This window comes from Thermobia domestica, chromosome 4 (genome assembly GCF_964235325.1).
Source record: "Thermobia domestica chromosome 4, izTheDome1.hap1.1, whole genome shotgun sequence".
In the NCBI taxonomy this organism is placed as follows: domain Eukaryota; kingdom Metazoa; phylum Arthropoda; class Insecta; order Zygentoma; family Lepismatidae; genus Thermobia; species Thermobia domestica.
The window spans coordinates 256,940,469-257,228,826 of NC_137457.1; the positions used below are offsets into that span (position 1 = coordinate 256,940,469).

Here is a 288,358-nt window from a genome sequence, read left to right on the forward strand (position 1 = left end):
TATTATTATTATTATTATTATTATTATTATTATTATTATTATTGTTGTTGTTGTAATTTAAAACAACGAAGTGGGAATTGATGCTAGTAATCCATATTCACAAGTGAGACTGATTTTGTACAATTATATCAAATAACTTGGAGTTTGATGCCATTATTTTTTTCTAATATAGGTCAAAAGTACTTATATAAATTGAGTTTACACAAAAGACATAGACAGTTGAGTAGTTTTTTTAGTTTTCACTCAAATTATTCTAAAATATTAAGAGGTTTGATTATAAAAATAATTATTTTAATTTTTTCTCTCTTTATTGCGTCAATATTGCTAAACAAATCATTATCATCATCATAGTATTCTGCCATTATTGGCGGTTATTGCTGTATAGAAAAGAGTATTCCAGAGGTTAGGAAACGGATGTCCAATAAAACGAAACTAACAATTCAGAACGTTATGAATATTAAAATGATTCGTAACTTCAAGTATATACAGAAATATCCGGATACCCTTAGAATATGTGCTAACCTTCAAAATAAGCATTAAAAAAAAAAAAGACCGCTCCCTAGTAATAAAACATGAATGTTTCCCACTTCGTTTAGAATATTTTCTTCCTTAGAAGCGTGTTTCATATAATCGGCTACGCCTTAATGCTTGTCTTTCCACTTCGAGCTGCGTATACGATGAGAAATTCCAACGAACACAATTACGTACTTACTACTCATAACACTAGCCTTGTTTGTAGTCGCTTCGGAAATTGCTGATTTTTCTGTTTTGTTTGTGCTTCTTTGTCTTACAACTTGAACACCGCCTGTCTTCCGGGTTATTTTCGTTAACAATAATAAACAGTGCGGGGCTGTACTATACTTACCATCTGTTTCCTTCCGTTTATTTTGGAAAGAAAGAACGGGACATCGTACTGGAAGATTACGCTGGATTAAGATTGACGTTTGTACAGTTGGGTTGAATTCCAAAAAGATTTCTCTCTCCCTCTAGGTTAGTGTATTCTTGTGTATTACATTATTTTTAAAATTACAGTTCTTCTGGATGACTCTTGCTTTAGTTGCGTAATGATATAGAATGTTAAAATCACCACGGTAGGGGTATGTCGTACTAAAAAATTATATATAATCATACACAATTCAGAGCAATCTTCTGATATTTGATTTGATCCCTCAACAAAGTGAACAAACTCACTGCTGACACAGAAGGGGGTTCGTTTTTTTTAAACCCTATCTTCGACAAGATATTGTAAAAAATATATATTTACCGTATTAAGATATAGGTAATTTACCGCGACATAACCGTGTAACGTATAAAGTTTACACTTTTTCTATTGCTTAGAAGCAAGGGCGCCGATTCTGGCGGGGGCGGGGGACCCGGGCTCCCCAATGCATATGTGGGCCCCAATGTATTTTTATGAATATGTATTTTTTATTCTTGTATGTATTGTTATACTTATTTTTAAATGAATATACAGTATTTGTCATAATTTGAATTCAATTTGTCTTAAAATCCTCATATATGCTTTCTTAGATCCTTGTCTGCAACCAAACACATATCTGAATGCCTCCCCCCTTAATTTACAGAGAAACCGGCGCTCTTGCCTAGAAGGTACTTGTAAATGTAAGAACGTCTAAATTTTCCAACTCCATGCACGAGTATATCGCGATAGCGACTAATGTAACATATCGGTATCACGGTGCGATAATTTATTAATACCTGTATCACTATATTCTCACCCTTTTACTTGTATACAAATATTCTGAAGAGATACGTACGTAGGATTTTGTACCGTCTGTTGATGGAATTCTAAACATTTGAACTCATATAGTAGTCTTTCTCTTCTGTATCTTGTATTTTTAAGGCATTGTAGTTAGGGATGCACACGAGACAAGACTTGAGACTATCTCGTCTCAAAAATGTGCTGTAAAAGTGATGTCTCGACTCGAAAAATGTATATTTTTCTATTGGAAGAACTATGTCTCGACTCGAATTTTGTCAGGAAAATTCTCTCTCGACTCGTCTCGTGCGCATCCCTAAGTGTAGTGGTAACTCTGATTGAAGTTATATCGGTAAAAAAATTAATGTTATCGCTACAAGCAGTTTCAGAAAATTGCATAGTAGAATTAGTGCATTAGGTGAGCTTTCTTCCCTAAGTGATAATATTTAAATTTTTACGATGTGACTTCCTATAAGAGCCGCTATCATGTTTTCCTTTTGTAAATAGTTTCCGACAAAAAAAAAAAAAAAGACTCCTTCGAGGAATGATATTAAGTGGCAAACACGAGAGAAATACATTGTTTCCAGGCGTTGTGTTTAGTTTCCTGATTAAATACGAAATATCGCACCAGTTCCGCGAAGTTAATAGTATCATCTCTCAGATATTTTCGGATCACATATTTTTTTTTTCTTTTAATCTCCTTACAAGGCATAAGCGATTTTGCTCGGAATCAGAGATGAAAAGAAGATACAATGGCAATGAGAGAGAAGAATGAAACGCTTAAGAATGAACTCGCATAACAAAAGTAAAGAAAAAGAAAATTACATGTATTATTAAGGCTCTCTGATCCGGTTGAAACTTAGATTTTTTCTTTATTAATCCATCTGAGCACATAAAATCGAAAACTACTGGCAGGTAACGACTGCTAATAGTAATGTAAAATAAAAACATTAAAAAAATATGAACAAGCTTTTAAAAACACTAAAAAGCAAAAAATAAATAATAGCGCTTAAAAAAGAAACTCGTAGTAATAATGCGGTTAAAAGCATATAATAATTTATTAATATTTTCTATAAAAAGTTTTGAAATCGTGGCAAACCGACCAAATTAATGTCTAATATGGATTTATTTCGATGGTGATTTTATAAGGCATTAATGTTTAGCTTGGCGCGCATTCACTTACTAAATTATCATCTATTTTAAGGCCTTAACTATTATTATTATTGTATTTGCTTTTAGTGCGTTTTTGAAGTTTCTTTTAAATTTGCTTAATTTTCTCACTTTCGATGCCCAAGATGCTTTCCGCAATGGGTGACCAGTCACGTAAAAAGTAGGCGATATTCTGACAAAACTCGAGCAAGACAAGCATGTTAGAACTTAGGACATTGATAATATCCTAAACGTGTATTACCAATGTTTAATTGCTAATATCCTAAACGTGTATTACCAATGTTTAAACCATTTAGAGAAAGCTAGGCTATGTAAAAATAGATTAACCCTTTGGCTATATGCAACCCATCTTACTTTGTTGATGGTCCGGTTGCCGCGCGTATCAGGATAAATTTGTTCTTATACATTGCATGAACTATTCGATTTTTAAAATAATTAATTGTTAAATATTTTCAAATACTGTATTTTATACATAAGTACCTTTGATCGGAATAGCTTATTTGTATAGTGAAAACTTCATCAAAATATGGAAACACCTGAATAATTGCACGTTACCTTTGTTAATAGCAAGTAGGACCACCTTTGGCACACAGAACGGCCCGCAGTCGACGGGGAATGGAGAAATACAGGTCGCGTGTGGTTATCAAAGGGATGTTGTATTATTCTTCCACCAAAAACAGCTGCAGGCTGTAGAGACGACGGTGGTGGGTTTGCACCTTGGTCTCCAAAACTGACCACATGGGCTCTATGATATTGAGGTCTGCCGATTCTGGAGGTTATGATAGATGTGTCATTTCATTTTCGTGCTCATAAAATCAGTCCTGGATGATGTGAGGTGTATAAACGGGGCTCTGTCATCTTGAAACACGGCATTGCCATCTGGGAACAAAGTTTGCACCATGGGATGCAGCTGGTCACTCAAAATGGTTACGTAGTCCTTGGCAGCGACATGTCCGTGCAGGGTGATGATGGGTTCGGTACAATATCAGGATATGGCTGCCCAGATAATCACGGAACCATCACCATGCTTCACTCTTGGTAACAGACAATCTGTATTGTACGTTAGTGCTGGCGTAGCCAGCAGTGGCAACAATAAAGGAAGACTCATCCGACCAGATGACAGTCTTCCACTGCTCCATTGTCCAGTTTTAATTGGCATTGCATCACTGTCTTCATATAGCAGCATGGTCAACAGTCATGACTGGTTTGAGAATTGCAGATCTGCCATAAATAGCCTGCTCGTGGAGTTCTCTTCTGACTGTTTTGACGCTAACAAGATTTGTAAGTACTGTATACAACTCGGCTGTGATTTTTGGCGCCACGGCGATCTGTTTGGTCACATTCTACCCAATGTGCGTCTTTCTATGTCACGCAACATACACTTGCTTCCACGCTGGTGCATCGGTGATGCGGTTTTTCTGTAACACTCGTAGGTAGTCATGGTCTTCGATACTGTACCTCTTGATACGCCAATCATTTCCGCTACTTTCGCCATGGAAGCTCCCACCATACGCACACCCACAATTTACCCTCTTTGAAACTGTCAGCTCAGACATGATTGATGATAACTGCACGGACCGGTCGCTGAACTGTAACTCTGCCATCCGTTTGATTGGCCACGTTGTGTACCTCACAGGATGTGCCAATGATCGCAGCAACACTTACCATTCAGACGCAGATCATGTTTGAAATGGGTACCTCTTTTAAACCAAGCGTTTTCATATTTGCTTCTATCCCCTGTAAATACCTATAGGTTCTTTTTTTTTAAAAAATTGGCTGTAACAGGTGGGCCCTAGACTCGTATTTCCAGTCGCCACCGCCGATTAGGCCATGTATTTAAATGTATCATCCCAGAGTGACAGAGTTTGGGCCGCGGTGGCTCAGTGGTAGAGCTTCACCTCTGGTGTATGAGGTCCTTGGATCGGTTCCAGCTCGTGCCAATGAACTTTGTGGAGGACAAACACTGTGTGGGTGGGTTTTCTCAGGACTTTCCCGTTTCCTCCCAATTTCTTCATTCCACCATTCCATTCTTTCTTATCACCGTCTCCATTTCATGTCAAGAGTTCGTTAAGTAATTTAAAAAATCTCAGTCAAAATAGCCAGTTTCTGGATTCCAACATGGCATCTTTCATTTGCGAACCAATAACTCAATCAACTAGCCTACGGTCACTAACTAAGTTTCCAAATACTTACGTTAAGAAAATATGATCTTCCTGTTTACTTTTTTGAACAATGGATCAATCAGTAGTTTTTTTTTTTTCTTGTCAATTCGTCAACAAATTCACTTCAGCTTCCTTTCCAGCACAAAGGCTGTGTAAAACACCAAAAGTCTTAGTTTCAAAAGTTAGATTCGAAGCACTGCTCAGATTCAGTCCAATACTTTTGCTGTCACTAAACATCAAATTTAAAACTCAGGGAAAGCACGGACACCAGTAACTTTTCTATGGTTAGGCGCCATATTCAGGTGACAGAGCGAGGGCCGCGGGGTCTCAGTGGTAGAGCGTTCATTCACCTCTGGTGCTTGGAGTCCTTGGTTCGATCTCAGCTCGCGCCAAATGAACTTTGTAGTGGACTAACACCGTATGGTGGGTTTTCTCGGTGTTCTCCCGTTTCCTCCCACTTTCTTCATTCCACCATTTCATTCATTTCTCATCATCACAGTTTCCTTTAGCCTAACCGGCATAACGTGGGACGTAAAACTCAGAGATTTCTTTTTCAGGTAACAGAGGTGATTGTTTATATAGAGATTATTGTCTGGCTCTTCATAGTTACGCTGGTTAAATATTAGTACGTTTTATTGTATTACGGCCAATTTTTCTGTCATATTCAATTCATTATATTCAGATAACTTGAACATTTTGGTTGATTGGAGTTAGAGTCTCTTTCCAGCTCTGAGGCTGTATTTAACGTGGGGCAACATGTGGTCCCATCGGGAATAGAAGCCTGGTCTTCTCACACCAAAGATTGGTATGCTCGCTATTGAATGGCGAGAGCATAGACACCATAAAATGGTTAGCTTTCTAAAATACCATTGGACCACGTGTAAACTTTCAATTCTCAGAAATAGGGGGGCACGGCATCCCGTAGCGTATCACCTAGTTATGCTACTGTACAAACAGGCGTAAACTAACCGTGGTGAAGTGGATATAAGACTGTAAAATTTCAGCTTCCTTGTTTACCTTTTCTGGAGGCTTCATTTTATTTTTCGGATACTGCTTGGGTGAATTCTGTCTTAAAAAGAACATTGATTTATTTGCATAGACTGTTGTTTCCATGAGAAACCACCGTTTTAAACTTGTAACAGGCTGATATCATAGGAAGGGACGGGGAGGAGGAGAGAAGAATTTAAGCGCACTTCAAATGTTCTTAATTTTTGTATCTTTTACCCTACTGAAGATTTATTCCCGGCGGGAGCTCATGTGGTTCGGATTCCACGTTAATCAGTAGGTCCACGTCTCATATAGCCTCGCTGCTGAAAAGGGACGCTAAACTAAAAATCACATCACCTCACCTACTGAAGATTTTTTTTCGAAAGTTAAATCAAGTTAATGTAATATTATGAATATTACATATATAATATTATGTTTTCATTTTTATTGCCGATTTCATATAATCTCCTTTAATAGTGTGTCTAAAATTAAAATTAGGCAAACGTTGCTGGTGGTACGAAATTCATAATTAATGCTAGTATTTTTCTTTCATTTATGTAGTTCTTTTTTTTTTTTAATATTAGTAATCTTGTTCTAGTTAACATACTATGTAAGAAGTGAGAGCATTGTTTGATATCGTGATATCCGTCCAATAGAATAAACAATAGAATCCATCCTCGAGAAATCATTAGTGAACGGGGCTACGTGATGCGACAGGAAATGTAACTCTTGAATCAACAAGATTTGTTGTCAAGGCCGGACAATGGCTGAAGTAGGTTACCGAAGGTGTTGATGTACAAGGTATTAGTTTTGTTGAGCAAGACAGTTGGGTTTGTTTGGAAGAAAATTATTGTTGACATGGGTTGAGAGAGAGAGAGAGGCGGGGTTAGATAATACGCGCGTGCGCATTTTAAGGCTAATGATTTCCCGCGCTCCTTAGTAACTCAGTTAGTGCTATTGAAGAATGCCAGGAGGATGTCCTTTTTATATTATTTTATTTCAGAGAATCTTATCTCGAAGTGAGTAACAATGATAAGAACTGGTGATGCAACGTGGGAGATCAATCTGAATGTTGCACAAACTGTAAGAGTCCAGTTGGCAGCTTTTCGATTGAATTGTATGTGCCGTCGAAATTTCTTCCTCTTTTCTGGGACTTACTCCAGCCTGGACGAGTGTGGTTGGTGACCATGCATTATAATAACGTTGATAACAATAGAAAGTGTTGAAGAATGCGATAATGCAATCATTTCAATCATGATTTGCTGTGGTTGCATAAAGAAACAAGTTGAAGATGAGACAGAATCGGACTTTAAACCCCCTCCCGAGTCGACAGCCGTAGCTGCTGCTGGCACTCGGGAAGTGACGTCATCTGCAGAGCCGTCCAATGGGGCACCAGCTGGCGGTGACTCCGCGGTGGAGCAGGCCAGCACTGTTCCAGTCCCCATGCCGGCCTCTGTCGCTATGGAAACAGACGCCGGCAATCCCAAATCAAACGGTGATCTCGAATCGGCTTCTGTTCACCCCACTGCCAATGGTCCAGAGAATGTAAATTCTGGTGATGACAGTGACACCCAGAAGAATTGTAAATCAGATCCGGTGCCAAACGAAGGTGAACGTGTTGTAGAGAAGAAGGAAGCGAAACTAACCCGGTGGTGGTCTGAAGAAGACGCGGAACCCCCTCAACGCGCTGTTGTTGGCCGAGATGAAATTGAACTTCGTCGACACAAATTTTTCGAAGAGTTGGTCCAAACCCATGAAGCTGCTGCTACTCATCATGTTCGCTTCGACCCTATGGGACCTGAGTTGATGACTCGACCAGGTAGCACTGCATGCATATTCTTTTCACGGTATTTTAGTTGTTAAACATTTTTATTTCTCTTCTACGGATTTCTATCTCTATCTGTGTGTATTCGCATGGCATGGTGCTTTCAGTATTTCTTCTTCTTAAAATCTTTTGCACGAATCGTAAATATTCATTTTTCGTTGCTCGTAGTCGTCTTTTCTTAGTATTAAAAAGAAAGGAAAAAACTTTCAATTCTCTCTTAAAATGTCTTTCTTATTCGTTTGTTTGTCTTATACATTGTTAAAATTGGGTAATTTTAATGTTTTTTTTTTTTTTTTTTTTTTTTTCTGTCCAAAAGATTCTTCGTAGAACTGTGTAGTGTACATACATATACAAGGTTTAAGCTGCGTTTTCGTTCTTCGTTCTTTTCAAAGTGCAGAGTTTTCATTTTGTAAAATATTTGTTTTTTAATTTCGGAAGGTAGGCCTACGTTAAAGCTATTATTTTGTTTTAACAGGTGAAAATAGAATTATCTACGTAGGATGTAAATAGAAATGCTTTTTCTGAACTAAATACCAAAACTGCAGATTTCTGGTTTTTGCAAAAACGAAAAACGAAAAAAAAAAAAAAAGGTGAAGCCTCGGCTTAATTCCTAAATATATGTGTGTGTAAATATAATTATGTTTTTGCAGTGTCTTTGGCAAACGGAAGAGTAGGAAATACGTTATTTTTCTTCCAGATTTTTTAAATTTTAATTTGCCTTTTTAGAACTTACGCAAAGATATATTAAAGGATGAATTTTTTTTTTTTTTTTACTCCTAATGCACTTTTCATCTATAGGCTATGACGACAATCGGTGAAGTTTCTTTATAATTTTTAAAAAAGTTCCCCCTTCCTGTGTTTGTGTTTCAATTGCGTAAGGTTAGCATACGTAAGGTTAGCGTCTTATAGCGTAGCGTAGCATAAGAAAGCAAATGCCACAAGGGAATGATGAAGAAATTATTAGAAAACGCAAGTAACTTGAAAACAGGCTTTTTTTTCCTCATAAAATTTTGTCCACCGGGAGTTTGCACTTGGATAATATTAGCTGAAGTACGCGCCATGCACAAGATTAACACGTATTCGCATTTAATTTTTGTCTTAGCTCCATGGGGAGGGGAAGACTTAATAAATACGATGTTGTCTATCCTAGCCCCACATAGTCTGGAATTGAACTTACATCCTTGTACATCCGACTTAAGTTCTCTACATTTGATATACTGTGTTCGCATTAATGAGAGAGATCATAAGATGTGACAAAAGAGATGTAATTTATTAATACCCGCGGAGATTTAATGAAACCCGAGAAGTAGAAACGAATGTTAATGGTTTAATATAACTCATTATGTATTAAAGAGAAAAATAAACAACAAAAAACGAACGCAAAAGATCGAGAACCAGTTGATATATGCAGGTTCAGTGTAATCAGTTATAAGTTCAGTCCTTTTATTGTGTAATCAGTGATTTATGTGTTGTTATGCTCAATGATTTACGAAAAGTCAGCTGCGTTTTAATACTTAACGTAGAAATATGTAGACTAAATAGCATATTAAAAAGCCAATAAAAGGACGACCATGCATTTACACCCTTGACACTATTTTTACTGAAATAAAATGTAAAAATGATTTATTTTAAGCCACAGTACTTAATAATGAAGACCTAACTCTCCAGCTAAGCGTTGTAAATGTGTTTAAAAATTCAAGGATGATACTTCTTGAGGGGACAAGAATTCCTCGAAAAATTCCCACCAATGATAATTATAACAGTAGCTAGTTTCTTCCTGTGGCACGCAAACGGTGTTCAGTAGATGACCTTGGCGGAATTGCTGAAGGCAGAAGTTTCATAATAAATAGCGCATTCCTTTACTGTTCTTCAGTGTTAAAATCTCTTCCAGTTGAGAACTTATGATGATTTAAGTCACTCAAAATAATACATTTCTTTCTTTTTTTGAATCCCTTGCCAGTTTGGTTGCATTTTATTCTTTAACTTATAAACAAAATAATAGTATGTCCTTTTATGTGCGTTTATTTGTTGAAGTTTAACATCTCTTTTCAAAACGCAGACCGTGAGACGTGGACGTATATTTTAGTGAGATCTAAACCATGTGTAACTTCTAGTGAGAAGGATTCGTGCTAGTTTTACCCTTAGCCCCGCGAGTTTGTGGTGGACATAATCGTGTTCATAGGTTTTCTCAGATTCCTCCCACATTTTCATTCCATCACTTGTTTTAGAATCATTCACTTTCATTAACCACTTAGCTATATGTAAGATATATCTGAAACCCATAAGGAGGTAAGTTTCCCCACTGCTAGATGTTCAGAATTCTTGCCTTTTATTTATACGGATCCAGTTCCCAATGAAAATGTACGTTACAGTATTTGAAATGAAATTTTTAGTTTTATAATCTATGAGTATATCTTTTAGGCTAAAGGAAGGATCATTAAATGCACGCGAGTTGTGTTTGTGTCCCAGTTCGATTTCTGGTATGGACAAAGTATTTAGTTGATCCCATTAAGAAAGAGCGAAATCCTCCCAGAGCAGCGAATAGATGTATAGGAACTATGGATATCGGCTAGCTAAACCCTTCTGTCATGTTTATTGCTCATTGTGGTCTGTAAAAACAAGTGTTCCCCTCTCCCCTTCCGTAGATATTTAACAGTTGTTTGTGGGATGCATTTCCACTTTACGTTCTCCGTACTCCCTCGGATAGAGCTATTAATAAGGGTATCCATAATATTCAAGAATTATTATTACAGCTAACTGGCTGATAAAGTACCCTACCCTTTTTTCGACCCCTTAGAAACGGAATTGTCAAAAACGCTGGGTGTTCTGTTACTTGTAATGAGTAATTTAGATACCGAGTTTCAACTCCCTTAACTTGAGGGGCTCGTGATGCTCAATTTTTGCTATACAGTTTTATCTCTACTCCTTAAGAGACACATCTTAGTCAAAGTGACATGATAAAACCCAATTTGAGGTAGGTACTAACTTTGCTTTAAAAATTTGTTTCAAGCGGTTCAACAGATGTCGGTTTGTAGCTAGCGGATGAACATATAAGCAATAGTCTATTTTAGAATTTGGCTCTCCCCGTTCCCCGAGAAGCTGAATTTCAAGAAATGTTCAATTAACACACAACCTCATACACGAGTTACGAACTTAATTATCCATTTTCACTTAAAGAAATTCGTGATCTTCGTTTAAGTTGATTGATTTTACACTGTCAACAAAGTCTTGAATTTCATTTATTGCGTATATGTCATTAGTAATGTTTAGTTGACATTCAATAGATCATTTTAAATCTTGAACCTTTACGGAAACTTTGAGATGAGGTTGACGCACACTGTTTCTTTACTTCATTGCGATCTCGTCTTCATTTTTTTTTTTTTTAATCTTCCCAACGACAGTCTCTGGATAACTGGAAACCAGTTGTAACTGCATTCTTCTGTTTGCAATCTGTACATCAAAAATTCTTGTACTGTATTAATTAAAATTATCCAAACAGGAGATTCAAACAGTTCAATTTACCCACATTTTTTATATCATTGTCTTCAATACAGTTTTCAAGGGGAATAATGTTTCGTTAGAATTATCAAAGTTCAAATAAACGTGAGCCCTGTATTGGATGAGCTATTTATGGGACTTCATTTTTCAGTATAGCTACATTCTCCGTAATCTCATGATGTAGAGCATTTAATAACAATACCCCGAATATTTCCGTTTATTATTTTGCTAATGAGCTAAATTCCGTAAGCATTTCTATATTAATATCTGTTCTTTACTATATTTTATTGAGAAACTGAAAATCGCCTTTTCTTCAGCATACAAGTGCTTGATTACATAATGAAAATAAGAGTTATACAACGTAGTACAAGATTAGACTTCTAAGTACACGGTGATGATGCTTATATACTTGAGCGACACTTGTAAGAAAGAAAAGCTTGATAATAAAATTGCCGCCTTTTCCACACACCCCTCCCCCTAGCCCCCTTATCACCGATGTCAACGTGGCTAGAAGATGAAATGAAAATTTACAGTTATTGATTCTGTGTTTGGCACAGTGCCGAAACGAAGAACTGCAGCATAACAAGAAGAAAGTTTCATCAGTCTAATATTACACGTGGAGAAAAAGGAAAACGTAGTAGATTAAAAAAAATATTTTTATTGTCGCGAAAGTTACAAAGTTGGATCTATCTGTACTGGAGGAAGAAAAAAAAATCCAGGAACATTCTAAATTTAGTAGGAACATGATCATTATCGGGGTTCTTCCGCAACGTTTTTGGCATCTAATGAAATGCTGAGAATCTAAATGTTAAAAAGAAAGGAGACAAAAAAAGGAAGTTAATCTAATTTTTGAATCAGATGCGGCAGATTTACTTGACTAATGCGCCGTGCAAATGTACTTCTAGGAAGGCTACAGTGGTTCAGTGGTGGTAGGTAGTGGTTTTGTGGCATCGGCCACGAGAGCCAGTGATGGATGATCTGTTGTCCTTATATTTTCTCGATGTTCTCTTTTCTCTATTACATTCTCATTCCACCAGTTCTTGCATAAGCATTCACTTCCAATAGTCACCCTATCGTTTAGTGTAAAGGGCATAACTGTGGCACGTAAAACTAAAAATTTAATTTCTAATTCAAATTTCTGAAACTGAAGAATATAATAAGCCCTCCCCGCTAGTCTAGTGGCTAAAACCTGCTTCTTTATTGCATGTGGTCTCAGGTTCGATTTCTGGTTGAAGAGTACAAAAATTTAATTTCACAATAATTCATTTTCATTGATCATCCATCGTCTTTAGCCTAAATAGTATAATCGTGGGACATTAAAATAATAATAAATGTTTGTAAAGTGAAGCACATTAAAGCAAAACTTAATGTCTAAATTTTGTTGTTTATATCATGGCTATTTCATAACTAAGTTAGATTTAAATGAATATACCTGAGTTCAGTAGATGGTTGGCTGATATTTACGAAGATCGTGTACTTATCCTAGGAACGCGTGAACCAGTTAAATGGGTAAGCACGAGAAGATTGTGTAGTTAGGCAACCTCGTTGTCGAATACCCTTTCAAATTACGGGTTTTTGTGTTGTTTGTTTTCTATTCGAAATCTTATTCACAGGCGAAACGTGTTTGTGAAGCACTGAAATCAAGTTTGTTCTCTTAATTTAGGCGAACTTAGTTACATAAATATTTTAAGTGGTACATTATTACACATTTATTTGTTGCTAAAACATTTTCAAATGGTATCTTCACCTAATGCATTGTTGACTCCCTACTTTCTTGACCGGTGAGTACCAGAGAGAGAGAGAGAGAGTGAGATGGATATGTAGAGAACCGGTAGGCTCTGTAGGTCACGAATACGTTGGTTTCGATGTCGCAAAGTGAGATGTATTCGAACAGGAGTCGAAAAAACGATCGACGGTCCCGACAGTGTTGTTGTCACTTCTCGGGTCACCGTGCGCTATTGGAGAGGCTTCTCAGGGTGATCTTTGGGTCTGTCTTCATCTCCTGACTTTGCTGCGTAATTCTATGCCGCACATTACCCATGGAACCACAGAGATCCAGCAGGACCTCATAAGAAGTGACGAAAACTGACCCAGAAGCACGGATTTGATTATAATGCGTTCCTGAGGTTTCAAATATTATTTTCTGAAATATTTAGACTTTGAAAACTAAAAAGGTGCATAAAATTTGGGTATAATTATTTTAATTAAACCTTGTCTTGTTATTAATTAATCCGTTGGAAAATTAACGATTACACCGTCAATTCGTAACGATTAAAAAGTTAATGTTTTTTTTTTTTTTTTCAAAAATGTGTGGAATGGATATTATACCATAACTATTTTATGACTTATTTCAAAAACTTTACGGGCCGTTCCATAACTTTAATGGATTAAAGCTGGCTCCTTTTCCCAAAATGGCCCCAGTTTGTCAAGAGGTCCATGTCATGCTCTTCTATCGCTATATTTTCATTAATGTAAAAAATATATATATTTTAAAGTACATAATTTACATTGATATTTTTTTCTCAATTTTGTACACTTTTATTTCTTTTTTATTAAATGTAAGATTTGTATGAAAAGAGTAGTTTATATATATAGTAAATCAATTTTCTCTTCCCTTTATTTTATCCATGAAATTGAATATTGAATTTCACTACTCAAGACAATTCTTATTTCATAAGTATTCACTATTAAATTTTTTAATTTTGATTTTGATCAATTAGTTTTTAAGCTAGTTTCATCGTGACTTTTTTGACAGTAATGTAATGGAATGAAATTTAAGTTTCGAACTATAATTTAATCAGTTATTTTTCTTCACCTTAATTCTTAATTTTAATCAATTAAATTTTCAATATTTTTTCCAACTTTGGGTATAATTTGTTCTATATGAGGGCAAAAGATGATGAAGGTATTGGAGGTAATGATAAGCACTTTGGTTGTACAATTTATTGTTGTATTGAATAGTAGAAAATGGTCGACAAGTATCTAGCAAGTTACTCTATTAACACAAAGTATTACAAATGTAATACGTAATGTTTAAGAAAAATTTACATCATTCCTTTGTGCGATTTATTGGCTTTCCGTGGCGTGAAATTTTTCCGAAAACACTATTTGGGACCTCTTGAGCACATTCTGGTGAAAATTGAATCGAAAAGACGTGGGTCTTTTTATCTATACACCTACCGAAATTTCGGTAAAATAGTATCATTATTTTACCATCAGAATGAAAATACTGTAGAAGGTACTACTTACAGTAACGTGTAAACAGCAAGATTTGTACTGAATGATTTGCTGTTCATATTTTTTTTTTTTTTTTTTAAAGCACAAGTCTTCAATAGCATTTTAAGAATTTCGAATCTATTTTTAGGATCGGTTTTAAGTTAACGGAAAAATACATCTGTGCTGCACAGTATGTAAATTCCGTTTCCATTGTGTATTTCCTGGTATTCACACATATATTTTGCGTTGATTGGGATAACAGTTAGGTTATATTAAATTAGGTTCTTTCCTATGTTGTATGAGTAATTAACAATATTGAGGACGTACAGTGTATTCTTATTTCTTTTAACCCAATTTTTTTCAAGTCTAATTAAATGTCCTTTACTTTTTGAAAATAAATTAGCATTATAAATAACTTTAATGATACTTAGATTAAATTCGATGATAAAATAATTAAAATTAGCACAAAATTTAACTTCGACGAATTACGAGGCATTTAAATAGATTTAACAAAAGAAAAAATATAACGCAGGTATTGGACACCGTTAAGTTCTTGTCACAATATGCATAAGGTACAAGTTTTAAAAGTAGTGAAAAGTAGAGGCTGTTGTTTTCGCAGTATACATAAAAAATAGTATTTGCTTTGTAAATGAATATATTTACAGTATATTATTTTATCGAGCACCTCGTTTATAGGATTATGCTTCGTCACTGCTTGTGCGTCTCTGCAGAATGGAAAAATGGAAATAGAATTATTTCTTTTTGATTTTAGTTTTTTAAGTATATATATATATATATATATATATATATATATATATATATATATATATATAAAGTGTAAGTATTCAGTACTATTTAATTGAGACAGCGAAATGGAAATTATTTGTTAGTGTTGACAGCAAGGGAGAAGCCATCTCTGTGCCTGCAGACTCTAACTAGCTCATTTCCTTTCATTCACTTCGTTTCCGTCGCAGAGAGTGCGCGACGATATCCCTATGGAGACGTGGCCCCGTTGTTTGTACAACGATTCAATAAAAACTCTCGTGATTCTGGAAGGTAGAGAGAAAAACACACCAAGAGGTAAACAAAATGACTATTGATATTTCTTTCATCCTTTCTTTCTGTTGCAATACCAAGTAGTAAGCTAATGGAACTGAGATATAATAATTTCTAAAAGTAGCAAACAAACGTCTGCAGGTTTTGACAGAAAACTAATTGGACTTTTTTTCTTTGAAATTTCAACCTATACGAGAAGAAATGAAAATTTGTGTCGTTAAATCCCATTTGTAGCAAGTTTTCTATAAATCATATATGAATGTATTTGATTTTTGTATATTAACTAACTAACTCTATGGCCTATGGAACCCGGAGGTTCAATGCCGCGTTCACAAAAGTTCTCCACTGACTTCTATCCTTAGCTAATTGGATCCAGTTTCTACTTTGTATTCCAATCTCTGCGAGATACATCTTAATATTGTTCTCCCATCTGCGCCTAGATCTTTCTAATGGTCGTTTTCCGATTGGTCTCCCAGTCAAGACTTTGAAGGCGTTTCTACTTTATTCATCCTAGCTACATGACCCGCCCACCTAAGCCTCCTAGACTTGACAACCCTATCAAGTAAACCATATAAATTATGTAGTTCCTCGTTATGAAGTTTCCGCCATTCCCCATTCCGGTTCCTCTTGGGTCCGAATATTCGTCTCAGGATCTTGTTCTCAAATACTTTCAGTCTATGTTCTTCCCTCAGAGTAAGTGACCATGTTTCGCAACCATACAGAACAACAGGCATGATTATCGTTTTGTATATTTTAAGCTTCAAATTCCTCGACAGAATTCGCGACGACAAGAGATTTTGAACCGAATAGTAACACGAATTCCCTGCTTTTAGTCGACATTTATTTTCTCCGTGAATATGATTTTCCTCTGTTAATATTGATCCTAGATATTTGAAATTATCCACTTTATCAAAAGTATTATTTAACATTTTAACGCATCCATAATTTGCTGTATTCCGGTCCCGACGCACTTCCATGAATTTACTTTTCTGTGCATTTACTTCTAAACCCATGTCCCTGCAAGCTTTTAATAAGATCTCTGCATTTCTTTCTATTGTTCTCCTATCATCCCCTATTAAATTTACATCATCAGCATATGCTATAACCTGGTAAATACCGTTCAACTGTAGGCCTGGTTGCTATCTTTGATTTTCCTTATAGCGTATTTCAGAATGAAGTTAAATAATAATGGCGACAACGCAACTCCTTGTTTCAGGCCATTTTCGACGTGAAAGCTCGTGGACAAAAATTTTCCTACCCGAAGTTTACTTTGGGATTCATTTAAACATAACATAATTTATTAATCTAATCTCATTAATCTAATTAGCTTTCTCAGTATTCCAAGTTCTGTAAGAACGTTTCTCTCCTAACCGAGTCGTACGCATTTCTAAAATCAATAAATAGTTGATGTACCGGGGTATTGTATTCCCACTTTTTTTTTTCGAGTATTTGGCGAATAATGGTAAATATTTGGTCGATAGTTGATCGATTTCGTCTAAATCCACACTGATAATCACCAATAATTTCATCTGCGTATGGGGTTAGTCTTGCTAATAGAATATTTGAAAATATTTTATAGGATGTTGACAGAAGAGAGATACCTCGATAATTATTACAGTCAGTTTTGTCGCCTTTCTTGTGAATTGGAACAATGATTGACTCTTTCCACTCTTGTGGTAATTCTTCCCTGTTCCAGATAAGGAGAATGAGTTTGTGTATCTTGTTCCACAATTTTTCGCCTCCAGCTAAAATTAACTCAGCCGGAATTTCATCTATACCCGGAGATTTGTGTTTTTTTAATTACTTTATAGCGGTTTCTACTTCTATTCGGTTGGGTTCTGTAATATACGGTTCTGCGGTGTGTATCTCCTTTTCTCCACGTACACTAGTTTTTGGTTGCGTGTTAAGCAAATCGTCAAAGAAATCGTTCCATCTATTTAAGATGCTATCCTTATCAGTGAGAACTGTACCGTCAGATTTCTTTAATATATAAGCACGAGGTTGATCGCCTTTCTTAAATTCGTTGATTCCCTTATAAATGTCCCGGATGTTTTTATTTTTACTATTATCTTCGAGTTCCTTAATTTTAGCTTTCAGAAAATCGCGTTTCTTTGTTCTAAAAGTTTTGGAAGTTTCCCGCCTGATATCTGCGAAATTTTGTGTAGTTATTTCATTCGGATTTTGTAGCCAGCGTAATTTTGCCTGTTTTCTCTTCTCTGCAAGTTTTATGCATTCCTGGTCGAACCATGGTTTGTTCCTACGTATTTCCGCGTGTCCCAATTTTTCTTTTGCTGAAATTTTAATGGTAATCTCTAATTTCCATCCAGGTATCCTCAACACTAGTGCACTCCGAATCTTCTAAAGCTGAGAATCTATTCGAAACTTCAATCTGGTATTTCTCTCTTACCTGGCTCTCTTCTAATTTCTTTAAATTTAATCTCTCCGTTTTCGGACAATGAATATTACCTTTATTCAACGATAACCTCTCTCGTATTAATGCTACTACCAGGTATTGTATTATTTTACGTGTATTTGAGTTTTGTATATTATTTTACTTGTTATACATTTAACACTACTTGGAAAAGGAACGGTGGCTCAATAATAGACTGTGGTGCTAAGGGTTTCTGGTTCAATCATATCCCAAAGAACTTGCGATGAGTAACATTGTGCCCGTAAGTTACGTCGATTTTAGCTTCCTCCACTTATTTAGCCTTTTTTTTTTTTTTTTCAAATTTTTGTTTTATCTTGCATTTTCCCTTGGCCTTTTAGTAGCCTACAGGACATAACCACACAACGTTAAACGAAAGATTTAAGTTAATTTTATTTAACGTTATTGTAAAATAACTTCATAAATTATTTGAAAAATAACCTTTGAACTGAGAGTCATCGATTTCACGTTACACTGTAGTCCTGCGCCTAATACAGTATCGGCGCTGGAAAAGGACGTTAAATTGCAAACAAGAACAAGGCTGTAAAATTGTACTGCTCAATACCGTAGTTTACCAGATATTTTATTATATCAGGATTTTCATGTATCACGCATCTAATATAAATAAAGAGTTTGTTTGTGTGTCTGTCTGTCTGTGTGCGGCCTGGGGACCAGATGAGTGGATCGAGTTACCAAATTTGGGTCATGGGTACCTTGGTCCAGGCCGAGACTAAGACAAGATTCCCCCCCCCCTTCCTTAAATTTCGAACCTGAGGGTCTCAGGAGGGCGTTTACCGCGACATGTAAAAGTAATAGAAAATGACCAATATTAGTGTTGAATTCATAGTTTTCACGGTCGCTGGGATCAGTGGTGAAACTCCGATCGCATTGACTTCCAAATTCACCCCATTCGGCTGCAGGTGGGGGGTCACCGAAGTTGGGGTACCGAGACATGTAAAAATAATCCAAAATGGCCGATATTAGTGTCAAATCCATAGTTTTCACGTTCGCTGACATTAATGGTGATACTCCCACAAGCGTTGACTTCCAAATATAGTTCCCATGCGAAGAATGGGTATTTTAGCTTGTAATATACAAAATAGTAACAAGTATGTATATGTGTGATTTAATTAATTAAAATTAATTGATCTTAAGTCGCATTAAGTTAAAATAAACACAACATGAAAAGGGCTTCATTTGAGAAATTTTTATTGTAGATATTAAAGTTTTGCGGTAAGCCACCCCATTAGCATCGGTTCCAATGTGATTTTGTTTTGTGATCGCATCATGGGAAACGACTGAGCTGTTTGAAGTTAATTTTTGAATGTAGTTAATACTTATCTCGAACTGTTTTTGTCGTGTCACTTTGAATAAAATGCGTATCGTAAAGGCAAAAAAGGGTTAAGTTTTTCGCAAAGAAATAACGGCTGCACCGTGTGAAATGAATTTTTAAACTTAGCAATTGGGTCGTCAGTTAACATAGCGTTTCTCATGTCATTTCCATTCAAATACGCATCTGGGGAGAGTTCAAATATATCTTCCAAATATTTTCAATACATCTCTTCTTCCCGTGTAAAGAATGAGCATTTCAGCTAGTAGAGCATAACAATTAAACGTTCGGTTAAACTCATTAGGTTTTATTCATTCAGATCCTATTAATTTATCGAATTATTTTCTTGATGTTAGCTTCTTAAACCAATAAGCATTCTGTAAATGTTTTCACTATACTAAGAGCATTATATGAATAATGATGAGCGCTTTACACCGCGTTTTAAATTCTTGGTTTAGGATGTGCGTGTGTTCATTACGTGATGGATGGTGACACAGATTCAAACGAATGATCCTTCAAAGGTAGGATTAAAATTTCCTCTCTTCCTCATTCCGTCATAGGGAGAGAGTGTCATACTAATGGTGGTTTGGAATAACAGTTTTCTCTTTGTCTGTTTTCAGCTCCTGTTAACGCTTTTTAGCTGAATACAAGCGTATTTAATGTCTTATACCTGTTCATCATATTCCTTTGCAATTGAATAATTAGCCTTCACACCTTTCCTACGGGAGACCCGTGTTCGATTCCAGGGGGATATATTTTTATAATGGTAAACTGTAAGTCTGTGTTTCATTTAGCTTCCGTGCTGGAAACTGGTGTTAAGTCTCAAGTAAATAAATACCGGTAAATAAACTCTTATTATTTTGTGTTGCTTGAATACATTTTTAAATCGTGTTCGTTTTAATATTGAGATTTAAAGATTAATTGTGCACTTACGTTGTATGATTAGGTTCTGAAGGATTGCACTTTTAATATAAATAAAATAAAGGGTTTGTTTGTTAGTGAGTCTGTGCGGCTTCTGGACCAGACGAGTGGACCGAGTTACCAAATTTTGGTCACGGGTACTATGGTCCAGGTCTCAGAACAAGACGAAGCGATTTTTGTTTGTTTGTTTGTTTAATTTCGAACCAGGGGGCGTTTAGCGGGACATGTAAAAGTAGTAGAAAATGACCGATTTAGTGTCAAATTCATAGTTTTCCCGGTCGCTGAGATCAATGACGAAATTCCGATCGCATTAACTTCGAAATTCACCCCATTCGGCTGCGGGCCGTGATTCATCGTGGGCGAGGGGGATACCGAGACATGCAAAAAAAAAAAAAAAAAAAAAAAAAAAAAGACCTATATTAGTGTCAAATCCATAGTTTTCGCGGTCGCTGAGATGAATGGTGATACTCCCATAAAGATTTGATGTATCGATATGGGGCTTTTTTTTTTTACTTCTATAATTACATATTATTATTACTAACAGAAGTGTTCATTAAAGAATAAAGTTCAGTGAATATAAAGTAAGAAATTTGAATATTGTAGTAATTGTCTCTTTTCCTATTTAGAAGCAAGATTTTTGAAGACGCTTAAACATGTAGGGCTTTATGCAGAGTCGTTCGAACGCGTGAGTAGTGCCATACTAAAGAGTTCGACTAACATTTTCTGCAGTAGTCAGGCCTTTAGTATGACGCTAATCATACGTCAAAACGACTGTACATAAGGCTCGTACTCTCTTATTTCGTACTAAGAGTTTGTGTACCGAATCTCCAACTTAAGCGAATTCCAAATTGGGGATTTTGTAAATAATAAAATGTCGAAAATTTGAATATTATGTAAATTGATCTTCCTTCCTTCTGTAAGTGCGGAATTTTCGGCAACTGTGAACCATATATTCAGTTATTTTTAACGAAGAGTTTCATCTCACTGTATTCAGGAATTCGTAAGATACTTTATTCATGGCTAAAAATTTGAACCACCCTTTCGGTTCTGTGTAACAAATTCCTTTTTTTATCCTTTGGTTTCGTAACAAACCGAAATTCGTCCTTAGACGTTGATAAATTACTGTTATCTTTTATGAAATTGAAAAGAAATCTTTCAGTTTAACGTCCCACCATTATACTTGTTAGGCTAAGGGAGATAGACGTTTAAGGCAAGTGCATGACGATGGAAGAATTGGTAGAATGAGAATGTGGGAAGAAACCAGAGTACCCGAGAAAACCCATGGACACGATGTTGTCCACCACGGCCGGGGATCCCACGCACCGGAAGTAAGCGCTCTACCACTGAACCACCGTTTCCTTTTACTCTTCCGTATATCAGAGTATAAAGCTATTGAAAAAATATTTAGCACTAATCTTCTCTTTTGATCCCTTAGTGGCCCTGCGTCGTGTAGTTGCTAACGCACTTGCCTTTGATGCAAGCGGTCTCAAATTCGATTCTCGATGGGGTCTCTCAGTCGGAAAAGTGAATTCTGGCTACGAAAATGATAGTGGGATATTTGACTGAAATCTGCTCGGATTTATGCGAGGGATTGTAATCGTACTAGCTGAACTTGCGCTCTCTACACAGCGCATCATTCACATATGAGCATGAATCTCCTTGTCTTCCTCACAACATCTGTACATGTCCCTTTACAAACACAAGAGAAGGACGTCTTGATAAAAGTCGGCAAGGGGTATCATAAACGGGATTTTTTCCCAATATATCGCGTCGTTTGCAAGATTTGAGCCTACTTCCGGTTGGAGTTTCTAATTGATGTATGTAATGAAGATTCGTCTTAGCCTTGGGAAATGGTTATCCTTCGTTTTTGATTATCATTTGGCCATGAAACAAACATCGGAGAGATATACTAATCCTGTATACAATTTGTGGTGTTGGAATGTATAACTTGTAGGATATAATGCTTTTAAAATATCAATACTTTCAGTGTACACCTAAAAAAATGTAATAAAGAAATGACGACTGTTTCTTTTAAATATACAATTAGAACTGATCAATCTACACAAAATTTGCAATCGATCAGTGAAAACGGCATCTTTCTAGAGTTCGTGGTTTCTGAGATAATATTGACAACAGAATTGGCCACAAGCCTAAACTTTTCTTGGCCACAAACATTATAAGCCTAGCATTTTATATATATATATATATATATATATATATATATATATATATATAATATGGCTTTTTATTTCTCCTCACAACTTGAGTACGTGTCTATTGAAAGAGAACGGCTTCACCGTATAGCCGTGAAAGAACTCTTTTCTTTTTCTTCAATGTATAATTTCAAGAATTTAATGAATCTACATAAGAAGTGAGATTGAATTAGTATTTACTGACTAGATGGAGAGAGACACCACGGAAGCTAGTCGTACAGTCGATATACATTATGTACTTAAGCTTTGATTCATGCTTTCTACTATTTAATCAAGTCATCAATGTCATCAATACAGTCATCATCATTTATCATTGTCTCCTTTAATCTATAGAACTTGGTAATTGGATGTTAGAGATTTCATTTCATATATATAAAATTGTCTAGTATTCCAGATTCAACTAATGTTTGTGAAAAGTACTAAGACTCATCAAGTTGGAAACGTACAAATGCATTATATTCAACGCTATAAGTTTACAGTGCTGCAAAAATAAGGGAATTTCGTAAAAAGCTGAAAAACCTGGAAAAGGCAGGTATTTTATGAATTAATCATAGATTTTTACGCGGTTTTATGTTTTTTCTTCTTTTAGAATACTTGAGAATTATTGGTCTGCTGGATTTCTCTTTTTCCTTTCCCAGCTATTTGGTAGGGGATATTTTGTAAAATAAATTACTTTGTTTTCCAAACCTTTTCTACTTACACACACATTATATGCATACACATGCTTAGTAGTATAAGGAACTGTGGTCGGGAAAATATATAGGCCCTATATAAACGTTATATGAGCGACGCAGGGAGGATAATGGCAAGTCACATTTTCTATCATTCGAGTAAACTGAAAAAGAAAGTTCAACATTTCCGTGCTATGCAATGCAATGATGCATATGAAACAAGTTGTCATTCCATTTGCAGATAGATTTCTCAAATTAAGTTGCCTACATACTGTTTTTGTGTTCTGATCCCAATCTATACCACCAAATAACTCAATTTCAGCGGAACAAGTGCTTACAGTTATCTTTCCTCGAGACCCTCTTATATAGACCTGGAAATTTGTAAATCGTGACGTAGAAAACCTGAAAAAATCGGAGAGTTTGTGCTCGCCAAATAAGTGGAAATCCCTGATTGAAAAATACAAACAATATATACAGGGTGTTTCAAAAGTCCCTTGACATAGTGTAACTCTTGTTATTATCAGAGTTACAACAAAATATAAGAGGGGAAACCGCCTCCAAATATGTCATTTTCAATCTAAAGTGAAAGTTTTTTTTTTTTTTTTTAAATCGGACAAGCCGTTTGGGCTGTACACTCTTTATGCGCCCAATCTTAAATGAAAATGCAACGTTGCCATTTACGTGGACCCAGAACATAAGTGAATGAAGTTACTGTCTTTTACGTTAACATGTCGATGGCCAGCCTCTATCTTAGCTTAAAATACAGTAACTTCATTCAGTTACGTTGTGGATCCAGGTAAATGGCAACATTGCATTTTCATTTAACATTGGGCACATAAAGAGTGTACAGTCCAAAGGACTCGTCCGATTTAAAAAAAGAAAATCTTTTACTTTAGATTGAAAACATCATATTTGGAGACGGTTTCCTCTCTTACATTTTGTTGTAACGCTGATAATAGCAGAGTTACCGTATGTCAGGGAACTTTTGAGACATCCGGTAATTCATCTTTTAGGATTCGAAATGTTTCGAATAATATGGCAGTTCGTATCTTTCTATATTACTTTATTCATGAATGAATTTAATTACTGCATTTGTACATGTTTCAATGAATATTCCTTTGATTTAAAATCATATTATTTACGTGCAGTCAATCACTTTCATTTGGTAATTCAAATATTATTCATGCAGAGGTATCAAGGATTATATTTTTGGAGTGTTAAATAGCTAGTTGGTACTGTTCTAACACAATTTATAGAGAAACTGCTAATTTAAGGGGTTAGAAAAAAAGGTGAATTCGCTGAAGATGCTGAAATGATTTTTTTTTTCTTTTTCGTTTTCATTCTCATGCTCTGGAAGGGAACAAACTATGTATAACTAAATTTGCTGTGCTTTCAATCCAGAAGATTTTTGCTGATATTAGTAGGAAATGAGTCCTTTAACACGAAGCGGTTCATTAGTTAAGTGGAAAATTGTTGAGTCAGTCAGGAAAAGATGTGTCTATTTATTGTGTGATTTGTAGTGCAAAGTAGTTGACTTAGAGAGAAAGTATTTGTTTATTTTTTTTTCCTGTTATTTGTTTCCGAGAGTGTTAACTTTGGAATTAAATAAAAGTGTTTCTCGTTATTCATTTAAAGTTCTATTTAGAGCATTTTGGTTTAATGTTTTGATACATGCTTTATACTTTTGTATAAAGTAAAGCAAATAGTCTAAATATTTTATTTTCCGTCTGTTTATTAACATATTATACCAAAAAACGCAAATCATGTTCTGCTTTTTAATATCGTAAATTGATTTTGCGTGTGTGTGCGCGTGAGTAAGAGAGAGTGAAATAATTCTTTAAGGGTCTTCACTACGGCGAAATTAAACTACCTCTAATTTTACAGTTTTTCTGTAATATCTTCAAAACAAATAAAAAATATTCGAAAAACAAAAACGTCGTGCTTTAGACAGTATTATTTTGCACGTGACACCGTTTTCACAACTCATCTATCTGCTTTCGATTTGCAACTGTCGATAGATTTTGTGGGTTCTGTAAGTAGCGACATACCAAAAGCAGATGGGTGAGTAGTGGTAAAGATATCACATGCAAAATCGTATTGTCTAGTGCGTTACGTTTCTGCTTTTCTAATATTTTTATTTGTTTTGAAGATAGTACAGAAAAACTATAAAATTAGTGGTAGTTTAATTTGGCTGTAGTGAAGACCCTTAAGATCGTATAAAATTATACAAGTACACCCTGCAAAAAAAAAAAAGTGTTTAATAATAATAATAATCCTTAATATCAATGGTAATCCTGAATCTAATCATCAATATCACTCTGAGTTTCTTTATCTACACCACGTTGAAGGGTCGATTAATTGAGAGTTTTAGGCAAATCTGAAGATTTTTTTTTTTTTTTTTTTTTTTTTGAATGTAGCAAGTTATAGAGTTTAACGTGGGATCCATCGGAACAACATGACTACCTACCGAGAATAGAATCCAGTCTTCCACACGAAAGACGCGTACGGTAACTATATAGCCATGAAGGAGTTCGTCTCAGATTTCATCGTAAAACACAACCTTTCAGAATTTACACCTCAATTAAGCGTACAAATATTCGTGTTCTATGGTATACATTTGTAATGAAACTATGGAACTCTCTGATCGTACAAAGATGATTCGTGAAGGCAATGAAAAGCTTTAAAAATTACTTGCTTTTGTTATAATTGTCATATATTTTGTTCTATTATCATGTATTGACCTTGAAAGTTTTTTAATGAATAAAAACTTCAAGGAACTGTACATAATTTATCGTAAATCGTATAATAAGTACCTGATATTTTATTGCAATCCACATTATTGTTTATAAAGAAAGGGTGCATTTTATCAGAAATAATCATATTTGTGATTCATATGATGTTATATTGGAAATCGTGAATTTTTAAAATTCATATAATCCCTCCTCCTGTAAGTTCTTTTTAATTGATAATTTTCTTTGAAGTGTGAAATGAAATTTGCGCACGAGACGAGTCGAGACAGGATTTTCTTAACAAAATTCGAGTCGAGACATGGCTCTTCCAATAGAGGAATATACATTTTTCGAGTCGAGACATCACTTTTACAGCACATTTTCGAGACGAGACAGCCATAAATCTTGTCTCGTGCGCATCCCTATTTACGTCCAACTTGTTATGCCGGTTAGGCTAAAGGAGACGGTGATGATGAGAGATGAGTGAAATGGTGGAATGAAGAAAGTGGGAGGAAACGAGAGAACCCCGAGAAAACCCATGAGCACGGTGTTTGTCCACCACAAAGTCCACACGGCGCGAGCTGGGATCGAACCAGGAACCCCAAGCACCGGAGGTGAACGCTGTACCACTGAGCCACTGCGCCCCTCTTTGAAGTGTGTTTAGTAATGATAGTAATTGATGGTGGTAAGTCTTCAGTCCACAATGCATTCTTGATTTACACATTCGAATCGAGTTTAATGCGGAATGTAAGTGTAATTCGGTCTGTGAGTATAGGATAGATGTTGAATGTGGAGAAAAACAGTAGGAACCTTGAGGCTATGAAACCAAGCACGTAACTTTAAGTGATGTTCGTGGAAACAGATAAGTATCCTATTTTATGTAACTTCCTTCCATGGCCGTCTCGTACAACGATCCTTGTAGTACTCACACACATAAGGAATCGCATTGCTGTGATACAGCACGAAGCCGTAGAACAGTGCACATGCACATAATATCCTCGTATGAAACTCGTTGTTGGAAAGTTTTCATCAAAACTTACGCTTCAGTGTTTTACTGATAGAATTCTTGAGATGTAGCATTTAGTATGGCATTGAAGTCCGTTAAGGTTTTATTATTTTTTCCCTTTGCATGCTTGCCCATCGTTAAACACAGTAGCCAGCAGTTATATTTTTTGGTGACTTTTTTCGGCCACAATGTTTTAAGTCAGAAATTGTAAATACAGTACTAGCAGAAGTGTCCGTTCTTCGTACGGTTAGAGTAAGATTTAATGAATATAAAGACGGAAATTTGAATATTATACAAATTTACTTCTTTTCCTCTGTCAAAAGAGGAGTTATTGAAAACACTGCAACACGTTTTCGCTAATTTAAAATGAAGAGTTTATGTTCACACCCCCAACTTTAGCGAGTCCTCACATTCGACATTTTTTGAATATAAAATCGGTTGAATATTATAGAAATTACTCGTATTCCCTTTTCTCCTTTAGATGCAGAATTTTTCAAACCGCTGTAACACGCGTTTAGTTATTTTTAATGGAAAGTTTCAGTTTTTTCTAACTTGAGGAATTCTTGAAGTATTCTATTCTTAGCAATTTTTTTTTTTTTTTTTAATTTATTTCTCCAGCCTTTGGGATACATATTTCCAAAAATCCTTTCTATCCGTTGCTTTTGTGACGAAAGGAGTTTTCAATCTAAGTTTCACGTTTTTATCTGTGGTACGCTTTGGACGATAATGTGCTAGTCACATCTTTTATATAATAGAGTAACTGAAGTGTTTGTTCTTCACCCGCCAACTCAAGATAAATATAAATGGAAAAATGTTTGAAACAATTTCCTGACTTCTGACTTAGAGAAAAAGACGGAAGCTCAAATTCACAGGTGTTCAAAACCACATCTTTCGGACTTCAGTCGTGCCAAACCAGGGTTTGCCCAAGTGGGCCCAGCCCGAAAAAACCCAGTGGGTTTTTTCGGGTTGGACCCACCTGAAAAAAACCACTTTAAAAATCACCTGGGTTTTTGACCTATTTGTTAGTATATTATTAATACAACTAAGGTGATTACATTGTAAGTGATTTTTATCAGATTTTAGACTTTCCTTGTGCGAATTAGCGGCTTTCACGTTAAGGTATACAACAACATTCAACATAAGACCTTCATGAAGTTCTGAATGCACTAAATGAATTAAATAAAACTTACCTTAGCTTGAGATAGTTATAGAACAAATTATTGTATGGATTGTGCTTATAGCCTATTTGAAGTAAAATAAGCAATTTTGCACTTTAGAAAATATTTTCCGTGAATAGTATACTCGTCGACTTGGCGACACCGAGGGACATTATCACTCATACGTGCGACGGGTTTAAGGTCATAGGTGCCGGTACTATAGTATTTGGTCTAGGAATTAATTCGTGCGGGTGGACAAGAGATGGCGCAACGAACGGAGCGTCCCACAGTTCCGTGTATCGACACATGTGTTACAAACCCCTGTCATCGCGTATTGTTCGTAGTATAGGGCAGTGGATTAAAGCGTCAACAACACCAGTTTGTAGTTAAGTGAACATGGCGCAATTTGTGCCTGATAAAGTGTTTTTGCGGGGTGTCCTGCTGCATTACTTTAACACGCAGAAAAGTGCGACTGAAAGTCATCGTATTTTGGTGGAAGTGTATGGTGACCATGCTCTAGCTGAGCGAACGTGTCAGAAGTGGTTTGCACGGTTTAGAAGTGGTGATTTCGGCTTGCCAGACCAAGAGCGAGCTGGACAGCCAAAAAAATTTCAAGACGAAGAATTGACAGCATTGCTCGAGCAGGATTCGTGTCAAACGCAGGAACAACTTGCAGCAGCATTAGGCGTTGATCAAACAACAGTCTCCAAACGCTTGAAAGCCATGGGAATGATTCAAAAGATGTCACATTGGGTTCCACATGAATTGAAAGACAGAGACGTTGAAAGACGAAAAACCATTTGCGAATTGCTGCTTCAACGACAGAGCAGAAAGGGGTTTCTGCATCGAATTATTACGGGTGATGAGAAGTGGATCCATTACGAGAACCCTAAACGAAAAAAGGCCTGGGTGAAACCAGGTGAACCAGGTCCATCACAACCAAAACGAGATATTCACTGTGCAAAGGTTATGCTGTGCATATGGTGGGATATGAAAGGTGTGGTGTACTATGAGCTGCTGCAACCGGGTGAAACTATGAATGGAGAACGTTATCGACGACAATTAATGCGTTTGAAGCAAGCTCTGGCCAGAACACGACCAGAATGGGAGAACAGACATGATAAACTTATTGTTCAACATGATAACGCTCGCCCACATGTCGCAAAACCGGTCAAAACCTATTTAGAAAATGTCGGATGGGAAGTTTTACCCCACCCGCCGTATTCACCAGACGTTGCTCCTTCGGACTACTACTTGTTCGATTGCATGAACAACGATTTGATTGGACAGCGGTTTACTTCTTCAGAAGATATCGAAACATGGGTCTCTGACTGGATCGCTTCCAAGGATGAGGACTTCTTTCGCCACGAAATCCGTACATTGCCTGACAGATGGGCGAAAGTGGTGGCTAGCGATGGACAATATTTTTCTTAAGGTATTTATGTATTTTGTGTTTGTACTACAGCTTCAATGTGTACGTACCAACCGCACGAATTAATTCCTAGACCAAATAAATATGTAAATATGTTAGTAAAACTATTAGTATTATTTCTTACCTTTGATGTAAAACACAAGGTTCTTCAACTAAAATTTGGTTTTCCAACAATAACAGTTTAATTCAGTCATTTGTTGCTACTCTTTAAATAAGCATTCTGTAGAATCAACACCAGCAATAGTAAAAATTCTTGTGAAATTTAAGAAGCTTAATGCTCGGGATTCCGAATATTATGTAACGCTTATTATTTCAAGTGTTGAGTTCAAATTTCCGTACTAGTGGAAGTTTTGATGTACACGCCGTGAAAGAAGTGCTTGGGAAATTCCCGAATTAAACGCAGAAGAATCGGAAATGAATACTTCAACAATAAAACTATTTATTTTACGTTTAAGCCTGTCATACGTCCCGTAAAAAATGGGAGTGTCCCGTTTTTGGGCCCGAGTGTCCCGCGTCCCCGTAAATTTAGTCGGGACAGGGAAATGTCCCGAATTTTAACTCCGTTCCATTTCTGCTATCAATATCAGCTTATTCGAAAAGTGAAAAACAAAAAATTCTGACATTGGCTGGGAATCCTGTATTTAGTGAATGAACAGTACGCTGTTGCATGTAACAGTTTCGAGGAAGTTATAACACCACCCTGTTCGACTTGATAGCGAGCGAAATTTGTAATGCTACTTTTTCCATTGCACTTGATGGAAACTCGAATACTCTCCGGAACATAAAACATGGCTTTGAGTGTTTCTACATTTACAAACACAGGGAAGATGACTAACCTTTTCTTCAGCAACACATTAGATAAGTTAACAAGAATTATAATCTTTTTCAGAGGCTAGCGACACAGAATTGTGCTTTGGTCCAGGTCTTAGAAAAATGTAAATCTGGTCCTGACAATTACACACGACACAAGGAGAAAAATCAGCTTTTCATCAGATTAAACTGACGAACGTAATTTTGGCAGATACAGCCATGTAAATAAATATTGCTAAACGCGCGAAAAATATTGAAAGTAGATTGTACCACTGATTTAAATAATTTGCATATTGTTTTCCTGTAAAGCATTTTTATAGCACATCTTAAGTTTTTAAGCGTCTTCAGTCTATACAGTTAATTGCAGGGTACGAACAGAGAAAAGCAGCTGCTGCTTAGTGAACTTTCGCCTCTTATATTCTTGAAAAAAAAAATAAATAAATAAAATGAAATCTTTTAGTTTTAGTCTCACGGTTATGCCTGCTATGCTCAAAGTGACGGTGATGATGAGAAATGAATGAAATGACAGAATAAAGAAAGTGGGAGGAAACGTGAAAATCTCGAGAAAACCCACGCACAGGATGTTTGTCCACCACAAAGCTTACTTGGCCCGAGCTAGAATCGAACTAGGAACCCCATGCACTAGAGGTAAACGCTCTACCACTGAGCCACCGCTGCCTACTATACTTTTGTTCATAACCAGACTACAGTTCATTGTATTGTGTTGTAAAGTTGAGGAAGGGAGGATCTGAGGTGTCCCGTATTTTCATGGAGAAAATATGGCAGGTTTATTTACGCTGGAAGATGTTAATTTCATATAAGACATTTTAAAACATTTATTTCATACAACATGAATTGTATCTTTGTTTTAAATTAATAGACCCCTTTTGGTATTCATATTTGGCGAACGTCAGTCAGGCTTCTGGATGACTTGATCTACATTTGTTCGTTTGTCTGCCGAGCTCCTTCATGGCTATGCGGTTAGTGTACGCGTCTTTGCCGTTTGCTTCCCGGACGAAGCTCATGTGGTTCGGATTCCACGTTAATCAGTAGGTCCCGTCTCATATAGCCTCGCTGCTGAAAGGGACGTCGAACAAAATCAACTCAACTCGTTTGACTGCCTCTACCACACACACTATTGGGTACAACTTTTGGCCTTTTAAGTTAAAATTTTCAGAATACAAGCACGAGACACTCTAAATTTCCTGTATAGATTTTGGCGGCATACCAACGTAAAATATCAAAATGGCGGCCATTTTTTCAAAACATCGAGTATCCACGCTAGAAGCGCAATTTTCAATCTTTTAAGTTGAAATTTTGACGGTGGAAGCACGAGATATGCTAAACTTGCTGTATAGATTTTCGCGGCGATCGAATGTAAAATTTCAAAATAGCGGCCATTTTTTTTCAAAACAGCAGTAAGTAGAAAATTGTTGCAAGTTGTGACAATAACAATCTTGAAATATAAATCGCATTTTAACACTTTTACCCCAAAGACATTGAAATATTTCGAAAAAAAAAACGATTAAACCCGAAAAAACCCAATTAAACCCGAAAATACCCGAAAAAACCCATATGGGCCCAGGTGGGTTGGGCATTTTCAAAAAAGCCCGGGTTTTTTCAAACCCTGTGCCAAACTAAATCATTTCTGGTAGATTTTGTGGATAGCTTTTGACAATCTAGTGGCTCCTTGTAGCATAATTAGTAACGGTCTCGTGTGATGCGAGCAATTCAGAGTTCGATTCCTGGTGGGGACATTCGATCGAGAAAGGTGCAAGCTTTTTCAGGCCAATCAAGTTTTTTTCGGGTTTTCCCCATCCACACCAGGCAAATTCCGAGATGTTACCGAACATAATGGTCCCAGACCACTTCTCCATTCCTTTCTTCCTCTACAATTTCCCGCCTAGTGTGATCGCCGAGGTACGTCATCCGTTGTACGTGACGAACTAACATGGCCATAGATGTCGAAAGCCCAGAAATCTAATTCGTAATCCTAGTCCTTTAGGCAATCAAGAAATTAAATCAGTTATCTGCTTGCCACACGGCTTACACCATTTTCCCTTTTCTTTACACTGCAGGTCAACTTCCTATAATCTAAAGGTGATAAGAGGTTTGACAGTAATAAAATTTGAAGTATTGTAATCCCGTCCTATTTGAAAGGGCCATGAATTCCAAATGGAGAGTCGCAACAAAATGAAGAACTTGGATTTCCTTGAGATTTAGAATGAAAACTTTACCAATAACTTTACGAATTTTCTTAAGATTGTTAAGTATGCATTTCCCTCACCGAGACACTCCTGTATGAATTTACTTTTGTGTATCGGATGGAGAGGATTACGTGCTGCAGTGAAATTTAGAACGATATTGGTAGTAGTACACTATCAGAAGAGATATTCCTGCCGAATTGGTGTAAGCGGACTAACAAGACGAAAACCATCATGTATAGTTAGGCAATAGAAGTGGTTTGTACAGTCACCTTCTACGATGAGTATAAACATTACACGTTCCATTTTCTCATTTAGTGCTGTAAAAATTCGAATAATTCGTTGGTAGAATATTCGAGTAATTGATTTTACGATTATTCGATATTGGAATAAAATGTATAATTCAGATATTGAAAATTTATTCGAACAGTTATTAGGATAACAAAGAATTCTTTGAACTATTATTGGGATAAGAATTAATTATTCGATCAGTTATTGGGTTTGGACAAGTATTCAAATATTGCAAGCAAATATTCAAAAATGTGAATTCGAACACCAAATAACTAGCAGTACCGTACTATTTTCAAATATTTCCCAAAGAAATTGACTAATTGCAATAGAATCCCCAGTACTGCACCCAAAATTACATTACCTTTTTATCAGGAAGTAGTTAAATTGTGTCGATTTGCTTGAGATTTATGTCAAGTGTGTATACCTATTTTTTTTTTTTTTTCGGTGTCGGTACATGCAAATGCAGCTTCACATTGTGCATCTCATCTTAGTCTTGGAAATAATGTCAGACCGCTGTTGTACTCTTCCGCAACAGATCGTGATAAACTGCATGTTTATGTAACATTATATTTAGCTTGTTACACTACTGTTGGCGTTTTATTATCTTTGCGTGTGCTTTATATAGCATTCGAGAGATATATATGCGACAGTAAACTATAAGGCAATGCTCATTTGCGTGTGTAGTAAAAGAAATGTGGAGTATCTTGTTGCGAATAAAAAGAACCTTATAACTTAAAGAATCTTATATAAAAAGAACCTTATTCGTGTTAACTTTTATAACAGGAATATATGTAATATATGAAAAAATATTATGCTTTGCGATAAATAGGGCTCGAGACTTCAAAATACACGAACCGTAAATCATATGAAGATTACGTATTATTATTTTCAGAAAAACAAATGATTTTTACTCTACACGTGTAAAAGAAGAGAGCACCGAGTACAATCATATTCTAGTAGTGTACCTTCTAGATTTCTCAAAACATCATGAGAGTGGTCAAAATAATGACTTGTAGGTTGGTATGTCTCTGAAGTTTCAGCAGATATAGTGAAGCATAAAGCAACAGTGAATTTCGCGTAAGAGTTCATGGTGGTGGTTTCCTTGTCTTCAGCCCTGATTTTTTTGCCTACTCACCGATTTTATTTTTTATTTTGTTGTATTATTCTTCCTGACTTAACAAATGAAAGACAACCGTCGTTCTGTTTGCGGGTGTCATATTGAGAGAATTATGGACGTTTAATTTTGCGTGCATTACGGTTGAAATACGTATGTAAAATACAAAATTGCATTAATCGAAAAGATCATTGTGATCTACATAGTTTAGAAACTCTAAAGACATCACTAAAATATAAGGAGGATTTATTGCAAATAGTTTGTTTAGCCAAGAATAAAACAGACTACGTGGCTGAGCATCGTCCATCGTGATAGCCCCTGCAAGTACTCTCCAAGAAATGTGCGTTGCTTCCTGACAACAGACGAAAGCATCAAAGAAATAGCGGAAAGTGATTTAGACAAGTTCCAAGAATACTGACGTGAAAACCCAGTTATTTTGAATCCTCCAGAGTAATTATTTTAATCTTAAAATATGATGTACACATATATTACCGTCAGGGCCGAAAGAGTTAAGATGTAAGTAAACTAGATCAGCTCTGTGTATGTAATTTACAAATATGGGTGAACTATTGCTCATGCTGATGGTAAAAGTGCCCATGCTTGGATCAATACCTGGTTGCATTTTTTAAATATTACTTTGGGGACCCGAATTACGGACCCGAAGCTTATGAATAATGATTCTATTGTACAGGAACAGAGAAATGATGGCTTCCAATGGTGCATGCAGAACTTCATCAAAGGAAGAGGGGGGCTCAGGCACTCAATCTCATATCCTTTCAAGACAAAACATGATTTTTGATTTTTGTACATATGCAGGGTGTTTCAAAACAACACCGACAACGTGTGGGAGGTGATTCCTGACACCAAGATAAGACAAAAGTATAGACTATCGTGGGTGCACAAATGCTTCCTTTCGGAATTATAGGCTGCCGAAAACATGAAAAAAAAAAAAAAAACTTTAAAGGTCCATAGCTCCAAAACTATGGGACCTACTGTAGTTGGTTCAAGACTTCACTTAGGAACTAATATGTGCGCTATTTAAAAATACATGTTTCAGAATCGTGCAGTATTCATGCAACAATTTTTGTAGAGGTAGTTGGTGAGTACTTCAAACTATATACCTGTTGCCTAACTCAGACCTCAGTGGCGTATGCAAAGGTGGATTTTAGCTTTAAACGCTCTTATAAGCAAGATATTGTGAGAAATATAAACATTTACTACATACAGGGTGTTTCAAAATAATACCGACAACGTGTGGGAGGTGATTTCTTACACCAAGATAAGACGAAAAGTATAGACCCATCTGGGTGCACAAATGTTTCCTTTCGAAGTTATAGGTTGCCGGAAAAATGAAAAAGGTCCATAGCTCCAGAACTATGGGCCCTACCGTTGTCGAGTCATGACTTCACTTAGGAATTAAAATGTGCCCTATCCAAATATCCAAGTTTCAGAATCCTGCGGTACTTCTGCAACAATTTTTATAGAGGGAGTTGGTGAGTACTTCAAACTATATACCTGTTGCCTAACTCCCTCTATAAAAATTGTTGCAGAAGTACCGCAGGATTCTGAAACTTGGATATTTGGATAGGGCACATACTAATTCCTAAGTGAAGTCATGACTCGACAACGGTAGGGCCCATAGTTCTGGAGCTATGGACCTTTTTCATTTTTCCGGCAACCTATAACTCCGAAAGGAAGCATTTGTGCACCCAGATGGGTCTATACTTTTCGTCTTATCTTGGTGTAAGAAATCACCTCCCACACGTTGTCGGTATTATTTTGAAACACCCTGTATGTAGTAAATGTTTATATTTCTCACACTATCTTGCTTATAAGAGCGTTTAAAGCTCAAATCCACCTTTGCATACGCCACTGAAGGCTTTAGTACACATACTGTACATTAACGTGCACATGGCTTCTAAATATAAGAACACGGACTTCTGTTGCATACTAGCAAATATGCCCTTCTACTTGTTCTACAGGTTTGCAATTTTTATAGTTCTTTCGTGATCTAGATTTTCAACATACTCTGCATCCTTTTCTAGTGTCTTAGGCATCTTGAAGCTAGGGTATGTATGCCTGTATCGTAAAATTCTGGACCGACGCGTTTGAGCCACTATTTAAGAGCAGCCACAAGAGAGTTATCATCTGCTCCCAAAAAGGGAGGTTCGAAATGGTGTAGCTGTGTTTCATTTTTGTCACTATTCTTGAAAGAAATTATGTTCCTTCTTGCTAAGTACATATTACATTTTGTCATTACTCGTGTTCTGCCGATTTTTTAGACACCCATCATACGCAACCCCAACTGATTCTGTATTTTGCATACACTTGCTCTACCAATACTCAGGTGAAACGACATTTCTTTCAGAATTATGCTTGTGTCAGCCTTATAGCCTTTCATGTGGACTGTGGTCTGTTGCTGTGACTAATTCGTGAATATTGGCATGATCTTTCCAAGTACTCATCGGTCAGTGGTGCAGCGGTCGACAGTGTTATCACCATATACACTTTTCAATCTCTTGTAAAAGCTTCCCGCTGTCTCAGTTTCACAAATCAGTAATTTAATGACAATACGTTGCTTCTGACAAACATGAAGCCATCAGCCATTTTGAAAGACTAATAGGAGAGCGCTAATCGTAGAACCGGATTGAACCATGTTACAATAGAAGCATAAAGAATGCTTTTTGTGTGTGTTGCATAAATAAACGTTAACTGAGTCCTCTGTAAAACCGGTATCTGGATGATAAATGTTCTGAAGCGCGGTGTTGACTGCATCACCTCATGGCATCATGTATGCACTGGCGCCGAGAATCCGGGCCCGCCCAAATATGGCTTTAGGTCCCAGATTCTGAATAGACATATCTAAAAAAGAAACATTCATATCTGACCCCCTCCCCCATCAAAAAATATACACAGAAATCAGCGCTTGTGTCCATATATGTCGAGGGTTTTTTCGTTCAATTTACAGAAATTATATACAGAACTGCTATTACAGAAGTTGATTCATTTATATTGAGCCGAATTTGAATGCGCCACTTACCAGGAAATGTCACGTTTCCATGACCAGTTATGTTTAATCTACAGAGCACCTCTACTGACCACTGCCCAGCATCAGAGTTTCTATTGCAGGAGACTGTGTTGAAGCTGGACCACTGGTATTGTATTCCACTCCTCTTTACAAGCTTTTCAGAAGTCAGAGACGATGGGACAGGCGCCATTTGAGAAGTCCGAAAGCATAGTAGTCCATTGGGCTGGTATCTGGATTCTTGACAGGGATGCCAGAGAATGGAATTGCCGAAATTCTAGTTTCCAGTTCCATACGGCGATAGAATTCCAACAATGTTTTCGCCGTGTGGCTGATGTCTTGTCTTGGTGCAGTTTAAGTTAGTTCACGGTTTGTCCATACAATGTTGGGATTTCATGCTGGTAGTTTCAGTCAGGACATGAGTCTGTTAGTAATAGTACTCAGCATTGAGTTTGACGTTTTGCTCTACCTTTCGGAGACGCAGGTTGCCCCTGTACAAGAAACTGGCCAAAATCATGAACCCTTTTGGGAAACTTTGCGCACTGGCGGAAGAACATGCTCAGCCCTTGGCGTCAACTGGTCTGTACGCAGTGGCATGAACTTGTAAGGTAAATACACTCCTCATCAAAAGTAACAACAAACTTCCACCGATCACCCGCGAGATGACGTTCATACAGCCTCCTGCAGTTCCTTTCTGGAAAAATGTCTGTACAAACTGAGATATCTCATGCGTGATTTTGTTGAAATCCTCAATAAATACTTTAGTGAATAGTTATATTTAGAACGATTACTTTAGATCAGTTATTTGTCCCGGAAACTAAAATTGAAATGGTACAGATTAAAAAAATACTCTAGAGTTAAATAGCTTAAACGCGATTAATAAGAAATATAATTGCTGGTGATTAATGTGGAATAAAAAAGTATTACTCTCATTTAAAGTAAGTTTTGTACATGTTCCATTTCTCCTTTCTCATCATTGTCAGTGATCGAACCGAACTCTAGGACTTATTCTTTCCGCTCTCTCTTACAGACGATACTGGTACGTAATGTGTAAGATTTGTCCGCTTTCTAAACACTATTGTTTTTCACTCTTAATACATACACGCTGACCAGACTCCTTCGTTCTGCAGCAGTATGGGAACCTATATGACGTGGTTCAACTGAATAATGCATAGTCTGTATTTCAAATCTAAACAGTTCGCTTTTACCTTCAAACCGGGGTTTTCCACTTTTTAACGTAGTATAGTCCCCAATTACGTAATTATACTACACCAACACCGAAAATGCCGGAAACGAAACCAGTACTCTGTGCTCCACAGGCACGTGCACTAACCATTCATCTCTTCGAAATCGTGTGAATGCTGGACGTAAAAAACTCTGTAACAACCTCGTATTCTTCGGAAGGTTGTATTATCCCCCCCCCCCCGCTGCGTATCCATTTCTGTGTATGCAACAGTTGAAGCAAGTTGGAATAAAAATGAACTTAAAAATCAACCAGCTAATCTAACGCAGACAAAGTTGAATTCTGCAATACGCAATGTGTAGTGTGTGAGTATTGATCTGGTTCTGTTGAACGTTAAGACGCGTTAGTGCAAGTCTATCTGTCTCCAGCTTGTTTCGTCTGCTAATACATTGCGTTAGATGCTTTGAATTTTGGAGCCAAAGATATTCAAGGAATTTTGCGTAATCAGTAGTCATTTCCCTCATATTAAAAATATTTATTTATTAATTACTGTCTTTCTTTTTTATGTGATAATGGTGTGTAAAAGCAATTCTGACGTCTACTATTCACCCAAATGTTGTGTATCAACTCTTCTATTACATTTAATTCTTAAAGATTTTTACTGTAAGAGTATTTTATCATAGGTAGATACGTACTCTCCCATTGAAAATTTCTTTTCTAGTGGATATTATTATTGACTTGATATCTGCGATCCGTAGCTTGTAGTAACCATATTGTGCTCAGTTTCTTATCCTCTTATATATAGAGTGTATTGTTGTTGTTACTAGACAATATCTACTGTTTGATACAACACCATTGACTAAGAGGTGAATTAGCAAAAATGGACTGTAAAATGCTTCAAACTAACAGATAAATATAAGGGAAGTGTAATGCGCATAACAAGTGTAAGGACGTAGGTAACTTGGATTAAGCATGCGCCTGAAAATCTAAATACCTTACACAGAGGTGAAGAAGTTGTTTCTTCAAGCGTTGTGTGCATTTACTGAAAATATAATTTGCATACAGAGCCGTAACTTGTGGGAGGCAGGGGGAAACTGCCGCTTTTAGGGAAGCTCTCTGCCGTTCGAGAGGGTCCACTTTAAGACAATTTATTTTTACTCCATATACGATAAGAACATGAAATTATAAATGAAACATCAAACAGTTTCACTACATTACATAATCAAAACAGCATACAAAAGGTAAATAAAACAAAAATTAGTCATTGGCCCATTTCAGTCAAAAATGTCTACTATTAGGGGCCCTAGAAATAATATTTATTCGCATGGCTTTGAGATTTGTCAATATTGTCCCGTTAATTAATTTTTCATGCATGGAACGGGCCCAGGGTGTAACTAACGGCCCCGCAGACCTTGCCGTGCGGGAGGGCCCACAGACTCCGAGGACACATAAAGAGTAAGAGAAAATGGAGAGAGGGGGCCTAAGATTTAGAAAAACTACTTTTTCTAGGGATCCCAAATACGCGTATTAATGCTCCCCCCCCCCCCCGAAAAATCTAAGTTGCGGCGCTGGTTAGACCTATATATAATCTAAGTTGAGTTGTTGTGTGTTACTGTTTTACGTCGGTATGCAGCACCGAGGTTATGAAGGTTGGGACCTTTTATTAACATGGGATCAGGGTTTGAATCCGGTGTACAGAGCATTATGCAACGTAGGATGATTTCATTTTCCAATCCCGCCAATCTCCCTCTAACTTTTTTAGCGTGACGGTGGAATTATCTACTTTAATGCAGACCGTCCAGCAATAACAGTCTTCATCTGTATTTTATCATTTTACCATACCTGCTATACGTTCCTTTGACTAGAATACTTACAAGGTACATTCGCGAAATGTCCCCTCGGGATTCGTTTAAAATTGATTCAAGTGCAAAGTTCTCTGCAGCCAAATATATAGCGTACAAATTTTAGCGGCCCATATTTATGGGCCTTCGTATTTCCGGGATTCAATCATACACTACTATAACGCTCGGACACAAAATTGCTTTTAGTTTCTTTAGATGTAACTGGACATGAATGTGGGCATATGCAAAACAAATTAAACCAAGTACTGCTTCTCTGACACATGTTACTCACCCCGTCCGCCATCTAGGAATTCAACTTCCGGTTTTTCAAATGGGAATAGGTACAAGTGATAAATCAAATTCATATACAATTTTCCCAGAAATTCATTAGTGTAGTGAATTTTACCGTACTATACCGTGAATTTTAAGGTACACTGGCAAATGTTTGTTGTTTTTCTTGAGGCGTGGCCGATATTATCCCGGATAAATTTAAACCAATAAACATAGTTCCATAAATTTCCCTTCCGTCCTTGATCATTTGCCACAAACCGCATGAAAATCGGACTTCAGTTAGAGATTCTAGACTTAAATGAAATCCGAGAGTTTCTTTTTGTTTTATCACCTTGTACTACTGCTATTATTACTTTAAAAAAAGGAAAAAAAAATGAGGGACAACAAAAATGCATTATCCAGTTTTGATCATCGTGCATGGTGGTAGACCTAGACAAGCGTAGTAAGTCTACACGTAGGAAAAAATACGATATGCAGGCTTCTGATTCTCAATTTATGGGCCATCAAAGTTGGCTTTGTTGTACTTTTGATTAAGATTTGTCTGGATCAATGAAAGGCTATTTATTTTTTTGCAATAGAGAAACGCAGTTATTTAGCCAATAGAACATAATCGAATTGGGGAGACTCGGGTTCGATTCCCGGCGGGAGCTCATGTAGTTCGGATTCCACGTTAATCAGTATGTCCACGTCTTGTATAGCCTCGCTGCTGAACGGGACGTCGGATTCCACGTTAATAAGTAGGTCCATGTCTTGTATAGCCTCGCTGCTGAACGGGACGTTAAACTCAAAATCAACTCAATAACATCGAATTGGAAACATACATACATAAACAAATTTAAAAATAAAGGTATCAAATCACTCAGAAAAATGTGTACTACTAAGCAGATTGTATTGCATTGATCTATGAAACATACTGTACAGATGAGAGCTCCCTTCTAGGTCTATGGTTAGCGTACGCACTTTTACGGTTGCAGACCGGGGTTCGGTTTCCAATGAAGCTTATGTGGTTCGGATCCCACGTTTAGCTACGTCTCATATAGCCTCGGTGCTGAAAGGAATGCTCAACTTCAATCCAATCAATATTTTATCAAGAATCATGCTTTGTAAAGATTGTTATAGGTTAACTCGAAAATGAAACGAAAATTGCAAATAAGTTTGAATCCAACTGACATGATTGAGGGTTTTACGGTATTAGGCTGGTGATTGAAAGACCTTGCCACCGCTGATTCGAATACCGCCCAGGGAATGAATGTTACATAATGAATGTCCGGTTCCTGTTTGCTTCATTGTCATTCTAATTTATCATCGTCTTATATAGCCTAAATATTGTGACTATGGGACGTAAACTTAAAATTAAATAAATAAAGTAATATTAAAAGTCAAGTTACAAGTTTTCCACCGAAACTAATGCTGACTATTGTTTAAGAATGATCTGGATATTTGTTTACTTGTAGGAAGAAATGTAGCAAGCAAAACGGGACTAGCTTCAACCACAAAGTGCCGAAAGCATGTCGCGTTTTTATTGCAACAGTTAAGTAATATGTGGGACAGAGTTCCACGAGAACAACGTAGTTTATGTTACCTCTGGAGTGTGATCAGCATAAATTCAAAGACCGAATTAGTGTGCGGTGCGTTAGATCAATATTTTGTGATATTGTTGGTAATGTTTCATTTCGTACTTATATACAGTGCTTCATAAATTACGGCGTAGATCTCGCGTTGACAGCACTTAAAAAGCTTTGTGTTGTTTCCGGGCGGCACCTAATAGACTTTGTGGAATATTTTGTCACAAGTTGTACAGTTTCGTGTGCTAGAAAATGTTAAAAATGTACGTAATGAAGATGTTACGTATGTGCTGTATTATTATTATTATTATTATTATTATTATTATTATTATTATTATTATTATTATTATTAATAATAATAATAATAATAATAATAATAATAATAATAATAATAATAATAATAAACCCCGTCTCAAATTCCTACAGCAATGACATGAAAGAAAACATTAGTTCAGTTGTCCATTCTTATGTCTTTAGGCAGAATGAGATAGATGAATCCAAGAAAAACTTGTGGGCATAAAAAAAATTCACAACAAACAAGACTCGAATCAGAAATCTTACGCACCGGAGGTGAGCGCTGTATTAGTAATCCATTAGGGTCCAAGCGGATGTAGCGCTTATACTATTGATTGACTACGATTATTTTTAGAGATACGTAGTATACTCTTAAGAATGTGAAAATACAAAAGAATATTACACGAGTGTGGTTCATATCTCATGTTAACCTGTAGGTTCACCGTCCATGTAGTATATAGCCTCGGTGCTCAAAGGGGCGCTAAACTCAAATTTAACCTAGCAAGAAAATGTCGTTTGTTGGGTTCTATTTTTTTGTTTCATTCATTTGCTGCATACTATGTGTATATCATACTGGAGAAGTCTGGTTGAATCGCAACGAGGAGGGAGAACGTAACGACAAAAGTGTTACAGTTAAATCACCCCTTTAAAAAAAAAAAAAAAAGGTTGTTTGGATTTTAGTTAAGCGTTAACGTGGGATCCGATGAGCACCCACCGGAATCGAACCCGGATCTCGTTCGCCAGGGGTGTGTACGCTAACCACACAGCTACGAGCAAGTTATGAAAAAGGAAAACGATTCGGATTGATATTATTATTATCATTTAAAAGTGTTGAGCTTTTGGAAGTCAAAATTGAGAGTATATTTATTGTGATTTGAAAATAACATTGTAAAACCATATATCCACCATTTTCTTCGATGACTGCAGTAATCCCGTCGCTATAGAACTTCTATGATTTTGATCAACAAAATATGACACATGATTTTCATAGGCCTCTTTTGAAATTAACATCATTTAGAGAGTTTTGCAGAGATCGAAACAAATGATAGTCTGACGGTGCCAGGTTCGGAGTATACTGTGGATGCATTAAAACTTCTCAGCCAAATTATTTCAATTTCTGAAGGATAGTGAAAAATGTATTGGGTCTGGCGTTGCCAGCGTGTTATGCAGCACCCTTTCTGTTGGGCAGTTCTGGCCTTTCTGTAAGAAGAAAAATCACTAGATGCATTCGTGTTAATTGTCGACAGTGTAGGTCCGAGTCTATCGTTCTCCCAGGTGGCAAAATCTAATACCTTCCTGGGCATCAGTGTGCTTCTCCTTGCTTGGACGACGATCTTGTCTGCATGTCGTTGTTGTAGTAGGTTATTCACTTTTCAACACTCGCGATCAACCGCATCAGAAATGGCTGGAGTTTGTTACGTTTTAGTAGAGATTCACAGGTAGAAATTTGATCGAGTAAATGTTTTTGAGTCAGTTCATACGGCATCAAAACATCCAATTTTTCTTTTTTTTAACTACATGCTTTCTTCAAATGGTTAAACACTGTTTGCTGGTGGATGTTTAAGTTCTTGGGAATGTCGTGACTGCTTAGATGACATTAAAAGTACAGAGTGGCCCAAAAGTAGGTATACAGACCAGCGTCGATCAAGTATGACATTTTAATTTATTAAGATAAAGCATTTATGTGCTTCGGTCTGTTCCGAGCTTAAGGTATAAGTGAAAAGAAATTAAGAACAAATAATGAAGAAACTAAGTCAATATTTGTATGGATAACAATAAGTATATGATATAAAATGCCATTAGCCGGTCAGTACAGGACTGTGTACCTACTTCTGGGCCACCCTGTATATCGTTCGTTGCCAGTCTAGTGTGGTTGATACTTTTTACTCTGTTGGAACAATTATTACTGTTATTATTATTATTTATGCACTGTCTAAGAGGAAATATGAACCCGTTAGTAAGAGTTTGCATCTATTATTTGATTACCCCTAACGCACATACTACCTGTAAAACGTATTGCAACGTGTATTGGTGTTAAATTACCTGAAACTGTCTCAGTATCTTACAGTTAAGATCATCGGTATGGTTGTTTGTAGGAGTTACGTATATACGCGGCCTCACATCTCATATATATATATATATATATATATATATATATATATATCAGCTTTTGCTTTAAGAGTGAATTTCGTGCATTTGCTCTTAATATTTCCCGAATTTAAGAGTGTAGGCCTAAAGTAAAATACCGGTAGTCTATTTTGTCAACGACAGTGTGTATTTTATTTTATCACTTTAGACCCCTAAAAACTAAAAATTTCAGTGTTGGCACTTTTCCTGTGGGTTAGTCCCGAAAGTCTACAATCATGTTATTCATGCCAAATTTCATCATTCTAATCCACCCGAAAGTGCCTAAGCATTTTGGGGTGTAGACGTCCTATATAAATAACATGGAAAAATTTTTTTCAATTCCCCATAGAATCATTCTGAAGTTGGAAATCTTTATTTTTAAATGATTTTCGTAGGTAACGCAAACGAAAACGTAAATCTACCGAATTTCAAGTTTTTATTCCAAGTACCTAAAACATGACATCATAGGTTTAAAAAAAAAAAAGTGCTCATTTAAATAACAGAGGAAATTTCTTAATCCCTCCTTTAGACCTCCTAAAAATTAAAAATATTCACGTTTGGCAATTTTCCTGTGGGTTAATCCTGAAGAGCTACAATTATGCCAAATTTCAACTTTCTATGTCAACCGGAAGTATCCGCTATTTTATGCCAATGAGGGAGGGAGTTCATGTAGTTTTATGTATATTCAGGATACATTTGAGGGCAAATATGTGCTCTTGAACTTGTTTTATGGATGCCTATATTTACATATTTACTTTTATGAGCATATATTACGTTCGGCAGTTTGTAGTCGTAAAAGAATCCAATTTTAATTATCAGTAGCGTGGTTTTACTCACCTTGGATGAGAGATCCATCGTGACTAAGCGGTTAGCGTGTCCCAGATTCGATTTCCGGCGGGAGCTCGTGGTTCAGATTCCACGTTAATCAGTAGGTCCACGTCTCATAAAGCCTCACTGTTGAATGGGACGTTAAACTCAAAATCGTCGTCATCATCAACTGAGATGAATAATTCCTATTGTACTGTGATAGGTTAAGACAGCAAATTAACCCCGTCAAGAACTATTTACTCCTTTCCACAGTGCATAGCACCACAAATATTATTAGGAAGTCCTGTTATTGCTCACACTTTTTTTCTGGGCATTGTGTTAATTTCATTTCCGTACAGAACTGATTCATTTCTGTTGATATACAATGCTTAATCTGACGAGGAATCCGTAATTAAATATATGTATTAGTTTGCAGCGAAGCCTGCAGATCACGCCCGTTCAATATTTCATTGAAGCCTTATTGAGACTGGGGATCATTTGAGTTAGTTATGGTTAGTTGCTTCTCAAGCATGAATTACAATTAAATCTGCTTCCGGAATTGTAGGTTGCAGCAACTAAGTATACTATATTTTCTGGAAAAAAGGAGAAACATTTTCGTTGGTGGAAGAAAGTTGCACAGTACATTCAGCTTATATTGAAAATTACTGGTCCAGAAGTTGCACTTCAATTCTTATTGATAAGGATATCAGTTAGTTAAATAATATAGTGAGTTATATATTTTTTTATATTTGTTGATTCAGTTTGGAAGCTGAAATCTAGTTACTTATTTACTTACCAACTTCGAATACTTGTACTACGTTTTATCATTATTAAGTGAACACATGAGTTTCCCACCCACATTTTTATGTTTTTCTAAGTACAGGACTCTTCTTTATGGCGACTGCCCAAATTTTAAACTAAATCAGTCATTTAATGAAGTAAACTTGAAATAAAATTGGTTTCAACTTAATTATAAGGTCTGTCGTATTTTATAGTTGCTTCCAGTCATACTTAAGCTTCTCAGCTGAATTATTTACCATGATATTTATAATTAAAACTTCCACTTTTTTTTCACAGAAAAGAAATCAGTAAGTACAACAAATTATTTTATTGCTCTCCGCTGGTCTAGTGGTACTCTGAACACCTGTGCTGCAGAAGGTGTTGTGTTCGAATCCTGGTAGAAGAGGGTTGAAATTTGAACACATTATAACGGTTCGAATTCCATCTTAACTTGTAGGTTAATTTTTTATATAGTATATTCTCGATGTTGAAAAGAAACGCTAAATTTCAGCTAACAGAAACAAATTCTAGATATTAATGTTCAGTTACTGATTCATAGAGACAGAAGATGAAACACATTTGAACACGCTTAAGCTGCCGTTCTAAAGCACTGGACACACTCTCAAACTCACAGATTCTGTCACATCTAGAATATCGCGCAAAATGAAGAATGAAAGAAAATTCATTCGAGAAATAGAAGTTTACCTTCATTTTATTGGTAGGATTGTCGAAATCAACGCCCGAGAATTCCTTAATTTCATTTCTTTTCAGCTGATGAACTTCAGTTAACAAAGAAATTTTTCTGTCAAAAACAGGATGGTGGTTGATTTGAGAGATCGATTTTGAGCATTGCATCAAAACAATCCTCATACCTACAGGAACATATCCTCAAACCTGACTTCACATCAAATATTTTTGTGACTTCTTAAGATTCATTCACCTACTCCATTAACACAAGTAATTTACATTACTTGGCAGTTCAGAAGTATTGCACCTAACAAAATACATGCTTATATTAAAGTACATAATAAAAATAATGAAAAACAACGTTCTTTTTCTTTTTGGGGGGTGGGTGGAAGGGATCCAGTTGGAGAAAAGTGGTCAAAATTAAAGGTGTTATAACTAATTGCTCTTTTGGCACTAAAATTGAGCTGCAGTAAAAAATGGTCATGGTGAGTAGTTACCTTAAAGAATGATTGTTCAGATACGTTTCACTGTATTGTAAAATTTAAGAAATAGCGCTATAATTAAGAATGTGACAGGAAGAACGATTTGTATAGGCGTATGGATACTCCCGTTTTTCATTAAAAATAGATGTCTTACTGAAAGCAGCAGCAGTTTTTATTTTATATTGGTTTTATTTGTATCTACAGACAACGGAATGGGAGTCAAATTGGTATCATTGTTCGTTGTGTGTGGAAATTCAGTTTTTAAGTGTGTTACGAAAGATGATACAAAAGTAGCAATAGAAATAAATTTCTGATATAAGAAGTAGCAATAGTGTTTTATCGTATTGCTTCATTTCTGTGTGAAAATTTTGCTCTCAGTTTGGGATGACTGCCTCTGAAATGGCTGATATTGAGATAAAGTTTAGAAGTTAGGAGATCGTTCCTGTTGAAATGATAGTAACTTTTTTGTTTCTGTTCTAGAATAAAAGGGTTCTGTCTGATTTTTCCTAGCTTATATCAATTGTTTTAATAGCATAATACCCTGGCCAGTGTGACAGATCTTCGAACAACGAACTTCAGCTTGGAGTAGAATGCATCTGGCGTAAACCCAATAGTGGTTTAGATTTCAGTACGCCTTCTAAATCCTCATAAAAAAAAAAAAAAAAAAAAAAAAAAACTTCAGAACTTCTAATGAATAGTGCATGTGTTTCCAGAAATTACTTTTCTAAGGAAATAATCATCTTATTTGTGAATGTAGAAAGAAGGTAAGTGGCCAAAGTGCCTCATAACTGATCATCTGAAGACGTTTTCTATCACATATTGCTTTTCTGAATCACTGGCAAAGTGCAACGTTGCCATGGCTACGACGAGCCTTGAATCGTGAAACTGGAATTATACCGTTTGACAGCGCATTCGATACTTGAGCATTCAGATCTCGAAAGCAAGTGTTTCTCTGTGGGAATAATTTCCGTAATATCACTAAAGTAATAATAATATAAAACAATGAATTTACACAAGAAAATACTTTTACGATATTATACAGAGAAAATGTTTAAAGATGAGACACACACCAATCAATAGACCCCATTGAGAGGAGAAACAAAAGTATATGGGAGAGTGGGAATCCTCATGTGTAGTTTACGAGAAAACTGAGAAAAACGAACATTTTTATAAACCTAAAAATTAATGCTGAACGATAACTGCTCCACTTATTAAGATCAAATTGCTACTGAAGTATACACTAATCTAGGCTTTCAGTGTAACACCATCAAAACTACTATATACAGTATGATTGATGTGATATAGCCCACTAAGACATACAATACCATTTTTATGACGTTAAAAAGTATTCGTTCGTTACCAATGTGATGCAGTTGGTAGTGTTTATTCCGCTGCAATACATAACATAGATATGTGACCAAAACACTGCATGGGAATTCTCCTCTGATTCTTATAGATTTTTCTATACTGAATACGGGAAAAATACTAAAAAAAAAAAAAAAAAAAAAAAAACTCTTGCAAATCTATGGTGCGTAGCTTCGGGATCTGCCATTGAACGAACAACCTTGTGAGCTATTCTCTATTATGGAAGTCTCCTACATTCTTGTAATCAACAATGAATTCTATCTCGTACAATGTGGATAACTAGTACAAAATAAGGGAAAATGGAAGACAATGAGGGGGAAGGATGAGTAATATGGGGAATGCATTAGGGAAATGGGAATTCGGTTTACTGTTGGATGCTTAAGCGGGAAATTGGAAATAACCGGAAACCGAAAGAGAACCAGAAGTATGAAACAAGAAGAGGTTTCACAGGTCAATAGAGTGACTATCGAACATTTATCAGTCACAAATGAGTCATGAATGGCGAATTAATACTGCTTTATGTGTTGATGAGATGTTTTTTGACCAATTACTGTATTACACTCCCTTATTTTGCAAGCAAACTGCATGTGATAAGAAAAATGAAGGTCATTTTCAGACAGCGCAACCCAGATCAGTGAAAGAAATCCATACAGCAAATAATTTATCTTTTGCAAACCTATGTTACTTGTTTACGTACGTACTGTACATGGAATATACAATGTTAAGTAGCAGCTTGTATTTAAAGTTGTTACGTACACATTACTTGTAACATTTGTCTGGAAACTTGCAGATTGTGTAATCTGGGAGCCCCATTTTTAATGGCATGAGTGAGAATGCAGACACCATATACATCGTAGGAAATATCGTTGAGACTTCGGTGCAGACGTCCCAGGTTCTTCGAATTTTGGTGGAGTATTAGCATTTTCGATATCATGACGCAGTTGTTGAGGTACATAAATTAGAATGAACGAACTCGGGTCATAAATTCAGAAATTACGTTACAGGAAGAAGGTTTGTTGATTATAAGTCATTCAGTCACCGAACTAAAATCGTGAAGTTAATCATAGCCCTTCATAGGTTTTAATGCAAAGGAGTTTTATGACCTCAACTACAGACTGATTTCTATTTTTATAGCCTTTAATGTTTTTCAACACGAACTATGTGACATATGTATACGATCTGGCGGGAAAGTAATGTTACGAAGTATACAAATATGAAAAAAAACATTTACTTACATAGTAATAAGAATAGTAATATCTGTACATTAAAATTCTTCAAAGTATTGTTCTCCTGCGTTGATACATCTTTACTACCGTGATATCCGATCTGTGAAGTCATCCTGGAAGGCCTGATCAGGAAGTACGTTTAAAACCATTCATAAAATGCTTTCACGTCATTAATTGTTCTGTAATGATGTCCTTTCAGGGGAGGGGGGATTTCAAACGAAGAAACAAAAAGATGTCTGCGAGAGCCAAGTCGGGACTGTACGGCGGCTGGTGCAGCGTTGATACGTTAGATTTGTCCAGGACACGACGAAGGCAACGCGGGCTTGCGTGTTATCATGATGCAGTTTCCAATTGCCGCTGTTGTCTGATGTTTCGCACTGGATCCTTGTTCTCAGTCCCCTGTGGACTTCTACGTAAGTTTTAGCGTTAACGGTTGTCCCGGAAGGTACAAATACATAGTAGATAATACCTCTGATGTCAGAAAAATACAATAATCATGGTCTTGATCTTTGATTTGCTCATTCAAATATTTTGGAGCGAGAGGATGCCGAGGTAGGCCACTTGGCACGTCGGATTCATACTGGAATATCATCGTTTCATCACCCGTAATAATATTCAAGAAGTGAGGATCATTTTCACACATTTCCAAAATGTCTTGACAAATTTCCACTCGGCGAGATTTTTGGTCGTCGGTCAGAATTCTGGGACGAGCTTTGCGCACGATTCCTAGTGGGTACTCACCAGTCAGTTAAATTATACAAGATTTGTCCGAAAAGTAATGTCGTACATATTACTGTAAAGCGATTGTATGTTGCAGCGCACTCTATCCGTCGACATCGATGGTGATGTAAGTCAAATCATGGTTATAATCTCGTGGACCATAGTTTCTGAAATATTAGCATGTCAGTCATTAAAGGAACACTCATTCGACGGTCTGTTTGCAAAAGTTCTTTCATACGAGTCACATTTTCTTCGTTTAAGGAGGTAGACGTGTGTCCAGTGCCGGCTTCGTCGTCGACCTCTTCACGACCTTCCAGAAACGCATTGTGTCATGTGTACACTTGCCTTTGTGATAAACACATTCCCGAAAAATTTCCGTTCCAGACTTGCCGAGTTTCGCATAAAACGATCTCGTATCTTTCTTCCAGTGAGCGCTGCATCGCGACTTGTGTAAGAGACAAAACAGAAATTTACGAAATCGTCCGTCTTTCACCTCCAAGATTTCGGAGATAACTGAGCAAACTCGCTCGGTAGTTGACTTACATCACCATCGATGTCGACGGATAGAGTGCGCTGCAACATACAGTCGCTTTACAGTAATATGTGCGACATTACTTTTCGGACAAATCTTGTATAATTTAACTGACTGGTGAGTACCCACTAGGAATCGAGCTTGGATCTCCCGCAGGGAATGTGAGAACGCTATTCCATCACGAAGTAGCAAGAGACGCTTTCTTTTCGTCATTGCCTATCAATATTTAAAGGCTTAATGTATTTATTTATTTTTTATCGTGGAAAGACTTTACCACTGCAAATAAATGTATTGTCAAATGTTTTGATTTACTGAAATGGACAGTGGTAGAAATTAATCTCTGCACCGAAAATGCAGTTCGTACTGTGTAACGTTGTTTGTGAACCATATCGTGTGCATGAGTTTTCTGGGATTACTTGTTTCTCTTATAATTCCAGAATTATTTACTTAATATCATCTTTGCTGATTTCTATAGGTGCCTTCCATTTCAATCCAGGCAGAGCATGTACCATCACCATCTCAGATATTGTTGAAACTTTTTTTGTTAATAGCAACTAGACATGTTTTCAAGAGACCCATATTTTTTGTTTCGTCGAAAAAAACTTTCTCGCCAAGCAAAGGGCCATCAAAGACGGGGACAATTTATGAATTGTAGAAGACGTGGAAAATGGTCAACTTCGGAGTCCCACCATTCAGCTATGGAGACAGGTAGAGCTACAATTGTTGTTGGGGTATGTACATAAGGATATAAATAAACTATATTTTATTATAGTTTGATTTGCGCATGCGTATCTTTTTGTACATGAATTAACAAATGAATGTCAGTTTATCTGAAAAGTCGAAGTTTGCGAATATTTTTCGACTTCCGGTTCGAATTTTAAAATTCTGTTTTCACGGTTGGTAAGACCTAGTTACCCGCTTCCCCCCAAAAAAGAAAAAGAGAAAGTATCGCTTCTGTGTACAATCGTTTAGTCGCAAAAAATTTGAGGAATTGTCAAATTTTCAAAAATCGCCATTTTTGGGCCCCGTTTTCTCGAAACCACCATTTTTTAAAAAAAAATCGGAAATTTTGTCAGGTGGTTCAACTTTACATGAATAGTAAACACACCTAATTACATTCTCGACCAATGCTTCATGAATAACTACATACAGCCTTTTGAAATTAGCAAAGTTTCGTTAATTTTGGTGTCACAGTTGGCAACACTGAAAATAATCAAAGTGCAACAATTTGATGATGTTTGTGGTTCACATTCATTAAATGAAGAATGAAAATTTTTCCTGACTGCTCTTTATTATTTTGATCAAAAATACTGTCTGAAATAGTAAAATGAGCCTCTCCCCCTACTCCGTTTTCTTAAACCCAAGTAATCTGAGGTGGAAATTATGATTACGAAACACAAATTTTAAGTTTACTTGAAACGGCCATCCAATAAATTCTGATTATCTATAAAAGGCCTGAACTATTACCTCAGTGATGATTTGGAATAGTTCAGACAAAGTCCCAATAAGTGCGATGTCATTATAGTGATCGAAAATAGACAAAAAGTTAAAAGATTGAAACGTTTTCTCACGCGTTCCATCAAAGAAATTTACGGACTTTTTAAACAGAATAATCCGAGCATAAGAATGGGTCACTCGAAATTTTATAGTATCCGACCAAAGTGGATCAGTCCGCAACCTGGGAGGGAAGTGTGTGTGTATCGTGTAAATTTTAAGTTAGCTGTTACTGCGTTGCAACAAATCAAAGGTGCAGCCCGTATTGAAGCTGTCATGAGTGACCTATTTTCTTTAGTAGTATGATCCGTAGAAAATGACAGCTGTCTTCTTCAAGAATGTGTTGAATATCCTGGAGTGGATGGAATAAATATGGAGTCTTTAATTATTGATCCTGATGAAAATGAAAGTGTTACGTCTGCCATATGGGAAAACAATGATCTCGTTAAAAAGACTGTGCCATTTTCTGTTTTCGTATCGTACGTTGCTGGTTTAACTGTAAGAATTGTAATTCATCATTACATCAAGAAAATCCAAAGAGAAGTAATTGCTACCGAAAGGCATCGTATAAAATTTCAAGATACAAGTTTTATTTTACTTCATGTGGACTTCGCTGAAAACTGAATTGTTATTCTGCAAAGTGAAATTCATAGTTATCACCGGAAAAACGAGCAAATTTTCATCTTACGGCAGTGGTATATTATTATGAAACAACTGACAGTTTTGTTGTAATAAGCGACGACAAAACATATGATTCGGCTAATGTACTCATAGCCATAGACAAGATTCTAAAAATACTCGAAGAAAAGCGAAAATATAAGTTATAGAAAAAGATTCGAATATGTGAAAATAAGTGTCTACAATTTTCCAAACCGTGTCCGTGATTTCTGATGGTGCTGCATCCCACTTTAAAAATCACTTTCAGATGTTTGAGATGCAGACAGGTCCGATAAAACAGTGGTTTTTCAATGAAACAGACCATGCAAGTCTCTCTGCGACGGTATTGGGGAATGGGGGGGTTTTAAAGAATGTGGCAACGCGGCATAATCTTAGACAAAAACAGATACACAGTATTAAAACTGCAGAAGAATTCGTGAGTATAGTACAAGTACAAACTCGGGTATTACTCTTATTTTGTTGCCAGGAACTGAATGCGACGATTTTCGAGAAAGAAAATGCAAGAATGGGAAAGTATGCGACCGGTAACTGGTATTCAACGAAGTCACCTCTGACTTTCGGAAAACGACGAAGTTTTTATAGCAGTAACGAGTCACCATTAATTAACTTCATGCTTCCCCCAAAATCGAGCTTCTGCAATTTAAAGAGTAGATTCAAGAAGTCTGCAAAAAGGAACTTTTGTTAAATCTATATATAATAACCATTGGTGGGTAGCGGAAATATTATGAATAAATCATGAAATACGTGAAGTTGAAGTGCTGTTTATGCTTCCACATGGACCTTCAGCAGGGTACAGGTTTCCAGAAAGGCATAAGAGAAGTGACAATAAGTGTTTTGTGACTATCGCCAATGCGCTACCAGTTGTGAGTGCACCAACACCTATGGAGCATCTCGACGGTTACATGCTGTTAGCGAAAAGGACATTGAGCAAGCGAATGATCGGTTCATGTATATATATATATATATATATATATATATATATATATATATATATATATATATATATATAAAGATGTTTCCAAAGACCATTTTAAGTAAGTGAACTTAAAATTTGTATGTTTCGTAATCGTAATTTCCACCTCAGATTACTTCGGTTTAAGAAAACGGATGAATACACGTTTAAGAACGGGGGAGGCTCATTTTACTACTTTAGAGAGCATTTTTGATCAAAATAATTGTTCGTTATTTAATGAATATGAACCACAAACATCATCAAATTGTTGCACTTTGATTGTCTCCAGTGTTGTTGCCAACTGTGACATCAAAAATAACGAAACTTAGCTAACTTCTAAAGGCTGTAGTTAATTCATGAAGCATTGGTCAAAAATGGTATTTGGTGTGTTTATTATTCATGTAAAGTTGAACCACCTGACAAAATTTCGGAATTAAAAAAAAAAAATGGTATTTCGAGAAAATGGCGATTTCTGAAAATTTGACAATTTCTCGAATTTTTTTTTTTTGCAACGAAACGGTTGCACACAACCGATATAATGTTTTTTTTTTTTTTTCGGAAAGCGGGTAGCTAGGTCTTACCAACCGCGAAAACAGAATTTTAAAATTCGAACCGGAAGTGCTCGAAAAAAATTCGCAAACTTCAACTTTTCAGATAAATTGACGTTCATTTGTTAATTTATGTACAAAAAGATACGCATGCGCAAACCAAACTATAATAAAATATAGTTTATTTATATCCCTATGTACATACTTTAACAAGAATTATAGCTCTACCTGTCTCCATAGCTGAATGGTGGGGCTCCGAAGTTGACCATTTTCCATGTCTTTGATGGCCCATTACTTGGTGGGAATTTTTTTTCGACAAAAGGAAATTTGGGTCTCTTGAGAACATGTCTAGTTGCTATTAAAAAAAGTTTCAACAATATCTGAGATGGTAATGGTACAATTTTATTTTATTTATTTTTTATTTATTTATTCTATTTATTTATTTATTTATTTATTGCTTGAGTTGAAATGGAAGGCACCTGTAACATTTTCTGGAACTCCGTTCAGGTAATGTGTTTTTCGTGTCAATGTCCAAGCAAAGATTTTCAAAAACTACAAATAAATAAATAAATAAATAAATAAAAATATAAAAAAAACTTAGGTACGGCCTCAGGATCAGTGCCCGTGCTTAATTATGTAAAAAAACGTATTATGTTAAGCTACAATTGGTGTTCCCCACGAATCGAGACGAGACGAGTAATAATGTTTCACTTAAAAAAAAAAAAAAAGTAGGAAATCTTATAAAGACTTGATTAAACTTTGGTGTGGGTACTTGAAGAAATTTGTATCTGGACAGGTGAATAGACGGACAGACATCGAAAAATCACTTTTTCGGTATGTATGACCATGAAACGTGTAAATCCGTTGAAATGTCGAATCCATTTTTTTTTCACAATCAACTTCCTTCTCATCTGTTGTCGCTCGAAAGTAAAATGGAGTTTCTCGGCTCATAAGCTACACTACTGCAGAAATAAATAAATAAATAAATAAATAAATAAATAAATAAATAAATAAATAAACATATTATAGGAATAGCGAATATTATCATGAATATAAGGAATATGCGAACAAATTGCAAAACGTAGCTATGAACAGCGGATAAAAACCGTCTTTAACTTGGGATACCAACAGACAAAAGACGTCCTAGGGAACGTTCCTATACAAAATTGAGAATTGCTTGAAGGTCAGGAACCTTCATTCAGCATTGGGTCGATAAGTATATACGTAAAACCAGTAGAACAGGAGAGCAAACTGTCAACAAAATTTGCGCAGGGTCTCAAACTAAGAACCTCTGGATTTTCGATAAGCCTACTTGCCTCGCAAAAGTTTACTTTGTATAACTATGTGATCACAAAGTCCGGTTTGACTGGCTGCAATTAACCACACTTAATTGAATCTGTAAACGTTATATAATATAGTCATCATTTAGTTTCACATTCATTTGTGCATTTCCGGTAACGAGTGTCCTTGCAAGCTTTTATTTTTTCGAAAGTTATTTGGGATTGGCTTCTTTAGCGATGAGTCTTGGATGAGTCCATAGATGTGTTGTCCTTCCAGAAATATCTCACCACGGGAAGATTCAGAAATATAGTGTCTGACGTCACAGTAAGGGGTGTACATGAGCAGGACTGTGTTACACAGTCTTCCAGTAATTATCTGGTTCGTGTATGCATTGACTGATTCAACCGTTTCAGTAGTCCATTTGTGTAGTACGGGTGTCATTGTGCAGTGAAAACAGAAAGTTATTCGAGTGCTTGTCGTTTTGGAGAATTGACACTAATCACAGAATTCATAATATCTGAGTAAGTAGTATCTGAATAGTGTTGAATAAAGCATGAAATTACGAAACGTCAAGTCAAACATACTTTACATTTTAATTCCTTCCGAAAATATAAATCGTCTAAAATAAATAAATTCGAAATTAAATTAAAAAAAATAATATTTAAAAAATCTAAAAAGTGATTTGGCTGGCAATATTTTTATTTTGAAACGATATAGTTTTATTTATTTATGTAACAATCACCAGATACAGCTCAAAGGCCATTTTATACTGGATATCTAACAACAACAATAACAATAGAAAGGATTTGGGAAGGCATCGGCCAGAGCTTGATTAGTAGGTACCATCCCGGCATTTGCCTTGTAGAATTAAGGAAACCCCTGGAAAAGCCCATTCAGGATGGTCGGCAGCGGGAGTCGAATCCGCTCTCCCGAATGCGACGCCTTTGCTCTACCACTAGAGCTACTTCGCTAGGTTATCAGGTTGTTCAAAAAGTATTGAGCTTTTGAAGCCAAAATTAATAATTCATTTATTGTTATTTAAAAATAACATGAACCCACATTTGCATCATTCTGTTCGATAACCTATCATTTTTCCGGCTACATTTTTCCGGTAGAACTTTGTGATTTCTAGTTTTTAAAAAATGTGTTATGTGGTTTTTACAGGCCATTTAGAGAGTTTCGGAGAGACCGAAACAAATGATAATTGACGGTGCCTGGTTCGGGTTATACGTTGGATACACTAAAACCTCCCAGGCAAGTTCTTTCAATTTCTGACGGGTCGTTAAAGGTGTATGTGGTCTGGCGTTGTCAGCATGGCATACGACACTCTTTTGACCCGTTCTGGCCATTTCTTTTCAATTGCTAGATACATTCACGCTAATTGTCGACCGTATAGCTCTGAATCTATTGTTCTGCCTGGTGGTAGTAACTCATGAGGCACAATGCCTTTGCAATCCTATGGCCTTCCTGGGCGTCAGTGTGGGCTTTGCTACGAACTGTGAAGGCTCTTCTCGCTTCGATCACGAGCTTTCTCTACACAATGTTGTCATAGTTATCCTTGTTTCATTACTCATGATCAACCGCTTCAGACATGGCTCGAGTTCCGTTAGTTTCAATAGAAATTCGCAGATAGAAATTCGATCGAGTAAACGTTTTTTGAGTCACACTATGTGGTATCCAAGTGTCGAGCTTTTTTATGTAGCCAACTTTCTTCAAATCTTTTAACATTGTTTAGTGATGAATGTTTGTCATTGGCGATCCCGCGACTACTTACATGCCGATTTTGCTCGTCTTTGGCCAGAATATGATCTACTTTTGCTGTGATTGGTCGCCACTGCAAGGAGCATCTTGGACATGCGACTGAACCATCTTTTATGTGTTGCTTTTGATCATATCAGGCCCATAAACACAAATTTCTTCACAAGCTTGCGCAACATTTGCGCCTTTATTGTAATAAACAGGTAAAGTATAGCGTCATTTTGCATAAAGTTTACTCATCTTTATAGCACAATACTTTAGGTCTGATTATAAGAAATCCGTTACTTTTTGCACTTTCCTAACCTAGTTATCAGGTGTCACGACGACCCACTGCAACCAATATCCCTTGAAATTTGGGACACTAACGCCATCTCTCGCGCAGAATACTTTCTACACGACCTGATAGTTCAGTGACAGAGGTATATTCGGTATAGGGGAGGCCGGAGCTATTTTAGTTTAATAAGAGACACATAGATTTTCTTGAAACTAAGGTAAAAAGGGATTTAACGTATAACAATATTAACAAATTATCATAGTACAATAAAGTACTATAGTCCTACTATAAAACCGATAGTCAGAAAAAAATATTGAAGTGAAAGTGGCAGAAAATGAATGTTGCAAAAAGCACGGGGCCATTCGGTGTCTCTTGAGGGGCTGCCTGTGTCATTATTTTATTGTTTTTATTTATTTAAAAATATTTTATATCTAGGTTTCGCACTTTTTACTACACGAGAATAATTACTTTAGAGAAAGTTATCCAAATCAGAAGTTTTTACGCAATAGCAAGTTAAAAACTGATATCCCCAATACTACGAAAGGTATGAACCAAGAGAGTAAATTAAAAGTTTTTGAATATATTTACTCTATAAGCACTTGCCGCACATAAATGGTTTTCTCTGGAAGCTCTTACACATCTCATGATATCATTGTTTACATACCTGGCAGCGTACCCAACCATATTTTCTGACAGATTCGTGAGATATATTGCTCTCATAGTTCACATGACTTCTTTTTGTTTTCTCGGATTCATTTACATTGTAACATTCGTCGTGGCTGTTATCGGTTAATACAGGTTGTTTGTGAAATTTTCTTATGGATTCTCTTTGTCTTTGAGATGATCTTGCTGTTTTAAATATTAATGTGAAATGTTTTTTTTTTTTTCTGAAAAAGTTCCTTCGCAGTTATTATATTATCCTTCGTCTTACATGTAAATTCAACGTTGATATTGAGAGAATGTTTCGTATCCTCCTGGTGACTTAATTTTTAATTGGTTTAAAGAATTTTCGTAATTCATGAGCACTATGTAGTTGTAAACACAAACTTTCAGTCTCATGCTACTCTCAAAATCCAGTTTACTCAGATAGCTCTGTTATTTGCCTTTATGAATTAAAGTAGTGTCACTCGCAGAAGTGACGAACGTTGGCGATGAAATGACCCTTGAAGTACACAAACATTCTGTCTTACATACACATATAAGCACTTCAATAAATACAAGGTGTCTATAAAGTCACTTAATATTTTTCATTCACAAAACTTTACTGACGTAAGGCCACTATGAACATGAATCAGTACTTTTTAATAAGGTTGCCTGATAACTGTAACTTTAACTCACACAGACGTATATACTGTAAGAAATCAGTAAATTTCAACATGCTTGGGTTTCCTAGTGCTGCTCTGTGGCTGGAACAGCGCTGACGAATCTCTGTCGCAGTTTCGTAGATGCGTTACATTAACTGAGTTACAGTGGTGACTTTTTATCTGATGCACACAAGGTTTAACTAAGTCTCAAGGAAAATTCCATTGGGATCAAGCCCTTGGTGCTGCACTACCGATCTACTTTCCAGAAAAAATGTTATTGACTAATTCCCGCACACTCAGCACCAAATGGGGTGGTGTTCCATCCTGCTGGAAAACAATAGGATTAGGAATTAGATTTCTGGGCTGTCGGCATTTTAAGGTCATGTAGTCCTTCACGTATATAAGGGGTGACGTTTGCAACATGTTTCCGTCAGTATTTGCTCTGTAAACATGAATGGCCCATACATTTTCCTTTTTGGCAATACCCGTGTTGACTTACTTGGGCGGATGAAACGTTGCTTCATCACTAAACAGAACATTTTCCATTAACCCTTCACACCCACAGACTGTATCAAATTATAACACATCGCTGCTCTTGCTGCATAGTTCTCTACCTCCATCTTATGCAGAATTTGCAAGTGATATGCTATTATCTCAATGTGAAGCATAGTGTAGTGCTTCGAGGAATGTCAAACTGCCTGCTAAGTCTTCGTGTCAAATTACGTGGACTGCAGGCCATAGCGTCAATGCTATGCGTGATCTACTAGACCGCTCTTCATCGTGGACGCTGCCAGTTCTCTTGAATTGTTGAAAGTGTTCTTAATATCTTGTCTTATTGGAGGAGGTTTTTTTGGAACTTGCGAGAGAAATATTGTACCTGTTCCTGTGTCCTACCACGCAGACTACCGCATACTATGGTTATTGTGTCATCAGCCTAAAATAATATGTAATTCGTTGTTTGTGAATACGGATGGAAGAATTAGAAGATTCACATGATAAATATTATTTTATTACATCTTAATTGTGCGTTCAGAATACATTTGCTATTGTAATCAGTGCATATTGAGCTATAAATATAATTTAGTGTTCCGTATTTTTATCTCTCAAACTAATTATGTTGTATTATTTTCAGCACTAAGGTTATATAAGGTAAATCTGTAACTTAATGTGAAATACCAGACTACATGTGCACTCACCGTGAATCGAACCCATATCTCCCGCTCCGAAGGCACTGTACTAGTCTTAGAGCCATAAGGAGCTATTTCACAAATTTAAAGTTGCTAACGAGTTGCCGCTGTCTCGTCTGAAAGAGTGTCTTGGAATTGAAGATGTCTCGTCTCGTCTGATGGACTATCATAGTCAAATTATTGTGAACATATTAACAAGATTTTTTTTTTTTTTTTTTTTTTTTTTTAATGAATGAAAATAGCGTATTCTATTCTGCCTTGCAGCGAACCCTTGCTCTCTTAACTTTAAAGCAGTATTTTGTTTCTCTTTGTACTATGTATTGCATACATATTTGAATTCTTAGGGTTCGGATACTGCAAAGCAAAACCGTGCTTTTGAGAAATTGCTTTAAGGTTTCAGTACATCTTATTTATGACAGAACAATCGTATATACAGTATGTCTACATATTTTTTCGACAAGTTCTTAATGCAAAATTATCTGACGTTATATATTACGAAAAACTGTGGCTAGTCAGATTGCGGTTGTTTAACTGTGTTGTATGTGGTCACCGTGCAGCGCCATTAATTCTAATGCCTCTCCGTTGGTGTATGGCTAGTGTATCCGCTTTTGGTACACAGGGTTCCGGGTTCGATTCTCGGTGAAAGAGTGCAAATAAATTTAATTCACTTTCATTTTTAATCATCTGTCTGTTGTAACTTAAAAAGCATAAACATGGGACGTTAAGCTTAAAAAAAAAAATCCATTTCATTTTTTCCCTTAATTCTGAGGGGGCAGATGACTGTGGTGAAGCGTTCACTTCTGGTGCCGGAAGTCCCTGATTCGATCCTCGTACGCGCTTAGTGTTTTCGAGGATCTGTTTTCTCTCACATTTCTTTTCACAAATTTCCTTTCCTAGCGCGCGCCTTCTGTGCACTGGATTTAGGGTCCGATTGCTGGTCAGAGTGTTGGAAAAAATGAATGCATTACCGTGTTTCGTATTCCAATATAAACTATAGGTCCATGTCACATATAGCGTCCGTGCTGAAGAGGACGCTCAACTTCAATGCAACTAATCGTACCACAAATTCTCTCACAATTATTTACGTTCTCTAATCGTCCGTCTCCTTTTTCCCATAGAATTGTGGGTTGTAAAATTAAGATTTTTATTTAATTCATCCATTTGGTGTTCGAGGCTAGAGCCAGCAACCCAAATCGCCGAAGATGCTGGGTCAACATCTTTACTTGCCACCGTTCCTATGCAAAGAACCACACTTTAGATGCATATCATTTTCGTACAAATCATATGTTTGCGTAATTAATCAATATTATGCACGTACACCAGAAGATTGATGCAAATATGGTATCGAAATAAACTTCACCGTTCATTGTGGTTTCTATTGTAAAATTGATTCTTTTTCATTGAGTTCTTTTGACCTAAAGTCTTACTTTATAGATTGTCTTGTAATAGAACACAATGATGCCCACCTCCTTTGAAGCAGTCAGGTGGAATAACCTAAGGAATTTCAGATGCAGGTATCCACAAGAATTTTGTTGACCTGCAAGAGGTATTCCAAGAATCTGCCTCTGAAGGAAGAAACACAAGGTCGATTGTATGGGAAATCGTTTCTGTTCATTCTTCCATATATATATATATATATATATATAATATATACATATACTCTGAAATATACTTCGATCCTAATTCTGGAGGATTTTCTTCTTTATTCCTCCCTTTTATATTTGCCTTAGTGATAATTTTCAATTATTAATAGGGCTTAATATTGGAATAATTTGGTAAATGTACCATTGCTGTTTTTAATGAATTATATTAGCTTTCCTAAAGTTTTTGCCTTTTAACCCCCTTCAAAAAAAAAAAAAAAAAAAAAAAAACGTCATTGATCCAGACTATAATGAAATGACCTACAATTCAACATAAAACCCAAACACGTAACCGGGAATCGAAATGAATGAAATGAAATCTGTAAGTTTTACGTCCCACGGTTATGCCGTTTAGGCTAAAGGAGACGTGATTATGAGAAATGAATGAAATGGTGGAATGAAGAGTGGGAGGAAACGGGAGAACCCCGAGAAAACCCACTGAGCCACCGGGTATCGAATCCAGGGTGGATTGGTTCACGTTTCGTATACAATCGATATTGAAAAGGAACGCACAAGTGGAAGTCATTGTAAGTTTCTCTTATTTGATATATATGAGTTTCTGGTATGTATGTATGACAGGTTGAGTGCCAGCGTAGCCTATGTGCCACGTTTATACTTTCGAGAAAATTAAACCTAAAGTTCAACTTTTACATAAGTTTTAACAGCATAAGAAGAAGTCACCGCCCTCTCACCACTAAATGAGCCATGTTTCCCAATAGGTTATTATCCGCTTGGGTATAGATTACACTTAGGGGAAAGGGTTCGTGGACCTAACGGAGAAATTTGTATTTCGGTGTTTAGACTATTCTGGCATTTAACCTTTCATGTCCTAATGAATAGTTCGTTGAGTTCTATACTTCGCTTACAGGTGAATTCTGCAGCAGTTCCTTTATGCGTCCACGTTTATGAATATCACTCTTCTGTAATAGCAGACACATGTAAGTGTTAAATTCCCTCACAGAGCGACTCAAGTGCACGGTGGCTTAGTAGCAAAGTGCTCATGTGTAGTGCGAAGTGTGTCTGCGTCAATCCCAGGCCATATGAAATTGTAGAGTGCAACATCATGTCCGTAGGTTTTCTCGAGGTTCCTCAAACATTCTCAATGTATCAGTTCCTTTCATAATCACTCATTTTCATTCATCTTCAGAGTTACATTTAGCCTACGAGGCATAACCGTCAGATATGAAACTATTATTTCAGTTCTTACATTCTTTCCCTCACTGAGGGACTTAATATTTGCTCCTGTTATATCTTAACTATTAGCAGTAATGACTCAAGAGGTAGAGAGCTCACCTCTGATGCTGATGTTCATCATTAATTCTCTTGACATGCTATATCAGCTTACAAATAACTTTTGTCCATGAGTTTACAAATAACATTCATGTTTATGAGTATTGCATTCACCTGATTTGTATTAGGGACGGCCAATTCTGGAATTTTTACTTTCTGGAATCCAAAAAATAGGGAAAATATCCCGAAGTTTTCTAAATTTTGGATTTTTTCCGAAATCCGGAAAGTGAAATTTCCGATTCCGGAAAATTTTGGCCATTCTCAATTTGTATCGAAGTAGTACAAAGCACTTGAACTTCAACTTGTACAATTCCATACAGTTGCCTTCGAGACCAGATTTGAGGGTGTCTTATCGCGGAAAGGTGTCAATAAAAGTGATATCTTGTCTGAAAAAGTATATATACAATTTCTATTGGAAGATTTCTGTCTCGTTTCGTATTTCACCACGAAAGCTCTCGTCTCGTGGGCCACACTATTATTGATCCTGTTTGTTATTGAAATAAACGCAGAAATATTGTATTGATAGAAATCGTATCGACGGTCTTAATGGAAAATTCAGTGATAATAGGCCCAAGTTACCAGCATAATCATTGAATAGGTTATATTGAATCATGTTTCGCATAAACTTCATGTTGAAGTAGTCATCAGCTACATTTTCCAGTATTTACAGTTAGAAACAGAACGTTACTACTCAAAAGTGTACAATCTAAAGAAAACCCGTTTTTCTCAAAATCCGTAAAATGCTAAGACTTTTCCCTTAAAACCGACTATCTACTGTAATTGTTGGTTGAAAATAGTCTGATTTTCTTTCACCAAACACTACGTAGCTGCAATGCCCGTTCTTATGTCAGATGAGAGATAAGTAAAGGGTTTATCAATAAGAACGTTAACACTTCAAAATGGAAGTGTGAAATACAGTCAATGGTATTACGTTCTGAAAACAATATCATTCAAGTGTTTTCTTTGGTTCAGTGAGTGGAATGGGTTTACTCTGGACTTACTGCACGAAAAAAAAAAAAAAAAATCCCAGGACAAAGAAATAGTGATTCCGATTATATGATCTCTCCCTCCGGGTTATTTTCTACTGGATTAACCCAACTCTCGGGTCAATGAGAATAAACCAGTAAAAATCTATGAGCTGAAAGGGAACATTGAACACTATTGCGGATCTATCGCCCAATATGTGGGAGTTGTGGTCCAAATTAGACTTACAGAATCCATTCTATCCACCAAAGAGAGGAGAACGTTTGAAGGACAGTTTTTTAAACATAATACCATTCATTGCTTTTCATAATAATTATTATCATCAACTTGCAGGTTTCGTTCTTCGTATTGGTAAACCCTAAAGATGATTAAAACTCATACAACACGAAACTTTTGACTGGAATTTCTTGACACGATCCTTAGTTCGCTAGAATTCGTGTTCCTCCTTTGAAATGGCTCCTTTCGGTGCGGGTGGCCCCGGGTTCGATTCCTGGTGGGGGACACTCGGTCGAAAAAGTGTAAAAAGCTTTTTCGGGCCAGCCATGTTTTTTTCTAAGTTTTTCTCATTTACATGAGGCAAATGCCGGGGTGGTACCAAACTTATAGGTCCCAGGCCGATTTCTTCCCTTCCTCCTGATAGTGTGCTCGCCAAGGGACGTCATTCCTCATACGTTACGGCAGCGTTTCCCAACCGGTGTGTCGCGGCACACTGGTGTGCCGTGAATGGGCCGCTGGTGTGCCGCGAGGAAATCGAAACAAATTATTAATTCTATAGCAATCAAATCGCAAGTCAAAGGAAAAATGTATATTTGTATTTCACATTATTATGAACCTCTACTTACAACTTTAAGTTTCATACTGTGTTACTTTTCTGTACATTTTTAATGTTGAAAAAAGTATTTGTTATCATTGTTACGACTATTATTGCTTCTTTATTGCTGCAGACTATTTCGTAACTTGAAATTTTAAAATATCATTCAATCCTTTCGACAAAGCGAACATGCATACAAATTACCTACATTTGTGTTTTAAAACTAAAAGAGGTTTGTTTGTTCGTTCGTTATTTAGTGATCTTTCTTCTTAGTATCTAAAAGGTTGGATACAGTTTTCGAAAAAGAAAGCTTAGTTTTAAAAATCTGAATCCAATATTTCATTCCAATTGTTTTCTATTTTTAAATTAGAATTAAAAATAAGCATAATGATTTACCACGGGGAAGAACCAGTGATTGAGCTTTCTTCTCTGTGAGATGGAGATCAGTAATCACAGAAAAAAATACCACGGTATTATATATATGTATTTACAAATAATAATAACTATGAGTGTGCCGCGAGAATTCAAGTTACACCCATAGTGTGCCGCAAGTTGAAAAAGGTTGGGAAACGCTGCGTTACGGGCTAAATGGCCATAGATGCCGAAAGCTCAGAAATCTAAAAAATCCTAAATCAAAATTGCTTCTAAGTGTAGTATATGTATTTTTCAGATTAAGCGTAGCTTTGTCTCAATCAGATTCCCGGTGGGAGCAGTTATTTGGATTAGTGCTGTAAAAATTATTTCTAGTATCACTAATATTTGTTATTCTAATAATAAATTATTTTCTACTGTTAATCTAATATCTTAGTTTTCGTTTTCAATATACGAAAAATTATTCTTTCTACAGTTATTCGAAAAAACAATTTAACTCAAATAATGAATTCGTGAATTTTAACAACATTATTTCTGATTTCACTTTAAACAGTAGGCCCCGTAGAGTTGTGCACGGCTCGGGTCGCGCCCGCGGGCTTAGCATAGATCACTTCGCGCTCGGGCCAGGGCCGGCCGCAAATTTTTCAGTATGCAACCATAATTCTCAGATCTTGTCGGGCCTAATTTGGTAAATATACTGTACAACGATATTTATGGGGCCATTCTTTCTGGAGAACTTTTAAAGCACATCTAAATTTGTAACTTGAAACGCCCATACTAAAAATCTGATTATCATTGTGCAATTGAGAGTAAATCGAACTGTATAGTGGAGAGAAAAAACTAAAAGTAACAGAAATAACCATATTTAGCTTATCTGTGAGTCAAAGTTTGAGGAGCCAGAGTATGGATTCCATTCTTTATCTCCATAGAAATCGACAATGACTGCTTTGAGGACTATCTAAGTGACTTCAGTACACTGTACACACCCATTTGCATAAGAATTTGCACACATTGTCATTTTGTTTTAAATATTTGGAGTATTCATTTCAAGTAGGACATTTCATAAATGAAATGAAATATTTACTTTAACACCCCACGATTATGCACTGAGGCTAAGGGAGATGGAATTTATATAAATAGCCATTTTCTTTAGAGAACTCATATAGTTACTAACTGTAAATGATAATCTTTATTTCGTTATTCTCTCTGAATCGTGTAAGCTTTAAAACTGGAAAATTAAACCTCTACTTGTTGTAAATAATAATAATAATAAAAAAAACAAATCAATTTTGCGTTACTTATTGAGTTTCTGTAATTCGGGCTCATTTGATTATCACACGAGCTTAAGCCTAAAAGATAAAACATATTTCGCACTCGGATATGGCCTCACATTATAAATTCACGGACTGAGCCGGTCCCGGGCTAAAAATTCCGGCGCGTGCAGACCTGTAAGGCCCTATCTCATACAGCCTCGGTGCTGGAAAGGAACTGAATCCAATCCAAGAGTAAGCTTACCAGTTTCTGCAAATACTCGTGTTTGCTGCAGAGAGACCTCATACATTATACAGTGTGTGATATGATAGAGTGATTCTATCTTCCAAGCTGTTTGGAGATGTTACTCGTACATGTATTTCGATCTTTAAACTCGGAGAGCAAAGCAACAAATGTAAAGTGGGAACATCTTACATATCTTCGTTACGTTGATAGCATCGGTCTCTTCGCAAACATAAACACAGATCTCCAAGATGTGATAGAAGAGCTTAATTTAAACAGCAAAGAAGTCGGACTAAAAATGAATATAGAAAATACGAGTTCATATGGAGAGTAACATTCAATAACTTACAAGAAAATCAAGGCGTAGAGTTAAAAATACGGAATTGAAAAGAAATGAATACATATTTTCACCTGGGATAGAAGAAATCCATGCACTGAAGAAGAAATTGACATACTGCGAGGTTGGAATGCAGTCAGAAGGAACAATTTCATATTGAAAAATAAAACGACAGTGTGTCTAAAGCGTAAAATTTTCTGTAAATGCATTCGTTCTATTTCGGCATGTGATTGGAGACATGGACGCTAACAAGATCAGAAAACAAACTTTATACCGTCTGTAGACTACATAACGAAAGAGGGAGACGTGCATGTTACGGACTACACACAAAGATGAGTAGAGAGTGACGTAGATTAGAAACGGACATTATCGTGAAAATAGACATTGAACAGGCAATGGCTCGGACGTAATACAAGATAAATAGTGGTCTATGGACAGATAGCAATGTTTGACTAGATACCAAGATATACAATGATGTATAGGAAACATTCTCATACGAAGTGATGTGACAAAATCAAGAAACAGTGTGGAGTAACATATACAGCTATCGAAAAGAGTTGGAGAAACCTTTATCAAGCAGTGGATGTAGTGGTTAATATGAGACGTTCTAGGTAGTAAGGAAGGGCTGAATAAATGTTCATGCTATATGAACACGGTATTCGAATAATATACCAAACTGCTCTGCGGCAGGCAGTTCTCGTGCCTACAGTGGAAGTCGTTTCTCTTTCTCTTACAAAATACACTTCAAAGTAAATGCTCGATTATTTTGACTGTTCAGAATGCATTTTTAGGCAACAAGTTTTTGTTGAGATTTTCGTTACTACTCGGAGCTTCTTATATACAGTAGTGACGTGATATAAATGAATTGAAATTATGTCCCGTAGCTTTATACCCTGTAGGCTAAACGAAACGGATGATTAATGAAAGTGTATGATTGTGATATAATTGGTGGAGTGATGGTGTGGGAGGTAACGGAAGAAGCCCGAGAAATACCACGAACACAGTATTGCCACACAAACTCACATGACCTGGGATCGAATCAGGGACCCGACGCACTGAGTAACCCTAGTGATATATTAAATATATATACAAAGGTGATGTGAATTTTCGATTTACTTAGAAACGTGCAGAGAATGAATAAACGGATGAATGGATTGGGGGGGGGGGAGTAAAGGAACCTGAAACTGCATCATGTTTGATACATACTATCACACTAACATTCTACGTAGGAATTATTGCAATTCAAACATGTATTCTAACGTGAAACCAAATCGTCCATGTCTTTTGCGAAGAAATGTTGCTCCAGGTTCCCTAACCAGTTAACCATAGCCTGCTGTGCCTCTCGATTTTTTTTTTTTTTTTTTTTTTTTATGAGATCAAATAAATGGTAGTTGAAAGGGCTAAATCGGAAATTCAACATAAGTAACTTCTCCGACGGTCCCAAAATACAGTAGCCATTGTTTTCTTGGCAAAAGTTGGTCTTGAATTTCTTGGCTGGCGGTGACAAAAAATGTTTCCATGTCATGCTCTGGCGTTTTGATTCAGTTCTCTATAGCAGTATTGGAGTATCTACGCCCATTATAATGTGATGAGGAAATTAATTTCCTTCGTGGGCATATCGTGTGAGGCGAGTCAGGGAATTGTCCATTCGAAAATGTTTTTGGTCTTCACTTAGATGTTTCGGCACTCAGTGCGCACACACTTTCGTGAAATCAAGTTGTTCATGGACGATACATTTCACTGTACCATATGAGATTTGCAATGCATCTGCAATATCCTGCAACTTATTCTTCTCTCTTCATGAATCATCGCATCGACGGGACACACATTCCTGGCGGTGAAGGGCGTTGTTTGTCTGCCACTTATGTCATTTGACACAGTCTTCGTACTATTTGCGAATGCATTACAATACACATACACTCGTTTCTGAGACATAACATTGTTTCCATAGACCTTAACCAATTCTCGATGAATGTCGATGGTTCCTGTCCATTGGCCCATAAAAAAAAAATAAAATAAATAAAAATAAAACGAAAAACACCGCGCATCTCTAAGTAATGTTCAACTCGATGCGCCATCTTTAAATTACTCTAGGTACAGTCCGCAGTAAAAAACTTGCAACATGAGCATGTAAGTTTATTGTGAAACTTCACCTAACAGTGCACTGAATCAGCAGAACGTCTAAGTGGCATGAATCAAACCAGGAGAAACTTCGGCATCCTCCCCTGCATACTTATTTTGGAGCAAAAGACTTCGTCGTCTCACAATAAACTTACATGCTTATGTTGCAGATTTTTTGTTGCGGACTGTACCAGACAGGTTGACGTAGAAGGCTGTAATTAACGTCAAACTTCCCTCATTTTGATTTTTGCAACATTAAAAAAAAAGCAACAAAAATTGGGTTTTAGAGACAAATTCACCTTATTTTTTGATACACCTTTGGACAATAGAGAATTGAGTTGATTTTAGTTTAGCGTCCCGTTCAGCAGCGAGGCTATATGAGACGTGGACTTACTGATTAACGTGGAATCCGAACCACATGAGCTCCCGCCGGGAATCGAACCCGGGTCTCCCACGCCAAAGGCGCGTACGCTAACCGCTTAGCCACGAGGGAGCTCATGGACAATAGAGAAATAATAATATCTCATAGTTGGGAAACTGTTGAAAAAGTGCAAATTAAAATTAAGAACAACGGGCATTGACCCTGATATTAATTCATAAAACGTTCAGAGAAAGACATGTGGAAGTATATATGTGTATGTGTATTGTACTTTTAAGCAGTAGACAAGCATGTAATGGTATTTTGAAGAAGAGCTGATACCGTTAATTTTTTGTTAAGTGGTGCATGTTAGTATTTTGCCAAAGCGCCAACATAGATAATGCGGTGTTCGGTTTCTTTCAGTGTTTACTCAACGCTTTGTCAGACGTAAATGAATTTGTCTATCATAAAGCAATAAAAATGATGAACAGTATGTTTGAATAGAACTCTATTTGGTAAACACATTAGATTTTGTTGAGAAAATTCTTCTTGCAATGACTGTCTAAGAATAATAAAATTAGTCATGGAACTTCTATCCTCATGGCCTGATGGGGTGTATTTTTCAGTGTGAACTTAGAATCGTGAGGCAATCGGGGAGCTAACACAGTCTAGCTAATTCCACGCAAGACAGTAAAATAACTGCAGTTAGAGTCGATGTGCTGACCACCATAACCCGCCTAAAAGTTGAATGGTTGACCGACTATAGCTTCGCGACATGGAGTTCCAGCTTAAGCGTTGTCATTACATGATTAGAGTAATAATTCAGTGTTTTAGTTCGAGTACATGCAGTACTGGCGCAAATCACGGGAGGATGAGGGGGACATGTATGTATAGATATAGATATATAGATATGGGAACGGTCTTACCCATCCCCCCAATATTGAACACAAATTTGCGCCGCTGCATGCAGTTTAGGTATCTCGTTAACGTTAAGGGCGTTAAGAGTCATTTTCCTTGGTTAAAGACTCAAAAGAAATTTGTAGTTGTATGCCTCACGATTATGTCTTGTAGGCTAAAGGAGACGGATTATTAATAAAAGCGAATGATAATTAAGGGAAAAAATGAAATGAAATCTTTGAGTTTTACGTCCCACACTTATGCCGTTTAGGCTAAAGGAGACGGTGATGATGAGTAAGGAATGAAATGGTGGAATGAAGAAAGTGGAAGGAAACGGGAGAACCCCGAGAAAACCCACGTACACGGTGTTTGTCCACCACAAAGTTCACTTGGCGGGGGCTGGGATCGAACCCGGGACCCCAAGCACCAGAGGTGAACGCTCTACCACTGAGCCACCGCGGCCACGATAATTAAGGGAATTGGTGGTATGAGGATGTAAGAGGAAAGGAGAACACGGAGAAAACCTACAGACTCGATGTTGTCCACCACAAATTTACATGGCCTGAGATCAAACCAAGAACTCCTTACAGAAGCTGTGAGCGCTCTATCACTGAACAACGATGTTTCCCGCCCGATAAAAACTCGAGTACTTTCATTTCAACCTTAAGAATTAGGTCTTGTGTTACAGTTTTGTTGCTGAAAAAGACCGTTATATTGGTGTCAGTCAGTTACAAAGAGCTTCATTGTGGCTATGTGGATAGCATGCGCGCAAGTTAGATTCCTGGCGAGATCTCATGTGGTTTGAGTCCCACATTAAGCTGTAGATCCACCTCTTATATAGCCTTGCTTCTGTAAGAGACGAAAAACTCAATTAAAATAATAGTAGATAATAATAGCAAATCAATTCCAATTACTATTAGACTTCCAAACTATGATACGTATAAGAATCGGAATTCTTGTATAGGATGTTAATTAGCTACTATATACCAACAGGGTGTTAATGAACTAGGTACATCCTAGGTACTTACGAAACACCTATGTCCGCTCGTCTTCTGTCGACCTATCGAAGTTAAGACGATAAGAGATATCGAGAAGCAATTTCTTTTGAAATCGATTCAATGTCCCACGAATAGGCTTTACCTCGTCCGGTAACCCTCTATTCAAACCGGAAATTGGAGAAATTGAGAATTGCCAGTTTCAACGTTGACCATCATAGAACAAAAGAGGCAGTAATAGCGAAAGCGATTTTGTGGAATTGATTTAACGTCTGAAGAAGTACATCTATTGAGCCACATCTCTCTGGTGAAAGTGGAAGAGAGAAATTCACTATTAGTTCTGGTTTTAATATTGATCTCCAAAAACTCGAACGGTAAGAGATGGCGAGTAATGGCTTTTTGATACGTATTCAGCATTCGATTAACATATTCAATCTGTGATATCATCTGTCTATTGCAGCTAGAAGTTGATGTACTAGTTTCAACTTCAGTATTGAATTAGCATAGTTTGGAAGTCTGTCGTATTTTAAACAAATAAAACTAGGTCATTATTAGTAATATTATTATTGTGCATAATTTATCACCATTATAGAGTTATGTATCGTATGTGATACTTTGAATATATTTTCGTATACGTAAACCAACACGGGTTTCCTTTTATTTGTTTTGTAAAAATAAATATTAGTATTTATTGCAGAGATGTTTAGTTCTCTAAATACACAAACACATGAAATGAAACTGTATGTATGACTTGTGCGCTGGTTGACGGTCGATTCTCAAGTTGCTTTCGGATGATACACGAGTGGAAATATTAATTAATGTGTGCATGTTGTGGTTCTCGCTCATGAGCAAACGTCATAACGCAACGGGGAATCTTGTGGGTAAATAGGGCGTGATTCTAAATATATTCTTGTAGTATTGATGTCCGTAATAATGCAAAATATGATAGTGTGAATACGAATGAAGAAAATATTCGTGTAAAATTTTTAATAAAATGTGAATATATATTCCATGAAAGTGGTTCATATCTTCCGATATATATATATATATATATATATATATATATATATATATATATATATATTCCTTTTTTTACAACTCTAGAAAGTACTAGACAAATAAAAAAAGTAAATGTAATTGTAAGACATAATTGTCGTGCTGTTGGTGAAAAATAATGTTGAAACATAAGGTGCCGTTTGTAAATGAAAGCATTTGATGGAATGAGAATGTGGAGGAACCCACAGGTATGACAAATTCACATTACCTGAGAAGTATGTTCATATTAATTCATTATTCAGTTCAACATCTCTTGTCGTCGCGAAGTCTGTCCAGGAATTTGAAGCTTAAAATATATAAAACGATAATCATGCCTGTTGTTCTGTATGGTTGCGAAACATGATCGCTTACTCTAAGGGAAGAACCTAGACTGAAAGTATTTGAGAACAAGATCCTGAGATGAATATTCTGACCCAAGAGGAACGGGAATGGAGAATTGCGGAAACTTCATAACGAGGAACTACATAATTTATACGGTTTACCAAACATTGTTATAGTCATCAAATCTAGAAGGCTCAGGTGGGCAGGTTATGTAGCCAGGATGAAAGAAAGTAGGAACGCTTTCAAAGTCTTAACTAGAAGACCAATCGGAAAACGACCATTAGGAAGACCTAGACGCAGATAGGAGGAAAATATTAAGATAGATCTCTCATAAATAGAAATACAAAGTAGAAACATTTTTAGGTGATATGGTAAAGGTGTACATTTGCCATCTGTGTGATTTCTTTTTTTGTGAGTCCACTCCGTCGTATGGCCTTTTTTCTTGTTATGGGAACATTTTATAATTCTCTTTATAGGTACGTGGAAATAGTGCACGTTGTGGTTCTAGCTCATGAGCAAACGTCATAATGCAACGGGGAATGTTTTGCGTAAATAAGGCATGATTAAAAGTTCATTTGTTTATTTATTTTATTTTTGAACAAGTATTCATATACAAAGTAATTTAGTGCCTGGGTATTTGACCAACTCCCGCGATACCATATAAAACAGACAAAATCCCCGCAGAGTTGATTTTGGGTGAAGGGGAAATTGTGGAACGAGATACATAAACTTATTCTACTTATGTGGATAAAAAAGTATTGACATATCAGTGGAAAGAGTCTATCATCCCAGTTCATAAAAAAGTGACAAAATTGACTGTAATAATTATCGAGGCATCTGTATTTTGTCAACATTCTATACAATTTTCTCAAACATTCTATTGGCAAGAGGGGCCCCGTACGCAGGTGGAATTATTGGAGATTATCAGTGAGGATTTAAGCGAAGTTGATATACCATCGACCAGATATTTACCGTTCGTCGAATACTCGAAAAGAAATCGGAGTACAACATCCCAGTACATCAATTATGCATTGATTTCACAAAGACTTACTCTGTTAGAAAGGAAGAATTGTGTAACATTATTATCGGGCAGTATTACCGTTATTAATCAGCTCTGTTCTGAAATACGCTATAATGAAAATTAAAGATAGCAACTAGGGTCTAGACCTAAATGGCACTTCATAAGTTAGGTCTTACGCTGAATATGTCAATCTGATAGAGGGTGGTGATATGAGGATGATAGAAAGAAATACAGAGATCTTATTAAACGTACACACAACATAGTGCATACATAATACATAAACTTATCATATGACTGTCCGTTCAGAAATAAATATGTATCATTCTTACTCGAACTCGTGCGGAGTATTGCCTTTTTAACATACAAGTGGAAATTGCAACTTTTATTGTGCATAGATTTAATATATACCCCTGATTGATATGCTTTAAATGTATCCACGGGTCTTCAGTTCCTTCTAGAGAAAAGACAATAGATAATTTTAAATGTCAAATTATATAACTCATCCCTACTCCTAAATAAGATGCTTATCAGCATTTAGTTTGGCGGTGTACTAGGGATGCTCACAAGACAAGAGGCAAGGATATCACTGCTCGAAAATGAATTGTGAAAGTGATGTCTCGTCTCGAAAAATGGATGCATTTATTGGAAGAGCTCTGTCTCGTGTTGGTTCGTGCGCAGCCTTAGGGTTGTACACTTTGTTTTGTGATTGTTTCACCCCTTCCCAGTTTGATTTGCGGGAAACATTGGTCACTAGGATTTTTTAGTGAACGTTCTTCATACCTTCATGTGCTAAGTAGCTAGGCACCTTTTGAAAGGAGTCAGATCCAACATCAATATCTTCCATCATCTTTGTTAATATGAGATTAATGAGACAAATACTATGAGATTTAGTGTGGCTGAAGTTAAAAGAAGTGTCCCTTCTAAAAATGAAGTATTTAAGTTTTACGTCCCACGGTTATGCCGGCTAGGCTAAAAAAGACGGTGATGATGAGAAGTGAATGAAATGGTGGAATGAAGTGGGAGGAAACCCACGCATACGGTGTTTGTCCACCAAAACTTCACTTGGCACGAGCTTCCCCATACACCAGAGGAACCAGGGACCCCATACACCAGAGGTGAACACACTACCACTGAGCCACCGCTGCCCCAAATGTCCCTTCTAATCAGTATGTCCAAGTTGTTATATTGCTGTCCTTTAATCGTGTCTTCTGGTTTCTTTCCCTACCGTTTCTACACCACTGATAAGTGTACGAAAAATATTTCTGTAATGGATTGTGTTAATTTCAATAGAGAGCACAAATTTGGCAGGATGTTGGTGTTCATGTTTCGTGACTTGGTGTTCATATCCTCCCGTACAGGAAGTTCTTAGTTTGCTTTATCTGAAGAGATAGTAATGTAAACAAAAGCAGAAAGAAAAACCAGGACGAGAACTACTAGCGTATCCTATCATTATTTATAAAGTTACTTAACGAGCTTCACCTGAGTTCACTCAAATTGTGTAACAGTGGTTTGAGAGGCTTTCGAGCGAAGACGTGTTTCTCCTGAAAGCACGTGGTTTACTTTTTTTAATTTATAGGCGTAGGTAAAGTTAATGTAAATATGTGTAAATTGTGAACAGAAGTGTAATACAACTAGTAGTCGTAGTTAAGATTATTTTAATTGGGTTCAGGTGAGTATTCATGTAACTCGCAGTTCTATGCAATATATCAGTGATCAAATGCGTTGATGACGTGTCACTGTTGTCCGTTCACACTGTTTTACAGCTTTCTGACCACTTTCGTGTGTTTTGTTTTGATTTTTATGATATATGAGTCACCTTGCATATGTTGGGCTTGAATTGACATTGACTGTGCGAGATTTTTTTAAAGCATAAAATGCAAAGCGATTCTTTATGTACTATTTTGTTTCTGACGTTCAGTGTTACCTGAAGACTTCTATATTCGATTGTAAATACAGTGAAACTTCCGAATAACGGACACTGATGGGACATGGATATTTGTCCGTAAATGAGAGGTGTCGGTTACAGAAAAGTTAAACAAATTTAATTATTCACAAATCGTGTAATAATTGTATGCAGTACACTGCAAATATGTTATTTATAAAATTAATTATAGGCTAATATCGAACTTCTGTACTCACCTTTCGACTTTCTAGGAGGGGAGGATTAAGGGGAAATCTCCTGTGCAAAGAAACAAAAATCTCGCTGAGGAATACTGCGAAATATTTGGTCTAGGAATTAATTCGTGCGGTTGGTACGCACACATTGAAGCTCTAGTACAAACACAAAATACATAAATACCTTAAGAAAAATATTGTCCATCGCTAGCCACCACTTTCGCCCATCTGTCAGGCAATGTACGGATTCCGTGGCGAAAGAAGTCCTCATCCTTGGAAGCGATCTAGTCAGAGACCCATGTTTCGATATCTTCTGAGGAAGTAAACCGCTGTCCAATCAAATCGTTGTTCATGCAATCGAACAAGTAGTAGTCCGAAGGAGCAACGTCTGGTGAATACGGCGGGTGGGGTAAAACTTCCCATCCGACATTTTCTAAATAGGTTTTGACCAGTTTTGCGACATGTGGGCGAGCGTTATCATGTTGAACAATAAGTTTATCATGTCTGTTCTCCCATTCTGGTCGTGTTCTGGCCAGAGCTTGCTTCAAACGCATTAATTGTCGTCGATAACGTTCTCCATTCATAGTTTTACCCGGTTGCAGCAGCTCATAGTACACCACACCTTTCATATCCCACCGTATGCACAGCATAACCTTTGCACAGTAAATATCTCGTTTTGGTTGTGATGGACCTGGTTCACCTGGTTTCACCCAGGCCTTTTTTCGTTTAGGGTTCTCGTAATGGATCCACTTCTCATCACCCGTAATAATTCGATGCAGAAACCCCTTTCTGCTCTGTCGTTGAAGCAGCAATTCGCAAATGGTTTTTCGTCTTTCAACTTCTCTGTCTTTCAATTCATGTGGAACCCAATGTGACATCTTTTGAATCATTCCCATGGCTTTCAAGCGTTTGGAGACTGTTGTTTGATCAACGCCTAATGCTGCTGCAAGTTGTTCCTGCGTTTGACACGAATCCTGCTCGAGCAATGCTGTCAATTCTTCGTCTTGAATTTTTTTTGGCTGTCCAGCTCGCTCTTGGTCTGCCAAGCCGAAATCACCACTTCTAAACCGTGCAAACCACTTCTGACACGTTCGCTCAGCTAGAGCATGGTCACCATACACTTCCACCAAAATACGATGACTTTCAGTCGCACTTTTCTGCATGTTAAAGTAATGCAGCAGGACACCCCGCAAAAACACTTTATCAGGCACAAATTGCGCCATGTTCACTTAACTACAAACTGGTGTTGTTGACGCTTTAATCCACTGCCCTATACTACGAACGATACGCGATGACAGGGGTTTGCAACACATGTGTCGATACACGGAACTGTGGGATGCTCCGTTCGTTGCGCCATCTCTTGTCCAACCGCACGAATTAATTCCTAGACCAAATATATTTTTGTGATAATTTTCTTCTCAACTACAGTACAAGTAACACCTCTATAAATATCCCTTAATTCACTTACTAACTGTAATAGAAGTAAAAGTAACCCAACAAGAACATGCATTATTGTTATCATCATCTCCAGGTATAAGGATATGGGAACTGATTATAGTTTCACTCCAGGCGTATGCGTGTATTTCTCTGTATATGTGGTGTTTTATTTCTCAGTAACTATTGGCCAGATCTCAACCAAATTTGGTGGGCAAATAGCCTATTACCAAATGAATAAAAACGGTATATTATTTGGTGGCCGGACTCAGCCGCGGACAGGCTCGGATAGGTTCGGCTCGACTTGCCTTGCGAGTGGTATATTGTTTGTATTAAATACTAGTGTCAATGTCGACATAAGTAGCCATTCGTGATGGATTATGAATTTCTTAGGGAAAAGTCTGCTATAATTTTCTGGCTTGAAAACCCGTGGACATTAGTTTCTGATTCAAATTTTCTTATACCGGTAACTGCTGGTTCAGTTGAAAATGTATTTTCAAATTGTAGAAGATGTATTCTGTGCTAAATGCATACGAGCTGAGAATAATTCATGTTCGTTAAGAAGAGATTTCTAAAACGTTGGTAAAAGAAGCCTATCCGTTCGAAATATGGTGTTGGAGAAAAATGGAGACGTTTTAGAACAGATAGAAGAGAAGAGGACGCTTTAGACAACTTTCGTCCCGCTGTAGAAGAAAAGATGGAAGGAAAACGAGGAGTAGGAAGAAAAACACAACTGATCGATGATTTGAAAATAGAAGAAAATATTGGGAGTTAAAAGAGGAAGCTGAAGATCGAGAAGCGTGGAAGAAATTTCCAGGCCTAAACTTAAAACTCATGAGTCCCAGGGCCTGCTAAAAGCCAGAATACTTAATAATGATATAAATTCATAAAACAGAGAGTTTTCTCTCATTACACTAAATTTTTGCTGTTGCAAAAAAAAAAAAAAAAAGTATTATGGAGGTGTCCGCTATTGAGATGTGTCACTTAAAGGAGGTTCAAACAAAACCCACCTTCATCAATAAACCAATCTTATGAATTTTCTCGAAACAAATGCATTACGCTGTATTGTAATGTTTCAATGACACTCATACTAAATATAATCATATATTATTTAAATCGGCGATGATTAATTATAATACACCGCGACCCGGGACAATATAGGAACCTTATTTTTCTTTTTCCACCACCCCTTCTGAGGTGATTGCTCGCGGAATATGTAGAAATCATATACTTTGTAAATCTTCGTTCCATTCTGCGTATTCTGCTTCTTGTTTCGTGTGTCTAGGCCAATAAGATCATGAGCTAGGGACGTTAGAAAGTAACCAATAATTGTCCCGGTACCAACGGCATTATCACACAGAATGAAGTCGATAAGCAAAATGTTAAAGAAAATATTTTGACAGCTAATAGCTGAGTTTCTACTGAGCATGTTGTGACTGTCAACTACGCCCTTTCCGTTATATGTGGAATTTAGAAAAAAGAAAGAAAGAAATCACACTTATTTTTCATTTTTATTCGCGGGCCACCATTTATTTATCACTGATTTTAATATACCTTTGTATAACAATGTAATATACTCTTCCATGTATGCTGATGTTTCTACATAAAATGTGTCGAGCTCTTATAAAATATTTCCTGGGTTCGATTCGCGGTGGGGGCTGTCGGTCGAAAAAGTGTCAAACGCTTTTTCAGGCCAGCTACCCTGAAAGGTGGTTTTCCTCATTCCCCCAAGCAAATGCTAGGGTGGTACCTAACTTATAGGTCCCAGGCCGCTTCCTTCCTTCCCTTTCCCTGGACAGTGTGCGCGCCGAGCGACGTCATCCCTCAAACGTAACGGGCTAAATGGCCTTAGATGTCGAAAGCCCAGAAATCTCAATCCTAACTCATCCTCTTAAAACATACACTATGCAATCAAAAGTATCCGAACACCCCCCAAAACATACGTTTTTCATATTAGGTGCATTGTGCTGCCACCTACTGCCAAGTACTCATTATTAGCGACCTCAGTAGTCATTATACATCGTGAAAAAGCAGAATGAGGCGCTCCGCGGAACTGGACTTCGAACGTGGTCAAGTGATTGGGTGTCACTTGTGTCAGAAGTCTGTACGCGAGATTTCCACACCTAAACATCCCTAGGTCCATTGTGTCTGATGTGATAGTGAAGTGAAAACGTGAAGGGACACGTACAGCACAAAAGCGTACAGGCCGACCTCGTCTGTTGACTGACAAGAGACCACCGACAGTTGAAGAGGGTCGTAAAGTGTAATAGGCAGACATCTATCCAGACCATCACACAGGAATTCCAAACTGCATCAGGATCCACTCCAAGTACTATGACAGTTAGGCGTAAGGTAAAAAAACTTGGATTTCATGATCGAGCGGCTGCTCATAAGTCACACATCACGCAGGTAAATACCAAACGACGCGTCGCATGGTGTAAGGAACGTAAACATTGGACGATTGAACAGTGGAAAAACGTTGTGTGGAGTGACGAATCACGGTACACAATGTGGCGATCTGATGGCAGGGTGTGGGTATGGCAAATGCCCGGTGAACGTCATCTGCCCGGGCTGCCATTCCCCAAGAAACAGTCCAGAACCTGATTGAAAGTATGACTGCGGGAGTGGAAGCTGTCATCAAGGCTAAGAGTGGGCCAACACCATATTGAATTCCAGCAGTACCGATGGAGGGCGCCACGAACTTGTAAGTCGTTTTCAGCCAGGTGTCCGGATACTTTTGATCACATATTGTATCACAAACTGAAGTTTTAGTGTATACAGACATTGCAAATAATTTTGTTCCAATAATTCTAACTATATCATTTTCAGGAGAATTATTGCTAACGAGATTAAAGTCTTTAGGCGTACGTGTCATTTTTGTCCTTGAAGATTACTCTAATAATTCTAGGAGCAGTTCATTGGTACTAGAAAATCCATTGCGTCCACCAAACTAACTCCCTCCTATCGAATGACACATTTTCTTTTATTCCTGATTGTTTTCTTTTAATTTTTCGTCTCAGAATACAGTAATACTTGTTTCCTTTTCTAATGGAAAAAAATATTACTATATCTTCATTGACATTAAAATGTTTTTAAAAAATACTCAAATTTCTCAGGCAAATAAATAAATAGATTCTCCAAGGAAGACTTATTCTAACCGCTTGCATCGCTAATCTCAACTGAAGCAAAACGGTACTCCATAATCGAAAAAATAGTGTAATTTTTCTAGTTTTGATCATTACAAGCACTTGTTGACGACATTTAGTTTTGAACACACCGGATATTCTATCAACAACCTTCTGACTTTTGTATAAATTTCACCATTTTTTTTTTAAATTTTTCCATTATAGTCACTTTTCTGAACTGCTTGCGAGAAAGATTTGCGAAATTATAGTGCACAATATGGCTGTTTGTCGAAGTTCTGGTATGTATTAATCAAATTCTGTTCTTTTAGTTTGCTGGAGTGATGAGTCCCTTTTTGTGTGTGATTTTGGTTCTATTACATTCACATTTGCAATTGTATTGAGCAAGACAGATTATTTTGTGTAGATATTCAGTATTTGCATTTTTTATAATGTTGGTATTAATATGGTACCGGTAGTGATGCTGTGCATTGTAGAAGTAAGCGAGAGTATTATATTATTGAATATTTTCATCGTCTTACCTTTCACTAATTTCAGTCCTAACTAACATGTAATTCCTAATCTAGAAAATAAAATTTTTAAACAATAGCTATCATCAAACTTTTTTTTTTTTTTAACTCTGAGGAAAGAGGTAATAAAGTTAGTTCCACAAAATTGACTGATATTGAACCGCAACCAGTGAGGATTGTCGGAAAACCTTAAAGAATGGATGCACAACACATTGGATCGAAAGAGTAATGTTTACAAATTATCCGAAATGTTTTCTAAATGTCGCATGTGTTAAGGGAGAAGGGAGGGGGGAGTTGAAGTCATTCTCTCATCGACTACCCGAGAAGTGGAAACAATTAGGAAGGCCCCAGCGTCATATTGCACCAAGATCATATATATTACGATGCTTATTGTGGACAACAATTTTTAGATCGGGGAGAAGGTGATTTACCCTTTGTTTGAGGTAAATTCAGTCCTCACTCTCGAATGTTTTTACCTCCATAAGAATAACGGGAATATCCTCAAACGGAATATCATGGATACCAGTTACAACTGCTGTGCGTCAGTAGAAGGCCAGTAATGTTTCGACCATATGACTTCAAGCTTTGTTCTCATGCAGTTGTACACTATGAGTGTCATCGTCATACAGTGCCGGTGTTTCATCTGCGTAAACTTCGGATAAGACATGTTCTTGGCTAGAAACATCACTTTTTGCAGTTTTTTCGGCTTTACAAATCTTCAATTTTCCTCAATAGCAAAAGCCTCAATAATCGTAAAGGCTTTCGAGATCTTTCTTTGCATTAACACACAAAGTTACATCGGTCGTTTTCATGAACATCTCTGTAGGTAATGACCCGCGCTTTTCCAGCGGTCATCATTGAAGTGACGTTTGTACTAGTGGTGGGCACAAAAACCGGTTTTCTCCAAAACTGGTTCGGTTTTCCACAGGATCCGGTTTCGGTTTTTTCCAAAATTTGTTCTATTTCTTGCCAAAATAGTGTCTCGTTGTTCTCCGGAAACCGATTCCGTTTCCACAGAAATAGTTTTGTGTGTTTTCCAAACGTTTAACTGAGTTGCAGTAAAAAACGAACCGTTTTTTGGAGAAAACAAACCGTTTTCGGTGAAAAACCGAACCGGTTTTCGAGAAAACCGAAATGTTTTCGGGTTCCAGTTTTTCTAGAAACAGGTTTCCGGTTTTTATAAAAACCGATTTTGCCCATCCCTAGTTTGTATAGCTCTGCCCTTGCTCTCGGTCGGCAATATGCTATGTAGTTATAAAAAATAACGAAGTCGCGCTGGCGTTGCACACAGTTTGCAGCCTTAGTTTGTGATGGATTGCACGAATCACTACTACATGTGCCATATTTTTTGGTCATAACACGCTGTGGCAATGGATTCTTTTCCGAATCTTCTTTAGCACAGATCTTGTGAGTTTCACTAATACCCTCTTTGGATGTGATTTCGTTTGTGATGTAAATTATAGAGGAGGCTTCTGTGCACGTCCCATGCTATGGAAATCCAGTGCCCGGGGCGAGAGTATAGGACGGCGCCCTTGTACATATGATTGAAGTTGACAAGCCGCGAAGAGCGATCATGATTAGCTCGAACCGAAAAAAATCGGAAATAAACCCTGTTTTTCTTTGATTTTGAATACTTTTTATTACTTTTTTCCTTCCATTTTATATATATTATCTTTTTCGCCTCCCGAATTTTGCGTCCCCTTACTTTGGCGCCCGGGGCCGTCCCCCCAACCGTACGGCACTGCTGTGCATAACACTAACAGTGACCCTTTCTCCCACAAAACCACTGTTCCGATGCAGTTCTTGTATGCGGGAAATTCTAAAGTTTGCACGGAAAGAACCATGACATACCCTTCTCAGAAGCGAGTATATATATATATATATCGACGGCATTTTGGCCACTGCAACACCTATGCTGCACAACAGCTGAGAGACATGTACGTGGGCGTACAGTTCTGTAACTCTGAGAAGCTCGGTTTAACATTGTTGCTGTCTGCAAGTTGTTCTATCAACGGTTCAGCCTCCGTAGTATTTATATCCATCAAGTGATTTTTTATAATCTTTAAAATAAGTGAACTTGGCTATTGCTGCCATGAATAAACTCAAAACTTATTTTGTAATATACTAAATTTGAAACAGAAGTTTACTGCTTTCGTAGTCCCAAACTTAATGCAAAACATTGAGTTTTGTTGCGCCATTTTATCACTACATCCAAGAAGCTTTAATCTAAGATAGGTGGGCCAAACTCATTGAAAAGACGCGTGAGGTGTATGAAGTCCTTGTCGGAAAGTCTAGGATAGAGAACTTTGGTCATGAAATAGCGTAGAGTTTTGCAATTGCAATCAAGAAGCCCGTAAAGTGACAATGTTAGCTTCTAGTACTTGGAGCAAATCAACAACATACACTTCACAGTTTTTATTTGACTGTAGGTAGAGGAAGACTATATATTTTACTTCATTATCATCAGCATTATACAATGAGCAGAACTCGAAACTCTACGTGGAGAGCACAGTGGTTTAGCGATAGAGCATACCCCTCTGGTTTAAGGGGTCCCTAGTTCGATCGTGGACCATTTTAATTTGTGATTAAGAACATTCTATCCGTGGATTTTCTTGGGCTCTCCCGTTTCCTTCCAAATTCTCATTCCACCACTATTTCATAAGCATTCACTTTGAGTATTCATCCATCTTCTTTAGCGTAGAGGCCATAATCGTGGGTCGTTAGAGTATAATTTCAGTTGATTTTTTTTTTTCGTAACTAGGTGGATGGGATTAATCCGACCGTTTCTGAACGAGTATGTAGAGATAGGGCTATCCAATGGAAGCTGTCCCCAATATACGAACATGCAGTTTATTATAGGTCTATCTGATAAATGTAATAAACGCTTTATATGAACATGAGCTCCCTCATGGCTAAGCGGTTAGCGTACGCACCTTTGGCGTGGGAGACTCGGGTTCAATTCCCGGCAGGAGCTCATGTGGTTCGATTTCCACGTTAATCAGTAAGTCCACGTCTCATATAGCCTCGCTGCTGAAAAGGCCGCTAAACTAAAAATCTAAATTATTTCATAAAAAGCATTGACATTGATTGAAAGATTCTTTTTGTTATAAGTATAGAATGTCGGTTAGTGTTGTATGAAATTAGCTTGTGAATTCCAGTGAGTAATAGCACTACAAGTGATCTGGTAGTTACTGAGAGACTAGTTATTTAATTTCTGTAATATAATAATGTGGAGAATCAGATGAGATGGTAAATCTTAACTTTATTATCGAATAGTGTAGTTGTCATGACAAATGACCATCATAAGGTGGTTGCTGATCAGGGTCATACAACAACTGACGTCTTCTGATGATGAAATGTGAAAGTGGAATAGCACTGACTTCATGTATGAGTCATCTGCACAACCGCTTGCCTCCTGTAGAAGTAGCTAAATCTCAGCAGATATCGTATTGACTTTGTGAATAATCGTGCAGATAAGCGTAGTAGTTTGTTTTAAAAGTTAAATCCAGAACATATACTGTTACAGTCTAGTGTCAAATCGTTTGAGAGTTGAAGCAAGATTAAGAAGCATTTTGTGAATATTATCGTTTTGTTGCGATACTACGTAAGTAGCAGTAAACAAAAAAAAAGTTATATTTAAAACACGTTGTAAACTTACTGTCTTGATATGTTAATGACTAATACACTTAAAAAGCAACGGGGTTTATGATGCTAAAAATTGCTATTGTTTTAGCCATCAAAAAAGTAGTTAAATAGCTTATAGAATACTAGCCGAAGTGCCCGTTCTACTTACGGAGAGATGGAAAATATTTGAACCTCTTCTCCTCAGCATGCCCATACTAATGAAAGTATAATACGTAATAAAAACCCCAAAGGATATTCTATTTTTGCGTACATTCCTCTACTCCCTTAGGATATATCTTTTAATTAAATACGTGATAAACTCCCATCTTGAAGTAGTTGTATATTGAAAAAGTCATTTCAAACTATTGAAATATTTCCTTGTGACACAGTCATAAACAACAGGCAATGTCTATTTCAATTCGAAAAAAGTCATGTACTGTAGAAAATGCCGTCTGTTCCTCCTTAAAATGGAAACTTTCGAAAACTGGAAGAGATGTGTCCCTTTATTGTAATCAGAAGTTTATACCGAGTTTCAAATTCTAACCTGATTGTCTTGTGACATACTGTTCTTGGCTGAAATTTTGAACTCCCTGTAGCTCCTTTAGGATGCGTCCAAAATAACAATAAAATCCCAGCTCACGCTGGTATACGTGTCTACGTGTTTTTAATGAGGAGTTTGTACACTAAGTTTCATCTTTCCAACTTGACAAGATCGTGGGACACTCAATTTTTCGCATAAATTTCGACCTCCCGCTCCCCTCTTAGGGTACGCGTTTTAATCAAAGTGATATGATAAAAACCCGTTTCGAAGTAAGCAGGCTATATCCAAAAATTCATTTTAAATGGTTCACGTTTCCGCGTCAGTGGCGGCTTTAGCGGGTAGGGACGGGCCTACCCTAAAATTTAAAAAAATATATATAAACACTAAAATATATAATAGAGGAAATGTATTTTCCACTACTTATATTAATGATAGATAATTATTTAACAAATAACATCAACCACTACTGTAAAAATAATTTCCTACTGTCATTAATCTATCAAATGTGTATATGTATCCACAAGCGAGGAAGCGGCTTGCCCAAAATTAAAATCCTAAAGCCGCCTCTGTTACCTGTGATGCGATCACAAACAAGATTCTTTTCGTTTTTACGTAATAGAGAGCTAAATATAGTTAAGATTATCTGAAATTATAGATAAATCTATAATTAACAGAATTTAACAATAAAGCAGGCAGAAATCCGTAGAACAGTTCATAATTTTTTTATACATATCTAAACTAGATTGTGATATTCTTCCTGACACACAGCAATCTCATTTTCAGCCTTAATTCACATTTAAAATATTTACGGAACGTTTTGTTCGGATCATTGACCAGGTATACGAAACATGTCTTAAATTAATTCCTCCATTTCCAATTCTTAGTGATATATATATTGGTGCACTATTGATCTGTCACAACACCACTAAAAGTATACAGCCGTAGCCAAAAATTACCCTCGAATCACCAATTAACTACTGTGGTCTAGCACAAAATCAAAAGTACATAGCCCTAGCCAAAAATACTCTCGGAATATTAATATGCATTTTAATTCCAATGAACAAGTGGACTCAGGGGGTGTGAATTCTTACTTATGGAAATTCTTCCTTATTGTTCTTCACAGGTACATAAAGGATTTTAGCAATAAACGTAAATCTTCTTAGTGTATTCTTTCATATTTTGTCGAGAGATTTCTATCTTTTCATTAAATTCTGAGAAATAATAAATCACAATAAATAGTTAATAATAATCTATCCCGAGAAGTTTCGATATTCCAGACAATATTGTCATCAAGTGAAGCTCTATGAGAGAACTGATTTCTACTTTATTTGTAGATTTGAACAACATACTGACTGTAAGGCATATAGGTTGTTAATTTTAACCATATTATCTACACTAGAATCCTACTATATATGCTGTGTAAAATAGGCAATTGAATAAATCTTACTTGCTGATAATTGAACTGAATCCTGGTCATCTAATGGAATATTCAAATTCAGAGGAACCATTAATTTCTATCTCAATCAGGTTTTTTTTTTTTTTTTTTTTTTTTCAAAAAATCTTAACTCATCTAGTTTATTTTTTATTTTAGACGTTCCAGCTACTGCTGCTATACCTTCGGCACTAATAATATCCTCTTTTTGACGTGCATATCATGACGATTTTTGACTTAGCATCTCAAATGTAATAGGGGATACCAAGAAAGTTGCCGATACAAACATCTGTCACATAAATAAAGATAATTAAAGAGAATAGAAATCAATTCCATATGAATTACAGAATGGCCTTAGACATGCAGATACAAAGTACAACAGAACAGAAGCTATGATGGTATTAATTAAGAAAGAACACGAAGTCTTCTTTAGTCATTGTCTTTGAAAATTTCCGGCGCTGTCAAGTGGGCTCTAATTAGCATCTTGCACTTGCAGTTTTTTCTGCTTTTCGTCTTGTCATATGTTACATAGGATGAAGTTACAATGCAACGAGTTATGAGGAAAAGTAAACTTTTCCTACAATCACCCCCTTAAAACTTGCGGTGCCGCTCTTTGTTTAAAAAAATTACCGTTGAGTCTATTTGTCCTTTATAATGGAGAAAGGTTTTCTACAGATAGTATGGCGTACTATAATATTATTTGAAGTAAACTTTTGCAGAATGCTTATTTTTATTTTTATTATTATTATTATTATTATTATTATTATTATTATTATTATTATTATTATTATAGATATTGTACCATTATTAGCACGCCACTTGCCGCACTGAGAACCTTCCATGTTCCAGGGTCTTCCGCTAGCCTTTTCGTCTTCACGTACGATTCTTGTATTTTAATATCGTCCATTAATTGTAATTCCTTCTACCCTCTCTTTACTGTTACCATACCGTCTAACTGTCTCCCATGATACAGTACCTTCTTAGCCAATGTCCCAACCAGCTTCTCTTCCTCTTCTTAATAATATCTAAAATTGTTCTTTTCTCCCCCACCATTTGTAAGACCTCATTCGTTTCCCCCTACTTAGCTAATCCTCTCCATTCTTCTTCACACCCACATTTCGAAAACTTCCAGTTATTTTTCATCATTTTTACGTAATGTCCATGTTTCTAACCCACACAGTACAATACTCCACACGAAGCATTTTATAATCTTTTCTTCATCTCCTTGTTCCAGGTCCCGTAAAGTATTATTTTCTTCCCCCTAAAGGGTACTTTCGCAATTCATATACTTACTTTTATTTCACGTTCGCACCTCATATACCGTAAGACTTACTTTGCACAAGATTTAAGCCATTTTAAAGAAAATCACATGTAACTTACAAACATAGTGATTTAGAACAGTGTATTTTAAACATATAATAGCTAGATATGTAAGTTAAACATTAGTGCAAGTTCATTAGTAAACATTCAGTATAACCATAGTTATTGAAATATAAACTTTGGTGTAAAGTAACCCCATAGCTGGGGTTACTTTGCACAACATAGAGAAAAGTGTGTTCAACATACGAACATAACGTTTCTGTGCAATGTTTTCCCTTCAGTATTTATACATTTTACTTTCTACACAAAACTGCATGCAGTCTACAAATATTGATATTAGAATGAGGGTACCGGTATCAGTACTTATCGATATTTGTAAAGAAAATTATGTATTTTCTAGTACCGGCACAGAAACCGCATTCTAATCGTTGAGCATATGTCCCACAAAAATGCCAACTCAGGAACAGAAAAAAAAAAAATCCCCATGAACTGATTTGCCTTGGTTATTCCTTACGTATGTCCAAGAATTTCATCCCAACTGTAATTAGCGGGAGATTTGCGGAATTTGGGACTTTCTGGCTGAAACCAACCCAAATCGCATGATTTTTTTTTTTTTTTTAAAGAAATCTAATATTAGTCATTCCTATGCGTATAGGCTGCAACCCCCCCCCCCTTCCAGTCTAACGACTTCTAAAAGAAAAAAAAAAAACGAAGTCTTTGTGAGTGAAGCCTTTCTCAAACTACTTTTCTGGATCCGCCACTGTTCATAACTTATTTTCCAACAAGAAATTAATTCCAGCATCTTCCTAAATAGGAAATTTACCTAAATTTAGAATGCAGGAGGTTCTAGTAGTAATAATTTCCTATCTAAGCGGTATTTTGGACCGGTGCAAAGTAACCCCGACTAGAGGCTGAAACCGCCTTCTTCCAGTTTTACTTTTTTTATGACTTTAAAACATTTCACATTTCAGTTTCAACTATTGCATAAAGGTCCCATTATACACAGTAGTATTCTACGAAACTGACTTAACTTTGACGGAAAATCTTGTACGTGATATCCTTAAAATTTTGGCGGCCTTTACAGTGACTGCTTTCCACACCTCTAGAACAATGAACCCTCCCAGTAATTAGAATTTATGTTAACCGCCAACATTATAGCCAAAATACAGTTAGATGTTCTATCTTACGGTGCCAGTTGAAACTTCCTCTTTTCTGTTCATGGTTTTGGCGACAGAGGACTGTGAACTCTTTTCATATTTTCTACAAAGTAAACCCTGATGTGGAAAGTAATCTTACGGTAATCATTAATAATACTACCCAAGTATCGAAAACTAATCACCTGTTCTACTTTCTCCCTTCCTACTTCTATATTTGATACCGATCGCTTCGTTCCAGTCGCCATGGCTTTTGTCTTTTTCACATCTATTTTCATCCCATATTCCTCACAACCCTTCCTAACTCGTAATATCGTACTGATTTTCTCTTCAGATTCCACAAGCGCAATATCATCTGCAAACTGTATACACCTAATCATTGTACCTCCTATCAAAATGCCTGTCTTTCTGTTCGCCTGTATCATTACTAGATCCTTTTCTTCTTTAAGTCTTAACATCATAACTCAATATCATCAACAAATTTTACTTTCACTACCTTCTCTTTTAAGTGCTTACCAATAATTACCCCAACACTATTATGACACAAAGAACAAAAACAATAATAAACACAGCACTTCACTTATCTTTTCTACGTTCTTTAATGGTAGCCTTCTACTTCATTTCAAGACTCATAGTTCACTGCAGATGTAAAGTTTCAGATGTTACTGTTAATAGAGTAACTTTACATCTGGTGTGTATCTAAGGTATCAAATATTCTCAATTAAAGCATCTCATTGCAAGCATGAGAAATAATGGAATAAAATGCATGTCCATTGAAATGGACAACAAGACAGAAATGATTAATATGAGTGACTCCAGGGAAGTAAAACATACTATATCTGTTTTGTTACAGTTACTTTATTAATCTTATTGTTATATGTCTCGCCTAAGTCTACAAAATTAACATCAATACGCACAACATGAAATCTAGTGAAATCTAGTATACAGACCCGTAGACAGTCAGATTTCTTAAAGAGGACAGAAATTAATACAGAGGGGCCAGTGACAGACACCATTGTTCAACGCTAAACTCCTATTTATTTATGGAATCTGTAACAGAGTAGTAGATCATCTTTATCTTTCACCTCTCATTTTGTGAACATTAAATAAACAACTGAAAAGCTCAGGAAGGCTGAAGGTGGACACAGACGGTATTAAGTTACCCCTTTCATCTGTCAGCTTCTTGCCTGTTCTACAATTTATGTATGTTAGCAGGTAACATTGTGTACCTCGATTCAAGTATTCTTTGGAAATGCATCTGATCCCATAATCTTTGATGCTTGCCATGGTGGAATAATAGAATACCTGAGTTTCAAATTCCTAGAACAATGGGTTACGTTTGGTGCATCTATAGCAAACAGTATATCATTTTACGCAGAAATAAATATGGTTAAATAATTTAGTAAATAAAATTGCACGAGTTCCTTATGTAGTTCTGCTTCAATTTAAATATTCTCAACAATTTTCGGTTTTAGAGAGGGCAAAAAATAATTTAGGGTAGGGATTGCCGACTCTAACCCTTACCTGACTTTGGACCTGCTTATGTAAAAGCATTTATAGTGCCTTCAATTGAACCAACCGTACGAATTTTTCCTGATTTCATCTGTGGAATATTTCGATTGTATTAATCATGAAAATACAGCTTTGGAACGGGTTTAACTGGTAAACTTGTTCTACTCACTCTCGCTTTCCTGGGTGGGCTGAGAAAAGGCAAATTTGTATCAACAGACGGGGATTACAAGTGCAGTTAGTTTTACTGCATATCCTCTTAGGCAGTGGTCGAAGTGAGACGGTATGCTGTGGTATGCCATACCTACTCTGTTTTCCGCGATGAAGGCATACCGCCTCTGGTTTCCAGTGATCAAGACATACCCTTACTGGAGAATAGATTCTATATACCTTTAATAAATCCATTTTTATACGCAGTAATTGACGAATAGCTTTGCACGCAAAGAGATTTTATTTCGTATGTAGAAATTATTTCTAAGTTGACAACACCGACATTTTTGTTATCTTTTTCCTACCTTTTGTTTTGAAAAGGAGGTGCCTTTAAAGGAATTCACCTAGTTTATATTTTGATGTGCCATATTGAATTGTTTCTTTCTTAAATGTGTGTGTGTCTTCTTGCCTTAATGCATATAAATGCCATATTTTGAGTATGGGCGGATTTAGGGGTTGTCTGACGTGGAATATCTTTCAATCGGGTGAGGGTTCCGGGAGTTTTCCCGCAGGAAATTATTAATATAAAATCTCGGTTTTTGAGCATTTTCGTGTATTTTCTATAACACACCATAAAATGATATTTGTTTTTTTTCAGAGAGTTGTTGCTGGGGGATCAAAGTTTTTTCATGTTCCTTGCCCCTGTAACTACAGAGAAACTCTCCAGTGATCTTTAATAATTATATAAATAGAAATGCAATCTTTTAGACAACATACCCTCACTGTATTTCAGCATTTAGAAAGCCGGTATGTCGAGTCAAAATCGATATAAAACACACCGCCTTTTTTTCCCCATTTCGAACACTGCTTTTAGGACACTAGAAGGGGGATAAATGAGATCTCCAGTTCTGTTCATAGATATTTGCTGTGGCAACTCTTGACGAGGTCACACCGGTGAAGTTAAACATCTGTCGCTACAAATTAAGGATAGAAAACTTATGAAATGTTCTAATTCTCGTATAGTTAGTACATCAGGTACATTTAGGTTTTCTTCCGGTAATATGTAGCAATAAAATTCTAATTTTTACTGATGTGACTTCACCTCAAGAGTTGCCATTTGATATTATGAGCAGCGTTGCCAACAGTAGACGAAGTACAGTCGCTAGATAGAAACATGAAATCATTAGTTCGTCGTCAAATGAACGTGTAAGTTATTAGATTTGTCTGTAAACGAGAAAGTAATCAAACACACGGCAATAAGGTGTATTATAAGTAATAGTGTACTCATGTATTTAGAGTCGCAGAAAACCTAAAATTCATTTAATGGTTTCTTGTTGAAGTTTATAGGTGTTAAAGTTCTATCCAAATGATTTTAAGGAATGGCGTACTTGAAAATTGGCATTTAGCAAAAGGAGTCCAAGCCTATTACGCCCTTTGGATTTCAGTATGTTTATACTTTTAAAGACACATTTCTGTTCTGCGTTTGAGGGAGGCAAAGATAAAACAGCGAACATTAAATTGCACAAATCGCTGAATGGGTTTGTATGCCCAGCATTGTAGTATCTTCTCTCCAAAATGACACAGTATCATCTGTGTTCTTCCATTGTAAATTACCAATAGTGCACCATTGTTAAGCAGTCTTGTCAACTTAAGTTATTAAAAGAACTTTTAGAAAAAAACAAAATTGTATGTTTGTCGTCAGAATTACATTTTGAAGTAAGTCACCAGATTTATCACTCTAGATTAGGTTTTATTAATATTATTTTATCGCTAAAGAGCATATAAAATCATTAAATCTATCAAGAAAGTTACTAAATTGGCAACACTGTATTTGAGAAAGAATTGTTTGATCATGGGCATATTCTGTAGGAAAATTTACGTAGACAAATGGTCCATTTACTTCAAATTTTTAAACCTCTTAATTTATGAAAATGAACAGATTTGAATAATTTAATAATTGCTTTTTTGAGGGGAAAATGAGCAGACGAATAGAAAAATCAGTTCTATATGGCCAAAGTTCAGATAAAGTTAAATAAAGTTCAGATTATTTCACATATAGATTAAGATCGTGTCTTGCTTTGGATTTGTTCTGGTGTGTGCATTACTCATAGCACAAAATGTTTTCTTGAATTGCAATTTCAATCAATTTCATTCATTGAATGTTTATCAATTTCAGTGCTGCAAAGTATGTAAGTATATGCAGAAAAAAAAACTACGGCTTGTCCTTTGTATAATAACATTCTGATTTTCTAAACCCGTCTCAGTTATTTCGCCTCTTAAATATGTTTGTGCAGATCATATTGCAACATATTTATGCTTTTTCTGATTGACGATTTGTATATGCCTGATTTTTTAATGTCTTCCGATTGTTTGAAATTCCTTAGTATTTTTCTTTTTCCTAGCATATTCCTTTCAAAAGTTTGATCTATTCCTCACCTTTTGTTGCAAGTTTTGCTATAGTTGTGCTGTTATTCATTCTTGTCTCAACGCATGAAAGATTTTTCCCTTTTTTCTCTTTTATTGTTTTGATTATGTTCTGTTGTTGCTAATCAAGGCCTGGGAAGCATCAGCTTTTGGTCTCCTGTTTTGAAATCCAACATTTTCCTCAGTAGTTCTGTATTGTCACTCAGATCGTTATTCTTCTCCATTTTTTGCATTTTCAAATCACATAAATTGCTGGAGTGTTCTCTGTGGCATCTATGGACTATTACTGTTTTCGGTCTTACACTTTGCTCCACTGTAATGTGTTGCAGGGTGCGATATAGAAACCGATCCCGTGATGATGTCCGAATTAGCGTCATTGGTGACGCGGCTGGAGATTGTTACTGACCGTCTGGAAGCATTTGCAGGCATAATCGCTTTAGGGTGTCCTGACAGTGAGTATATAATGTCTGATAATCTTTTGTTGTTGTGCCCATTACCGTCCCTTAGGGTTCCCAACTGTCCCGGTTTGGGCGGGATTACCCAGAAATTCCACTTCTTTTGTCGAAGGAATTCTTTTGTTCACCGGGACATTTAAAATCCCGGTAATCAGTCTTCTGTTCTTTGAATAATGAATACTACGTTGAATAGAAATAGTAATAAATAAAATGTAAGTTCAACTACCGCAATCATTAGTCTCAGGAAAAATGCCGACTCTTTCTTAAAAATTCAGATGATTGCAACGACGACTGATTTTCCCAGTAGCAGTGGTTGTCTGAAAGAAAAGCAATTGATATTCCTTTGTATGTATGTTCATAGAGTTTCATTTCTTCTGTACTCTGAAAATCCTTTTTATATATATAAAAAAGGATATTCTAAAAAATGTTTGACTTGATTTGATATTTTTACCAGGACCAAAATTTTATTATTTTTTTTCTATCCCAGGAAATACGACACTGAACATTTTTTTAAAAGTGGAATATGCCATAACTAAAAGTTTGTGATGATGATATTAATGATACTTTTGAGAAATTTGATTTTTCATAAAAGTATTTGTCTCGTGCAGTTAAATGTAGTGATAATGAGAATTACAAACCTGGGAGGTTACAAAAATATATATAAATAGAAATAAAACTAATCATGTAATGTTTGGAAATCCGGCCTAAGTTGTAACAACTTCTTTTTTTTCAAATTTGGCTGGTAACAGGAATTTTCCTTGCCTCTCAAGTAACTACGAGGTAAATGAATATGCATAGGTCTATTGTCAAATATTTATCCCTGAATGGGTCAACCCATGGTTGGGAACCCTAACGTCCTTTCAAATCTTTCCTACGTTTCTAAAATATTATAATTAGGTTAAGAATTACCGTTTGAGCATGAGATATCTCGTTCAGTTTATGAAAACTTTTCCCCAGCTGAATGAGAATTTTGGCAATACATTTACCTCTTTTGTTTTATATTTTTTCGGAGGGGGAGGAGTAAGTATTGATGTTTAAAATGTTTCTGTTTCTTCCCTTGTAAGATTCTGTTTGACTAAGAGAAGCTCTACGTACGTATTCTCTATGATTTGAAATAGACATACTGCTGCCGAAAGTACTCTTGCTCGATGAAGTCAACATCGTTTATTCGGGTGGCAGGGCAACCAACCCGTAGTATAGCAAGTGCCAGTTTTTAGTGTTGCCCACAACAAGACTAGACGAGACAAGGCTTTTCAAATAGAAACAGATATACTTTTCGAGACAAGACATCATCAGATATCATCTTGTGGGTAGCACTACTAGTTTTTGTTGTAGAATCCTGAATGTGTTGTCCAAGTTTTGCATTCAATAAAATAAATGGGATGGAGCGTATACGCGTGCACTGTTCACAACACATCCGTAAAAGCACATTAGTAATATTACGTGATATAAAGATACAAAAGACAGCCACAATTGCAACGCAAACATATTGTGTTCTTTCTAAAGATCGGCTTGAAATGAATCGGTCTGCAGCATGTCTCGCAAATAGTCAGATTTTTATTTCCTTGCAGAGCTTGTTGCAAAACTTTGTACTAAGTACCTCAATACAAGAAGTTTGTATTGCGTTGAGCATAGTGTATACATTTCACTATGCGTACATATGTTCCAGATTATAACATGTAACACAGCACAAACATAATCTTAGAACAAGTTTGGACGAAGTTTATACGCTGCGCGAAACATTGGGCCTGGAGCATCAAATCGTTATATTCGGAAGAAACTCGGAATACAAGATAATTAGTTTTTGTGAGTGTATCAAACGTAAAATGATGAAAGTAAGTCTTCTCTCTGTCAACACTTAGAAAAACAACCGTTTTTTAATTTTCAGTGCACAAGCAGAGCAATTTTTTCATCTTATGATTATGTCTGTTTTACTTTCACACATATCGTGGTACCCTTTTTACGGAGTCCATGATGATGATAGGGTGGCTGCCGTTCGATCCTAGGCCAAGTGTATTCGGACGGGATTTCTCTTACAGTGTTAATTCTACCATTTCTTTCACCATTAATCCAGCAGCATAATTTGAGATTTTGCTTGGAGAGGAGCAAGACTCTACGGTATATGTACAATTTCACGTTTTTCATTATATATATAGTATTGATCAAGAATAGTTCGCTATAAAAATATCAATTTTACGATTTAAATAAGTGAGTCCATATGAAAGGGAATTGTGTAGAAATTAAATTTCACTATCATTTTTTTTTTATATATATATAATGTAGGAAATGAGTATTTCGTGTTTACAAGTGTAATATTACAAGTATGGAACCAGTACAAGGGCTATTCTACAGTTAAAATGAATGCTTGCATATAAAGAATGACTGTGTAACATACTAATTTTCATCCAGGAGTGTTTCTGGACAGTCTGGGAAACCTGTATGCTATGTTTACAAGTGTGAAGCCATGACAAGTGCTCAAACCTATGTGCTTTTATGCGATATAAAATTATTTTCGCATACCCTCCGTCGCTGACGCGTCTTCTTCCTGCGGACACCCTCCCCGCGAGCCCCCCTCCCCCCTGCTTTGCTCCAGCCCTTACTCTGTTAGATAGTATCTCATTTTCGTACGTCATCTGGCACAAATTGGTTTGTGCTGTTTGCGTGATCGTTTTTATGGCATACGTCTGATGCGTATTTATACTCTTGAGAGTAAGTCCTCAAGTGAGTCCAAACGCACTCACGTTACGCTAACTAAAAGTTCGTATGCGCCAACTACTGACCTATGGCCCTCTGTACTGCTCCCAGTTGCTGTTTTCAAGGAAAGGCCAATCATTTTAATGAGCGTATGTGTGAGTTTAAATCGCTATTGGTAATTTGTTTAGTTCCAAAATATTCTTGTAAATAGGAAATTCTTGAAATACTTTTGTCCTTTGTAAAGATATATATTTATGAACATACAGTATTGAAATTGTTCCTATTCCTACGTCTTCCGAATGATCTGTATAATATTTTCGTTGAATAATATGCTACTTGTTAGTCTGGTTAAATGTATTATACGTGAGGTATCTGACTTCATGAAACTGTTTCCGTTTGTTTGTGTGTTCGGAGGAAAGGAAAATAAGTTATCCGGACATTCATCCACACCATTATCCGGATACATGGCTCAAACTCGAAGATCAAAATTAGTATTTATGTAAAAGCGTAATGTTACAAAAGAAATTAATAGCATTACAATTCTTGGAAGAAAGCATATGTGCGTACCGCATGTGAATACACGTATTGAATGCATATAAAGTCATGAAATTATTCTTTCAGATGTTAGTAGTATCATGTACGAGGTGCATATCAAAACAATGTGTCATTTTTCTCTAGTTCAAAAACGAATGTAACTAAATTTGATTGTATAAATTAAGTTTAGCTGATCTTTCAGAACTTGTTTTGAAGGTTCGTCTCGAAAGGAAAGCGGTGATTAATAGTTACCCTGAAATGACAGATTTCACTGTGGGGGGAGCATCATGCCATTAAAAGTTTTTGTTTGGACATTGTGAAAAAGTTATCGTTATTTATAAGAAGTTAGAGAATGTTTGGGGGATAATACTCCTGCTGATTCTTAAGTGGGTTTGTTATTTTACTGGTGTGTCAAAGTCTGGGTGCTCAGTTTGTACCACCACCAAGAAGACACGCTTTAGCTGAGGCCCTGGTTGTGAAAATGTTAGGGAAGAACTATTGAGGATATCTATAACCTCAATTCATGAGGATTCTCTCATGACAACTTGGAGCTGCCCATTGTTGGTTCACGTTGGGTCCCGACAACTGGATGAAGAGAACATGGCCTCTCGCTTGGTAATTGCCAGTTTTCTTTTGACAAGGCACTATACATTCAATGGGCAGGTGTTCTTATCTGTTATCACAATGGATGAAATGTTATTTCTTTCTTCAGTTCAGAAACAATGAAATCAGACAGTGGAAACATTCCTCTTCGCCTCCACCCAAGAAGTTTCACTAGGTGATAAGAATGTTCTTTACGCCATCTTTTGGAATAAAAGGGAAGCTGTGTCTGATCACGTACCAGATGGACAGAATATCTCTGGACAATACATTGTTCAACTTTTGGTAAGCGGTTACTTTGTGCATTGCAGCAACATCGGCTAAACATGTGTCAGTCAGGTTTTGTTCTCCACTATAAAAATGCATCTCCTTATTGATCGTGAATTTCCCCAGTGGAGAAAGAAACCTGGCTGTGAGTGGTTCAACCGATGTTGCTGCAATGCATGAAGCAATCACGTATTCAAAAGTTGAGCATGTAATGTCCAGGATAGAAGAGAAATGCTTCCTTACCCACCTGCTCACCTGTTCTCCGCAGTGAATGCAGGCTGTTTTCAGAGCTAAAGGATTCAATGTAGGCAGATGTCTCCTCCACCGATGCCATTGGAAATGCCATTTTCCTATGTCGTAAACAGAATCTAAAAGGATTCCTTAAACGTCTTTGGTAATTGGATAAAAAAGATTGCAATAATGTATAGAAGTAGACGGAAATAGGGTTGAAAAGAGACCGAAATGTAGATATTACTCGAAAAATTAGAATTGGGAGGTTTGGAAAGACGACCCGTAATTAGGGCACGCATTTTGTGTTTTGTGGAGTGAAAATATATCTTACAAAATCATGCAGTACACGTCCTATATTGCGAGCTTTACATTGATCAAAAGTACTTTTTTGCTTCGTATAGTGCTCTACGTACTTATTTGCTGTGTCATTACCTCCACGACGTTTGTCCAGTTCAAGACAATTGCACAGCCATCTCCCCCGCCCCCCGAAAAAAAAGGTTCTGTGCACCGGTGTTGCACAGAATCCTAATTTGGAAACCCCATGACGATTGACTGTATCAATTTTGTTCTATGGGCGAAAATCAGGACTCTCTATCCAAAATTACCCATTAAAAAAGACACGGTCAGCCGTCCTGGAGTTCCGAAATTTTGTGTAACAAAATACATTGATTCCATATATCCTGAAGTCCGTTGCTTTTTTTTTTTTTATGGCTATGTTACATGTATATCCTCTCTATCCAAAATCGCTCAAATTTTTCTCCCATAAAAAGAAAAAATGACAGTCAGTTGTCCTGGAGTTTCGAAATTTGAATTCTGTGTAACAAACTACATCTTGGGGTCCGGTGCACAGAACTTTTATTTTTATTTTTATTTATTTATTTATTTATTTATTTATTTATTGGGTGGGTGGGTGTGACTGTATTATCGATGGCCTTTCAACGAAAATATGAACTGAGATTTGCATGAAGGCTCAGACTGAAAAGACCCTAGGCACTTAACAAAGTTGGGCCTCCTTTTTGATAATTTAACGAAAAAAACACACTTCACTTTTTAAAAATATATTTAAGGTACTTTGATTTTAGAAAACAGACAAGCAAACTTAGATATGAAATAGACAAGTACCAACTATATACCTTTTTATTTTTATTTTATTTATTTATTTATTTTTACACTTTCAAGTGAACTGATAATTGTCAAAATATTAACTACTGTAAATTATTTTTCGTATCGTTTGGAAAATTTGACATTGTTTCCGTGTCCTATGTTTTTAATGTACATTATTCCGTCTCTCTAACTGGTGCCCCGTCCAAGATTGCTTACTTGACCTAAGTAAAACTTCGCCGCTACTAGCGTATGAACTCAAAAAGAAAATGAAATCTTTTAGTTTTACGTCCGATGATTATACCCTGTAGGCTACAAAAAGACGGATGATTAACGAAGGTGAACGACTGTGAAAGAATTGATTAATGGGAATGTAGGAGGAAACATTCCCGATAAAACTCACGGAGACGATGTTGTCTATCTCAAACTTGCATTGACTGGAACTAAACAAATGACCACTCACAGTAGAGGTGAGCGCTCTGCCATTCACTCACTGTTCTTCCATGTAAAATATTTGTGTAATTCATGTTCACGCCCCTGCATTTTACATAGTTACTCAGTTTAAGGCAGTAAAGTCCTTGATACAAATTAAACGGGCAGCAATTGACAAAACTTCCGTATAGTTTCTACTAAAGCAAGTGTCCAGTTATTTGTAGATGAGGAAACCATAACTTTCAGGTTTGAATTAAGGCTCAGCAAGTATAGTAAGCACACAAAATCTCATTCATTACTCACTAGCATCACTCATCATTGCATTGGCAACTGATTTCACAGTCCATTTATCATTATTTTTCTCAGAAAGGCACCGAGAGGTTTTCATAACATTGTTTATTGCAGTAGGTATATCATTAATTTATAATACAAATATCCGTTTCGTTAAAAATAAATAAATAAATAGCGTATATCGTAATCAACTTGATTATACTGTACATCAGAAGTAGGCGTACTTACTATGGAATAACTCTAAAAAGTTCTGGGACTACTTTCTAGTAAGTTAGACCTTGGTCTTTCAAACTAATTTTGCCTCGCGCTTTGTATTTCGAGGCTTTATTTGCGTTTTGCGTGTATTTAAATCACTTTGACCTGGCGCGGCTAGGAAAACCCTCAGTCATGTAGGTGGTACCAAAATTGAACGAAAGATCCTTCAATTAGAGATAATTTATGTACCGGTACTCTTCCGTTGTGCCCACGTTGGGGTTAATCATCATCTCAGAACTTGTTAAAGTGCTGTATACATTTTATGTGTAGGTGTTCGTAGTTATTGTCGATTTGAATCTTGTGTAATATTTAATTAATACTTGTAATTTTATTTCCAGACGAAAACATGAGTGCGACTGTAGAAGCTTATAACGATATACTCCAAGGACCACTGCGAACTTACTTGCAATGTTCAAGTAAGATAGGTGTAGATGTTGGTACCCATGCTAAACTTGTGCAGGAGGCCTTTGAGTAAGTGTTTCCAAAATCACCTCTTAACTGTATTTTCGATTTATAGTTTTACTGTTAGTACATAATTTATGAAAAGAATAAGGAATGATCGATCATTAAACCATTATACGATACAAATTACGGGAAAACATAGTAACTGTCTTTGTGTAAAAGATTGCGTAAAAGTATCAAATTGTCTTCGGAGAAAAAAAAAGTATAAATACAGGGATTTTAAAAGTATAAATAGATTTTTCTTTTAAACATCCATCTCTATACCTTTCTCTGTATTTACACCAAAGAAACTTAAGGAACTAAACTGATGCGTAACTACAAATATTCACTTAGATCAATCTTGGTATACGTCGTTTATTTATTGAGTGCCCAAAGTTTCAATTCATCTTCCTCAGCAGCAGTTACTAAAGTATCTACAACAATCTCATTACGTGACATGGCAGTAATAGTTGTGGTATAGAAGAATCAAAACAAAATTGTTTCTTTTAGTAATAAAATCATATTCAATTACCTCGATATTATCAGAAACCAAAATTGCAGTTCAAAATATTTTTGACTTCTACAGAACCAGCCTGAAACTTCCCTTCTAGTGCAGTAAACGAAGCTCAAATTTTAATGAAGAAAGGAACAAATTAGTAACAAGCTGAAAATAGGTACAGATGTTGGGAATGATGTTTTAAACAACCTACTAAAAGTCCCCTGAAATCCCAGATGACCTTCGCCACCATTTTGGAAAATGGCGGCTGGAAGTGTCAAATGAACAATACACAGATAAAAATAGCAATATTTTCGCTACGGTTGAACATAAAAAAATAAACTTAGTGTCGTTTTATAGAATATAGATAACACAATATTTTTTAAAGAGAAACAATTTTTCATAAAACGCATACTTTTACAAATATTTAGCTCTAAATTCTAAGATTCCGAAAACTACCGTCAAACTGGTTTACAATTTTATTGAACTTAGGAAGGAAACATTAAAAGTTAAAATTTGACATAGATGTTGATAAAGATTATTTAATGACATACTAAAATCCCACAACTTCTTCGTTTACCATATTGGAAAATGTCAAAATGTCTGAAGTAATTGAAAGATAATATTTTGTCAAGTAAATACAAAATCTGGACCGGGCAAAATATTTGAGAAACTGTAAATGCAGTCAATCCGAAGTCAATTGCGATCATTGGTGGTGCAAGGTGGGAAAACATTATGACGTGTTTAAGGTTGTCCTCTGCCATCTTGTAATCAACTTGTTTATTTTAAATGACAACATGGTCATGTGACATATTAAACAACATCCTCGTTCGGAGAGAAACCCAATGGTAAGATTATTTTTCCAAAACCTACTTCAGTTTTGAAGTTATGAATAGGTTTGGGATATGTTATATGTGAAAAGCTGTGAAATGTGCTGTGCGAAGTTTCGAATTGAAAGATAAAGTAAAAAACAAGCTTTGTAACATCTCACATTACGTATTCTTTAATAACCAGGAAAAGAGAGAGTTAACACACATGAGACAATTACAATCACATGACGTGTTCAGCATGCTCACCGTTCTGTTCTATGCATATCCTTAACCATGAGACCCAGTGCTTGTGTACTCTGCGAAGCATGGTTGGTGATATTTATTCACAGGCCGTAATGATTCTCCTTTTCAGGTAGCCAATGTCAAAAATTTTACACTTTTAGACAGTAGTTTTAAAGTGACCCTAAAGATAGAAATCCAAATTAGGTAGGTCGGGGGACGTTGCTGGCCACTCACCTGGTCCATGCCGACCTATCCAACAACCGGGAAAGTGTTCATTGAACCATTGATTACATTACCACCATAATGCGACGGTGCTCCATCTTGTTGCCAATATTGACCAAATCACCCTTCCTCTTCCAACAAAAGAGGCATAACATTGTTTTCAAGCATATTTCCATATTGTGCAGCATCCCAGGTCCCATCAATGAAAACAGGTCCAATAAGTTTTCACCCCATATTACACACCACACCATTACCTTACCTACATCTTTGATGCATCTATCCAATTAAGATTTGTATCAGCCCTGTATCGGACATTTTGGTTGTTAATCTCACCTGTTACATAGAAATTTGCATCATTACTAGAAACAATGGTATGAGGAAACACTGGGACATGAACTATCTGGACCAACTCCAACTCACAAAACTCCATTGGTCTATCTAAATCATCCTCTGGCATTTTTTGTTTCACCTTTAATTTTTAAGGGTGCCACTTTTTCCTTTTTAATATTCTTTGAACACTTTTGACACTAGCATTATGTTCACTTGATAGTCGTCGCACACTCTTCATAGGACTTTTCACCAATACACCCCAACACAGCTGCCGATGTGTCTGGATCAGTTGCATTTCGTGGTTGTCCTGATCGAGGAAAATCAACATTTCCCTTTGCCATGAATTTGCGGATTAGTTTTCGTACACCACTGTCTGTCACCGGCTCGTGATTAGGATGTTACTCTTTGAAGACGGATGTTATTGCTGATCTGCATCATCTAGCCAAAAGAAAAATTTCGATTCTTTCCTCTCGACTTAACACCCTGTCCTACTTACAAGAAAAAAGAAAAAGAGACAGTCCGTTCCCGTCTATACAATCTTCCACACATAGCAAAATTTAAGTCTATATGATAACATATTCTAGCTTATTTAAATTTACAACTTCAAAACCGTTGCAGATTTAAAAAAAAAAAAAAAAAAAAAAAAGGCTTTACCGTAGGAGTTCTCGGAATTGGGTAAATATTCGGTACAGAGCTAATACAAATTTTAATTAGATAGATGCATCAAAGATGCAAGATTCAGGTAAGATAATGGTGTGATGTGGAGTATGGGACGGAAACTTATTGGACCTGTTTTCATTGACGGGACCTAAGATGCTGCGCAATATGGAGATATGCGTGAAAACACTGTTATGACACTTTTGTTGAAAGAGTGGCATAACATCATGATGGTGATTTCATCAATATTCGCAACAAGATGAGCACCGCCGCATTATGGTGGTAATGTAATCGATGGTTCAATGAATACTTTCCCGGTTGTTAGTTAGGTCGGCATGGACTAATTGAGTGGCCAGCAAGGTCCTCCGACCTATCTCCTTTGGATTTCTATCTTTAGGAACACTTTAAAGCTTAATGTAAAATTATTGACATTGGCTACCTGAAAAAGAGAATCATTACGGCCTGTGAATAAATATCACCAACCATGCTTCGCAGAGTGCACAAGCACTGGGTCTCACGGTTAAGGATATGCATAGAACAGAACGGTGGGCATGCTGAACACGTCATGTGATTGTAATTGTCTCATGTGTGTTAACTCTCTCTTTTCCTGGTTATTAAAGAATACGTAACGTGAGATGTTACAAAGCTTGTTTTTTACTTTATTTTTCAATTAGAAATTTTGCACATCACATTTCACAGCTTTTCACATATAACATATCCTAAATCTAATCACAACTTTAAAACTGATGCAGGCTTTGGAAAAATAATCTTACCATTGGGTTTCCCCTCGCATGAGGATGTTGTTTAATATGTCACACGACCCCGTTGCCATTTATAATAAACAAGTTGATTCCAAGATGGCAGTCACCAAGATGACGGAGGACAACCGTAAAAAGGTCATAATGTTTCCCCCTTGCACCACCATTGATCGCAATTGACTTCGAATCGACTGCATTTACAGTTTCTCAAATATTTAGCCCGGTCCAGATTTTATATTTCACTTAACAAAATATTATCTTTCAATTACTTCAGACATTTTGACATTTTCCAATATGGTAAACGAAGAAGTTGTGAGATTTTAGTTTGTCATTTAAATAATCTATGTCAAATTTTAACGTTTAATGTCTACTTCCTAAGTTCAATAATATTGTAAATCAGTTTGCGGTAGTTTTCAGAATTTTAGAATTTAGAGCTAAATATTTGTAAAAGTATGCGTTTTATGAAAAATTATTGCTCTTTAAAAAATATTGTGTTATCTATATTCTATAAAACGACACTAAGTTTATTTCTTTATGTTCAACCATAGCGAAGATATTGCTATTTTTATCTGTGTATTGTTCATTTGACACTTCCAGTCGCCATTTTCCAAAATGGCGGCGAAGGTCACCTGAGATTTTAGGGGACTTAATATGTTGTTTACAACATCATTCCCAACATCTGTACCAATTTTCAGCTTGTTACTAATTTGTTCCTTACTTTTTGCTACTTTTGACTGCACTATTGGAATTACTCAAAACTTTCCTGAATGGTGTAGATGTGTTACACATTTACCGCCTTGAGACTATAAACAATGCTAATCTTCTGCTTGTTAATAACGCTATGCATTCAATATAATCTTCATCTGGTTTGGCTTGTCATAAGTATCCACAAACTAATTCTTCGCTCTTATTCACACGATATGATTTCTTAGCACTTTCATTAGCTATTTTGCACAAAACACTTATTACAGTTTCTATACGATAATTTCTCCTTGCTGTTGCCTATGCTTTGGAAAACAAAGAAAATTTAAACTAAGTCGTTTCCTCGTAAATGAAGGTAAAATAAATAAATAAATTAAAAAAAGCCTATCGATTGATGCCATCTGATGTGATGAATTCGCTGTAAACGATTTAAGAAAATGTCGCTGAGGAAGATGAGAATTCCCATTGAAAATTTCGGTAATTACTAAATGACAGTCTGTACCAAGTTTAGTCTAATGAATGAAATAATATACTATCAGTATATGAAATCATTCCGCTAACCTATCTTGTGAATTATATTGACAATAGTTGGGAGTGGAGAGCTTTCAAAAATGATGGTAGAGTTAAAAATATTTTAAAATACAAGGTTTGCAAATCGATTGTCGGGGTTTCGTCTTGATACATTGCATTAGATCTGTGCGATTGGCACATTTAACGCAAACACAAGTAAATGTAGCATAAGTGAACAAGTTTTTGTTCGTTATTTGTTTCAATACTTGTTTCCAGATCTGCCACTCGGGAGCAGTTTTACAGTTGTGCAGTATGGCTGATGTTATTAGTGAAAAGACTTTTTTTATGTCGAATATCACATAACGAAGTCTGTTATAGCTGTGCAACGACACTCTTGTACGCGTTATGGAAAGATGCAGTCTGACAATTCAAGTAGAAGATAGTGTGCATAATTCAAGGAAAAGGATTGCGTTTACAAAGACAAAGACAGTGGTAGACCTTCAGTGTCTGAAGATGATGTGAACCGAGTTCGTGCAACCTACTTACGGAGTCCGAATAAATCGATTCCTGCTGGATCCAGGGAACTTGAAATTCCTCTCACGTTATGGCGTATTCTACGTTTACTTCTATACATGAAACCATACCGAATAAATGTCTTCAAATGCTAACACCCGATGACCGTCGTGCATGGGAAAAATTCGGCACTGTTGTGCATGTTCTTTTGGCTGAGAATGACAACTTTTTCGAGAACCTTCCTTTTATAGATGAATCGACATTCCATGTAATTGGAAAAATAAACACACAATGTGCGTATTTGAGGAACGGAAAACCAACACGAGTTTTTGTAGTAGCTCGGGACTACCCTAAAATGAATGTATTTTGCATTGTGTACAGGGAAAAGGTTTGCGGTCCCTTCTTTTCCATGGAGAGAACAGTTACGGGATTCATTTTCCTTGATATGTTGACCGAGTGGTTATTTTCTGAACTGGATTAAGATAGTAATCCCTTCATTATGCAAATGGACGGAACCTCACTACAGCTCCACAGCGAGGTGAGATCGTTCGTGAACAAAAAATAATCACATCGTTGGATTGGACGAGGAAATGACAATGATGGCAATCTTCTGTCATGGCCGCTACGTTCATCATACCTTTTCCATAGCTACTTTTTCCTTTGGGTTACGTTAAAGATACAGTTTGCTATCCTTTATTACCGCGTCCAATTGACAAATTAAAGCCACGCATAGCCAATACCATCCACACTGTTACACGTCACATACTAGGTCGTGTATGGCAAGAAATGGACTACCACCTAGATATCTATGGGGTTGCTAGGGGAGAGCGCATTGAACATTTGTAATAGTTCTCAATATACTTGGGGAATTTTCTGATATTTTACATGTATTTGTATGTATGTATCATCATTTTATAAAATACAATGCTTTTTTGTATCTTTATAAATAATCATTATGAAAATCCTTGTATGCTTTACGTGAAAAAGGCTGTACCTGGTGCGTATCAACAAATACAGTGAGTAGTATCACATGTAACATGCCAACTATAGACTCAATGTTTCGTGCCTGTCGGGAAACATTATTAAGTGTAAGGCAGGGCAAAGACGCTTGCTGGTCATATATATATATATATATATATATATATATATATATATATATATATATATATATTATATATATTGCAAATATTACTCACGTGCAGTTTATCAGAAGCTGAACAGTACAGTCTTAAGTAATAATAATAAACTCCAAAATTCACAGATCTCTGTTTTTACGTAAGAACAAGTGAGTCGTTTCACAGTGTGAAACTAAGGCTTCCAAACTATGCGAATTCAATACTCAAACTTAAAATAGTGCATCTACGAGTACTGTTCGCAATAGAGTAATATTAAGATCAAAGATACACCATGTTTCCAAAAGCCATGGGGCACCCCTTCACGTCAAGTAAACAGTGCCAGAATGCCATCAGTACACCTCATCAATGCTATATAAGTGAAGGCAGAAATGCCGGAGCGTCAAACGCGTGTTGTCTGTCACGATAAATGATTCAGTTGGGTGCATTCGAAAGAGAGATGATTGTAGGTACCCATAAATTTGAACATATAGTCAGAGAGATTTCCCAGCAGCCAAACGTGCCCCTGTCCACAGTTAATGATGTCATAGTCAAGGAAAACACCATGGAACTACTGAACTGAAGTCGTGGTCTGGTAAGCCCAAGAAACTAAGTGAGCGTGACCGGACAACCTTGAAGCGTGTTGTGCGAAACAACCGGCATACATCTTTGTTAGAGGTTGCAGAGGACTTCCGTCTCACCTCAGTTACACAGGCCAGTGAAGGACTGTCCGCCGATAGGGGATAGTACTTGGTTATCATAGTCGTGCTGCCGCCAGGAAGCCCCTAATCACACACACCAATGCACAGAGGCTATTGCAGTGGTGCAAAGAGCACCGTAATTGGACTTTGGAGCAGTGGAAAAATGTAATGCGGAGTGATGAATCATGATACATGCTCTTGCACTCTGAAGGGTGTGTATGGACCTGACGAATGCCCGATGAACGGTATTTACCGGAGTGTATTGAATCAACCATGAAATTTGGTGGTAGTAGTGCCATAGTTTGGGGCTGTTTTTCCTGGTTTGGGTTGGGCTCGTTAGTTTTAATTGACGGGTCTATGACCTCTGGTGTGTCCAAAGACATTTTAGACAATAGCATGCTACCGACACTGTGGAAACAGTTTTGTATTAATACCATAATGCTCCTGTTCATGCAGCACACGCCATTGAGTCGTAGTTTAACAATAATCAGATGGAAGTGCTTGCCTGACCGGCTTAAAGCCCCAACCTAAACCCTATAGAACATCTTTGGAATGAATTGGAGCGTCGGCTGTGTGCCAGCCGAGGAATAATATTGCGGAAGAAAACATGTTAGATACTGTCGAATGATTAATGTACACTCATGTCCAAAATTATTGTCGTATGTCTATAAATATGTTGTTGTACAAATATAATTTGATAACGAATTTGCCCGGTATTTATTATAATGTTAGTATGTCTAAAATCAGCAAAGACATATATGTCGTAAATTTCATGTCAAAAGAGCAGTAAATAAGAACAATAAAACTTTCTTGGCCATTTAGCAATAATTCTTTTCCTGTGAAATTTACCACGAATATACGTTTGCCGATTATACACATAGTATCAATATTGAAAGTACCCTGCAAAATCATTATCAAATTATATTCTTACAAGAAGACAGTTATAGATATGCGACAATCATTTTGGACATGAGTGTACGTGACTTTAATGCATATAGTCGATACCAGATTCGATTTACAATAGAACAGGATTTTCGGATTTAGAAAGCGAAATTATTTTGATTTGATCTAAAGACATACGAAAACTATACTGCGCTTGAAAATTCGCTAGCGAAAACCTATCTCCTTAATATCGAATATTCAGAGAGTAAGTGATGTATATTGTATAACGACTTGAGTATTAACTTTTATAATCTACAACTATAATAGTCCTGAACATGATCCACACAACTTTCAGTAAAAACACACTTATTTCCACAGTTATGAGGATAGGAAATGTTAAGCATTGCTTGAAAAATATTTAAAAATGTAATACATAATTGTTATCATTTGAAAAAGTGAACATGTTTCAATGTAAAATAAAAGTAAAAAGAAAATTAAACCGTAGGCTTATTACTCAACTAAGCATATTATTCAGAAGTCCTGCAAACGCATGTACAGTTTCTAAGATTGTGGAGAATGGTTCGAACGTACTGAAACACTATCATATGTATGTGTCTGATGAGGAAGCATAAATGTATAAGATTTAGTCTTTTTCAAAAGAATTTTATAGTTACCTGCATCACAGCACCCATCTTTTAAGTTCCAGTGAGGGCCAAAAAGCTTCTGGAACTACAACGAATCATATCTGTTGTTACTGTCAGCTATTGGTGCTGTTATTCACGGTGAAAAATAAATCTTTGTAAGAAAATTCCCTCACACGTTAAATATCCCTCCCCGAGTAAGCCTAAGTGTTACGGAAATACTCGTTTCGCCTATATATAAGATGAGATAAAGATAATAATGCAAATTGGTATTTAGCTCAATAGGCGAAACTGAAGTAGGCCAGACGGCAAGACACCGTCAGAAGACACGTGGCTCTGGTTTCAGCTCCTATGCCCTCACTATATGCCTTCAATAAATAGCTAGACATAATATGTAGTACAACATGTAACGAAGGAAATAATAATTGTATTTGAGGTTATTTTTGATTTCATGTACCATTACATCCAAAAGCTTTTTTTTTTTTAAAAAAAAAAAAAGCTTTTAAACATACTAAATTTTAGTGTTCGATTTGCGAGAGGAAGGTTAGGATATATCGCTTGTATTTTTTCAGCCAACTTCTGGTACGTGAACCACTTCCAAACCTAGCGGGGCCGCGATGGCTCAGTGGTGGAGCGTTCACCTCTGGTGCATGGGGTCCCTGGTTCGATCCCAGCTCTCGCGCAAGTGAACTTTATGGTAGACAAACTCCTTGTGTGTGGGTTTCCTCGGGGTTTTCCTCCCACTTTCTTCATTCCATCATTTTATTCATTTGTCACCATCACCGTCTCCTTTAGCCTAGCCGGCATAACCATGGGACGTAAAACCCAAAGATTTCATTTCATTTCATTTTCACTTCCAAACTTTGTGATTTTTCAGGTAAAAATTTATCAATTTAATTTTAAAAATTCATAAATCGTTAAGTATTTTATTGAATCTATTGTAGATTTTCATTTGAATAATGTAGTTATTTTCTTTATTCTTTAAGTCTGTATTTTTATTGGTATTGCATTTAAATCAGATCCTTCTAGACTTCCATTTGAATAATGAGAATTAACATTGTATATACTCAAACGGAAGTTATATAACTTGCCCCTCCAAATCATCTCTTGAAGGCGAGAAACAGTAGGTCTGCCATCTATAATGATACTTGATTTACTGATGGATTATAAGGTTAAAGGACACTTCATTATTGCCCTTCGTTTATTCCTCATCACGAGAAATTTGAACTTGTATCATGATCGGTGTACTTACCAATTCCACCGGATATAGTTACAGAAATGTGTTAACCGGGAAAAGAGAAACCTGAGTAATGATTCAAATCCCACTTAGGTCCCGTCTCACATATCAAAGAAGGATTATTTATTTCTTACCTATATTCGAGAGCTTGAATCAGAAGAGCAAAAATGAAATGAAATGTTTGAGTTTTACGTCCCACGGTTATGACGGTTAGGCTAAAGGAGACGGTGATGATGAGAGATGAATGAAATGGTGGAATGAAGAAAGTGGGAGGAAACGGGAGAACCCCGAGAAAACCCACGCACACGGTGTTTGTCCACCACAAAGTTCACTTGGCGAGGGCTGGGATCGAACCCAGGACCCCAAGCACCAGAGGTGAACGCTCTACCACTGAGCCACCGCGGCCCCAATCAGAAGAGCAATGTGAGCTTATCTTTTTAAGATAAAAACTCATACAGGGTGTCTCAAAAGTTCCCTGACATAGGGTAACTCTTCTATTATCAGAGTTACAACAAAACGTAAGGAGAACCGCCTCCAAATATAATGTTTTCTATCTAAAATGAAGAATTTTTTTTAATTGGCCCAGAAACAAAAATGCAAAATAAAAATAAATCAAAAGAAAAAAAATATACTGAAGTGTACAAGGAACAGACAGCAAAAAGCAACATTTAGTTAGGAGGAAGGAGAATTGAAGAAGTCAGATCCTTTAAATACCTGAGAAGTATAATTTCCTCAGGTGGGAGAAGCGAAGATAGCACAAGCAAAACATGCATTCATCAGGAAGAGAGGAATACTGACATCAAAAATGTGTTATTAGAAATTAGGAAGGAATTCATTAAGACCTTGATATGCAGCATCGCGCTATATGGCTCAAGAACGTGGTCCCTGAGGAAAGCAGAAATATAGAAGCTGAAAGCATTCGAAATGTGAGAATGCTGGATATCCCTTGGACGGCGAAGAAGAAAAGCGAGGGGTTGCTAAAGAAAGCTATCGAAACAGATAAATCATGCGAGTAATGGAGAAAAGAAGAAGCAACGTAATAAGTCACCCTATTCGTCATTCAAACTGGATGGACGTATTAGTGAAGAGAAAAACAGAAAAAAACGAAGCAAGCAATAGTTTGGTGTAATTAGAAAGAAGAGGACGTATCAATCTCTGAAACTGCTGTCTCAAGATGGGGAAAAAATGCTAAATATTATCCATATTTCCGACTATCCTATGGTTGAAAAGAGAAGATGATCCGAATAATTATTCGTTATCCGAATAATCGTCGAATAACGAATAGCCTATTCGAAGAATCCATTATTCTAATTTTAAACAGTATTAGTTGTGATCACTACTCAACTGTACCACTACTAAATGTTAATTACTGGTGAGCTTTCTACTGCACTCTTTACTGTATACTTCTTCAATTATTATGGGTCTTCACTCAATGATCCATTCAAAACTCATCTAAATATAGCATAAGCGAATACACCATTCAACACTTTGCTTATTACCGTTATCTCAATGTAGATACTTCCTAACTCCAATCCTACATTGACATAACAATTAACAACACCAATATTGTCATAGAATATCTTTCAACATTGTCATACAACATATCTTTCAACAGTTGACGTCTTCATCACAACACGTACTATCAGAACTAACTACATTTGGCTCTTTGACCATGTAGTTTGAAATAATAAGTTTGTCATCGTTTTAGAATAACTTTGGAACGTAACATGGTTATTGCTTCCAAACCTCTTCTGCCGTTCCCAAACTTACTTGTTTCAATGTGAGCTTTATGGTGTAGATAATGAATCGGAGCCCCTTGGCACTCCCACCATAAGTTTTCATCCAGGAATTAGAGGAATAATACGTATGTAATGTATTGTCATGAAAACAGTTTAAAGATTTAATGAACAATGAAAAACAGAAAGAAAAAGTAAAATAGTTATTATTTTGGAGGAGAAAGGTAAACAACAATTTTTGTATCACAGTATTGCAAGCGATGATGATATTTAGTAAGAAACAAGCAGAAAGGCTAATACTCACCGCAAAAATATCAGAGTTTTCTTCTACATGTAAGAAGCCTTATATTTTTAAATCCTTCTTGAATTTCAAGTAAGCCGAAGATGGAAGAAGGTTCTTCCGAACATGTAGAAGAAAACTAATATTTTAGCGGTGATTATTAGCCTGTTTGCGTGTTTCTTAGTAATTTTTTGTATTTTTGACCGCGACTGTACAGTGTGTTAATTTTTTTCTGTATTTTGCCTTTTTCATTATTGTTGAATAATCATCTTAATTGAATTTCAGAGCCCAGAAGGAGTTCCTGACAGTAGCATCAAAATCAAAAGCACCAAGTCAGTCGGAGCAAATGAACTTACTTAAACCGACATCAGACAAGATTCAAGCAATTCAAGACTATCGCGAGAAGAATCGAGGATCTTCGTTCTTTAACCATTTGAGTGCAGTTAGTGAGAGTATAGCGGCACTTGGTTGGGTAACAGTGGTGAGTATTGATATCACTAACAAATTTGTCGACTTATTTACTGTATTTATAACTATCATTTGTTCTTTTGAAAACTATTGTCTGTTAATAGAATGGGCCTCCTATTAATAATGATAACATCAATGGTCTATTCATGAAAATAGTTCGAGCAAAACTAGACCTTTTATTAATACTGAATGATCTTAACCCTTAAATGCATGATTTTTTAAATTATTTTTTCTCTGAAAAAAAAAATACCATGATTAGAATTTAATGTTGTAAATTATAGGAAAACAAATTTAAAACCCTAGGACCAAAATTTAGGTTAATAATTTAATATTAACTGGTTGTAGCTAATTACTATATAATACAATTTACACTTCGAACCCATGTCAAAATATCTACTTTGTGGTTAGCGTTCGGTTTTAGTTTTAGTAATATTAAATGTTAAAAACTTTACACATTCACATTTATTAGACATGTATATATATTGCACTATAAAATAACTAAAAGGTAAGACATAACTATCGCTTCACAAAAAAAAAGTTTTGTAATGAAAGAAAACTCATATCTCCAGAGGCCTAGGGACTTTTTCTTGTAGCAGTTGCAAAAACGGAATATATACAAGCTGCAACAAAATGCACTTACGAAAAAAAACAACTATTGTGAGATTTATACGCAAGAATTAAGTGTGTAGCTAACCAGCTACACGGTGCATTGAAGGGTTAAGTTGCTTGACACTGTGTTAACTTTGTTTGGATAAGCGAAGCACAGTAGCCTACATACTAACAGAAACAACATGCATGCGATATTTATTTATTTACTTTGTTTATTTAGTCTTATTTTACATGACAAAGTTATGCCTAACTAAGCCTCATGCCTTGAAATGAAGTGAAATGAAATCTTTGAGTTTTTGTCGGTTAGGCTAAAGGAGACGGTGATGATGAGTAATGAATGAAATGGTGGAATAAAGAAAGTGGGAGGAAACGGGAGAACCTCGAGAAAACCCACGCACACGGTGTTTGTCCACCACAAAGTTCACTTGGCGGGGGCTGGGATCGAACCCGGGACCCCAAGCACCAGCCTTATGCCTTGTCTCCCACTTAACCATGCTAATATATGGTATACATTTTACATTAAAAAGTATAAGGATAATAACTGAAGTAACATACAAGTAGAGCCGCATAATCATATATATAGAATAGTAATAATTAATAATAATACGCCTAGAGCGCGCGCGCACACACACACAAAACTACAAATACGCATATAATGTAATCAGAATAAAATTGGATGAATATAAAAACAAATATGAATAAAGGAGAGCAGAAATCAGCATTTTTCTCATCAGGTTTCAATAGGGCACGCCTGAATCATAAAAGGCTTGCTCCACCGACTTTTTAAATAAATGAATTTAATATGATTGTCGTGTGTTAGGTGGAAGATTATGCCATACACGGGTAGTGGGTGGAAAGAAAAAAATTAAAATAATGGTTCTACGAGTAGAAGGGAAAAGAAGGTAAGTTTATACCTGGTCTGGATTCTGATCATGGCCAGCATTTAGTTGTGGAAATATGTAGGAAGGTTGTTGAAAACACAAAGTCTCTAAAGGAAGTAAGAGTCTGTGCAAATACCGCCTATCGGAAAATTTTAATAGAGCAGGCTTTCAATAGTATGGATTTAATGATTTGATCTTTCATTGTTGTTATTTTTGTTTTGTGTTTAACTGTCTCGCGATTATGCACAGAGGCTAAGGGAAATGGTAATAATGAGATTGTGATGATGATGGAATGAAGAAAGTGGGTGATGATGATGGAATGAAGAAAGTGGAAGGAAACTGGAGAACTTCGAGAAAATGCACGCACACGGTGTTCGTCGACCACAAAGTTCACTTGAGACGATCCAGGATCAAACCAGGGACCCTGTGCACCAAAGTTGGGCACTCTACCACTGAGCCACCATGGCGCCAATTTGATTGTTTCAGATTGTAAACAACTGAATAGAAGCATTTTGAATACTTTGCAAACGGTGCGCTAATTCTTCTTTAATTCTGATAGTGCTACATCACAATATTCGAGCTGAGGATATATTAGAGGTTTTATAAGTAATAACTTTGTTCCTATAGGTAAAATTTTCTTTAGTCTCGTGAGGGAATGCTTTCTTATATACGACATTAATGTGAGATTTCTATTCAAGAAATCAATCTAATGTTATCTCAAAATTTGTAACTGTTCAAAGAAAAATGGAATAATTGTTCAATTGATCTGAAGTGCTGGTACATTCGAATGATGTGTTTTCCTTAGTTGTTTAGAAGAGACGCAGATGCACGTGGATTTCGTTTGAGTTTATAGCTAACCCATTTTCATCTGACCACAAATTAATATGATGTGGATCGTCATTCATTTGTTGGATTGAACCGTCCAAGTATTAAGATTGATTTGAAGTAAAGTTTGCGGATGAGTGTTATTTACAATATTGTAAAACATAAGGTAGACCGTTAAAATGTACAGACAGATAAAGAAGATGGAAAAGAACACTTCTTGGAGGACATCATAGATTGAGATCGCGCAGTAAAGAGAAAGTATTGGATATGGTCACAAATTGCTGCTGCACATGTGAAATAATTCCTTACCCATTTCACAGCGCCATCAGAGAAGTTACATTTTATGGCCAATTTAAGGAAGAGGATTTTATGTATGATTGATTGATAAGCTCTCAGAAATCTAGAAGGTTCTCATAGAATTCTCTAGAAGGTCATAAAGGAATCAGAAATCCTTACAATATATACCATATAATATGACCTTGCATAACGGCTCTTTTATGACACATGTATTTATGACTGGCAATAAGTATGCCAATTTTAGTTTTTAAAATAACTAGGTTTATTATCCTGAACTTCTGTGGCTGACAAATTCAGTTAAAATCCATTGTAAATATATCTTGAATAACGCGATTTTTCATAGCGCAGAACCAGTTAATCCCCTTATGCAAGGTATTCCTGTACATATATTCCCATCGAGGTTTCGCTGACTTTCTGTCAGCACTTTCAAGATAAAAACATTTAAATTTATAGTGTTAAATTTTTTAAGGAGCATGAAATATGAGGGCAAATTACTCCTAACTAAAATTACTACAATGTAACCATTGTATTACGTACATACCACCTACAAAAGAAGATACGTTACCTTAAATATAACTACATATACAGTGTACAATATGATATTTTCTTTTGTCATGGACTATGTAAACAATTGACGTTATGCTTTTGGTCTCGTGGATAGATATCAGACATCCGCTTAACCTATTATGTCTTTAAAATGCTGACAGAAAGTTATCAAAAATTTTCCGATTCAGTATGTGACATGAAGGTAAATAAGGTAAACCACAAATAGATATATATATATATTACATGCACATGTTCACTTTTCTTTCTTTTTTCTTCCAGTCTCCTGCACCTGCGCCATTTGTTAAAGAAATGAACGATGCTGGTCAATTTTACTCTAATAGAGTATTAAAGGACTGGAAAGAAAAGTGAGTTCGCCTTTCACTATATCTGGAATCAATTTCTTCTTAATAACTTCCGACTATAGATGAGAAAATCTTTAATCTTTTAATGCCTCTTTAAGTGTTCTGTTTAATGTATTTGACTATTTTTCCAAACTTAATGATGATACAGTAATGCAACATATCAGAAAAATCAAGAAGGTTAATTTTTCTAAGAATTAAATGTTGTTTATGACATACAAAACATCTTTTAATTATTAGTTACATCAACCAGAGATTTCAAATGCTCTGCCACGTCACGTCTTCAGGGCAACAGTGATTAATCCTTTTACTCAAGTTAGATAGTTCAGTTCATGATGCTTAAAGGTGGCCTTACATAATTTATGTCTGAAGTATGCTGGAAATGGCCCTATGAAATAAAATTGTTGAATTGTAATAAACATATATTAATATCAAACAAGACAACAAAATTAAAATGCTTCCCTGCTTCAGTTTTTTTTTTTTTTTTAAATAAAAGTCACAGGAATTCTTTTTTTATGAAAGTCCATGTGCCTTTTAGCAAGAATAATTGCTTTTTCTATTCGTTGGGAGAGTGTCTAAATTGACCCAAAACTTTATATAAGTAACTACGTGTTACGCCCAACTGTATGCACTATTTACATGTAGACTTCTTAGTGTTGTTTTGTATACAATTTGTACTACTGTACGTATGGTTCAAAAACATTCAAGTCGTACCTGCAATATATCAATAATACAGTTAAATATAACTCATATATATTAGATCTTGTTTAATACATATTTAAAATAGAATAGATATTGAAGGATTAACACAGAAAAATATGCGTTGTGAAAGTTAGTGATTTCCTGTGCTGTTTGTGCTTATTGGTAATTCAGTGTATATTCCATAATTAAAATGATTGTAAAACATTAGTCTTTTCGTAAATTCACTAAATAGGTACCTATTAATCATTTGTCGGATATAATAGCGTATGCAGCCTGACCAGATTCTCAAACTGAAACACCGAGACACAGGTCGTCATTTACAAAGGGAACAGTAACGCCCTGATTTTGATATATGTACCAGGTGTATCGAAATTCCGGGATCATAGGCCAACTTCGTTGAGAGTAAAGATACGGAAAAATGGAAAGGGAGAAAAAGATGTTAAAGGTAGGTGGTTTCCAATCTAAAATGGCTGATCCTTCCAATCGCGCCAGCCATTTGGGCTCTACAGTGGTAGAGTGCCCTACGATAATTGAAAAACCAACGTTGCCAGTTTAGCAAGCTGTTCCTTTGGGCATTCACCATACCAACAAAACAGTATTGTTAGGGAACTGATTTAAAGTGTTCTAGGTTCCCTCACACGTTCCCAGTGTTTTTTTTTTTTTTTTTTTTTTTTTTTTCTCCTTATGTTCAATTCCGTGGGCCTGCTTAACTGGAAACGCTGCTTTTTAATTTAACATGGGCTCCTTACTAGTGTGGATCCCAAACAGTTGGTGCGATTAGAAACATTCCACCATTTTAGATTGAGAATCACCTATTTCCAATAACTTTCGTCTGTTTTCATTTTCTCATATCTCTACTTAAAACGAAGTGGGGCTGTGGTCCCGGACTTTAAATATACCCGGTATATTAATCAAGAGTATAATAATATGATAATGAAAAACGTGAAACTACTTACATCGGAGTCTTGCCACCGTCCCCACTGCCCAAGCAAAACCAGAAATGACGCTACTTTGGAACATCTTACAAAAATCGGGACACCTTCAATGGCAGCTAATTTCAGTTCAGGTATTCCCTTTTACCAGATTTTTGTAGGAGTACACGAATGGACACGTACCCTGAAACTTTGGGACAGACCCACTCCGTATAATTCGGATTGTGGAATTTGCAAATTTAGAAGAGAATTAACCTTCGTCAAACTCAAGGCTAAACACAAGAGTTTATACATAGAGATTCGTCACGTGTAATCTTAAGTATTTGCCATAATCGTAATTATCGGGTCTGGATACGCTGTGCTGTGTAGAATTCGCTTATTTCTGGGGCTGTATAGGAGCCGTTTTACATTCGGTTTTGCATCCTTGTACATATTGTTTACAAGTGCAAGCATTAATTTGGGTTAAATTAACTGTAAATTGTCCGCACCCCTAAACTATATTTTTGAAAAAGAAAAAAAAAAAAAACACTGCCTTTTAAAAATACTTGCACAATCGATGTTTGTGGTTCTTCCGGGGCAAGTAGTTGTTAATGTTCCGACTTCCGTGTGCAATAGAACACACTATGGCCAATACATTCCAGTTTTTCTTTTGAATCACTTCGTGTTAAAAGAAGTGACAGTAAAGCATCCCTGAAAACACATTTTTAATGTGTTGTTTTCACTATGTCCGTAATAAAATAAATCAAAGAATACTAGGTATAGAATTACGAAAATCGTATTTCACATCAATACTACTTAGCAAGGAGGCTCCGCGAAATCTAAAAGCCGGAAACGGAAGTTTTTCGAGCAAAGTGACCACTGCAAAATTGAACATTTAGATATCCCGATGAGTATTTTAGGGATAAGGAAGACATCTAGCGGAAAACAGGGACTGTTTCGATAAGTCTGAGATGTCTGTTCAGCCTGACCGTGTGTTTGCTTAATTTCATTTTTCTTGTGTAGTTGTTTATTTAATATTTTTACTTATTTATTTATTTTTAGGGACAAGAATCATGTAGAGTGGGCGAAAGCGTGGAGCCAAACCCTTACTGAACTCCAACAGTACGTCAAGCAACACCATACTACAGGTTTAGTCTGGTCCGGAACTGAAACAATAACTGCAAATTCAGGTACTGATTTAAAAAAATCATTGAACTCAATGTCATGGTGGAAATATACCCTTTATGTGCCATATCTCAGTCTTAGGTGCTGAATTTTTGCCCAGATATATTTATTTAAATATTTCAAATTTATCGTATTTTTTACTCACCAAAGAGGAATAATTAGATCATAGGCTTGTAAATTTGAATATTACTTCTGCTTTATACGGCGAAGAACATGAAATTATTTTTGTAGGGGCTCAGTTACTGGCGTATTGGATTTTCTTTTTCTTGGCGCACTTAACTTATGCACTCGTATTCTGTATTTGTTTTAGTTTAACTAATGTTTCTGACATGAAATAACTAAATAATCAGTTGTTAATTTTCTGATTAAATAGGAGATCAGAAGATAATACAGTTCGGTTCAAAAAATATCCCCCCGCTCGTATGTTTTCTGAAAAAGCTTTGGTCATGACTTTATTGAGTGGCTATTTACTCATATTGTGTAATATATCTTCATGACATAGATTTACAATATAATTTACATTATTTAACATAGGAATGAACAGTGTTTCAATATTTTGTGTGTCGTCCATTACCTTTTTTAAAAGCCTGAACTCTTTTTGACATTGGTGCAACAGGTTTTTAACATGTACCAGGCTCAATTTCATGTTACCAAACATGAACAATTTTTTCCATTAATTTTGTTCTGTTACTTCAACAATATTAACTCAATTTGGAAGACATAATAACGCACAAATTTTCGATAAGGTCCATATCAGGTGAATTAGCCGGCCATTATAACCTCTGTATATCCAATTCTAACGCGCCCTGTTGGACAACCCTAGATCGGTGGCATGATGCATTGTCATCTTGAAAAATGAATGGTCCAAGATTTAAACCACTGAAATGGCCCCTGTATTCAAAAGCTCCTTCTTTAGTATCTCAGTATGATAAACCGCCAATTAGATCTGTGCATACTTTAATTCTTCCTATACCTTTGGGACACATTGCTCCCTATAGCAGGGCTCCTAGCGTGTCACTTTGTTAACTAAAAGTTACTTTTTTTTTTTCATGTTGGTCACTAAAAGTTACTTTTTTTTTTCAAATCTGTCACTAAAAGTTACTTTTTGGGAGGTAAAGTAACTTTTTCGTGTGATTTATGTTTTGCATAGGGAGTTTTTAAAGAAAAATATAAAAATAAATGCAGAAGACAGAAACCTGTTACTCATTACTCTTCTGAAAGTTTCAGTACTTGCGGCAACATATGAAACAATCAGCTTTATTCTCACTTCAGCCTTTACTCTTTCTAAAGCACAGTGGATGGTTGGTGGATACTTAAGCTCTCAAGGTGGGATTGACAACCCTTCTGTGTTTATTCTTTCTTCTATCATAATAGTTTTTTAGTTTTTTCTTGTAATAGTTAGCGCTCCGCTCAATGTTGTGTGGTTCATCATGTTCGACTTGTGTTATGTTTCTTGTATGTTCTTCTTAAGAGTAGGTGATGAATTTGAATATTTCATGGCTTTGAGAACTTTCAATGCTAAGTTAAATATAATGTCTGGGATGAAGAAATTCGGAAATAGGCCAGAACTGATTCCACTTACTCAGAAGCTTCTTACATCTGCTAAGTCTGCTTACTGTAACTACAAAGCATACTTAGAAAACCTAAAAAAAGAAGGAAGCTCAAAAAGAAGTAAAGAAGAAAAGATTAAACAAAACAACAAACAAAGAGAGAGGCAATGGAGAAATTGACAAAGGAAAAAAGGTCATGATGAGATTTTGGTCACTTTTTTTGTCACTCTTTCGTGTGTTTTTTCGTCTACACCGATGCTAGACTTAACATTCCAGTTTCTGTTTGAGGTTTTAAAACATTACCCACTGTTTTGTCATCAGTGTGTAACCTTCTTGCTATTTTTCTGTTCGTTATTTCTTGAATTTTCAGTCCCAGAATCATACTTTCTTTCTTAAAGACAGGCTCTTTTCCTTTCCCACGATGTAGAAATTAAAAATATATGACCAAATCACTGAATGTAACGCGTATTAACACAAACACAGCTTTGTATTTTCACAACCCAGCTTTGTAATTTAGAATACAGCACCAGCAATCTTCAAACTTGTCAATATGCACTCTTTTCTCACTATTCTACCTCCCAGAAAATAGCTGACTGAAAAATGGCGGGAACCGAACAATGACGTAATCTAGATCAAGCAATTTGGAACTTCAAACATATTCCTGCCATCGAATACATACGCAGCACACTAAATGGCATGTCTTTAATTTCAGTACGCTTTAGTTTCCTATTTAATGACTATTTCTCAGCATCGAAAAAATTATAGATTGATTATAGTTTTCCCCAACAAACACATGACAGAGAAAATTAGTCGGTTATACCAAGTATCAGTAAAAACTCTCACAAACGATTTAAGAATAAAACACCATTATCCAATTACCAAAACAGTCCGTGTAGAAATGCAGACTTGAACGAAGATCTGATTAAAAGATATTTTTCAATCAAAATTCATAGTGGGGATACTTTTCCGGACCGAACTGTATTTTGCTTTAGTTAGTTATTTTATTTTATCACGTGTTTTCACCAATCATTTCACTTTCTTCCCCCCAAAAAATCAATGAGAAAGTCACTATGTATCGTACGAGTGCAATAGATTGAATCCACTCTTGTGTAAATTTGAGATGATGACAGATCTTGACGAGTTTAATAAACGTATGAAATATTTTGATGTTCCGGCTATCAAAGTTGGAGTTTGGACTTAAGATAAATTTTCGAAAAGAAAATAATAATAATAATAAAAGAAGTACAGGGGACTCGAGTTCGATTTCCGGTTGGAGCTCATGTGGTTCGGATTACACGTTAAACCGTAGGTCTTTGTTTCGTATAGCTTCGGTTCTGAAAGGGACGCTAAGCTTTAAAACTAAGAAACAAACCTCGTTTTAATTGCTACTCAGAACAGAAATACACGCATCAAACCTATTAATTGTTAACTCGAGACGTAAGAAAATTATGTAAATGATAAGGGGGTTCATTAGCCATTTTGCAAACACATTGTGGACTTATAGTAAATATTTACTACAAAATCACTGAAGAACATTTTTAAGGGAAATATATTAGTATAATAATGTGACGAAATTATACTCTTCTGTTTAAAGTTCTTAGGAACTGGTTACATTTTCTCTGTCGAAATCACAGAGTATTTCGGAGAAACTTAAAGTAAGTGACACGTGTCGTATACCACCAGGTATAGTTATCTTCAGTACGAGACGTAAATACTGTCCTCCGTTTCCCCGTCAGCTTCTTTAGAAAGTTATTAATTCATTGATACTTTTAAGTAGTCGGTCAGTCGCTTTTTTGTATTTTTTGCGGTGCATTAAATAAAACTTAGTCTCCTTTTATTCTTTTCATCTTACCAGAGATTAGCAAGACTATCGAGTTAGCACTAAGGTTAATATCTACATCGTAGAGAGACACAAGTACAGAACGAAACGGAATTCAAGATACATCTAGCGGTAGAAATAAGCATGTAGACACAAACAACTTGCAACAAGCTGGAAAACATTGTTATAGAGACCAATCGTTAAGGAAAAAAAAAATGTATCATACGTTAACAACCTTGATAACAATCGCATAGTTCAATGAGGTCGCAGTAGGATGGATGATTATGACAAAGTTTTACAAACAAGCAGAGCAAAGATGCACCATCTTGTTGTTCATCTCGCTGAAATTAACTCAAAACTTTCAGCATTTTGTTTTCGCTTAACAAAGTAAAATACACATTCATATGTACTATTCGTATTTAATGTAATTGTGGATAACCATAATTAATCTTTAATTGAAAAGCCCTCTGCAATAACAAGGTAAGTCAAAAACGAAGGTTTTGAGTTACAAAGTTTATAAAGTGCAACATGCTAATTAACAGGAGTAAATCTGTGTATATATGCCTATGGAGAAAAGTGGTGTAGTACCTGGTCTGTGCTTTGGAGCATAAAATGGCGAATACCGAAAATGTGGAATAATAAAAAATGAAGGTGGAAAAGTGAGCATTTACCTTGTTATTGCATAACCAAAACTAATGGTGAAAAGAAAAAAAGAACAGCAGGAATACATGACGACGTATATGACAACGTCTACATATTGCAGCACACGAGAATACAAAATATCAAAAATCTGAGCGTTGTAGGCAACAAAATCCGGAAACTGCACTGTCCTTAGTCCATTTCAGATTCAGAATCCGGAAGTCAGCAGTGTTCAGCACATTCTTGTAAAATTGCTGCTTGGAAGGAGTAACAAATCGTAGCAGAGCTTCCGTATCCTTCTTTGAATTCTTGATTCCCAGTTTAGCTGGTTTCTTGAGGAAGAACGGAATGGTGTCCAGTGGTAGTGCCTGCACGAAATAAGCTTTTTTCTCCTACACCACTATACATTTCCGAAACTGGCACAGATCCATACAGTGGGTTTACATTCCCTTCCTCCTTTGCCGATTTACTAGTAACTCCGAAAACCGGATTCGGATTAGATATCCGAATTACAGATCATGACTTTTGATTTTCAAATCCGACATCTGAAATCCGGATTTAAATCTGATTCTGGATATCCGGAATTCGAATTACTTTTTTCAACCCGAATATTCCAATATCCGGATTTTTGACAGCACTGTTTGAATTTCCATATTCACATCGAAGAAAAAAAACAAAACACTGCATTTCGCCCTGATTTTGCTATTCCTTCTGCTTCTGTCATTCTGATTCGACTGCTTCGATCTTATCCATTTGTAAACAAAATGGTCAGGTATGTCTCCCTACTAGTGCTTTCCCTTGAACCGACCCTTGAAAACAGACACGTCGCGTCTCCTCCTTGCATTTACCAGTGCTCGCTTCACTAGCCTCAGATAGTGGCGCCTTCTGTTATCCGCATCGGGAAACGGCGACTCGATGCAGATGAATTATGTTTTTCTCACAACAAACACTTCGAATATGCACAAGAGGTGACAGAAAAGGAAATTAAGTCCACATGCCTTCTTTATCTATGTTTTACCAGGAATCGAGATAACTCGACTTACCTTGTTATTGCAGAGAGCCCTTCAATTATTGCCTTAAATCAATATCGTCTTCTACTAAGCCTTTTCCCCAGTTAACTGGGCTCGGCTTTTCGAATCGCTGTCCTCCATCTGTTTCTTATGTAAATAAATAAATTATACATTTATGTAAAAGTTCTGTGATAAGGTGTTAAAGTTATCTGGTGTCATGAGTCAGACTTAAGTATAAGTTCAATGATTTCTTCGTTCTTTCTTTGGTTGGTTTCGAGCTTAACTTCCCTTTCAGCATTGAAGTTACAGTATTGAGATACTGTGCATTGTTGAAGCGAGTGATCCTACTTCTTATTAGTTTCAGCCCCAAACTGTAGGAGTAAGACTCTAAATCTCCGGCCAAATACGTATAATATTCTATAAAAAATCTCGGTGTTTTAAATAAATATTCAGGAAAATATGTTATATAAAATTAAGGAGAGTGCACTCCTTTATTGTTGGTCGATTTCAACTGCAAGCAGTTGAGGCGATTGAAAATTTGCAGAAAAACATTAGACCATATTCCACGATGGTATTTATTTATTTATTTACTTTTAAGGAAAGTTATTGTGGAATTTTTAATTCAATCTTCAGAAGGGGAGTATAGGCGTTCTCATATTTGATCGACTTCAACTGCAAGAGTAGGGATTATGTGAAAACCTAAAAATAAATGTTTACAATTTTTTTTTTTTTTTTTTTTTTTTTTTTTTTTTTTTTTTTTTTTTTTACGTGGAAGCAGAGGTTCACTTTCTTGTCCTCGATTAGGTATAAATCCAAATAGTGGAAATAACTGAGAAGCTCAGAAAATATTCGCCATATTCCCTGAAAATCTAATATTTTTACGAAAAATATCTTGGATCATACTTTTTTTAATCGAGAGGGACAGCAATCCATACCACATTAGAGGCCTAAATTCACTGCTCATTCTGAACTGATTTGAATCGTAAACAGGAAATGGCAGAGAAGATGTATTTCATAAAAACTGAATGAATGTTAGGAAATTTATCGTGAATCTCTAAAACAAACCTAGGAGTGGGGGGGACTAAGAGGGTAAATTCATTGTTTTTTTACTGATTTCAACTCAGAGGGGATGATTGAGAACCCTCAAAGAAAATGTATGACATATTACGCCAAAATCGAACATTTCTTAATGAAAATTATCGTGGGACATATTTTTGAGATTGAGGAGCTGAATTCATTCCTTCATTCTTGCAGATTTTAACTCCAAGCTCCGTGGATATTCACAATGCCGTACCGAAAATTCACGCCAAGTTTTGCCATAATTGACTATCTTTTACGCGGTTAACATTGGAAAATTGCCTTGAGTGTATATGTGCAAACTTACAACATCGGGTGTGGATTTTACCCCTTCCCCCCAGTGCTCATTATATCTGATGGATTGCAACTTGAAACACTAGTTTTGCATGTTGAAGGAAGACACATGCCAAGTTTCTTTTAAACGGGATAAGTTTTACGAGAGTTCTGGTGGAATGGATAGACGGACAAACATACAAGTGCTACTTGAGTCAAATGGTTGAAGCTTCGCTAATGCTTGCTTCTATAAGACATAGACTTACAATTTAACGTTGAGTCCGAACCACATGAGCTGCCACCGGGAATTCGGTTCTTTTGCACCGAAAACGTGTAATTCCCATCTATAGCCACGAGGGAGATCTAATATTTCTTTGATTTTATAGCTTATGGCTAACAACGCTAGCTGACCAAACGATTTGTAGTTAGGTGATGGTGACCAGCACGGGAGGTTTACTGTCCTATGTTTTAAATGACTCTCCAATTGTTTTCTGGTGGTAGGTCAGCACGAAAATTTCTTTGCCCGCACCAAAGGTTGAACATCAGCCCATGATTTAGCAGTCGACCACATTGAAAGCATTGTCTAAATATTAGTTTTTTTTTTTTTTTAAATCGTATAAAAAATGTTCAATTGGTCAAAATAATTTACATGATATTTTGTTTTTCTTCCTCATATGGAAAGTAGTAAATCAGCGTTTCTTTTACTTTGACCTTCGTGGAGAATCTTTGTGATGAAGCATCATTAAGGGAAGCAACTTAACTCTATGCCACAGTTTATTAATTTAAAAATATTGTTTGCTTTAGAAACCTCATCCTAATCTATCATAACCTCAGTTAGTTTCCAGAAGCCATATACATATGCGATCCGCTTAATCAAGTGGTCGAATTATCCAACCATGTAGATGTACTGTTCATGAATTACGAATGCTTTATCTAAATATTACGCATGATATCGACAATGTAAATATTTACTGTAGTTTGTACAGCTATAAGCATGTTAAGGATATTTAAAAGCACTGTTTAGCATTTCACAGTAGTCTTTGCACCCTGTAGTTAGTTGGCTTATGGAACTCTTTGTACATTTGCAGTAAATACAGTAGGAAGCGTTCCTCCGCCACCTGGGCCTCCTCCTCCACCTCCAGTCATGCCTTCCGGGGATTTCCCTCCATCAGCAGATCCAGCTGCTCAGGACCGATCAGCACTTTTTGCTCAAATTAACCAGGGAGAAGCCATTACGAAAGGTAAATGACACGTATTTTTGTTGCACTAGCAGAGAATTGAGTTATAAATGCTTAATCCTTTAAGTAATGTTCACCCGTAGACAGCTTATTCCAAAACAGCAACGAGGATTGGCCCCTGTGCTCTATTCCTTCCCCGTGGTTAATGACTGATATATATTACATGTCTGAATATGTTCAGCCTTATGTGCAAGTGCAGGAATGGTCAGAGGTGTATATATCAGTAGCAAAACGAAACATATCGAATAGAACCGTTATTAAGTACTTGCAAAGAACACTGTGTTCAGCAAAAGTGAAGACATATCTTTAAAGTGTGGAAGAATCTACTTTCTCGTAATACTGTATAAAGATACTGTATCCTTTGAAGATGAACATGGCAGTAATCCTTCAAAAACTATCACAACAGAAGAAGAGATCAATAAAATGTATAGCACAGTTACGCAATATTGATGTGTGACAGACTGTCAGGGAAATAGCATAGGAAACAGACATCTTATACCACACCATAGACAACTTCGTAACTAAAGAACTGAACCAAAAAAAAATTGCAACGTGGTAATCCAAATGTGAATTCCAGTTCAAGAGCGATGGAATGTTGTGATATACGTGCAAATTTGCACAAACTTTCAGATGAATAAACGAAAAGTTTTGGCAGTTGTGTGACATCGGATGAATTTTATTAGACACCTGCGATCCTAAAATCAAGTTTTAAGGTAAGGAATGGAATCACAGAATCTCCACCTTTTTAAGAAGTTCAAGACAATGTTATCAGCTAGCAAAACCGTATCTTTTTGGGGATGCACAAAGTATTAATTCAGTGGATTGTTTGCACAGAGATCAGATAACAGATTCTTAGTGTGATGATGTAATTAAAGAATTACGGGCTACGATCAAAGTGAAACGTCGAAAAAAGTTGAAACTTGGTGTCTCTTCATCACGATTATTTTGTGTAGCAGTGAATCTAATTAATAACAGGTTTTGAATTGTTTAAATGTCTTGCTTGTTCATACGTTTCAAAAGTCCCCTGACATAGGGTAACTCTGTTATTATCAGAGTTACAATAAAATATAAGTGGGGAAACCGTCTCCAAATGTAATGTTTTCAATCTAAAGTGAAGGATTTTTTTTTTTAAATCGGACGAGCCGTTTGCGCTGTATACTCTTTATGTGCCCAGTGTTAAATGAAAATGCAACGTTGCCATTTACCTGGGGCTGGGAGAGGGAAGGACGGGAAGGGATGTAGACAAATTTTATAAGAGTATGTTAAATGGGAGCATGTTTGAAATGGGGGGGATGGCCATCGACACTTTAGCATAACATACAGTACCTTCATTTACTTATGTTGTAGATCCAGGTAAATGGCAGCGTTTCATTTTCATTTAACATTGGGCGCATAAAGAGTGTACAGCCCAAACGACTCGTCTGATTTAAAAAATTCCTTCACTTTAGATTGAAAACTTCATATTTGAAGAGGGTTTCCCCTCTTACATTTTGTTGTAGCTGTGATAATAACAGAATTACCCTAGTCAGGGGACTTTTGAGACACAGTGTATAATTGATCTGGCCTCCAGTAACTAGAAGAACCTAGACATAAGAAATGTTTTTCGTAAGATAATAAGTCATGGAAACTGTAAATCAATAGTTAGGAGGGATTAGGCAACCCTTTTTGTAAAATGGATACAAATGCACATCATTGAGAGAGAAATATTGTACATTTTTTGTTTGAGAAATGGTTTAGAAGTAGATATACAGTAGTATATATAAGGAAATCTACATTTCTATAATTAGTTGCAAATTTAGAATAAAAAATACTTGATTATCGTAATCACTGCTAACCCTAACACTTGAGTTTAACATTGTATGTAAAGTGCCATAAAGATCTGATCAGACAGCGCTGTTGTGTTCTAAACGGTTTGTGCTGATCAGTCGGCTCCACAATATTTTTTCACATTTTTAAGTGAAACACAACATCTTTTTATACAAAAAGTTTTCATAGAAAACACGATGTTTTTTTTCTTTCTTTCTTACAGAAAACTTGATAAAAGTAAACACTAGAACTATTTAGTATCCTAGCGAGAAAACCAGTACGTCCCAAACAGCACCTCTTGCAAGTGTGCAAAATTAAAGTATTGTTAGTGATATAGTTATATGTAAGCTTTATCTCTTTTCTTGAATTCAGTTATCTTGTATTTCAATTATTTCACGAATTATTAAATTGAACTCTGAAATGCGCCTAAATATTTATTAATGCCGAAATTTTCAATGGGGATTCCACACTTTGGTCGACATCTTATTTATTTACATAAATACACTGTGCTGTTTGAGCCACATCTCATGGCTTTCATTGTATAATGAAAGATCATTTCAGATATGATTAAGCTTACCTGCAACATCTTAATATAATAATAATAAACACCTACCATGATTTTTTTAAAATTTATTTATTTATTGACACCTACTAAAGTTACATCATTCTAAACATACATAAGTGATATTCAGGATAAACAAAATTGAAATACAGAACATATACTTAGGAGCCGCGGTGGCTCACTGGTACAGCGTTCACTTCTGGTGCATGGAGTTCTTGGTTCGATCACTGCTCGCGCCAAACACCGACAAACGCCGTGTGCGTGGTGGACAAACACCGTGTGCGTGGGTTTTCTTGGCTTTCTCCCGTTTCCTCCCAATTCATTTCACCATTTCATTTATTTCTCATCATCACCGGCTCCTTTGGCCTAGCCGGCATAACCATGCGCACTGTAATGATGAATGTACTGTTTTGCAATAAATTCTGACGATACTGGCTAAGTGCCAATACTGATAGCGAGTGTTCGTAATGCTGAACTGAACATTTAGGATAATGATTATAAATATAATTCAATGTATGCCCTATAATCCACACCATAAGTGCATTCCGTATCCGAGGCTTAAAATAAAAGTCAAAATAGATTAATGTACTACTGGGAAAAAACCGCAGTAGGTTGTTGGGATACCATCTGTAATGTTTATCATAAGATAAACTTAACATCAGTAACTGTCTGACATTCAATAAAACGATGTAGGATTGTCTTTACAACTGTACATAACTCGCAGCACGGGTCGGGCTAAACATTAATATAATCTCATTAACATAATCTCAGGTACAGGAACCATATCATGTATTATGATATACCAGACACTTTGGGCATAGACTGGTAAAACTGGTCCATGCAAATTGTGCCAGATACGTCTCCAATCTTTAGTTCAGGGATAAAAGATTATCTACAGAATATGACGATTCTCCGTCTCTTCTTGGGAACATTTATACAGAGCCTGAACTGATCCACGCACCTGGAAAGTTCTCGGTTGCACATAGGCTATAAGAACAATCAGAATTTGCACATATTTTGAACAAGACCGTGCTAGCCGTAAATCTGGTGGATTATTAACGTTAAATATCACGTTCCATCGCCTGCATCACTTTGCCGTTATAGAATCCTGAAGAAAATAATGTTTAAAAGCAGTATGTAGAAAAAATTGGAACACTTCGTCTATATATTAATGAGATTTAAAGCACGTTCAGAGCGGGGAAAACATAATGTATCTGTTGAAATACGCAAACAGAACCAGACTATATAAACCATCTGAAGATGGATTGTATTTTTCTAACAAGGAACTCCTTGAGTGCGAGGTCGCAAGTGTAATCTCTAGTAAGGCTCATTTGAAAGTGTAGTGTGAACAATGATGACAGGAAAAATATTAGCTGCTAGTGACTCACCATGTGCATCAGGAGGGAGACAGAAAATATGTGTCCGGGAGGTACAGAAATCAACCTTCTATTGGATATATATTTACACTTCACAAAATGGGCATCGTCCACATTTACGAAATGTTCAAAACAAACCATTAACTTGCACTGTGAACACCGAATGAAAAATGACGCGCCAGTGATCACAAACGTTTGCATCATCAAGAACTCCTTGGAAGTTACAAACCGTTCAGGGCGTTCAGCTAGGTACCCACTCTTAAAAAATGCATACATAATCATATCGGTGTAAAGGATGCCATCACATTCCATCAGTTCTCATCTCCTCGTTATACCAATATGATTCTGTATGCATTCTTTAAGAATGGGTACCTAGCTGAACGCCCTGAACGGTTTGTAACTTCCAAGGAGTTCGCCTTCGATCTTGATGATGCGAACGTTTGTAAGCACTGTGGCGAGTCATTTTTCATTCGGTGTTCACAGTGCAAGTTAATGGTTTGTTTTGAACATTTCGTAAATGTCGACCATGTTCATTTTGTGAAGTGTAAACATATATCCCATAGAAGGTCGATTTCTGTACCTCCCGGATACGTATTGTCTGTCTTCCTCCTGATGCACATGATGAGTCATTAGCAGTTAATATTTTTCCTGTCATCATTGTTCACACTTGCTTTTAATAGCAATCATTTTACTTTATATAGGACTGCAAACTACATATTACCTAATCTCCACCTCTTTCAAATGAGCCTTACTAGAGATTGCACCTGCGACCTCGCACTCAAGGGGTTCCTTGTAAGATAATACCCTGGTAAGGGATTAATATGGGCAACATTACCATAGCTTCACCGACATGTAAGTATTAAGGTACGTGGTATAAGGTCTAAATCACGTCCTTTTATTGTCGCAACTTCATGTTATAAACTATGCAGAGTGAAAGTAGCCACTACATTATAACGATCAGCATCATGTTTAGTGAAAACAATGCCCAACATTTTCAGTTGATTCACTGTGGCTATGGGATATGTTGTCTACCATTTAAGTAAAGGTGACCAGTCGCCAAAAGCCATCATTTTCGTTTAGGTATGATTTACCTACATATCTCTTACCCGGGAATATGGTCCAAAATGTGGAGCAGGGTAGTTAATTGTAGATGAAATATATGGATAGTTTGTAGCAAATATGATTGAAACAGAGTGTGTATTTATGTAAATAAAGAAACCGCTGACGAAGGTTGGATTTCCTTATTATTGAAAATTTCGGCATTAATAAATATTTAAACGCAATCCTGAGTTTTAAGTTACGAGTTATGAAAGTGCAGTTTAGTTTCGTTAGTACGAGGCGTGTTTTTCAAGTATCGTTTTGAAATAAAAAATAACTAGTATACTTTTGGTAACAGTTTTATTGTTACATACAAACCTGTATCTTAATCCACTTTTCTACATAGTTTCCTTCAGTATTAAAGCACTTATTGCATCGTACAACAAGCTTTTGAATACCATCTTCGTAGAAGTCTGCCGCCTGATTTTACAACCACTGTAACACGGCCGTTTTGACCTCATGAACGTAGTCCTGCCGCTGATCACCCAGTTACCGTGAAACTTGAGAAGAACCTGTCAGATAATGACGAAATCGTAAAACAACGTTTACTTTCACGTTTGCGTCAACTTTGTGCATCAAGTCTTCAGTGATGACAGAAGGTCGCCCACTTCGTTCCTCATAATGAACATTCGTGCAACCATCTTTAAAAACTCTAACCCATTTTTGTACCATTCCATCGCTCATAATATTTTCTGCATATACTTCACTAATTTGACGATGAATTTCAGTCGCTTTCATGCGTTTAGCACTAAGAAACCTAATCACAGCGCACATTTCACAGTTATCCGGATTCTCAATTGGCAGAGACATTTTAACTATTTACAAACAAATGTAAACACAGTCGAATGTTTCCGTAATGGCGTTTATGGCTTGCCAACAGATGTAGGTACACAGCGCGCATGTGCGGGATGTCGACCGTAGATTAGAGCGACAGAATTTCAAAACGGTACTTAAAAAACACGCCTCGTAGTTACTACAGGAATTATTTCAGGTAAGTAATGACATTGGATAATAGATTGTATGTTTATTTTACCAATGTGGTAATTACGCAGTTGCTATATGTTGTATAAGATTATTATGTTTGTCATGAAAATGGCTGTTGTTGGTAGAAACGGCACTGGAACTAAGGATATAAAGAAATTGATAAGCAGATTACGAAATTAAACCTAATTAGCTTCTATTGTTCCTTCGGAATCTTAAACAATGACACGTTGACATTATGCTTTTCACCCATATACCACTTTCAGTTTCCGACATTCCGTAGCAAATGGTCGAACATTTTAGATTTTATTAGTGATAGTTACTAGTTAAGTTTGTTAGGTTCATTATTATTAATGCAGTGCAGCCCATTTATAACGGATTTCAAGGGACCAACACAATGAGTTCTTTATATCCGAGCTTCGTTATTAATAAACTCATGTATTTTTCCGAATTAAAAAAAAAAAAAAAAAAAAAACAAAGGATTAGATAACAAGAGATAGGTTTAAAAAAGAATATACAGCAGTATCGTTGAGAGTGTGTGCGGCGGTTTTTTTTTTTTTTTTTTTTATTCACTTTTGTTCAATTTTCCCTTTTCAGTTTCATCTGTAATTTCCCCTTTTGTCTGAAGAGATATGGCTATCCTTTTGTTTGCCATCTTTCAATCTAGCGATACACAAACGCGAAAAGAAAAGATAGAGAAAAAAAACTTGCGGCATGTTCCTACCTTACAGCTACCGAAAAACACACCTCACTTTCTCTGTGCGTCTAACAATGAGCTCCAACCTCGATCTTGAACTCTAGTGGACGCGCGTTGCCGGAAATGTCTGTACCCCGGGGCGTTTCTGCTGTCATTCAATTGGAACGGGGAGGCGTGAGTCATGTCTGGCTTGCACAGCGACAACAGCTATGGAAACCAGATTTCGGTACGAGTTATTCACGAAAAAAAAAAAAAAAAAAAGTTCTGAAAACTTTGCTATAAGCGGTCTTTAGGGAAAATATTGTTCAGTAATATACGATCATTTCTTCCATGTTTTAAATAGGTGGTGTGACGGGATTTCATTTGTATTCACAATATCCAATAATTCGCTGTTTCCGAGTTCTTTATATGTGGGCTGCATTAAGCATAATAATAACTGCAGTTTGTACCAGATTTTACTTTCTTTGAAATCTATTTTAGCACTTCTATATTTACTCAAGTCAATCAGATGCTTGATTATCTTGAATTTTAAAGAACTTCAGTCCTTATCATAAAAAGCAAAGTTATTTGTTTTGTTGCAAAGATGTATCATTCTTATTACGAAAGAAAGAAAGATTTCTTGTCAAAGTACTGTACTTTCCACTGATTCCTTGTTGAGAAGTTTTATTACTTAAAAGATCAAAATAAGAAAGAGAATAGAAGTAGTTAGTAGAACATACGGTATAGAATTATTATTAGTAGTAGTATTGCAACTTTTTTGGCAACTATGTATGATAATGGGTGAAACATCGACATCAAAACGACAGACAAGCCACAGATGGAAACGGCAATAAGACGTGGATGGTACCTAACTAGTCTTCTAACCTGTCACACTCTTCATATCGTAAATCCAGTTGTTGCCTTTTTCATCTACAGCTTTATTTAGCTTTAGAGAAGCGTGCTACCCGTTACATCCCCCATACCATAATCATCTTGTCTTTTTTGCTTACTAGATCTATCTTACCAACTAACTCTATTACTTACGAAACTCGAAGATTAAATGCCGCATTCACAGAAGCTATCCATTGAATTCTGTCTTTAGTCAAGTGAATGTAGTTTTTATTTTGTATTCTTATTTCTGTGAGATTCATGTTAATATTATCCCACCATCTGTGCCGAGATCTTCTAAATGCTCTTTCTCCGATTGAGTTTCCAGTTAAAATTTTGATATGGGAGAACATTGGGTGTTAGAAAAACCAACTTCCCGTTGCGTTTATTAATTTATTTTTTGTAACTATGCTCTGCTTCTAGTTTTTCCCACCTATGACTATATGTGGCATTAAAGAGACCACTTACCCTTTTTTTGCCTTTTCCACCTATAACTATGTTTAGCATTAGAGGGACAAGGTGCCCTTTACGCTCTTCACACCATAAATTCACTTGTTGCCTTTCCTACTTAGTCTATTGCTGGCATTATGGAAGCCAGCTATCCGTCACGTCAATTCATCCTTCCTACGTCTTCCCTACCTATGACTATGTCTTGCGTTGAAAAAAACTCGAAAGTCGTCACTATAAGCCGAGTAATACACATTAAAACCTCTGTTTGTGGAATGATATATTTTCCATGAGATATATATATTACTTATTACCCTATCAACATCACTTGGCAAATATATTACTTATTACCCTGTCAACATCACTTGTCTAATATATTACTTACTAGCATCAGTTATCCGCTTCGCTGGGTTAAATTAAGAAAAAATAGTAGTATGTTTCGTTAGTCAGTCACTTCTTACTATTACTAAAGCGCTCCTTGATATTGGTCATTTTCGATGATTTTTATATATTCCCTCTCCTCCCCATGTTGCGGGCCACGGCATCGGAAGTGTCATTGTTCATCTCAGCGACTCCGAAAAGTGTGAATTCGACACTGATATTGGTAATTTTGATTATATATATATATATATCCCTCCCACAATTTTTGCGAGACTCAATTTGGATTTAAATGGCATCAGAAGTGTCACTGTTCATCTCAGCGACCTGAAAAACTTTAGATTCGACACTAATATTGGTCAGTTTCGATAATTTGTAAATGTCTTTCCCCTCCTTTAAGTTACATCGTCAAAGTGATATGACAAAATTCATCTCATGTTTGAACTTAATCTAGGTTAAAAATTTGATCGAGATCGGTTGAGTGGTTCAAGAATTATTAAGGCTTACTTATTTTTATATTTGTCCTCTCCGCTCCCCCTCCCCTAAGGTTACCGTTAAAGTAATATGATAAAAACCACCCCAGGTCCGAACTTCATCCATATTGAAAATTTGATTAAGGTCGGTCCTGTGGTTAAAGCGTGATGAAGTCACAAAGACGGTCTTTTTATTTTTATTCTTTTTACATATATCCCCCTGCCCCTCCCCTAGGCTCCACCGTAAAAGTGAAATAACGAAAACATCCCAGGCCCGAACCGTATCTATGTTGAAAGTTTGATCAAGATAGGTCTGGTGGCTCAAGAGTTAAGTTTCATTTATTTTTATAGATTTATCCCCTCCCCTTCCCCTCTTCTAAGTTATACTGTTAAAGCGATATGGTAAAAACCACCTCATATCTGAACCTCATCTATGTTGAAAATTTGGTTAAGAACGATCGGGTGGTTTAAACGTGATGAAGTCACAAAGACAGTCACTTTTATTTTTACTTTTTTGACATATATCTCCCCCTCCCCCTCCCCTTTGTTGCATTGTAAAAGTGAAATGAAGAAAACATCCTTGGTCCGAATCCTATTTATGTTAAAAGTTTGATCAAGATCGGTCGGGTGGTACAAGAGTTATTAAGTGTTATTTATTTCCATATATTTCCCTTCCTCCCCTCCCCCTCCCCTAAGATCTACTGTCAAAATGAAATGATAAAAAACTCCCCGAGTCATGGTGTGTCGGCATCGGACAGCAACTGCATACCAGGATAGCGAACGTACTATAACGTCGAAGTAATAGCTAAAAACACTCCCAGGCCAGAACCGCATCTACGTTGAAAATTTGATCGAGATTAGTCGGGCGATTCACGAGATTAAGAGTCACAAACATAGTCACTTTCAATTTTATAATATAGATTACCCTGTCAACATTACTTGTCTAATATATTACTTACTATCCTGTCAGCATCACTTGTCTAATATATTACTTATTACCCTGTCAACATTACTTGTCTAATATAAGGAATCTATTTTACCTTAGGTCGCTTGGCCTTATTGGAGCTGATCTGTTTATATTTTGGTAATTAAATTGATTAGGTCTTTTAGGCTTTGGAAAGGCATTTCTCATAAGCAAATCATGATTACCAAATGTTCTCATAATCCTGAGTTACCAAATGATGTAGATTTTAACTTTCAGATTCGTTATTTCTATAACATTAAAATACATTTTCTTGTTAGTTACATACGATGGGTAAAGTATAATTGCTTCGAGTAATTTCGTAAATTTACACAATTGTTGAATTAACCAATATGCTTTGTTTCTAGGTTTGAAGAAAGTAACACCAGATATGCAAACTCATAAGAATCAGGCTTTGCGTACTGGTCCTGCTCCATTTAAACCTCCAGCAAATGCACCAAAGTCTTTTGGATCTCCATCGGTCAATGCAGTGTCCGATAAGCCACCAAGATTAGTGAAGGAAGGCAAAAAATGGATGGTTGTAAGTACAGTTTCACTGTTTTTAAATTCGTTTTATTTGATTACTAAGAAGTTACCGGAGAGTAAATGGTTAGAAACATCATGTATCTTACGTTAGATTATATTAACAAGTATGTTCAGCATTTCTGAAAATTGATGTAATTCTTATTTCATTAATTTGAGAGATAGATGTTTTAAGGTAACCAAATGTAACCATCAGTAGCTGGGAGGGCTGTAAGCCAGTAGTAGGGTGCGAGGAGTCGCGGGTTCGATTCCAGACCGTCGAAGTTCGTGTTTGAGAACATTATGTCCGTAGATCTTCTCGAAGCTCTCTCGTTTCTTCCCACATCATTATTTCACTAATTTATTCACATTCATTAATCATCCATCTCTTGTAAAGGCTGTAACCGACGGATGATAAATAATAATCAAATAAATAAAACAAAATAAATTCAAGCATGGACGTCAACAGAAGAAGTATGCGAAAGGCAATTCGAAGATTTTAAACATCAATAAAGGTCAAGTAATGTATTGGTAAAATACCTTGGCAACACTTTGGTACAGCACTTAGTACAAGTGCAAGTCTTGGCACTTTGAATCGTGGTCTCCTTCCAAAGTGGTGGTCTTGATATATTACTAGAGCTCCTTTGCTATGTAAAGTTTCTTAGTTGCCCCTGCGCCTCATCGTCTCTGGTTGGTTCAGTGGCAATGTTCGATAAGACCACAAATATTCGGTTGATACCATAATCTTCATTTTAGGAGATTGGGCTGGAGTATAGGCATCATGGATATTCTCTCTCATTCCTTTGTGTTAGTTTTTAGATCACGAATTGTTCGGACTGGTATAGGAGTCTTAGCTGCAACATTAGTGAATGGAATAACATGGATTCCTGTTTTCTGCTTCATATGATGGTAAGAATGAAGAAATGTTCGAGTATTACAGTTTGTTAATTTATCAATACGAGTATCTTATCCGTAGAAAAGTGTCAGAAAAGAAACCTGTTTCAGTTTTATACCTACCCTTCACAAATCTTTTGAGTTTAGCATTATCATGTCCTTTTCAATTACACAGGTTAGTGAATTAATGTTATTCGAAATATTCTTTCAAATTTTTTTACAAGCGAGAAGAAAATAAATTTTAAATAAGCCTATCAATTTTCCAAGAAGCCAAGTTCATCACAATTTCAGAAGTGAGGATTTCATTTAAATTTTCTCTCACAGAAAGCAGGAAGCCATCCATGTGCATTGAACTTAACAGCAATAAAAGTCACCGATAAAAATGTCAGTGCATCTCTAAACATTCGATACCATTTTTAATTTCCCCGTTACAAGTTAATACAAGGTAAAGTTTTTAATATTTGAGTTGAAATGTAGAAGTAGTATATAAAAGTGGATCTCAAGGAGAAGGATAACAACATTGATCAAATTCGCCCGGTACAGGATAGGATTTAGATACCAAATTTTGTTCCTACGACGATAAACTCACGAATTTCTTAAGATGTATAGAATAAGTGTAATTTATTTTAATATATGCTAAGTCGTTTATTTTCTTCTGTTTTTACAGGAGTACCAGAAAAACAATAACAACTTAGTCATTGAAGATGTGGAAATGAACAATGTTGTGTACATGTATAAGTGTGAAAACTCAACATTGCAAGTTAAAGGAAAGCTTAATTCAATAGTTTTGGATTCATGTCGGAAATCGTCTGTAGTTTTTGATGCTGTTGTCGCGTCGGTAGAATTTATTAACTGCCAATCCGTGCAAATGCAGGTAATTATTCCTTGAAGTTTTGTGGATTGCTACACCGTTACCAAGAGTAACACTTAATATTTCCTTACAATTAAAAATACGATATATTCATGTGGTAAGTTTAGAAAAATAGAATTATTCTTGCGAAACTACTATTATTATATAAATTGACCTAAAGTTACAGTATTCTATGAAAGTGTTGTCATTTAGTAAGGTTTATACCCTGAAACGGTAGACACTGCGTTGCGGTAAGACACTGTTCCCGTATTGTGCCGAAAGTCTTTGCTGGATTGTGGCCTTTCATACACCTTCCGACCACAAAAAGCGGATCACTGTTCGTTGTTCCTCTTTGGTGCAAACTTCTAATGGGGTGGCCATGATCTATCTGCAACAAAAGGAAGACAAATGGAGGAATTAAGATCAAACTTTCATTGCATGATCACAACAACATAACAATAAGGTCAATATGAACAATGTAAGAAAAGACAGCTACATTGCAGATAATTTTTGACTTACCCTCGTACATTTATTTTTACATATTATGGAGTTATTCGTTAATAGATATTTCAATGTATATTGTGTTTTTTAAAATATAGGGCTATATACGGTACTTACAAGGATATTTTGAACTTAGGGAATATTTCGTCCTGCGAGATATTGGACTACAAGGTTTGGGGTAGGTGAGGTTTCGGCCGTGAGGTTTTGTATCCAAACCGGATGATAAGGATAGAAGACCCTTGCTGTATGGTCTGCTGAGATATCCAGTGTAAAATGGCCTCTGAGCTGTATCTGGTGATCGTTAAATAAAAAATAAATAAATAAATAAATAATAAGTATGTTAAATGGTGCTCTATCTTTGATGTCGGCTGACGGTACTGCACTCTATCTTTGGCCCTGCCTGAGTGCTGGTTTGTCTGTCTGATGACTTTTGATTTCACTTTCCGGTTTCTTCATGTATATAAATGATTTACTCGTTGTCGCAGCACTTGGCAACGATTAATTAATTAATTTTAAAGGTGTCAACGTCTTAAAGTCAGTAGGCTGCGGCGTCGGACGATTACAATACGTTATAAAAAAGCAGCGTCAAATTCTTTTATGTAACAAACTAAAAAGTGCTGAGAGTGCACAAACAGGAGTAAAGAAAATTAGATTAGTTGGTGGTTTACTGAACACTGATTTTTATTATGTAAATTACATAAGTGCTTTTGATAAAGCATGATTTTAAACAGAGAAGGCGATGGAATATATCTTTTGGTGATTGAACTCACAAAAATACTGCCAGTCTTTGGTTTGAAAACAGGTCGAGATCAATGATAATGTGACCTTTAAGATATTTTTAATGGATCTTTAACAGAATAAAAAACACTGAGAATCTTCACGCCGCAAATATTGGCAAAAAGACATTCTTTGACATGGTCTGCTAAACTACTTAGTATGTTGCCAACTCAACAAAAGGTTTGTTTTCAAATAGCACTACGTCAGATTATTACATACAAAAAGTTACACCATATTCATAATTCAGTGTCACAAACAGAATGGTGCAAACATCCAAGTTGTGGAGACCTGTGCAACAGTAGAAACGCAAATGAGACGGACCTGGCAATGCACATTCAAAATACCTTAGTGCCGAATGCTATAATTATGATATCTCGTATTTCGAATGACTAGCAACAAAGTTACAGGAAATTGAAATTTTATCTTTCTTCGAAAGGCTTTATTTCGAAAAAATGCAGTGATAAGTATCAAGTTCAGACACGTAGATGGCTTTCAGAAGACGTAAAATCACAATGCCGTTTACAGTAATATGATATCTCAAACCATGTCGAAGATTTGAAAATCATGGGTAGAGATTGCTACTCGTATATTGCTTGAAGGTATGTAACCATACGATATTTTATTGTAATTTTTGCGTTCCATTGCTTCTAGAACATTACAGTAGGTGGTTCTTTTAGTAGTTGTAATTACTACAGTACAACAGGTTCTCGCAATTACACAATTTTAAGCAGTGTTGCAAACTTTTATCAATTTATCATATCTCCGGAACGGTTTGAGATACCAAATTACTGTAAACGACATTATGATCTTCATGTGTAAGGAAAACTATCTAAGTGATTGTATGTGGTACTTATCTGGGCATTTTTTCAAAAAAGTAAAATTTTCAGTCTTTTGTAACTTTGTAGCTGACTTCGTGTTGGGTTGGCAAAATCTTTACTGATTGTATGGTAAAGTTAGCCAAACCATGTATAGTTATTTCCAAATGACTGTAGGTCAGACCTTAATCATCCGAGACACACGAAACCTGGCGTTATAGACCAGAGAATCATAATATGCATGAAATACGCATATTGTACCTCTATATTCTATAAACCATAAGAGAATGATGAGTTAAATTGATCAGATAGGGTAGCTATAAAAATCATTCTATTCATAGATTTATGCAGTTTCTGAATAATAATCACTGCATCATTTGACAAGTGATTGTTGTTTTGACAAAGTGCGTTCCAGCAGCGCTCTGCCCTGGCTAAATCCGTTCCATTTATTTTTTCCCTGATGTTTTTATTTTTCTTCTTCCTTTTGTTGTCCTCCATGACCAAGACTCCAAAAGAGAGCAAGAAATGCAAATTCAGAAATGCAAGTATTATTCAGGAATTACATAAGCTTGTAAGTTGAATCATAGAATTCCTGAGCGTGGCTTTAAATTGTCTGAAGTTAACTTTAAATAGTTACTTCGGCAACTAAAGGTTAACTTTTAAATTTCGTGAAACGCTTTCCTAAATTACTCGGTTATTTGAGACAGACGCGAAGTCCTATTTTTGTACCATATTGTGTAATTGATTAGACAGCGTAGGCCAGAAGTGGGAAAACTTTTATGTTTTAAAGACCATATTAACAATGCCCATTTCCAAGAAGGCGTAAGATAGTTTTGAATATACCTAATTTTTTTTAGCTGTTCTTTACAATAGTAACATTAATAATTTACATGGAAATGTAAAACACCATAACATATTAAAAATGATAAAGTATGAAAATTTATCATTCATGTACTTTTACTAAATTATATTTCGTATTGTGTAATTTAGCATTTTCCACAACAGGCCCGGAAGGCCACAGTTTAGGACGTTGAAGGTCTTAAAGGCCGCAGGTGTCCTAGCCCTAGTCTAGGCCATGATGGGAAGGTAACATATTTGTTTCATTTACCTTCTTATTGAAAATTTGTAGTGCTTTATATGACCAATTTTTCGATTCGTTTCATTGAGTTGCCCTTGTAGCTATATTATTTAATATAACTTCGAAATTGTTCGATAGTATTAATAAAACGAAACTAAACAAAGCACTATATATATATATACAACCGTATATATACCAGGTAACCAAGAAAGTTCATGCGGTTTCAGTACAAAAGAGAAAAGTTCCAAAAAATGCGTTTACCTTATGTTTATTCCGCAAAATATCCACCATCCGCTTCTACAACCTTCTCCCATCATTTTACAAGCCTGTAGATGCCATTTTTGAAGAAACCTTAGTGTTGGGACTCAAAAACCTGCGCCACCGCTTTTTCAACCTCTTCTCTAGTTTTGAATTATCGATTGCGCATATGGCTGTCCATAGAAAAAAAAAAGTAGTTTGATGGAGCAATGTCTGGTGAATACGCTGGATGTGGCAGAAGTTCCCAGCCGAGAGAAGAAATCACCTCCAGGGTCATCTTTGCTATATGAGGTCTAGCTTGTCTTGGTGAACAAAAACATCCTATTCACTAGTGCAGGTTGTTCTTTTCAAGTTGTTCGGCTACTCTCTGCAACTGTGCTGAGTACACCTCTTTTGTTATGGTTTTACCACTTTCCAAGAACTCATAATGCACAATCCCAGCAGTAGTCCACCATACACACAGCATCACCTTCCGCTGATGAAGAGCAGGTTTTGCACTTAAAGGCATGGAGTCATTTGACGATAGCCAATGGTACGAGCGTTTTTTGTTATCGTACATCACCCACTTTTCATCACACGTCAAAATGCGGTCCAAAATTGAACAGTTGTTGTTCCTAGTCAGCAAGGAAGAGCAAATGTTCAGTCGTTGGAGACGGTTCGCAGCAGTCAGCACGTGAGGGACCCACTTACTCAGTTTCCACGATTTTCCTAGCTCATGCAAGTGCACACAAATGGTTTCATCGCTTACCCCAAATCGTTGAGCGAGTTCTTGACACGTTTGACTTGAATTCTCGTCAATTGCTGCCTTGAGTTGGTCCAAATCGAGAGATTTTGGACTGCCCGATCGAGGTTTGTCTTCAAGTATCTCATCGTCGGTCGAAAAGGTCTGAAACCACTTTTGACCTGTCCGTTTACTAATTGTACCTTCTCCAAACGCTTCACATATTTTTCTTGCTGCTTCCGCACCTTTTGTTCCCAACTTGAACTCATACAGTAAACAAGTCCTGATTACTGCGTTCGACACAGACATGGTTCACTGCGAATACTTGATCTCGAACTGTCGAATACGACCTGTTATCTACGTTAGCCGACGTGCCAAGGACTCAGCTTTCAGAAACTGTCACATACAGGTACACCTGGCGGCAGAAATGATTACTACCCCACGAATCGTGTAAAAACCGCACGAACTTTCTTGGTTGCTTGTTATATTAATTATTTACCGTTCTAACGTAACAGTTTCGGCAATGTAACTTCACTTTTATCAGACATGTTATGAGAGATCAATCCAAGAATAACAACTAAAATATAAACAGAAAGTGAAAGGAGGACATACCCACTCTTACCAGAGCACTTTTTACACCCGTCTGTATAAAAGGTAAATTTGTAATTATGCGTTTGTTACATACCGTATTTACGCGATTCTAAGGTGGCAAAACTTAGTTTATAGTACAATTTGCGTAAAATAAAATGTGTTAGGTTTATTAATTCTTTACAAATCTTTCGATTATATTAAAAATTACAAACTTCAAGGTACGTAATAGTGGTTTTTGAACACAACACAAAAACCGGTTATTGAAAATTTTCAAAAAACCGGTTTCGGTTTTCTTCAAAACCGGTTCGGTTTTCTTCAAAACCGGTTCCGTTTTTTTTTAAAATTTGTTCTATTTCTGACCAGAATGGTGTTTTGTTGTTCTCCGGAAACCGAATCCATTTCCACAAAAATAGTCTGTGTTTTCGAAAAGTTTTCACCGAAACTGGTTTCGGTGAAAACCGAACCGGTTTTGGAAAAACCGAAACAGGTTTCGGTGAAAAACCGAACCGGTTTTGGAGAAAACCGAAATGTCGGTTTTTCGGTTTTCATAGAAACCCGTTTCCGGTTTTTATAAAAACCGGTTTTGCCCATCCCTAGTACGTAATGCATAATATAAAGTACTACGTGTAAATTTAAAAAGTGAATATAATATTGTGATCAACGTTTGATATTTTCATCTCTCAAAATGCTATTTTCATGAAGAGAGAACGTTGAATAATTACAATAAGAGTAATAAAAACATTGTAGGTCTGTTTTCAGCTTTTATGTATCTTTGGTTTTATTAATAATTATAGTTGTGCTGTAGTAGGAATTTTATTTAATTATTTATTTTGAATAGTTTGTGTGTCGTAGAGAAATACGGTCTAATCTCCCTTCCTTAATGAGTACTCCCAAAATACTGACAGATTGTTTGTTCCGGCAAAAATACGTATATCATTACAGGACAAAACCCTCTCTTTTAGCGACACGGACAGTCTTCTTACCCCCGACGTTTTAGTACCCTTTCATAATGGACAAAAATTACTCTCAATTCATACTCAGAACACGAAGAATACGAAATTTGAAAATAAATATATGATGAAGTGCCGTTAATAGAAAACCCCTTGCACACAAATTATGTGTTCATTGTAAATCAGTGATCTTGGTGAACCACCACATGGAGCAGTTGTAAATTGAACTTGAAATTTCTCTGTCCACAATAAATTTTCAGTATTTAATAATAATGTTTCGTAGTTTTATTCTGTTACTTCTACAGGGTTCCTACTGGTCAGGGAAACTCAAGGGAAAACACTGGAAATAAAGAAAGTCAGGGAAAATTTATAAAATGTACTAATATTTTTTTCCTATTAATTGTACACAAATTTCAGCTTAGCCAACCATTAATGACCACAGTATGAACGTTGCTTAGATTTTTATATATGGCAAGTGGAATGTACATACATCCTCCATTCCAAAAGAAACCGAACTTTTGAAAACAAATAGTACCACTAGTGCCATCTGTTGTAATATTTTACCGGTAGATGGCGTAGTCCCTCATTGACAACTGGTATAAATGTCATGACATTTGGATGCACGGCAACAAAGTTATTACGTTTCAACTGTCAGTGTGTTGTGTACATCGGTCGGAAAATGAGTTTCAAACAACGAGCTGCAATTGAGTTTTGTGTTAAACTGGGTAAAACTTTTAGTGAAACGCACCAAATGCTACAAAATGCATATGGTGATGATTGTCTCTCCCGTACGCAAGTTTACGAGTGGTTCAGGCGATTCAAATCGGGTAGAGAGACGCTGGATGATGACGAAAGATCAGGCCGTCCCAGAACCGGATTATCGGAAGAAAACATCGAAAAAGTGCGTGAATTCATCAAACATAACAAAAAATCGTCGGTGAAAGTTATTGAAATGGAATTAGGCATTCCTCAAACAACCGCATACCGCATTTTGATCGAAGTTTTGGGCCTTAAGAAGGTTAATTCGCGGTTTGTACCTCACAAACTCACCGAAGACCAAAAAGTTGATCGAATTGCGCATTGCAAAGACATCGTTAAAAGTGCTCGGCAGGATCGAAACTTCTTGAAATCGATTGTAACTGGTGACGAGACGTGGTGTTTTTAATATGAGCCCGAAACAAAGCGGCAAAGTGCTGAATGGAGAGCGCCGGATGAAGGAACACCCAAAAAAAGTCGCTTGGTGAAGTCAAAAGTTAAGGTGATGCTGATTTGTTTTTACGATTCAGAAGGAATTATCCACAAAGAATTTGTTCAACCCGGCCAGACAGTCACTGGAGAGTTTTACTTGGGCGTCATGAAGCGTTTGCTGGCAAGAATTCGTCGTATTCGGCCCGAATATCGCGAAATCGGCAGTTGGACTCTTTTGGACGATAATGCACCATCACATCGTTCGCGACTTGTAACTGAATTTTTGGTCAAAAATCCCATTATTTGGTTGCATCATCCGCCCTATTCACCAGATCTCGCTCCGTGCGATTTCTATCTGTTCCCGAAACTGCATTTGGCGATGAAAGGAAAGTGGCACGCATCGATTGATGCCATTGAGAAGGCGACGACCGCCGTCCTAAAGACCATTCCAATAAAGGACATGGAGAAGTCGTTTGACAACTTGTTGGAGCGTGCAAATATGTGTATCGATGCAGAAGGGGAATACATTGATTAATAAAAATGATTTGTTCCAAAATGTACATTGCTTTTTTGTTTTTTTAAAACGTTCCGTTTCTTTTGGAATGGAGGGTGTATAAGCAATTGATTATTATTTGTCTCTGTGGAATAAATTTTCTCATATAATAAATATTCACAGTTATTTATTTCTTATTTATATGTCAACGTCATCTGATACCTGTCATGAAAGTCAGGAAATTTCCTGCCAAAGGTCAGGGAAATGGTTTTCCTCAGATCGGTAGGAACTCTGTTTTAGTACAGTCAGTAGCAAGTCACTCAGCGAATTTAGATTTTACAGGAGGATGATGGTACTTGAGAATAATTTTACCATACATGTAGTATATTCTGCCGCTTATATAAACCCCCTCATCCTCCTTAGTAACCCGAATACTCAATATAGTATTTTGATATTAGCCTATATTGACATTTATGACTGAAATATTTACTCTATTCCTCATGATAATCGTTATTCAGAGGTTTCACTGTGTAAGGGTACAGTATATAGTCATTATACAGAGTAATGTTGATATTACAGGGCTTATAGCGAGTCGCTTTTTTTCAAGTTGGTCACTAAAAGTTACTTTTTTTTTTTCAAATTTGTCACTAAAAGTTACTTTTTTGGGAGGTAAAGTGACTTTCGTGTGATTTATGTTTTGCATTGACAGTTTTCTAAGAAAAATATAAAAATAAATGAAAAAAGGCAGAAACCACTTGTTACTCATTGCGCTTCTGAAAGCTTCAGTACTTGCTACCACATGTGAAACAGTCAGCTTTATTCTTACTTCAGCTTTTATTCTTTGTAAAGTACAGTGGATAGTTGGTGGATGCTTAAGCTCTCAAGGTGGGGTTGACAACCCTTCTGTGTTTATTCTTTCTTCTATCATAATAGTCTTTTAGTTTTCTCTCGTAATAGTTAACTCTCCGCTCAACGTTGTGTGTGTGTGTGTTTGGGTGGTTCATTATGTTTGTCTTGTGTTATACTTCTTGTATGTTCTTCTTAAGAGTAGGTGATGAATTTGAACATTTCATGGCTTTGAAAACTCTCAATGCTAATTTAAATATAATGTCTGGAATGAAGAAATTCGGAAATAGGCCAGAACTGATTCCACTTACTCAGAAGCTTTTTACATCTGCCGAGTCTGCTTACCGTAACTACAAAGCATACTTAGAAAACCTAAGAAAGGAGAAAACTCAAAAAGAAGAAGTAAAGAAAAAAAGATGAAACAAAACAACAAAGAGAGAGGTAATACAGAAATTGACAAAGGAAAACAGGGGCATGATGAGATTTTGGTCACTTTTTTTGTCACTTTTTCGTGTGCTTTTGGTCAGTTTTCAACTATTTACAAGAGCCCAGACCACTATGAGCTCTGATATTATCTTGTATGATTATAAGGCTTTTTGATGTTGCACTTATTGTAGTTTTATTTGTCTTACGTAGTATTTCAAAGGACTGTTTTTCTTCATATCGCAGGTTCTCGCTAAAGTTCCCACAATTTCAATTGACAAAACTGATGGGTGTCAAATGTATTTGAGCGATCAGTCGTTGGATGTGGAGATTGTCAGCTCAAAGTCTTCCGAGATGAATGTAATGGTGCCGAAAGGCAGTGGTGATTACGTAAGTACTAGCAGATATAAATTATAATGATCTAATTAAGAGAAGAAGTCAGTATTTCCTCTGTACGTGTCAAACTCAATATAAAAGCACATGAGATAGTTGTTAGCACATCATTAAGTTTTTGGATAATAAGAGCGCAGCGCGGTATGATGTATTTTTTTTTTTTTTTTTTTTTAATTTCTTCCACTGACAAGAAAGATCAACGAGATTAGCGCTAATTACTGTAGTATCAGAACTGTTTTCTGTTTTACCCCAATGAAACCTGTCATGAGATACATGAAAATGTCTGTCTGACTTTTTCATGACATTTTAAAAGTATGATTTGCAGAAATCCAACCACGATCAATATATAGCATAGAAGCCTTCAAATAGTGGTGATAGAACCAAAATAATGAAACTGTGTTCTGTGTGAAACCCAATACACATGTATCTGAAGCGAAATTTACACAATTGTAGAACGGTTCACGTTATTCTGTTTACATCAAAACGATGACTGCTTTGTAGCCCACGTGTAATGTGTTCGTATTATATAAACTTTTTTTCTTGTATTTTCTGCTTTTTTAAAAATATTTTCTCTAGGTTTAGATGTTATATTCAGCGAGCACCAATATATGGTGACTTCATCTGGTTACCTGAATGGATAACATTTTGACTTTGTGCTTATGCTTTGAGAAATGTGCTTGCGCTTTGGAATCGAAGGTAATGCTGAAGCCTTTTTGCGAATATCTTCCCGTCATCAAAGCCATAAATTTTCCAAGACTGACGAAAAGCCATGTTTTTCGAAATATTTTCAGCTAGAGTTGGTTTCTTTGATGTTACTCACTTCACCGGCTTTGAATTGTTATGACTCAGTGGTCCTACAGCAGCACCTTATTGAAGTTATTTGCGCTGCTTCTTTTGAAAACTTCCTTCATGAACTTTTTCAATCCTTGAGTATCATGACCCTTTTTTAGTAGCAGAAAACACAAGATTAGAAGACTAGGGCATTGCTTGCCATATTTGCAAGTCATGGACATATTGTGTACCTTAAGACTTAACTTTTTTAAAATTTATTTTATTTTATTTATTTATTCATTTATTTATTTTTTAAATTGTAGCATGCAGTTCATTAAGACAGCTTTGACTGGTCCAATGTCTCAACTGGTTCCTCACCAAGCAATGTCAGTGTTTACTCTTGTGCCATCTTATTGAAACCTGATTGGTCAGCGTTGAACACAAGTTCTGGGCGTATCAGTCGTTAATCAGACTTTGCATCTCTGATTAGGTAGCTTCTTCTTCCTGAAGTTTATGCATCATCGAATCTCTACCTCGTTACGAATGTGATTACCTTTCTACCGGTAATGGTAAACTCTTTCTTAACTATTAGGTGCAGGGAATATTGTATCAAAGGAAGCAGCATGACTCTGAACATTACGTACTCCAAATTTGGACCTACCTGCGTCGGGAATATGGCGACCCCATCGTTCAGTTGGGGGCTCATCATCCGTACCGTAAAACTCCTGCTGCGGATGATGGCCTAAATCATAAATCTGTCGCAGGGAAAGGATGTTACTGTGCAATATAATGCCTCGGAGAAAGCCGGCGTGATTTACTTTTGTTACTTGGCAAAAATTTAAGGACTCCGATTTCGTTTCCATTTTTTTTATTATTTGACCTGGCAATGATTCTTGGATCTGATTTTGGTTGTCCTTGGACCTGAAAGAGAAAGCTAGGAATGCGATATGTTGGACCTCCAAAGAAGCCTGTCCTCTAACAGTAGCCGGTGGGACGGTGACCTCCTTAAAAGTATACCATCAGTCGAGGATAGAAGTAGCGCTGGCTCCTGACATATTAAGCCTGGACTCATCGCTCAAGTTGCCGCAAAGGATTATGGTAGGTAGAACGTGCCAGCCTCATTGGTCCGAGGAGATTATGGTTATTTTCACAACATAACACACCATCAAATCCCCTTAAAAACCAAAGATACAAACAGTAAATTCGAGAGAACGAACGAGGAAAAGATCGTGTAACATGCCCGACGATATTTGATTATTAAAGACCCAAAGAAAGAAACTGCTGGTAGTTTAAATAAACGTTCAGCTTTTATTCTAGTTACAACATTTGGAACGTATTGTCACTGGAATTTTTCCACCGGGACTGGGGCGTATTCGCACACTTAGAAATCGAACTCTTCTTATACAGACTGTCAGTGACAAACAAGTTGTTGCTAAAATGCACCACATTCAGCACAGTCCCAATACAAGTTAAGCACATCATCAAGTGAATATCAGCAGAGGCACAAAGACCTTAATGGGAATCTCCTTTGAAACTGTTGTCACAGGCTCAACGCTGTCAAAGTAGCGTCCTTTGTGTCCTTTCTTGATCTTGGGGAACAAAAATAAGTCGACCGGAGCGAGTCTGGGTTGTAGGGTGGCTGCGGCAGCCTTGCCACGGTATTCTTCACCAGGAACTCACGGACGCGCAGAAACGTGTGGCTGGGCGCATTGTCGTGATACAGCAATCAGCGACAGTGTCTTTTCCAAAGTCTTTCCACCACACCCACGTAAACGGCAACGGTCTGTCCTTGAGGAACAAACTCTTTGTGAATCTCACCCTTAGCATCGAGAAAGACAACCAACAGTGTCTTCAATTTGGATTTGCACATCCTCGCCTTATTCTGTTTCAGGAACGCCAGGGTGTGCCATTTTGGCAGTCTGGTGCTTCTCTCTGGGTCGTATTAAAATGTCCGCGTTTCATCACTGGTAACAACGTTGTTCAGATAATCCGATCTAATTTCCATACATTCCTTCACTTCACTCGCGATCAACACTCGATTGGCTTTTAGCTTGTCTGCGAAAGGTGCGCGCTAAGCTGGTCCCAAATTTTTGACAATGATACGATGCACAACGGTTTTCGGAATGTTCTGAGTGTAAACTGACAGCTGAACACTCATTCGACGGTTCAACATTCAACAACTCACGCACACGAGTCACATTTTCATCAGTTTGGCTTGTTGATGGCCATCCAGAGCGAGGTCATCGTCTACCCCCCCCCCCCCCCTTAAACGTCAGCCACCTCGTAACTTGCCACACGAAAGATCAGATTCCCAGTAAGCTTGTTTAAGCAGTTCATGAGTTTCTGCAGCATTTTAGTCGAGTTTTGTGCAGCACTTGATCCCCCAACATTGTTCGAAAGTATCCGCCATGACATGGTCTCAAACCAGGGGTGCACTAAATCAGGGATCCTGATGCCACCAATACTCAGAGCAGACTGACTTAGGGCCTGCTGCAAAGCTGAGGATCCCGTTCACCTAACTCAACACTCCCGAATGTGCTGCGACCTGTCAGGACGCGGCAAAAAATCTATTTCATGACTTGGGACACACCTTGTATATCACCAACTTCCACACCCAGTTGTTCTTGTGGGGGATTTCAAGTCTTTATTGTGAACGGTGTTGTTTCCCTCGTATCGAGCCTCAAGTTCGAGAATTTGCAACTTTTGTCAACATTTTACACCGTATCTTATTAAACGATGTAAGTCCTACATTTTACCACTGCCGCAGGAACATATTCCATCTAAATCTTTTCTGTCTGCAGCCACGACATGCAATTAATCTTCAGTGGTGTGTCCACCATGATTTATGTGGCAGTAACCAATTTCCAATCATTCTCACTGGGCTACCTGCTGTGCAATACTTATTTATCTCGTTACAATTTCTACCATGCAAACTAGAGACATTTTTCTGGCAGCTTTGACTTACCCCAGACCCTCAGCTTTCTGTTAATGAACAACTAGAGGCCTTTCACGCAATTGTGGTATCTGCTACTAATGCCTCGATTCCATTGTTAGGTGGGTTTCCTCGAAAACGTACCACTCCTTGGTGGTCTGATGAGATACGTCGAACTATTCTTGCACGACGCCGAGCAGTATGTCGCTTTAATCATGCTCCTACTACTACTGACAGTTTGATACAGTTTCGTCGCCTTTCTGCCAGAGCAATGGAAACGACGTATCTGGCGCAACTGTGTATCCAGTTTAACAGCACGTAAGTAAGTGTTGTTTGGTCCAAAGTTCCGTAGTCTTCAGAGTTGTTCCACTTCTGTCGACGTTTCTGGGCTTCTTGTGCAAGGTAAACTGATCACTGATCAGAAATGGATTACCAGTGAACTGAGACAGCATTTTGCTGCAGTTTTTAGTTCAGCTAATTATTTTCCTGACTTCCTGCAAGTTAAAGTGCGAGGAGAATGTAGACCCTTACAGTTTGTTACCAAATAATGAATATTACATCTTTTACTGCTGCTGAACTTACCATTGTTCTCACTAGCAATAAAACACTACGCCTGGATCAGACTTCATACATTATGCACGCTTCGCAATCTTCTTGCCACTGGCAAACATCTTTTTTAGACCTCTATAACCGTATCTGTATTAAAGGTTCCTTTCCCTTCTTTCCTGATGCATGGCTTATATTCTTACTATCCTGAAACCTGGAAAATCAGCACGTCCAGCTCCAATTATAGACCAATTGCCTTAACCAGTTGTTTATGCAGGTTATTGGAGAAAATGATCAATGCACACTTAGTATGGTATTTGCATACTAACTCCTTGCTTCTAATCTCCAACATGCTTTCCCAAACTTCAGTACTATTGGTCATTTTGTTCATTTTGAGAGTTCAATCCAGAATGCTTTTCGCCATCACCAACATCTGATCGCTATCTTGTTTGATCTTTTGAAGGTTTATGACACCATTTAGCATTATGGAATTTTACTTCAGCTACTTCTTTGGAAATACGAGGCGATGTGGGTTTCTTTCTACGCCAGTGCCTTGAAAATTGATACTTCCGAGTCCGATTAGGAATCCATATTCTCCGACTGCTTCTTGCAAGAGGTATTAAGTGTGACTCTCTGTGCTATAGCGGTTAATGATGCTGTGACACAAATACTCGTTCCCGCAATGTTGTATGTGGATTAGATGGCACTTTATTTCCGCTCTCGTAAACTTCGGTTTCTGCTACACAATTAAACGCACTCTGAACAAGCTTTCACGTTGATCAATGCCCGACTATTGGATGTATTTTCTCCATCGACAGGACTAACTGTGTGCATTTTTGTCACTTAACGCAACTGCACATATCACCCAGAACTTTATTCGGGCCATACACGCTTGTATTCGTTAACTGCATCCAATTTCTGGGCGTTCAGTTTGATCACTGGCTGTCTTGGGCAGTCCATCTACGAGACCTAAAACATCGCTGTCAACAGACATTCAATCTTCCGAAAATGTTGTGCCATATTCTTGTGGTGCTGATCGCATTGTCCTTCTACTACCGTATCATATCCTAATCCGTTCAAAGTTGGACTATGGATGCATTTTTTTATGGATCTACCAGACCTACCACGTTACGCCAACTGAACACTGTCCATTATCTTGGCATACGTTTGGCGACTGGTTCATTCCGTATGAGTCCTATTCCCACCTTCTATGTTAAAGCGCACGAACCATCTTTTATTTTGCTAATCTAAAATCAATGCCTCACCATCCTTCATCTTCTGCATTGGAAGCTGGAGATCGCTACCAACATTATCAAGAACGGCCCAAAGCTCTTTTCAAGATCTTTTGGAATTTGCTATGGAACTTTTGGATGACCATGCTGTCGCAGTTTCCCTTTTATGTCAGTTAGGTTTGTTTTATCTGCACCCCATCGAAGATACTTCATCCAGCTGTTTCTTTCCATTGGTCCCAAAACGAAGCCAAGCACCAGCCCTCACGAATTTTAACAAGAGTTTCACTCCCTCTTACAGCAGTTACAAGACCTTACTGTCTATTTAATGTTGGTTCCAAAGATGCTGATTCTGTCAGATGTGCCTTTTTTTCTCACAATTGCACTTACTTATGGTTTTAAATTACACGTCTTCTCTTCAGTATTTACTGCTGAACTAATTGCAATTTTACAAACTTTACGTTGTGTTTCTGTATGTCGTATAAGCAGAATCTTAATCTGTTGCGACTCTCAAACCTCTGTAAGTAGCTTCCTTAATGTATGAAGTAAACATCCTATCGTCCAGCAAATCCTCCTTACATATCATAGATTCTTAGCACAGAGATGCGAAGTACAACTCCTCTAGGCTCCGAGTCATATTGATATAGCTTGTAATGAAGAGACAGACCATGCAGCAAAAGTTACTGCCCATGAAGGAAGAGCTTCATCTTCCCATGTACAGCACTGATCTGCGATCGCTGTTTACTGCTCATTTGCATCAGCGCTGGCAGCTCGAAATGGATCAGACTGTCAACAATAAATTACATGTACTCAAACCTGCACTTGGTGTCTGCACTACCAGCTCAAGATCTTGACAGATTCTAACTCATCAGACTCTAACTCGACTTCACATTGGACATTCACATTTAACACATGCATTTCTATTTCGTGGCGAAGACACACCATTGTGTGTGGTGTGTGGAGCTAGAAAAGTATTGAATTCTGCTTGTAAATTACCCTCATGATGCTTAGCTTCGAATTGACTTTGCTCTCCTAGCAGACTTACCAACACTGCTCGGAGATGACTAGCGAACAATCTCTCAAGTTTTTATGTTTCTTCGTCACCTCCGTGTCTTATCCGCTTGAGATTGCCCTGACTAATTTCTTGCTTTCTCCGATGTGTTTATCCTCTGTTTATTGTCACTAAAGGCAGTTTTCGTTTCCAATTCAATTGACAATCCCGATAAGTATTTGACTTCTCTTATCTTTCATACTAACTTGGACCGTTCTTACCCTTTCCACGTAGCCCGGTGAAACATTAATATTTTTCTGTGTTACTACTTTTATCCTAGTGCTTTTTATTACTGTGTTTGCATGTTTTCTGTGTTATATTCTCCTTTCATGACAGACTTATTACTGAACTTTGAGAGTGCAAAAGGACCTTTGCAGATAACGCACCCACTCCAGTCTCTTATCGTTAACCTTTGAATCTCTTCGTCGTGATTATAAATTCCCTTTTCATGTAATTTCCATTAATCTTTTCCTTTCGTTTCTCTTTGTAATGAACAACGTTTTGCTGTTCACGCCAGCATTTTATATGTACTTTTACGACCTTTCGATCTCTTTTTCCAAAACAACGCGCGTGTAAGTAGCGATGTCATTTAAATCATTTAACAACTGGTTCTGCGACTAATATAGTAAGTTGATTTTATTACTAATATTACTACTTATATTATTATTTGAATCATTGATACTAATACAACTACAACACATTGTTACCAGTTTCGTAACATCTCGTTTCCCTCCTGAAGTCATGTTATTTCCCGATTAGATGCAAAATTTACCGTCAACTAAAATATATATTTCTTCTAGTCATTGAAACACAGCAGAAACACCTGTATGAGTGTCGTCTGTCGTCTTCATATTGCTTCAGGCGTACATACAGTTAATTAGGTATAGCCTCAGCATGTGAGTCGTAATTAAGATTACTGGATACAGAGCTCTTCCAAAATGATGGAAGACTGTCTGTACCTAACTCGCTGGTCATCCTAACACACAAATCCATAAATTATCGCCATTTCTGATGTGTTCAGCAACTTTTATAATCAGAATGTTCTACGGACAACTCTACTCTTGTTACCTTCCAAAGCTATTTCTTTAAAAGGTTTTGAGCATATACTAGTGTATCAGCATTCTTATAAGTTTCAAATAATATTAATTAAAATTCCCTTAATTTTGTATTGGAATTAATAGAAATAAATACATTTTTTTTAAATAATTGAAGACTAATCAGAATATTTTATGATGATATAAACTATTAGAAAAAAAATGAAATGAAATTTTTGAGTTTTACGTCCCACGATTATACCGGCTAGGTTAAAGGGGACGGTGATGATGAGAAATAAATGAAATGGTGGAACTAGAGTTCATATAATCTTTGCCTTATTAAATCTTGTAATGTATTATTTGCATAATCTATATCTGTTCGAGATTCTCAACCCTAGTGTGTAAATCAGAATTCACTTGAATTCTAGTTTTTCTGCCTTTTTGGACTAATGTTCATTCTAAGGACCACAAGATAGACCACGAAAACTACAGTTTGAGAAACTCTGTTTTAATAATTGCTTTCTCGGCGTCTAATGACGGCATCGCTTTAATTTGATTAAATGTGATGTAGTCATTGACTTTCTTGCCAGTAAACGAAAACATGTTCTTAAAATTCAAGCGCGCCATGTTGCAGGAAACTTCAACCAATTGGAGAGCTTCTGTCGTTCAGGTTTCCTACTGTCACAGTTCACTTCAGCTTCGCGATTGAAGTCTTTTAACCAGGACAGCCAGTAAAGTAGGAAGTTGGGAGATAACCACTGAAATTGCAAGTGACGTTTGACTGATGTATCGCACGTATGAATACTGTGTTGCAAAGTACGGAAAAATCACTAAAAGATAAAACATAAATAAAAGTCAAATAAAATAAACTCGTGGAACACATTTAGAGACCCAAACAACACATTACACATGGGTTACAAAGCTGTCATGATTTCGCTGTGAACTGACAGTGAGTATAACGAGTGATACTACAATTCTGTAAATTCTGTTTCAGAATATACATGGGTTGGATTTCATAGAAAATATAGTACTTGATTTTACGATCACTTTCTGGAGGCTTTCGCACTCTATTGATTGCGGTTGATTTTTTTACAAATCGGGCTTACAATCTGAAGAATCATCAGAAAGAAAGAAAAAAGTGAAAGATAGAAATGTTGATATTTTTCGTGAACGTTTTGCGTGAAAGTATACAACGGTACATTGTATATTTGTATTATAAATCTTTATTACTTTGTAATTTTGGACCATAAGATATTCTAAATATGTACTAGGCTGGCTGATTTTACTATCAGAAGAAGAGAAAGAAAAAGAAATAGTATATAGATATAATGTTAATATATAAAGAAAAAAGATAATCAAATGTTTTAAAATAATAAGATGGTGGATAAGAGGTTGTCAGGACAACAAGATATAAATAAATGGAATTATGGCACATGAGTTTGTGTTTTAGTGGCTCAATTAATTTAATAAAAGCAAACCGTTCTAAGTAAAACGGAAAACAGTTCGATGAGACCATCGCAATTAGCATTATGAAAAATATGCTAAGTCATGCTACCCATTGTCACTTCCATGCTCGCCTTACGTGCAAGCGCAAGTTTAAATTTAATTCTGTGATTAACTAGAGTTAATTCCAAGTAGATCGAGCTCTTCTTCATAGCAGTATACATGAAATTTTTAAGTAGGACTTTGTTTCAAAGCAGCAGATGTGCAAACAGAAGCAGTGCCCATTTCAGTGATTATCATACCTCTACCATTTATAATAGAAATGAATTTCTACAACGCTCAGACAGATTTACGGTTCATTACATGCTCTGCGTGAACTAGCCAGCAGAAAACATTCACAGATACATCAAACAGCCGATATAGATAACAATGGATTAGGTAACAGATTCAAAATACATCTTCTGGGATAGTGCGATAATCGACAATATGTGATAATCGAACACGTATCCTAATTCCATCTTTCGTAATACATTGGACGCTTCAGTCAGTACATAATTCGTGATTCTCATTAAGTCATTTCGATTAATTTTTCGTCGACATTCATACATTTAATCGTATAATTAGTCATCAACAATAAAAGAAAATTCATTATAATTCGCAGTAATAAAAGATCGGCATTATTTACTTGTGACTAAATACAATCTATGCATATAAAAGCCGACAGGTCGATAGACTAAACTCCACAGAATTCAAAAGTAATCATAGCTGCTAGATTGATGTACATTTAGGCTTTCTTAATGGATACTCAATTTCCACCTTGGACGAATGAAGATCACATACTTTACGAACAGACAAGCTTATCGAAGGATGCAGATAGGAGCGCTAAATAAATTTCGCTTTCTGTGTGGTCCAAACTCTCACACAAATTACAAAAGGTGTCAAGAAAGTATGGTTTTAATGTAGTATTCAAATCACTGATGCAATTAGAAAACATTTTTTAACTATAATAGTCGTGTAAACATTCTTAGTACTTCAGAACTGGAATATAATTGTAATAAAACATATATATATATAGGCATGATCAAAACAAATGTGGCGACAAGATTAAAGGAAAATATTAGAGACTGAAAAGATGAAGATTTTGATGTTTCTGGTTTATCAAAACGTTTTCGAGACACACTGTTAAAATGGTAAAAATACTTTATAAAAAATACTCTTCACCTCTGGTGCTTGAAGTCCCGGGTTCGATTCCAGCCCCCGCCAAGTGAACTTTGTGGTGGACAAACACCATATGCGTGGGTTTCCTCGGTTCTCCCGTTTCCTCCCACTTTCTTCATTCCATCATTTCATTCATTACTCATCATCACCGTCTTCTTTAGCCTAACCGATATAACCGTGGGACGTAAAACTCAAAGATTTCATTTTTCTATAAAAAAAAAAAAATACTCATCCCAGATAGAAAATACGTGTCTACGTGTGAATCATATTTTATTAAAACAAAGATGCCAGAATTAAATCTTAAGTAAGGTTCTTCAGATCCTTCTTGAATAAGAGTGGAATCACGTTATTAATCTAGAAAGTATCACCAAATATTCTTAAGAATCTTGATAAAAATGAGTTAATTTCTCTTCAGTAACTTTTGTAACAGTTATACGTTAATTTTCACTTCAGAACTGGTTGCGGTGATTGATTTATGGTGATATACATCGAGGAATTATGGTACTTAACATTTTTCTCACATAATGGCCTGTAAATAAAAATATTCATTTAGTGGGTAAATAGTAAGAAGAATTTTTGTAGCTCAAGTTTAAAGTCAGAAGTGTGTTTTGCCTTAAACATAAAAAGGAAGACAGTGTAGCAAGTATGTGAATGGAATCTTGATATTTTCTTCAGTGGTCTATCCCTCAGAAAATACTTCCAGTGTAAAAGAAGAGAAATATTAGGGTGATAAATCAAACAAAACAACGCAAGTGTGTTAAAATTTTCTACTGTCTGTATAATGTATGACTGCGCAAACAAAATGAAAGCGTTAACATACATGTTCTCCGTTTTAATCAGTAATAACGAGATTAGAAATTGAATTGATGTAAAATACTTGCTAAACTTATACGTGGAGCGATCAGTAAGATTTCGCCCTCACAGAGTGTATGGAACTAGTAGTTTGAAAGTGGCACATGATATCTGTCCTTTTCCACATAGTCATCGTGCAAAGTAACCCACTTCTTCAAACGATCTTACAAATTCTGTTTGTAGAAAGTGTCACATTGGCTGGAAAAATAGTGCTTGACATTGGAAATTACCTTAAAAGGGGGGGGGGGGGAGTATTCCTTTCAGCAACTGCTTCAATTTGGAATCAAGATGTCTGATGGCGCGAAGTCAGGTTAATATCCCTAATCACGCACACCATTAAAATTGCTTTCGCAGCTAAAATTAGTTGTTTGAAGGCTATATTATATACAAAGTGTCTCAAAAGTCCCCTGACATAGGGTAACTCTGTTACTATCAGAATTACAACAAAATATAAGAGGGAAAACCGTCTCCAAATATGATGTTTCCTATCTAAACTGAAGGAATTTTTTAAATCGGATGAGCCATTTGGGCTGTACATTCTTTATGCACCCAATGTTAAATGAAAGTGCAACGTTGCCATTTCAGGGTGTCCACTCACCGGGAAATAGCCGGGAATTTCATGAACCGGGAAAAAGCCATTCATTTCTCCAAAGAACCGGGAAACGCGACGATAATAGCCGAAGAAGGCCGAAAGTTAAAAACGCAAGGCGTAGCTCAATTGTTTTCTACCGATAAGTCACTTCATTTCGCCACCAGTAAAATGAATGAGAACTGAACCTAATTCTACCGTTAAGATAACCGAACCTAACCATAGTAGTCATAGTCATAGTAATCGCGTAACTGAACCTAAGCCTAGCGTAGTACGATTACGTACACCTAAGAAGCATGTAAACATTAGATCTAATCTTCCTCAAAGTGGATTTCGTAGAAATTCCATAGATGGTACAAATTCTCAAAGTAAGAAACAAAGAACTGTAGAAATAAGTAGCATACAAGACTGCATTCCGATTTGTGACTTTCAAAGCAACTTGAATGAATTTGTTTGTCATGTAACTTAAGTAAAAGTTACGGCGTCCGAGCAAACCGTATTCAGTTGATTTTTGCTTTATTTCGCTTGAATTATCATTATGATTTTGTTTGTTATTCGTACCTTATTTGAATTCTATAAAGATAATGCAATGAATCAACAGATGGAACAATTCGTACATTTGTGTTCTTGATAAGAAGTTAATTATTGTGTTATGTTTTAAATATTGTCAATATTTTCATTTTCATTTATATTTTGTTGAACATATCCTATATTTGATCCTCTTTCGTTCAAAGAACAACCATATGAATATCATACATACATCTTTTTCAAAACCTTCTTCATTATGCCCAAGTAAATAATTATTAACTTGTAACAAGCATTTAAGGGACCCGAAAAGGACTTAAAATTAAATAATTTGTGAATCAAATTTTGAATGTGCCTTATCATCGTTGAAATGTATAAAGAAATGAAGTCAATGATAAAATTTAAAATATATTTGATAATAATATTGTTATAAAAATAAATAAATAAATAAATATATATATGAGGTGCATTCGAAAACTCGAGTGATTAATATATGTATTACTTGACGGTCCATGATCTTTTTTTTTTTTTTTTTTTTTTTATTTGTAAACAATAAAAGAAAGTCCTGTAATTCGGGCGACATGATGTAACGATATCTTGTATTTTTAATGTAATTTTAAATATCTTTTCTTTCCGGGCAATGTTTGTTTTTAAAATATGCACTAACTAGTTAGAAGAAGAAGAAGAAAATACGAAAAAGAAATAGAATCAAAATTGATTTTAATATGTTAATTTGATGAGCTTTTGTCTGTAAGTTGTCATCACAACGTTTTATAAATAAACGATGTAATAGTTCAAGAACCATCATATAAAGTATGTATGCATAATCACAGAGGTGTATTTTATTTCAATAATTGTGTGCCACAATAAATCACGGAAAGATAAATACAATATAAATTATTTTTAAGTGATTTTAGTGATATAATATAGATAAAAAATATGACTGAGGACCTCTATATAACAAGTTATGCTGTTATAACTTGCCACAAACACCTTCAAGAAAGAAAGACGTAGAACGTATGTTGCAAAAGTTGATTCTACAAACAACGTTATCGCAGTTAGGTAGAAGGGCAAGAATGTTGTGACGGTTCTCTCAGCTGAATTTGACGTTCATCCTGTGCAATGTGCCGAACGTTATTCTTCTTCAGAGAAGAGGAAAGTAACAATCCCCCAGCCAAATGTCACCAAAATCTACGGTAAATTTATGGGCGGGGTAGATAGAATGGACCAAAATATAGAAGCTTACCGTGTTGGTATCAGAGGCAAAAAGTGGTACATACCAATTGCGTTGTGGATGTTCGATGTTGTGATGAATAATTCTTGTTTTTTGGCAAGAACAAAAGGCTTAACCAGTGAAAGTTTAGCATTTCGAAAAGACGTAGTGCGGGCTCTACTGCAAAAGTATGGAACTGCTCCAAGTATACCTACACCAAGTATACCACGAAATTCGAGACGTCATATATCGCCAGTAGCACGTCGTCACGCTGCAGAACATATGATTATTTTGAAGCAACTGATGCGTCGTTATAATATTTGCAGTACTAAAACAACAAAAGAGTATAGAAAATGTAGTGTAGCACTCCACGAGAAATGTTTTTCTGCTTTTCGTACATGGTTATGTTGAAAAAGCCTAATCAAAACTTGACGAACCATTATTTTTGTGCAATATATATATATATATATATATATATATATATATATATATATATATATAGGGTGGCCCAAAAGTCCCCTGACATAGGGTAACTTTGTTATTATCAGTTACAACAAAATATAAGAGGCAAAACCGTCTCCAAATGTGATGTTTTCAATGTAAAGTGGAGATTTTTCTTAAATCGGAGGAGCCGTTTGGACTGTGTACTCTTTATGCTCCCAATGTTGAACGAAAATGCAACGTTACCATTTACCGGGAGATGGATAATGTATGATGAATGTGGGCATGTTTGAAATGGTTGCTGGCCATCGACACGTTAGCGTAAAAGACAGTAACTTCATTGACTTACTATTGTGGGTCCAGGTAAGTGGCCACGTTGCATTTTCATTTAACTTCGGGCGCATAAAGAGTACAGCCCGATCGTCCGATTTAAAAACAATCCTTCAATTAAATTGAAAACATCATCTTTGGAGACAGTTTTCCCTCTTATATTTTGTTGTAACTTCAATAATAAGAGTTACCCTACGTGAGGGGACTTTTGAGACACCCTGTATATAGCACTTTGTAATTTCAGAGAATTTTATTATATCCTTTGTTGATAGATGTTCTAAAATTCGAAACTGTGTACAACTAAAGTAACAAACTGTATGCCCAAAATATGAACAAAATAGCGAACAAAAATAGTTCTGGCCATAGGCATATATGGGTTAAAAATTCTTTCACTTTAGATTGAAGACATCATATTTTGAGACGGTTTTTCCTCTTACATTTTGTTGTAACTCGAATAATAATAGAATTACCCTATGTCAGGGGGCTTTTGAGACACCCTGTGTATTGTGTTGCTTATTGTTTACATTTGTCCATTGAAACCCATGGCAATTGCATGACCCATAAGGTATTGTAAAACTAAACGTGACTAGACCTCAAACAATGATTCCTTAATCCATATATCAAAACGTAAAACTTGGGTCAAACACAGCTTCACGTGGGAGCTGTAGATATAGGAATTTTTTGTTAGTGAAAATAGCAGCTTCAAATACCAATTAGTTGCTTTGCTGTAAGATTTGAACCCGCTAATTGTCTCTTTCTTTTTCTTTCATCAGGTTGAAATGCCGATTCCAGAGCAGTACAAGACGACAGTTGGACCTCAAGGTCTCGTAACAATAGTTGTGGAGAATAAATCTTAAAGATAGTAAAAAGGAAACCAACACTGTGCTAAAGGAGAAGAAATATATGTATATTGCAGTTGTCTTTGAGTTTCATTTTACGTAAAAATTGGTGCCCTGTTGGTGTGATGTGCAGTCAACCCGCAGAAGAGTGAGAAAGAGAGAAAGATCTTTTTCTTCGCTTGGATATATGTGGCTTCTGATGAAAATGGTTTCAGGTAGTGGGTTGTCAAATATTGCATCAGGGTGCATTTTATCCTGAAAGATAGAGTTGATTCTCCCCCACTTTTTGTGTTTTGTTTTGTTTAAAAAAAATGCTTTTCAAATTGTCCTCGCCACTTTGTTTGTTTGACATTTTTATTTTTTTTTATTTTTGGTTTAATATTTTCAATATACACAGTTAAAAACGACTCACGACTAATACGTGCACACCTGGTTGATAAACATAATATACAGGGTGTTCATTTATTATGTAGTCAATATCCACTGGTAAAATCCTCACACCTAAACAAAAAAAAAAAAGTCAATATGAACATGAGGCGAAAAACGCGTTGTTTCAAAGTTACGAAATGTCGAAATTGAAAAAACTTATAACTTTGATCCTACCTCGCTCGAAAACTGATATATATCACAGGTGGTTAAAGAAATATTAGTGGAACTAGTGCACTATCTATCTAAATAACCATGTTTTAGAATTGCGACGTATTGGCGCAATGGATTTTATAGAGAGAGCTGCGGTATATGTTCCGCTCTTCCAGCTCTTTCTTTAAAATCATGTGCCTCGTACAACTCAACTCTGAAACATCGGTATTTAGATAGACAATGTACTAGTTCCTTTAATATTTCTTTAATCACCTTCGATATCTCTTACAGTCTTCGAACTAGGCAGCCTCAAAGTTACAATTTTCTCGATTTCGGCATCTCATAACTTTGAAACAACGCGTTTTTCGCTTTATGTTCAGACTTTTTTTTTGTTTTGTTGTTTAGGTGTGAGAATTTCACCAGTGGATTTTGGCTACATAATAAATGAACACCCTATATATGTGCATACTGAGTTCATAAACACAAAAAGCAGGTATTTGTTTTGCGCATGACTTTTGAAGTAGTGTAGTAAAATAATAAAAGAATCCATTTGTACGTTAACTTGAATACTAATTGAATTACAATTATTGTATCTTGGTATTAAATATGTTCATTTTCGGGCATGGAGAAGACACATTTTCAGATTATAAACAAAACGAAATTACCGCGAACATTTTATAGTGTCTCTGATCTCTTTATTATTTCTTTTTAAACTCTGGGGTCCTTTCAGTCCAATTTCTATCACACATATTTGCAGATATCCTCAAGCTTGCGTCTTATATTGTACCTTGAACTACACTACTGTCATCTACGAAGCTTTCATTGCTAATGCTTATAATTCTTCCAATGTACAGCTATGTTTAAGAAACTCTGATTATTCGCATATCTTCAATATCTCATATTCTCGCAAAAGCACGTAGAAAATTTTACTTCTTTGACTTAAAATAAAGACCTCAGTTGACAAAAAAAAAAAAAAAAAAAAAGTTTCATTTAATTCCATCTATAAACCATACATCATGTTTTTCAGAAAAAGGTGGGCTAGTAGTTTTTTTTCTTTTGAAGAGAGAACAAGTGTAAACCTATTTCTTTCCGAAATCATTTTGAAAGCCAAGTTTTAATACTATGTATTTAAGTTATAACAAAGATATCATAGAGACAAACAGGATTCACGTATTTTCCATGACTAATTTTATGTATGACTGACAAAACAGATCTCTCCAAAAGAAGGTGACAGGAAACTAAACCCTACTCTTAGAAACTGGAGAAGTTATTTTGATACTTCAGCATTATTAAGGGATAACAGTTCAAAATTACTTAATTATCGTAAAAATAAAGAGAAAAAGTGGTTATTTCTTCTTTCAAACAAAAAGTCCTTCTACACTTCTGGAACATAGTGGCCATTTTTTGTTTACGTAACCTTAGAGGCTACGTGAAAAATGTGTGTTCTTCATGCTTGAAAATGGCACTTCTAGCGTTGTAATATTGCAACAGTTATTTTATGTATTTGGTGCAAGTATAAAATGCTGTATTATTTTTCCTGTTTATTTCTGTAATATATTATAAAAATTATTATATGATTGTGCAACCACAGTACAGGTAATTTGCAACCATGTTGCAGTAAACGCTGTAACGTTTCTTATTATTTGTATTGTACGAGATTACCAACAAATAACATATCTAAATATGGCTATGCATTACTACGCTTCAACATAATTCAATAATTATAGTACCATTTTCCATCTATAGGTTATATATATACATATATCTGGAAAATGCAATGATACTAAAATATTTGACATGTTTCAGTTACCTACAGTGAAGGTAGTGCATCTTTTCTAATATAATTCATTGAAACATGGCTGTGTATGTTATAGATAAGTCTGAATAAAGCTGATAAATAGCTTGACTGTTGTGAACTACATGCTACACTTGTTTACAAATTCAGTTATTTATACAGTGTATATACAATGTGTTCTGCGACATATTATACAAACTTTGCAGATAAGATCATCACGTCATAAGGCAAAGTTTATGTCCTTTTCTCTTAGCAGCAGCTATGAGGCGATTTGGTTCCGAACAGAAAGCAACTAAAAGCAGGTTAGTCTTTCCGACACTATTAACCAATTGAAAAAAAAAAACCCGTATTAAAAAAAAATCCGTATTCTGCATAGACTCTTCCAGCAAACAAATACTAGAAATCTCATAAGTTTGGGTCGTTCATTAGTTTCGGTTTATCGTTCATTAGAAACTATTGAAACATGTTTTTTGTTAGCACTGACACTTAAGAAACAGAGCTATTCCAGATCTTAAATTTCGTGATATGTATTGTACCCGAAATTCTTCGTTTAGGATCGTTGCCGGAGTCCCTGATGTTGAGAAGTGAACCTATGTATCTCAATCTACTTTAATGAGTACAGTTCAGATATGGCGATTACCTTTACCTACGTAACCTGAATTTCCTTGGGATATCAGTAGAATCTTCTGAGTGGCCATTCCCCAATCGACTCGATCATGGAATGAGTGTCTTCCGGAATTAGTTTGGTCTTTGAAAATATTTGTTCTTTTGATGGGTGACGTAGTTGATGATGATTAATGACTGAATACAGAGGGCAATTACTATATCGTGAATTTGACTAAATTCATTTTCAGGTAAATTATTCGAAATTCAATCGTCGTCCTTTAAGGTAAAGTTTCCGTCGTTTCGTGACATTTTTAGTTGAGATGCTGAAACAAATGTTCAGTATAATTAATCACCAGTTTAAAAATGGGAATAAAAAAGGAAATCTTAAAAATGGAAGCTTATCTCTTCCACACAGACATACACATAAATCTTACTTCTAGATATGAATACATAAGAAAGAAACGAAAGTCGTACATGTTGTGGAGATCATACAAAAGTTTAATGAAATAAATGAATGCAATGCTGTGTGGAGAAGTTGGAGATTCAGTGCATACTAGTATTCAGTCATGGCCAGGAGAGTCTAATTGCAAGGTGCGTGCTGGAGTAGGTCTTCAATAAGTATGATTTGTTTTGTATTTTGGCATTTTTTTAAAACTGTGGTATCAATTAGGAAATATATAAAGATAAAAAAATACATGTTCCTTGATGAGAAATAATAAAATACGGAAAGACAATGATTTATCAACATCCTGATGTATATTTGCTTGTATCTTGAAAAGTAATGTATGTAACGATGTCGTAAAGGACATTACCAGAAGAATAGAGGACACCTTAAATTAATGGGAGAGGTGATCAAATGAGTATGAAAAAATTATGTGATGGGATTTTTAATATTACTGTCTTCAGTATATCAATTCAAATAGTCACAAAGTAGTCTTTATGTTCTGTGGGAGCATCTTACACTGGATACCTTATGTAAAGCTCCCACGTTCCTTACTATCTTGATACTTGATTAAGCGTCCGTAACTTCATTTATTAGTTTTCGAAGTAGATATTGCTAAGACAGAGTTTTATTAACTGTAGCTCTGTATTACTGTGCAGTCATGATAGAAGTTGTGTTTCATTATGACGTGAACTCTGTTTGCAAAGTCTCGTTGAATACCTTGTATAACTGCTGATATATATATATATATTAGATGAAATGTTCATTGTTCTAGGTGTATAATAATAGAATACATATTATGTACTTATTTATGCTTCAGCGTTTTTAGTTATGTTATAACAGTTCTCTTTTGTAAAGTTAATATCTCTGTGTTGACAACGATATAATTTATTTATGTAAGGGACGAACTGACAATAGTTGAACTTAGGGATTATTTAAAAAAAAAAAAAAATACTTCTGAATTAAAGCATATAAGTAGCAGTATGAAGGATAAGAAATTGATACCTGTCAAACAGGGTTATTAATTGATGATCTATTTAGTAAATAGAAAAGGGGGATCTATTTCGTGTAAATGTCTATCATATGACCAAAATATGATTGCGTAGTTTATTTCTTTCGCACAGATAAAAAGAAATTAAGAACAATATTACTTATGTTGTTGAGCTTTGTAAGTTTGAATATAAATATATATATATATATATATATACATAGTGTTTATGTGCCTTTACTTTAACAATAGCACTAACTTATTCTATTCTAATGTAGCAGTCTGATGTATGTAGTGCGATATTTTTAGACTCAGTATTATCTTACTAATGCCAGTCTAATGGGAACATATGCTTGTTATGATTTATTATTATTTTAAGTGCTATGCGGATCCAGAAATTTTCAAAATCCAAGTTGCAGTTGAACTAATTTAGCTAACCTTATACCTTACGAAATAACATTTAAGTTAACACCATATAGATAGTTCATTGGTAAATTTGAAATGTAAGAATATTGTAAAGTTAGATTTTTACATCAAATAAGCTACAATGTTTTTTGTAATGTGTCTTTTGATAAAATTGTAAATATGCATACATGTAATATGTATGTTCTGGTGCGTGAGAAGCAGATACTATACTAAGTCAGATCGTAGCGGAGATAGCACACAGATGTTCCATAGTAGGGTGATGTACAACAGTAGAGATTTGAACACGTGCCGTATTATTAACTAAGACAAATTCCGTTAACTTTAAACTGTTTCTAACGTTTCAATGAGTGCTTCTCTTATCTTCAGTTTATCCACACTTATTGATCCAGGATTATGTAATAGAAATTCTTAATTAATAACACGAAACAAGTATTATATATTTTTGAAGTATAAAGTTAAAATTAAAAGTTATGATTAGCTATGAACTTCGTGAAGGGCTTTAAAAACAACCTGTTCATAAATTCGTGTAAAAAAAAATGGTTAAATCGGATAATTTATACTTTGGTATTGGTCATCAAGACATAAAGTCATGTGGTATACATTTGTCTAGGCTCGGTTAGTATGTAATTAACAATTATCGATATCAAAAATTATAGAAATTAAAATTATCATTATTTAATTTAAATTAGAGAATCATTTCCTGTAGACTTCGTTTTTACTTACCATCAGTGCGTACATTTTTTTAAAGAGAAAACGGAAGCATATCGATGTTGAAAACAAGGTTTTTGTAAAAATCAAATGATTTTGTTATCTCTATTCAAACCCTGTATATCTTAAGACTACAAGCAGAATTTCTACTTAAAGCTTACTATTACGTAAAATTTTCTATTTACATTGATAAATTCAAAAACATGAACAATAGACGAGTAATGAAATGATTTACCACGCTATAACTGAAAATGTTAACTTGAATTGAGTTCAGTTTTATGTAATAAATTCAGCTCATTAAACCATTTTTCCTACATAAAATAGTCTTGTTAATGTTTACTCCCATGTTCTCGAAGTTAATATAATGTGTCAACACTTGTAGCTAAATGTTTTAAGTTGTTACTTGTAGTACAGTAGATTGTATTTGATAGCTTTTATCTAGTGCTAAACTGTGTGTTTTGGTTAGTGAAGCTCCAGTGCTGAAAAGGAGCGGTACACTCCAAATTGACAAATATGCAGGGTGTCTCAAAAGTCCCCTGACATAGGGTAACTCTGTTATTATCAGTTATGTAAGAGGAAAGAAAGCACCTCCAAATATGATGTTTTCAATCTTAAGTGAAGGATTTTTTTTTTTTTTTTTTTTTTTTTTTTTTTTTTTTAAATCGGACGAGCCTATTGGGCTGTGTACACTGTTTATGCATTCTACATTAAGTGAAAATGAAACGTTGCCATTTAACTGGATCCACAACATAAGTGAATGAAGTTACTGTTTGAAATGGAGGCTGGTCATCCACATGTTAGAGTAAAAGGCAGTTACTAAACCGAACACCACTTTCTTCAGTTACAGTTTGAAATAGGAGGGCTTAAGAAAAATGATACTGTGTAACTACTTGGTAGAAACTGCGAGAAGTAAGGCCTGATAAGAAGGTACTGCTAAAGCCTTGTGTTTTTGCTGGTGATCTTGTTACATTTTACTTCTAGATGCAGTAATTCTATGACCAGTCTTCCGTATTGTGGTGTGTACTCTGTTACGTAAACCTAGAATACGCCTGAAGGGGAAAGGTTGTCTTTGAGTGAGAGTATATTTATTACAGAACGTTTGCTAGTATATGTGACATCAAAAGAGAACCGTTCTGTCTTGAATGAAAGACAATTGTATACTAGTTGTATTTTTCTGCTCCAAAATTAGCTTATATTATACAGGGTGTTTCAAAACAACTCCGACAACATTTGGGAGGTGATTCCTGACACCAAGATAAGACAAAAAGTATAGACCAACCTGGGTGCACAAATGCTTCCTTTGGCTTCCAGTTATAGGCTGCTGAAAACGTGAAAAAATTAACTTTAAAGGTCCATAGCTCCAAAACTATGGGGCCTACCGTAGTCGTGTCAAGACTTTAGTAAGGAACTAATATGTGCTCTATCCAAAAATACGTGCTTCAGAATCCTGCAGTATTTCCGCAACAATTTTTATAGAGGTAGTTAGTGACTACTTCAGATTATATGCCCGTAACTAAACTGCCTGTTGCGTGAGTACTTTTGGATTCTGAAACATGTATTTTTGGATAGAGCACATGCTAGTTCCTAAGTAAAGTCTTGACCCGACTACGGTAGGTTCCATAGTTTTGAAGCTATGGACCTTTAAAGTTGACATTTTCGTGTTTTCGGCAGCCTATAACTCCGAAAGGAAGCATTTGTGCACCCAGTTTGGTTTATATTTTTCGTCTTATTTTGGTGTCAGAAATCACTTCCCAAACGTTGTCGGTGTTGTTTTGAAACACTATATATATATATATATGTTTTTCTTTTTGGAAACAACTTGAAAACTGTTTGGGAGGTGATTTCTAACACCAAGATGAGTGAAAAAGTATAGGAACCTGGGTGCAGAAATATTTTTTTCGGCTCTATAGCCAGTCGAAAATTTTACAGAAAAATGCAAAACCAGTGTTACTCGAGAAGAATGTCAGAACAAGGTCGTATAAAAAGGTGGCATTTATTACTTTTAATCGTAGAAGACATTAGTGCACAATTAAATGTGGTGCAGGGTGGCGCAAAGGTAGTCCCAAAGAAATTAGGAAATTCCTTGGGTATTCTACGAAAAGTACAGGTAGAAAGTATTTATTGAAGGGAGAAAGAGCACCACCGTCCAGGAGAGGATGTTCGGAGAAACATCAAAGAACTTTGGAAAATGATTCCTTACACGAAGACATGGGTAATCATGGGTGCACTAATATGTTATTTCGTAGCTGTAGTCCGCCGAAAATTTGACGGAACGTTGCCAAAAGGGTTATAGCTTGAGAACGAAATGTCGGGTAAAAATACATAGGAATTATTTTCATCTTTAGATTCTAGTAGTGTACTATTCGCGGCTTAGAAATCGTTACAAAAAACTTAAGTCTAAATTTAAAAAAAAAAAAAAAAAAAACTTGTCCCGTTTGCTTATGCATTAAGAAACACACATTTCATTCGGCTATTACTTCCGGTATTCAATCTAAGTGATCCTCGTCCTCTCCTTGTCTAAAGCAGTGTGTGACGTAATATACTCTTTCCATTCAGACGGAAAAACTATTAACCAGGTTTAAAAGGTTTATAGCTCTAAAGCAGTCTCTTTCATTCGTTTGTTCTGAAATGCCTTTTTAGAGCCTAAATTAAAAGAAAAGTCACAAAATGTTCCCATATCTTCATAAATGCCTTTATTTGCATTCTTTCCCTTCTTCAAAGACTTCAAGGTAGGAAGATTCGTCTTGTGAAATCTGTGGAAATTGTCAATCACTTCAGTATTTTTTGTGTTCCAAAAGTCTGTAATGCGAAGGCAGAGCTCTAAAAACTCTTCACAGAAATAAGTGTTATTCAATGATTAATTTCATGCATAATGAATTTCCCCTTCTTCAGGAACTTTTTAAGGCAGGAAAAGTTTGTTAATGCTGTGTTAATTGAGGTATATGTGATAGAACCGTCTGATAAAGTAATGACAAATACTCAGATATAAATCACCTTTTGCGAAGCTCTAAAGGAAAATGAAACAAATCGTCGTAAACATGTTAGACTTTTGAAAAGAACAAGTTAAAACAAAAATGGAAATGCGCATAAATGTGTTACTTGGATGCAAATCTATAATTTAAAAACAGTAGGTTTGCGTCATGGTATGTTAGATGAGTGGTTAGTGTAAGGGGCTCCTACATGGAATGCTTTAGGCTCGATTTTCGGCTTTTCCTATTTGTATTGTTTTCCTTTAGCTATGCTTGTACTGTGCATTCCAAAAGTTCAATTTTGAATTAAATGTAGTCATAGCTAGTTTAAGCCGAAATTATTTTCAAATATGAGATTTGTTGTTACATGCGTTTCTTTAACTTGTGATGTTTCAACTTTGATATTAAATCTTAAAACCTTAAATTAACTCTTCTTCCTATGTTATATCATGATGAGGTTTTGCACAATGACGAGAGTCGGGCGGTAATACAATATTCCATTCTTACTCTAATATATATATATATATATATATATATATATAAAGAAATTTTTGACTCAGAAACAAACATACAGTGGACCGTACAATGCAACATGGAATCCTGGAGGAATTTCAAATGAATTCATTATACTTATAAATTAACATCTGAAAAATATGCAGTGGGAGGGAAACGATTCCTAGGAGGAGAAGGGATGACATGTAAAAGTAATAGAGTACGAACTATATTAGTGTCGAATTCATAGTTTTCGGTGTCGTTTTGACAGGGTTCCAACCCTGTGATCATCCAGACTAAACATTTTAGCATTCCTTCATGAATTCTTTAACATTTGTTTGCCATGAAATGATCTGACATGTTAATGCACTATTAGAAGAATAGTTTTATAACGTTACTTTGTGTATATATAGAGAGAAAACGGTTGAAAATAGCTTAAGAAAATGTCCTTATACATGAACTAGCAAGGAAAGAATAGCATCAGTGATAAAATAGCTGAATGGCAACTGTGTGGAAAGTACAAAAACTATAAAATTTCAGATCTGTTTTTCGAATCCACCCAATGAACTACGAAATATTTTTGGGTAAAACTATGGTAAAGGAAGAAGATTAAGGATTGATAATATGTCAGAAAAAGAAAAAGACTTCACAATGACGTAATGTACAGTAAGAAAGTCTTGTTTCATGCCAAAAGAATGATCTGCATCAGGAAGCAAAAAGCTTGAGTGTTTTTGATTTAATAGTTGGAACGACAGAAGCCGTAACTAGGTTATGTAAATTGAGTTGTTAACTGTGGAATAGAAATCACAAAGAGTGTTTGCACATCGCATGATTTTTATTTATTTATTAATTATGATGTTACTTTCTAATGTTAAAGTTCGTAGTTATTTTTGCTTAATGAAGTTAAATTATTCTTTCGAGCGACGTTAGGAGAGAAGAAAATATTGTGATTGTAAAAATAAATCAAACTCAAGATTTCGATCGATTTACACGTTCCGAGATCCCTACAAGCCGAAAAAGTTATTTTGTGAATCAGTTCATCTATCCGTCCATTCGTCTCTTATGTAAATATATTCACTGTCCCAGAGACTATCGTTCAACATACTCACACCGAATTTTAAACTAAATTTTTAAAAGTATTATCCTGTTTCTTTTGTCGAATTTTCTTCCTACCCTCAAAATTGAGGGTTTTTTACACTGAAGGATAAAGATTTAAAAAATACGATTTTCTCGAAAACGGCTATAACGATTTTCTTTATATTTTATATATATCAATATTTCATTTATAATCCTATACTGAGGTATATGTAATTTCTCTGAAAACATCTGAAAGGGGTGATTTATTCTTAGGGATTAGTTTTTCGAACTTTTCACAAAAAACGACTCAGGTGATTTTGTTCATATTTCATAAATATATATTGCATTAATAAACTGACAGTATAACATGTCTCATTTTACACGAAAACAGATATGAGGGGTGGTTTGTTCTTAGGGGAGAGTTTTGGATGATATTTTTCTCAAAAAAGGACCCAGGCGATTTTGTTTGTATTTCGTGATCAATATTTCATTAACAACCCTACACTATAGTATAAGTCACTTTTCTCAGAAAAATATACGAAGGATGATTTATTCGTAGAGGTGATTTTTTCGAGAGTATTTTCTTAAAATCGACAGGTGATTTTGTTCATATTTCGCAAATATTTCATTAATAACCTGATAAAATGACATAATTCATTTGCTCTGAAAAATATGCGAGAGGTAGTTTATTCTTAGGGATAAGTTATTTTCGGACGAGTTCTTCAAAAACGAACCAGGTGATCTTGTTCATAATAAAAATACATTTCACTAATAATTCAGTTATGTTCACTTGATTTCTTCGGATTAAATTTTCCGTAAACGCTATATAATTTTGTTCGTATTTCAGAAGAAAATGTTTCATTAATAACTTCAGCAGAACATCATTAATTTAAAGTATTGGAACTAGAAAGTTTAGGTCGGTACTCCGTACGTTTTATTTAAATATTTTACTTAACTGAAAATGTATTATGTCAAACTAATAAGTGGAAAACAAATATATAATCATGTTCTATAAAACATAATAATGAAATAGAATAAACTTTTATCCGATTGAGGATATTTTAGTTGAATTATTACACTCGTATACACTTTTTTTTATTTATTTTATAGTGTAAACGAAAGGAAATATAACAAGTCTAAATAATATGTAACAAGCACACTTGCGCCCCTAAAACTTTTCAAGGAAATTCAAAAAATATTACGCAGTTCTAAGTAATATTAATATTTTGTGCTGGACAAACCCTTCTCCGTGGGTTTTCTCTGGATTCTCCTGTTTTCCCTTATTTCATTTCTTCGATTATTTCTTTCATTCTCGTCAGCACCGTCTTTCTTAGCCTCGGAGCATGATCGTGAGATTGTAAAATAATAATAATAATAATAATAATAATAATAATCTTATTCAAGCCATATTTACTGATCTAGTGATTTGAGCGTGCGTCTTTGGTAAACGGGGTGGTTCCATTTCCGTAGAACAGCTTACAAATTTTAATGCAATACGCTGATTTGATTTCCACAACTCTAGGTCTACATCTCATATGACCTTGGCAAAAAGTGTGGGCTAAACTTTAAGTAATCAATCATAATAAGCAAAATCAGAAACATACTTTTGGTCACGACAGTAGACAGGTCATTATTTTAAACTCTCTTAAAGAAAATAAGGGATAAGGTAACCTCGATATTTTGCTTAGACGAGAGATATTTTGCTTAAATCTTATGGGCAGTTATTCTGGGTACTATTTTTCCACTTTCTTCCTTACTTTCACAAGTAACGCGCTGAGATGATATCTATAGCTAGATTTTGACTCGACTTCCTACCAAAATAAACATTTCAAGTTCCGACTAGGTGCTTTTCAAAAAATCTCACGGAAACTGCATCCAGTGATTGATTTCTTTTGATTGATTAAGTTGGCGTTTAACTCCCCCTTTCAGCGCCGAGACTATATAAAACGGAAAGAGAGACCTAATGAGAAAATACCAATCAACAATTGTAATAGAGCAAATAAAGTATAAACTTATAAATAAATCATTGTTTTAATATACATGCGCAGAAAGTTCGCACGTTTAGCCACTGAACACTTAAGATGTTCACATGGATCTATTGTTTGATACAGAATCTAAACAACATAGATTCTCTCAGATAAATCAAACCCATGACTTCTATGCCATAGACATGAAACTTGCCGTCAAACTACTAATCATTACAGGTCCTTTCCAAGATAAATATGAATATGCAAGATAAACTGTGTCCCTATTAACTAGCCCCTTTCAGTTCTGCCTTTCATTTTCTTAATAAGCAAGTAATGATAAAGATGACTAATCATGTGTATCCTATATCAGAGTTCCGGCGTCTTAATTTACTTGTTCTCTGTCTCTGAAGCTCGTAATTCCTTCCGTTTAATACTAAGTTTTTGTTGCTTAGGTTGAGGGATTTAGAAGTAGACAATTGTTGGTTTGTTGATGAGAATGTTGCGTCCTTTACAGCATTGAGGGTATATGAAACGTGGTTCTACAGGCTAAGGTGGGATACGAACCACATGTATTCATAACAGAAATCGAACCCTGACTTCCCGCGCGAAAGACGTGTACACTATCCATATATACACACATGGGAGCTCACTAGACGTAGATAATGTCAGAGGAAACTTTTTCGCCCGTATTCCTCCTTCAAACTTCTTGATTGATTAGTTGATTTGTATTTAACTAGCAGTGAATGGCGAGGCTATATAAGTAGACTACATATATATATTTTAGCACACTTTTTCTTCTCTAATATTTTACATATGAAATCTCACATATTTCATCACTAAGGTTTTACTAATTTAGATTGCATAGCACATAAGTTTTTATGATGTTTGTATATATAGTCATAAAAACTTATATCTACAAACTATACTTCTATTTTGTATTGACCCCAAGAAATAGAAAGTATTTAGACAAAGAAGATATTTTTACTATAGAATACATTAAAAACCATAATAGATTACTCGCAACATAATGTATTTAATTTAAATGTCCCACATGTTTTTATTTGATAGAAATTGTTAATATTAAGCTATTTTGAGAAGGTTTGTTTTGCTTCTCACACACAGACACGCACACACTTACAACTTCTCGCACACATTCTCTCAGCCAGCTGCAGATGCAGAGTATACTAGTTACTTCTCCCATATAAAACAAAAACAAGTTTTGAATGACTCGGAAGATCGCCTAAGGCTCATACTAATCAAGTTGCATGCAAGATGGTGTTCTGGCTCCCATATAAATATAATTGTAGTAATATAAGGATAATATAGGAGGTTTAATAATATAGGAAGACTCTCCTGACTGGAACTCACAATGCCAGACGAATGGAATTGGCATAGAAGAACATAACCCAACCTCAGTCATATTCATCTGGACCGACGAGAAGGTTGAAAGGTCTAACCAGTAAGGCAGAGTTATATTGTATAGACCACGCGGAACCAGGCATGCTGAACAATATATTATCAGAACTTCTTGAGGACCAATATCAGCACACTTTTGAGAATACACAACGGCTGCTGGTCCTGGAGATTTGATTGCAGTGCCTGAGAGAATGAAGCGAAGTGTTTACGTTAATATCCTCGGAAATACGTTGTTACCGTCCTTAAAAAGAAACTTCCCACACTTCAAGAAGTTACTGACTCTAGTGGTGACTACACGATGTTCTAGTGTGTTATTTTGAGTAAACATGTATTTAAGTTTCATTTTTTAACTTTTTTTTTTTCAAGAGCAAGACATTTGTTCTTCATTCTTTCCTTTTGTTTGTTTACTTATTAGTTCGTTAAAAGATAAACGAAGAGTAGTATATCTTACGTTTGGTTAGTGAGTTAGGTTGTTACTCGGGTAGGTAATATTAGTATGTTAGATTAGGTTAGTAGAGTGAGTTAGGTTAGTATAGAAGGTTATGCTATGTTTGTAGGATAAATTAGATCAATAGAGGTTAGATTAATAGAGAAAAATAGGTTAGCTTAGGTGACCAGAGTAATTTAAGTTGGGTTAGTAGATTAAGTAGATTAATAGTTCGTTTACTGGATAGGTAAGATGCACATAGATGCATTTGGCACAATAGATGAATTTGGATTAGTAAGGGTGATCAGTGAAAGGTTTATAGAAAGGGAATGAGGTCTGTGTGGTATTTATTAATCTAAAAGGCTTTTTACAATATGAATTGAGAATCCTTGATGAGAGCTCTAAAAATGGTTCAGTTGGAATCAGAAAAATCGAATACTCATAAGAAACTTATACATGAATCAGCTAATAAGTGTTAGAATAGGGGAGGAAATGACAGAGGAGAATGCAATTGGAAGGAGAGTTCGACAGATTGTTGTTTTTCCCAGCAGCATTTAGTATCTATGTAGAAGGAATCGCTGGCGCAAATCCCGGGGGGACGAGAGGGATAGGTCCCCCGAATCTTGCACCTAAGGGAAACTGTCCCCCCAATAATCTAGCTTAAAAAGTGCTTGATGGGATAAGTGTGATGATTTGTGTCCGACTGCCACAAAGGAATGTAAGATGAAATTGATTTCTCTTGGCTTTTCCATCTTTCAAACTGAACTTCGTGCTGTAGTGCGTTTAGTAATCTCATCAATATGTATTAATTCCACTTCTGCTACTTGGGCACAAATTGCAATAAATCCCAGAGGAAGATATACCCCTCTCTTCATGCTGGAAAGTTGTCTCAGCTGTAGGTACGGGCACAAATTCCAAGGAAATGGGGAGACATGTCCACTCCAACATTGGAACTGGAGGCTCTCCAATAATCCGATTTGAAAAGTGCTTTTTGCAGATAAGTGTGATGATTTGTGTTCGACTGCCACAAAGGAAAGTGAGATGAAATTTGTTTCTCGTGGCTTTTCCATTTTTAATGAAAATGAAGGCGTGCTACTGTGCGTGACGTAACCTGATATGAAACCTTATCTCCCTCTCTTCCCCTAGGCCCTAGCACACGAAGAGTATACAGACTATCCAATGTCAGTAGAACCCATCTTTTCAGTAAAATGCGCATTTAATCTATTTGTTTATCAGCTTAGGCATCTACTCATGCTTCGTAAGCTAACTAACTCTATAGCTTATGGAACCCAGAGGTTCAATGCCACGTTCACAAAAGCTCTCCACTGACTTCTATCCTTAGCTAACTGCATCCTGTTTCTACTTTGTATTCCTATTTTTGCGAGATTCATCTTAATATTGTCTTAAGGTCTGCGCCTAGGTCTTCCTAACGGTCGTTTTCCGATTGGTCTTACCGCTAACACTTTGAAAGCGTTCCTACTTTTTCCATCCTGGCTATATGTCCTGCCCACCTAAGCCTCCTAGACTTGATTACCCTAACAATGTTTGGTTAGCCGTATAATTCACGTAGTTCCTCGTTATGAAGTTTCGGCCATTCTCCATTCCCGTTCCTCTTGGGTCCGAATATTTGTCTGAGCATCTTGTTCTGAAATACTTTCAGTCTACGTTCTTCCCTCAGAGTAAGCGACCATGTTTCGAAACCATACACAACAACAGGTATGATTATCGTTTTATATATTTTAAGCTTCAAATTCCTCGACAGAATTCGCGACGACAAGAGATTTTGTACTGAATAATAACACGAATTTCCTGTTTTTAGTCGACATTTAATTTCTTCGTGAATATGATTTTCGTCTGTTAATTTTGATCCTAGATATTTGAAATTATCCACTTTATCAAAAGTATTATTTAATACTTTAACGTATTAATAAAATGCCTATTACGGTCTCGACGCACTTCCATGTATTTAGTTTCCTCTGCATTTACTTCTAAATCCTTGTCCCTGCAAGCGTTTAATAAGACCTCTGCATTTCTTTCTATTGTTCTCCTATCATCCCCTATTAAGTTTACATCATCAGCGTACGCATAACCAGATGAACACCGTTCAGCTCTAGGATCTGGTTCCTATCTTTGATTTTCCTTATAGCGTATTCCAGGACAAAATTGAATAATAATGGCGACAACGCATCTCCTTGTTTCAGGTCATTCCCGACGTGAAAGCTCATGGCCAAAAATTTTCCTACCCGGACTTTACTTTGGGATTCATTTAAACATACCTTAATTGATCTAATTAGCTTTTTCGGTATTCCAAATTCTTTAAGGACGTTGTACAATGTTTCTCTCCTAACCGAGTCGTAAGCCTTTCTAAAATCAATAAATAGTTGATGTACCGAGCTAATGTATTCCCACTTGTTTTCGAGCATGTGGCGAATGGCAAATGTTTGGTCGATAGTTAACCGATTTCGCCTAAATCCACACTGATAATCTCCAATAATTTCATCTGCGTATGGGGTCAATCTTGCTATGGGGTCAATAGAATGTTTGAAAGGATTATATAGGATGTTGACATAAGAGAGATGCCTCGATAATTATTACAATCAGTTTTGACGCCTTTCTTGTGGATTGAAACAATGATTGATTCTTTCCACTCGTGTGGCAATTCTTCCTTGTTGTAGATAGGGAGAATGAGTTTGTGTATCTTGTTCCACAATTTTTTTGCCTGCAGCTAAAATTAACTCAGCCGGAATTTCGTTTATATCCGGAGACTTGTGTTTCTTTAATTTCTTTATAGCAATTTCTACTTCTATTCGGTTGGGTTCTAAAAATACGGCTCCGCGGTGTGTATCTCCCTTTCTCCACGCACATTAAGTTTTGCTGCGAGTTAAGCAAATCGTCAAAGAAATCTTTCCATCTATTTAAAATGCTATTTGTATCAGTGAGAACTTTTCCATCACCTATAAGCACGAGGTTGATAGCCTTACTTAAATTCCTTGATCGCTTTATACATGTCCAGAATGTATTTATTTTTACTATTATCTTCAAGTTTCTAAATTTTAGCTTTCAAAAATCGCGTTTCTTTGTTCTAAAACTTTTGGAAGTTTCCCACCTGATGTCTACGAAATTTTGTGTAGTTGTTTCATTCGGATATTGTAGCCAACGTAATTTTACCTGTTTTCTCTTCTCTGCTAGTTCGAACCATGGTTTGTTCTTACGTATTTCCGCGTGTCCCAATTTTTCATTTGAGAGAGAATGCTTCGTAAACAAAGAAAAGAATTCAATTGCTGGAATATTTTTCTCGATAATCTTAAGGTTACATCTGTTAACTAAAGAGTATATGATATGCGTCAGATTTCTGTAACGATTCCTGTAATGTTATTGAGATTATCATAATTTTGTTCAAAGAGTGTTGATGCGTCATACATAATTCATATTCTTTCTTCATAATTTTGGGAAGGTCATTATTTATATTATAAAACAATTTTAACGTGGATCTTTGTGGATGCCCAATTAGAAACATACCAATTATCAATATGCATGTATTCAGATTTCAGAGTGTGTTCACGGCAGTGATTTGTAATACTGATATGTACTACTATTTCATCTACATCGCCTAATATATAATATACTCTACAACCGTTGATCAGATTCATCTAAACCAATATGAGTTTCATCTCCCTTCTCTAGAATAAGCCTCAAATCTGCTCACTTCCCAATGTTGAAGACAACCAATAGCGTATTCAGGATTTTGTTTCGAGGGGCTATGCCCAACACAAGGAAGGAAGTGGGCAATTACCCACTGGAGTTTGAGAATTAAGTATATTTTAATTTATGTATAAATTGAAGTTATAATGGCAAGAATTGCAGACCGATAAATCCTATATGATATGATACAAAAATTTAGGAGTAAATCTAACCCTTTATTCTATTCATACAAGAAAAAGGAAGCATCTTCTTGGCCTTCCTAATTTCCCGGGCTAATTATTCCCCCGTTTTGATTTTCTTTAATTCAAACATTTCCTTCTTTTAAAAATAACTAAACGATATAATTTTTTTCTTGTTATAGTAACTAAAATCGTGTCATGTTGATATCCGCGCAAGTTGGTGTGGAACACCAGTTTCGCTTATCAACTCCTCTTAGTTTTGGCGTTACTGATGACGGCCGACTTGAATCACAACTGACAACGGTCAATAAAGTATGATAGGCGAAATGAAAGGTAGCAACGTCAAGAGAAAGAAACAGAAAACTAGAAAGGACGAAAGAAAGAACAAAAGGACGCAGTTCTTACATGGAATGAAATTTGACAAATACAGTATTATTTCTGAACAAAGAGCATAAGAAAATGGAAAGTCAATGACATTCTTTGAAATGGTAAGAAGGATTATTGTTGTACGTGGGATGCGAAAAAATAAATTTATTTCGGAGGAGCTTCAGCCCGATTGCTCGTAAATACGCCACCGAAGACAATTGTGCTCCCCTGATCCTTCACAGCATTGTTTTTCAACTTCATAAATATTTTGAACATAGCATATATATACCATATATATATACGGGTTACCAAAGAGCACGCACGCCCTAAGAGCGCGCAGTGCCAATTACGCTGAAGTGGTAACACGTACAATTGTTATTGCTACGCTGTTTGATGCGTCTTTGTGTGAGAATTGACATGAAGAAGAGGGAAGTTAACGTATCGCTGCAAACACAAAATACTGCCAAAAATATTTTTTTATGTAATATTTTAATACTCTTATTTAAGAAATTATTCTGATATAGCAGCTAACTACAGTATCCTTGTTGCATAGTAGAAAACATGAATGCAGATAGAATTGTTTACCATGGCTTTGTTTCGGGGGTCTTGCATGTGCAGCCACATGGATGAATTTTACTCGAGTTGACTGCTGTTTCCCAAAGAGTGCGCGTTAGTGAGTTACCAAAGAATGTGCACGTACTCTTTGGGAGAATTTCTTTGATAGTGTGTGTGCGTAGCGGCATTCATATTACAGACTGTGGTTATTCTCATCAATTACTCTCGGAGTGCAATCTGATGTTGGAATGGATTGTAGAATTATTTGTAATTGTTTGTCTTCGATTCAAGCACCAACTGTAAATCATCTATAAGAAGTATTTTAAATTCACAAAATTTCTTAAATTACAATAATGATGTGGTGTTCTGCCCGAAGGTAGGCCTTTGGTCCATGGTAGTTTGCCATTGCCTTTTATGGTATGATGAAGTCGTCCTAAGAAGTGAGGAAATGATCTAAATAAAGATTCGGAAAGTGTTCTGGAGGAGGATGCTGAGCGAAATATGGCTTCGATTACGATTTTAATGAAATCACGAACTAAGAATTTAAAAAATCAGCATTAATTTTACTCATAAAAATCATAATTTGTGGGTGAAACTAAACGAAGATTTTCTTTAATGTTTTAAATTTTCTTGTACGTTCATAATATAATTTTTAAAACTACATGGACGTGTAATCAAGAAATTGTTAGAAGCAAAAGCAAAATAGTTTAGAATCACCTGTATACGAACAATTGGAAGCAAACCTTAGGGTAAATTAAAGTTTAAAATCCTGTTTATTTTTACATCGTTAGATAAAAATATTTTTCAGAAAATGTTATTTTTTTTCCAAACTCAAGACTTACAATTTCATTACACCATAGAGAAAGAAACGTTTTACACCTACAGAAGCCGCAACAACAAGCACGTCTGTTCATCCTAAATACATCATTAGGATGTCGAAATAAAAAAAAAAAAAATGCGACAATTTGCACGTACCAAATGCCGATCCGAAATTTTTACTATTTCTTCATTTCACAAGTTTCTTCAGAGCAAACGAGTCAAAGGAAATGTTAAGTCAAAGAGAAAACTCTTTAATCATCCCGATGAACTATCTATCCACTTCAACAACAACAAAAAAAAAAAAAAAAAAAAACTGCAGCTGAGATCAACCAAAACTTCATGCACGATGTGTCACGAATTGAATGAAGAACCAATTGATGAAGACTGGATTCAGTGCATTAATTGTAAACGATGATGACATGAGCAGTGTTCGTCTTACGAAGGGGTTTAGGTTTCAAGTATGATAGGTGTTGAGTGCGCCCTCTTAGGGACCGCAAAACTCACTCTTTGGGACACTGGTCATTAAGAGTACGCATTTGAGTTTTTTTTTTTTAACTTTTTAACGTATATCTCCATTTCTACATCTAGTAGTAAACTTTTCTATTTCTTATAATGTAGCCTAAACTTCAATTAAAATTTTGTACAATTTATATAATTTTTGCTTCATTACTTTCGGAGCTATTTGAAAATGAATATTAAGTGCGTGCTCTTTGGTAACCTTCCTCTCTCTCTCTCTCTCTCTCTCTCTCTCCCTCTATATATATATATATATATATATATATATATAATATGGGAACCGTCTTACCCGTCCTCCCCAATGTTGAAGACAGTTTTGCGCCGATGAAAGGAATAGTGAAAATGAACCTATGTAATGAAGACGTTATTTCGGTCGGAGATAGAATGATTAAGTGTATTATCTGTCAAACAAATAAATGTGTTTCCTGCGGGATAATATCTTGACCCTTGCTGCTATGAAATTAAAATACTATACATTACCCCATATCATTTCTCCAGTAGCTTTCTATTTGCTGATTAGTTAAACAGTATTGCTGGGGATCGTGGCAAAGAAATGTATTTGCTTTTTCGTGCAATGTACGAAAAACACAGAGTGAACGCAATAAAAACAAAACAAAACAAAAATAGAATGCGATCTAAAGTGCTTGGACTCTTTCGACAAATCACTCAATGTAGCGCTTTCCCTGCAAGCAGGTCTTGATGGTGTAATGGGTGACACTGTGGGCTCAAGTTCACGGGGTCATAAGATCGATTCCCCTTGCATACATACTTTTTATTTTCTTTACAAAAATAGAAGTTTTTTTAAATTATTCAGTTATCCCAAAAAAGGAATTTGTGTAGAAACACAAGATTTCACTTTTGTATTCACATTATCGCGAAGAAATATGATCATTTCTTGTAGTTCAAACCGTAGACAATCAGTTAGTGAATAATGTTTTTTGGTCTTTTTATAAACAAAGTGCAGTGTGTTGTCGTCGGCAGAGCTCTACACTGCAGACCTTAAAGTCGCAAGTTTCTGAGGAAAACAGTGTCCATTTATTATTATTATTATTATTATTATTATTATTATTATTATTAGTAGTAGTAGTAGTAGTAGTAGTAGTAGTAGTAGTAATAGTAATAGTAGTAGTAGTAGCAGCAGCAGCAGCAGCAGCAGTAGTAGTAGTAGTAGTAGTAGTAGTAGTAGTAGTAGTAGTAGTAGTAGTAGTAGTAGTAGTAGTAGTAGTAGTAGTAGAATGACGAAAGACGGAAAGAAAACGACACATGGTCGAAGCTATTGATAGGAACAGAAGAGATATACTTTATGTCAGATTCTTCTTAGGTTTCTATATGAACGTAATAATACATTATTATTACATTTATGGATTGACAGATAGAATTATTATTTTTGACAACAAGAAACGGAGTACAAGTATTTGTTAGCTGGTAGAAGTAATGAATTTTGTTTCGCCCTTCTTCTAGATAAGTTGAGTTGATTTTGAGTATAACACCCCTTTCAGCAGCAAGGCTATATGAGACGGGACCCACGGATTAACGTGGAATCTGAAACACATGAGCTCCTGCCGGGAATCGAACCCGGGTCTTTTTCTAGATAGGAAGGTGAGGTGACACCTTGAATAAAATCGTTCTTGTGACTAGAGTTGTAAGTTCGATCACTATTTGTAATTTGTGTTATTCCTTTAATGCTTTATCAACTTTGCATGTAAATTTAATAATAACTTGTTGGTGAAATCACGTGTAAAATTTGAAGACCGAGTTAGTTGTGTAAATTCGCACACAGATCGAGGTAACGAAGTCAGAGTAATGTACGTATGTCTCTTGAACAAAGAAATAGTTTCTCTGCTCTGGGCATCTTCCCTCGTAAAGTATTCGATAGCAAGGTGGTCTGAAAAACTTTGTAGTCCACGGATCGATTCCCGCGCAGAACCATTGTTAATTCTTGAGTACAAGTAGAAAAGGCAAAAAAAAAAAAAAAAAACGCATCGAGACGCATGAAATTTAGAGCTAAGAAGACCGAACCAAATGTATCCGTCATTACGTAATTTGTTTAAGAAATATAAAATGGAAGAAAGTTGTTTTGTCTGTGTCTAGGAATGGAGTATAAATAAAAGAAGAAACTACAGTTTTTTCCAGAATTTCTGTCGCATGTCTTCCAAAATTATATAAATAAAAATAACTGTCTTTCTTGTGATAGAAAATGTTAAATGTCTTCTTAGAAATATGCAGAAAAAGGAAACTACATATTTAAAAAAATTGTTCTGTAAAAAATTAAGAAATAAAGAAGTTATAATTAATAAACGAAATCTCCGAAACTCATCGCCAAATTCTAAGTTCCATTTTCGTTAGCGTTGCAAACGCGCGGAGAAATTTAGAGAGAGAGGGGGAATTTTCTAAAACGTAAATCTTTCATAATGTTAGTTACTACACATATTACACAGCTCTAATAATAATAGGTATTAAACACTTATTACGTAAACAAACAAAGAAAAGGAAATAAGCGACGAAAGATGCGAAGCGATTCTGCAGTTTGTCGTAGTGATTTTCTAATACACGTTCACTAAGAGAATGAACTTTAACATACCTTCGTAGAGTAGATGGTTATCGCTCGCTCCCCGCATATTCTGTTTTTATCTACGATCATCAGTTCGAATCCCATACCCTACGCTGACCCTTTTTAAAGAAAAGCTTGATTCTGTCAATTTCTTAAACAGCAATGTTTTGTTCTAATAATGTTTCTTATTATTATCGTGTTCATTCTAGTTTATTTGAATATTTTCAAATAGTCCAGAATTACGTCCTTTAAAAAAAAGTATTACAATTATGAAGAATTTTATAAAAAGAAGAAACTTCATTTCTAATCATCATCCTAGCCGGAAGGGAAAACTTATAAATATTTGAAATAGTAATTAACATATGACTAAACTTTATTGAAACATTACTAAAATAAAAGATTTACTCCGAACAATCTCTCAAGTAATTTGTAGAAAACGGACAGAAACAGTGAACATAAACTCTTAGTCGTCAATTAAAGTGTAGTAGCGATAGCTCTAAACCCAAGTAGAATATTCACTCTTTGCTTCATGAAAATAATAAACATTTTATAAAAATAAAGATCGTTTGGCTGTATCGTAAATGTTTTAGTAAATAAATAAATAAGTAAATAAATAAATAAAATACATATGTACCATTTAATCATTGTGAGTAGATAGCTGATTCCGAGGGTGAAGATAATGAATATTACTACAAACTCTTACAAAGCTATAGGCCTCAGTGGCCCAGTAGAAGCCGGTGGTTGTAGCTGAACAGCCTGAGGTGTTAGACTGTAGTGTTGGCAACGGCTTGAGCAACTCGGCTTAGGGCTCAGTCACCACCGAGCCGAACCGAGAAGTTAGCCGAACCCACACCTCATCCTACAGAGCTGGCTCGAGTTCTCGGCTCGGACCAAACAGCCGAGCCAATGGCTCGCTCCAACGGAGCCGCCTTGAGCCGAACCAAGCCGGTCGCTCGTCGCAATCGAGCCGGCTCCAGCGAATGGCTTACTTAAGCTGAGCCGAACCTAGCCGGCTCGAGCGAATGGCTCAGTTGAACCAAGCTGAGCGGGTTGACATCATTATTAGACTGATGATCGTGAGGTTTTCGAGTCCCTCTGTAGTAGGAAGGGGAGAATTTTAATTGTCCTCGATGTTTCTGAATGCATGTCCCTATCGATTCTAGGAGGCCTGAAATGTGATTGAAATAGAGAATAAGTCAGCAAGTTATAACAAATGTATAGCGGTCACCTCTGGCGCATAGAGTCTCTTGTTCGCTCCCAGCTCGCGCCAAGTGAACTTTGTGGTAGACACAGCGTGTGTGTGTGTGTGGGGGGGGGGTTCTCGGGTTCTCCAGTTTTTTTTCCACTTTCTTTATTCCACCATTTCATTTATTTCTCATAAACACCCTCTCCTTTATCCTAGTCGGCATAATTATGGGACGTAAAACTTAGATTGCTTTTTATTTTTGTTGTTTGAGGTAACTTACTTATGTAGAGTTCTGTCAATAATTGTGAATAGAATTGTGTATCTTCATACAATATTAGCTTTCAACCCTTCCCGTTGGTCTAGCAAGTTGCACGTGCGCCTTTCGTGTATGCGGTTCCGGGTTCTATTCCCGCCAGAACACAAAAAATAATTATGTTTTCATTTACTCTTATTAATTGTCTATCATTTTTAATCTGAAGAGCATAAACGTGAAACATTAAACTAAATAGTTCCGTCTCAATATTGTCCAGTGATTTCATTGTGTCAGTCATCAGTTGTGATCGCGCTATATACTGCCATATGTATACAATTGACTTGTCGCAACTGATCAGAATTTGAATGTGGTCGTTTTGTTGTTGTTCAAAGATTCAATGCTTGTTTGTATTAATTCTTCACTACTGCTGTGGCAAGTTGTCTTCCTTTAGGCAGTTACCTGCGTGAAATCATCTAACGACTAGCTTTAGCTCGTGCCTACATGTTTTGTGTTGTGCTTAGCACAGTAGTCTTGGTAAGAATAAAGCAATATTTTCCTTTCTACATGGAGTCTATCACACAAATCAAATATAGATGAATGTATTTAGGAACGACAAAGTTTTCACACGTCATTCACCACAGATGAACTTCTATTATCCAGTTTTGATTGCTGGCAGAATCTAGTGTTTTATACTGAAAATTGGCATTAGGTTCACTTTCGGTATGAGACTTCCAAACTGTGCTATGCATAAGTATCTAAAGACTTACAAAACAACTATGTCCGTTCGTCCGTCCATCTGTTGACAGGTATCGTAGGAAAAACGGTAAAAAATAAAGAGATAACGTGTCTTGCAGTCGATTCACCGTCCCAAGGATAGGTTTCGTTCCTCTGTTTACTCTCTATTGAAATCAGAAGTTGCTCAAGTTAATCAGTTCCGGTTCCAATGTTTATCTACTTAGAACAAAATGGTTATTAGATACCAATAAGCGGTTTTCTGCAAACTATTAGCGTTTCAAGGCAACGTATCATGACAATGGCGAACACTCTACCAAAACCGAGAATGATTTAAATTTACTACTACTTCCGGTTTCAATACCGATTTCCGTAGAGCCAAGACGGTAAGTCATATCGAGACATAGTATTATCTAATCGATTTAGCTTCCCAAGAGTACGTTCTATCTTCCTTTTAACCATCTATTAAAGATGGACGCGATTCAAATTAACAATTTCCAATTTCAATCTTTAGAGCTATAGAACAAAAACAGTAAATTATTGCGAATAAGGGCTTTCTGGTATGGATTCAGTGACCAAGGAACAGATTCTATCTAGGCTTTCTGGTATGGATTCAGTGACCAAGGAACAGATTCTATCTAGGCTTTCTGATATGGATTCAGTGACCAAGGAACAGATTCTATCTAGGCTTTCTGGTATGGATTCAGTGACCAAGGAACAGATTCTATCTAGGCTTTCTGATATGGATTCAGTGACCAAGGAACAGATTCTATCTAGGCTTTCTGGTATGGATTCAGTGACCAAGGAACAGATTCTATCTCTCATCTTGTTAATCTGTTGTAACCATTATTTATAAATATCCCCATACCGTAACCGTAGAGGACCACCGATGGGCAACTAGCGCATTTTGCCAAAAATTGGCGGCCTCGCAGCGACGATCCGCGGTGGACCCACTTCCGTTTTAAAAATTATACCACAAGCGGCCCACCAGTGGCAGATTCGCGACGAAATGCCAATCAACCACAAGATTATTTCGTGAAAATATGTTAAATCGCCTGTATGCGTGATTTTGTTATATTAAGGTGAGTCTAAAACACTAAAGGAGAAATAAACACTACCCTTGGGTGGGGGGAACAACCAACTTTATTATTACAAGTTGTGAGTTCTTCCGATTTGGCACGGAGGCGATGCAGAAAACCTGACTTGTAGAGGGATAAATTATTGAGGTCTTTTTAATTTTGCTAATAAGAGTACTTCTTTCACCTTGTATATTCGACGATAATTGTTTGGGATCATATAAAATGCGTTCGCCATGTAATTTTATAACAAAATGACGCTCGTATATTTACTTTATAACCGAGTTCTCCCGTATGCACTTTCTAATGATCGGGAAGAGGTTTATTTAAGAAATATTTGGAAGACTCATTTAAACTTCATTCCTCCCCGTAGAATGGGTATTTCAAGTGAACTGATGAAAACTAATAAGGGGAAAGTAGATTTTGGTGAACGAACATCGAGGCCATTTTTTATGAGGTAGTAGTTAACATTTAAAGTGTTAATATTACAAACTAAGGGAGCGCAATAGCCAGTGATAGCAGATAAAAAGCGTCTTAAAGTTTTGATTCGCAGCATATACGATACAACGCGTTAAGTTACCAAGTGACCCCGAGAACCCCGAGAAAACCCACACACACACACACGCCGTGTCCACCACAAAGTACACATGGTGCAATCTGGGAGAGAACCAGGGACTGTATGCACCAGAGGTGACCCTTACACATTTTCTAACTTCCTGACTTATTCTCTATTTCAATCATATTTCAGGACTTCTAGAATCGACAGGGATATGAATTCAGAAGCATCGAGGACATTAAAATTCTTCCCTTCCTACTACAGAGGGACTCGAAAACCTCACGATCGTGAGTCTAATAATGATGTCAACCCGCTCGGCTCGGCTAGGTTCAACTGAGCCAACAGCTCGAGCAGGCTCGGTTGCGATGAGCCATCGGCTCGGTTCGGATAGAGCCGGTTCGGTTGGGATGAGCATTGTCTCAGTTCGGCTCGACTCAGGTGAGCCATTGGCTGCGTTCGGCTCGGCTCAGGTGAGCCAACAGCTCGCGCAGACTCGGTTCGGCTCAGCTTAAATGAGCCATCGGCTCGAGCCGGCTCGGTTCAGATCGAGCCGCTTCAGTTGGGATGAGAAATTGGCTCAGTTCGGCTCGATTCAGGTGAGCAATTGGCTGTGTTCGGCTCGGCTCAGGTGAGCCATTGGCTCGAGCCGGCTTGGTTGGAATAAGTTATCAGCTCGGTTCGATTCGGCTCACGTGAGCCGTTGGCTCGAGCCGGCTACGTTGGGGTGAGCCATTGGCTCGGCTCGGTTTGGTCAAACTGACCCGAGGACTCGAGCCAGCTCGGTAGGGTGAGGTGTGGACTCGGCTCGCTTCTCAGTTCGGCTCGGTGGTGACCGAGCCGCTCGAACCCTTGACAACACTACAGTCTCACACCTCAGGGTGCTCAGCTACACTCACCGGCTTCCACTGAGCCACTTGCAGCCCTTAGCTTTGTAAAAGTTTGTAGTAATATTCATTATCTTCACCCTCGCAATCAGCTATCGAGTCACAATGATTAAATGGTACATATGTATTTTATTTACTTATTTATTTACTAAAACATTTACGATACAGCCAAACGATCTTTATTTTTGTAAAATGTTTATTATTTTCATGAAGCAAAGAATGAATATTCTACTTGGGTTTAGAGCTATCGCTACTACACTTTTGATTGACAACTAAATGTTTATGTTTACTATTTCTGTCCGTTTCCTACAAATTACTTGCAGAGACTATTCGGAGAAATGTTTTATTTTAGAAATGTTTCATTAAAGTTTAGTCATATGTTAATTACTATTTCAAATATCTATAAGTTTCCCCTTCCGGCTAGGATGATGATTAGAAATGAAGTTTTTTTCTTTTTATAAAATTATTCATAATTGTAATACTTTATTTAAAGGACGCAATTCTGGACTATTTGAAAATATTCAAATAAACTAAAATGAACACGATAATACTAAGAAACATTATTAGAACAAAACATTGCTGTTTAAGAAATTGACAGTATCAAGCTTTTGTTTTATAAAAAAAAAGCAGCATATGGTATATTATTCGAACTGATGATCATGGATAAAAACAGAATATTCGGGGAGCATGCGATAACGGTCTACTCTACGAAGGTATGTTGAGGTTCATTCTCTTAGTGAACGTGTATTAGAAAATCACTATGACAAACTGCCGGATCGCTTCGCATCTTTCGTCGCTTATTTCCTTTTCTTTGTTTGTTTAAGTAATAAGTGTTTAATACCTATTATTATTAGAGCTGTGTAATATGTGTAGTAACTAACATTATGAAAGATTTACGTTTTAGAAAATTCCCCCTCTCTAAATTTCTCCGCGCGTTTGCAACGCTAACGAAAATGGAACTTAGAATTTGGCGATGAGTTTCGGAGATTTCGTTTATTAGTTATAACTTCTTTACTTCTTAATTTTTTACAGAACATTTTTTTGAAATATGTAGTTTCCTTTTTCTGCATATTTCTAAGAAGACATTTAACATTTTCTATCACAAGAAAGAGAGTTATTTTTATTTATATAATTTTGGAAGACATGCGACAGAACTTCTGGAAAGAAGTGTAGTTTCTTCTTTTATTTATACTCCATTCCTAGACACAGACAAAACAACTTTCTTCCATTTTATATTTCTTAAACAAATTACGTAATGACGGATACATTTGGTTCGGTCTTCTTAGCTCTAAATTTCATGCGTCTCGAATTTTTTTTTTTTTGCCTTTTCTACTTGTACTCAAGAATTAACAATGGTTCTGCGCGGGAATCGATCCGTGGACTACAAAGTTCTTCAGACCACCTTGCTATCGAATACTTTACGAGGGAGGATGCTCAGAGCAGAGAAACCATTTCTTTGTTCAAGAGACATACGTACATTACTCAGACTTCGTTACCTCGATCTGTGTGCGAATTTACACAACTAACTCGGTCTTCAAATTTTACACGTGATTTCACCAACAAGTTATTATTAAATTTAACGCTACATGCGAAGTTGATAAAGCATTAAAGGAATAACACAAATTACAAATAGTGATCGAACTTACAACTCTAGTCACAAGAACGATTCTACTCAAGGTGTCACCTCACCTTCCTATCTAGAAAAAGACCCGGGTTCGATTCCCGGCGGGTGCTCATGTGGTTCGGATTCCGCGTTATTCAGTAGCTGCACGTCTCATATAGCCTAGCTGCTGAAAGGGACGCTAAACTAAAATCAACTAAACTCATCTCCATTGCTGGCAGGAAGTCATGTGTTTCAGATTCCACGTTAATCAGTAGGTCCCGTCTCATATAGCCTTGCTGGTAAAAGGGACGTTAAACTCAAAATCAACTCAACGTATCTAGAAGAAGAGCGAAACAAAATTCATTACTGCTACCAGCTAACAAATACTTATACGCCATTTCTTGTTCTTATAAAATAATAATTCTATCTGTCAATCCATAAATGTAATAATAAGGTATTATTACCTTCATGTGTAAACCTAAAAAGAATCTGACATAGAGTATATCTCTTCTGTTCGTATCAATAGCTTCGACTATGTGTCTTTTACTTTCCTCCTTTTGTCATTCTAATAATAATAATAATAATAATAATAATAATAATAATAATAATAATAATAATAATAATAATAATAATAATAATAATAATAATAATAATAATAAATGGACACTATTTTCCTCAGTAACTTGCTACTTTAAGGTCTACAGTGTAGAGCCCTGCCGAGGACAACACACTGAACATTGTTTATAAAAAGACCGAAATACATTATTCACTAACTTAATGTCTACGGTTTGAACTATAAGAAATGATCATATTTCTTCGCGATGATGTGAATACAAAAGTGAAATGTGTTTCTACTCAATTTCTTTCTCTGGGATGACTGGATATTTTTTTAAAAAAAAAAAAAAAAAACTTCTATTGTGTAAAGAAATTGAAAAGTATGCCTTCAGGGGAATCGATCTGAGGACCACATGAACTTGAGCCCACAGTGCTCCCGATTACACCACCCAGACCTGCTTGCAAGGAAAGCGCTACATTGAGTGATTTGTCGAAAGAGTCCAAGTACTTTATATCGCATTGTATTTTTTGTTGTTTCGTTTTTATTGCATTCACTCTGTGTTTTTCGTACCATGCACGAAAAAGCATTGCATTTTTTTTGCCACGATGCCCAGGAATACTGTTTTAACTGATCAGCAAAAAGAAAGCTACTGGCGAAATGATATGGGGTAATGTGTAGTATTTTATTTTCATAGCAGCAAGCGGCAAGATACTATCCCGCAGAAAACAGTCATTTATTTATTTGACAGACAATACACCTTTTACCATGATGCAGATGATATGGCGTTTCTTGTGGAATCTGAATAGAATGTCAGTCAGGTATTAGAAAGCTTGAGGAAAGGCTATGAAGAATATGGGTTGAAAACAAATATTAGAATGAAAAAACATAGTAATTGAAATAAAGTGGTCAGTATTAGGAAGTGAGACATTAGACAACGTGACTAGTTTTCGATACTTGGATAGTATTAGTGATGATATTAAGTGCGAACATGAAATAAAAGCAAGGATATGAGTTCCGAAAGAAACCTTTCGAAGGAAGAGAAGACTATCCTGTTAGAACTTGAATAAAGAATTGAGAAAAAAGCTTACGAAATGCTTCGTGTGTATTACTGTACTGTATGGAACAGAAATATGGACAGTACGTATAAGTGTTTAAAAATGTCTGGAAGCTTCCGAAATGTGAGTGTGAAGAAGAATGAAAACGACGGGAAACCGAATGAGAATTTGTGGGGGAGAAAGAACATCTTAAATATGATTCAAAAGAGAAACTGGTTGTGGCTTTGGGCAAGGATGAACTGTATCATGAAGGACGTTTTAGAGTATGATGGTAGTAAAGAGAGTTCAGTTGAATTGATTTTGAGTTTAACGTCCCTTTCTGCAGCGAGGCTATATTAGAAGGAACCTACTGACTAACGTGGATTCTGAGCCACATGAGCTCCCGCCGGGAATCGAAACCGGGTCTCGCAGAGAGGGAGAGAGCGAAGGAGACTACAATGATGGAAGATGTCAAAACAGAAAAATAGTACACGAAGATGAAGAAGTTATCGGAAGACCGTGGAGCATGCAAGTTTCTCAGTCCTGCCAATAATGGCAGAATACCTTTGGTGGTGGTAAGTGCTGGAGTGGCCACGGTGGTCACTTGGCGATCTCCAAGGGCCCGAGGGCCTCGCAGGAATCACGAGACGCAGGATCTGTAAGCCTTGGTCGAATTTTCTTGAGTCTTCCTATCAAAAAGGTTTCCGAAGCCTAAGTTCGTCTTTCCGAAAGAAGTCTTTTCGAGCCCTCCTTACTCATATCACTACGTCCCTGTGAGTCAGTAAAATTTCGTACTTATCAGCACTGGCGCAAATCCCGGGGGGACGAGGGGGACATGTCCCCCCAATCTTGGACCTGGGGGGGACTGTCCCCCCCAATAATCTGATTTAAAAAGTGCTTTTTCGGATAAGTGTCATGATTTGTGTCCGACTGCCCGAAAGGAATGTAACATGAAATTGATTTCTCTTGGCTTTTCCATTTTTTTTAAAAAAAAGAATCGTATTCTATAGTATTTCAAACTGAACTTCGTGCTGTAGTGAGTTTAGTAGTCTCATCAATATGTATTAATTCCACTTCCGCTATTTGGGCACAAATTGTAATAAATGCCAGAGGAGGATATGCCCCTCTCCTCATGCTGGAAAGTTGTCTCAGCTGTAGGTACGGGCACGAATTCCGGGGAAAAGGGGAGACATGTCCCCCCCCAATATTGGAACTGGAGGCTCTCCCAATAGTGCTTGAAAAGTGCTTTTTGCAGATAACTGTGATGAGTTGTGTCCGACTGCCACATAGGAAAGTGAGATGAAATTTGTTTCTCTTGGCTTTTCCATTTTTAATGAAAATGAAGGCGTGCGACTGTGCGTGACGTAACCTGATATGAAATCTTATCTCCTCCTCTCCCCTAGGCCCTAGCACACGAAGAGTATACAGACTATCCAATGTCAATAGAACCCATCTTTTCAGTAAATGCGCATTTAATCTCTTTGTAGTATCAGCCTAGGCATCTACTCATGCTTCGTAAGCTAACTAACTCTATAGCCTATGGAACCCGGAGGTTCAATGCTGCGTTCACAAAAGCTCTCTACTGACTTCTATTCTTGGCCAACTGGATCCAGTTTCTACTTTGTATTCCTATCTCTGCGAGATCCATCTTAATATTGTCTTCTCATCTGCGCCTAAGTCTTCTTAATAGTCGTTTTCCGATTGGTCTTACCGCTAACACTTTGAAAGCGTTCCTACTTTCTTCCATCCTGGCTACAGGTCCTGCCCACCTAAGCCTCCTAGACTTGATGACCTTAACAATGTTTGTAAGCCGTATAATTTACGTAGTTCGTCGTTATGAAGTTTCCACCATTCTCCATTCCCGTTCCTCTTGGTCCGAATATTTATCTCGGGATCTTGTTCTCAAATACTTTCAGTCTATGCTCTGCACTCAGTAAGCGACCATGCTTCTAAACCATACAGAACAATAGGTATGATTATCGTTTTATACATTTTAAGCTTCAAATCCCTCGACAGAATTCGCGACGACAAGAGGTTTTGAACTGAATAATAACACGAATTCCCTGTTTTTAGTCGACATTTAATTTCTTCGTGAATATGATTTTCGTCTGTTAATATTGATCCTAGATATTTGAAAGTATCCACTTTATCAAAAGTATTATTTAATATTTTAACACATACATAATTTGCCGTATTACGGTCCCGACGCATTTCCATGTATTTAGTTTTCTCTGCATTTACTTCTAAACCCATGTCCATGCAAGCGCATCTAATAAGACCTCTGCATTTCTTTCTAGTTTTCTCCTATCATCCCCTACTAAATTTACATAATCAGCGTACGCATAACCTGGTAAACACCGTTCAGCTCTAGGCCCTGGTTGCTATCTTTGATTTTCCTTATAGCGTATTCCAGGACAAATTTGAATAATAATGGCGACAACGCATCTTCTTGTTTCAGGCCATTCTTAACGTGAAAGCTCGTGGCCAAAAATTTTCCTGCCCGGACTTTACTTTGGGATTCATTTAAACATGCCTTAATTGATCTAATTAGCTTTTTCGGTATTCCAAATTCTGTAAGAACGTTGTACAATGTTTCTCTCCTAACCGAGTTATAAGCCTTTCTAAAATCAATAAATAGTTGATGTGCCGGACTACTGTATTTCCGCTTGTTTTCGAGTATTTGGCGAATGGTAAATATTTGGTCGATAGTTGATCGATTTCGTCTAAATCCACACTGATAATCTCCAAAAATTTCATCTGCGTATGGGGTCAATCTTGCTAATAGAATGTTTGAAAGGATTTTATAGGATGTTAACAGAAGAGAGATGCTTCGATAATTATTACAGTCAGTTTTGTCGCCTTTCTTGTGGATTGGAACAATGATTGATTCTTCCCACTCTTGTGGCAATTCTTCCTTGTTGTAGATAAGGAGAATGAGTTTGTGTATCTTGTTCCACAATTTTTTGCCTCCAGCTAAAACTAACTCAGCTGGAATTTCGTTTACACCCGAGATTTGTGTTTCTTTAATTTCTTTATAGCGATTTTTACTTCTATTCGATTGGGTTCTGGAATATATGGTTCTGCGGTGTGTATCTTCCTTTCTCCACGCACATTAGTTTTTGGTTGCGTGTTAAGCAAATCGTCAAAGAAATCTTTCTATCTATTTAAAATGCTATCTGTATCAGTGAGAACTGTTCCATCAGCTTTCTTTCATATATAAGAACGAGGTTGATAGCCTTTCTTAAATTCGTTGATCCCTTTATACATGTCCCGAATGTTTTTATTTTTACTATTATCTTCAAGTTCCTAAATTTTAGCTTTCAAAATATCGCGTTTCTTTGTTCTAAAAGTTTTGGAAGTTCCTCGTCTGATGTCTACGAAATTTTGTGTAGTTATTTCATTCGGATTTTGTAGCCAACGTAATTTTGCCTGTTTTCTCTTCTCTGCTAGTTCGAACCATGGTTTGTTCCTACGTATTTCCGCGTGTCCCATTTTTTCTTTTGAGAGAGGATGTTTCGTAAGCAAAGAAAAGAATTCAATTGCTGGAATATTTTTCTCTATAATCTTAAGGTTACATCTGTTAAGTAAAAAGTATGTTATGCGTCAGATTTCTGAAGCGATTCCTGTAATGTTATTAAGATTATAATAATTTTGCTCAAAGAGTATTGTTGCGTCATACATAATTGATATTCTTTCTTCATAGTTTTGGGGAAGTCGTCATTTATATTATTATATTACTATAAAACAATTTTAACGTGGATCTTTGTGGATGCCTAATTAGAAACATACCAATTATAAATATGCATGTATTCAGATTTCAGAATGTTTTCACGGCAGTGATTTGTAATACTGATATGTACTACTACTTCATCTACATCACCTAATATACTCTGCAACAGTTGATCAGATTCATCTACCGTAATATGAGTTTCATCTCCCTTATCTAGAATAAGCCTCAAATCTGCCCACCTTCCAATGTTGAAGACAACCAATGGCGTATTTAGGATTTTCTTTCTATGCCCAACACATGGAAGGAAGTGGGCAATTGCCCACCTGAGTTTGAGAATTAAATATATTTTAATTTATGCATAAATTGAAGTTATAATGGCAAGAATTACAGATCGATAAATCGTATGTGATATGATACAAAAATTTAGAAGTGAATCTAACCCTTTATTCTATTCATACAAGAAAAAGAAAGCATCCTCTTGGCCGTCCTAATTTCCCGGGCTAATTATTCCCCCGTTTTGATTTTCTTTAATTCAAACATTTCCTTCTTTTAAAAATAACTAAACGATATAATTGTTTCTTTGTTATAATAACTAAAGTCCTGTCATGTTGATATCCGCGCATGTTGGTGTGGAAATCCGCGCACTAGTTTCGCTTATCAGCTCCTCTTAGTTTTGGTGTTACTGATGACGGCCAACTTGAATCACAACTGACAACGGTCGATAAAGTATGATAGGAGAAATGAAAGTAGTAACGTCAAGAAAAAGAAACAGAAAAATAGAAAGGATGACAGAAAGAACAATTAAGGACGCAGTTCTTACATGGAATGAAATTTGACAAATACAGTATTATTTCTGAACAAAAAGCATAAGAAAGTGGAAAGTCAATGACATTCTTAGAAATGGTAAGAAGGATTATTGTTGTACGTGGAATGCGTAAAACTAACAAATTATTTCGAGGGGAGAATGAGCCCGATAGTCTCCTAAATACGTCACTGAAGACAATTCTGCTCCCCTGATCCTTCACAGCATTGTTTTTCAACTTCATAAATATTTTGAACATCGCTTATATATATATATATATATATATATATATATATATATATATATATATATATATATATATATATATATATATATATATATATATATATATATATATGTATATATATATATGAGAACGTCTTACCCGTCCCCCCCAATGTTGAAGACAGATTTGCGCCTTTGCTTATCAAGGATCCCCTCTAGTCCGTAACGGGCCCTTGAGCTTATTCGTACTCAAGTCATATGTGTGAGGGCATTTTGTAAAGTGAAAATTGTTTAAACAAAACTAAGATCTACGTTAAGTCAAAACCATTTGTCTCCTTTATTATTTATGCTTATAGAAAAAGATTTATTCCATAATGTAGACAAAAGAAGTAGTTGATTTGATTGTCTCCTCAACTGAATGACTGTATAAAAATAAAACTATCAAAGTAACTGAAGTAACCTCGCGAATACGTTTGATTGCCTCAGTGTTATTGTAAGTTTTTTTCCGATCTGTTTCCTACTACATATTTATTCAATACAAAAAAATATGACATATATATGACTTAACACATCGGTTGCAAAACATTATAAGTGACAGACCTGTATATGAGGGGGGGGGGCTTTAAGGATCCGCGCCAAGGGCCCAGAACTTCGCAAGTCCGACACTGGTGATGGTTCCTGCTTTATAAAATCGATACTTACTCTGGCTGTAATTAACATAGAACTGCCAAACAAAGATCATTGGAAAGTTGGAATGCTGTTTTTTTTTTCAAATATGCAATATTTTTCGTTTTGCGCAATTTTTGAAATTTGATCTTGAAGTGTGCCCTTTCGCCTTACTTGTGAAAAAGAGGTATCCTTCGATTTTCGCCATTTTTTTTTTTTTTTTTTTACAAACATGCTACATACGTGCAGAACAAGTGTTATATAATTTATTCTGGGACAGCAATGGAATCCTAAGGAATAAAAGAAAAAGTAAAAGCAAGACATCTAAATTTTCTACTTATTTCGATATTTTGAACACTGATAATTCAATGACAACAAAATTGAACAGGCTATACTTTTAGAGTGTTTATTATGTGATCAAGAGCGAAATATATTTTTCGCACCTAATTGAAATTTTCGCTCCAAAAGCTTAAGGTATCACCACTTTAATTGCTACCTAAATTATCTTATTTGGTACCCTAAAGATAATTTTTGTTCATGTAATATACAGGGTGGTAAGAAAATATTTGAACTAACTTCAGGAGCTAACGAGTGTTATTTGTTGTTGAATTGCTACTATCAAGACCACCCGTCCCATGCATTTTTCTCGGCTCGTAGTGCACGTAAACACATCAAACAAAAAAATATGGTGAACGGTTTCCCGATCGTGCTCGGCAGTCGAGAAAAGTATTTCGGCGCTTGGCACTTCGTGTGCAGAGGACTGGGAATGTTCAACCTCATCACAACAAACGTCAACAGATCAAACACCGTGTTCAGGATAATCGGTCTCCCGACATCCTTGCTGCAGTCCATATGGATCTCCAAATATCGACAAGACAATTAGCCACGCATGCTATTATGAACCACATGACTGTTTGGAGGGTTCTGCATAATAATTCGTTGCATCCATATCATGTTAACCTGTATCAGGAACGCCGAGAACAAGATTTCCATAACCGTCTGGAGTTTTGTCAGTGGATGAACGCCAGGAACCCCTGTTTTCACCAGAATATTCTGTGGACGGATGAGGCAACTTTCAAGAATAATGGTGATGTCAACATACACAACGCTCACTACTGGTCCAGCGTGAATCCTGATTGGGTATGTGAAGTTGACAACCAACTTATCTGCATACTTAACGTCTGGTGTGGTGTACTTTGAGGCCAAATAATCGGTCCCTATTTCTTCGAAGATACTTTGACAGGGGTAGAGTACGCTAATTTTTGTCACATTTTCTTTGTGAGTTCTTGGAAGATGTCCTACTAGCAACTCGTGAAATGATGTGGCTACAACAAAACGGTTACCCTGCTCATTTTGCAAATTGCCAGACAAATTGTTGAAAGTTTATTTCCAAACAGGTGGATCGGAAGAGGAGGCCCAGTTTTCTGGCCAGCTCGTTCTCCGGACCTGACTCCGCTTGATTTTTTCTTTTGGGGACGTGTCAAGGAGCTGGTTTACCAAGAGCGTCCTACTACAAGAGAGGACATGATGGAGAGGATTTGTAATGTCTGCCGTGCACTAAGTCCAAATGAAGTGTTAAGAGCAATCAACACTGTCCCGGTACGCATTCGCATGTATATCGGAAGTGCTGGACGACCCTTTGAACATTTATTGTGAGTTTATTTTGTCCAAGTATGATATTTTGGGAAGAATGTACAGAACTTGCAGTTAATGTTTTTTATTGTATTTATTGTCTTCACTTTATATGTACTATTCTTGAACAATTATTTGTGCAATTACTGTGAAAAGTAATTTCTATTGAAACGTTTTCATAAGTTAGGTAACCCGTTAAGAAGCCCGGGAGAGTGGCAATAATTTCATAACTTTTAAATTTTAATTTGTTTATGTATTATTGCTGATACTTTAGATCAAATTTGTTTCATACGTAGTTTAACTTAAAACCCATGAGTGTTTTTCTTTGCTTTTCTATTTTGAATTACAGTAGCTAAGTGTATTATTGGCTAATTTTATCAGACTCAGGCGCTCTGAATGATTTGATTCGTTCTTGTTTTTAATAGTTCGTGGTACCCAAATTCCTTGAGTGGTGGTGCCACGGTCTCCACAGTTTCAGCGGAAGAGCAGCTGAAACCTCTTATACTATATAATTACTCTATGAGCAACATGTTTTCACAAACGTAATCTTTAGTTGTAAGTAAAATCAAGTATATCATCTCAATCTACAGTCATTTCTTTCTTTCTTTACAGACGTTGACGCTGTTTTTTGCTAGCACGTAACCACAGGCAGGATTTCCAAAATGGTCAAGAGCGATGTTTCGTTTCGACACGTGCTGTGTTTGAAGTTCTTGTTAAAGAGGACCAATCTGCTTCTGAAATTCACCGCAGACTGCAGCGTGCCTATGGAGATGTGAGTATGGGTGCCAGCAGTGTTAGGAGAGGGTGAAACATTTTAAGGATGGAAACACGATTATCGAACATCAGCCACGCAGCGCGCACTCTCGAAATGCCTAAACGAAACGCAACAAGGTAAAGGTTGATGAGCTGATTAGAGGAGCTAGGGGTCAAACTTATCACTGTGAATGATATCGCTGCAAAACTTGGTGTTGAACATAGTGTGGTGCAAGAAATGATTCACAGGTTAGGTTATCGGAAGGTTTTTGCCCGTTGGGTCCCACGGTTATTAACCGAGGACCACAGACGTCAGGGACTAACCATTGCCCAAAACCTTCTTCAGAGATTCTTATATGAAGGTTTGTGACTGGACCTCTTTGACGGGAATTGTGACTGGAGATAAAAGCTGGTTCCATTATTATGAACCTGAAACAAAACGACAGAGTATGGAATGGCACCACTTGATTTCACCACTGAAGAAAGCCAAGAGAGTGTAATCGATAGGAAAAGTTATAAGGAACGTCAACTGGGATGCACAGGGTTGCAATCTGGTTCACTTTCTTGAGCCTGAACAAACCATAAATTCTGGCCAGTACATCCAGACACTTTCGAAGCTCCGTCGTGCCTTCTGTGATAAGCTCCCTGGAAAGAAGATCATCCTTAAATAGGATAATGCTCGTTCGCATATTTTACGTGCCACTATGGAGCAGATCAGAAGATTTGGGTGGAAAACACTTCCACATCCTCCCTAGAGCCCCGACATGGCACCCTCCGACTACTATCTTTTCGGTTTTCTGAAGGAACAGATGCGAGGCTATCGATAAAGACATTGGGGGATATTCGTCAAGCAGTGCGTCAGTGTCTATGGTCAGCTGGAACGGAATTCTATCGCAAGGGTACTTTCAAACTTGGACAACAATGGGAAAAATGTGCGAAAAGAACGGAGACTATGTAGAAAAGAAAAGGAAAGGTCTATAGATTGAGACGATATATTTGGTTTCACTTACAAATTAAATTCACGGTTGTGAAAAAATATTGCTCACGACTTTCAGTGCGCCCCTCGTAAAGCTTTTGTTCTATAGTTGCAATTAAACAATAAATAAGACACAGATGTAAAATCGTAGAATTTAACGAAAAGTGTTTCCTGTAAAAGTTATTTCTTTTTCAATAATACTTCCAAACAAATTTAAATTGATACGTTTCCATTTGAAATTTTGAAGTTGACACCCCGTGGCACTATTTCCGCTACGCCACTGGCTATAAAAGTATCACCATTTGATTCTCCACATACGATTTGGTCATTCAATGTTGTGTTTGAAGTATCTGCGTGCACTACGAGCCGAGAAAAATGCTTGGGACGGGTGGTCTTGATAGTAGCAATTCAACAACAAATAACACTCGTAGATGCCAAACCGTAGACTTTAGCGAAACTTGTTTCCTATAAAAGTTGTTTCTTTTTCAATAATATTTCCAAAGAAATTGATATTGATACCACTTTCTATTTGAAATTTTCAAGTTGACACCCTGTAGAAATATTTTCGCTACGCCACTGGATATGGACACATTCGAATTGGTCATTCAATTTTTTGTTTGATGTGTTTACGTGCACTACGAGCCGAGAAAAATGCTTGGGACGGGTGGTCTTGATAGTAGCAATTCAACAACAAATAACACTCGTAGATGCCAAACCGTAGACTTTAGCGAAACTTGTTTCCTATAAAAGTTGTTTCTTTTTCAATAATATTTCCAAAGAAATTCAAATTGATACCACTTTCTATTCGAAATTTTGAAGTTGACACCCCGTGGAAATATTTCCACTACGCCACTGGATATGGAAATATCACCATTTGATTCTCCACATACGATTTTGCCATTCATTTATTTGTTTGAAGTATCTACGTGCACTAGGAGCCTAGAAAAATGCCTGGGACGTGTGGCCTGATACACCCTGACATATATATACTGCTAAACAGGCATATAGAAGCTAATACGTCAAACTATTAAATTATAGATCATCCGTTACAACGAATGTTATGATGACTTGTGACATTGACACGTCTTACAAGGAATGTTTTTCCAAGAATTGCTGAATTTTCGTAACCTTTCTACCCCTCACGAGCCTCTATAGTTTGCTTCTGACAAAAATAATGTTTTCCGCGTGAATAAGTAACTATTCCAAGAAACAAAGTGTGTGATTCTAACGACTGCAAAAATGTTTATAACCTGTTTCAAGTCAGATATAAATGCTATGTTTTTGTTTCGTTACAATAAATACGTTTTATCTTTTCTATCTATAGTGGAGTCTCTTTAATTCGAACTTGCATAATTCGAAATATTGGATAATTCGAACAGAAGTCCATTCTCCTTGAAAACTGTATTGAAAACATTAGTAAAAAAATCGTGGATAAATCGAACTTTTGAACCTATGTTTTGGATAATTCGAAGTAAATACAGTTGAAAATGTTTAATGTTGGACAGATGTAAACATAGAAATACAGTTCTAACGTGTTTTCAGTTATCCATATGCAGCCATAAGGAAGAGTAATAAAAAAGAAAAATAGAAAATCTATGCAATGATAACGATGAAGGTGAGTTGGAGAAGAAGTAAAGATAGAGAACGTGTACCAATCTCATCTTCTTTCAGAATTGGTTGAAAATTTAAGATGAATTATTGATAAAGTCAACCAAATGTTATTATCGTATTCCATGCAATACATGAAATTCAAGATTTATTGTCCGTACAAAAACAATCAAACTTAAGCAAATGAGGTTTACGACTTCTTAAAAGTGAGAACAGAATCTTCAAATTGTTACTGGTGTTTAATTGTTTGGGCTATTCAATGTATGTTGTCGTGTTGTACGTAAATATATTTTCCATTGTACACGTAGTTTGAATTATGTGGAGTCAGTGTCGTTTGTTAGTTTGCGGTATTCGATCACACAAATAATAAGCTGCTTTAAAGGTAGTCTACACCATATGAATATTTTTGATGCGCAGTACTTTGGTTTGTTTGTTGTTATATATGTGAAAATAAATGTTGTTGGATAATTCGAATTTTGGATAATTCGAAGTTTTTTCGTATCCCCTTGGACTTCGAATTAAAAAGAGTCCACTGTATATGACCACTCGAAAAAAATCCTAGAGAAGGGGAAAATGAAAATGTTCTTCAGGGAGGGAACTAAATTTTTGTCACAGGGAATATCCCTTTCACCTTCCTCGTTAATTCGTACACTAGACCAGCTATTGTTTTATGACCTAATTACGTTACTCTGTGCCAACCACGTTGCTACTCCATTTGAAGTTCGCAGGAAAGTGCTATTTAAACCATTTTCCAAACAAATAACTTTCAAACAAACATCCTTCAGGAATTCATTCTGGTGATGGGCATTTTTGCTAACCCTCACTCACCCTCACCCTCAGTTGATTCCCTCACCCTCACCCTCAGCCACCCTCAACCTCAGTTGACTCCCTCACCCTCAGCCACCCTCAAACTCAATCGACTCCCTCACACTCACCTTCAGCCACCGTCACCCTCAGTCGACTCCGTCACTCTCAAACTCAGCCACCCTCACCCTCAACCGACTCCCTCACACTCACCGTCAGCCAGGCGACGGTAATTTTGTCACCGGAAAACTCGTCACAGTAGTTTCGTCACCGGAAATTTTGTCACCAAAAATGTTGTCATGATAATTTCATCACCGGTGTCTTTTAGAACATAATACAAGTACAATGAATGAACTCTAAAAAGTTTTTGAAGTTGCTTTCCGGTGCCTTCCATTTCAACTCAGGCAAAAAAATATAAAATTGTACCATCACCATCTCAGATATTGTTGAAACTTTTTTTATAGCAACTAGACATGTTTTTAAGACACCCACATTTTTTTGTTTTGTCGAAAAAAATTTTGCCGCTAAGTAATGGGCCATCAAAGACGAGGAGTACAATTTATGAATTGTAGAAGACATGGAAAATGGTCAACTTCGGAGCCTCACCATTCGACTATGGAGACAGGTAGAGTTATAATTCTTGTTGTGGTATGTACATAGGGATATAAATAAACTATATTTTATTATAGTTTGGTTTGCGCATGCGTATCTTTTTGTACATAAATTAACAAATGAACGTCAATTTATCTGAAAAGTGGAAGTTTGCAAATTTTTTCGAGCACTTCCGGCTCGAATTTTAAAATTCTGTTTTCGCGGTTGGAAAGACCTGGTTACCCGCTTTCCGAAAAAGGTTTTGTATCGCTTGTATGTGTAACCGTTTTGTCTCAAAAAATTCGAGAAATTGTAAAATTTCCAAAAATCGCCATTTTTGGGCACCATTTTATCGAAAACACCATCTTTTAAAATTCTGAAATTTTGTCAGATGGTTCAACTTTACATGAATAATAAACACACCAAATACCATTCTCGACCAATGCTTCATGAATTAACTGCAGCCTTTTAAAGTTAGCGAAGTTTCGTTAACTTTGATGTCGCAGTTAGCAACACTGGGAATAAGAAAAGTGCAATAATTTGATGATGTTTGTGGTTCACATTCATTAAATGAAGAATAAAAGGTTTTTTCGACTGTTTTTTTATTATTATTATTTTGATCAAGAAGGCTCTCTGAAATAATAAAATGAGCCTCCCCCTACTCCTCCGTTTTCTTAAACCGAAATAATCTGAGGTGGAAATTACTATTACGAAACGCACAAATTTCAAGTTCACTTACTTAAAATGGTCTTCGGAAACAAAATTTTACTGATTTATTATTATTTTACATAGACCAATCATTTGCTTGGTTGGTGTCTTCTTCGCTAATAGCATGTAACCGTGCAGGTACTCCAATAGGTGTTGGCTCACTCACAACTCGTCCAGGAGTGGATCTAGGGGGAAGAAACTTTTTTATTTTATATATAAATAAAACCGATTTCAGAGTTTGGAGCTCTTAAAAGTACCTCTAAGTAGCAGTATTACCCTCGGGTGCAGCGTTTTACCACTTTTTTCTCGGAATGAAATGTAATACCTGGCAAAAGTGGCCAATCCACATGGACATTTCAGGTATAGATTTTTTTAAAATCAGATAATATCTTCTGTGAGAACTATTGCCTCAAAGTTTCAAAATTTACCTGAAAATTACAAAAAATACCAAAGTTGTACATTAATTTTAGTTATGTTAAAGTAAACATATTTTTGGTTAAATACATGTCAGTTGCTATGAAAACTGACATTCATGTATAAAAATGCCAGTTATATGTCCTTGGGGGGAATAGGGGTGCCTCCTCTGGGGCCAGAAAAGGGGGCAAATTCAGTACAGTTAAGCGGTTGTGCAGCTCCTCGCTCACCTGGCAATATAGCCTGGCCAAGTAACCCAGAGCCCACCATGTAGATATGGCTGCACCTAGGGCTCCTCTGCTAGGCCTATCCAATCTACCAACCATATGTTGGGCCGGATGAACTGATCCGATTAGTCACTGTCAGGAAAAATTGTCACAAATTGGGACTTTGAATGAAATTTAGACGTAGCTTGCCTAGAAAGTAAGGTTGACCTGATTATTCCGCCTCTAGCATCACTGGCACATACTGGGGAGGCTTCTTCAGTGACAAATTCACTATCCGTTCTACTGCCACCGTGTGGCACGGATGGACGGTGAAGGACCATTCTGGCACAGTGTTGTCAAGGAGTGAAAGTTTGACCATGAGCTGTTTGTTTGGTACCGTCCATAGAACTTACTGGTAGTACAGTTACTGAAACATCAGTGCTTTCCCAAAAGATCATTGCAGTGTAATCGTTGCCTCAAAATTCAGTCTGGGAATGATGTTATATCTAATGGAGTTATGGAGATTCCCTCCTTCGTATTCTCGAGCACTGAGAATCTTATGTAATGCATCTTGTCGGACAGCAAGTCGACTATCAGTCATCATGGCGACAAGAAATTTTCTGGGAGTGCAAAGAATTCATTCGTCTGAATGAATGAACAGATTACAGCCTGGTATTCCCTTGGTAAGTATCTAGACCTTGAATGGCCTCAAAGAGGTGAGAGGACCATCAGCAATGGAAGACTATGTTCTGATACGGCATTGCATAACCACACAGACTCTAAGTATGAATGTCGCAATTTCTGTTAATTTCTTGGTAGGTTTTTTGTTGCAATATACAATGTTAAAATTATTTTTGCACTAGTCAACCAGCTAGCTTTGTTTAGTTTGCCAGGGAACATAGAAACAAGCTCTTCCGGGCATGCTCTGGAGTCAATGGCTTGAGATATCTGGAACAAGCATCTCAGGTCCTTACTGAGTTTTCTGTGCTCTTCTGAACTATGATGAGGTAAGTCACATTTTATTGGTTTGAATAGCAACACTGAAAGCCTTTTCACAGTTAGATAGTTTTGAAACTATGGGACGTGTGTAAGAATAGGGGCTTGAATAAACGCCGTGAATATGCGTGAAGAGAGCTCGGAACAGCAGTTCATTAAAATGCAAGAGACAAATAGCCCATTGCATTTGTTTTCCTGTTAGTTCCTCTAATTTTCGAAGAACAACTCCATTCCAAGCATGTTAGTGAATGTTCCATCACACCCAAGAACCTCAACTTTATCAAAGTCAACTCTGAGTTGGTTCATGATGTATTCGAAAATAGCTCTGGTCTCGTCATGTGCAGAGCCAGAGGATAGTATCACGTGACCAACGTATTGAGAGTTACGTTCAGCCACAAGTGATGAGTGCTCTCCTCTAACGATGCCTGTGTATGTTTTAGTGTCATCCCTTCTATCATCAAAGTATAGGATTTTAATGGGATCATCATTTCTAGAAGTTTCTTTTAAATTCCGAGCAAGTTTAAGTTTCGCACGCCTTATTTTGTTCCTGTCTACAGTTAAAACAGATGTTATGTCGCTACATTTTTGAGAAGTTATAATTTCAGCCTTTGAAGCTGCCTGAAGCACAGTTGTTATACAGTCATGGTCATAAGTATTCGTACAGTGCAAACGTTGAAGAAAAGACACATATTTCTGCCATTAGGTAAATAATTAGACGCATGTGCTGTGCGAGACATATGCTTCATTCAGCAAAGAATATGCACAAAATAAACGGAAAACAAAGCATAGATTGATTTGCTACAACAATGAAAAGAAACAAACAATATGCACTGTGTGCTGGACATAAGTATTCGTACAGCAAACGAAAAGTTCTCTGGTTATGAATGACAAACCATAAATATCTTGCCTTAATACTTCGTATGAATGCCTCGCTTTCGAATAACCTCCCTCAATCTGTTGGGCATTGAATGAACAAGAGATGTAGTGGTTTCACGTGTAATATTCTGCTACTCTTGCAAAAGTATCTCTTTCAGTCTAGTTTTATTAGTTATTTCATATTTTTGTATGCGCGTTTCCAATTCACTCCACAAATGTTCAATGGGGTTCAGGTCTGGGGACTGCGCTGGGGTTTTTAGGGTATGAGGCGTATGGTATTGTAACCACATACGCACAAGCTCGGAAATATGTTTTGGGTCGCTGTCCTGTTGGAAGTAATAATCTTGTCCAAGACCCAATTTATCCACACTCTTCTGCAAATTTCGTTTTAGGATGTCTAAATATACATATTTATCCATCGTTCCGTCAATAAATACAAGCTCTCCAACCCCAGCGGTAGATATACAGCCCCAGACCATCACCCCTCCACCACCATGCTTAACTGTCGCTTGTATATTCTGAACCTCAAGCTCAGTATTGGGTCTTCTCCACACTAAAATTCTGCCATCATTGTGAAAAATATTAAATTTACTTTCATCTGTAAACAATACCTTATCCCAAAAGCCTGTACTTTTACTTACATGCTCCTGTGCAAATGTTAAGCGCCATTTCCTGTTTTTCTTATTGATGAATGGTTTGCTTCTCGGTACCCGCGCTCTGTACCCAGCTCGATTGAAAAGTCGCCGGATAGTTCATGAGGACACTTGTTTCCCGAAGTGTTCATGTACATATGCCGCTATCGCTGATGATGACACTTTCGGCGTTTTCTTCATAATTCTCAACACTACCCGTGTTTCCCTCGTAATGAGCTTTTGTGGATGACCCACCCTTTCACTGTTTATGTATATTGTTTTCCCTTTATATCGTTCTACTATACACTGTTCAGTCCAACGACTTCTGTCCACTATTTCTGCAATTTGTGAATACGATTTGTTCTTCAGAAATAGTGATAGAATCAGTTTCCTTTCCTCAGGTGTGGTTTCTTTCCTTTTCCGCCCCATTATCTCTTTCTAGGTTACAGCGAACACCACCTCACACTTCACCTGACACTTCGAGCGTCTCAGTAATGACTATCTAGTTTCTGCCTGCTGGCACTAGTGATTTGATGGTACTTGTCTAGTATTATTCTGCGGTGTACGAATACATATGTCCAGGCAAATATCGTTCTGCCCACGCATTTCCTTTATTTGTACATTCCATAGTAAGGATATTTCTACGAATTCGTGTTGCGTCTACTCTTCCAACTGCAGGGACACGTCTGTGTTGGAGACATAACTCTCTCATTCACCATTTGCCTGTCAATGTTTTGTTAATTCTGGCACAGGTGCTGTATGAATACTTATGTCCAGTACTGTATGTGCCGCAGCTCTCTCGCTTACATTGTATCTCTGAGCAATCATAACAGTTTCAGTCAAATCTACGAAAGTCGTTCCCAAAGTAATGCATTCTTTTTTTTTTTTTTTTTTTTTTTTATGGAAACTAATGGAGATACATAACTAACAACAGCACAGCTACAAAGCAATATTTCAGCTACAGACTCATTTTTCCACATAGTTCTCACCATTTGTTATGCACTTTTGCCAACGATGAACCAGAGCTTGCATGTCGCGCTTGTAAAAATCGGCATTCCATGGACTGTCTTCTGGATTCCGGCTCGTAGTGATAACACCACGTATCATCTCCAGTGACGTTGCTATCCAAAAAACTGTCACGTTCATCTTCATATTGGTTCGGCAGGTCCCGAAGGAAAAGGCAAGGACGAAAAAAGTTGTAGAAACGCTTAATTGTACTGAATTTACCCTCTTTTCCGGCCCCAGAGGAGGCAACCCTATACCTCCCAAGCGTATATAACTGGCATTTTGAGACTGGAATGTCAGTTTTCATAGCATCTGGCATGTATAAACCCCAAAATATGTTTACTTTAACATAACAAAAAAATGAACAATTTTGGTATTTTTTGCAATTTTCAGTGAAATTTTGAAACTTTGATGCAATAGTTCTCACAGAAGATATCTGATTTGAAAAAAAATCTATACCTGAAATGTCCATGTGGATTGGCCACTTTTGCCAGGTATTACACTTCATTCCGAAGAAAAAGTGGCAAAACGATCCACCCTAGTATTACCCCCCCCCCTTCAGAAGTCCGTCCTAGATCCGCCCCTGCGTAGCATATTGTCGATAATCACAAATGCTGAAGGTCCATGTAGAATCATAAACAGCACTTTAACTTCACGTAACTCATGATTTATTCATAATATTTCTGCTACGCACCACTGGTTATCATACATATATGTATGTTACAAAAGTTCCTTTTTGCAGATTTCTTATATCTACACTTTGAATTGCAGAAGTTCGATTTTGGGGGAAGCATGAAGTTAGTTCATCGTGACCCGTTACTGCCATAAAAACTTCGCCATTTTCCGAAAGCCAAAGATGACTTCGTTGAATACCAGTTACCGGTCGCATACTTTCCTTTTTTTTTTTTTTATTCCGGTAGTCGTCGAATTCAGTTCCAGGCAACAAAACGAGAGTAATACCCGGAGTTTGTACTTGCACTATACTCACGAATTCTTGTGCGGTTTTAGTGGGGGTGCGGTGGCTCAGTGGTAGAGCATTCACCTCCGGTGCTTGGGGTCCCTGGTTCGATCCTAGCTCGCGCCGTGTGGGCTTTGTGGTGGACAAACACCGTGCTCGTGGGTTTTCTCGGGGTTATCCCGTTTCCTCCCACTTGCTGCATTTCATTCATTTCTCATAATCACAGTCTCCTTTAGCCTAACCGGCATAAGCGTGGGACGTAAAACTTAAAGATTTCATTTCATTTTTTTCTTCTGCGGTTTTAATACTGTGTATCTGTTTTTGCTTAAGGTTATGCCGCGTTGCCACATTCTTTACACCTCCCCCCTCAATACCGTCGCAGAAACCCTTGCATGGCCGGTTTCACTGCAAAACCACTGCTTTATCGGACCTGTCTGCATCTCGAACATCTGAAAGCGATTTTTAAAGTGGGATGCAGCACCATCAGAAATCACTGACACGGTTTGGGAAATTGTAGACACTAATTTTCACGTATTCAAACCTTTTTCTATAAAATATATTTTCGCTTTTATTCGAGTATTTTTAGAATCTTGTCTATGGCTATGAGTACATAAGCCGAATCGCGTGTTTTATCGTCGTTTATTACAATAAAACATTCAGTTGTTTCATATTCCGGTGATAACTCTGAATTTCACTTTCCAGAATAACAGTCCAGTTTTCAGTGAAGTCAACATGAAGTAAAATAGGATTTGTATCTTGAAATTTTATACGGTGCTTTTCGGTAGCAATTAATTCTCTTTGGATTTTCTTGATGTAGTCATGAATTACAATTCTTACAGTTAAACCAGCAATGTACGATACAAAAACAGAAAGTGGCACAGTTTTTTTTAACGAGAGTATTATTTTCCCATATGGCATACGTAACACTTTCATTTTCATCAGGATCAATAATTAAAGACTCCACACTTATTCCTTCCACTCCAGGACATTCACCACATTCTTAAAGAAGACAGTTGTCATTTTCTATGGATCATACTACTAAAGGAAATAGGTCACTCATGACAGCTTCAATACAGGCTGCACCTTTGATTTGTAGCAACGCAGTAGCAGCTAACTTAAAATTTGCACAACACACACACACACACACACACACACACATATATATATATATATATATATATATATATATATATATATATATATATATATATATATATATATATATATATATATATACATACACTTCCCTCGCAGGTTGCGGACTGACCCACTTTAGTCGAATACTGTAAAATTCCGAGTGACCCATTCTTATGCTGGGGTTATTCTGTTAAAAAAGTCAGTAAATTTCTTTGGAACGCGTAAGAAAACGTTTCGATTTCTTTAACTTTTTGTCATTTTTCGATCACTGTAATGACATCGCTCGTAATTGAGACTTTGTCTGGAGCATTCCAAATCATCACAGGTTCAGGCTTTTTGTAGATCATCAGAATTTATTGAATGGCCATTTCAAGTAAACTTAAAATTTGTGTGTTTCGTAATCGTAATTTCCAGCTCACAAGGAAACCTTCCGAAAATGATAGTTGCAGTGAAAGATGTGGCCTATGCCAGTTGAAAGAGCTGTAACAGCATTCCCAAAAAATTAGCTGCCCATAGCAATACGTTCAAGAAATATAAGGGGTGGAAGTTCGGGAAACAGCAAGGTTAGACAAGGGGGAAAAGTGCAAATTCCGCAAAAGAAACGGGGGCACGGCAAAATACAATGCTGGCAAGTGATGTATAGAAAGAAACTTGCCACAATAGGGAACAAATGGAGGCCACCAAAGGGTTAATAATGTTGCCAACTGCAATAAAAAGTACATGTTTTGCAAAGAGCACTATATGTAGTGAGTGCAATATTCAGTGTCATGTAGAACATAAGATATGACGTGTATAATCAGTGGTACAATCTAACAAAAGAGAATAGAAAAAACAGAAGTACGAAAAATACGGAAAAGACGAAGTTGGCCATAATGCGACACATTTAATCACGAGCTGTGCATATTAGAATGAACAAAACAAGAAGCACCAACTATGCAGGAAACCGACGTACCTAGAGTCGAAAAGAAAAACGAGTTCCAAAGTTGGCAACACTGGCCATGAAAATCCAGACAATTCTCATATAGTTAGGCCACTCGCTTCACAAAAAGAAAATTCCGGCAACAGGCATTAGCCTTCGCATTATTTGTACATGCTCTTTCACATTGTACGTGCAATTATTGGATAAGACAATGGTCCAAACAGAAGATACATTTGCAGTGAGCACAGCGGAATACTGCCAATTCGTCATACATGGTAAAATGATCGCCTGTGAATGTCTCGTAACAGTACTCTAGAGGTGTCGGAACCTTTGGTGGTCTTTCTATCACATATCCACACCAGTAAAAAGCAAACATAATCAAAGGCTTGATCTGCTGTGTGTTGCTGTCTGCAGTACTATCACCGCCTATATGATGTATCCAGAGTGTCCCACCTAACTCTGGGACTGAAATAGTTTCAAAGCGAAAAAAAATGTGACACATCCAATTGTGCAGGAATGTACCCATGTCAGCGGGCGAGAAACTTCTGTGAGATGAAAATGCCCCCAAGTCCCCCATCATAGGGTCCCAGGGGCCAACTTCAAACTTTCAAATAGCACCATCGGTCGAGTTATATTTCTTTCGATAAATCATGGAATATGCAACAACGCATATCAGAAATATTTACTATATGGGATTTCAAAATGGTCGCCAAAAATATTTGCTCGGGAGAGTGGCAATAATTTCATAACTTTTAAATTTTAATTTGTTTATGTTTTATTGCTGATACTTTAGATCAAATTTGTTTCATACGTAGTTTAACTTAAAACCCATGAGTGTTTTTCTTTGCTTTTCTATTTTGAATTACAGTAGCTAAGTGTATTATTGGCTAATTTTATCAGACTCAGGCGCTCTGAATGATTTGATTCGTTCTTGTTTTTAATAGTTCGTGGTACCCAAATTCCTTGAGTGGTGGTGCCACGGTCTCCACAGTTTCAGCGGAAGAGCAGCTGAAACCTCTTATACTATATAATTACTCTATGAGCAACATGTTTTCACAAACGTAATCTTTAAAGTTGTAAGTAAAATCAAGTATATCATCTCAATCTACAGTCATTTCTTTCTTTCTTTACAGACGTTGACGCTGTTTTTTGCTAGCACGTAACCACAGGCAGGATTTCCAAAATGGTCAAGAGCGATGTTTCGTTTCGACACGTGCTGTGTTTGAAGTTCTTGTTAAAGAGGACCAATCTGCTTCTGAAATTCACCGCAGACTGCAGCGTGCCTATGGAGATGTGAGTATGGGTGCCAGCAGTGTTAGGAGAGGGTGAAACATTTTAAGGATGGAAACACGATTATCGAACATCAGCCACGCAGCGCGCACTCTCGAAATGCCTAAACGAAACGCAACAAGGTAAAGGTTGATGAGCTGATTAGAGGAGCTAGGGGTCAAACTTATCACTGTGAATGATATCGCTGCAAAACTTGGTGTTGAACATAGTGTGGTGCAAGAAATGATTCACAGGTTAGGTTATCGGAAGGTTTTTGCCCGTTGGGTCCCACGGTTATTAACCGAGGACCACAAACGTCAGGGACTAACCATTGCCCAAAACCTTCTTCAGAAATTCTTATATGAAGGTTTGTGACTGGATCTCTTTGACGGGAATTGTGACTGGAGATAAAAGCTGGTTCCATTATTATAGTTCAGGCTTTTTGTAGATCATCAGAATTTATTGAATGGCCATTTCAAGTAAACTTAAAATTTGTGTGTTTCGTAATCGTAATTTCCAGCTCACAAGGAAACCTTCCGAAAATGATAGTTGCAGTGAAAGATGTGGCCTATGCCAGTTGAAAGAGCTGTAACAGCATTCCCAAAAAATTAGCTGCCCATAGCAATAGGTACAAGAAATATAAGGGGTGGAAGTTCGGGAAAGAGCAAGGTTGGACAAGGGGGAAAAGTGCAAATTCCGCAAAAGAAACGGGGGCACGGCAAAATATAATGCTGGCAAGTGATATATAAAAAGAAACTTGCCACAATAGGGAACAAATGGAGGCCACCAAAGGGTTAATAATGTTGCCAACTGCAATAAAAAGTACATGTTTTGCAAAGAGCGCTATATGAAGTGAGTGCAATATTCAGTGTCATGTAGAACATAAGATATGACGTGTATAATCAGTGGTACAATCTAACAAAAGAGAATAGAAAAAACAGAAGTACGAAAAATACGGAAAAGACGAAGTTGGCCATAATGCGACACATTTAATCACGAGCTGTGCATATTAGAATGAACAAAACAAGAAGCACCAACTATGCAGGAAACCGACGTACCTAGAGTCGAAAAGAAAAACGAGTTCCAAAGTTGGCAGCACTGGCCATGAAAATCCAGACAATTCTCATATAGTTAGGCCACTCGCTTCACAAAAAGAAAATTCCGGCAAGAGGCATTAGCCTTCGCATTATTTGTATATGCTCTTCCACATTGTACGTGCAATTATTCGATAAGACAATGGTCCAAACAGAAGATACATTTGCAGTGAGCACAGCGGAATACTGCCAATCCGTCATACATGGTAAAATGATCGCCTGTGAATGTCTCGTAACAGTACTCTAGAGGTGTCGGAACCTTTGGTGGTCTTTCTATCCACACCAGTAAAAAGCAAACATAATCAAAGGCTTGATCTGCTGTGTGTTGCTGTCTGCAGTACTATCACCGCCTATATGATGTATTCAGAGTGTCCCACCTAACTCTGGGACTGAAATAGTTTCAAAGCGAAAAAAACTGTGACACATCCAATTGTGCAGGAATGTGCCCATGTCAGCGGGCGAGAAACTTCTGTGAGATGAAAATGCCCCCAAGTCCCCCATCATAGGGTCCCAGGGGCCAACTTCAAACTTTCAAATAGCACCATCGGTCGAGTTATATTTCTTTCGATAAATCATGGAATATGCAACAACGCATATCAGAAATATTTACTATATGGGATTTCAAAATGGTCGCCAAAAATATTTGCTCGGTGACAAGAACAACGTGCATTTTTGGCGGCCATTTTGAAACCCGTGCTTCATATGGCAAATGTTTCTTATAGGCGGTATTGCATCTATCCAGAGAAATATCATCCGCCCCTTGTTCCCATTTGAAATATTGCGGGTGACCCCTCGAGCCTTATGATGGGGACCCTGGGGTCTTGCTTCTTACAAAGTTTTCTTGGTCCTCGACATGAGTACCTTCCTGTGCAATTGGATTTGCAACATCTCTTTTCGCTTCGCAGCAATTTGAGATCACAATGTTCGATGCCATGTTAAGACACAACATATATTTGTGGTGGTCATTTTGAAAAACATGCTTCATATAGCAAATGTTTCCTATATGTGTTGTTGCACATTCCATGATCTATCGAGAGAGGTACAACTCGGTCCCTGTTGCCATTTGATAGTTTGAAGTTGGCTCCTGGGGCCCTATGATGGGGATCCTGGGGGCACTTGCTTCTCACAGACTTTTATCATCCCCTGACATTGATACATTCCTGCACAACTGGATCCGTCACATTTTTCTTCGTTTCTCAAATCTTTCAGGTTACAAAGTTTGGTGGGACGCCCTGTATATTACCACATACGACCCAACCATGGCATAATGTTTACTTCCATTATAGGTTGTTGGCTCAACCCAACCATTTCATGTTCCCCGACTTGGCATTGCCTCAATCACTCTAGCATTGATGCATTCCGAGTGATGCCTGTTGCCGGAATTTTCTTTTTGTGAAGCGAGTGGCCTAACTATATTAGACTTGTCTGGATGTTCATGGCCATTGCTGCCAACTTTGGAACTCGTTTTTCTTTTCGACTCTAGGTACGTCGGTTTCCTGCATAGTCGGTGCTTCTTGTTTTGTTCATTCTAATATGCACAGCTCGTGATCAAATGTGGCGCATTATGGCCAACTTCGTCTTTTCCGTATTTTTCGTACTTCTGTTTTTTCTATTCTCTTTTGTTAGATTGTACCACTGATTATACACGTCATATCTTATGTTCTACATGACACTAAATATTGCACTCAATTCATATAGTGCTCTTTGCAAAACATGTACTTTTTATTGCAGTTGGCAACACTGTTAACCCTTCTGGTGGCCTCCATTGGTTCCCTATTGTGGCAAGTCTCTTTCTATACATCACTTGCCAGCATTGTATTTTGCCGTGCCCCCGTTTCTTTTGCGGAATTTGCACTTTTCCCCCTTGTCCAACCTTGGTCTTTCCCGAACTTTCACCCCTTATATTTCTTGTACCTATTGCTATGGGCAGCTAATTTTTTGGGAATGCTCATCTCTGTTACAGCTCTTTCAATTGGCATAGGCCATATCTTTCACTGCAACTATCATTTTCGGAAGGTTCCCTTGTCAGATTATTTCGGTTTAAGAAAACGGAGGACTAGGGGAGGCTCATTTTACTATTTCAGAGAGCCTTCTTGATCAAAATAATAATAATAAAAAAACAGCCGAAAAAACCTTTTATTCTTCATTTACTGAATGTGAACCAGAAACATCATCAAATCATTGCACTTTTCTTGTTCCCAGTGTTGCTAACTGCGACATCAAAGTTAACGAAACTTCGCTAACTTTAAAAGGCTGCAGTTAATTCATGAAGCATTGGTCGAGAATGGTATTTGGTGTGTTTATTATTCATGTAAAGTTGAACCATTTGACAAAATTTCAGAATTTTAAAAGATGGTGTTTTCGAGAAAATGGTGCCCAAAAATGGCGATTTTTGAAAATTTTACAATTTCTCGAATTTTTTGAGACAAAACGGTTACACACACAAGCAATACAAAACTTTTTTCGAAAAGCGGGTAACCAGGTCTTACCAACCGCGAAAACAGAATTTTAAAATTCGAACCGGAAGTGCTCGAAAAAAATTTGCAAACTTCCACTTTTCAGATAAATTGACGTTCATTTGTTAATTTATGTACAAAAAGATACGCATGCGCAAACCAAACTATAATAAAATATAGTTTATTTATATCCCTATGTACATACCACAACAAGAATTATAACTCTACCTGTCTCCATAGTCGAATGGTGAGGCTCCGAAGTTGACCATTTTCCATGTCTTCTACAATTCATAAATTGTACTCCTCGTCTTTGATGGCCCATTACTTAGCGGGAAAATTTTTTTCGACAAAACAAAGTGAGTGTCTTAAAAACATGTCTAGTTGCTATAAAAAAAAGTTTCAACAATATCTGAGATGGTGATGGTACAATCTCTGCCTGGATTGAAATGAAAGGCACCTTCCTTAATCTTCAACTGAAGCGAAACTATGCAGCATAATCAGTAGATTATTAAATAAAGATGTATATATTTTAGATATCGTATTTGGGATACAAAAAAAATTCCGGTAATTCTATAACAGAAACATTACCATATAGGAAATTTTGTCATTGTTATTTTTTCATCCTTCTTGAACTAAATAGAGGGGAAGCAAATGATCAAAACAGCTTACGTTATTTTAATCAAACTTGGAAAAGAATTCGGTTGGTGTTGAAGTCTGCAAAATTGAAGTTTCGGGTACTCGACGCAGGAGCAAGCGCCAGTAAAAAAAAAATAATGCCAGCTTTAGCAAATGTTAAAAGCATAGGCAACATGGAAAATTCATGGGTTTATATATATCACTATTTACAAACAATAAGTTTTACCAATATCAAAATTTCAGAACAGTAAATAGCAAACAAATATGAGAAGATATGCCAATATGTTCATTTCCCGCAAAGTAGACAGATCCGTTTTTCATCGTTCTTGTACCGTTCTCTGAGCCCAAACTCTTGGATGTTCCTCCACGTTAACTGAATCATGTGGAAAGGGTGATCTTTTTTAGGAGCTGTTGAATTTCAACTCTGATTAAACATTCGCAAAATGCTACTGGGTACATGTAAAGAAAACAAATTTATGTAAAGGAAGAAAAAGATATAAATATTTCTGAAAGTTTCCTTTAAATATAGCCTTATGGAGCTATTGGGAAGTGAAACATGGATGGTGGACGGTGGACCCTGTAACTGTGGCTATGGATTTCGAGATAGCTGAAATGCAGGCTGTAAAAGCAACTTTTGGAAATTCATCTCGTGTACAGTATTGTTTTTTTTTTTTTTTTTTTTTTTTCAACGTGGAGAAAGGTCCACGAGCTTGGATTCACAGAAAGGTACAAAAGTAATGAAAATTTTCGTCTATTTTTCGAGAAAATGAATGGATTGGTATTTCTTCCCATAGCAGATGTATTACATCAGGAATACAAAAGGCTTCGAAGGAAGAGCTGGAACTTCTAGACTATTTTGACAGTACTTACGTGCCCGGTACGTATCACCGTGTTAAAGCTCGCTCTGGGAATATTCCTTTACGTAATGTACCCCCTCTATTTCTCCCAGACATTTGGAATGTTTACTAAGCCACCCTGAACAGCAATTCTAGCACAAATAATATTTGTGAATCGTGGAACTAGAAGTTTCATCATCTGGTAGGAATGTCCCAACCAACTATTTGGAAGTTTATTCATGAAATTCAACAAGTTGAAGCAACAGTTCAACTAATGAACAGTTGAAGCAACAGTTCTCCAAAAGCCGGTTCGGTTTTTCATCGAGGCCAGTTTCGGTTTTCTCCAAAACCGTTTCGGTTCTTCACCGGATCAGGTTTCGGTTTTCTCCTAAACTGGTTCCGGTTTTTTCCAAAATTCCGAAAATCGAAAAACCTGTATTTGTGCCGACCACTAGAAAAATCAGACAACTAAAATACTAAAGCATTAGCACTAAATCTCCAAAGTAAGGCTATATTATTTTTTTAAAAAAATAAGCACTTTAAAAATAGTGCATAATGCGAAAATCGAGAACTTTTGTTCTTGTACTTGAAAGCTTTTATAAAAATACATTAGTTCTTCGCTAGGAAATAAAAAAAATATGGAAAATATTTGAAACTCATTTCTATCTCATTGGCTATGAATTTTGATCAAAGAGAAATGATAAATTGGAAATGAATCTAACAGCAAACTATAATATATTATATTCAAAATTTTATTTCAAACGGGTCAGTCGTTTCCACACATTTTATAATTACAAATCGGAAAAGAAAACTGTATAGAAATAATTGCCTTTCCCGTTTAGAAGTGGCATATTTTGCAAAATCTGAGAACTGTGTTCACTTACTTCTCACTAGGAATTCGTATACCGAGTTTCAACTTCCTAATTTAGAATGTCGGTGAGATGCTCTATATTTGGCATAGAATTTCAATCCTCATGGTCCTGCCTTAAGATATACATTTGATTAAAAATGACTGCTAAATATGTATAAAAGTTCATAACTATTTTTTCGTAAAAAGACAATACACAACATCTTATTAAGTTTTATTACAGAATACTCACTTGCTCTTATCATGACATCATATGCATAGTAATAATTTAAAATAGATATGCACTTTGTGTTAAGCACTCCTCTAGGCAAAATTCAGTGATATAGGTGACTGGGACCCAGATCTGCATTAGATGATATAACATTTAAATTCATGTTTAGAAAAAGAACAAGAAACTAAGGAAACGGATCAATAAGACAAAATTAGAGAGAAACAAACAGCGTGAAATAGTGTTAAACGACCTTCAAATATTAACTATGGTAATCCTTTGTCTTGGATTGTTTCTCCTAGCTACATATATTCCAACGTATGCAAAAATTCATGAATTCAGTTATGTTGTGAGCGTGTACAGAACTAAAATATTGCGAAAAGATCCTGAGTGCTGTGGGGTGCTCATTGCCCCAAAGTGGGTGATTACAGCTGGATCGTGTTTCTTACAAAATGATACTTTTGACCTCCTTTTTAGTCCATTACATATTCAAGTAATTCCTTACATAGGATTAGTTAGAACTATAGAAGAATTAGTACCACATATGGTGCCTGTTGATGACTATTTTGTACGTAGGGTATGCTTTGACGGAAGCTCATGCGCTTTCGATATAGGCCTTATTCAACTTCAGCGTGGTATATCTCACTTAGGTTTTGCACGTCTAGCTACTGAAGGAGATGCTAAAGCTACTAGAAGCGAAGGTTTTAAGACGATAAATTGCAAGATAATTTCCTTCGGTTCAAAACGAGGAGGACTTAAATATAATGAGAAGGAAATATCAATCATTCCATTTTATCGTTGTGGTAGTACCACACAAATAGGACTGAAGCTATTATTTGAAACGAAAAAAGATATTTGGATTTGTTATGGTACAAAAACAACAAGTAAAAAAGACGAATTTGGAGTTGGCAGTCCTATAATCTGCGATGGTAAGGTTATGGCCTTTTTTCCCTATCAAGATGGAATCGTTAGCACTGGGCCTGCAGCTGTATCATCAGCTGGTGACATAAAAGAGTTCCTGGAGAAGCACATGGAGGGTGATGTGGTCGTGGAAGGTGGAAGTTTGCCACTGAGAAATACTTCTGTGATTCTCATGTTACTACTAATATTGGCAATTAATTACTTAATATAATTCTACTATAAATAAAATGTTATATTAGTGTGAATGTTCTGGATATTGATCGACCTGATTTACCAATAATTTTTAATACTTAAAAATCAGTTGTCCTTGCAATTTTTACATGGAACATCATTTGAACCTAAATTCATTGCTTGAAATCATGCTTATTAACAGTGACAGTAAGTGTTATAATGTCAATGCTTAAAGAGCTAATATACTTAAATGACTTAACTTATTCTAGCTTACCAAAAGAAATGTAATTCAAATTTTCGTAACTAGAACTTATGAACAAAATTGTTTGCACACTATCCAGAGGAAACAAATTTGAATAATAAATAGTGAAATGTGTATCTGCCAGTTACCATCAAGACTAATTCAAAGCTACATGGTGTTAATTAGCTTATTGTTTTCTGAATACAAATAATACAAACGACTATATGCATATTGCTAAACTTGTAGCATAGAAATGAGAAATTTAAAGTATTGTACGTCTCTAGAAAATATTTTAAATTAAACCAGTACTATATTAGCAGCCGTCTTTCATTAATATGACTTTAGGTCAAGTTAGTTGAAGCGATCATTAGCATGCTTGTACAGTACTCGAAGTAGAAAATGTTACAAAAAGTCCAAATTACTAACAAATTCTTCCGTCGTGTGCTTATGCATTCAGAAATACGTGGTTCGATCGATCACATCATCTTACTATTTGATCCAACCCACAGTCCTACTAGTTTCCTTATCTACAACAGTATGTGTGTCATAAAATACTCTTTCCATTCAGACGCAAAAAAACAGGAACCATATTTACAAGCTTTATAGCTTTAAAACCGTCTCTTTCATTTGTATGTTCTGAAACGCTTCTCACAAAACGTTCCCATAGATTCCAACGCCTTTATTTGCATTATTTCCCTTCTTTAAAGACTACATATCACGTCAAGGTAAGAAGATGCTCCTTGTGAAATCTACTGGAAAAAATGACAGCAGTAGGTTTTGTGCTTCCACAGAGTCTGTGATGCAGGCTCAGAGCTGTGAAAACTACTGACAGAAATGAGTGGTATTCAATGATTAATTTCGTTTTTGTTCCAGTAATTGTGACCAAATATTCCAGGGGCGTCATTTGGGCAGGACAGGAGGATGTAATTCCCCTTTCCTTGAGTTTGATAGAACACCGATATAAAAAGTGAAAGTCTTATGTCGGCGGAGAATCTCCTCCAAAATCTCCAATGACACAGCTTTCTTCAACAAACAAATAGAGTTACGATTACACATTGTTAGAGCGCTTCAAGAATTGGTTTCAAGAATTGAAGGTTTGATCCCAAGCCAGGTGCGTTCGTAGTGGACGATAATGAGAAAGACAAATTCAAATATGGAAACAGAGAAGCACAATTTACATATGAAAGTTTAGAATTGAAGAAAAAATGAAAATCTTTAAGTTTTACGTCCCATAATTATGCCGGTTAGGCTAAAGGAGACGGTGATGATGAGAAATGAATGAAATCGTGGAATGAAGAAAGTGGGAGGAAACAGGAGAACCCCGAGAAAACGCACGAGCACGGTGTATGCCAACCACAAAGTCCACACGGCGCGAGCTGGGACCGAATCAAGGACCTCAAGCACCTGAAATGAACGCTCTACCACTAAGTCACCGCGCCCCCGAAGGAAAAAATGATCTGACAGCATACATATTAGTACAAAATTTGTGATATTGTGAAGCAGAAAAGGAAATCTCTCGAACTGCGAGGATGATATCAGGTAGTTGTCGAATTAATAAGGGGAATTCTTTTTAGTGCATCAGACGATTGTGAAAGGAGAGAAAGATCTTAAGATCGTGAGAATTAAGAATTTAAAAAAATCTTCATCTTCCAAGACGGTTTCGAACAACGAACCTCTTAGCTAGCGAACCATGACTTTATCCATTCAACCAAGGAGAACTCTAGGCAGTCATTCATGTACTCTTCCTTTAGCTACATTGTGGAACTAATAGGATTCAAGATTGCAAAACTTGACTCAGTGGGTGCGCCATGGACATTGAATGCACACTTCTTGTAATTTAGTTAAGAATGCATAATGAACTTTACTTTGCTCAGAAACACTTATTAAAGCAGTAAAAGTGTGTTACTGCCGTGTTAATTGAGTTATATTTGGTGGAACTGCTGGATAAAGTAGTGTGAAATACCCAGACATAAATAATCTTTTGCGAAGTTGTAGTGGAAAATGAAACAAATCGTCATAAATATGTTAGACTTTTGAAAAGAAATTTGTTTTAGGAGAAAATGGAAATGTGCATAATAGTGGCACTTGAATGTGAATCTATAAAAATATGTTATATAAAGCAGCTGTCCAACAATTTGTAAAATACAAAAATATAAGAAACACCCTCTATATTTTCCCAATTTGTCCCAAATGTTGTTGAACAAAGCTACACACTTGTAGGATATTAGTTGGCAAATATGGTCCAAATTGGTTGAACAGAGCAGAGATACAAGCCGGACAAAACGAAAATTCCATTGGAAAAGTACATAATAGTTTAAACATCATGTAGATGTTTGAAATGTATTGTGGAACTATCGAGTAGGAGTTACATTTCAATAGCGACAACATTTTTTTTAGGACAGCTGCTTCATTCGGGAGTTGTGCACATGGAAACATACACAATAAACATGACTGTAACTTTTTATCAAATGCACGTATCTTAAAACTATTGCTACCATTGTTTTTCTTCTTAAATTCTAGCCCCAAATCATATATCATATTGCCTATTCCTATTTACAAAACTTGACCTGCATTCAAGATAGCGGATTTCAAGATGGCTGTCGTCAAAGTTCACCTTACCGTACGACCTCCCCTTAGGTTTAGTATGTACCGACATTGTTGTTATTGAATTTTCTTATTAACAGGCAATTTACAAGGGGTGGTACTGAACGTATTGTGCAATTGTCGACATGGATACGAGGGTCACAACGAAAGTTTTGAGGTTCGCATTGTTGTGGCACAGTATTTGAATTGCAACAATTGCATTCGGTAGTGGTATCCAGAGCGAAGAAGCGAAGCAAGTTTCAACTCGCCTCGCTTATCTGCGTGGGCGTATCGCCTTCACTTGTTTGTTGATGTGAGCAGTATTCGGCTGTCTAGAATGGAGCTCAAAGGGAACATTTTCGGGTAATGACCCTTTACGATTTCAAAAGTGGTTTGAACGAGATACAAAACCTTGACCGTTTGCAGGGGGCATTTGGGGACCTTGCTTCTTTCCGTGCTACAATTTTTCGGTGGTTTGATAAATTCAGAAGAGGTCGGACATCACTTAAAAATAAAGAGAGAGCTGAACATCCGGCAACAGCTGTGTCAGATGGAAACATGCCGCTGTGGAACAAATGATTCGAGAAAATCCTCGAACAACTTTCAAGGACATTGAATCTACAGTGAACATTGGATCGCCAGCAGTAACAAAAATTCTTCATGATCATCTTCGGCTCAGGAAGGTTTCATCTCGTTGGGTGTCTCACACTTTGACAGAACAGCAGAAGCGCATGCGTGTGGAATGGTGTGAAGAAATGCTTGCAAGATTTGATGGAGGCAATTCTCGACGCGTCTCTGACATTGTTACTGGTGATGAGAATTGGATCTATCAATTTGAACCTGAAAATAAACGCCAGTCTACAGTTGAAATCTTTCCAGACGAAAATCCACCCATGAAAATGAAGCGACCGCGAAGTGTGGGGAAGAAGATGGTCGGAACTTTCTTCTCCACATGTTGCAACTGTTCCACTTGAAGAACAAAGGACTGTTACTGCTCAGTGGTACACCACTGTTTGCCTAACAAAAGTGTTCCAGAAGCTTCTGGAACGGCGTCCAAGAACTGGATTGCGTGGGATCCTGGTTCATCATGACAACGCGTCCGCACACACGGCCAACATCACAACTCAGATTTTAGAATCTAAGGAGGTCAAACTTATGACTCATCCGCCGTATAGCCCTCACCTGGTCCCGTGTTATTTTTTCTGTTCCCCAGAATCAAAGATCGCATGCGTGGGAAGAGAATTTGCAGCCCTGAAGAAGCTGTAGTGGCTTACGAGAATGAACTTTCAACACTTGAAGAAAAAGACTGGCAACACTGCTTCCAAAATGTTTTTCTAGGATGCAAAGTGTGTACAGTGTAATAGTGAATACTTTGAGAAAATGTAAGTGTTACATTGATTTTAAGTATGTAAGTTATTTCACATCTAAAATCTTTCGTAATGACCCTCGTACGCGACATTTCAATCTGCCATTTTGGTTAATTCTACTTCAAAAAAACAGCTGCTTTTTTGAGTCTGGCCTTTCTTCATGAATTGGCCTTTCTGTGGGCTCCAGTGGCGTAGCACACTTTTGCGCCCCCCCCCCCCGCAAAGTATAGAGAAGGGGCCCTAGTTGTAAAGCCGACAGAAGTAAAGTTGAAGTTCTACTTCTTTAACTTTTTATTCATCGCAAGACTTCGGGGCCCCCTATACCTCGGGCCCCCCCCGCACTGCGGGGGTTGCGGGGGCAGCTGCTACGCCACTGGTGGGCTCTGAGTGAAATTTTACGGTAGGTTTGAATATGAACTCATTTATACTTACCTTGTTAGATAACTGTCATTGCTAGTAGTGTCCCGTATATTTTAAACAGTTACTCCTTTATAACTGTATCTCACTTTTCATGTGACGAGAGCAACACCTAAACGAGCATTCAGCGAAGTAAACACCATTAAAATGCATATTCATAGCAAAATGTTGCAAAAGAAATTGAGCGCTTTGGCAATCCTCAGCGCTGAAAGCGAAGAAAGCCACCACTTTGATATTGAAAAAGTAGTGAGACGGCCTTTTTCCGTTCATGCATAATGATTAAAATTAATAAAAGATTGTAGGGAGTTTGAGGACCCAAAATGTCGCCCCTCTTGAGAGTTCGACCCAAAGCAATATTCAGAATTTGTTTATAGTCCTCACAGATTGCGATGGTACTGCCATCTAGGGGGAGAAATAAAAAATGAAGCAAGAGGACAATCAAAATAAATTTTAATTACGAGAAGTATTAATCGTAGGTAAAAGAAAAATATTTTTTTATTTCTTTACAACAAATTTAGATTAGATAACAAGTTAATGTTAGCACAGAAAAGTATAGAATAGTTAACGTAAAATAATGTAACGATTAATAAAATTTAAAAGTTACCCGCTAGTAATCATTGCACCAATGGGATTAAAGGGGAGCGAAGTGAAGCTATTTTTCGTCGGGAACAAAAAAAGAATAGCGTGTAATATACGTTGCAATGGCGTAGAACTATCAGTTAAACACTCGGCGCAGAAAAGAATTTGACAAAAAGCAGTTAATAACTGAACAAAGTATGTGAACTACAGGCTTAATAGTGTAAAAAGAAAACGGCAGGCGGGTGAGGAGGCCGAGAAGACTGCTATGATATGAGTTAAATGTGTAAATTAGAAAATTCGGACATAATTCCTCTTTCCGGTAACGATGCACGTGCTTCACCTGTAATGGATTGGTTGTGCGGAGGGAGTAACAAATCATAAGTTTGATTCGACGGCGCCTAGAATCTCGAGGTAATATTGATTTCTTTTAATTTGGCATGCAAACAAACGTATTTTGAAGACTCGCCTTCAAAACCAAGAAGACCATGTTACTAGGAAGATTCCAGGGAATGAAAGTGCTTTGTGAAAATGAGTGTAGCTGGTTAAATTTTGGTTTTGGATTAATTGGCCGATGACATTCTATAAATTATTATTAAATTTTTCAAAATTAGAACTACAAATCTTCTTCAAAATTTCAGTTTCGGAAGTTCAAATGTAAAGAAAAGGAAGAGGGGATAAATTTTAATGTAATCAGGCCTACTTATTGTTAACTTTCAATGTTTGAAGTAAGAATGGTTTATGTTACCGGTAAATAATGGAACCTAAAAACATGATCGCTTAAAGTAGCTAATTTTCTTGTCAAGCATGGGTCTTCAGTCGTCTGACTGATAGAACTCGTCCTTCCTCTCCCTTCACTTCCACTTCACTTGCATCCGTCAGAATTTAAAATGTTGAATTTACGTGAAAGTTAGCATCTCTCCATGTCAAATCCGTGTTTAATTTTTTTTATGTGAATTTATTTTGTCTGTTTGTTATAGTGGTTAGGTTAGTTTTAGTATTGTTAATGATTGCGTACACAGTTCTAAGGTTTAATATTATTAGGATCCTCCTAGTAATTTCCACATATAGAGGGATAAATCCTGGGTGATGTTTAGTCCGTTCACTGCTCTCTCTACCCTGCTGACATGTTACTAACATAAATGCTTTTACTAATGAAATTACATTAAGCTTGTTCACTCACCCGTAACACAAGATATATGAATTGGCAGATATAATTAGTTGAATATTGTGTTATAAATAATTGAGACTAGAGAAGTTGCAATTTAATGGGCCGTGGGCGAAAATAGTTAAATATCTGAAGAATGCAGTGTTCAGAGACGTGTTGCGCCTGAGATGGACAGGTTCCCGCTCGAAAGAGAATTATATTTGATTCCTTCAGTGTGTTTCTGTGGGCCGGGCCAATCTCTATCTCCACTGCTGCCACTTTCATAGGGTGCTCCGCCATTAGGAAAGCTGTTGGGTGAAAATTGTATTTACTTGTGAATCAAAGTAATGTTTATGATGTGAAAGTTTGTAATAGTTCCTTTTTTCTTTTCTTTTTCATCCTTATTGTATGTCAGCAGGCCAAAGAATTTTACCACCCCATTTGTATTTGAGTGATGTAATAAATACTTAAAATCAATTGTGAAATATAATACTAAATTGTGACAAAGTTTAATTTGGTCAACACAATAATTCATTATTATTTATAAGTCAAGTCGATGAAATTGGAATTGTATTTTGTGCTATGTAACTCGCAATCTTCAAAATTTTAAGAATGTACTTGTGCTAAGAATCGGATTAACTAAACAGAGTTCATGTTGTACAAAACTAACTAACTCTAACCTTAACAAAATTATCCTTTGGAAATTTAAGAGGTGCATTAAAATTTGTTGTGTTGTGTGGAAATTGTTGTGAAAACTAAGACTGATGAAAATAAAATCGGAATTGAGAACTAAAATTAAGACGAAATTTTAAACCTATTATTTTTATTATTTTTTACAACTTTCATTGTGTGTTTCAGCCTTTTTCTCCCCGTACAGGAAGGGGAGCTCTGTCGTTGTAGTTTTTTTTTTCTCTTGTGACAATAAATTTTAGTTTGTCCTTAATTAAGTAATAGTCATTGCATTATGAGATCAGAATATCCCTTAGTTATAAGTTCGATCAATAATATTTTGCAAGTGGTATTTATCTCTAAAATGAAAGAGAGATAAACATCAATTCAATTATTAACAGTTACAGCGCTTCTCGTAGTGGTCTCAACAGGAGAAAGATCCTGGTTCATCGAAAGTTTTATTTTTTCATTCTTCCTTTCTTCATTATTGCAGATGCTATTTTCTGTCGTGTTTTCTTTTTTTCCATTGCGCAAATACAATTAAAGATATGGTTGGATAGCTGGAGAACCCAGGAGTGTATCCAACCTATGCCAAATTTTGAGGAAAGGAAGAAAACAAATCAACTGTCATATTTTTGGCTACCCAGCCTTGGTCGTGTGAGTACTGCTCGAGAAGTAATGTTTAATCATAACAATGGATAAGTTAAACATTTAAGCAGGTTGGAGAGTGATGCGGAGAGATGGGGGCGTTTTTTTTTTTTCGGTGCTGGGACTGGAAGCTTGACTGAAAATATTTCATGAGTTTGTATATATACGTAGTGTTTTTGACATGAAAATTTTATTTCTGTTTTAGTTTTATGATAACTGTGTCTACAAAGCGATTTTGAAATGGCGTCTCAGGGAAGTGGCTCCGATGGGGATAGCGTTTTCTCGGGTTCTCAGCAGAAAGAAAATGCGTGCGGTTTTAATGCACATCAAGTTGTCATTAATGAAGGAGTAGAGAAAGCGAAAGCCGTGATGTGCGAGAGTTGCCTTCGCTGGTTCCATTTTGATTGTGTAGGTATGAAGGATAGCTCTAACATGTTTGCTTTAGTAAGCGCTGATTCCTACCGTTGGGTATGTGCAGGGTGCGAGGCAGCTAAACAACCTCAGCCTAATAATGGCAATGATAAACATCCCGAAAAGGGGAAACTAGGAGTTTACGCTTGACAAGGGTATTCATGATAATGCACTTAGTGCGACTTCGTCACTTGTCCTACAAGACCTCGTACTGTGTCGTCTGTCTCGCGAGATGATGGTCTTCTGCTTATGATGGAAAATATGTTTGAGAAGATAGATAAAATTAGTCATGAGGTAATTAGTACTAAGAAGGAGGCGAGTAAAGTAAACCAGAAAATGGACGAAGGGTTCGAGAAATTTGGTACTCAAATTACTGAGGTGCAGACTAAAGTTAAGCGAACTCCTATTAGTCCTGGGCCCAGCCTATACCCCCGTAAAATCTTTTTGATCCGAAGAGTTTGATTGCTGGAATGAGTTATACAGTGACCAAATATAATTAAAATTGTAGGTAGACATCTGGTATCCTGTTCATTCTCTCTGGACAGCCATTTTCCAAAATGGCCGCCGCTCATATGTAAATGTCTATATATATATATCTCGTGAACCAAGGTACTTACAAGGGAACCTTCCGAAAATGATAGTTGCAGTGAAAGATGTGACCTATGCCAATTGAAAGAGCTGTAACAGAGATGAGCATTCCCAAAAAATTAGCTGCCCATAGCAATACGTTCAAGAAATATAAGGGGTGGAAGTTCGGGAAACAGCAAGGTTGGACAAGGGGGAAAAGTGCAAATTCCGCAGAAAAAAGAAAAAAGGCGGGCACGGCAAAATACAATGGTGACAAGTGATGTATAGAAAGAGACTTGCCACAATAGCGAACAAATGAAGGCCACCAGTGGGGTTAACAGTGTTGCCAACTGCAATGACAAGTACATGTTTTGCAAAGAGCACTATATGAAGCGAGTGCAATATTCAGTGTCAATCTGTCGTGTAGAACATAAGATATGACGTGTATAATCAGTGGTACAATCTAACAAAAGAAAATAGAAAAAAAACAGAAGTACGAAAAATACGGAAAAGACGAAGTTGGCCATAATGCGCCACATTTGATCACGAACTGTGCATATTAGAATGAACAAAACAAGAAGCACCGAATATGCAGGAAACCGACGTACCTAGAGTCGAAAAGAAAAACGGGTTTTAAAGTTTTCAACACTGGCCATAAAAATCCAGACAATTCTAATATAGTTAGGGCACTCGCTTCACAAAAAGAAAATTCCGGCAACAGGCATTAGCCTTCGCATCATTTGTACATGCTCGTCCACATTATACGTGCAATTGTTTGATGAGACAGTGGTCCAAACAGAAGATACATTTGCAGTCAGCACAGCGGAATACTGCCAATCCGTCACACATGGTACGATGATCGCCTGTGAATGCTCGAAACAGTACTCTAGAGGTGTCGGAACCTTTGGTGGTCTTTCTATCACATATCCACACCTGTAGAAAGCAAACATAATCAAAGGCTTGATCTGCCGTGTGTTGCTGTCTGCAGTACTATCACCGCCTATATGATATATCCAGAGTATACCACCTAACTCTGCGTCTGAAATAGTTTCAAAGCGAAAAAAATGTGACACATCCAGTTGTGCAGGAATGTACCCGTGTCAGCGGGCGACAAACTTCTGAGAGACGCAAGTGCCCCCATGTCCCCCATCATAGGGTCCCAGGGGAAAAATTCAAAATTTCAAATAGCACCATCGGTCGAGTTATATTTCTTTCGATAAATCTTGGAATATGCAACAACGCATATCAGAAATATTTACTATATGGGATTTCAAAATGGTCGCCAAAAATATCTGCTCGGTGTCAAGAACAACGTGCTTTTTGGCGGCCATTTTGAAACCCGTGCTTCATATAGCAAGTGTTTCTTATAGGCGGTGTTGTATCTATCCAGAGAAATATCATCCGTCCCTTGTTCCCATTTGAAATGTTGCGGTTGACCCCTCGAGCCTTATGATGGGGGCCCTGGGGGACTTGCTTCTTACAAAGTTCTCTTGGCCCTCGACATGAGTACATTCCTGTGCAATTGGATTTGCAACATCTCTTTCGCTTCGCAGCAATTTGAAATCACAATGTTCGATGCCATGTTAAGACACAACATATATTTGTGGTGGTCATTTTGAAAAACATGCTTCATATAGCAAATGTTTCCTATAGATGTTGTTGCACATTCCATGATCTACCGAGAGAGGTACCACTCGGTCCCTGTTGCCATTTGAAAATTTGAAGTTGGCTCCTGGGGCTCATTATGATGGGGATCCTGGGGGCACTTGCTTCTCACAGATTTTACCACCCCTGACATGGTACATTCCTGCACAACTGGATCCGTCACATTTTTGTTCCTTTTGCAAATCTTTCAGGTCACAAAGTTTGGTGGGACACCCTGCATATTCCCACATACAACCTAACCATGACATAATGTTCACTACTTATATTATCGGTTGTTGGTTCAACCCAACTATTTCATGTTTCCCGACTTGACATTGCCTCAATCACTCTAGCACTGATGCATTCCGAGTGATGCCTGTTGCCGGAATTTTCTTTTTTGTGAAGCGAATGGCCTAACTATATTAGAATTGTCTGGATGTTCATGGCCAGTGTTGCCAACTTTGGAGCTCGTTTTTTCTTTTTGACTCTAGGTACGTCGGTTTCCTGCATATCCTGTGCTTCTTGTTTTGTTCATTCTAATATGCTCAACCCGTGATCAAATATGGCGCATTATGGCCAACTCCGTCATTTCCGTATTTTCCGTACTTCTGTTTTTTCTATTTTCTTTTGTTAGGTTGTACCACTGATTATACACGTCATATCTTATGTTCTACATGACAGGTTGACACTGAATATTGCACTCACTTCATATAGTGCTCTTTGCAAAACATGTACTTGTCATTGCAGTTGGCAACACTGTTAACCCCACTGGTGGCCTTCATTTGTTCGCTATTGTGGCAAGTCTCTGTCTATACATCACTTGTCACCATTGTATTTTGCCGTGCCCGCCTTTTTTCTTTTTTCTGCGGAATTTGCACTTTTCCCCCTTGTCTAACCTTGCTGTTTCCCGAACTTCCACCCCTTATATTTCTTGAACGTATTGCTATGGGCAGCTAATTTTTTGGGAATGCTCATCTCTGTTACAGCTCTTTAAATTGGCATAGGTCACATCTTTCACTGCAACTATCATTTTCGGAAGGTTCCCTTGTTAGAAAGGTGATTTTGGTGTCAAAGTATATGCTTTTGAGTTCGCTGAATTCAAATATGGCATCATCGGTAATGTCACTTAGAAACCTTACTAGCTGGCAACATTGTTGTCTTTAACGGCGAACTAGAAAAAGCTACTGATGCATATTGCACAAGGATGTAGCGTGCCCCTTCCAGGACTACAGAAAACCAATTTTTGCTGGTAGTTGACATCACAGAATAACAGATTTTAGCAATTAATATAAAAAAGTGGCTTTAAATTCAACATGGCGGCCAATATGGCAGCTAGTGACCAGGCCGCCAAGTAATGGACTTATTCAAATGCTTGTAAGGCAGTCACTTATTGGCCTAAAGAGTTCAAACAAGAAGCAGGATGTACAGGAAAGGACAGACGTTCCAAGTGTTTACGGTTTAGGTCCAGGGAACGAAGCGTATTCTCAGTGGGGAGCGACAGAATTAAAAAAAAGCACACATTTTCAATGAAAAACAAAGCTTCGACCCATTGTTTCCAGACAACTATATCTACACGGATGTAGCTACAAAATGTCCTTCAAAATGTTCCTTGGAAATCTCCCGTAAGATTCCATTTGTAGTATGTCCGTACTGCGCATAACTACGTGAGGACAAGGGAGCAATCCCTGTTTTTTCTTAGTTCTTTCGTTTCCGGCGCTATAACCCCGTATGGGCCAGGTAAAATTAAAATTTACTATAACCTGTAAAATTGTTTTGGCGCGGAGAGTTTGATTGCTGGAATGAGTTATTCAGTAACCAAATAAAATAAAATCCTAGGTAGACATGTAATATCCCGTTGATTCCATCTTGGCAACTATTTTCAATATGGCGGTTGGTATAACACCCACCAGATTATCATTGGAGCCACTTACACTTGGTGAATGATTTTTAAAAAATCTTGTTTTTTGGATTTGTTCAATTATATGAAATTATTTTCAAACTAATTTTAAATGTAGTACACTGTTTTTGGAAATTAATACTACCAAGACATTATAACGTAAGGGCGAATACGAATCAAATATTTTAGTTTATGTAGGTAAAGTGCGAATGATAATACTGGATGTAAAATTCTATAATTTATAAGAAATAGTAAAAATCGTATGTACAAAATATTTCGCTGGATACAAATATATTTCTAACGTATAATTATGATAGTTTTATTCATTATCAATCTTCTTTGTATAATGTAGTTTTTATGTTATCTCTGTCATGAAGCAGTGTGTTTGCTTATCAAAATTTTCACTTTGCACTTATTATTTGTTATTACATTCTGCACTATTACGCTTACAGTAAGTCGTACACTTGTAAAATACACTTCTACAAGGACATCGATACGCTTCTTTCCCTGGACCTAAACCGTAAACACTTGGAACGTCTGTCCTTTCCTGTACATCCTGCTTCTTGTTTGAACTCTTTAGGCCAATAAGTGACTGCCTTACAAGCATTTGAATAAGTCCATTACTTGGCGGCCTGGTCACTAGCTGCCATATTGGCCGCCATGTTGAATTTAAAGCCACTTTTTTATATTAATTGCTAAAATCTGTTATTCTGTGATGTCAACTACCAGCAAAAATTGGTTTTCTGTAGTCCTGGAAGGGGCACGCTACATCCTTGTGCAATATGCATCAGTAGCTTTTTCTAGTTCGCCGTTAAAGACAACAATGTTGCCAGCTAGTAAGGTTTCTAAGTGACATTACCGATGATGCCATATTTGAATTCAGCGACCTCAAAAGCATATACTTTGACACCAAAATCACCTTTCTAAGTACCTTGGTTCACGAGATATATATATATAGACATTTACATATGAGCGGCGGCCATTTTGGAAAATGGCTGTCCAGAGAGAATAAACAGGATACCAGATGTCTACCTACAATTTTAATTATATTTGGTCACTGTATAACTCATTCCAGCAATCAAACTCTTCGGATCAAAAAGATTTTACGGGGGTATAGGCTGGGCCCAGGACTAATAGGAGTTCGCTTAACTTTAGTCTGCACCTCAGTAATTTGAGTACCAAATTTCTCGAACCCTTCGTCCATTTTCTGGTTTACTTTACTCGCCTTCTTCTTAGTACTAATTACCTCATGACTAATTTTATCTATCTTCTCAAACATCTTTTCCATCATAAGCAGAAGACCATCATCTCGCGAGACAGACGACACAGTACGATGTCTTGTAGGACAAGTGACGAAGTCGCACTAAGTGCATTATCATGAATACCCTTGTCAAGCGTAAACTCCTAGTTTCCCCTTTTCGGGATGTTTATCATTGCCATTATTAGGCTGAGGTTGTTTAGCTGCCTCGCACCCTGCACATACCCAACGGTAGGAATCAGCGCTTACTAAAGCAAACATGCTAGAGCTATCCTTCATACCTACACAATCAAAATGGAACCAGCGAAGGCAACTCTCGCACATCACGGCTTTCGCTTTCTCTACTCCTTCATTAATGACAACTTGATGTGCATTAAAACCGCACGCATTTTCTTTCTGCTGAGAACCCGAGAAAACGCTATCCCCATCGGAGCCACTTCCCTGAGACGCCATTTCAAAATCGCTTTGTAGACAGTTATCATAAAACTAAAACAGAAATAAAATTTTCATGTCAAAAACACTACGTATATATACAAACTCATGAAATATTTTCAGTCAAGCTTCCAGTCCCAGCACCGAAAAAAAAACTCGCCCCCATCTCTCCGCATCACTCTCCATATCACCTGCTTAAATGTTTAACTTATCCATTGTTATGATTAAACATTACTTCTCGAGCAGTAGGCCTACTCACACGACCAAGGCTGGGTAGCCAAAAATATGACAGTTGATTTGTTTTCTTCCTTTCCTCAAAATCTGGCATAGGTTGGATACACTCCTGGGTTCTCCAGCTATCCAACCATATCTTTAATTGTATTTGCGCAACGGAAAAAAAGAAAAAACGACAGAAAATAGCATCTGCAATAATGAAGAAAGGAAGAATGAAAAAATAAAACTTTCGATGAACCAGGATCTTTCTCCTGTTGAGACCACTACGAGAAGCGCTGTAACTGTTAATAATTGAATTGATGTTTATCTCTCTTTCATTTTAGAGATAAATACCACTTGCAAAATATTATTGATCGAACTTATAACTAAGGGATATTCTGATCTCATAATGCAATGACTATTACTTAATTAAGGACAAACTAAAATTTATTGTCACAAGAGAAAAAAAAACTACAACGACAGAGCTCCCCTTCCTGTACGGGGAGAAAAAGGCTGAAACACACAATGAAAGTTGTAAAAAATAATAAAAATAATAGGTTTAAAATTTCGTCTTAATTTTAGTTCTCAATTCCGATTTTATTTTCATCAGTCTTAGTTTTCACAACAATTTCCACACAACACAACAAATTTTAATGCACCTCTTAAATTTCCAAAGGATAATTTTGTTAAGGTTAGAGTTAGTTAGTTTTGTACAACATGAACTCTGTTTAGTTAATCCGATTCTTAGCACAAGTACATTCTTAAAATTTTGAAGATTGCGAGTTACATAGCACAAAATACAATTCCAATTACATCGACTTGACTTATAAATAATAATGAATTATTGTGTTGACCAAATTAAACTTTGTCACAATTTAGTATTATATTTCACAATTGATTTTAAGCTTTTATTACATCACTCAAATAGAAATGGGGTGGTAAAATTCTTTGGCCTGCTGACATACAATAAGGATGAAAAAGAAAAGAAAAAAGGAACTATTACAAACTTTCACATCATAAACATTACTTTGATTCACAAGTAAATACAATTTTCACCCAACAGCTTTCCTAATGGCGGAGCACCCTATGAAAGTGGCAGCAGTGGAGATAGAGATTGGCCCGGCCCACAGAAACACACTGAAGGAATCAAATATAATTCTCTTTCGAGCGGGAACCTGTCCATCTCAGGCGCAACACGTCTCTGAACACTGCATTCTTCAGATATTTAACTATTTTCGCCCACGGCCCATTAAATTGCAACTTCTCTAGTCTCAATTATTTATAACACAATATTCAACTAATTATATCTGCCAATTCATATATCTTGTGTTACGGGTGAGTGAACAAGCTTAATGTAATTTCATTAGTAAAAGCATTCATGTTAGTAACATGTCAGCAGGGTAGAGAGAGCAGTGAACGGACTAAACATCACCCAGGATTTATCCCTCTATATGTGGAAATTACTAGGAGGATCCTAATAATATTATACCTTAGAACTGTGTACGCAATCATTAACAATACTAAAACTAACCTAACCACTATAACAAACAGACAAAATAAATTCACATAAAAAAAAATTAAACACGGATTTGACATGGAGAGATGCTAACTTTCACGTAAATTCAACATTTTAAATTCTGACGGATGCAAGTGAAGTGGAAGTGAAGGGAGAGGAAGGACGAGTTCTATCAGTCAGACGACTGAAGACCCATGCTTGACAAGAAAATTAGCTACTTTAAGCGATCATGTTTTTAGGTTCCATTATTTACCGGTAACATAAACCATTCTTACTTCAAACATTGAAAGTTAACAATAAGTAGGCCTGATTACATTAAAATTTATCCCCTCTTCCTTTTCTTTACATTTGAACTTCCGAAACTGAAATTTTGAAGAAGATTTGTAGTTCTAATTTTGAAAAATTTAATAATAATTTATAGAATGTCATCGGCCAATTAATCCAAAACCAAAATTTAACCAGCTACACTCATTTTCCCAAAGCACTTTCATTCCCTGGAATCTTCCTAGTAACATGGTCTTCTTGGTTTAGAAGGCGAGCCTTCAAAATACGTTTGTTTGCATGCCAAATTAAAAGAAATCAATATTACCTCGAGATTCTAGGCGCCGTCGAATCAAACTTATGATTTGTTACTCCCTCCGCACAACCAATCCATTACAGGTGAAGCACGTGCATCGTTACCGGAAAGAGGAATTATATCCGAATTTTATAATTTACACATTTAACTCATATCACAGCAGTCTTCTCGGCCTCCTCACCCACCTGCCGTTTTTTTTTACACTATTAAGCCTGTAGTTCACATACTTTGTTCAGTTATTAATTGCTTTTTGTCAAATTCTTTTCTGCGCCGAGTGTTTAACTGATAGTTCTACGCCATTGCAACGTATATTACACGCTATTCTTTTTTTGTTCCCGACGAAAAATAGCTTCACTTCGCTCCCCTTTAATCCCATTGGTGCAATGATTACTAGCGGATAACTTTTAAATTTTATTAATCGTTACATTATTTTACGTTAACTATTCTATACTTTTCTGTGCTAACATTAACTTGTTATCTAATCTAAATTTGTTGTAAAGAAATAAAAAAATATTTTTCTCTTACCTACGATTAATACTTCTTGTAATTAAAATTTATTTTGATTGTCCTCTTGCTTCATTTTTTATTTCTCCCCCTAGATGGCAGTACCATCGCAATCTGTGAGGACTATAAACAAATTCTGAATATTGCTTTGGGTCGAACTCTCAAGAGGGGCGACATTTTGGATCCTCAAACTCCCTACAATCTTTAATTAATTTTAATCATTATGCATGAACGGGAAAAGGCCGTCTCACTACTTTTTCAATATCAAAGTGGTGGCTTTCTTCGCTTTCAGCGCTGAGGATTGCCAAAGCGCTCAATTTCTTTTGCAACATTTTGCTATGAATATGCATTTTAATGGTGTTTACTTCGCTGAATGCTCGTTTAGGTGTTGCTCTCGTCACATGAAAAGTGAGATACAGTTATAAAGGAGTAACCGTTTAAAATATACGGGACACTACTAGCAATGACAGTTATCTAACAAGGTAAGTATAAATGAGTTCATAATTCAAACCTACCTAAAATTTCACTCAGAGCCCACCAGTGGCGTAGCAGCTGCCCCCGCAACCCCCGCAGTGCGGGCGGGCCGAGGTATAGGGGGCCCCGAAGTCTTGCGATGAATAAAAAGTTAAAGAAGTAGAACTTCAACCTTACTTCTGTCGGCTTTACAACTAGGGCCCCTTCTCTATACTTTGCGGGGGGGGGGGCGCAAAAGTGTGCTACGCAACTGGAGCCCACAGAAAGGCCAATTCATGAAGAAAGGCCAGACTCAAAAAAGCAGCTGTTTTTTTGAAGTAGAATTAACCAAAATGGCAGATTGAAATGTCGCGTACGAGGGTCATTACGAAAGATTTTAGATGTGAAATAACTTACATACTTAAAATCAATGTAACACTTACATTTTCTCAAAGTATTCACTATTACACTGTACACACTTTGCATCCTAGAAGAACATTTTGGAAGCAGTGTTGCCAGTCTTTTTCTTCAAGTGTTGAAAGTTCATTCTCGTTAGCCACTACAGCTTCTTCAGGGCTGCAAATTCTCTTCCCACGCATGCGATCTTTGGTTCTGGGGAACAGAAAAAATAACACGGGACCAGGTGAGGGCTATACGGCGGATGAGTCATAAGTTTGACCTCCTTAGATTCTAAAATCTGAATTGTGATGTTGGCCGTGTGTGCGGACGCGTTGTCATGATGAACCAGGATCCCACGCAATCCAGTTCTTGGACGCCGTTCCAGAAGCTTCTGGAACACTTTTGTTAGGCAAACAGTGGTGTACCACTGAGCAGTAACAGTCCTTTGTTCTTCAAGTGGAACAGTTGCAACATGTGGAGAAGAAAGTTGCGACCATCTTCTTCCCCACACTTCGCGGTCGCTTCATTTTCGTAGGTGGATTTTCGTCTGGAAAGATTCCAACTGTAGACTGGCGTTTATTTTCAGGTTCAAATTGATAGATCCAAGTCTCATCACCAGTAACAATGTCAGAGACGCGTCGAGAATTGCCTCCATCAAATCTTGCAAGCATTTCTTCACACCATTCCACACGCATGCGCTTCTGCTGTTCTGTCAAAGTGTGAGACACCCAACGAGATGAAACCTTCCTGAGCCGAAGATGATCATGAAGAATTTTTGTTACTGCTGGCGATCCAATGTTCACTGTAGATTCAATGTCCTTGAAAGTTGTTCGAGGATTTTCTCGAATCATTTGTTCCACAGCGGCATGCTTCCATCTGACACAGCTGTTGCCGGATGTCCAGCTCTCTCTTTATTTTTAAGTGATGTCCGACCTCTTCTGAATTTATCAAACCACCGAAAAATTGTAGCACGGAAAGAAGCAAGGTCCCCAAATGCCCCCTGCAAACGGTCAAGGCTTTGTGTCTCGTTCAAACCACTTTTGAAATCGTAAAGGGTCATTACCCGAAAATGTTCCCTTTGAGCTCCATTCTAGACAGCCGAATACTGCTCGCATCAACAAACAAGTGAAGGCGATACGCCCACGCAGATAAGCGAGGCGAGTTGAAACTTGCTTCGCTTCTTCGCTCTGGATACCACTACCCAATGCAATTGTTGGAATTCAAATACTGTGCCACAACAATGCGTACCTCAAAACTTTCGTTGTGACCCTCGTATCCATGTCGACAATTGCACAATACGTTCAGTACCACCCCTTGTAAATTGCCTGTTAATAAGAAAATTCAATAACAACAATGTGGGTACATACTAAACCTAAGGGGAAGTCGTACGGTAAGGTGAACTTTGACGACAGCCATCTTGAATGCAGGTCAAGTTTTTGTAAATAGGAATAGGCAATATGATATATGATTTGGGGCTAGAATTTAAGAAGAAAAACAATGGTAGCAATAGTTTTAAGATACGTGCATTTGATAAAAAGTTACAGTCATGTTTATTGTGTATGTTTCCATGTGCACAACTCCCGAATGAAGCAGCTATCCTAAAAAAAATGTTGTCGCTATTGAAATGTAACTCCTACTCGATAGTTCCACAATACATTTCAAACATCTACATGATGTTTAAACTATTATGTACTTTTCCAATGGAATTTTCGTTTTGTCCGGCTTGTATCTCTGCTCTGTTCAACCAATTTGGACCATATTTGCCAACTAATCTCCTACAAGTGTGTAGCTTTGTTCAACAACATTTGGGACAAATTGGGAAAATATAGAGGGTGTTTCTTATATTTTTGTATTTTACAAATTGTTGGACAGCTGCTTTATATAACACATTTTTATAGATTCACATTCAAGTGCCACTATTATGCACATTTCCATTTTCTCCTAAAACAAATTTCTTTTCAAAAGTATAACATATTTATGACGATTTGTTTCATTTTCCACTACAACTTCGCAAAAGATTATTTATGTCTGGGTATTTCACACTACTTTATCCAGCAGTTCCACCAAATATAACTCAATTAACACTGCAGTAACACACTTTTACTGCTTTAATAAGTGTTTCTGAGCAAAGTAAAGTTCATTATGCATTCTTAACTAAATTACAAGAAGTGTGCATTCAATGTCCACGGCGCACCCACTGAGTCAAGTTTTGCAATCTTGAATCCTATTAGTTCCACAATGTAGCTAAAGGAAGAGTACATGAATGACTGCCTAGAGTTCTCCTTGGTTGAATGGATAAAGTCATGGTTCGCTAGCTAAGAGGTTCGTTGTTCGAAACCGTCTTGGAAGATGAAGATTTTTTTAAATTCTTAATTCTCAAGATCTTAAGATCTTTCTCTCCTTTCACAATCGTCTGATGCACTAAAAAGAATTCCCCTTATTAATTCGACAACTACCTGATATCATCCTCGCAGTTCGAGAGATTTCCTTTTCTGCTTCACAATATCACAAATTTTGTACTAATATGTATGCTGTCAGATCATTTTTTCCTTCGGGGGCGCGGTGACTTAGTGGTAGAGCGTTCATTTCAGGTGCTTGAGGTCCTTGATTCGGTCCCAGCTCGCGCCGTGTGGACTTTGTGGTTGGCATACACCGTGCTCGTGCGTTTTCTCGGGGTTCTCCTGTTTCCTCCCACTTTCTTCATTCCACGATTTCATTCATTTCTCATCATCACCGTCTCCTTTAGCCTAACCGGCATAATTATGGGACGTAAAACTTAAAGATTTTCATTTTTTCTTCAATTCTAAACTTTCATATGTAAATTGTGCTTCTCTGTTTCCATATTTGAATTTGTCTTTCTCATTATCGTCCACTACGAACGCACCTGGCTTGGGATCAAACCTTCAATTCTTGAAACCAATTCTTGAAGCGCTCTAACAATGTGTAATCGTAACTCTATTTGTTTGTTGAAGAAAGCTGTGTCATTGGAGATTTTGGAGGAGATTCTCCGCCGACATAAGACTTTCACTTTTTATATCGGTGTTCTATCAAACTCAAGGAAAGGGGAATTACATCCTCCTGTCCTGCCCAAATGACGCCCCTGGAATATTTGGTCACAATTACTGGAACAAAAACGAAATTAATCATTGAATACCACTCATTTCTGTCAGTAGTTTTCACAGCTCTGAGCCTGCATCACAGACTCTGTGGAAGCACAAAACCTACTGCTGTCATTTTTTCCAGTAGATTTCACAAGGAGCATCTTCTTACCTTGACGTGATATGTAGTCTTTAAAGAAGGGAAATAATGCAAATAAAGGCGTTGGAATCTATGGGAACGTTTTGTGAGAAGCGTTTCAGAACATACAAATGAAAGAGACGGTTTTAAAGCTATAAAGCTTGTAAATATGGTTCCTGTTTTTTTGCGTCTGAATGGAAAGAGTATTTTATGACACACATACTGTTGTAGATAAGGAAACTAGTAGGACTGTGGGTTGGATCAAATAGTAAGATGATGTGATCGATCGAACCACGTATTTCTGAATGCATAAGCACACGACGGAAGAATTTGTTAGTAATTTGGACTTTTTGTAACATTTTCTACTTCGAGTACTGTACAAGTATGCTAATGATCGCTTCAACTAACTTGACCTAAAGTCATATTAATGAAAGACGGCTGCTAATATAGTACTGGTTTAATTTAAAATATTTTCTAGAGACGTACAATACTTTAAATTTCTCATTTCTATGCTACAAGTTTAGCAATATGCATATAGTCGTTTGTATTATTTGTATTCAGAAAACAATAAGCTAATTAACACCATGTAGCTTTGAATTAGTCTTGATGGTAACTGGCAGATACACATTTCACTATTTATTATTCAAATTTGTTTCCTCTGGATAGTGTGCAAACAATTTTGTTCAAAAGTTCTAGTTACGAAAATTTGAATTACATTTCTTTTGGTAAGCTAGAATAAGTTAAGTCATTTAAGTATAGTAGCTCTTTAAGCATTGACATTATAACACTTACTGTCAATGTTAATAAGCATGATTTCAAGCAATGAATTTAGGTTCAAATGATGTTCCATGTAAAAATTGCAAGGACAACTGATTTTTAAGTATTAAAAATTATTGGTAAATCAGGTCGATCAATATCCAGAACATTCACACTAATATAACATTTTATTTATAGTAGAATTATATTAAGTAATTAATTGCCAATATTAGTAGTAACATGAGAATCACAGAAGTATTTCTCAGTGACAAACTTCCACCTTCCACGACCACATCACCCTCCATGTGCTTCTCCAGGAACTCTTTTATATCACCAGCTGATGATACAACTAAAGGTCCAATGCGAATGAGTCCACTCGAATTTTGGTAAATGGCCATAACCTTACCATCGCAGATTATAGGACTGCCAATTCCAAATTCTTTTTCTTTACTATCTGTTTTCGTACTATGACAAACCCAAATATCCTTTTTCTTTTCAAAGACTGGCTTCATTTTTTTTTGGTCACCACAACGATAAAATGGAATGATTGCTGTTTCCTTCTCATTATATTTAAGTCCTCCTCGGTTTGCACCGAAGGAAATCGCCTTGCAATTTATCGTCTTAGCACCTTCGCTTCTAGTAGCTGTAACATCTCCTTCAGTAGCTAGACGTGCAAAACCTAAGTGAGATATACCACGCTGAAGTTTAATAAGGGCTATATCGAAAGTGCAATTGTTTGGGTTAAGGCATACTCTACGTAAAAAATAGTCATCAACAGGCACCATATGTGGTACTAATTCTTCTATAGTTCTAACTAATCCTATGTAAGGAATTACTTGAATATGTAATGGACTTAAAAGGAGGTCAAAAATCTCATTTTGTAAGAAACACGATCCAGCTGTAATCACCCACTTTGGGGCAATGAGCACCCCACAGCACTCAGGATCTTTTCGCAATATTTTAGTTCTGTACACGCTCACAACATAACTGAATTCATGAATTTTTGCATACGTTGGAATATATGTAGCTAGGAGAAACAATCCAAGACAAAGGATTACCATAGTTAATATTTGAAGGTCGTTTAACACTATTTCACGCTGTTTGTTTCTCTCTAATTTTGTCTTATTGATCCGTTTTCTTAGTTTCTTGTTCTTTTTCTAAACATGAATTTAAATGTTATATCATCTAATGCAGATCTGGGTCCCAGTCACCTATATCACTGAATTTTGCCTAGAGGAGTGCTTAACACAAAGTGCATATCTATTTTAAATTATTACTATGCATATGATGTCATGATAAGAGCAAGTGAGTATTCTGTAATAAAACTTAATAAGATGTTGTGTATTGTCTTTTTACGAAAAAATAGTTATGAACTTTTATACATATTTAGCAGTCATTTTTAATCAAATGTATATCTTAAGGCAGGACCATGAGGATTGAAATTCTATGCCAAATATAGAGCATCTCACCGACATTCTAAATTAGGAAGTTGAAACTCGGTATACGAATTCCTAGTGAGAAGTAAGTGAACACAGTTCTCAGATTTTGCAAAATATGCCACTTCTAAACGGGAAAGGCAATTATTTCTATACAGTTTTCTTTTCCGATTTGTAATTATAAAATGTGTGGAAACGACTGACCCGTTTGAAATAAAATTTTGAATATAATATATTATAGTTTGCTGTTAGATTCATTTCCAATTTATCATTTCTCTTTGATCAAAATTCATAGCCAATGAGATAGAAATGAGTTTCAAATATTTTCCATATTTTTTTTATTTTCTAGCGAAGAACTAATGTATTTTTATGAAAGCTTTCAAGTACAAGAAGAAAAGTTCTCGATTTTCGCATTATGCACTATTTTTAAAGTGCTTATTTTTTTAAAAATAATATAGCCTTACTTTGGAGATTTAGTGCTAATGCTTTAGTATTTTAGTTGTCTGATTTTTCTAGTGGTCGGCACAAATACAGGTTTTTCGATTTTCGGAATTTTGGAAAAAACCGGAACCAGTTTAGGAGAAAACCGAAACCTGATCCGGTGAAAAACCGAACCGGCTTTTGGAGAACTGTTGCTTCAACTGTTCATTAGTTGAACTGTTGCTTCAACTTGTTGAATTTCATGAATAAACTTCCAAATAGTTGGTTGGGACATTCCTACCAGATGATGAAACTTCTAGTTCCACGATTCACAAATATCATTTGTGCTAGAATTGCTGTTCAGGGTGGCTTAGTAAACATTCCAAATGTCTGGGAGAAATAGAGGGGGTACATTACGTAAAGGAATATTCCCAGAGCGAGCTTTAACACGGTGATACGTACCGGGCACGTAAGTACTGTCAAAATAGTCTAGAAGTTCCAGCTCTTCCTTCGAAGCCTTTTGTATTCCTGATGTAATACATCTGCTATGGGAAGAAATACCAATCCATTCATTTTCTCGAAAAATAGACGAAAATTTTCATTACTTTTGTACCTTTCTGTGAATCCAAGCTCGTGGACCTTTCTCCACGTTGAAAAAAAAAAGCAATACTGTACACGAGATGAATTTCCAAAAGTTGCTTTTACAGCCTGCATTTCAGCTATCTCGAAATCCATAGCCACAGTTACAGGGTCCACCGTCCACCATCCATGTTTCACTTCCCAATAGCTCCATAAGGCTATATTTAAAGGAAACTTTCAGAAATATTTATATCTTTTTCTTCCTTTACATAAATTTGTTTTCTTTACATATACCCAATAGCATTTTGCGAATGTTTGATCAGAGTTGAAATTCAATAGCTCCTAAAAAAGATCACCCTTTCCACATGACTCAGTTAACGTGGAGGAACATCCAAGAGTTTGGGCTCAGAGAACGGTACAAGAACGATGAAAAACGGATCCGTCTACTTTGCGGGAAATGAACATATTGGCATATCTTCTCACATTTGTTTGCTATTTACTGTTCTGAAATTTTGATATTGGTAAAACTTATTGTTTGTAAATAGTGATATATATAAACCCATGAATTTTCCATGTTGCCTATGCTTTTAACATTTGCTAAAGCTGGCATTATTTTTTTTTTACTGGCGCTTGCTCCTGCGTCGATTACCCGAAACTTCAATTTTGCAGACTTCAACACCAACCGAATTGTTTTCCAAGTTTGATTAAAATAACGTAAGCTGTTTTGATCATTTGCTTCCCCTCTATTTAGTTCAAGAAGGATGAAAAAATAACAATGACAAAATTTCCTATATGGTAATGTTTCTGTTATAGAATTACAGGAATTTTTTTTTATCTCAAATACGATATCTAAAATATATACTTCTTTATTTAATAATCTATTGATTATGCTGCATAGTTCCGCTTCAGTTGAAGATTAAGGAAGGTGCCTTTCATTTCAATCCAGGCAGAGCATGTACCATCACCATCTCAGATATTGTTGAAACTTTTTTTATAGCAACTAGACATGTTTTTAAGACACCCACATTTTTTTGTTTTGTCGAAAAAAATTTTCCCGCTAAGTAATGGGCCACCAAAGACGAGGAGTACAATTTATGAATTGTAGAAGACATGGAAAATGGTCAACTTCGGAGCCTCACCATTCGACTATGGAGACAGGTAGAGTTATAATTCTTGTTGTGGTATGTACATAGGGATATAAATAAACTATATTTTATTATAGTTTGGTTTGCGCATGCGTATCTTTTTGTACATAAATTAACAAATGAACGTCAATTTATCTGAAAAGTCGAAGTTTGCAAATTTTTTTCAAGCACTTCCGGTTCGAATTTTAAAATTCTGTTTTCGCGGTTGAAAAGACCTAGCTACCCGCTTTCCGAAAAAGGTTTTGTATCGCTTGTATGTGTAACCGTTTTGTCTCAAAAAATTCGAGAAATTGTAAAATTTTCAAAAATCGCCATTTTTGGGCACCATTTTCTCGAAAACACCATCTTTTAAAATTCTGAAATTTTGTCAAATGGTTCAACTTTACATGAATAATAAACACACCAAATACCATTCTCGACCAATGCTTCATGAATTAACTGCAGCCTTTTAAAGTTAGCGAAGTTTCGTTAACTTTGATGTCGCAGTTAGCAACACTGGGAACAAGAAAAGTGCAATGATTTGATGATGTTTCTGGTTCACATTCATTAAATGAAGAATAAAAGGTTTTTTCGACTGTTTTTTTATTATTATTATTTTGATCAAGAAGGCTCTCTGAAATAGTAAAATGAGCCTCCCCTAGTCCTCCGTTTTCTTAAACCGAAATAATCTGACAAGGGAACCTTCCGAAAATCATAGTTGCAGTGAAAGATATGGCCTATACCAATTGAAAGAGCTGTAACAGAGATGAGCATTCCCAAAAAATTAGCTGCCCATAGCAATAGGTACAAGAAATATAAGGGGTGGAAGTTCGGGAAAGAGCAAGGTTGGAAAAGGGGGAAAAGTGCAAATTCCGCAAAAGAAACGGGGGCACGGCAAAATACAATGCTGGCAAGTGATGTATAGAAAGAGACGCCACAATAGGGAACCAATGGAGGCCACCAGAAGGGTTAACAGTGTTGCCAACTGCAATAAAAAGTACATGTTTTGCAAAGAGCACTATATGTAGTGAGTGCAATATTCAGTGTCATGTAGAACATAAGATATGACGTGTATAATCAGTGGTACAATCTAAAAAAAGAGAATAGAAAAAACAGAAGTACGAAAAATACGGAAAAGACGAAGTTGGCCATAATGCGCCACATTTGATCACGAGCTGTGCATATTAGAATGAACAAAACAAGAAGCACCGACTATGCAGGAAACCGACGTACCTAGAGTCGAAAAGAAAAACGAGTTCCAAAGTTGGCAGCAATGGCCATGAACATCCAGACAAGTCTAATATAGTTAGGCCACTCGCTTCACAAAAAGAAAATTCCGGCAACAGGCATCACTCGGAATGCATCAATGCTAGAGTGATTGAGGCAATGCCAAGTCGGGGAACATGAAATGGTTGGGTTGAGCCAACAACCTATAATAGAAGTAAACATTATGCCATGGTTGGGTCGTATGTGGTAATATACAGGGTGTCCCACCAAACTTTGTAACCTGAAAGATTTGAGAAACGAAGAAAAATGTGACGGATCCAGTTGTGCAGGAATGTATCAATGTCAGGGGATGATAAAAGTCTGTGAGAAGCAAGTGCCCCCAGGATCCCCATCATAGGGTCCCAGGAGCCAACTTCAAACTATCAAATGGCAACAGGGACCGAGTTGTACCTCTCTCGATAGATCATGGAATGTGCAACAACACATATAGGAAACATTTGCTATATGAAGCATGTTTTTCAAAATGACCACCACAAATATATGTTGTGTCTTAACATGGCATCGAACATTGTGATCTCAAATTGCTGCGAAGCGAAAAGAGATGTTGCAAATCCAATTGCACAGGAAGGTACTCATGTCGAGGACCAAGAAAACTTTGTAAGAAGCAAGACCCCAGGGTCCCCATCATAAGGCTCGAGGGGTCACCCGCAACATTTCAAATGGGAACAGGGGGCGGATGATATTTCTCTGGATAGATGCAATACCGCCTATAAGAAACATTTGCCATATGAAGCACGGGTTTCAAAATGGCCGCCAAAAATGCACGTTGTTCTTGTCACCGAGCAATTATTTTTGGCGACCATTTTGAAATCCCATATAGTAAATATTTCTGATATGCGTTGTTGCATATTCCATGATTTATCGAAAGAAATATAACTCGACCGATGGTGCTATTTGAAAGTTTGAAGTTGGCCCCTGGGACCCTATGATGGGGGACTTGGGGGCATTTTCATCTCACAGAAGTTTCTCGCCCGCTGACATGGGTACATTCCTGCACAATTGGATGTGTCACATTTTTTTTCACTTTGAAACTATTTCAGTCCCAGAGTTAGGTGGGACACTCTGGATACATCATATAGGCGGTGATAGTACTGCAGACAGCAACACACAGCAGATCAAGCCTTTGATTATGTTTGCTTTTTACTGGTGTGGATATGTGATAGAAAGACCACCAAAGGTTCCGACACCTCTAGAGTACTGTTACGAGACATTCACAGGCGATCATTTTACCATGTATGGCGGATTGGCAGTATTCCGCTGTGCTCACTGCAAATGTATCTTCTGTTTGGACCATTGTCTTATCGAATAATTGCACGTACAATGTGGAAGAGCATATACAAATAATGCGAAGGCTAATGCCTCTTGCCGGAATTTTCTTTTTGTGAAGCGAGTGGCCTAACTATATGAGAATTGTCTGGATTTTCATGGCCAGTGCTGCCAACTTTGGAACTCGTTTTTCTTTTCGACTCTAGGTACGTCGGTTTCCTGCATAGTTGGTGCTTCTTGTTTTGTTCATTCTAATATGCACAGCTCGTGATTAAATGTGTCGCATTATGGCCAACTTCGTCTTTTCCGTATTTTTCGTACTTCTGTTTTTTCTATTCTCTTTTGTTAGATTGTACCACTGATTATACACGTCATATCTTATGTTCTACATGACACTGAATATTGCACTCACTTCATATAGCGCTCTTTGCAAAACATGTACTTTTTATTGCAGTTGGCAACATTATTAACCCTTTGGTGGCCTCCATTTGTTCCCTATTGTGGCAAGTTTCTTTTTATATATCACTTGCCAGCATTATATTTTGCCGTGCCCCCGTTTCTTTTGCGGAATTTGCACTTTTCCCCCTTGTCCAACCTTGCTCTTTCCCGAACTTCCACCCCTTATATTTCTTGTACCTATTGCTATGGGCAGCTAATTTTTTGGGAATGCTCATCTCTGTTACAGCTCTTTCAACTGGCATAGGCCACATCTTTCACTGCAACTATCATTTTCGGAAGGTTTCCTTGTGAGTAACTTGTCTCTATTTTCTACTCGGTTATATACGTTTTACAATCATTTCAGTTAATCTTGAACGACAGGAACACGAATACAAAAATATCTAAGAGAATTAAAATTCCAAACTCCCCCACTGGGAATCGAACCCGGGACCCCATACACCTTAGGCACACGTGCTAGCCACTAGACCAGCGGAGAAAGCAAGTGAAATGTATTTTGTAGCATCAGAAGTTGACACCTATTTCATCCTGCTGTAATAATGTTTACCGTATTCGTTACTTTGAGGAATGATATATGTTATTCATATAGGTTCTATTACATATTCGTCCGTAAATATTATATAAATTATCAGAATTATTCATGATCTTTCATGGAAATTCACTGGTGCATGCGCGGTAGAAACATAAGAATGCAGTTTACTGATATTAGTCAGAATGCAAATTTCTAACAGGTTATCAGAATTCCTTAATGGAAAGTCGTGGTTCCCAACCTGGGGACGCGCAGCTTCCTCTTGAGTAAGCATGAAGTGGGAGTAAGGGGGCGAAAGTTACTGGCAGAAATGAATTGTGAAATAAATTATTATTATTATTATTATTATTATTATTATTATTATTATTATTATTATTTGTCATACCGCTAAATCAATTTCTTCACTGCTTTCTCGTCACAGCCCAAAATCAAGCGATCTGAATGCGAGTTTGTTCCACTTTTACTCGACTATAATTTCTCCTCGCAGACTAACAGATAGTTCTCTACAGCCTTTATAGCTAGGCATTTTGACAACTTGTAGAAATTTGCATTGTGATTCGTATTAGCAATGACAGTAAAGTGAATCTTTCTGTTTGTACTGTGCATCATCAGCATCATTATATCAGAAGAATTCCGCCATTACCAGCGGGTTACTTACCGCAGCTGAGAAGCTGCCATGCTCCACAATCTTCTGTTAACCTCTCCATCTTCACATACGATTTTTCTGTTTTGATATCGCCAATAGCCTAATTATGTTTCTATATAGTCTAATTCGTCCCCTCCCTCTCTTTCCTGCTACCATACCCTCTAGCAAATCCCTCATGATACAGTTCCTTCTTAACCAATATTCCAACCAATTTCTCTTTCTCTTCTTAATAATATTTTTCTCCTTCCATTTCCAACCCTCTCATTCGTTTTCCTCTCGACCCAGCTATTTCTCTCCATTCTTCTCCACGCACATATTGCGAGAGCCTCCAATTGTTTCTCATCATTTCTGCGTAATGCCCATGTTTCTGTCCTATAAATACAGTAAAATAGTACACGAAGCATTTTATGAGTCTTTTTTTTCAACTCTAAGGTCCACAAAATAGTATTTTCTTCATCCTAAAGGCTAATTTCACCATTTCTATCCTTGCTTTTAATTCACGTTCGCATGTCATATCACTAATAATACTACTCAGACATCAAAAACTAGTCACCTCTTTTTTTTCCCGCTTCTACTTCTATATTTGACACCGATCGCTTCGTTTCAATCACCATGGATTTTGTCTTTCTAACATTTATTTTCATTCCATATTCTTCAGAAGCCTTTCTCAAGTTTTCTACATCTTATTAATTTTCTTTTTAGAATCTGCAAGAACAATCATATCAACCCCAAACCGTATACACCTCATCATTCTATCTCCTACCGAAATTCCGTCTTCATTATGAAAACTCATTTTTGCGATCTTTTCTACATAGCTATTAAATAATGTCGGCGAAATATATAATATCTGTTGAACTCACCTTTCAATTACACTGTCTGTCTACTGTGCATGCGCCAGTGAATTTCCATGGAAGATCATGAATAATTCTGATAATTTATATAATATTTACGGACGAATATGTAATAGAACCTATATGAATAACATATATCATTCCTCAAAGTAACGAATACGGTAAACATTATTACAGCAGGATGAAATAGGTGTCAACTTCTGATGCTACAAAATGCATTTCACTTGCTTTCCCCACTGGTCTAGTGGCTAGCACGTGTGCCTAAGGTGTATGGGGTCCCGAGTTCGATTCCCGGTGGGGGAGTTTGGAATTTTAATTCTCTTAGATGTTTTTGTATTCGTGTTCCTGTCGTTCAAGATTAACGGAAATGATTGTAAAACGTATAAAACCGAGTAGAAAATAGAGACAAGTTACTCAGATACGTTCGGTGAATCAGTTAACTTAAAGAAAAGAAACAAAGTGCCTAACGCATTTGTCTGTAAATTGAAAGGAACTCTTAAAGGTTGGTTCCAGTCTCACCAAGGTAAGTTTTTTTCTTTTACCTGTTCTCGAAGTTTCTCTTTGTATTTCTATCGGATTCGATTAAATAGAACTTCGAATAGAGACCACGTTGAATTCATTTATTGACTAAGCCTGAAATTCTGATAAAGGTATGGCGATGATTTTATTATTATTATTATTATTATTATTATTATTATTATTATTATTATTATTATTATTATTTAAAGTACGGAGTTTCAAATGAGGCGATGCAGTATTTAGGTAAACAAAATTATAATTTATTTGATAATATTCACTAGTCCACTATAATTTTGCGAGGTTTTGCTTTGGGAAATGTAGTGTATACAACATTGAATAGTAAAAGTATTGCAATAAAAATATATTATTAAAAATATTGATTAAGTAATTGGAGTTATACATACTTTCCAGTAAGATCTATATAGACAGAGGATTTACTTTAAAGTGCGATGCAAACGAATATTCGAGTTTTAATCCGATTAGAAATCGATAACTTACACAAGAATATTTACTTCATTAGTTCTATAAATCTTTATGCTTATCGTATTATAATTCACTTTAAAATTATGATTTTTCCATTTCAAAACGTAGAACGAGAAATAAATGTAATATTCTATTTGTTAAGGAAACCTTTCAAACAGTGATGATTTCAGGGCACGGCCTGTGAGAGAATTTGAGAGTCTGTCAACATAAATTTCCCCCTTCGTGCCCATAAGTTATCTTCGATCATGCTCAAAGTGGACTAATAATGTTTTATCAGTTTTCTCTCATTCATATATTGACCATTACCGGGGAAAATCTTCTGAAATCGTCATTGCTTATAATTAGTTTTTCATTACAAATCAAAGGATAATAATGAAATATTGAACATAATATTTTGTTCTCAGCTGTGGATTTTAGATTTGCAATTCATATAATGTTCCCTTCTAATGGAATTTGATAGAAAAGTAGTTGCCAAAGATTTATTTAAAGAAATGTTCTCAGTCCTCTGATGAAAATAGGAACACACTTAAAAAAAAACGTATATTCCCTTAAGGGTTTCTCACAGAACTCTTGTCTGGAGGTCAATGCAATTAATGGGTGGTGACTTGCATTGACTTCAAATCCTCTATAAAATCAACATATATAAATACACACGAAAGGACAAATAATACTGAGTAAAATGTATTAGTATTAGTTGCTGCTCTCCAGAGGTTCTGTATTCATAATTTGGTCACTCTCGCCAGAGTCGTCACTGTTGTCTCCAAGGTTAATAACAATTTTTCTGTAACTTCGTCAGTTATCCTGTCGAGTTTTCAGTATTCCGTTTCTTCCATCTCCACTACATGTTGCACACAATCTTTCCACTTTTCACTGGTTACCATTTCTAACTCTTCCTCCAAAAGAGTATTGACTTCCCTAAGTGTAAAACGTTTATTGTTTCGTGCCACATGTCCCTTAAAGTTGCATGCTCATGAGGAATTGCAAGTTGCAAGCCAGAAATTAATGGATAATGTTAGGATATTACGAAGGTCGAGAGTAATGAATCACGAATTCAGACACTTGAGCATAACATGAAAGGAACCTTAAGTAGGCTTGAATCTCAGGATACATGTTTCCAACAATTACCTGAGAGAATAGAAGCACAAAATATTGCTTTACGAGAATTTAAAAGTAAGCAGGACGGAGTTGAGAGCGCAGTGAGCGAGCTGAAATCACAGAATTGCGAAACAAATGAAAGATTAGAAAAGTATCAATGCGTAATGGGAAGTGAAGTGTTGGCATTGAAACAGCAATTAGAAAAGTTAGAATTAGCTTTACATGAGGACAGTAAAAGTGACAAGTCGGTAGATCACGAAATTCCCAGGAAAAGAGCACACGTGAACTTTGAATCCGAGTTGATTAGAATAGGTAATAAGGCAGGAGTTTACCGATAATAATTCCTTTGTATACAATATGAAGAAAGGCATACTCTAGTGTCAACTCCCCCTTTGTTAAATAGTAATGATAACTACCATTATATGGCAGGTAATTGGCGAAACAAGACTTATGAGAAGACTAACTTAGGAAACTGTGGCGGATCTTCCTTTATGATGACAATCCCGATTTTGGAATCCCAAAGGCAGCGGCAAGGTCGAAAACCTGACGGTCAACCAGTAGCTTCTACCCCTTTTTCCTTTTCATCTAATAGTGGCTTTCAAAATTCCCCTAGTTTCTCATCGTCTATTATAAAAACTAAAGACTATAAATATTTTCCGGTTTTTAGTGAAGAGGTGACTGCAGGTGGAGGCCGAACTTTCTTGCAAAATTTGCAACGATGTTTTGATGTGTATAGATTGTCTGCCACTGAAGAGCCTTTAATAGTACCGAAGTGATTGATGCGGGAGGCAGAAGCGTGGTTTCAGTCAGTGGCGCGAGACATTAAAAGTTTTGAAGATTTTGTGAAACTTTTTAAGAAACAGTATTGTTCTGCCAGTATGGAACGTATTCACAAGAACGCTCTGCAAGCTTTAAGATTTGATGAGTCGAATGTTTACTTGGTATACACGACTTCAAAAGTGCATTACAACCAACAATTCTTCTTTTCCTGCAATAGCAGGCAACCCAAAAACCTCGGCGGTTGGGTTGGTTGCGAATTCGAAAGGCGTTGGACCAAACCTCAATTTTGCGACAAATATATCACTGTGGCAAACTGCAAATAAGAGAGTAAAGCAAATTGTTAAGAATGACAATTTTATTATCGTGACGGGGTTGGATGACATCAAAAGTTACAAACTACTCTTACTTAAGCAGTTCAAACAAGACAAAGAATCTCATAAAAAAGAAGAAAAATACATAATGCAAAGGTTTAATATAAAAGCCCCATCCAAAATTTTGAAAGTTGACACCGGAAAGGCAAGAACAACTGAACCTAAATGAATGAAATTGTGCACAGATATTGCAAACGTAAAATTAGGAAACACGGGTTTCGTATTTTCCTGCAAAAAGGGGTGGGTGCGGCACGGACCCCTCCAAACATTTGATCACGAAATATGAAAAATGATACTAACAGTATGTCAGATTTGTGTAAAGTACATGAAGAATTGTAACAGAATTTTGTATATGGACAATATGCAAAAAATAAACGAATACGAGTTTTTACATTTTCTGCGGAAAAACGGTTTTAAAAGGCAAACGTTCCCACCGAACATTTTGAAAGTTGACGCCCTTAAGATGTTGCAGACGTAAAATGCGGATACGGGTTTCATATTTTCCTACAGAAAACGGTTGGGTGGGGCACCGACCCCTCCAAACCTTTGATCACAAAAAATCAAAATTGCTAGGAACACTATGTCAGATGTATGTAAAGGACATGAAGAATTGCAACGAAATTTTGTGTATGGACACTACACAAAAAATAAATGAATACGGGTTTTCATTTTCTGTGGAAAAACGATTTTAAGGGGAAAAAGCCCCCACGCAAAATTTTAAAATTTGACGCCCGAAAGATAAGGAAAAGGGAACTGAAGTGAATGAAAATTTGCACAGATATTGTAGCCATAAAATGAGAGAACACGGGTTTCGCATTTTCCTGGAAAAGACGGTTAGGTGGGGCATGGACCCCTCCAAACCTTTGAAAACAAAATATCAAAAGTGCTAGTAACAGTATGTCAGATGTGTGTAAAGGACATGAAGAATTGCAACGAAACTTTGTGTATGGACAATACTCAAAAATAAATACGGGTTTTTATTTTCTGCGGAAAAACGGTTGTAGGGGGCAAAATATCCCGACGCCCGAAATCAGAAAGAAGTGAATCGAAGTGAATGAAATTGTGCACAGGTATTGTAGACATAAAATGAGAGAATACGGGTTTCGTATTTTCCTGAAAAAATGGTTGAGTGGGGCGCGGACCCCTCCAAACATTTGTTCATGAAAACATTGTAAGTGTTAAATGTGCCTTCTGAACAGAGATGGTCATTTTTCCTAACCCTCCCTCACCCTCACCTTCAATTGACGCCCCTCACCCTCCATCACACACCCTCCATTGACACCCTCCCTCCCACTCACCCTCAATTGGCGGCCTCCCCTCATCCTCTCTCACACTCACCCTCCATTGACGCCCTCCCCTCAGCCTCTCTCACACTCACCCTCCATTGACGCCCTCCCCTCAGCCTCCCTCACACTCACCCTCCCTCACACTCACCCTCCATTGACGCCCTCACACTCACCCTCCATTGATGCCCTCACACTCACCCTCAATTATTTTATCGCCCTCACCCTCCAACGCCTTCACCCTCAACTACTAAAATGAGGGTGAGGGCGGCCCTCATGTGGGCAAAATGAGGGAAAATGACCATCTCTGGTTTGGAAGTCTAAAAGTACGTATATAGCCAAAGCAGGAAATATCTTTTTATTTGATAACTAAATATAAAGTTATTTATTGCGGCTTGCAGCTTTGTACTTTTCTTATATATATTTTTATCTTACTTAGAAGAAGAAATAAAGCTTTTTGTTAGCTACAATTTCAGAATGAATGAATATATGAATATTTATTAGTTTCTCTTCTGAACGAATATATGAAAAAAAAACATTATTTCCTGAGAACTTCTAGTATTTTTAATGGGTTACTTTCGTTAAACTTTTAAATTTTCGGTAGCCAAAAACTTGCAGTAGATATTTTTATATATTTCGTAATTATTATTTCTATAAAGTGAAAATATATAAATATAGAAAAGTAATGAAGCTATCAGAAACATCTTGCCTTCGCGCATGAAAAGCGTATAAAACTGATGGAATATTGATATGACGATTTTCTGTGAATGACGATTAATTCTAAGAAAAAAACTACATTACATTTTCTAACATATTTTCCAGAAATGAAGAATTGCAAGATAATTAATTTTATGAACCCTTACCCTCATTCTCAATTGACGCCCTCAACCTCATCTCCCTCACACTCACCTTTCATTGACGCCCTCCCCTCACCCTCCCTCATACTCACCTTTCATTGACGCCCTCACACTCACCCTCCATTGACGCCCTCACACTCACCCTCCCTCACACTCACCCTCAATTACTTTATCGCCCTCACCCTCAACTACTAAAATGAGGGTGAGGTGAGAGTGAGGGCGGCCCTCCTGAGGGCAAAATGAGGGAGGTTGACCACTTCTACTCCTGAAATACTATATATATTGTTTGTGCTTACTGTTGATCTGCCAAATTTGAAGATATCGGATGGATACACTTGTGAAACACGACAGGCTTTATTTTACATATCCAACATCTACACACAATCTTATTCGCTTCGGTCCACTCCTTCCGCCACCAAACGCCTCGGTTCACCCAAGTCTTTTTTTTCTTTTTAGGAAAATACGAAACACGTATTCATTCATCTTACCACTACGATATTTGTGCACAAATTCATTCACTTCGGTCTACTTGCTTTTGCCTTTTGGGCGTTAATTTTAAACATTTTGGGTGGGGGCTTTTGCCCCTAAACCGTTTTTCCGCAGAAAATGAAAAACGCATTAGTTTTTTTGCATAATGTCACTACACAAAATTTCGTTGCAATTCTGCATGTTCTGTAGGCACTTCTGGCATACTGTTATTAGCACTTTTGATATTTCATGATCAAAGGTTTGGAGGGGTCTGTGCCCCACCTAACCGTTTTTTGCAGGAAAATACAAAACCCGTATTTCTTTATTTTACGTTTTCAATATCTGTGCACAATTTCGTTCACTTCGGTCCCTTTGTTTTTCTCTTTCTGGCGTCAACTTTCAAAAATTTGGGTGAGGGGTTTGGCCCCTAAAATTTTACCGCAGAAAATAAAAATACACGTATTAGTTTATTTTATGTGTAGTATTTACCTGCCAAATTTTATCAAGATCGGAGTGTTACACTTGGGAAGTGTTACTTGTCAGTCATTGTAGATTTATTTTCCCTGTTCCTCCATCAATAAGAAATTGTCTGACAAATAAAGGGTCTAAATGGATGAATCTAGTTGCAGGATGAGACGTAGTGCGACTGATAGGGGATGTGGAAATATGTATATGTGCAAAGTTATAAGGACTGAATGTCATAAGAAAAGGAGGGGGGGCCAAGATTGATGGGAGAAGGGCTATGCTGTGTTATTGATATACATCAAATAAACTGTTGAATCGTGAAAATAGTGAAAGATGGACAATGCAAACGGTAGTAGTTTCACATATTGACAAAAGAAGAATGAGCAGATTAGATCACAAACCTTCAACGCCATCTTGAAATCCGCCATTTTGAAATCTGTGATAATTTTGGAAATGGAAAGGTAGTGATGTGATATATCAGTTAGGGCCAGCATGTTCTCAGAAGTCAATTATGAACTTTAGTGATCGTTATCTGTACTTATTTGTTAGATTTAGGATAATCTTCATAGTTATTTACGAAAATCTAGGAGACTGATATTCCTATGTTGAAAATTTGGACTATCACGAAATCAGATGTAAGTTGAACGTTTCCAAAGCCAAGAAAACTAACCTCAAAATTTGATATCCAAGTTGTATATTATTATATTTCACTGTCGAATATTAAATTTCACTGTTAGTTTTCTTGGTTTGTAGATATGTGAGTTATTTTTGTCCATAATACAACTAATAATGGTAAAAGACTTAAAAATTGAATTTAATTCGTACCTTTAGCATTTCTTACCATCAACGTACAATTGTAGTTCTCAGCCTTTCGAAAATTATGAGCCGCATAGACTCCTTCTTTCTTACAAATAATAGTAGCAATAATACAACCTATTAAAAAATCTCAACGGTAACCCACCGACAAACTGTAAGCAACCCCTGTAAAATGAAATGAAGTATTTCATTTTAACGAACCACGATTATGCTCTTTAGGCTAAGGGAGACAATGATTAAGGCAAGTGAATGTTGATGGAAGATATGATGGACTGAGAATGTGGAAGGAAATTGGAGTAACTCGAGAAAACCCACATACAATACGTTGGTGTCCAACAAAAAGTTTCTTGGCTGGGGATCGTACCAGAGGCCCCACGTACCAGAGGCAAGCTGTTTACCACTGAGTCACCATGTCCTCCCCCAAACCCTAAGAGACGCGGGTATCCAGTTAACAATAACTGACATACAAAACCGTACTTACCATTTTCGCACGAAGGAAACTCCACGAATCCCACATTCTACCGTTTGTACTTCTTGTATGTTGGTTTATCACACTCAATATTTAGTATATCGATGCATCTGTCAGAATCGTAGTGTTTTCTCAAAAGTAGGGACAGGGTGACTTAATGATAGAGCGCTTACTTCTGGTGCGGGATGGACCTCGTTCGATCCCAGACTATAAACGTTTGTAGTGGATACCATCGTACCCGTGAGATTTCTCGGGATTATCCTGTTTTCTCCTACATTCTCATTTCACGAATTATTTCTGAAAAATTAGCTTCCATCTATTATGTCCTTCTATTATTGGATCGAATTTCAGTTTAGCATCCCTTCGGGAGAAAAAGTACATGAGATATGGAGGTACGGATTAACGTGAGATTCGAACTGCTTGCGCTCTCGCCGCGAATTGGAGCCAGGTCTCCTATGCGAAAGTCGCACACGCTACCCCATAGCCATGCGTGATCTCTCTGTCTTCATTAGCCTAGAAGGCATAATATTTAAACTTGATGGACTTCATATAATTTCAGTTCTTCCTCCATGCCAATTCTATACTGAGACAAAGTAGATCAATCAAATATGTGCATCTTCCCTTTTTTATAATTTTAAAGATGTTTAACTTTGACCGTGTTCTAAGATTCCTGGTAGCTGAAATATCGTATTTAATTGTAGTTAACTTGCCTCAGTCAACGTTTCATAAAATATCCCAATAATTCTTTAATTTCTTTGGGGTGACCTTTGTGACCCCTGTACCATATCGAGTTGTGCATTAATGAAAGCTATGACTAAAAATAATATACATTTGCTTCCCTCCGACTTTCATCTGACATTTTGTTCCCGAGTTACGGCTTTTTTGGGGATTTTTCCGACAGGTTTTTGTCTGGCCAAAGCGCCAAAAGGAAGCATTTGTGTACCCAGGTGTCTTATCTTGGTGTCAGGAATAAGCTCCCAAACTTTGTCGGTATTGTTTTGAAACACCCTCTATATTTCTATCCTGTTTCTGATTAGTTTATGCTTGCCAATCAATTTCCAGTATTCCCAAAACAAACCAAAAGTGAACCTAATTCACTAAATCGCCTTCCCCCTATGATTACTTCTTGTATAGTACTTATCATATATTTATATTGTAGTTGACAGAGATTGCCAATAATGATTGAAATATCTGGTTAAAATGCTAGTAGAGTACAGAGATTCCCTCCTTGCATCCTACCTCCATTTTAAGCGAGATGGGATTAGGTAAGATGGGAATTCTTATCTCGCCTAATATGGTGGACTGGAGATATAAGTGGCTGATAAATCGTTAAGCAAGGTCAGATGGGATCGAATCTTCTGAAAAGGTAGGGGGACGGTAGTTAGCGGCATGACGTCACGCCGTCCCCCATGCCTATTTTTGCCCATTGTAATTGCTTAGCAACTGGGGGAACGCCGCACACAGTTTTTTGGAGGTAGGGGGACTAGGTACCCCGCGTTCTCACACACTTTTCAGGGCAGCTTCAGTATTAAAATTAAAACTTTCATTCTGACATTTATGTGTAGGTTCTTGAATTTCACAAGAAAGGTTTTGTTCCTCGGGTAGGAAGCAAAGTCCATCCATCGTACGTTGTAAGCTCTTCCCCTCTTTTGCACACTCTGTGAAATTTAACTTGTATACTGTAGTGAGTTACAGAAAAGAGAATGCTATTGTTTTTTTAAATGACATTATCAAATAAGATTGATTTATTATCACAATATATTCAAGATGAAAAATATTCATTTAACAGTCGTCGTACTTAGTTGTCTGCACTGAAATTCCCATAATGGGCTTTCTTCTTTACTAATATAAGCTCCGAGCTTCTTCGTGGCTAAGTGGTTAGCGTACGCGCCTTTGGCGTGAGAGACCCAGGTTCGATTCCGGAGAGAGCTCATGTGGTTCGGATTTCACTATTAATCAGTAGGTCCCGTCTTATATAGCCTCGCTGCTGAAAGGAACGATAAAATCAACTCAACTCATATTGAGCACCATAGGACATATATCTCCGAGGGGAATTTTGTCCCTAGAAAACCTCCCAAAATCATCAACGGTACGAAATATGTCTGCAATGCAACATGTCAATGATTTCCAATTCTATGCTCTGTGACCTAGTTCAAGGGCGCCCATCAAGGGAGGTAAGGTGGGGCGCTTGCCCCCTAGAAGAAATTGTACTTCAGAATATCGAAAACCCAATAGAATTTTTCATTAGTTACAGCAAAATTTGAAACTCTATTTGGAACGTCGCTTATACTTGCCACACTTGGAAACTACAACATGGGCGCCCTTGACCTAGTTTGCTTTTCATGTTTTCAGTAAACTAGGCAGACAAAGGGAAAAATAGAGTTTTTTTCTCAAAAAATTGTGTTCGAGGGTGGCGGTCACACAGGCTCATATCCACGGGGAGTCTAGGGGCCCGGGATCATCCTAAATTTTTACATGAGAATGAAATATGAGCATTAAAGTAGTCAGCCATTAGGATTTTTTTGTTAGAATGATACAGATTCGACTACTGGAGTAAGCTCAAATTCAGTCATTTGAGGGTTTCGTCTCATACAGATTCGTTGAAAAATTTCTAAACATGTGCTATGACCAGTATGCGAACTAATTTTTTTTTTTTTTTAGCAAAAGATATATAAATTTCTTGCTTCGGACTCTGTCCTGTAACCCAGTTTTTCTGGAGGCGAGATTGTATGGTTGGGAACGGCCTATCAGATTCAAGGTCCGAACTCATTAAACAGACCTTCCTTTTTAACTTTGGTGTTATATAAGGAAGAAAAACAAAAATATACTGATAGCTTCAGTAATAGAAAGAAATTTAAAAAATAGGTGGTTTTGAAATAGAGAAAGTACAGTGCCCTAGCTTTATTAGAATTACTAGCCGATATTACCCGCTTCACTAGAATGAAATGAAAATTTAAATGCACAACTCCGTATTTCATGTGTTTAGTACCCGTGAAATATGCTGTTTTCGTTTTTAATGGCATCAATTTAAACAGCATCGGAAAGATCATTTATCATCTCGGCGACCCCAAAACTCACCAATATTGGTAATTTTCGGTCATTTAAATGTATATTGCCCCATTCCCATGTTGCAGGTTATAGCATCGAAAGTGTCACTGTTCATCTCAGCGATCCCCCAATAATGTGGATTCAGCAGTAATTATCGGTTATTTTCAATCATTTTAAAATATCTCCTCGTTCCCCTCCCTCAAGTTATGGGGTTGAATTTGAATTTAAACGGGATCGAAAGTACCACTGTTCATCTAAGCGATCCAGAAAACTATAAATTCGACACTGATAATGGCCATTATCGATCATTTGATATATTACTTTCTCCCCTTCCGGCAAGTGGCGGAGCTCATTTTGCATTTAAACCAGATCGAAAATGTCACAGTTCATCAGAATGATTCTGAAAACTATATATTAGGCACCAATATTGGTCATTTTCGATTATTATTATATATATATATATATATATATATATATATATATATATATATATATATATATATATATATATATAGTTCCCCCTCCCCGTGCTGCGGCACACGGCATCAGAATTGCCACTGTTAATCTCAGCTATTCCTAAAACTATTGATTCGACACTAATATTAGTCATTTTTAATCATTTTTAAATGTTTATCCCCTCTCCTCAATTTCACCCTCCCCCTATCCAACTATTAGGGCTGAACTTGGATGGAAACAGCATCAGAAGTGTCACTGTTTGTATTATCGGGTCCGAAAACTATGTATTCAACACTAATATCGGTCATTTTTGATCATTTTTAAATTTGTCTCCCCAAAAGTGAATAGCCTGAAGCAATCCCTGCCCCTAAACTCATGTATATTGAAAATTTGATTTAGATTGGTCGGCTGGTTGAACAGTGATGAAGTCACAAAGGCAGTCATTTTAATTTTTTTACACATATCTCCCCCTTCCTCCTCTCCTATGTTGGTTCGTCAAAGTGAAACGATAAAAAACACCCAAGGCCCGACCGTGATATATGTTGAAAATTTGATCGAGATTGGTTGGGTGGTTCAAAAGTTATTAGGATTTATTAGTTTTATTTATACGTCCCCCTCTTTCCCTAGGATGTACCGTTAAAGTGAAATTACAAAAATGTTTCCAGATCCAAGCCTCATATATCTTGAAAATTTGATTGCGATCGGTCAGATAGTACAAGAGTTATTAAGTTACAAAAATAGTCATTTTCAGTCTTATATAAATTGATATATATCCCCTCCTTCTCCTCCCCCACGTTGCTCCGTCAAATTTAAATTATAAAAACGATCCTAGGCCTGAGACTCATCTATGATGAAAATTTGAGCAAGATCCGTCGAGTGGTTCAGGAGTTATTAAGTTTTATTCATTTTTACACCCCTTCCCCTTCCCCTCAGTTCTACCATCAAAGCGAATAGCCTAAAACCATGAAACTCATTCATGTTCAAATTTAATCAAGATCGGTAAGGCGGTTCGGGAGATTTAGAGTCACAAACATAGTGATTTTCAGTTGTATATATATATATATATTAGTAGTAGCATTAGTAATATTGTATATATATATATATATATATATATATATATATATATATATATATATATATATATATATATATATATATATATTAGTAGTGTCGAATCTAGATATTTTCCTATGGAGGCAACGTAAAATTTATGGCACTTTCCACCAGTCCCCCCTTTCCAACAGAACGGCGGCTGCATCGCTTTTGCCACTATCAATCCTCTACATTGAGACTTTTCCCAAATAGGCAGCACTGGCTTCGATAGAAGGAAAAAAAAGAGTTTGAAGGGCCGGATCGGGGCAGTGAAGAGAAGAGTCATCCTTTTTTAGCCACACAACACTAGCCGACGTGACGGTAGAGACCTGCACGGGCCGAATTTTTCGGCCCGAGCCCAATCCAGCCCGAACGTACCTAGGCCCGGCCCAGCCCGGGCCCGAAAAGTTTTGGAGATTTTCGGCCCGAGCCCGGCCCGGCCCGATAAGTTTTTCAAAATTCTTGGCCCAAGCCCGGCCCGGGCCCGATAAATTTTAAAAGTTTTTGGCCCGGCCCTGGCCCGATAAATATTTTAAAAAATTAGCTCGAGCCCGAATCTTTCTCAAAATTTAGTACTAAATTTGACCTAACCCTCAGAAACATTTTCTAAACTTTGGTTCACAACCTGACGCTTTCCTTCCGAATGGTACCATTGCCTACTAGAACTTTGCCTGTCATCGAGAGAACAAAAACTCCATTCCCTGTAACAAAAATCTAACTTAATTGATTTTTAGCATAAAATGAAGATGGCAATATTGTTTGGCGACAGGCAAAACATTCCCACCCCTTCTTTTTATATTTTGAGTTCAGTGAAGGTCAAGATCAGAGCTCAATTTCCCGCATAATGCCTGCAATCCTCTACAGTGAAAGTGGAGCTGCTAAGCAACACAGCTATTGCATTCTTTGTAACATTTTTCACGGACACACTTCTTCAACGTTTGGCTTTATTCCAATTATCGTTTAACGGAAGTCAATAATTATTAAAGAACTGCAATTGATCGGCCCCAGCCCGGCCCGACCTGAAGAGAAATCAGCGTCGGCCAGCCCAAGCCCGGCCCGGCCCAAAGAAATAACAGTGTCGGCCCGCGGGCCAGGCCGGGCTTCGGGCCTCGGGCCAGGCCCGGCCCGTGCAGGTCTCTACGTGACGGCCACTATGGTCTCGCATTACGTAGTCCATTTTTTTTTAATTTTCAATGGAGACCTGCGTACGTTTTGAATTGCACAGGAAGGTATTTGGTCTAGGAATTAATTCGTGCGGTTGGTACGCACACATTGAAGCTGTAGTACAAACACAAAATACATAAATACCTTAAGAAAAATATTGTCCATCTCTAGCCACCACTTTCGCCCATCTGTCAGGCAATGTACGGATTCCGTGGCGAAAGAAGTCCTCATCCTTGGAAGCGATCCAGTCAGAGACCCATGTTTCGATATCTTCTGAAGAAGTAAACCGCTGTCCAATCAAATCGTTGTTCATGCAATCGAACAAGTAGTAGTCCGAAGGAGCAACGTCTGGTGAATACGGCGGGTGGGGTAAAACTTCCCATCCGACATTTTCTAAATAGGTTTTGACCGGTTTTGCGACATGTGGGCGAGCGTTATCATGTTGAACAATAAGTTTATCATGTCTGTTCTCCCATTCTGGTCGTGTTCTGGCCAGAGCTTGCTTCAAACGCATTAATTGTCGTCGATAACGTTCTCCATTCATAGTTTCACCCGGTTGCAGCAGCTCATAGTACACCACACCTTTCATATCCCACCATATGCACAGCATAACCTTTGCACAGTGAATATCTCGTTTTGGTTGTGATGGACCTGGTTCACCTGGTTTCACCCAGGCCTTTTTTCGTTTAGTTTTCTCGTAATGGATCCACTTCTCATCACCCGTAATAATTCGATGCAGAAACCCCTTTCTGCTCTGTCGTTGAAGCAGCAATTCGCAAATGGTTTTTCGTCTTTCAACGTCTCTGTCTTTCAATTCATGTGGAACCCAATGTGACATCTTTTGAATCATTCCCATGGCTTTCAAGCGTTTGGAGACTGTTGTTTGATCAACGCCTAATGCTGCTGCAAGTTGTTCCTGCGTTTGACACGAATCCTGCTCGAGCAATGCTGTCAATTCTTCGTCTTAAAATTTTTTTGGCTGTCCAGCTCGCTCTTGGTCTGCCAAGCCGAAATCACCACTTCTAAACCGTGCAAACCACTTCTGACACGTTCGCTCAGCTAGAGCATGGTCACCATACACTTCCACCAAAATACGATGACTTTCAGTCGCACTTTTTTGCATGTTAAAGTAATGCAGCAGGACACCCCGCAAAAACACTTTATCAGGCACAAATTGCGCTATGTTCACTTAACTACAAACTGGTGTTGTTGACGCTTTAATCCACTGCCCTATACTACGAACGATACGCGATGACAGGGGTTTGCAACACATGTGTGGATACACGGAACTGTGGGACGCTCCGTTCGTTGCGCCATCTCTTGTCCACCCGCACGAATTAATTCCTAGACCAAATAGGTTGTATGCATTAACATTACAAATGTATGAGCATTCTGGTATTGAAATTTGAAAGACGTTTAGGCCAAATTGAATTCAATAAGTGATTGTATTTCCTTTTTAGGAGCTTTTACTTTTTTAGTTTTGGCAGCTTGCCGTCCTCTAAATTGCCGCTCGGAGCGTTTGTCCCTTGCCTCTAGATCTGGCACTGATTATTGGAGATGACTGTGATCTGGACAGGAGGTCATGGCTTAGTTATAAACAATAATACAGCTATAAACTAAAACGTAAACATAGTGAGAATAATAAGAACTCGCTGATTGTGCGAGCAGTTTTTCTCTTTTTTCCTCACCTGATCTAATATTGAGTGTGCCGCACTCAGAACACGTACAGAAGATTTGGCAACGCCACACAAACCCGCCTGAAACAAATACGAACTGAAACTTCTGAGTAATTTTTCCAACCTGCATTTAAGGTTTCTTTATAATGACAAACATTATATTGTATATTTTACGTTGAACTTCGTTTACAATATTCTGTTATTCTCTCCAAGATTTTAAGTTCAACACTCTTCTTTCTCTTCGTTGATATAAACAAACGACCTTTTTTACTTATTCGTGGCATGATCTTTTTACACACAGGTGCTGAATTTAGCGCTTGAGAGTAGCAGCAACACACGAGCTTGATATTTCTCCGCGAGACCAACATCCACTCATCACTGAGTTCTGTTGCTCGCCACTAGATGGCAATATAAGATGCAGTTACGAAAAACGAGCAATTAACGATTTGAATTCCACTAATTTCACTTACAAATGTTAACCTATTGCGTTAGTACTGCATCTTATGTTTTCATAAGATAATGTAATTTGTCCTTAGCTTTTTCGTTTCTCTCAATTTCCTAGCAGAAATAGACCAAATGCTTTTGATCTTCACTAGCGCATTTTCTTTCTATTTTAAATAATATTAAATTTGCGTACGAAATAAATTAATTTAACTAAGATACAGACAACCTAATAATTACACAGAAAAAATCAGTACAATCATAAACTTGAAATTCCGTCTCGTTTCGGCTCAAAAAGTGGAATAGTTTCCCATGTAAATCAATGGGGAACATTTTAAAAATGGCAGCGGTATTCATTCCTCTTAAGTGGAAATTGTCGCCGAGCATTAGAAAGTTAATATGGGAGAACTATGAAATAAACAGACACGCGTCATTTTGTAATAAAATTACATGGCGAGTGCATTTTATCTAATCCAAAGCTGTTATCGTCGAATATACACGATTAAAGGAGCTCCGATTAGTCAAATTAAAAAGACCTCAGACATTTATCCTCTGGAGGCGAATTATTCTTCGTCGCCACCGTGGGAAATACGGGTTTCTTATTTTCCTGAAAAAATAAAACCGTTAAGGTGGGACACAGACCCCTCCAAAACTTTGATCGTGAAATATCAAATGTGCTAATAACAGTATGTCAGAAGTGCTTGAAGAACATGAAGAATTGGAACGAAACTTTGTATAGGCACAATATGCAAAAATAAACGATTATTTTTTTTTATTTTCTGTTGAACAACGGTTTTAGGAGGCAAAAGCCCCCACCGAAAAATTTTGAAATTTGAGGCCCAAAAGGCAAGACGAAGTGCACCGAATTGAATGACATTGTGCACGGATATTGTAGACGTAAAATGACATAATTAGATTTCGTATTTTCCTGGAGAAAACGGTAGAGTGAGTCACGGACCTTTTAGACCGTTGATTATGAAATATCAAAAGTGCAAATAAGCATACGTCAAAACTTCGTAAAGAATATGAGGAATTGCAACGAAACTTCGTATAGGGACAATTTGCAAAACAATAAATTAAACGTGTTTTAATATTTGCGGAAAAAACGGTGTTGACGCCTAGACCCCATCAGAAAAAAAGTAAATATTACCGTAATGGTGTAGGAAGGATTGGACCTAAGCAAATGAAATTGAGTATAGATATTGTATAGTCCCTAAGTAAAATAAGGCATTTCGTGTTTCTCAAGTGTCCCTATCCCTTTTGCTTCAAATTTAGCAGATCAACAGCAAACTGGACATAAATCGACACGTCTTCTTGTTTAAGTGCAAAAACTTTAAGGGTTAAAGGTTCCTCCTGAAATACTATAAAATACGCTATACTGTTTGTGCTTGTAGTCGATCTGCCAAATTAGAAAAAAATCGGATGGAGACAGGACACTTGTGAAACACGAAAGACCATATTTTACATATCCTATATCTACATAAATTTAATTCGCTTCGGTCCACACATCCCGCCACTCAACGGCTCGGTCCACTCAACAGTTTTTTTTTTTTTTTGTTTCTTTCAGGAAAATATGAAACACGTATTCCCTTATCTTACCTCTACACTATTTTTGCACAATTTCATTCACTTCCGTTCACTTCTTTTTGCTTTTCGGGTGTCAAATTTCAAAATTTTGGATGGGGTTTTTGCCCTCTAAACCCGTTTTTCCGCAGAAAATAGAAGAAACAGTATTCGTTTATTTTTGCGTATTGTCAATACAAACTTATATTGGAATTCTTCATGTCCTTTACACACATCTTACATACTGCTATTAGCACTTTTCGTATTTCGTGATCAAATGTTTGGAGGGGTCCGCACCCCACCTAACCATCTTTTCCAGGAAAATACGAAACCCGTATCCCTTCATTCTATGTCCACAATATCTGCCAAATTTCATTCACTGCGGTTCACTTTTTCTTGCTTTTCGCACGTCAACTGTCAAAATGTTGGGGTGGGTTCTTTTGACCCTACAACATTTTTTCCGCAGAAAATAAAAACCCTTATTTCTTTATTTTTTGCGTATTGTAAATACAAAATGTTTCGTTGCAACTCTTCATGTCCTTTACACACAACTGACATACTGTTACTAGAATTTCTGATATTTCGTGATCGAAGGTTAGAAGGGATCTGTGCCCCACCCAACCCTTTTTTCCACGAATATACTAAACCCGTATTGCCTCATTTTATGTCTACAATATCTGTGCACAACTTCATTCACTTTGGTTCATTTCTTTTTTCCTTTCGGCAGTGGCGGCTAATGTTAGTGCCGGCTGCAGCGTTGCGCAACGACCAAAGTATTTCAAGAAAAAAATATTATTAACAATAGTAGTAAAGAACAGAAAAATACTTTTTAATACTCGCATATATACACTTTAAATAACATATTTTTTATTTCTGTAACTGCCCGTTCCATTAATCCGTTTTAAAAAGCGAAAAATAATCCGTCACAGAGTCTCTAATTTATATTGTGTTGCAGCGAGCATACAACGACCAGATTCCTTCAGCGCGGCAATTGGAGCGAATGTTAAGTCTCTTTCCCCCTATCTCAGAAGTTAAAGGGACTGGTCGTTGCAGCGCTTCTGCAACACAGCACGGTTTCCAGTGAACGAGAAGGTTTTTCGCGCTAAATAAGATTTCTGAATTTTATTTCACTAGCAATTAACAAATGGAACTTGTTTTTATGCATTCATATTTTTAAATTACAGGACCATACTGAAGCAAATCGATATAATGACAATTAAAAAAAAGTGATTGCAGAATTATAAAATAAGAAAGAAAATATCTAGTAGAGCAGAAAACAAATGAAAGTAGACCGCATTTACAAGTTAATTCTTAGCTTATATTAATAATGAAGGCTTCTTCCACAGTAATTTGTGATTCAAATATTAATAAGTCGGTATGTAGAATCGTCCCCCTCCCTCTGTTGATAGCCTAGTATTTTAGTATATACATATTTCTTTTATAAAATACGTATATACTATACTCTTGATAATTTCCGCATAAAACTGTATGATGGGGAACGCAACATTGAATTTGGGACTAGTTAGCAATGCTCAGGGGCGTAGCCACGAGAAGGGGGCACCGGGTCCGGACCTCTCAAAAATTTTGAAACTTGACTAACATATATGTAGACTTTCTTAACGAACTATACTTGTTTAACAGAGAAACGATTGATGTAGGCTAAATGATTTATTTTACGCCTCATCATGTACTCTCTCTTTTCTTAAAAACAATCGTTCTATCATTTTTTTGCTAAGAATATAGGTGACAGTTATTACTTATCGTCTTTTCGGATGCAGAATAAGAATTGCATAGACGTATCGAACCCCTCCCAACACACATTTCTGGGTATAGAACTGGCAGTGCTGTTTGTTTTGATGTTGCTCTACTTTTACCTTCTGTTAGGTCCTACATCTGGCGGGTTTCGAGGTTTCCTTTCCAGAATATGACATTGATAAGCATTGTTTCGCCTTATGTGGAATTATATTGTCTTCATCGTGCATTGCGTAACAACCAAGACGGATGATTTGGAATGTTTTTTTTTTCTTTCACGCACATGTATGTGTGTTGATGTATGAATATGTGACTTCGGAATTCGTATACCAGTACCTCTTTTGTATCACTGGTTTGGTTTTTATTTATTAGATTTAATTTTATTGTGTGTGCTTTAATTCTGTAAATAACCTACAAATTCTGAATAAATTGTATACCGTGACTTCTGTAAATACCTTACAAAAAAACATTGCTAGCTTTCAATTGAGGAAAAACTTGCAATTAAGACTTAGACAAAACAAGCAAAGGACAATTCAGGAGAATGTTCGAAAAAAATCCAGTTTAAATTTACAGAATGTTTTATGGCAGTAATGTTGTTTGCACTAGATACATTTCCTCAATTTATTTTAAATTTTCCTGGATAAACTGTGAATAAAGTGTGTTCAATGGACATTTTTTTATAACACTAATCTCTGTTACGAACTCTCTTCAGTCAACGCTGAACAGGAATTCGGATCACTGTCAAGGACTGAGTTTGCTAGAATCAATCGTTCGCAATAATCTAAAAAAAATATTTAGTGAATCTACAAGGCTTCTGAAATTAATATTAACTGTACCTATGGCGTAAGCAAAAGACGAAAAGTATTTTTCTACAGGAAAAAGAATTGACACTTTCAAGGAATTGAATGTCTCAAGAAAGGTTATCACCATTGACTATGCTTTCTATAGAAAAAGACCTGACAATAAGAATACCAGCATCTATTAGACAGATTTGCTCCAATCAAAGAGAGGAGAATGAACTTACTAATTAATTAAGGTGATTAATCGGATAAAATATTCTGCATTTTTATTTTTTAAAAAAACATAACTTTATTTAATTTCATATGTCACATAGCATTTGCATCTAAAGTTATGCTGATTAGTCAATGGGTCCAGTTTATATCTTCTATCTCTTATCGTTAGTACTGCAACACCCGAAAACACAATCCACCGGCCGCCACTGCCTTTCGGGTGTCAAGTTTCAAAATTTTGGGAGGGGGTTTTGCCCGAAAACCGTCTTTCCGCGCAACAGTAAAAAACCCATATTCTTTTATTTTTTGCGTATTGTCCATACAAAAAGTTATGTTGCAATTCTTCATGTCCTTTACACACATCTGACATACTGCTTTTAGCACTTATGATATTTCGTGATTAATGTTTCGATGGGTCGGTGTCCCACCCAACCCTTTTTCCAGGAATATACGAAACCCGTGTTCCCTCATTGTATGTCTACAATATCTGCACAATTTCATTCACTTCGGTTCACTTCTTTTTGCTTTTCGGGTGTCAACTTTCAAAATTTTGGATGGGGGATTTTTCCCCGTAAAACCGTTTATTCGCAGAAAATAAAAGAAACAGTATTCGTTTATTTTTTGTGTATTAAAAATGCACAAAGTTATGTTGCAATTCTTCATGTCCTTTAAACACATCTCACATACTCTTACTAGCACTTTTGATTTTTCGTGATTAAAAGTTTGGAGAGTTCGGTGCCCTACGCAACCGTTTTCTGAAGGATTATACGAAAAACCGCATCCTCAGTTTGCGTCTGCAATATCCGTGCATAATTTCATTCACTTCGATTCACTTGTTCCTGCCTTTCTTGTGTCAAGTTTCAAAATTTTCGGTACAGACTTTTGCACCTTAAACCCGTTTTTCTGCAGAAAATAAAAATCTAGTATTTGTTTATTTTCTGCGTATTGTCCATATACAAAGTTATGTTGCAATTCTTCATGTCCTTTAAACACATCTTACATACCCTTACTAGCACTTTTGATATTTCGTGATCAAATGTTTCGAGTGGCCCGTGCCCCAACTAACCGTTTTCTGAGGAAAAAAATACGAAACTTGTATAATCATTTCACGTCTACAATATCTGTGCAATATTACATTCACTTTGATTCACTTCTTCTTAGCATTCGGCGTCAACTTTCAAAATTTTGGGGTGAGTTCTTTTGCAACGTAAAAACCGTTTTTCGGCAGAAAATTAAAAAAAAAGCGTATTCGTTTATTTTTGGCTTTTTGTCCGTACGAAAAGTTTTGTTGCAGTTCTTCATGTCCTTTACACACATCTGACATACTGTACTAGCACTGTGCAATACTACATTCACTTTGATTGACTTCTTCTTAGCATCCGGCGTCAACTTTCAAAATTTTGGGGTGAGTTCTTTTGCAACGTGAAAACCGTTTTTCGGCAGAAAATTAAAAAAAGCGTATTCGTTTATTTTTGGCTTTTTGTCCGTACGAAAAGTTTCGTTGCAGTTCTTCATGTCCTTTACACACATCTGACATACTGTACTAGCACTGTGCAATATTAAGTTCACTTTGATTCACTTCTTCTTAGCATTCGGCGTCAACTTTCAAAATTTTGGGGTGAGTTCTTTTGCAACGTAAAAACCGTTTTTCGGCAGAAAATTAAAAAAAAAGCGTATTCGTTTATTTTTGGCTTTTTGTCCGTACGAAAAGTTTTGTTGCAGTTCTTCATGTCCTTTACACACATCTGACATACTGTACTAGCACTGTGCAATATTACATTCACTTTGATTCACTTCTTAGCATTCAGCGTCAACTTTCAAAATTTTGGGGTGAGTTCTTTTGCAACGTAAGAACCGTTTTTCGGCAGAAAATTTAAAAAAAAGCGTATTCGTTTATTTTTGGCTTTTTGTCCGTACGAAAAGTTTCGTTGCAGTTCTTCATGTCCTTTACACACATCTTACATACCCTTACTAGCACTGTACAATATTCCATTCACTTTGATTCACTTCTTAACATTCGGCGTCAACTTTCAAAATTTTGGGGTGAGTTCTTTTGCAACGTAAAAACCGTTTTTCGGCAGAAAATTAAAAAACAAGCGTATTCGTTTATTTTTGGCTTTTTGTCCGTACGAAAAGTTTCGTTGCAGTTCTTCATATCCTTTACACACATCTGACATACTGTACTAGCACTGTGCAATATTACATTCACTTTGATTCACTTCTTCTTAGCATTCGGCGTCAACTTTCAAAATTTTGGGGTGAGTTCTTTTGCAACGTAAGAACCGTTTTTCGGCAGAAAATTTAAAAAAAGCGTATTCGTTTATTTTTGGCTTTTTGTCCGTACGAAAAGTTTCGTTGCAGTTCTTCATGTCCTTTACACACATCTGACATACTGTACTAGCACTGTGCAATATTACATCCACTTTGATTCACTTCTTCTCAGCATTCGGCGTCAACTTTCAAAATTTTGGGGTGAGTTCTTTTGCAACGTAAAAACCGTTTTTCGGCAGAAAATTTAAAAAAAAGCGTATTCGTTTATTTTTGGCTTTTTGTCCGTACGAAAAGTTTCGTTGCAGTTCTTCATGTCCTTTACACACATCTGACATACTGTACTAGCACTTTTGATATTTCGTGATCAAGGGTTTGGAGGAGTCGCTGCCCCACTCAACCGTTTTCTCCTGGAAAATTCGAAATACCGTATCCTCATTTTACGTTGCAGTATCTGTTTCAAATTTCATTCACTTCTGTTCATTTCTTAAGCCATTGGGGCGGTAATTTTCAAAATTTTGGGTGGAGGATTTAGCTCCTAAAAACGTTTTTCATCTAAATATAAAAAAACCCGTGTTCGTTTATTTTTCCGTATTGTCCATACACAAACTTGTGTTACAATTCTTCATGTCCTTTACACACATCTTACGTACTGCTATTAGCACTTTTGTTATTTCGTGATCAAATGTTTGGAGGGGTCCGTGCCCCACCTATTCATCTTTTCCAGGAAAATATGAAACTCCCATTTCTTCATTGTGTGTCTACAATATCTGCAAAATTTCATTCACTTCGGTTCACTTCTTCTTGCCTTTCGGGTGTTAACTGTCAAAATTTTAGGGTGGGTTGTTTTGAACCTAAAACCATTTTTCCGCAGAAAATAAGAACCCTTATTGCTTTATTTTTTGCGTACTGTAAATACAAAATGTTTCGTTGCAATTCTTTATGTCTTTACACATATCGGACATCCTGTTCCTAGCACTTTTGATTTTTCATCTTCTAATGTTTGGTGGGTTCGGTGTCCCAACCAACCGTTTTCTGAGGGAAAATACGAAAAACCGTATCCTCAGTTTACGTCTGCAATATCTGTGCACAATTTCATTCACTTTGGTTCACTTCTTTTTTCCTTTTGAGTGTCAACTTTCAAACTTTTGGGTGGGGATTTTGCCCCCTAAAATCGTTTTCCCTCATAACATAAAAAACCCGTGTTTGTTCAGTTTTGCGTATTGTCCATACACAAAGTTATGTTGCAATGCTCCATGCCCTTTACACACATCTGACATACCATTACTAGCACTTTTGATATTTTGTAATCATAGGTTTGGATGGGTTCGTGCCCCACCCAAGGTTTCTTTTTTCAGAAAAATACGAAACCCGTTTTTTCTCATTTTAAGTCTACAATATCTTTGCTGATAATCAAGCCTGTTTCTGATAATCAGATTTGTGAATTGGAAGATGCATGGACCAGAGATCGAGGGACGGAGGGATGAAGCGCACGGGCACCCAGGATATCCGGATAGAGTGCTCTAAACGGTTGTTAGGAGTCTAGGGAAGTGGATGGTTCGTGAACGTCTACCTCTATCTGAGGTGGAAGGGCATCCATCCTGGCTGGCTGTTATGTGCGTCCAGTGTTCGTGTTATCCGGTGTCCATGTCTGAAAATATAAAAAGTACCAAAAAGTAAAGAAATAATAAAATCAGAAAAAGTAAAAAAAAAATCAGCACACTTTGTTCTCTTGTGGGCGTGTGGGACCTATCTTTCTACTCGACAAGTAGCTTCCTTTAATTTCAACTTTTTTGTTTCTTGTTTGCTTTTTTGCGGGCTGTGCGTTTCTGTCGACGCGATTGGATTTCTTACATCCTGATTCCCTTTGACCGCGTCGGTCCCACGCTGAACTTAAGGTAAGGGCGTGCTTATGGGGTAGCCAGGGGAGTAGCGTAAGTTCTCCTCGTAAGTGTCTCGGTGTAAAGTTGCTGCATCCACACACATCTTCTCTTTTTAAATGTATATTTAATACGAAATTTTTATGCTTACTAAAACTACAAGGTCGAGTCTGGGCTCACTCTCTCGCAAAAGACCCTAACAAAATGAGAACCAGACAAACTTTCAAGTTGTAGATAGTGTGGAAAAGACAAGTCTCTAATCTAACATCTTATAATTAAAGATGCTGATAGTGCCAAAGCTGACGCAAATCGTCCTAGTGCTATTAAGGCCCCTTTCCTCATTAATTAAGTTATTAGTTACAACGATTCCCCCTCAATATCTCCACCTTGCCGTGGTGATATGAGCTTGCGTGCTCTAATGATCCCAACAGTCGTGCTGGAGATAGCTTCGCTATCAGAGGGCTTCCCATGCCGGACATGTCAGTAGGGGTAGAAGCCGATAAAGATGATTGACATAGGCAAACTCAGATGTGGACAAGAACAGGCAGGGACAGAAGTCTTATATGGCTATTTCACTGCGATGTAGAAGGAATTTGGGCACCACCACCCTTACTAAGTCTCCAGAAAAGAATTTGGAAAGAAAAATAAGAAAATGTAATATTAGGGAATACACTGCTACTGTTTCATAGAGGGTCGCATCCGGCAGTGAAGAGAAACAAAGCAGGGCATCCTCGGTCGTCATCAAATCAAATCCTTGCAGGGGATGAAAATGGAATATGTGATCGCTGTTACAGTGTGAAAAACCAGTTGCGAATACTCCAAGAGAATTGCCAGAACCAACTTAAAATGAATGGAAAGATGGTGTAGAAAGGATAACTGATTTTTTCTACATATAAAAGTAAATCTTTTTATCCGCACCCTCTTCTGTTTCTCGCTAAAATTCGCAAAATATGATGCATTTTTGATTTACGGTTCCCGAGACATGGATCCTTAAAACTCCGGAAATCAGAGTTTTTTGTCCAATATCTAGTGAACAGTGGCCAGTTGGACCTATTTGGTACCAAAATGTTCACCATTCTCTTAGGTATTTATCAGCGCTAATATGATCTCTCTATGACTTACGGTTTCAGAGATACGGCTCCTTAAATCTTCCGAAATTAGACCTTTTTCGGCCAATATCTCGGGAACAGTAAGAATGACGCGAAAACTTCCATCACTTTCTCAGATAATTATTTATGTTCTATCGAATGGAGGGAGTAAAATTGAAAAAACCGCAAATAACAGACAGACAGACACACAGCTATAGAGAATTCAGTAACTAATTTTTTAAGGGGCATTATTGGGTAGCTATTTTATTAGCCAGTGTTTGGTATGTATAAAACCTAGCACGTGAAGAAACACTAGACCTGAAGAAAAACCTGAAGCGCATTGAAGACTAGAAAACCCGAATAAAAAGAAATGGAACGCATGAAAATTGATAACTTGGAAATCAGCGAAGTTAAGTGGCCTGAAATAGGAGACATGTGAATAGATGACTTCAGAATGATTTATTCAGTAGCTGTAAACAGTACAGCAGGAGTCAGTATTGTCTTGAATAAGAAGCTAGGACAAAAAGTTGTAGGTAGCTGAAGATGCAAAGAAAGGATAGTAATGTTTAAGATGAAAGCAGAACCGAAGAATATGACCATAATCCAAGTGCATACACCTACAGCAAGCTACATAGATGAGGAAGTAGAAGAAACCTATGAGCAAACAGAAGATGATTAAACTTAAAGACCAGGACAATTTAGTCGTTATAGGTGACTAGAACGCAGTAGTCTGTGAATGCAAATAAAAAATGTAAGGGAATTTCGGGTTAGGAATGCGAGAGAGGAATGCGAGAAGTGTACGAATAGTTGAGTTCTGGAGAAGCCCTAATCTAACTGTAACAAATACTGTTTTCGAACAACCATTAAGAATAAGATGGACAAGACCAGTAGACAAAGAGAAATACCTAACAGGTTATATACTGGTCCGACATGCATTTAGAAATCAAGTAAAGAACAGTAAGAGTTGCCCAGTTGCAGACGTTCACTCAGACCATAATTTAATTTTGATGAAGAGTGATAGCACTAAAAAAAGTTGGAACACAGTAGTAGTAATGGGGTGACCCTATCTAAATCTTGATTATCCAATTTGGGGCCCCATGGACCATAGTGTTAATGCGAATGAGTCAGGGATGTTTTGACCCGGGATTGCGTCACCTATTGCAATTTTGTTTATGCTTACTCAGGGGCGAGGGACCGGGGAATGCATAGGATCAATCATTGTACAGAAGATTACCTGGGTTATCCAATTTGGGACCCATACCCCATAGCGGTAATGCGAATGAGTCAGGGATTCTTTGACCCGGGATTGTGTCACCTATTGAAATTTTGCTTATGCTTATTCAGGGGCCAGGGAATACATAGGAACACCCAGGGTACAGAAGATTACCTGGGTTATCCAATTAGGGACTCATGCCTCATAGCGTTAGTGCGAATGAGTCAGGGGTGTTTTGGCCCGGGATTGCATCACGTATTGAAATTTTGCTTATGTTACTCAGGGGCCAGGGAATGCATAGGGTCACTCAGGATACATAAGATCACCTTGATCCACATCAGGAAACGGAGGAGTATAGGACATCGTTCCCTTTGATGAGTATAAAAATATCAATTTTGGAAGTTTTTTTTAACTTATCCTATTATCTTTCACGAGACTTTTTTGTTATTAATTGAGTACATTGGTTCACTTCTTAAATTTGGGAGTCATCTTGTTTCCTTTGATGAGCATTGATTTTGGAGCCTTATTACGTTATATGATTATTTGGAGGTATACTTAAGATCATTTACTTAAATTTGATATGTACTTCGTGATCCATTTCGTTCCATCTCAGAGATGAACATGGATACCTTACATATGTTGATTATTACGTTATAGACATTGCAATCGTCCGAGTTCGATCCTTGGCGCTAGTTTCAGGAAATGCTGACTTTAATGTCCCCGTGAAACGATGATGATAAGAAATGGTGAAATGAGAAAACATCATAAACTTACTTGGCTGAGGATTGAAGCAGAGACCTCACACATCAGAAATAAGCGCTGAGCCACCGTACTCCATTGAGAAGTTTAGTTTGTTGATTACTATGTTATAATTAACTAAGTAAAACTAACTGTATGGCCTATGGAACCCGGAGGTTCAATGCTGCGTTCACAAAAGCTCTCCAGTGACTTCTATTCTTAGCTAACTACATCCAGTTTCTACTTTGTATTCCTATTTCTGCGAGATCCATCTTAATATTGTCCTCCCATCTGCACCTAGGTCTTCCTAATGGTCGTTTTCCGATTGGTCTTCCAGTCAAGACTTTGAAAGCGTTTCTACTTTCTCCCATTCTAGCTACATGACCCGCCCACCTAAGCCTCCTAGACTTGACGACCCTAACAATGTTGGGTAAACCGTATAAAGTATGTAGTTCCTCGTTATGAAGTTTCCGCCATTCCCCATTCCCGTTCCTCTTGGGTCCGAAAATTCGTCTCAGGATCTTATTCTTAAATACTTTTAGTCTATGTTCTTCCCTCAGAGTAAGTGACCATGTTTCGCAGCCATACAAAACAACAGGCATGATTATCGTTTTGTATATTTTAAGCTTCAAATTCCTCGACAGAATTCGCGACGACAAGAGATTTTGAATTCACGAATAACACGAATTCCCTGTTTTTAGTCGACAATTAATTTCTGCGTGAATATGACTTTCCTCTGTTAATATTGATCCTAGATATTTGAAACTATCCCCTTTATCAAAAGTATTATTTAATATTTTAACGCATCCATAATTTGTTGTATTCCGGTCCCGACGCACTTCCATGTATTTAGTTTTCTCTACATTTACTTCTAAACACATGTCCCTGCAAGTGTTTAATAAGATCTCTGCATTTCTTTCTGTCGTTCTCCTATCGGTTTGTAATCGGTTTGAAAATATCCTCTCGTCCTACCTTCGCATTGAAATCCCCTAATAGAATTTTCATATGGTATCGCGGGAGTTGGTCAAATATCCGTTCCACTTCTTCATAAAATCTGTCTTTTATATCGTCATGCTTATCTTCAGTTGGGGCATGTACATTTAAAACAATAATATCACACCACTGTCCCTTAAGAGTAATAAAAGAAAGTCTGTCAGTAACAAATTCAACCCGTTTAATTGCTGGTAATATACGTTTATGAACGAAAAACCCTGTTCCTAACTGGTGATTTTTATTTCCTTCCCCGTAAAAGAACGTAAAATTTCCGGAATTCACAGATCCATTTCCTTCCCACCTAACTTCCTGAACTCCTACTACGTCCATCCTGTATTTCTCCAACTCACTTGTTACGGATTTTAACGCGCCTGTCCTATAAAGACTCCTAATATTCCATGTTCCAAATCTCATGTCCATTTTCTTTTGCTGAGGTCGTGCCAAGTTATCAGTCCTTGTCCGAGGCTTTTGTGAATATTTCTGAACAAATGCTTTTTTTACAGGATGAGGTTGTTAGCCCTACCCAAACCCCCAAGCTGGCGGACCACTCCTAGTCGGCTGTCCGCGACTGCTTATTCAGTATATTCGCAGCTAACCTCTATATCTAGAGGCCTTCTCCTCGATCCGCAACCTGAGGACGCGCCATGCCGTGGTGACAGGAACCCACGTTACACGGGATTACTATGTTATAAACATTGCAATCGTCCGGGTTCGATTCTTGGTGTTAGTTTCAGGAAATGTTGAGTTTAACGTCCCCTTGAGGCTAAGCAAAACGATAATGAGAAATGGTGAAATGAGAAAACACCACAAACTCTGCTTGGTTGTGGATTGATGCAGAGACCTCACACATCAGAAGTAAGCGCTGAGCTACCGTGCCCCATTGGGAAGTTTTTAATTTTCTGTGCTAGCAGTTTTTGCGTATGAAAAGAACACGAGCCGATTTATACAGATTATGTTACATTACACATTTCTGCTCGTTGTTACGCATAGAAGTTTGTTATTGTGAAATTGCAGAATCTGCTTTTACGAAGAGTACTACATCAGCGTTTTTCTCAGCTGACGGACTTTTAAAGCACAATTTTACATTTATGTCAAAGAGAGTTTCGTAACATATCGATGAGTGTTACATTTTATCAATCAAGTTTAAGGAAAATGAATCACATTTTAGATGTGTTAATTTGAATGTCGTAATAAACTAACGAGTCAACGGTATGATGTCATGATCGGAATCGCGATACTAGATGTAACTATTGGTGTATAATGAGAAAAACGTGAGTAATGTCAGAACCGATCAGATTGTTTGTTATATCACGTTTTGGCTCATGATACATGATGAATACTGTGTTTACATTGGTTCTCCGTGCTGTAATTTATTAATTTCTTTGTTTTGATTGGCTGATAGTGATGTCACTTTATAGTTGAACACGTTTCTGACCTAAATAAAAATCCATTTTCATTTTTCAAGTTCTACTTCCACGAACATCTTGAAAGTGAGCAGGTGTATCTTTTGTGACAGTATGACTTGACTCCGTTCCTTGAATTTGAGGTAAGTTGTTAAGAGTTTATCAACCGCGTTACTTAATATCCGTGGAGTGCTTCTTAAAACGTATTACGCATGAGGATAACATTGTTATCACTTTTTCTTATTTTAGCACGAAATATTTAGTCTATGGGAGAGCAAATTGAACAATTAGTGGGAGTACCCTCACTTACTTTACCGGGGGTAAAATCAGGAACCTCACACATTAGAAGTAAGCACGAGAAATGACGTGGTTTGTTCATTTTGGTTTAGCGTCCCTTCAGTATTAGGGGTAGGAATACAGCTTAATGTTGAATCTGGGCGCATACTAGGTGTTGAACCCGGGCCAGAGGTGAGTAACGCTAACCACTTAGCTATGAGGAAGCTCAGTTTCTGAAAGTTACCATTAACGTAATTTTAAAATAACAAAATTTTAGCTTTTCAAAAAAACTACGCACGAATTTGTTCCCCGAAAAAGTTTAACAGTGAGACGTGGACCTTCAGTTTAATGTCGGATCTGATCTCCCGCCGAGAATCGAATTCGAGTTTTCCTTGTTTAACCGCTTGGCTCGAAAAAGCAAGCGCATGAGTTTTGTTCTCCTTTCATGTTCGTCAACGTTTCAAAGTTCATTGTGAGGGGGAAAATGCTTATTACAATGATTCTCTTAGCACAGTTAGAAACAATTTCATTCATTTTTTATCACTACAGAATCGTAGATTGGTTACATGTTGATGTTGGTCCAGGGCTTCATTTCTAGTATGATAACAATAAAACGTTTCAGCAGTATGACTATTTGAGATATGATAATTCTTTTAGGATTGATCGTGTAGTCATTTTGATACCGTTAAACTTGTAAGCGAATTCTGATCTGGGAATTCAATTTTAATTCGTGCTTTTTTTCTTTTCTTGCTTTACATATTTGTTTTCTTTGTCTATTCCTTTTTCTTTTACCTTACCTTTTCCTGTTTGAATATGGCTACTTCTGGCTTTACTGTTTTACGAGAAATGAATATACATTATCGGCGTTTTAATCTCGAAGGACGAAGGCTGGAAATCCAAATCAATGCCTTGACCAGTGACACTGATATTGTTGAGTGGGTTCAGACCTCCTTTCAACAGATGTTTGATTACTTATTGGAAAATGTCCACGAATCATCGATGGTTGGATTATCGATTTTATCTCATGATGAGAGGAACAAGCCGTTTTATTTATCCTTTAGGCGTGCAAGTAATCTGACAGTGGAAACTTTATGGGCTTCCTTTGATCGCATCCTTCAAAGTAACGATAGTTTTCTCATGAACGAACTGTTCATTGTACATTTTCATCATGTGGATGTGCCCCGTGGATTTGTATTGGTGAGTCAAGGTCTTTTATCAAACGACGTGTTACTAAAACGCAAGAATGACATTTTACGTGTAAAAAACACCGACAAGAAATGTTTGGCTTATGCGATTGTGATTGGTATTGGCCTAAAAAAATATAAAGATACGAACAAGAAACTGTACAGACAATATCAGAACCAGAGCAAGTGTGTCCAGATCCTCAGTAAATTTAGATTATGGGGGATCCGTGGAAGAATTGTGACTATTGCAACGCTACTTGACAAATTATAAACTTACGGTATACACCAGCTTTTCCGGAGAAAATATTCTGTATGAAGGGCTTGGTGGTGAAGACAAGATTCCAATCAATTTAATGTGCATCAATTCTCATTATGACATCGTCACATCATTAACGTCCGTTTTTTCTACCAACTATTACTGTGTTGCATGCCACAGAAACTATCATCTTAATAGACACGTCAAGAACTGATCGGCCATGTGTGAGAAATGTTTGCAGAAACCGCCATGCAGTAAGACCAATACGGAGAAACAGTGTGCAGAATGCAATCGTTAATTTTATGGTGAAACATGCTATACAAATCATCTGACTGTACCATATCATAAGGGCCAGCCAATATGCAAGATGGTAAAACAGTGTTCCAAATATCTATGCATTTATTCGTTTGTCCATACAGGGGAAAGACAACATAATTGTACAGATTATTTTTGTAATGTGCGTCATAAACACGTTATGTCTACCCACCAATGCTACATGAAGCCTGATACGACTCAATTAAAACCTGGAGTTCCATCAGGTGGTGGACCAACAAGTATGTTACAACTGTGTTCAAGATGAAGATATACATCATCCGTGTGAAGTTTGTGGACAGCGGGAACATATATTTCAAGATGATCCGATCAAGCATTTCTTGCGTATTTACGTCAACCAAGACCCAACATCAAACTTATTGTATCTTTGGCACATAACTCTACGGGGTATTATGGTCCTTTTATTCTTAAATCCTTAGTGGAAAAACATGAATTGAAACCAACTTGATCTTGAACGGAGCAAAAATTTTAAGCATGAAAGTCAATTACTTATCGTTTATTGGCATCTTAAATTTCATACCAATGGCTTTAAGTAAATTATCCAAGGCATTTCATTTACCAGCGACCAAAGGATATTTTCCACACTTTTTAAATACTGCTGCAAATCAATCGAATGTTGGAAAATTACCGGACATACATTATTATGGTGCAGATGAAATGAAAGTGGATGAACGAGAGAAATTCATGACGTGGTACAACGAACACCAGAAAGATACGTTTATTTTCCAAGGAGAATTGGTGAATTATTGCGTCCAGGACGTCAATGTACTTCGAATGGCTTGTATATCTTTCATGACCACTTTTGAACAAGAAACCCACGTCAATCCTTTACTGGAGGCTATCACTTTGGCGAGTGCGTGCAATTTAGTATTTAGACGAAATTTCTTAAAACCCAATACCATTAGCATTCTTCCTGCACGAGGATACCGTCACAGGAATAATCAGTCATGGATTGCTTTGCAGTGGCTCGCCTACATGGAAGAAAAAGATGGACATCCAATTCTACATGCAGCAAGAGGAAAAGAAGTTTTTATAACTGGTTTTCATCTGGACGGTTACTACAAACATACCGATACTGAAGAGGAACACGTGTATGAATTTCAAGGCTGTAGGGTCTATGCTTGTCCTCTCTGTGTCCCTGCAGGCCGCGATGAGCCCATTTATGGGAATTCCGAAGAAACTATGAACTATCGCTACGAGAGAACACAGAGTAAAATGAAATTATTACGATCCATGGGATATAAAGTACATGAAATGTGGGAATGTGAATTTCGTCAAGTGTTAAAATCCAATCCAGCATTGGCCTCGTCTTTAAGCACACATCCTTATACTAATAAGACACCATTAAATCCAAGAGACAGCTTCTATGGTGGCCGTGTTAATGCCATTCAATTGTATCACGTCACAAATGAAAATGAAGGCGAAGAAATTCAATTTTTGGATATTGTTTCACTGTATCCATATGTGAATAAATGTGGACGGTATCCAATAGGACACCCACGAATGTACCTACAGGGAGATCCAAATATGCCCGCCATTCAAGATGTCAATGGTTTAGTCAAGTTAAAGATTTTGCCTAGCAGAAATGTCTTTCATCCAGTACTGGCATTTCACTCAAATAAGAAGTTGTTGTTTCCACTTTGTGCTTCTTGTCCCACAGCATTAAATCAAGATTCTGAATGTACAAATTCCGATAGTGAACGAAGTCTAGCAGGAACGTGGGTGTCCTATGAAATTCAAAAAGCCATTGAACTTGGGTATCAAGTAATTGAAATTTACGAAATTTCGGATTACGACATCACCGAAGAAACCAATACTGCTGGATTATTCAGCAATTACATCAACACATTTTTTAAATCTAAGCTGGAAGCTTCTGAATGGCACAACAACGTGAAGGCATAACTTTAGATGCAGCAAATATAATGACAAATTCAGCACGTCGTAGTCTTGCAAAACTGTTTGAATGCCTTCTGGGACGACTCGCTATAAGAGACAATTTCAGCCAAACGACCATCATTAACGACCCTAAAGAACTGTATCCGAAATTAACTGCTCAAGATATACAAGTCAACCAAATTTTACCTGTCAATGATTCGTTGTTATACCTTTATTGGCAGTATGAAGATGATGTTCCAGTAAAAAAATCACAATGATAATGTTGTCCTTGGAGCATTTACAACGTGTCAAGCTCGTCTGGAATTCTACAAATATTTAGAACTGCTGGAAGAAAGAGTACTATATTTCGATACAGATTCCGTGATATTCACGCAGCGACCATCAGAGCCCACAATTGAACCAGAAGTATTTCTAGGTTCAATGTCAAATGAACTGGAATTAATTGGACCGTCGTGTCGTTAAAAAATTCGTGTCTGGTGGCCCAAAACAGTGCGCTTTAGAAATCTACGACCCCGACACGAAATCAAATAGTTATGTATGCAAAATTCGTGGATTCACACTCAATTATACAGCAAGTTAAAAGTTAAATTTCAATAGGCTGGAGCAAATGATGGTTAGTCAATCCAGTGAAAAAATCTCCATTAGCACGCAACACAAAATTTACAGAACCCACGATCATCATTTTGTCTCAAAACCTGAAGAAAAGAAGTACAGTTTCAACTATAAAAAACGCCGATTAATACCAGATACATACGAGACATTGCCCTATGGGTATAAAAAGGCCAAAATGGAATAACAACCATATTTTCCCTAATCCCACCAACATAATCTCCCAAAGACGGGCAAAGAGTCAACCGCAACACGAGACGTGCTTCAACGATGCACGAGTTCCTTTTGATGCCATAGCGGAGAAAATTTCAAGTGACATCACCTTGCAGAAACCAATGGAGGAAAAAAATTAATTCAGGTACGTCACATTTGCTTTACTTTTCTCACCTCACTCTCTCTTGATCAGTTAGTTTATGTTCTTGTTAGATGTTAATAATCTGTTTCTCTTCTTTTACAGGAAACAAATAAATATTACCACATATATTCATGTTTTGTTTTTCTTTTTACAGAATTTGTATCCGTCACAAACACGTCTTTCTTTGAAGAAAAATAAATGCACACAAACATGGAGAAAAAGAAATGTATTTTGTTTCACATGCTAAAATTAAATGTACAGAAACATAAAAAAAAAGTAATTCTGTATTTTATTTCAAGTCCTAAAATCCAATTCTTTTTCTGTACTGCGATTTCGATTTATTTTTCTGAATCAGTTTACCGGTAAAGTAAAATTTCTGAAAATAATATTTTGCGGGAAAAAATCAAACTAAAGTTTTGTTTCAGAACTTTTTTCGTGTATGAAACAAAATTCTCTTTCAGAAAAAAATCAAAACTAAATTTTTGTTTCAGAACTTTTTTTGGTGTACGAAACAAAATTCTTTTTCAGAAAAGTTTTTGTGTACGAAACAAAATTGTTTTCAGAAATTTTTTGTGTACAAAAAAACAATTTTTTTTGTGTACAATACAAAATTGTTTCAGAATTTTTTTGTGTACGAAACAAAAATGTTTCAGATTTTTTTGTGTACAAAACAAAATTCTATTTCAGAAAAAATTGTGTACGAAACAAAAATCAGTTTCCGTCACGAAACTTCTCCGGCTAAATGAATCGATTCATTCTGGTAGTGTTGGCAACACTGAAAAATCGCGCAACCATTGTTACTGATTCATTGTTGTTACAGCGAACACAACTAGACTCGAACCAACAATCCTAAAGGTCTGATTCATCTCTAAATACAGCCAACTAAACAATAAGGATATGTTTATACGTTTCAATGCCAACACTTAGCACTGAGTCAGCAAGGTTCCCTTCAAGATCAAAGTCGTACACAAAGTAAAAAAAAGATAACACAGATCTCCTTTACTATGTGAAATATAAACCTAGTTTGAAATATAAACCTAGTTTGAGAACTGTGTAATGTAATGTAACGTAATCTGTTTAAATCTGCTCGTCTTCTTTTCATACGCATAAACTGCTCGCACTGAATGGAGTACGGTGGCTCAGCGCTTGTCTAATGTGTGAGGTTTCTGCATCAATCCACAACGAAGTAAGTTCATGTTTCCACCTGTTTCGTCCTATCATTTCTCATAATCGTTTCGCCTAGCCTCAAGGGGACGTTAAACTCAACATTTCCTAAAACTAACACCAAGAATCGAACTCGGACGATTGCAATGTCTATAACATAGTAATCAACAAACTAAACTTCTCAATGGAGTACGGTGGCTCAGCGCTTATTTCTGATGTGTGAGGTCTCTGCTTCAATCCTCAGCCAAGTAAGTTTATGATGTTTTCTCATTTCACCATTTCTTATCATCATCGTTTCACGGGGACATTAAAGTCAGCATTTCCTGAAACTAGCGCCAAGGATCGAACTCGGACGATTGCAATGTCTATAACATAATAATCAACATATGTAAGGTATCCATGTTCATCCCTGAGGTGGAACGAAATGGGTCACGAAGTACATATCAAATTTAAGTAAATGATCTTAAGTATATCTCCAAATAATCATATAACGTAATAAGGCTCCAAAATCAATGCTCATCAAAGGAAACAAGATGACTCCCAAATTTAAGAAGTGAATCAATGTACTCAATTAATAACGAAAAGTCTCGTGAAACATAATAGGATAAGTTTAAAAAAACTTCCAAAATTGATATTTTTAAACTCATCAAAGGGAACGATGTCCTATACTCCCCCCTTTCCTCATGTGGATCAAGGTGATCTTATGTATCCTGAGTGATCCTATGCATTCCCTGGCCCCTGAGTAAGCATAAGCAAAATTTCAATAGGTGATGCAATCCCGGGTCAAAACATCCCTGACTCATTCGCATTAACGCTATGGTCCATGGGGCCCCAAATTGGATAATGAATATTTAGATAGGGTCACCCCATTACTACTACAACCAAGCTAAGAAGAGATGAAAACACGAAAAGGGATTAGCAACTACGACAGACAAAGAGACATCTAAGTTAACTTAAGCGGGTGATGGCATCAACTCGAAATGGGAAACCATGAAAGCAGGGATTATAAAAGCAACCGACGAGCACACATAGAAAGAGAATTAAAAAGAAACACATGAACCCTGAATGACAGCAGAAATATTGGAAATTATGGAGGAAAGAAGACGGTTTGAGATAACAAAGAAGAGGAATACAGAAGGTGCAGAATTCTCATCAACATTGAAGTAAAGAAGGCCACAGTCAACTAGATAAATAACTTGTTCAAGAAAACTGAGAAAAATATAGGCAAAGGCAATCAGTGGCGGCGATTGGACGTTAAAACTGGGGGGCAAGACGATCTGAATATTTGTGTATAAATATTAGTTTTCCTGGTTGTTTCTAACATTGACGAAAGGATTATAACTAATAGGATACTATCTTCTTT

At 36.7% G+C, this 288,358-nt stretch overlaps 1 protein-coding gene across 3 annotated transcripts; it reads left to right on the forward strand.

Annotated features, from left to right (window-relative positions):
- The first annotated feature begins 7,039 nt into the window (after positions 1–7,039).
- Positions 7,040–168,733, forward strand: capt (adenylyl cyclase-associated protein 1). 3 transcript variants are annotated; one of them, XM_081755792.1, is made up of 11 exons: positions 7,040–7,855; positions 93,720–93,842; positions 100,589–100,721; positions 112,806–113,001; positions 116,426–116,511; positions 119,181–119,308; positions 126,760–126,912; positions 136,924–137,096; positions 138,639–138,845; positions 147,709–147,852; positions 162,803–168,733. In XM_081755792.1, exons 1-11 carry the CDS (start codon positions 7,291–7,293, stop codon positions 162,884–162,886), a joined length of 1,992 nt encoding a protein of 663 aa, XP_081611918.1. In that variant the 5' UTR covers positions 7,040–7,290; the 3' UTR covers positions 162,887–168,733. The 3 variants fall into 3 exon arrangements, with proteins under 3 accessions (XP_081611918.1, XP_081611920.1, XP_081611919.1); XM_081755794.1 differs by lacking the exon at positions 126,760–126,912; XM_081755793.1 differs by lacking the exon at positions 93,720–93,842.
- Positions 168,734–288,358: the final 119,625 nt, after the last annotated feature.

Bases quoted from the DNA above. Each gene is read 5' to 3' on its own strand.
- capt (XM_081755792.1), top strand. From the start codon at position 7,291: ATGATTTGCTGTGGTTGCATAAAGAAACAAGTTGAAGATGAGACAGAA. The intron at 7,856-93,719 runs GTAGCACTGCAT...AATGTGTTGCAG, and splicing joins TGAGTTGATGACTCGACCAG to GGTGCGATATAGAAACCGAT. The intron at 138,846-147,708 runs GTAATTATTCCT...TTCATATCGCAG, and splicing joins GCCAATCCGTGCAAATGCAG to GTTCTCGCTAAAGTTCCCAC.